Source organism: Cervus canadensis, chromosome 19 (genome assembly GCF_019320065.1).
Source record: "Cervus canadensis isolate Bull #8, Minnesota chromosome 19, ASM1932006v1, whole genome shotgun sequence".
Classification (NCBI taxonomy): Eukaryota; Metazoa; Chordata; class Mammalia; order Artiodactyla; family Cervidae; genus Cervus; species Cervus canadensis.
The window spans coordinates 18593833-18845401 of record NC_057404.1 but is presented as its reverse complement, the minus strand read 5'-3'; the positions used below and the strand labels follow the sequence as shown (position 1 = coordinate 18845401).

The window sequence follows — 251569 nt, the reverse complement described above, 5'->3', positions numbered from 1 at the left end:
TCTCAAGAGGCAGGTCAGGTGGTCTGGTATTCCCATCTCTTTCAGAATTTTCCACAGTTTATTGTGATCCACACAGTCGAAGGCTTTGGCATAGTCAATAAAGCAGAAATAGATGTTTTTTCTGGAACTGTCTTGCTTTTTCGATGATCCAGCAGATATTGGCAATTTGATCTCTGGTTCCTCTGCCTTTTCTGAAACCAGCTTGAACATCTGAAAGTTCTCAGTTCACGTACTGCCGGAGCCTGGCTTGGAAAATTTTGAGCATTACTTTACTAGCGTGCGAGATGAGCGCAATTGTGAGGTAGTTTGAGCATTCTTTGTGACTGCCTTTCTTAAGGATTGGAATGAAAACTGACCTTTTCCAGTCCTGTGGCCACTGCTGAGTCTTCCAAATTTGCTGGCATATTGAGTGCAGCACTTTCACAGCATCATCTTTCAGGATTTGAAATAGCTCAACTGGAATTCCATCACCACCATATTTTATTTATTCCTTCATCTGTTGATGGACACTTGGATTGCTTCTACCTTTTGGCTATTGTGTATGTCCCATTTTCTTTTTAAATTTCGTTCTAAAATAAATTATACCTGGTTAGGTCCATTGACAGTATATAAGTAATTTTTTTCACCTTAGTTACCATAATATTTTAAAACGTTGTTAATAGAAGAAAAATGTCTTAGCGTTGTTTTAATTGATATTTCTCCATTTGTTAGTCAAGTAGGGCATTTTCAACTGTTTATATTTCCACTTTTGTGAAATGTCTCTTCATCTTTTTCACCCATATATTTATATATATATATTAGAATCTTAAGATTTTTCTAACTGGAAGAGTTTTTAAATTTAAAAATATTTCCCCAATGTCAAATTTACTGTATATATTTTCTAAGTTTATTTCAGCCTTTTCATTTTGATTAGGCTTGTTTTTGATACTGAAAATATTTTTTATTTTATTGTAGTCAAATTAATCATTTAGTATATTTGTAAATTATATAGTTTAATTTAAGCTTAGAGAAGTCTTCCCCATCAAGAGCATATTTCTTCACTGGTTTTTTTCATTCAACATTTTATCCATCTGGACTTGGATATATGATGTAAGATGATCTAAGCAATTTTTGTGGACACTTTTTATGGCCACTCTTTCTGCTACATTGGCTGCTAATCGCTCTTTCTGAAACTATGCCTACAATTTGCTGTTCACTGTTTTCCTGGTTCTTCCACATTCTTGCTATTGGTTTTCAGGCTCTGTCCCTGCGCCTTTTTCATACCTGTTACTAAGACTGATTTCAATCATTTGTTCTTCTCATGCTATACACGCTGTCTGAGTAATTAGCCCCTTGGGCCCATATGTCAATGATACCCTCTCCCCATTTTTTTAAAAATCTTTGGCAGAAATTCTTGCCCAGATCTATAAGTTCAGTCATTAGATCATTTAATATTCACCAAATATTACTTGAACATTTACTCTACCGGGCACTTTTTTAGGCTCAGGAGATAAAATGCCTACTCTCATGGAACTTACAAGGGAGAGACTGACAATATTCTAAGTACATACAATATACAGTATTTAAGGGCTATAGAGAACTGATACAGGCAAGGAAGTTCAAAAGTGCCCGTGGGTGGATGTGAGGGTTGCAATTTTAAACTGAGTGGTCCCGGAAGGCCCGGCTGAGAAGGGGACATATATGCAAGCAGCTGAAGGAGACAGATGAGGGAACAACCATTGAGTACATTTGTTAGAAGAACATTCCAGGCAGAAGGAAAAGCAAATGCAAAAGCCTGAAGCAGGCTGTACTTTGTTCCAGAAGGAGTGAGGGAACTGAAAGGCTTATGCAGATTGAATCAGGGGGAAGGCAAAAGGAGATGAGGGCAGAGGTGCAATTGGGGCCAAATCACGCTGGGATCTGTCAGTCATTTATTGTCTTTGCTCCAAGCAAAATTGTCTGTTTGAGAGTTTTAAGGAGAGAAATAACATGATCTCTGGCAGATGTGTCAAAAACAGACTTTAGGAGAGCATCGGCAAAGCAAGGAAGCCAGTTAAGAATTGGTTGCAATAATCCAGGCGAGAGGTGATGATCGCTTGGACCAGAGTGGTAACTGTAGAGGCGATGAGAAATTGGCAGGGTCAACAGGATTTACTGAGTGCTTAGATGTGGGAGTGTGAGGAAGCATCTCAGTTACTGACTGAGCTAGGGACTAGAGAGAAGCGGGATTGTGGAGAATGTCAGGAGCATGGGTTTTGAACATATGGACTGGAGATGTTAATTGGAGATCCAAATGGAGATGTCAGTGTGAGTCGGAAGTTCACAACACAGCTCTGAGCTGGAGAAATTTGGGATTCATTAAAATATGATGGCATTTAAAGCTATAAGACTAGATGAAATTATTAAAGAATGAATCTGTGTATGTATAAAATCACAATTTTCATAGAACAGAGGAATAAAAACTGAGCAGAAACAGCAAGCTGTCATATAGATTTAAGTTTCTACATGATTATTGAAATTTCACAGCACATTTCGCTTTGACCTTCCTGGCAGCCAAGGAATAACACTGCTCATCAAATTCTCAGAAGTCTTATTTCCATTATTACTTCTTTTACTTTGCGATGATAAGCCACTAGCTTTTCTAAAGATCTTCTCCCACCCATTTCTGCTCCAGTGGGTGTACATGACTGTGGTTTTCATTGCTTATTAGGCAGAAATAAACTTTTAGGTTTAGATCTTTCCATTTAAAATGTGGTATTCTAAGAACTTCCCAAGTTGCTCAATGTTAAAATATGCATGTGTGTGTGTGCGTGTGCGCATCATGGATCTGAGGCATCATGATGTCAAGATCTATTATTCAGTTATTTGCATTCTAATGTTGAGTGAAATGGTTCTCCAAAAAGTGCATATTTACTCTTCTGTAAGGAAGTTTTTACTTAGCTGCTAGTACTTCCTTTTGGAATATCTTCTTCCTTTTCGTTTTGTTACCCTTAGATAACAAGGGTATCTTGTTAGCTAGGTAATTAGATAGGGAGTTTCTTTGTAGCAGGCAGTCTCTCTTTTCAACCTCTGATACTCAGCTAGGAGCACAGTGGCTGGCATTAGTAATCAGTTAATACAAATATGGTGACAAAATTAAGGCCCTTTGCAAATGAAAGAGTTTAATGACTGCACAGAAAAATTAAAGTTCTCTTGTTGTTGGGTGGGCTTCTAAATCATTTTCCAAGTTTTACGATAACCTAACACACTTATTCTATGGGGTCGCACAGAGTCGGACATGACTGACGCGACTTAGCAGCAGCAGCAACACACTTATAGCTGCAACTCTTGGTTGGCTCTGAAGGAGAGTGACATTTTCATTATTTTTAAAGCCAGCTCATGTCTGGTACTATGCTAACTGTTGTTTGTTGTTTAATTGTGTCTGAATCTTTGCGGCCTCAGGACTGCAGCCTGCCAGTTTTCTCTGTCCATGGGATTCTCCAGGCAAGAACACTGGACTGGGTTGCCATTTCCTTCTCCAGGACATCTTCCCAACCCAGGGATCGAACCTGTGTCTCCTGCATTGGCAGGAGGAGTCTTTGCCACTGAGCCACCAAGGAAACCTGTACGATGTCAATAGTAAGGATGTGTGTGTGTGTGTGTGTGTGTGTGTGTGTGTGTGTGTGTGTGTTTAAGGGATTGTACTTAAGTCAGTATTGTTTGCCAAACTGTCTTTTCAAACTGTTACCCTACAATATTTGATAGCCTACTATATGCCAGGTACTGTATCAGATACTGGACTTATTTAAACTTCAAGATAGTATTGAAACCTAGGTTTATTATTTTCATAGTTACTGCATTGGGTTGAACTGTGTCCTCCTCCTAGTCCACATGGTGAAGTCCTACTGCCCAGTACCTCAGAATGTGACGTTATTTGGAGATAAGTCTTTACAGAGGTCATCAGGTTAAAGTGAGGTTACTGCGGCTGCTGGAGCTGCTAAGTCACTTCAGTCGTGTCTGACTCTGTGCGACCCCATAGAAGGCAGCCCAGCAGGCTCCCCCGTCCCTGGGGTTCTCCAGGCAAGAACACTGGAGTGGGTTGCCATTTCCTTCTCCAATGCATGAAAGTGAAAAGTGAAAGTGAAGTCGCTCAGTCGCGTCTGACTCTTCACGACCCCATGGACTGCAGCCGACCAGGCTCCTCCGTCCATGGGATTTTCCAGGCAAGAGTATTGGAGTGGGGTGCCATTGCCTTCTCCGAAGTGAGGTTACTGGATGCTCTCTAATCCAGTATAACTGGTGTCCTTATAAAAGGGGGATATTCGGAGACAGACAGGCATAGACAGAACACAACATGAAGAGACAGACGGAGAAAATGTCCATCCACAAGTCAGGGAGAGAGGACTGGCCAGATCTTTCTCCCACAGTCCTCAAAATGAACCAGCCCTACCGACACCTTGGTTTTGGACTTCTAGAACTCTGAGAATTCTTTCCCAGAACTCATATTTCTGTTTTTTAAGCCAGTGTGTGGTACTTTGTTATGGTAGTCCAAGTGAACAAATACAGAAATGTATTTATTTTCTCAATGACAAACAGTGGACTGATTCCAGGACTGATTAGTTTCAAAGACTTTTTCTTTTTTGTGAAATATACTCCTTGGCATTTCAAACTTCGGGTGAGTGGTGCAAGAATATAAATGTAATCTGCAAGCTCACTTTGGACCATTTGGCTATTAATTTAACAAAGTCTTTGCAGTTATTTAGTACTTGTTTCATACAGCTTCTAAGGGCAGTACAGTCTATAAGTGAGTTCCTTGCTGTAATAAGTAATTTTTCTTTGATTTGTATCTGTTTAGTGCACACACACAAGAAAGAAGACAGGATGGATATATTTTGGTAAAGTGTGTGTGGATGATCTCACGGTTTTATAGTCAACCTATGTGCTAATGAGCACTAAAGGCAGATCTCTGAACTCCAGGCCTGTATATCCAACAACTCTTTGGTGTTTCTATTGGGATACCTAGTAGCATCTCAAATTGAACCGATCCAAAACTGAGCTCCTTAGCTTTTCCAACACACACCACCTGATCTTCAAACAGTCTTCACCATCTTGGTTGATGACCACTCTCCTCTTCTCGTTGCTTAAGGCAGAAATGTCAGTGTCATCTTTGACTTTGTTGTCATGCATTATTTTCAGTTGGTTCAATAATGCCAGCTGATTCTACTTTCAAATGTACCCAAGAATTTCACCATTTTTACCACCACATCTGCCTCTGTTCTGGCCCAAACTGCCATCACCTCTTGTCTGGATTGTGGCAGGAGATTCCAAACTATTGTTCCTGCTCTTGCCACAAAGCAATTGGAGTGATCCTATAAAAATGTATGTTGGATCTCATCATGCTATGCAAAACCTACTCATTTCTGAACTCATTCACAGGGAAAAGCTGAAATTCTTACTATGACCTGAGAGACCCTGCATTTTCTGGCTCCTATTACTTCTCTTACATCTTCTACTATTCTCTTCTTATGTTTACTCTATGACACTTGTGTGTGCATGTGTGCATGCTCAGACATGTCCAATTCTTTGTAGTTCTATGGACTGTAACTGGCCAGACCCATCTGTCCATGGGATTTCCCAGGCAAGAATGCAGGAGTGGGTTGCCACTTCCTTCTCCTGAGGATCTTCTCAACACAGGGATTGCAGCTTCGTCTCCTGTGTTTCCTGCATTGGCAGGTGAGTCCTTTGCCCGTGAGCCACCTGGGAAGCCCACTCTGCCACAGTTATGTCCTTGTTATTCCTGGAACAAGCCACACGTATTGTTTCCCCTCAAATCTTCCTGCTTCAGGATCCTCTCTCCCCAGATATCTGTGTGATTATTTCACCTTGTTTGAGACTTCACTCAAAAATCTTCCACTCCCCCCCCCCCATCTTTATTACTTATTAGCATCTAGCACTGGACATGTACTTATTTATCTCATATATTGTCAGCTTCCCCAGCTAGAACATAATTCCCATGAGGTGTGTTTTTCTTTTCCTCTTATATTTCAAGGACTCAATAAATTTTGGACAAACAGCACTAATTTGTCCTGTTTAGAGAGAGAACACTGAACTCTCATCTTCTTCCTTCTGGATTTGCAATAATGCTATGAGAATGTGCTCCTCCATAATCTGAACCTCCACGTCTCAGGCTGTTTTCTTTCTTTTCCATGTCAGGCGGCTTGTTCCCAAACTCTGCTTTTATCATTCCACTCACCTGATTGCAAACACATTCTGGAACACCTTTGTGTAAACATTAAAGCATTCAGACAAATGCCTAATTTTCCAGTTCCTGGCAGTTGTACTATGTGAAGTATGAGATCATTCGTAAACTCACTTGATATTAATTTTTTGGGGGGAAGAACTTTAAAAACAAATGGTTTTCTTGGAAGTTTTAGCCACATCAGATATTGTAGAATCAGCATTTAATGATGGCAGATATTATTAAACAGTTAACCAAGCATGAATAAATGAATGAAATATCTATTTTTTATTGCTGCTATATGACTGTGAGCTCCTTCAGTCCTGGACCTAAGGATTATTTTATTCATCTTTGATTCTAGCACCTAATTTATCATCTAACCCCTAAAATAAATCCAGTGTTTGATGCATGAATCATGAAGGGCTTCTGTTAGTTCATATTGCCTTTTAAGCCTTGGTCCTCCTATGTCTCTGCCATCACTATTATGTCTAATCCAGGTTATGTGCCTCCTTGAGTTTGCTTGGCTAAAGTCTTCTGCTATGATGCTATGTTTACCATCCAGTAACTTGACTCCACTGTAGAGCACTCTTCTAGGTTGCAAAAGGGATGTTTCAGTCTTCCTTGGAAGGAGGCTTGTTGAAATCTGTGGCTACCTTGGTGATAGTGGCGAAGATACTCTGATGCCCTGCTTGCTCAGGTTCCTCATGTTGCTTTTGGACACAGTAACGTTTTACTTAATACCTTGAAAACCCAGGCTTTTTCCCCAGAACTTCTCTGTTGCTACAGCGGTGGTAGGCACTGCTGGAAGCTGCAGGCTGCGGGTGGACAGCTGGGGAGTGCTATTGGCTCTCACTCACTTGCCGGCTCAGCTCATGCATGGATAATGCCACTGCTCTTCAGAGTCTCACTTCCCTAGAGCTGCCTGGGGAGACAGGGGGCGTGATTCAGAAGCACGGGGGAGTCCACAGCTCCTGCAGTAACTTCTGCCCAAACGGAGTTCCATTGTTCTCTCTTCCTCTGTTCCAAAACACTGTGGTCTCGCAGGTCTGCCATGGAGAAATCACACGAGACTGAGCAGCCAGAACTCTTTGAGGCCATCTCAGTTCATCACCTTGGTTATCTTTCTTTTTTTTTTTTTTAACCTCCTTGCCTGCCTCATTTCCCTTTTCCCCTTACTCTTGCTTTCTTGGGGTTGCACTCCCTAAGGAATTGTTATATAATCCCTTACCTCAGGTTCTGTTTTCTAGACAACCAGGATTCAAATATCACCATTGAACATCTCCTCAGGCACAGGCCTTGTAAAGATTTTTATGTGTTTACTTTTGTGGTATGTGCTCTCATACATGTTTCTTGTGTTCTTTCTTTCCATGCTCCTCTTTTGCACAATTCAAGTGAAAACAAGCTTTTATCCTTAACACCCTTAAGGGCTTAGATCAGGGGTCCCTAACCCCAGGCTACGGACTGGGACTGGTAGTGGTCCGTGGCCTGTTAGGAACCAGGCTGCACAACAGGAGGTAAGCACCAGCAAGTGAGCAAGCTTCATGTGTATTTACAGCTGCACCCCATCACTCTTATTACTGCCTGAACTCCTCCTTTTAGATCAACAGTGGCATTGGATTCTTGGAGGAGCACAATAAATGTAATGTGCTTGAGTCATCCCCAACCATCCTCCCACCCTGGTTTGAGGAAAAACTGTCTTCCTCAGAACAGGTCCCTGGTGCCAAAAAAGTTGGGGACCACTGGCCTAGATAATAACAGCTAATTATGCACCAGGCATCTTCACAATCATTTTTATCTCACAACAGCTCTGTCTAGGTACTAGCATTAAGAATGGATAATGCCACTGCTGTTCAGAGTCTCACTTCCCTAGAGCTGCCTGGGGAGACGGGGGCATGATTCAGAAGTACTTGGTCAAAGCTGCACAGTTAGTAAATGGCGATGTGAACTCCAGAATTCATATTCTTAAAGACATCATAGCTCAAATAAGCCTCCAGCGAGGACCTGGCTTTCCTGGAACCAAGATACAGGAGCTTCTCTCTTTACAAAGAGTTTAGATTCCAAATGGCTATACTTACAGCCATGGCTTTAATTCATTCAAACTTAACACGAAGGGGTTTACATTTCCAGCCTCCAGATGAATTTTCCACAAAAGGAAAGGGAGATGGGCAGCCCTTTAAAACTTTAAAAGATGTCTACTTTTCTCGTCCTTGCTCATGTATGTCCCATGGCATCTCTTTCTTTCTTTTTTTCTGGCCACTCCATGTGGCAAGTGGGATCATAGTTCCCCAACCAGGGATTGAACCCATGTCCCCTGCAGCAAGAGCAAGGAGTTAACCACTGGACCACCAGGGAAGTACTATAGTGTCTCTTTGTAAAGGAGACATGTTTTGCATACTTTGAAATTGAGGGTAGGTAATTCCCTCCTAGATGATCTCTTCAAGTGTGAAGAGGAACTGTTTAGCAGCTTTGTGCCCACAGATATTTTGAACATTTGATTCGTGCTTTGAGCCTATGGAACCACATTTTGCCCCAAAAGACAAATTTTATGATCTTAAACTTTAGTTCTAGAACCAATACTTGGTCTTAACTAACTTCAGATTAGGTTAGTAAGCATCGGACTTAGAAGCTTATCTCTTGGATTGTACTACAAGGTTTTTCCATTCCATCAATCACTTTCCCAGTCCCCTGCTGTCAAGAGCATAGGCATATCATGTTTTACCTGTTGCATGATTTGCTTTTCACCTTCAGAATTGTCAGTACTATCCAAGGAGTCATCTGTGTGCAAATGAAGCAATTCTCATTCTCATCAGTTTCAGTTGTGAATGTCTCCTCTTTTATCTCCATCACAATTCTATTCCTCTTTTTCACAGGACCTATCAGCACTCCTACTGCTTTTGTATCTATCAGATACTATGTGATCATTATTATTCATGTAGCACCTCAAATTAAGCAGCAACAGAGCAAACATCTTTAATAAAAAATGACCTCAGAGCCCGCTGACTCCCGTGGCTTTGGTGGGGAAAGCTGACTTGCTTTTGCTCTGATTCAGTTCAGTTCAGTCGCTCAGCCGTGTCCGACTCTGTGAACCCGTGGACTGCAGCCCGCCAGCCCTCCTGTCCATCACCAACTCCCGGAGTTAACTCAAACTCATGTCGGTGATGCCATTCAATCATCTCATCCGTTTGCTCTGATGGGTGGCTTTAAAAAATATGTTAATAAATTAACAGTTCCTAGTTTTTGATTTTCTACCCTGGATGCTTGACACCTTTTAGGAGGCTTCCTTCCTCCACTCAAGGAGAAAGATGTAATAAGGTTTACCACTTTCATTGAACTAGTTGACTAATACTCCATGCCTTATTGGACTTACTGACTTTAGAAAGAAAGGATCTTGCTAACGAGTTACCTCCTATTTTTATAGTGCTTTAATTTATTGATTAACTTGAAGCCCATGTTTATATGTGGAGGCTTCACTGATCAGATCCCGGGGCCATCACATAAGCAATATTACTTTGGACATGTTTCCAAAGTTCTCAGGACATCGATACCCTTGCAAGCTAGTGTGGGGAGTCGGCGGGAAAACATAAAAAGAGTTGTTATGCAAAAGGGCTTCCACCAACGGAAACTCTTTGAATTTCTCTGAGGGGCTTAACCAGGATGAGCAAATGAAGCGAGCTGTCGGATGATGTTCAGTCAGTCCCCGATATTCCAGGGACAGGGAATGGAAGCTGAAAAATCCAGATCACAGGCGGACGGGAGAAATTCCACGCGTGGAATGAGTCGCCAGACTAAGCCCCGCTGGGTGAACCACAGGCTGGAGCGCCCCACTTCTCCACCTCCATCCCTGTTCTCGCTCCACGCCCACCCAGAGCCCGCCAGCATCGGAACGTCATCGCCGGGTAGCCGGGTGGCGCGGCCCACGGAGTGGGAGCCGAAAGCCGAGCGATCAGAAGCGCGGAGTCCCGGAACCGCGGGAGCCTGGGAGCTCGAGCACCTGGGGAAAACCGGCCGGAGACAGCGGGCATGCGCGAGGCTGCCGGGCGGCGCAGGCGCTCTGGTGGCCTCGCGCGAGGCACTAGATCTGGTTCTCCGGGTTGGAGCTCTTGGGGCGTCGTGGGTTGTCCTGGCTGCGGGGGAAAAGGGGGGAGGAAAAGGAGATGCGATTGGAGCCGGACTCTTGAGAAGGGCGGATTTGCTTCTCTAATGGGGAAGGGCCGAGTGGACGGATCCTAGTGTGCGTCTGTGCTGGACGTGCACTGCAGGGTTAGGGATTTGTCGGAAGATGAAACTATTCTGCAAAGGTGCGATGCGATTTTCCTAAGTCAGGAACACGCTCAGATTCACGCCCAGATCCTGGGGATAGTGCTCCTTCGGGATGACTCTGTACCTGTGTGCCGGCACCGCGCGAAAGCTGACCTGTTATTTCAGTCTTTTGTCAGCAACGACTGCGGGGCGGGCTTTATCACATTACTCCCCAGTTTCCCTTCCGGAAACCTAGGACACATAAAGCTGTCTATAGGTGACACAGCTGAAAAGTTATGGAGCTGCTCTTTCCACCAGGTTTGTCTCCAAAGCTCACCTGCTGCCTATTAGACGGTTGGAAGTCATGAATGGGTGATAATTAGACAAGAAAGACATTCTGTAAATAAGTGGTAAATCGTGAGGTTTGGACGTTAAAAGGTATAAATCAGGCTGTAGGAATAGGTAGGTGTCAGGGTAAAGGGGTCACAGTGGATTTTGAATAGAATTTGGCTGAAAGTAAGGAAAGGGAAAGCATAAACTTGGAGGTGGAACCGGAAACCTGAGAAGAAAAGGAAACAATTGCCTCAACTGAAACCTTGTGTTTACATTTGGCTTGCAAATGATAGCGTCTGTAATTCTAGAGATTCTTCCAAAGCAGTGGACTATCTCTTTTCTGTACCTAGATTTATGCTAGATACATAATGATAACTATTCCTCTGTTCAGCCAGAAGATGCATTCCGGCCACCCATTTAACAGTCGGAAACTTTGGTACCCATCACAAAAATAATAGGAGATGGAGGGTTTCTTGCTGAACTCTGACCTGCCTCAGAGAGGTCTCTTAAACGCTTGCAGGTTTTCTAGCTCCATAACTCCTTTTCGGCCCCAGTAAGAGGAAGAAACAATCATAACTCCCAATCTAGTACCATCTCAGTGCCAACATCTATTTTTAAAGACAGGAAAAAGCCCATATCATCTTTGTTTAAAGAAGCTTGGACTCAGTGATTTGTTAATTTGTTCGTCCTTTCATACTGCTGTTACTGCTGTAACAGCTTGCTCTGCCCAATTTAACAACTGATTACTACCTTGTCTTAAGCTCTCATTGTTTAATGGGTATAAATTTTATCTCCTAAGCAAGACTGTAAGATTCCCCAGGCAGGAACGGTGTTTTCTATCTTCTATCTGAATACTGACTTCGACTTTTTCCGCCTTGCATTCCCACTACTGAGCTCACGCTAGGCACTCAGTTAATAATGAATGAAACGTTGCCTTCTAGAGAGCAGGAAACAAGCCCGTTATGTCTTTATATTTTGCTGGCCCTCTAGCAGAATCTCCTTTTGGAGGACATTCAGCAAGTATGTGACTTGACTGCTGTGCCTTTCAGCAGGGGAAATATAATCTCCCTGTTGCCCTATAAAGAATTGGCACCTAAACACCATGTTCCCAAGAAGTCTGTCAAGAAATCATTGTTGATAAATTGATTAGCCTCAAAGAAATTCTTAATTCCTTTCTGAAGTGTGCATCTGTCCTTCCACAGTGAAATTCATGGTCTGGCTGCCCAAGAAATTCTTTGGGAAACTGTGTAATTTGAGTATCTTCTTGGTTGAGAAAATAAATAAACCAATAAAAACCCCAACCCAACAACGGAAACCCAATACCAAACCAGACCTTTGTGCTTAAGAACATCATCTGCAAATCAACTTCGTGCCGCTGGGGTTGAGGGGAGAGAGTGGGGCGGGGAGCGGGGGCGGGGGGCGGGGGAGAGTTGGGGGAGCTGGGAGGGAGAGAGTGGGGGGTCGGCGGGGGGAGAGAGAGGATGCTTGTGTGTGTATGTCTCCTGCTCCATTTGAGGTAGGAGAAGCCAAGAAAAATCTGAAACACCGTTTTTCTGTTAGCCTATTCAACTGACAGCAAAGACTCCATAGGGTGGGGTGCGGTTAGGGAGGCGATGAGTTCACGTAATGTTTGAGCACAGGACAGTCAGAGGCTTGACCAAATCCTTTTCAATATTTACATTCATTGGCGCTAAATCTGGCCCCTTCTCCCTTATTAGCTGTGGAAATTGGGAACATTTCTGAGCCTTAGTTTCCTCTTTTGTAAAATGGGCATGAAAACGATACCACCATTTAAATTTTGTACTTACAATGTGTAAATTTGTAAAGCGCTCAGGATATTCCCTGGCACACTAGTACTTAGCAAGAGCTTTAAGTAAGTAAAAGGCGATGACCTCGACTTCCACACTGCTAGCCTCCTGTAAGCCCCACCTGTACCAAAATACTGGAGACGCCGCAGTTTCGGGTTACAAGGTTTTCTGACCCATGCAATTATTTGTCTGCCGTCTGCTCGGCTAAAACTCGCTCAAACGATTTGGGATGTTGGCACTCTCCTCCTCGCCTCCTTGGTTCCCGATCCCAGTCCCCTGCCGTCTCAATCGCGGTGGGGGCGTGAATGGGGGAGGAGGACGTGCCGGTCTTCCTCCCCACCCCCAATCTTCGCGGCTCTGCGAAAGCCTTGGAAACCACTCCGCGGCCCTGTTCCTCCCAGCAACGCCCCCGGGGCGGGGCTCGGGGGCCGCGCAGGCCCAGTGCAGCCGCTCCGCGCCTGCGCAGAGGAGCAGTTGAAGGAGGCGGGGGATTGGTATCCGAGCGAATGTGTGAGGGGAGGAGGCGTCCGGGCCGAGCGTGGTACTACGACGGGCGCGGGCCGGAGGGGGCGGGGGGATGCGCCGCGGCGGCGGCGGCGGCGGCGGCGCGGGCGCTGGGACTGGTGTTGAGGCGCCAGAGCAGCGGCTCCCGGTCTCGCTGCCGCAGCAGCGCGGGTGTCGCGCGCGGCCTGAAGACGCCGTACCTTTTTGATCCTCACCTTTTTTTTAAATAACCGGAACCAATGAACGCAGCCGGGACCCAAGCTCCAGAGGCCGCCGGTGCCGACGGGACCAGACTGGCGCCGGGCAGGAGCTCGCGTCTGGGGTGGCGGGGGCGGCCCGAGGAGTTACAGGCGGCGGCGGCGCCTCTCGAAGCGGGCGAGTGGCCGGCGGCCCGGGCGCCGCCGCGCTTTCCCCCCGCTCCTCCTCCTCGTCCTCATCCCGCCACGACGTCCGGCCCGGCCTCAGGCTGGCTGCGGCGGCGGCTCTGGGCTCCGCTGCTGGTGCTTGGGCTGCTGGTGGCCGGCGCGGCGGACGGATGCGAGCTGGTGCCCAGAGACCTCCGCGGACGGCGGGCGGCAGGCTCTGCTGCGGCGGCCGCCTCCCCTGCCGCGGCGGCGGCGGCGGCGGCGGCGGGCGGCAGCTCGGTGCTCATGACAGGTGAGGGCCCGGAGGGCGGCGGGCGGGGCTCTGCCGGGTGCTGCGGGACCCCCATCCTCGGGAGGGGCCCGCGCCGCTCCCCGACGCCTGCAGTTCGACGGCCCGGGTCAGTGCGTGATGCCCGGACGCCAGCTCCCTGGTCGCTGCTTGGTCGCGGACTCCTGCACTCCGGATGCCTTCCCTCTCCCCTCTGACACCCCGCCCTCGCCAGAGCCTCTCGACGGCATTCGCTTCCCCGCCCTTAAGTCTGCTCCCCGGTGTTCCACGCTGAGCAATGCAGTGGTTTCTCTTCCGTGCTGCAGAAAGAGCCAGCAGGGTCTGCAGGGTACTGGGCTGATGTTTTTTTTTTTTTTTTGAAGCTGCTAGAAGTAGTCAGCAGCAGCAATGCGGTATGGAGTCCGCCTCTGGTGCTGCTTTTGCAAAGGCAGCTGGCAGCGAGTCTCACCGGTTCAAAGCCCGGCTGAGCAAAATGTCCCAGGGGAGACTGCTAGAGCGGCTTCTTTGAGAGCCATAATACCTAGTGGTATGAGTGGTTCCTTGTTAGTATGGCAAATCTCTAGTCTAATGTGGATTTCTTTTTTTTTCCTTTTGAGGAGTGGGAGGAAGACCCATTTAAAGGATGGATAGATAGTATTTGCTGGTGGGATTGTCACGGTTCACAGGGTGCAGAAAGCTCAGCAGCTAATCAGCAAGATACCGAAAATTTACCAGTGCAGGATATTCGGTGCTTGTATTTGAGCAGCACAGTTCTTTTTTTTTTTTTTTTTTTTTTTTTGAGCAGCATAGTTCTTACAGGCTGCAATAGAACCTTTTAAAAATATGGAACGTTCTTGAAATTTGCGAACATGTATGGTAAGGTGAGGTAGAAAATTAAATCTAAAGCTTTCTGTTGTCATGTGCTACTGATAGGTTGTGGTTTAAATAATGATGTGAAGGATCTTGAAATGATTTCTTTTGGAAAAGTAGTGGAGTTAAAGTCAGCTTTTTTTGGGTGAACTTTATTTGTAAGTAATGTGAAAGTAGTTTGTAGGTTTTCTATATAATTGCAGGACTAAAAAGGAAACAGTCAAGTGTAACAGTATGACCCATCATTAATTTAACCAAAGAGCTAGTCGAACAGGCGTTTGAAAGTTACTAACAGCTGCTGTGAGTGTTGCTCAGGAGGTAGAGTTCAGAGCAGAGCAGCTATTCTCTGGATTCTATGACAGGATGTTTACTATTCTAGAGAGGAGGGTGTTGGTAAACTTTCCAAGCTCTTTGGAAGTTTTATGAAACATAATGATCGGAATATTTAACTTGCTTTACCCTAAAACTTAACAGGCCCTTTAAATGGAACTTGAAACATCAGATCTCCATGATTTTGATAAAAAGATTACAGAATGGTCAGTATTAGGAGTATTAATAGAGTTTGAATGAGAGAATAGATTGGATACTTTTATGCTTGAATAGTCTTATAGTAATCATTAAGAAGGTAGCAAGATAAAACTAGAATGTGGAGTTTTAATGCCTCATGCAGGAAGGAAGGGGGTGAAACTCCTTGGGTTTCTAGAAGCTATGGGAGTGTGACTCTTGGTTTCTTGAGTAGAAAAGTTTGGTTAAAAAATAATTACTGTTTTATCAATATGTAGTTGGTAGGAGGGCACATGATTCAGAAAATTTAGAATTAACCGCTAACGATGTGTGTCATGTAGATTACATCAGGAAAATTACTTAAGATGGAATTTTATTTTAATAAGTAGTTATTAATCCTTCCTTTTGAAGACTTCAGTTCCTCTGAGTTATTTATGGCATTGTGAAAAAGGCAAGGTGATTTGTATTGGATGAAAAGTATGATATATCACACAAAATGAGTTTGAGTGGTAGTGCTTTAAAGTAGGTTTACTAAAATAATACTAACCCTAGAATTTGTTTTTAATATTCTTTCCCTTTGTTAGAATATTGATTTTGAAAAGTTGGACATTTCTGTTTAAACTTTAAGATAATCAAACTACACAATGCACAAGTTAAATTGTCATTTAATAAGTATGTAAATACAGTCAATGGAACTGGTAGCTGGGAAAAGGTAAATTGAAAGTCCACAAGAAGGTTAGAGAATATTGAAAATTTTATTGATTTACATGGTCTGTATGGGGCTCCTTCCTATTCTTCTGACTGTATGAATAGTGCTGTCTTTTATGGTTTCCGTTTGTAAATGTTGTGCTAAACTCAGAACATAATTATTGCTATTGTACACTTCAGGAAGTAGAACCATAGACTGAACCAAAAAAATACTGTATTATCATAATCTAGTCAGTGGTAATGGATAGAAATGGAGTAGAGAGTTTCAGTAAGAAAACTAAGTTTTATGTGACTTTTGAAAGTGGAAAATTCTTGTAAGAATTTGGAGACAGTTGTTCTCTCTGACTCTGTATTAATGATGTCATTTAACCATGAATTCTTAGTAGATCTGAAAATGACAGAGTCACTCTCTTCTTTTCAGATTAGTATTTTAAATACTTACCTTTAGCAACACCATGAGTTTTTCTTTTACTAATAAAATCTAGAGAGCATTCTCTTCGATTGAAGTTTTCCTCTCAAGAGTTTTACTTCAGAGGTTTAGTGCATTTTAAGAACAAATTGCCTCTCAGTCATCTAGTGCATGCTCAGTTTTGAGCAGGCAGGTAGGTGTTCTTTTAAAGAGAGTGTATGTGCGTGTGTACTCATTTGCTTCAGTTGTGTCTGACTCTTTGCAGCCCCGTAGACTGTAGCCCACCAGGCTCTGCTGTCCATGGCATTTTCCCAGCAGAAGTACTGGAATGGGTTGCCATTTCCTCCTCCAGAGGATCTTCCCGGACCCAGGGATCGAACCCCCCATCTCCTGCTTTGCAGGCGGATTCTTTACTGCTGAGCCACTGGGGAAGCCCTTGAAAGAGAGAGACTATGTTAAATCATCAGGATAAACAGACCCATTGTCGTAAGAATATTGATTTATATTTTCTTTCCTTTTTTTACATTACCTTTTTAGGATTTAGTGTGTGCAAATTTTTGATAAGATGAAACCATTAAATGTTTACAATACTTTGTAGTAAGGGTTTAAGTTATATATGTGTATATGTATATAAGACATTAATAATAATTTTAACTTAATAACTGGATATATACTTAGGGTTCTTTGAAAGCGATTTTGAAATTTAAAGCAATTTAGGGATGTACTTGTTTATTATAATCTAAAGCAGTGCTTGAATAATTTAAAACATCATGTTTTTTTCTCTTTTGCCTAACAGATTCACAGTCAATGACTTTATCCCAATCAAGTCTGAGTGATTGATCTCATCCAGATATGGTCCCTGAAAAACAGTTTATGAAAGGGCGTTGACACAGGGCGTATACATATATACACACACATATATGTATGTTTGTGTGTGCATAATGTACATACATAAACATATTGCATGTATATAGAACACAATTCTGGCAAAACATGCAGAACAATTGAAATATTAGAACATTTTCAGAGTCTTTTAAAACAAATTTTATCTTTAAAAATATATGCTTCTGTCATTCTTTTATGAATTAATGTAACCCTTTTTAGTGTTTATATAAAGGTTTTAACTGTAATACTTTTCACTAGTTTGGCATACTACTAACAATATAAAATTCATATTTTTAAACATGTCTTTTGGAAGTATTAACATTTCATTGAAAAAAGTATTCTTTTTTGAAAGTATAATACCACTTAGAAGAGCCACGACTACTTTCTAGTGTTAAACATATCTATGTTGTAGGGCTTTCACTTAGATGAAAATATCTCACATGAGCATGATTGTCTTTGGGAAAATGTTAAACTTTGCTTTTTTTACCTTGCCTCCCTAACATTTACCCAGCAAATGCTGTCACTTTTTTGAAAGTTAGTGAGTGTAGTGTGTGTGTGTGTGTATATATATATATATATACACACACATATGTTACTCTGAGTAATATTTTGTGAATTTACACGTGTCAGTGGTTTCATTGTGACAGTAGTTAAATTCATAGTGTAGCTCACATAGTAATAGAAAATGTTTTTATTCCTTTTGTGAAGTTACTCTTTTTGTATTTAGCTTAGGATTTCACGAAACCACCTTTTGATGGCTAGCTCTTCTGCTGTATCCTTTTTTTCCTTTCCCATAGTTAACTTTTACCAATCCCTTTCTTTACTAGTCTTTGGCCATAGCTCTAGGTTGTTTTTTTTCCTGATTGCAGAATTAAAGAATATACTCATATCCCTTTGATCTAGTGTATTCTGACCATTTAAGAATTGGTAGTAATCTCATTGGTCTGGAAACACTGCGTTCCTTGGTGCTCTTTGAGAATACTGTGGCAGAACTGATTGGTCTCTGTTGGGAATCCCCTGGCACAGGAAAAACTCAGAGGGCCAGCTGGAAAAGTTAGTTCAGGATTTAGCTTAATTTTAACAGTAGGAGGATCCATACAGAAATTGTTTAATTTGCTAAAGACTTGCTTTGTGTCTGGATACATGCTAATATTTTAAGATTAATTAAGACTTTTGAGTAACTATATCAAGCATTTTAGATATTGCCCTGCTCATTGATAATAATGCAGCATGGAACACTTTATTTGTGTGTATGGTAGCTAAAGTATAAACTCATTAAGCTAATGTTAAAATTAACAACTAATAATATGATTAGTTGATTAGCAAGCCATTTTTGATTTTTGCCAGAATTTGGACCTTACCTGATTAAGACCTACCTAGGAGATTACTTCTGAATTGATCAGATTTCATCAACCAAGCAATTATCAAGTGTACGCAGAATACCACGTAGTCGCTAAGTTGTGTCCAGCTCTTTTGCAGCTCCATGGACTGTAGCCCTCCAGGCTCCTCTATTAATGGCATTTCTCAGGCAAGAATACTGGAGTGGATTGCCATCTCCTTCTCCAGGGGATCTTCCTGACGCAGGAATTGAACCTGCGTCTCCTGCATTGGCAGGTGGATTCTTTACCGCTGAGCCACCAGGGGGGCACCAGGGAGGCCCACCGCATACAGGAATGGGAAACACAGAAAGGAGAGTAAGACGGTTGGGGTTGCCCATTGGGAATAGTACTGTTACTTGGTGGTCAGTGTTTTGCTAAGTGCTTTATGTATATCACTGTTCTTGATTGTGAAATTATTTCTGTTAGATAACTGCTTTCTTCATATAAAAGATGGGAAAATTGAAGCAGGATGATCTTAAGTAACTTGTCCAAGATCACAGTAAGTAGCAGAGTTAGACACTGATGTGGGTTTCTCTGACTCCAAAGCTTTGTTTCTTAACTGGTATGTTGTATGCCTCATTATATACTCAAGTAGACATAATAATAGACTGTGATTAACTGTAACAGACTTCAGAATGTTGGAGAAAGTAAGGCTGCTGGAGACTGTGCCTTGGAGGAGGGTTGGATTTGAGCTTGACCTTGATGTATTATAGATGGGACTTCTTGTGGAGATGAGTGAAAAGGCTTTCAAGAGGGAGGTGTATACAAGAATAACTAACAAGTGAAATCGTTTTCTTTAGTGTATAAGCATGACTCAGACAGTTAAGAATCTGCCTGTGATGCCGGAGACCCAGTCCTGGGTGGGGAAGATCCCCTGGAGGAGGAAATGGCAACCTATTCCAGAATTCTTGCCTGAAAAATCCCATGGACAGAGGAGCCTGGTGGGCTATAGTCCATGGGATCGCAGAGTCAGATGCAAATGAGTGACTAATACTGATAGGGTGTATGTAGAATAGTAGAAATGCAGGGAGAAAGAAGGTTTTGCCAAATTATCAAGAACTTTAATATTCCTTATTGTCAGGGCTTCCCTGATAACTCGGTTGGTAAAGAATCTCCCTGCAATGCAGGAGACACCAGTTTGATTCCTGCGTCGGGAAGATCCACTGGAGAAGGAAAAGGCTACCCATTCCAGTATTCTTGGGCTTCCCTTGTGGCTCAGCTGATAAAAAACCCATCTGCAGTACAGGAGACTGGGTTTGATCCCTGGGTTGGGAAGATCCCCTGGAGAACGGAAAGGCTACCCACTCCAGTATTCTGGCCTGGAGAATTCCATGGACTATATAGTCCGTGGGGTCACAAAGAGTTGGACACTACTGAGTGACTTTCACTTAATATTCTCTAGTTTATCCCCTGGCTATTGAAATGTCAAGACATCTAAAATTGGGGTATGCACCCATGTGCTGGGGAGTATGGAAAGCCACAGGGAAGTTTTGATACATTTTCTTGGTGTATTCATTTTACTAATATTTTGAAAACAAACATTAAATATTTAACAGTAATTTGAAACATTTAATAATACTAAACATGTGTAGGTTATGGAAAAAATAGGTTTATTATAAATTTTGAGGTTGAACAAAAGGCTTAAAAATGTATCTTGAGCTTTCAGAATGTTTTGTTCATGAACTGAGTGCTAAATCTATCATCCTATCGGGTTGAGAAGCCCTGTGGTTTTTAAACATGGGAGTGACATGACCTCAGTGTTTGAAAAGCTAAGTATGGGTGGATGGAAGTGGGGAGATAAGAGAGATAAATAAAGAGGCCAATTAGTAAGCTATATAGAAGTGGAGGTCTTGAGAGTTTAAATGATGCAGTGGCTATGAGAATGTTTAAAGGAAATTTTATAAAATTTAATGTTAGATTAGAAAGGAATCTATTCATAGGAAGTCTGAGAAATAAAAGTTACCTTTAATCTTTAAACTTCTAGAGCTTATAAAATGATTTAAATTGGTACAAGTCCTTGAAAGTTAGGCAAGAAGAAACCCTTGGTTGTAGAGGGTCTTCTTTATTCCAAAATATGCCTTTTTAATGTAACATTATTTTTGTATATGATTGGACTTAAGTGTTGATTTCCTAAGTATTTATATGAAATTTTTTAGTATTCTGTATTTAGAAATGAATGTTTATTCCTTAACAAAGGATAACTTTATAGATTGAACTAACATTACAATGCTTCAGAGTTGAACCTCCCCCCCAACCTCCTTTGAATGAATAACAGTGCCTCAGAGCACTGTCATATTGTTTCAGAATTAACTTCTGAGTTTCATTGTGTGAATTACACATTTGATCACAAGCCAGATCTAAATGATTTGTTCTTTTCTGTATTCTTCCAGATCTTTATATTAGTAGGTATTAGATACTCAATGCTTCTTGACGCTTGCTAATCCTGCCTTCAGCAACTGTTCCTGACTGGTTTCACTGCTGGAGATTTAAGGGTGGTTCTCTCCTAAGCCTCTGGGTCCAGTCCTGTGTTCCTCTGGTCTAGCTGAACATTTCCTCCTCAGAGAACTTCATTACTAGGAAAGGTCTACATTGGGGGTGGGGAGCCCCAAGCCAATGATTGGTTTGACTTTTGGCTTTATTTCATTTGGCCCTTGAGGTGATACTGCACAGTTATCATAGTTGCGGTCCTGAGAGTAATTTCCTTCTCTGCTAGGCTTCATCAGCCATCTGAACTGAAATGAAAAGACTTTTAGGATTAAGGCTAAGATTAGTTGTAGAGCAGTGCCTTTTCAGTGTTTTCTTAAGATAGTGGCAACTTCCCCACCCCAGGACCAGGGAGCTTGAGTATGACAAAGAGAGGTTACTTGGACTGATTCATTTCAAAACCAAGTGCCTGTGTCTGTCCCAGTATTTCTTTCTAATGAATTTGTGTTTTTGTGTGCTTCTGCATCTTAGTTTCTGTTATTTGCAATTTACTTTTTTCCTCTAGTCATTTTCACTTTCTGTACCTCTCTTTGATTTTCCTAAATGTGACGTTGTATGGAACTGAAAATGTTGAAGACATTTTACAGAATTAAATTAACATTTAAAACTATTTGAATTGAATATCTTATTTGTGTAATTAAAAAATACTGAGAAACCTCATCACAAACCCCCACATTAATGAAGATGATTTATAATTGTTTTTTAAGTGATTCTCAATAATTGAAAAAGGTTTTTAAATCCTGATTTGATTTTTTTTCCCCTGCTATTCACAGTGTACATGTTATCGCACTCATGTTTTCTTTACACTGTTGTTTTTCTTTCCTTTCAAAAATATATGATGTTGAGTAATAGATAATCTTAGTTCCCCTCCTTTTTTATTCCTATTCTCCAGCAATAAATCTTTTAACTTTTCCATTCGTGACAAATACATTGTTTCCCTTATGTTTTCCTGCTTTCTGTCATCTTCAGCTGTTTCTACTTTGTCACACAGCTTCAGACTGTATTAATCCTTGATGTTTCCTCCTTCTGTGTTTCTGGGTACCAAATTAAAAAAAGAAAACAAAAGAACGACTTGAAACCTTTGTCCAGCTGTGGTTTAGGCATCCTCTGCTGTCTCTGGGTTGCTGCGCGTGTAGGCCTCTAGAGCCCTGGTGAGGGACGGCGCCTGCCTCCCCTGCCTTGGACGTGCGAGGTCTTAACCGCTGGATTGCCAGTGACTCCCCTCCCCTGCTGTTTCTTGAATTTGCCGTTTAAAATATACCTTGTGCTCTGCATCCAGTGTTTGGTTCTAGTTCTGTCAAAATGGATTCTAAAAAAACCCATAGAGGCCAAAAATGAGAAAGTCAGACTTCAGTGAATGTGTGCGTTCACATAAGTTTTGAACATTTTTAAGTGACTGTTTTGTGCCAGGAATGATATAAAGATCTGGGGATATAAAATTTGACCATTTTTATTGTTGCAAAAACAATATAAACTTGAAAATTGCCAGAGTGTTGCATAATTTTAAAAAATGTTATAAATGTTATATCATTTTTAAAAATTGAGGTATGGATGTTCAATAGTATATAAGTTTCAGGTGTAGAGCACAGTGATTCACAATTTTTAAAGGTTATACTCCATTTATAGTTATTGTAACATATTGGCTGTGTTCCCTTTGTATCCTTGTAGCTTATTTATTTTATGCATAGTAGTGTGTACCTCTTAATTCCTCACCCCTTTCTTGCCCCTCCCCACTTCTGTCTCCCCATTGGTAACCATTCGTTCTCTATATCTGTGAATCTGTTTCTTTTTTTTTGTAGTATTCACTAGTTTGTTTTATTTCTTAAAATTCCACAAATAAGTGTATGGAAACACATACAGTATTTGTCTTTCTCTGTCTGCCTTATTTCACTTAGCATAAGTGGCAAAATTTTGTTCTTTTTTATGGCTGAGTAGTATACCTGTATGTATGTATGTATGTGTATGTGTGTATACATGCTGCATCTTCTTTATTCATTCATCTGTTGGTGGACACTTACGTTACTTCATATCTTGATAATTGTGAATAATGCTGCTGTGAACATTGGGGTGCATATATCTATTTGAATTAGTGTTTTTTTTTTTTATGTATGTATGTGTGAAATTCCTAGATCATATGGTAGTTCTAGTTTTAGTTTCTGAAAAATCTCCATACTGTTTTCCACAGTACGCACACCAGTGTGCATTCCCACCAACAGTGTACGAGGATTCCCGTTTCTCCACATCCCTGTCAGCATTTGTCATTTCTATTCTTTTTGATGATAGCCATTCTTAATAGATACCTCATTCATAATGGGGTGATAACTCATTATAGCTTTAATTTGCATTTCTCTGATGATTAATGATGTTGAGGACCTTGTCATATGCCCATTGGCCATCTGCCTGTCTTCTGGAAGAATGTCTATTTAGGTCTTCTGCCCATTTTTTAATTGGGTTGTTTGCTTTCTTGATACTGAGTTTTATGAGCTGTTTATGTTGGATGTTCACCTGTTATTGGTCATAGCACTTGCAAATATTTTCTCTCGTTTAGTAGGTTGTCTTTTTGTTTTGTTGATTGTTTCCTTTTCTGGGCAAAAGTTTTTTAAGTTTAATTTGGAACCATTTGGTTATTTTTGGTTTTATTTCTTTTGCTTTAGAGGACAGAGCCAGAAATTATTGCTGTAATTTATGTCAAATTCTAGGAGTTTTATGGTTTCTGGTCATACACTTTGATCTTTAATCTATTTTGAATTTATTTTGTATATGGTGTTAGGGAATGTTCCAATTTCAGTCGTTTTACTTGTAGCTGTATGGTTTTCCTAGCACCACTTATTGTAGAGACTGTCTTTTCTCTATTGCATGTTCTTGCCTCCTTTGTTGTAGATTGACCATAAGTGTGTGGATTTATTTCTGAACTCCCAGTTCTGTTGTGTTGATCCATGTGTCTGTTTTTAATGCCAGCACCATACTGTTTTGGTCCCTGTATCTCTGTAGTATAATCTGAAGTCAGATGCCTCCAACTCTGTTCTTTCTCAAGATTGTTTTTGCTATTTGGGATCTTGTATGTTTCCATACACCTTTTAAAACTACTTGTTCTAATTCTGTGAAAAATGCCCTTGGTGTCTTGATAGAGATTGCAGTGAATTTGTAGATTGCCTTGGGTAGTACAGTCATTTTAATAGTATTAGTTCATCTAATCTAACCCATGAACACAGTGTATCTTACCATTTGTTTGTATTGTCTTCAGTTTTCTTTCATCAGTCTCTTAGAGTTTTTTGAGTACAAGTCTTTTACCTCCACAGACAGATTTCATCCTAGGTATTTTATTTTTTTGATGTTATTGTGAATGGGATTGCCTCCTTAATTTCTCTTTCTGATAATGTCTTGTTAGTCTGTAGAAATGCAACAGATGTCTGTGTATTTGTTTTTTAAAAACAAAAGACTATATATAGTAGCTTATTTAGTAGCATGCCTGCATTTATTAAAAATATCTATTGGAATATTTGTTACAGGTGCTTGTTCTACATTTGCAGAGTTAAGAATAAGTCTCCCCTTTCTTTGGGGAAAGTTATATAAATAAACATTCTTTTTTGTTTACTCTTTTTTGTGTTACTTTTATCCTTTATTAACAAAGAAACTGAAAAATGCAAGCAAACAAAAAGCTTCGGTGGGTTTTATGTGCTACTCACCAAGGATTAATAAACTATCAATCCTTCCTGTTTTTCCAGGAGGGGATATACCCACTAAAAAGGTGATGCTCCATTGTGATGGAGGTATTTGGACTTTAGGCTATGTACTATACTTAACTGAATTACAAAGATGGAGTTCCTAACTTTGATTTGGTGAGGTGGGCTGTTAATGAAGATGTTCCTGCTTCCCCACAGTAGAGGTATATCCTTACTGAGAATATATGAGAGTTTACCAGATATGGAAATTTACAGTGGTGTGAGAGGCATAAGCTGAGTGGAATGGGACATGACTCTGGTCATGGACATTGACATTTGAGAATGCTACATGGAGATTGTGAATCACCAGATACCCAAGATGGCAGAGGCAGTTGTGAGCCAGCTTGTAGTGTATCAACATTTGTATTTGAATGTGAGATTTAAATTTATAGGTGGCATTTGTATATTTTATCTCACTTAAACTTTACAGAAGCCTTGTGAAATTATTGTCTTCGCTGTGATAATTATTCCACATAATGGAGAGATTTAGGATTGCTCTCAAATAGTTTATACCTTAAAAATCCTCCAGTGCCAAGGATTTTTACGATAAAGCCCAGGATGTGATTGGAAGTGAATTAGAAAATGAGGCTGGAGAAGTAGCAGAATTAAACTTTTTGGTTAATGTTAAATTCTAGATCTTTATTGTTCAAGGAATTTTATAAATTCCTTCTTCATTTATCTTTGGTTCAGTTCGGTTCGGTTGCTCAGTCGTGTCCAACTCTTTGCAACCCCATTAACTGCAGCACACCAGGCTTCCCTGTCCATCACCAACTCCTGGAGCCTACTCAAACTCATGTCCATTGCATTGGTGATGCCATCCAACCATCTCATCCTCTGTTGCTCCCCTTCTCTCTTCTCTTGCCTTCAGGCTTTCTCAGCATCAGGGTCTTTTCCAATGAGTTGGTTCTTTGCATCAGGTGGCCAAAGTATTGGAGTTTCAACTTCAGCAACAGTCCTTCCAATGAATATTCGGGACCGATTTCCTTTAGGATAGACTGGTTGGATCTCCTTGCAGTCCAAGGGACTCTCAAGAGTCTTCTCCAAAACCACAGTTCAAAAGCATCCATTCTTTGGTGCTCAGCTTTATTTACAGTCCAACTCTCATCCATACATGACTACTGGAAAAATCATAGCTTTGACTAGATGGACAGTTGTTGGTAAAGTAATGTCTCTGCTTTTTGATAGTTAGTCTAGGTTGGTCATAGCTTTTCTTCCAAGGAGCAAGCATCTTTTAATTTCATGGCTGCAATCACCATCTGCAATGATTTTGGAGCCCCCCCCAAATAAAGTCTCCCACTGTTTCCATTGTTTCCCGATCTATTTGCCATGAAGTGATGGGACCGGATGCCATGATCTCAGTTTTCTCAATGTTGAGTTTTAAGCCAGCTTTTTCACTCTCCTCTTTCACTTTGATCAAGAGGCTCTTTAGTTCTTCTTAGCTTTCTGCCATAAGGGTCATGTCACCTGCATATCTGAGGTTATTGATATTTCTCCTGGCAATCTTGATTCCAGCTTGTGCTTCATCCAGCCCAGCATTTTGCATGATGTACTCTTCATATAAGTTAAATAAGCAGAGTGACAATATGCAGCCTTGACGTACTCCTTTTCTGATTTGGAACCATTCTCTTGTTCCATGTCCAGTTCTAACTGTTGCTTCTTGACCTGCATACAGATTTCTCTGGAGGCAGGTCAGGTGGTCTGGTATTCCCATCTCTTGAAAAGTTTTCCAGTTTGTTGTGATCCACACAGTCAAAGGCTTTGGCATTATCTTTGGTAAATAACCAATTTTTCCTTCCTTAAAGTTTTGCTATTAAATATTCTGAGCTCTTAAAAGTGCTCATTTAAAATGTACATTTCTAGGGATTAAGACAAAGGACTTTAAAAAAAATTGGTATTCTCAGTAAGTGGGTATTTCCTGTTTGTGCTTTGCTTTCATGGCTATTCTTTAAGGATGAAATGTAATTTTTAAGAAGCATAGCATTTTATATCTTGAAATTTTATTTGGGCCATAAGTCAGTTCCAGCTTTTGTGAAGAGTAATTAAGAGCATAGTCTCTAAACTACGGCATGATTTCCTGGGCTTGAGTACCAGACTGACAGTGGTATTGTAACTTAGGGTAGATGGTTTAACCTATTAGTACCTAAATTTCCTTATCTCTAAAATGGGTTTTAAAGTACCAATGAGTTAATCTATGTAGAAAAGAGTGTGGCAAGTGTAAGTGTTCAGTTATTGTTTTTTTTTTTTTTTAATAATCTATAGATAGAGATGTAGGAAAGTTGTAGAAATGTTCAGTGATATATTACATATTGTTAAGATGTTTTACATACATTTAGAAAAGTAAGAAGAGGTAGTTTGAGTCACTTCTGTAATCTCAACAACCGTTAATGGCCTGTTGGTCTTCCATCGCTAAGTCATGTCCCACTCTGTGACCCCGTGAACTGCATCATGCCAGGCTTCCTGTCCTTCATGGCCTGAGATTAGTTAAAGTTTGTAGAAATAGAAAACAGTATAGACAGAGATTGAGGAGCACTATGGTATTTTTAAGAAGTTGGTTGTATTGTTAGCTTGAGTTGTTCGGTACTTTTGTTTTATATAATTAAAAGATCTAAAGCATGTAACAGTTGAAATATCAGTCTTAAAAATTGTAAATTTCTGAGTGTAAAGATTTATTACAGGAAATTTAGAGCATGTTGAAAATTATAGTTAATGCATCTACCTCAGTAACTAGAAATAATAATTGTAGCATCAGTTATAACCTTTTAAAGATCTGTATGTATATTTAATAACAGGCTTATAGAATGATTTTTTCTTAATGTGAAATTAATAAGTATTTAAATGTTAAGTATATAACAGGCATATGATAAATATTAGGGACATAATGATGAACAAGATTGATGAGGTCCTTGTCCTGATGGAGTCTGCATTTTGTTTGGGAAGATAGGGAAAAAAATAGTTAATTAGAAATGCCATCAAGGAGTGAAAGAGACAGAAGACAGAAAATAACGTGGATGGTGTGGGGATACCTATCAATTTAGGTAAGCTGGTTAGGGAAGGCTTCTGAGAAGGTCACATTTAAGGTGACATCTGAAGGATAGTGGAGAGCCAAGACTGTGAAGGATTAGGGATGACCATTCCGCACAGGGGCAATAGAATGGACAAAGACCTCGAGGCAAGAAAGAATCTGAATTGTCTGAAGAAGTGAGAGAGTATTATTTTGACTGGGCATCTCGAAGGGAGGAGGAGAGTAGCGTGTGAACAGACTGTGTAAGCAAGAAGGACCAGATGGCACAGAGCCTCATAGACCTTGTTTGAAGTTTATCAGTGGGTGATAGGAAGCAACTGAAGCACTTTAAGGAGAAGAGTGAAGTGATAGGATTTATTTTTGTTTGGCCTGATGTGTGTGTATTTTATACTGTGAAAAGAATGCTTAACATAAAATTTGTCATTTTAACCATTTTTAAGTGTACAGTTCAGAAGTGTTAAGTATATTTGCTACCATTCTACCTTATTTCTGTGAATTTGACTACATTAGATAGGTCCTGTAAGTGGAATTATGTAGTATTTGTCTTACTGTGACTAGCTTATGTCACTTAGCATAGGGTCCTCACGGTTCATCCTTTTTGTATATAATACAGAATTTCCTTCCATCTGAAGGCTGAATAATATTCCAGTGTATGTTTATACTGCACTTTTTAAAAAGAGGTTTGTTTTGTTTTTTGGCTGTGGGTGGGTCCTCGTTGCCGCACATGGGCCTTCTCTAGATGTGGCCAGCGGGGGCTCCTCTTCACTATGGTGTGTGTGCTTCTCTTGTTGGGGAGCACGGGCTGTACGTGCCTGGGCTTCAGTAGCTACAGTGTGTGGGGTCAGTAGTTGGAGGCTTGTGGGCTTAGTTGCTCTGTGGCATGTAGGATTTTCCTGGGTTAGGGATTAAACTGGTGTCCTTTGCGTTGCAAGGTGAATTCTTAACCAGAGAAGCCCTCTACTGCATTTTTTTTTTTTTTTTTTTTTAATATTCTTTCATCTGTTGATTTTACCTCTTGGCTATTGTGAACAGTGCTGCTGTGATTGTGGGTATGCAAATAGCTCTTTGAGACTCTGGTTTCAATTTTTTTGGATTTGTGTGTGTATATATATATATATTAGTGTTTTGAGAAAACTGAACTTTTTTTCTTTTCTGTGGTGGTTTCTTTTCTTTTGCACTCTTTCCTATGGTGGTTGTACCATTTTACAATCCCAGCAGCAGAGCAAGTGTTCAGTTGCTCCATGGTTTATATTTTAAAGATTTCTTTGGCTGCTCTTTGGGGAATGAATTGTTGGGAGCAAGAGTGTCCACAGGGAGATTGACTAGGAGAGTAATTATTAGAGTCCAGTTGAGAGTTAATAAAGGCCTGGACTAGGATGATAGGAGAAAAGGGTTAACGAGATATTTTGGAACTAGAATTGATTTGATTTGCTGATAGATTGGAAAGCAGGGATAACTGTTAGATTGGTAGCTTCAAGATTCCTAATGACGTCTGAAATGCTAACGCCGGTAGAAAAGTTTCCCAGAGCCCTCAACGTATTTCTTCTCATGCCTCATAGGTCAGGCCTGGGTTATTGGACAATGGAAATAGGATTTCCCTTGTTTAGAACAATCAGGATTCATTGTCCCAGGGCTAGGGGAGTGGCCCACCCTCCTGAGCACATTGCTGGCCCATATTTGAACAAAATGGAGGTTGTCTTAGGAAGGAAGAAGAGAGGGAGTGACACATAACGTAATTAGCTTTGTGAGCTTTGTGAGTTTTGGGGAAGCCTCTTGACCTCTTTGCTTCATTTGTAAAATGGGGGTATAACTATCTCACAGAGATGTTTTGAAGACTAAATAAATAGTGTATTTAAAATGTTTAACAAGTTCTCAACAAATGTCATTTTCTTTATGTGATTCTTCCTCCCACCCCCACCATCTTGTTTTGGACTTTGTATTTCCTTTAATTATACTACTGTTTTTTGACCAGCCAAACTCAAATTCTGAGAATTACATTTCACCTTTCCCCCACTCCTTTCATTCTTATTGCTACCACAGTGGTTCTGAACTCAATCATTTGTGTTAGAGGAGGCAATAATCTTATAACTCATCTTGTATTCTCTTGTATTCTAGTTTCATTCATAAAAATTATTATTTTTTGGTTATACCAAAATAAATTTAAACTTGTTTTGAAATTCATAATGGACACAAACTCCTCCTGATCTTCTGCACGTTATAAATATACTCCACCAAAATTAGGCTAATTCTTGTTCTTTGAAACACATCTTTATTTCCTCCTTTATTCTTTTCCTTACATGTTTCCCTCATGCTGGAGTGTCCTCTCAGTCTCTCAAGGTCCATTCTAAATATTTGTTTATTCAATCAGTAAATATTACAATATTCTGTGTTCAGCGCACTGTTTTAATAGTTGGAGATTCAATGGTAGGCAAAAGTTGACGTGGTTCCTGCGCTTCTATGTTTCTTTAGTCATAAAGTATTTTCAGAGTCATCGTCAATTTGCAGACATGACTTCTTCTACCTTGAAACTTTAACAGATTCTTTATACCCTTATTGCAATTCTTGCAGGCAATATCTGTCTACTTACATTGTGTTATAGTGGTTTTTCTTTCTTTTTTGACTCAGTTGAGAGGCATCTGTTATGGTGTCTTTCTCTTAAAAGTTGTATCGTAGTCTTGTAAATGCTTTTTGACTTGAAGCTTTGTCTCTGTAATCTGTTATAGTTGATTCTTTACATCTGTATAGTGATCTGTGGTTTACAAATATCACTTTGCTACATTATGGTCTAGCACTTTAAAATATATGCATAGTTAGTCTGGAATACTGTATGATTTAATCATTGATACCTGATCTAACATGTATTTGATATTGATTTGTTTATTTGATATTGATATTTCAATATCAATTTGATATTGAAAAGTTTTGTGTATCAAGTATTTTTGGGCAGGATTATAGTACGTCTTTATTTGTGCCTGTAACTTCTAGTGGAAAAACGTTAACAGGATTAGCTTTGCTTTTCACTTTTAAAAACTGAGCAGTTATAATTAATATGTTACTCAGTTGTCTTAACTCTTGAACTCGTTAATTGATAATTTCACATCTTTTTGAAAGAGTTTAGGGAAATTAAAATGATGTGGTTATTAAAAAGAATGGAATTTATTCAGTTTATAATTTTACAGACTTTAAAAACTTTTAAAAAGTGCTGATTAATATGAAATTAAGAGTAGTAAAGTCAGTAAGTATTCGGCAGGGACTTAAAGTGTATTACTTAGTTGGGGAGTGTATTCAGCAGATGTTTGAATGCCTACTTCAAACTATTAGACATGTTTTACATGCCAGAGGAGTATAGAAAGTAAACAAATGAAGTCTCTGGTCTCATGATTTCACTTGTCACGAAGTTGTAGTTTTGCTATGTACAGTATCCGATCTTTGACCTGATTGACACTTTCCTCATTTTATGATTGCCACTGATTCCAGTGTTCACTGCTTTCCAGACTCCTTTGTAATTGAAGCTGGGTGGCACATTGATTTTGTTTATGCTCATTTATAGTATCAGTTATACAAGTCATAATAAATCTCTTTGAGTTTTATGCAAAGCATATGTAAATATATGTTTTCTAAAGTCAACTCATAATATAATAGATCTAGAACTGGAATTCAAAATCTATTAATTCCTGGTTCTGTGTTGTTGTTTTTTTGCCATATGCCATATAATATTTCCTTATGGGACCTATTTTTTCTCATTGTCCTCTGCTCTCCCTACCCTCCATCCTTCTGCTTCCTCCTGCTACAATCCGCCCCTCGCTTGATGCTGCCTCCTCTGCCCGACATGCCCCCAGTTGCTCTCCTGGTGCCTGCCCCTGCCCTCAGCTCATGTTTCTGCCTTGTGTAAAGGTGTGTGCTTACCTTCACTCTTGATGCCTCCTTGGGAGCCTCTTTCTGGGTAGTGCCAAGTGTGTGTAAGCCTTAGGGCAACCATTTTTCTGAGCCTATCTTTGTCAATTTTTGTGTTTTTATTTGCACCTCTTGAAGTTTACTTATATATCTTCTTTTTTTTAAAGCTTACATTAAACTTTTTTTTTTTGTATTTGTATGTTTGTTACCATTTGTAAATTCTTAAAAATAACCAAAACAAAAATTCTTAACGTGTATTGTAAAAATTTTACTTTTTAAAACATTTAACCTTTGGGGATCTATTTTAAAATGTCCTAGAAACAAGTAGATATGTTGGCCTTCTGAATTTAGTTGAAACACATATGAAATTCTCTGAAGTTTTTTAAACTTGTTTATAAAATTATCAACTAGCTTTTATAATGTATTAAAATTTAGTTTTACATTTTGAAGTCTAAAAATTTGTTTTTAGGTAGGTGGCTGGTGGTTATGATATATTCATCATAAGCCTTGAATATTGAACTGTTAGTAATTAGGACTTTTTTCTTCATATTCTAGATTAGTAAAAGAATAAAAAATTGTTATATTCTAGGACCTCTAATTTATAATGAAACGACATGGGAATAGACTCTGCTTAGGAAATAAAAGATAAGTCTTTTTTTGTCTTTAGTCAGTTTTTCATGATTTCCAGATAAATAGCAGCTGTTTTTGGTTAAATACAAATTCCAAAGCAAGACATGGTATGTTTATAGATAATTCTTTCCTAATGATGCTGAAGATGGTCCTGAAAAGTCCTAACCCTAGCGCAATTTGGCATTGAAGAACTAAAATCTTATAGGAACAGTGGGCTTTGAAGTGAGGATCAATAGACACATCAGAATCTATTAGTATTTATGTTTGTTGAAAGAAAATACCATAGTAAAGAGTCATTGCATGTTCTGACTTAGTAATTCAGAAAAGTGTCTTCCCTGGTGGCTCAGATGTTAAAGTGTCTGCCTACAATCCGGGAGACCCGGGTTCAATCCCTGCGTCAGGAAGATCCCCTGGAGAAGGAAAAGGCAACCCACTCCAATATTCTTGCCTGGAAAATCCCGTGGACGGAGGAGCCTGGTAGGCTACAGTCCATGGGATTGCAAAGAGTCGGACATGACTGAGCGACTGTCTTGAACACCTTGGATTTCCGTTTATCATCTTTTCACTATAAGGAAGGGTTCAGAATTTCCTTCTGCAGCTTGTGAGGTGCTTGAGAACTCATTTTAAGTTACAGTATACTCTATGGTAGTTTGTGTCCCTAGTTGAGCTGGGTGTGGCTCTCCTGTTACTAATGTCCCCTTCAGTGCATCACAGACCTGAAGTTTCCCCAGTGGAGTATTGCTGTTCCTTGGTGGTCTGTGTGGCCTGAATAATGTTCCTGCTTCACTGGCAGCTGTCTGCAGCACAACTGTGCTGTAGAGGGGGCCCTCTGTGTGTGTGCCGGGTTTGCGGTAGGAATGGAGGAGTTCTTGATTCTCCTGAGGTCCCTTCAGCTTTAGGTAGGGTTTGTGAGCCTGGGCCTTGGCAGTGGGTGTTTCTGAGTCTTCTCCACTTTCTCCTGCTACTGCTGCTGCTAAGTCACTTCATTCGTGTCCGACTCTGTGCGACCCCATCCCTGGGATTTTCCAGGCAAGAACACTGGAGTGGGTTGCCATTTCCTTCTCTACTGCATAAAAGTGAAAAGTGAAAGTGAAGTTGCTCAGTCATGTTTGACTCTTCGAGACCCCATGGACTGCAGCCTACCAGGCTCCTCCGTCCATGGGATTTTCCAGGCAAGAGTACTGGAGTGGGGTGCCATTACCTTCTCTGCCCCTTTCTCCTAGTGGAAGCTAAACTCTGCCTTGTGTCTGAGGGAGTACTTAGGCTAGAGCGAGCTTCCTGTCTTTGGCCCAGCGGAAGCTTACTGCTTAGTTGCAGCAGGGGATCCTGGGCCAAGTGGGTTTCTTGTCTTTCTCCGAAGGTGGTGGGATTTTACTTCTACTCTCTCTTAGGAGCAGTGGGCCTGCCTGGGCCCTGGGGATGGGAGGATTTCTCAACTATCCTGCTGGTAGCTACCTTCTTCTCCCAGTCTGTGCTTTTCTCTCAGACTCTTAATAGTGGCTTTTGGTATATGTATCTTGGCTAATTCTTTCCTTCCAGGTTTTAGATTCTGTTCTCTTATCCTGGTACTCACTTGTCTTCCCTTTCTCTGTCTTGACTTCCTATTGATAATTTTTTGCTGCCCAGACTCCCATGGTCTAACTAAATTCCTAGTCTTGTGCTTCCTCTGCAGTGTCTTCAGGTTGAGTCATCAGCATTACTGAAGTAAGGTACTTACTGAAAAGCCAGGAAGTGTTTCAGTTAATTTTGTGATTCAGAAATTGTCAGTTATTCTATAGTTGATCCACTTGACTGTATATTATCCTTAGCCCGCTGGACCTTGGACTGTTGTGTAATTTGTACCAAAAAGTCTCTAATGAGGATTCCATCCATTCTTCTTAGTTGATTTCACAATCTAACCGTTGTTACAGGTTTTATTCTTCATTGCTCACCTGTGGTATAGTATGGTTTTATAGAGTTTGAGTCAGATGACCTGGGTTTAAATTCCTATTTTACCATTTCTTTTATCTGCCTGTCTGTTTATCTATAAAATATTTATTGACTACCTTGTTTACTCTGGGTGCAGAGTCATTACTGTGACTTCTGGCAACTTTAACTTATTGAGCATAGTCATTGTATTAAGTGCTTTTTCTAGGTTCACATTTAATTCTTCCAACAACTCTGTAACAGCAGTAGTTTTTTTTTTTTGTAGTAGTAATTATTTGAGGACTTTTTTTTTTTTGTAGTAGTAGTAATTATTTGAGGATATACTGAGTAATTAATTTTAGGAACCTGAAGGCTCAAATAGTTAAGAACCATGCCTACTGCCTCTGGATAGTAAGAGAAAGCAGACCTTCCACAAACATTAGTAATGTTTATCTGATGGATTCTTTCATAATATACTTAACTCTTCCTCTATTAGAAACATGCTGGAAAAAAAAAAAAAAAAAGAAACACGCTGGAAGTTTTAGTTTCGTAAATAATGATTCAGCCAAACTTCTAGGAGCTGTACTTGATTGTTCTGATTTCTCATTTCCCACATCCTGACCATCTGTCAGTAATACTATGGGTTCTAACTACCCACATATGTTTTGAGTTTCCCTGCTTTTCTCTATTCCCATTGCCTTCACTCTAGTCCAGGCCACCATTACCCCTCACTGGGATTCCTGCAGTAGCTTCCTAATTTCTTGTTACTGCTGTTAACCTTTGACAGTCTCTCATCTCTGAAGCCTATAAAAATGCATATAAGATCATTTCCTTCCCATTTCAGTGGCTTTCCTTTGTAATTACAGTAAAACAGCAACTTTTTACCCTGGTCTGCAGGTCCCTGCTTGTTCTCATTTCCTTTCTGCTGCTAAATATGCCAAACTCTTTCCCTGTTTCTAAGTCTTAGCACTTGAGGTTTTCTGCCTGTTCCTCATCAGCTTTTTTTAAAAAAATTAACTAATTAATTTTAATTGGAGGCTAATTACCTTACAATATTGTAGTGGTTTTTGCCATACATTGACAGTCAGCCACGGGCGCACATGTGTTCCCCATCCAGAACCCCCCTCCCCGCTCCACCCCCCAGGGTCATCCCAGTGCACCAGCCCTGAGCACCCTGCCTCATGCATCCAGCCTGGACTCCTCAGCTTTTGCATGGCTGACTTTAGTGTTTTGTTTGATGTCTTTTTCGGTGACTACCTGTAGGATTAGCCTGTTTCCTTCCTCTCTTCAGTATATACACAAATCACTTAATAGTTTGATACACTTATAACTAGGAATTATATCAATATATTTATTAACTTGCAATCTGTACATGCCCATAGAAATGTACGTTTCTAAAAAATTGGACCCTTGTCTGTCTTATTTGTATCCTAAGTAGTGTCTAGTATGTTGTCGGTAATCTTTTTGGATGATGAATGTCTTGATTCATGCCTTTTGTGCATAAGTCTTTTTCTGTATTTTGATCTTTTCCCTTTCTGAAGCTAGAAAGCCAAAGTAGAATTAAGCTAAGGAAAATGTTTAATGTATTTTTTAACTGTATATGCTAATTTAAACATTCAGAATGATTTCTATTTAGATCTTATGATACTTAAAATGGGTGCTGTGTTATCTCAGTTTTCATTCTTCTTTTATACAGTTTTTTTTATTATGAACTTGGAAAATACAGACAAGTGTAGCAAAGAAAATAAATTTCACCCTCAGAACCACTTTGTTATTGTTCTTTTAAAATATACAGAGTTACTGGATAGTTGCAATTCTTTTAGATGCAATTTTGCATCTTGCTTTTAAAAGTGTAATGTATTCTGAGCTTTTCCTAACTGTTAACTGAAATAGAAGATATTTACTTGTTCTTATTGTTGGGTAGTTTCCCATTTTTAAATAGATTCTCTTCAGTTTTTCCATTAAAAATATTGTTACAAACATTTATGTGCATAAAGCATTTTGGCATTTTGGGTATTAAGGGTGAGTTCCCAAAGGCATACTATTAGATTAAAATGTATGAATGTTTTAAGATTTAAAAAATATATATTACTGGCAGTAATTACTGGCATATTTTTGCCTAATGCATGTATTACTGCCAAATTGCATTTTGGAAGGATTGTGTTTTTGAATGCCTATTGGCATTTTCTGAAACTCCAATACTTTGGCCACCTGATGCAAAGAACTGACTCATTGCAAAAGACCCTGATGCTGGGAAAGATTGAAGGCAGGAGGAGAAGGGGTCGACAGAGGATGAGATGGTTGGATGGTGTCACTGACTCGATGGACATGAGTTTGAGCAAGCTCCGGGAGGTGGTGATGGATGGGGAGGCCTGGCGTGCTGCGGTCCCTGGGGTTGCAGAGTTGGACACGACTGAGCAACTGAGCTGAACTGATTGATTAGTGTTTACAGTGAAAAAGAATCTTTGCTATTTTGGGTGAAATATCACGTTTCATTTCTTTAATTATTAGAGTTTGAATGTTCCCCCATGGTGTATTGTTTAACACTTTGTCCCTTGTGAGGACTGGGGTGGAGTAGAGTGGTTCTGACAGTAGATCTCTTATCTTAAACTTATGAGAGGATGAAGCTTGATTCTTTCCTGACATTCTGTTATTGTGATTTTTGTAAAAGTGTGATGTTAAAAAGGCTGAGCTTTCCCATAGATTATTTATGCTTCTTTTCTCCAATTTTGTTGAAGTTTCAGCTGTTGGTAGTTTTTTCCCCCTCTTAATTCACATTAAATCCTGCAACTTAATTTCTTGAATTTCTTGAATTTAACAACTTAAATTTCTTACCAGTAAGTTACCATGAATATTATAAATGTTGATTGCCTTTATTTTCTGTTGCAAATTCCCCTTGATTGTTGACTCTTCCAGATGGTAATGTCCATAGTACCTAATTGCATAGTTAGTCTGAAGTTTGTGTTTTTCATCTCTTTTTATGGCTTGAAGTATAATAGGTAAGTCTGGGAACTGTGTGTCTCTCCCACCATGGGAACTGGTGATCAGAGAAAATTGCAGAGTGAGAAACAGGGAGGGTAGGAAGTGAAGACAGGCTTGGAATAAAGGGAAAACTAGCCTTTACGGTAATGTAAACCTGCATTTTAATTGTGTCCCATTTACTGATTTGAAATTTCTGTGCCTCAGTTTCTTTCTTGGGGAGAAAAGGAGATGATGATTTCTATCTTAAGGTCATATTAAGGATTAAATTTTACACACACATAGCATGTATATTCCTGTGCTGTATAGTATGTTATGGCATTCAGTAAATAGCTCTTTTTTTTCCCTTGGGAGATAGAGGGATTGTCAGGATGTCTGGGAAGACCATATTGTTCAAACACAGGTGTGAGTTGTATGAGCATATGTTAAGACATTGTCTCAGATTCCGAACATATGCAGTAAGTTACATTGTGGTGAGCAAAACTCTTGAACAGGTTTGTTCTCTGTAACCAAGCTGTAGTGGAAATAGAATTGTATAATTAAAATAGGGTATGAAAAAAATTTTAAACTTTAATTTAAAATGAAAACTTCTTGCTACATTTGTTAATTTTTTTGGAAGAAGACTTAATGTTTTATCAAATAATGCTCTTTTTATAATTGAAGAAAGCAAGCAGCATGTGGGATACTGGAATACGGTTGCCTTACAGTGAGTCATATAAATTTGCAAGATTGTGTCTTTTGATAGGATGTTGGTGATTTCATATTGGATGCCCATCAGATGGATCCTCAGGATTTATCTTATTCTCTGAAAAGTAGTTGTTAAAATAGGATTATCAGATTGTCAGCTGAATTAACAATTGGCAAATGGATTGCCCTCTCAGTGAACCAAAAGCCTTACTGTGTCTCCAGTGGGATTGGGATAATGGGATGAGATACCTGAGTTCTTCATATTCCTCTGGAAGAAAAGATGCTGCTGTGGAGTTCACTCACATGCAGTTGGGCTTAAGAGTCACAGCTTCTCACCTTGTAATGAGCCAGTTCCTGGAGAGCACCCCCCAGCCCCTTCTTTGTGCTGTTCTCTGTACCAGCTCTGGGAATGGGGAAAGTGAAAGTCACTCAGTCATGTCTGGCTCTTTGCTACCTGATGGACTGCATAGTCCGTGGAATTCTCCAGGCCAGAATACTGGAGTGGGTAGCCTTTCCCTTCTCCAGGGGATCATCCCGACCCAGGAACTGAACCCAGGTGGATTCTTTACCAGCTGAGCCACCGGGGAGCCCAAGAATACTGGAGTTGGTAGGCTATCCCTTCTCCAGGGGATCATCCCGACCCAGGAATTGAATCCATGTCTCTTGTATTTCAGGTGAATTCTTTACAGCAGAGGTACCAGGAAAACCCTGGGAATGGGGAGTTGAGTTATTTATAACCTAGTGAGGAAGAGTGGATATAACTATGAGACACTGTGATTAACAGAGGTGTATATAAAGACTTGTGAGAAAAAAAATTGTGAGTAAAGTGAAGGAGATAAATGTAATAACATGGGCTCTGAAATAAAATGGATTTAGGCCATTTTATTAGGATGAATAAAAATAAAATGGGCTTGTGCCATTTTATTTAGTGGAATTGTTTTGAATAAATGAGAGCAATGTAGGAAAAATGTTTGACACAGTGTTTGCCACATATTGACTTTTATAAAGTGTTAGCTGTTAGTATTACTTTAAATTCCTGCTGTTTCTGTGATGATGCAGTGCTCTAAATGGTTTATTTAATTCTTTTTTTTCCCATTTAATAAATTTTAATATCATTTAGTAATGCAGCGCTTGTTTGAGATGAGGTATCTTAAGCAGTGCAAAGCAAAGAAGTTTCATTCCAATTGTTACTATAAATTCTGAACATAAACATAGAAAAGACTATGATATTGGTAAAGAAATTGTGTGACAATTGTGTGTAAAGAATACAGAAAGAGATACTGACAAAAAGTGGTAAACTTTTTGAAAATTATGGGGAATATTTAATTCTTAAAGTTATTTGGAGTAAAGGTTTAAAAAAGTACTGGAATGGGACTGGAGTGTGATTTGTTGCTACTATTCCCAGCTTCTTAAGGAAACTCAAATACAAGGAAAGCTAATAGTTAATGATCCTGTGTTTTATTTTATTTTTCATTTATTTTTATTAGTTGGAGGCTAATTACTTTACAATATTGTAGTGGTTTTTGTCTGATCCTGTGTTTTAGAAGGTCTTCATTGGTAGCTCAGCTGGTAAAGAATCTGCTTGCAATTCAGGAGACCTCGGTTCGATTCCTAGGTCAGGAAGATCCCCTGGAGAAGGCATAGGCTACCCACTCCAGTATTCGTGGGCTTCCCTGGTGGCTCAGGTGGTAAAGAATCTGCCTGCAATGCAGGAGACCTGGGTTCAGTCCCTGGGTTGGGAAGATCCCCTGGAGAAGGAAATGGTAACCCACTACAGTATTCTTGCCAGGAGAATCCTCATGGACAGAGGAGCCTGGTGGTCTACAGTCCATGGGGTTGCAACGAGTTGGACATGACCAATCACAGCTTTTTAGAAAGAGTACAGTGTATTTATTTTAAGAAAGGGCTTTTTGTTGTATACTAGCCCCCATCTGTCATTTGACTGTGGTGGAAACACCCTGTTTATTTAGCATCATTGGAAAATTAAGTATGCCACTCGAGTGAAAAGCCAGGATTTATTGAGTATGTACTGTGTGTCAGGTGTAGTTCTGAACGCTCTCCATGGGGTACTTCATTTAGTCTTCACCACAGGATTGCGAGGTAGAGCTCCATTTCACAGGTGACGTAATGGAGGCCCAGAGAGGTTAGGAAAACATTCATAGGGCTTCCCTGGTGGCTCAGTGGCAAAGAATTTGCCTGCAAATGTAGAAGCCACAGGTTTGATCCCTGGTCAGGGAAAATCCCACGTGCCACGGAGTGACTAAGCCCATGTGCCACAACTACTAGCTTCTGCTTTGGAGCCTGGGAGCCGCGACTGCTGAAGGCTGCACACTCTAGAGCCTGCTCCGCAGCAAGAGAAGCCTGCGCACCACAGTTAGAGAGGAGCCCCCACTCGCTCCAACTGGAGAAAAGCCCACACAGCAGTGAAGATCCAGCACAGACATAAATAAATGAAAAAGAAAACATTCATAGAGCTGGTACATGGTAGAGACAGGTTTCTACCAACAGCACTCCTATCCTTAATCAATCCTCTTGATTCTTGAATATTTAATTGCACTTTAACTCTACTGAATTATAAACTTCTTTTATTTCAAATGTTTGGGAAGCAGATTATTTCTCAAATTTGTTACTTCTCTGCCTTGTACTGAATGTAAATTAAGAGGCACGTTGTTAGTGCTCATGCGGAAGCACAGGTATTTTTCAGGACTGTTGATTTGAATAGATTTGTTCAACTTTATCTTTCATGGCTTTGAACTGCTGTAGTATTTATTTCTTCATAAGGTTTTTACTAAAGTTGAACAGTACAGAAAATGGCACAAAATCATTAGATAGTGCATTTATTTTTCACAAAGTGAATGCTCCCATATTCCCAATACCTAGAAGAAGAAAACACAATATTGCCTTCATGCGTCATGTCCCTCACGTCCCCTTGTAATCACTGTCTGCCTCTGCCCATGGTTAACTGCTACTGTCGTTAATTCAGTACTGTAGGATAGCTTTCCTGTTTTTGAATGTAAAATAAAGGTAGACCTATCAAAATATGATTATATCACAGTTTATTAATTGTATAGCTGTATTTAAATTTTTTTGTTGTTGTTGTTAGCTGCTTAGGCTGGAATGGAAAAGGAGAAAGGAGTGGCAGAAGGTGAGATGGTTAGATAGCATCACTGACTCAGTGGACGTGAATCTGAGCAAATTCTGGGAGTAGAGGACAGAGGGGTTACGGTGCATGAGGTTGCAAAGAGTCGAACGTGACTTAGCGACTGAACGACAACAAAGGTTGGAAGATGGGCGTCTAAAAGCTTGAGTTGTCATAACTATTGGTAGTGTAAGGGATCCTCCTTTGAGTAAAGGCTGTAGTTTTTAATGTGTGATATTTGTGATATCTTTTTCATTTCTGAGGATATATTTGTAGTTTTTCAGGTTTATCTGTGTTTTGCCTGGGTGAAATCAGAAGGAAGCTTTCATATAATTCTGCTTATAAGACTAAGGAGTTTAGGAGCAGAGAAATGCAAAATTTGTAAGGTTCACTGTTACTTGCATTATGAGAATGTAGCTAAAATTATCACCTCAGATTATAGATAGGGTGTACGTATATGTAACTTATATATATATTTCAGTGTTGACTAATCCTAAATACTGAGAGATTTCATGATAGTTTATTGAAAAATTCATGTGAACTTTGCTTCATACCTGATTTTTAGATGCTAGATTTTTTAGAAACTGATTACCATGGGCCAGTTCCTCTTACTTGACAAATAAGGAAGTTGGGACACTGAAAGCTCATAATTTGTGGTTAAGTGGAAAAGAAGAAAAATATGACAGGTGGAACATTCACTTTCTTTTTATGTTCATTGTGAAACCAAATCAGTAAGAAGAGTGGATGGAGAACTAGGAAAGTATATCAAATTTTCCTGCTTAAAGCTTTTACTATCTAACAGCATAGTCACATAATTGAGAAGATTGTTTTAAATTTTAATTTAAGGCTAATGTATTAAATCAACATATATTTGTTGAGCATTTATAGACATTGTTCTAGGCGCTAGAGCAATGAATAAAAGAGAACAAAACCAAACAATGAGCTTACCTTTAAGTGGGTAAGACATAGTAAAGAAGTAGACAAGTGTGTGTTAAGTCAGTTCAGTTCAGTTCAGTTGCTCAGTTGTGTCCGACTCTTTGTGACCCCGTGGACTGCAGCATGCCAGGCTTCCCTGTCTATTAACCAACTCCCGGAGCTTACTCAAACTCAAAGTCCATTGAGTTAGTGATGCCATCCAACCATCTCATCCTCTGTCGTCCACTTCTCCTCCTGCCTTCAATCTTTCCCAGCATCAGGGTCTTTTCCAATGAGTCAGTTCTTCGCATTAGGTGGCCAAAGTATTGGAGTTTCAGCTTCAGCATCAGTTCTCCCACTGACTACTCAGGACTGATTTCCTGTAGGATGGACTGGTTGGATCTCCTTGCAGTCCAAGGGACTCCCAAGAGTCTTCTCCAACACCACAGTTCAAAAGCATCAGTTCTTCAGCACTCAGCCTTCTTTATCATCCAACTCTCACATCCATACATGACTACTGGAAAAACCATAGCTTTGACTAGATAAACTTTTGTTGGCAAAGTAATGTCTCTGCTTTTTAATAAGCTGTCTAGGTTGATCATAGCTTTTCTTCCAAGGAGCAAGTGTCTTTTTATTTCATGGCTGCAGTCACTGTCTGCAGTGATTTTGGAGCCCCCCAAAATAAAGTCTCTCACTGTTTCTGTTATTTCCCCATCTATTTGCCATGAAGTGTTGGGACCAGGTGCCATGATTTTAGTTTTCTGAACGTTGAAAACAAAGTGTTAAGTCAGGCAGTAATAAATTCTTTGGAGGAAAATTAAGTACAGGGAATGAAGAATGCCAGGGCAAAGTCTAAGTATATTTGCTGTTTTGTATACAGTGGTCAGAGAAAGCTTGGGTGACATTTGAAAAGAGGGTGTGATGTGAGTCCTACTTAGGTGGAAGGAACAGCAGGTACCATGGGCCCTGAGGTGGATGGAGTTTGTTTGGATGTTGCAGAAACTTTCAAGGAGATCTCTGGACTGGTGGGTGGAATAAGATATAGAGAGAGGAGTAAGAGATTAAGTTGGAGAGGTAGATGAATCTAGAATGTTGAGAGTCTTATGGATTGATGTAGGGGTGTTGGGTTTTCTCTGAGATGGGGAGCCACCGCAGGATTTGAGGAAAGTTGTGACATGGTCTAACTTGTGTCTTAAAAGGATAAGGATCCATTGAGATGAGACGGTAGGAGGTCCTAGTCTCAGGAAGCAGGGAGACCAGTTAGGAGGCTTTTGTCCTAAGGCTTTTTGGGAGGGAGTGGTGGATCTCCAGTGCGGGCTGTGGAGTTGGTGGGGGGTGCTATAGGTGGTTCTCTGTGCAGATGCTAAATGCAGTGAAAGCCTTTCTGTTCTCCGGCCCGGAAAATCAAGTTCATGGAACATAAACATTGTGATGTAAAGACATAAAAGCTTATGCTATATTACATAATTGAAGGAATTAAGAGATTGTAACAAACTTTGTAGTTTTTCAAATGTTGTATATTAGCATTAATACCAAGCCAAATAAACTTTTTTTTTTTTAAACTGCTCTCCATGTCCTTGATCCCTTTAAGACATAGTTTTTATTTCTATTGTAGCTTTTCCCGTGACTCTTTTTGTTGATATTGCTTTCATTTCTGTTGTTTGTGCTTTTTAGCTTTCCTCTTCTGCGGTGGTGTAATTACAAATACGTCATCTCTTTTATTTACCCATACTTTAACCAGTATTCCTTTGGCAGTTTATTAGGTTTTTGACTTTTCTTTCTTGATTTGGATGATCTTTTAAATTTTCTTGAACTTACATCATTGTCTGTGCTACCTAACCTGAAGTTATTTTGCTTGATTATATAATTGGAGCTTTTTTCAATTCTGAAAAGACGGTAGAGAGATATATGTACTAAGTAAATGCTCAATATTATTTTGCTTGTTCACTCTATATTAGTTGCTTGTTGTTTGGTTCACGGCTCACTTATCTGTTGCAAACTGTATTCATTATGTCATGAACACACTTAAAAATTTATACATATGCCTATTTCAGTAATTACAGTCTGTGGTAAGTATCCAGGCTTTGCAGTCAGGCCAGTATGAGTTAGAATCTTGGTTCTGCTGCTTATTAGACTTGCAGGGTATGCGAGGCCCTTCTTATACCTACCTGTGAAATGGGGAACACAGCGCCTTCTTCCAAGAATATGAAGTGCATAACCGTGTCTGGTAGTACTAATAATAGTCCTTCAAGTGGTTATTCCCTCTTTTTTTCTTTATAAGCCATTGCTGTTGTTTAGTCTCTAAGTTGTGTTTGACTCTTGTGATACAATGGACTGTAGCTTGCCAGGCTCCATGGGATTTCCCAGGCAAGAGAACTGGAGGTTGCCATTTCTTTCTCCAGGAAATCTTCCTGGGTCAGGGATTGAACGGATGTCTCCTGCATTGGCAGGCGGATTCTTTACTACTGAGCCACTGAGGAAGCCCTTATAAACCATTGGGGTAATTTTTTGAGTTAACAAGTGATAAATATGAAGTTTTTTGTTTTTTTTTTTTAATGTTCTTTAAGCTGGAATTCCCTTTGCCTTCATTCTTCTTTCCTTTTCTTTGTTCTTATCCCAGTGCATAGTCATCTTGCTAAAAGGCTGTAGATCCATTTTGGGAATGGCTGGGACAAAGATAAATAGAATGAAATTTTTGCTGTGTTGGAAGGTTTTTCCTCAAGGGGACCTATTCTCCCCTTCAGCCGAGAGGTTCTAAGTCTGTAAGCTGGGAGGGCCTTGACTCTGTTTTGGTAATTCAAGTTAGTCTTGTGTTCACTTGACCTGGAACTCTTTTGTGCATATAGATCAAATAAGAATTTAGTAGACAGCTGATCTGTTTCTCTTTTAGAGGTACCATGATCAACTGGCAAATGCCAAATACAGTTTTCTGATTTCTGTTTTCACCCTGCTGTGCATTGTGGTAGCAAAGTCAACTTTGTCTTTGGTGATTAAATACTGTCTGGGCCCCTGCCTCCCGGGATCCATTTTTGTCCATTGCATTCGGGGAGCTCAGTTCAGTGGTAGCAGTTCCCACTGTAATTTCTGACCTGCAGAGAAGAGCAACCATGGAGTTCTTTAGTGATGCCGAGGCTCACCTCACACATTTATTTCTGACAGTTGTCCTGCAAGGTATGTCTTCTGGACTGTCCTGGGGTGGTTCAGCATGTTTTACATGATAAACCATTTTAAATGTTTCAGGTTCTCAAAGCCTTTGAATACCACCTTCTACATTATACTGGTATTCTACCATATTATTATTATTCTACCAATTGAGCTATTTCAAATCCTGAAAGATGATGCTATGAAAGTGCTGCACTCAGTATGCCAGCAAATTTGGAAAAATCAGCAGTGGCCACAGGACTGGAAAAGGTCAGTTTTCATTTCAGTCCCAAAGAAAGGCAATGCCAAAGAATGTTCAAACTACTACACAATTGCACTCATCTCACACGCTAGTAAAGTGATGCTTAAAATTCTCCAAGCCAGACTTCAGCAATACGTGAATGGTGAACTTCCACACGGTTTTAGAAGAGGCAGAGGAACTAGAGATCAAATTGCCAACATCTGCTGGATCAAAGAAAAAGCAAGAGAGTTCCAGAAAAACATCTATTTTTGCTTTATTGACTATGCCAAAGCCTTTGACTGTGTGGATCAATAAACTGTGGAAAATTCTGAAAGAGATGGGAATACCAGACCACCTGACCTGCCTCTTGAGAAAGCTGTGTATGCAGGTCAGGAAGCAACAGTTCGAACTGGACATGGAGCAACAGACTGGTTCCAAATAGGAAAAGGAGTACATCAAGGCTGTATATTGTCACCCTGCTTATTTGACTTATATGCAGAGTACATCATGAGAAACGCTGGGCTGGAAGAAGCACAAGCTGGATCAAGATAGCCGGGAGAAATATCAATAACTTCATATATGCGGATGACACCACCCTTATGGCAGAAAGTGAAGAGGAACTAAAAAGCCTCTTGATGAAAGAGGAGAGTGAAAAAGTTGGCTTAAAGCTCAACGTTCAGAAAACTAAGATCATGGCATCTGGTCCCATCACTTCATGGCAAATAGATGGAGAACCAGTGGAGACAGTGGCTAACTTTATTTTTCTCTGCTCCAAAATCATTGCAGATGGTGATTGCAGCCATGAAATTAAAAGATGCTTACTCCTTGGAAGGAAAGTTATGACCAATCTAGACAGCACATTAAACAGCAGAGACATTACTTTGCCAACAAAGGTCCGTCTGGTCAAGGCTATGGTTTTTCTAGTGGTCATTTTTGGATGTGAGAGTTGGACTATAAAGAAAGCTGAGTGCAGAAGAATTGATGCTTTTGAACTGTGGTGGTGGAGAAGACTCTTGAGAGTCCCTTGGACTGCAAGGAGATCCAACCAGTCCATCCTAAAGGAGATCAGTCCTGGGTGTTCATTGGAAGGACTGAAGCTGAAACTCCAATACTTTGGTTATCTAATGCGAAGAACTGACTCGTTTGAAAAGACCCTCGTGCTGTGAAAGATTGAGGGCAGGAGGAGAAGTGGACGACAGAGGATGAGATGGTTGGATGGCATCACCGACTCAATGGACATGGGTTTGGGTAAACTCCAGGAGTTGGTGATAGACAGGGAGGCCTGGTGTGCTGTGGTTCATGGGGTTGCAAAGAGTCGGACACGACTGAGCGACTGAACTGAACTGAACCATATTATACTGAGGCAGTCCTGGCATTTCAAGTTCTTTTAGTGTATACTGCCTTTTGGTACATGTTTTATCCCATTGACCCAGAGCCTTTTCTAACCAGCCCCTTGAGGTACAATATTGAATCTGGAATAGCCATTTGGTTAGTCTCGTAACAACAGATTGTTCTCATCCAAGTGTGTCTTGTCCATACTATCCCACATCCATAATATTAAATCCCACACATATTTCTCAGGTTTTTATCTGTATAAATTGGAAAAATCATGCTGTTCTTTTGAATTGTAGTACCAGGGGTGTAGACCTAGGGGTCACTCTTTGTATCACACCTCTGAGGGCCAGTTGGGACTTTTGGGTCTGGAAGGAAAGGGTCTGTGTAGATCCTGAAGAGAATTAGCTGTGTCTGGCAAGGCACCTCCCTAAGGGGAGGTTATTACAGAGTCTTCAGGCAAACCAGAGTTCAACGCTGCCAAGAGTCTGTGTCTTATAGCAAAGAAGACCCAGCAAAATTTAGGGGTTCAGTGTCCCCAGCTTCATTGAGATTTGCGTACATGTTCTCACTCCAGTTTGCACGGCCCCATATTTCTTCCTAGCCAGTGCCCTTTAAAAGACAGTATCTTGTGAAGTCAGGAATTCAATTTGTGTTGGAATTCAGCCACTCGCCAGATGACTCTGGGTTTGGTTTACAGAAATCTCAGCTCTGAGGCTTCAGTAGATAAGGGTTTCTTTCAGGGAAGACAAGAAACTTTCAGGTCATTTATATAGCATTTGAGCTAGGCATGTGAAGTGCTGAGCTTATCCTTTTACTTCCCCACTTTACCCAGCACAGGAGTCACCCGCTCATCTCGTTGTAATTTTTAGTTTGACACATGTTGTAAGGTATCAGTCCATGTTCACCTAGAACCTTGATTTCTGTAAGTATTTGGTTAAGAGTACCCATTGATTATACATCTCTTTTGCTGTGTCACGCTATGGATTGGCAGTGCCGTCTTTGCCTCTCTATTGGAAATGGAGCCATTAGTGCCTTTAAATTTAATCAGAGTAGAGAACCAATTTCATAAATCCCTGAACAAATTCAGAAAACTCATGTTTAAGCATCTGTTCCTCTGGAACTACTTTTGATACTCAAGTCAGTATCAGGTGGGGTTCTTTAGAGAAACAGAACAAGTATATATGTGCACACATGTACACATGACTTCCATGGTAATAATTTTCTTCCTTTTGTTAAGCAATATTACTTAGTTTTGTCTTGAAGTATGTATTTATAGAATCATGTACCTTTTGTCTCTCTTGCCAGTGCTGAGAAGTATATTTTGTTCATTTTATTGTATGTAGCTTTGTTTTATTTCTGTATTATATTCCAGGTGTGAATACTCCACAATGTAATTTTTTAAATGAACATTTTTTTCTTTCCAGTTTTTGCCCTTTTGTGAACAGTGCTTCTGTGAATATCCTCTTATTTTCATCTATGTGATGTAATTAATCAAGGATGGCAGGGTGATGTAATCAAGGAGTTTGCTGGGTCAGATAGTATCATCTTTACTTGTTAATACCTAATTATTTGCCAAAAGAGAAATGTTAGTTTAGTTTCCCAGCATCACCAATATTGGTATTATATACACTTAAAAAACATTTCTAGGGTGGATGTGAAAAATGGTATGTTTTTGTGGGTTTAATTTGTTCATTACTGTTGAGTGTTAGTTGCTCACTCCTGTCTGACTCTTTGTGACCCCATGGACAGTTGCTCACCGGGCTCCTCTGTCCATGGAATTCTTCAGGCAAGAATACTGGAGTGGGTTGTCATTTCCTTCTCCAGGGGAACTTCCTGACCCAGGGATAGAACCTAGGTCTCCTGCATTATAGGCAGATTCTTTACTGTCTGAGACACCAGAAAAATTAAGCATTATTTCATATTACTGGTTATTTCAATTTCTTCTTTTGGAGATTGTCTATTCAGGCCTTCTATTTTTTTCTGTTGGGTTGATCTTTTTTTTTTAAATAATGTTTTTGGAATTCTTTATATTTCTATCCTTTGCTACAAACTATTTTGTAATTCTCTGTATTTCTATCCTTTGGTTACAGTTGCAGTGTTTCTTTTCAGTTTATGGCTTGTCTATTTATTTACTTATGGTGGGCTTAATATTAGTTCTTTTTTTTTTTTTTTTTTTAATATTAGTTCTTATAGTTAGTATTGTCAAATTAACTGGGTTTTTCTTTTACTGTTAAATGCTTTTTGTGTCTTAGTTAAGAAATTCTTGCTCACTCTGATATATAATCCTACACTGTCTTCTCAAAGCTGTGTAATTTGTATTTCAGTTGAGGATTTTAATTTGCCAAGAATTGATTTTTGTGTATTTTGTGAGAATCTAGTCTGATTTCCTTTTTTTTTTTTTTTTTCCTGTATGTAGATCCTCAGCCAATTCCAGAGTCATTTGTTTTATAAGTTTCAGTTTTCCTTACCAATTTGAATTACTCATTCTGCAGTCTATCAAGTGTCTCTATGTGTGTGGATCTGTTTCTGAGCTCTTTATTTCTTCCACTGATTTGTTTGTCTGCTACCTTGACAATATAGTTTTTTAAGTTACTGTCATCTTAAGTATAGCAGGTTTTCTCATTTTTTCTGTCCAAATTGGCTGTTCATTGTCATTTTGCATATTCATGTGCATTTTATAATCAACTTGTTCAGCTCTAGGGGAAAAAAAAACTATTGGATTTTGACTGGAATTGGATTGATGCTTTCAAATTGATTTGGAGACAGTTGACGTCTTTATAACATTGAGTCTTCCAATCTGAAATTTTGGTATGATATGTCTATTTTAATGGCTCTCATAATGCTTTATAATTTTTTTCCTTAGAGGTCTTACATATTGTTGTAATTATTCCTAGGTTCTTTGTTTCATTCTCCCCCTTTAAAAAAAAATATTCTAGTATCTGTTTTAAAAATGGAATTGTCAGTTCTCATGCTTTAGGATAGCAAATATTATGGATTTATGGTTGTCTTGAGTTAGTTTTTTTTTTGTACCTCAAGAAGCATTAACTTGTAAATTTTCCCTTTTCCTGGAATTTTTTAGCATGGGTAGGAAAAGGCAGGAGTTAGGCCTTAAATTGGGTTTTGGAAACCCTCTATGTATGAGAAATGTGAAAAAACAGAAATTTGACTTTAACCAAATTTCATCAGTTTGAAGTCTCCATCTTGCTCTGTTGTTTATGAGGGTCAACTGAAATTGTAATCCCAACTAGGTAACTCCTTGGATAATTTCTTCTTATGAAACTTTCAGCTAGAACATGAGAGCCTAAGGTTCAGACAAATTTTGAATTAGTTTGAAAAAGTAAGTGAGTCTGCTTTAGACTTTATCCCCTCCTTAAAGTAATAGTCTTTTAAGCATTTTTGAGGAATAATTGTCAGACTCACTGTGTTATCTGTATTGCTGCATAGTACATTACCACAAACTCATCTACTTAAAACGTGAATTTATTATCTTAGAGTTTCTATTGGTCAGGTATCTTGGTGTAGGTTAACTGGAGTCTCTGCTCAGTCTCCCAAGGTTGAAATCAGTGTTGATTGGGCCATATTCTCATCTGGAGCTTGGAGTCCTCTTTCAGGCTCATTCAGGGTTGGCAGAATTCAGGTCCTTGTGGTTATAGTACCAAGGACCTTGATCTCCTGATGTCTTCTGGCCCTTTGTTACTCTCTCCACAGCATGATGGTTTGCGCCTTCTAGGTCAGTCTTTTTTACATGTCGTGTCTCTTTGACCTTTTTTTTTTTTTTAATGGGCCTTTTTAATGTGATGAGGTTACTTACTAACACCCTTGATTGAAGGCAAGAGGAGAAGGGGACGCCAGAGGATGAAATGGTTGGATGGCATCACTGACTCAATGGGCGTGAGTTTGGGTAAACTCTGGGAGTTGGTGATGGACAGGGAGGCCTGGCGTGTTGCGGTCCATGGGGTCGCAAAGAATCAGACACGACTGAGCGACTGAACTGAACTGAATGTTCAACCAATTTTCCATCCCTGGTATAAACTCTGCCTTGTCATGATGTATTGTTATCCCCTTTCTGTGGTTTGTTTAATTTGCTAATATTTTTAGATTTTTATGTTTTAAGTGAGGCTGGATTGTAATTTTCATTTTTAGTACTGTTTTCTTGGCTTTGGTACTAGTGTTAAGCTATCCTCATAAAATGAGTTAAGGAAGTTTCTGTTTTCTTTTTGTGTTAAAAAAGTAGGGTTCCTTTTTCCTTGATTACTGTTAAAACTCAAAAATGAAAACAACTGGGCTTGGATTTTCTTTGTGGGAAAAATTCTAGGTAGTTTAGTTTTCAGTTCTTTGAAGACTGTAAGGTTAAAGTAGTGTCTTCCTGTGGTGATAAGCTAGTAGCTAAAAGTGAAAAATTCTGTATTTTTATTTTAGGAGTTATTAGGCTTCCCTGATAGCTCAGTTGGTAAAGAATCTGCCTGCATTGCTGGAGACCCCAGTTCGATTCTTGATTTGGGAAGACCTGCTGGAGAAGGGATAGGCTACCCACTCCAGTATCCTTGCCTTCCCTTGTGGCCCAGCTGGCAAAGAATCTGCCCTGCAGTGCAGGCAACTGGAATTTGATCCCTGGGTTGGGAAGATCCCCTGGAGAAGGGAAAAAAGGCTACCCACTCCAGTATTCTGGCTTGGAGAATTCCACGGACTGTATAGTCCATGGGGTTGCAAAGAGTCAGATACGACTGAGCAACTTTCACTTTCACTTTTTAATGTATGTATGTATTTATTTAGCTTCCCTGGTATGTCAGTGGTAGAGTCTGCCTGCAGGAGATGTGGGTTTGATCCCTGGGTTGGGAAGATCCCCTGGAGAAGGAAATGACAACCTGCTCCAGTATTCTTGCCTGGGATATCTCATGGACAGAGAAGCCTGGTGGTTTTCACTCCAGTTATATATTTATTTAAATTGTGTTATAGATGATCTACAGTGTGTTAGTTTCAGATGTTTGAAAGTGAAAGTGTTAGTTGCTCAGTCTTGTCCAACTCTTTGCGACCCCATGGACAGACCCCATCTGTACCCCACCAGATATAGAGCAAAGTGTTTCAGTTACACACACACACAGAGTAGGTCTTTAATGATTGTCTCTTTTATATATAGTAGTGTGTATATGTTAATCCCAAACCCCTGCTCTATCTGTTCCCCCCTTCACCTTTGATAAACATGTTTGTTTACTTTGTGGGTCTAGTTCTGTCTTATAAATAAGTTTTTATAAGAATCTTTTTTAATAAGAATCATTTTTGAAGATTCTTTTTTTAGATTCAACATTGTTTGATTAGTATTTTTTACTGAACGGTTTGAGGTGAGCTATTTTGTATCCATTTTTTGAGGTATTGCTTGCATGCTTTTTTCTGTAAGTAACAGTTATATTAAATAAAATTAACATTAAAAGTGATTATCTAGTATATTGTGCTTTAATACAGTTTAGATTTGTGTTTTAAGCTTCTTAAATTTGTAAGCTTTCTAAATAATGAATCTTCAAGGAATCTTTAGAGGACTTTGAGCTAGATATCTAGCTTCAGCTTATTCCTCTGCTGCTTACAGTCATTGAGTATATCTCTTACTTTTGGGGCTTCAGACTTCTCATTTGTAAAACATATCTACTTATGAGGAAAAACTGAGAAGTGCTTTATAACCATACACTATAATATATATATGTGAGAAGTTTAAAAGATCATGAATATAGATAATGTGTTCAAAGAGAGATGTGAGAAGGAAACTTTTTACAGAGGTATAGTTGATGTACAATATTGTATGTTACAGGTGTGCAACATAGTGATTCACAGTTCTTAAAAGTTACACCCCATTTATAGTTATTATGAAATACTATTTTCCCTGTGTTGTGCAATATATCCTTGTAGCATATTTATTTAATGCATAATAGTTTGTACTGCCAAAACCCTACTACTGTCTTGGCCTTACCACCTTCTTCCCACTGGTAACTACTGTTTGTTCTTTGTAACTGTGAGTCTGTTTCTTTTTGCTATATTCACTAGTTTGTTGTATTTTAAAATTCCACACAGAAGTGGTATCATATAGTATTTGTCTTTCTCTGTATGACGTATTTAACTCAGCATAATACCCTTCAAGTCCATCCATTTCACTCTTTTATAGCTGAGTATTATTCCATTTTATGTGTATATATATGTGTGTGTGTGTGTATACACACATACCATATCTTCATTATCCTTTCATCTGTTGATGAATGCTTAAGTTACTTACATATCTTGAAAATTGTAAAAATGCTGCTATGAACATTGGTGTGCATGTATTTTTTTGAATTAGTGTTCTGATTTTTTTAAATTTTTTTTGGATATATACACAGTAATGGAATTCCTGGGTTGAATGGTAGTTCTATATTTAGTTTTTAGAGAACCTTCCATACTGTTTTCCACAGTGGCTGCTCCAGTTTACATTCCCACCAACAGTGTGGGAAGGTTTCTTTTTCTCCACGTCTTCACTAACATTTGTTATTTGTGTTCTTTTTGATGACAGGCATTCTGACAGGTGTGTGGTGATACCTCATTATGATTTTTATTTGCATTCTCTGAGTTTTACTGGCAGTGAGCATCTTTTCATGTGCCTTTTGGCCATTTGCGTTTCCTCTTTGAAAAAATGTCTATTAGATTCTGCTCATTTTTCATTTGGGTTATTTTATTTTTTATATTGAGTTGTGTGAGCTGTTTATACATTTTTCATATTAACTCCTTTATTGGCAATATCATTTGCAAATATTTTCTCCCTTTCAGCTGGTTGTCTTTTTGTTTTGTCAGTGGTTTCCCTTGCTGGACAAAAGCTTTTAAGTTTAATTAGGTCTTGTTTGATTATTTTGGTTTTATATCTTTTCCTTTAGGATACAGAACCAAAAATTATTGCTGTGATTTATGTCATAGAGTATTCCATTTATGTTTTCTTCTAGCAGTTTTATGGTTTTGTCTTACAAGTAGGTCTTTAATCCATTTTGAGTTTCTTTTTGTGTGTAGTGTTAGCAGATGTTCTAATTTCAACCTTTTACAAGTAGCTGTCCAGTTTTCGCAGCACCGTTTATTGGAGAGACTGTCTTTATACGTCGTTTATCCTTGACTCTGAGTTTATTTCTGGGCTCTCTATTCTGTTTCACTGATCGTCTCTGTGTCTGTTTTGGCGTCAGTACCATACAGTTTTGATTACTGTAGCTTTGTAGTATAACCTGAAGTCAGGGAGCATGGTTCTTCCAGCTCTGTTCTTCTTTCTCAAGATTGTTTTGGCTATTTGGGGTCTTTCGTGTGTCCATATAAATTTTAAAAGTATTTGTTTTAGTTCTGTGAAAAATGCCCTTGATATTTTAATAGAGATGGCATTGAATCTGTAGATTGCTTTGGATAATATCGTCATTTTAACGACATTAATTCTTCAGCCCATGAACATGGTATATTTTTCCTCCTGTTTGTGTTGTCTTCATTTTCTTTCATCAGTGTCTTATTATAGTTTTCTGAGTATGTCTTTTACCTCCTTGAAAGCGAAAGTGAAGTTACTCAGCCATGTTTGACTCTTTGTGACCCCATGGACTGTAGCCTACCAGGCTCCTCCTTCCTTGGAATTTTCCAGGCAAGAATACTGGAGTGGGTTGCCAAATCCTTCCCCAGGAGATGTTCCCAACTCAGGGATTGAACCTGGGTCTCCCGCATTGTAGGCACATGCTTTCCTGTCTGAGCCACCAGGAAAGTCCTTTACCTCCTTAGGTAGCTTTATTCCTAGATAGTTTATTATTTTTGATGGGTTTGTTTCCTTAATTTCTCTTCTGATCGTATTTTGTTAGTGTTAAGAAATGTAAGATTTCTGTATATTAATTTTGTATCCTGCAACTTTACTAAATTCATTGATGAGCTTTAGTAGCTTTTTGGTGGTGTTTTTAGGATTTTCTACTTAAAGTATCATGTCATCTGCAAACAGTGATGGTTTTACCTCTTTCCTTCTAGTTTGGATTCCTTTTATTTCTTTTTCTTTTCTGGCCACTGTGGCTAAGACTTCCAGTATCATGTTGAATAAAAGTGGTGAAAGTGGGCATCCTTGTCTTATTCTAGATCTTAGAGGAAATGCTTTCAGTTTTTCACCATGAGAATGTTGTTAGCTGTGTGTTTGTCATACATAGTCTTGATTATATTGAGACATGTTCCTTCCATGCCTGCTCTTTGAAACGTTTCTTTTTTTTTTAAATCATAAATGGATGTTGAATTTTGTCAGAAACTTTCTGTGTCTATTGAGATGATCATGTGGTTTTTATTCTTAAGTTTGTTAATGTGGTGTATCACATTGATAATCTTCAGTTATTGAAAAATCCTTGCATCTCTGGGATAAATCCCACTTGACAATGGTATGATCCTTTTAATGTATTGTTGGTTTCAGTTTGCTAGTATTTTGTTGAGGATTTTTGTATCTTTGTTCATTAGTGATATTGGTGTGTACTTTTCATTTTTGTGTGTGCTGTCTCTGTGTGATTTTGGTTAAAAAAGTAACCTTTGAGATCTGGTTGAATCCCTCCATTTTGTAGATAATAGAAGCTACTAGAGGATGTATAGAGCTGTCTGCATGGCCTGGGCTTCCTGTTTCCCAAATTATTGGCTTTTCCTATTTTTGTCTTCCTTCAAATTAAATGCTGGGTACTTGAGAGAGACTGACTTCTTTAGGCACATAGATAACAGTATCATTCCTAAGAGGTCAGGTAGAAAAGTACACATGATATTAGGGAGAAAAAGGAATGTTAAGACTTTAGTTTCTTAAGTTACAAGTAATTAAAACTGCTTCAGAGAAGTTATTGATCTTTTTTTTTTTTCCACCACAGTTTAGACAAAGAGAACCTTGTTATACTTTTCAGGGATTAAAATGGATGTAATTTAGTAAGAAGTAAAGCTCTGTGTGGTTGCTGCATAACTTTGTACTTGAAATTCAGTTGAAATTTTACTTAAAAAACCATTACTTCAGAATAATTTTAGTAAAAGTTTACCTTATGTTTAATATGACTTTCAAATCAGTTGTGTTTATAAGAGAGAGTTTCTCGAAATCTAATTCATCTACTTGATTCGTTATTCTCACTAAATGTGCTTGTGCTAAGTTGCTTTAGTCATGTCCAACTCTTTGCAACCCCACGGACTGTAGCCCACCAAGCTCCCCTGGCCATGGGATTCTCTAGGCAAAAATACTGGAGTGGGTTGCTGTGCCCTCCTCCAGGGGATCTTCCCAACCCAGGGATCGAACTTGTGTATCTTACATCTCCTGCGTTGGTAGGTGGGTTCTTTACCACTAGCTCCACCTGGAAAGCCCCTCACTAAATACAGTCTTGAAGAAAATTGTTTCCTTCAAATTTAAGTTGAAACTGGTAGTGGGAAGGGTTATTATTTGAGTTTTGAAGATTCTGTGTATTGTATCCTGTTCGTGGGCTTCCCTTTAATGGTAAAGAATCCATCTGCCAATGCAGGAGACATGGGTTCCACCTCTGGCTTGGGAAGATCCACTGGAGGATGTAATGGTAACCCACTCCAGTATTCTTGGTGGGGAAATTCCACGGACAGAGGAGCCTGGTGGGCTGTAGTCCACAGGGTCACAAACGAGTTAGACACAGCTCACCAACTAAACAACAACGACAGCATCCTGTTTGTGGGGGCTTTTTCCTCCCACTTTCTCACTGCTGCAGTAACCGAAGACCCCAGACCAGCCTGCTCTCCAGTCCTCCAGCTTAACCTTCTCTTGCCCCTCTCGCTCTTTGTGCGTGCATGCTAAGTTGCTTCAGTCGTGGCGGACTGTTTGCAGCCCTATGAACTGTAGCCCTGTAGCCAGGCTCCTCTGTCCATGGCGATTCTCCAGGCAAGAATACTGGAGTGGGTTGCCGTGCTCTCCTCCAGGGCATCTTTCTGACCCAGGGATTGAAGTCACATCTCTTAAGTCTCCTGCATTGGCAGGCAGGTTCTTTACCACTAGCGCCACTTGGGAAACCCCTCTCCTTCCTTAGTGTAGCACATATTTCAGTTGCTAATTATTATCTCTGGTTCCTGCTATCTGTTCTTGTTTGAAAATTTCCTCTTCCCTTCCTTTTTTACCCCTCCTTTCCCAGGAAGTTTATTACTTGTGAAATGATGAGCCGCATGGGGTCTTATTAATGGGAGGAGCCCAGGTTTGCTAAGGCAACTTTAAAATCCCAAATGTCTTGTAGAAAATATGTGGCCCATATTTTAAATGAATTACATGCTAGATTTGTTAATAGTTATTTTGAGTAAATATTTTCTAGAAACTGAGGCTGTGTTGCTTTTGTATGAATAGAAATTACTCTGAAGAGTCAGGTATAGTTGCTTAGTTGTGTCCGACTCTCTGCAACCCTGTGGATGGTATCCTGCCAGTCTTCTGTGACCATGGAATTCACCAGGCAAGAATACTGGAGTGGGTTGCCATTTTCTTCTGCAGGGGATCTTTCTGACCCACAGATCAAACCCGAGTCTCCCACATTCCAGGGAGATTCTTTACTGTCTGAGCCACCGGAAAGCCCCTGAGGAGTTAATAAGGATTTATATAAAGTTAATGGTAATTTTGTTTAAAGTAACTTTGATTTAAAGTTGAAGGTGGCATTTAATACAGCTTGTGACTTCTTTGTTCTGAAAAACAAGACATTTTATTCAAATAAAACTCATTACATACATCCTGTCACAAAGGTAGTGCTTATACCTCCACAGAGAAGGTTTAGTTCCTTTATGTAATAAATGTGAGTTTCTTTGTAGGTTTTATGAGTGTTATTAGCGGCACTGTAGTTCTCCAAGTTTACTGAAGTGAAGTATTGCTTTTCAATTGTATTTTTCAGTACTACTCATAAGAAGTCATGAGGATGAGTATTTTATGCTAATTTTGCAGCTAGGGAAACTAAGAACCAGAGATGTTGAGGTTTGCTGAAGGTTACATGGTTACTGTAATAAAATTGAAATTATGGCTTATGTCTGATGCTGAAGTTGAAGGTATTGTGATTATTTAGGCAATTTTGGCATTGATAGGTAGACTACTACTTGTAATTATAATCGTTATGTATAAAAATGCTATAAGAGTGAAGAATAGGAAGTACCTGTTACGAGTCAGGAAGTCTTTATAGAGGGAGTTAACCCCTGGTGAAGAGATTCTTCAGGGATCAGAATGTGTCTTGTATTTCCTGCTGCAGAGATTGGGCTTTACTCTACGGGAGACTGGGAAGTACTGAAGGATTTCAACAGGAGGGGAAGATGTGACCATCATCTTATCCTAAAGATATGGTGACCATAAAGGGGGATACATTTGTAGTTTGGTGGTCCTGGAGATAGGGAGACTACATTACAAGAAGGCTGTGGGGCGAAGCACTGAGGTTCTCTTTGATGGCAGTGATGGAGAGGTAGAGAGGCTGAAGCTGGATTTGAGCTTTTTTTTTAAAAAATTATTTTTTTTTGAAAGATAATTGCTTTACAGATGGATTTGAGCTTTTGATAGTCTGACGACATACAGTTGTTGTTCACACGTATTCCACTCCCCCTGTCACCACCAGTGTCAAAAATAGAGCTAAAAGTTTGTGTTTAGAAAACTGACCCAGTTCTGCAATCTTCAGATTGCTAATTTGCAAAGAGCCTTGCTCTAAATTGTTAAGAGTATAGCTACATTTAGGATAGAAATCGTTTTTTAGTGACAAATCTGTTTCTTTGGATGAAAGCTAAATTTATGCCTGGATTATGGTAATAGTGTAAATAAGACTTTTCCATGTAAGATATAGACAGTCATTTCAGGAAGCAAAGCTCACGTTACTTAAAGTGATCAGTATTATTTTATGAAAGGCTTCTTTATTCCCTTCTAGATCATTTCTTAGAAATATCTGGTTGAGTTCTGTAGGCAGGAAGAATGCAGTAATTGTCCATCTTTTTGACATCACATCCTTCTAAGCCAGATTCTACTTAATCGATGCCACCCTGCATCTTGTCCTTTCTTCCTGTCCTTAAGTGCAAGGGACCTGTTGCAGTGTTCCAATCTGTCATGTGATGGAGTTTTCTTAGATTTTCTGTCAGAACAGTCTTCCTGTTGTTAATTGTGCCAAAAAAAAAAAAAAAAAAGGTTTATATGAGCTTAGTTTTTAGTCTCTAATCATTCAGAAATTTAGTTTATTCATCTAGATGTGTCTTTCTGTAAAATTATGAAGTACAGAGGAAAATCATCGTTAGCTTTATGCTTGATAATCAATAAAGTCTTTTATGTAATGAAGGCTGCATACCATAGTGGAATTAAATGAAAGTTCTAGGAATTAATACAATTTATCTTTTAAATATGTATGTAATCTGCCTCATTCTATCTCACCTTATTAGCACAACCTTAGTTTAGACCTTATGGCTTGAGATAATAAAATAACTTGTCTCTCTGCCTCTAATTGGTTGTCCTTACATCCGCATACTGGAGCTACCTGCATATTCTATTCCAAACATAAATCTGACACCATCCCACTCGTGTCTCCATGAATTTCTCATTGCTGTTGTGTTCGCTAAACTTTTGAAGTTGTGGCGTAACTAGAGTGGTTTCTTGAATATTTAATTTCCATGAAATCTTGCTGTCTCTGACAGCTTTACACACACCCCCCACATATTTAATTTTTTGTAAAATATTTTAATGTAGATGTTTCTTTTCATGTTTTAAGTACTATTTACTTAATTACTTATTGGTAGTATTTATTAAAATACTTAATACAGGTTAATGTTAGTTGAGACAGGAGTATAAAATTATGAAAAGACAGAAAATAGGACACATCAGTTCAGTTCAGTCACTCAGTTGTGTCCGACTCTTTGTGACCCCATGAATCGCAGCATACCAGGCCTCCCATCACCAACTCCCGGAGTTCCCTCAAACCCATGTCCATCGAGTCAGTGATGCCATCCAGCCATCTCATCCTCTGTCGTCCCCTTCTCCTCCTGCCCCCAATCCCTCCCAGCATCAGGGTCTTTTCCAATGAGTCAACTCTTCGCATGAGGTGGTCAAAGTATTGGAGTTTCAGCTTCAGCATCAGTCCCTCCAATGAACACCCAGGACTGATCTCCTTATGATGGACTGGTTGGATCTCCTTGCAGTCCAAGGGACTCTCAAGAGTCTTCTCCAACACCACAGTTCAAAAGCATCAATTTTTCGGTGCTCAGCTTTCTTCACAGTCCAACTCTCACATCCATACCTGACCACTGGAAAAACCATAGCCTTGACCAGATCGACCTTTGTTGGCAAAATAATATCTCTGCTTTTTAATATGCTGTCTAGATTGGTCATAACTTTCCTTTCAAGGAGTAAGCGTCTTTTAATTTCGTGGCTGCAGTCACCATCTGCAGCAATAGAACACATAACTGATAGTAAATAAGAAAGTGGCACAGATCTCTGGCAACCATCTTCATAGTTCTTAAAGGCCAAATTTAGCTAAGGATTGCCAACCCTACTAAGAATAATAAAAGACATTTTGAATGTTTGGAGAAAAATAAGGAAAGTAGCAGATTATTTTTGATCTTGTAATCATAATGAAATAGAGACTCAAACTTTTCACCACCTGTTTGACTCTCTCTTTTGTTAGGAAAGTAATTTGATTGAAAATGGTAGATCCAAGTTATTTTGAGAGAATAGGATGAGAAAGGAACTAACTGTTCTCAGTGGCCAGGATATTTTCATTCTAGGGTCTAAAAACAACTTTAATAATCCTGTTGTCATGATCTCTGAGCAGTCTTAGAGACCAGGAATAGTATGTGAAGGCTGACAGCTTTTTTTTTTTTTTTTGAGGTATAATTGACGTATAATAAATGGTTTCTATTAAAAGTGTACAGTTGGCAAAGTGTTAGTATATGTATATATACTTTGCCACAGTTAGTGTATGTATATAAATCTTTGCCACAGTCAAGATACTTTACATAGTCATCATCCCCCCAAATTTCCTTTGCCCCATGGAAGAGAAGACAGAAAAGCAGTCCATGTGGAGGAGAACAATGATACTACATTGTCCTGAAATCTGGAAAAAGGAGAGGCTGGTCAGCTGTGGCAGATACTTACTGATAGGCCAAGTAATGTGAGAACTGAGCGTTGACTACTGAATTTAATAATGTAGAGATCACTGGTGATTTTGATCAGGACGGTTTAGGTGAAGTGGTAAGAGCACAAACCTGACTGGAATGTATTTTAAAACATTTTTTAAATTCAATTTTTTAAAGGTTACTTTCCATTTTCAGTTATTACAAAATATTAGTGATGTTTCTTCTGTTGCACAGTATTGGGTCGGCCAAAAAGTTTGTTTGGGGTTTTCATTACATCTTATGGAAAAACCTGAATGAACTTATTGGCCAACCCAATACATCCTTGATCCTATCTTATACCCAGTAGTTTGAACCTCCCATTTCTCTACCCATATATATTGCCCCTCTCCCCCAAGCACTAGTTTGCTTTCTATATCCATGAGTTTGCTTCCTTTTTATTTTTTGTTATATTCACTAGTTGTATTTTTTAGATTCCCCATGTAAGTGATATCTTACAGTATTTGTCTTTTTCTTTCTGACTTATTTCACTCAGTATAATACCCTTCAAGTGTATCCAAATTGCTGCAAAACGTCATTCTTTTTTATAATTGAGTATTATTCCATTGTATTTATATACCATATCTTTTGTTGGTGGACCCTCAGGTTGCTTCCATATATTGGCAATTATAAGTAATGCTGCTTTGAACATTGAGGGGTGTATATCTTTTTGAATTAGTATTCTGATTTTTTTTTTTTTTTCTTTTTGAGGGAGATAAATACCCAGGAGCAAAATTGCTGGGTCAAATGATAGTTCTGTTTTTAATTTTTTTAGAAACCTCCCTCTTGTTTTCCATACTGGCTGCGCTGGTTTACGTCCCCACCAACAGTGTATGAGGGTTCTTTTTTCTCTACATATTCTCCAATATTTGTTATTTGTGTTCTTATTGATGATAGCCATTCTGATAGGTAAGAGGTGATAATCTCATTATGTATTTGATTTACATTTCTCTGATGATTACTGATGGTGAACATTTTTTCATGTGCCTACCTGTTGGCCGTCTACATTTCCTCTTTGAAAAAAATGTGTTTTCTTCTGTACATTTTTTAATTGAGTTTGTTTTTGATGTTGGGCTATATGAGCTTTTTATATATGTTAGATATTAATCCCTTATTGGTCATATCATTTGCAAATATTTTCTCCCATTTGGTAGATTGTCTTCTTGTTGATGGTTTCCTTTGCTTTGCAAAGGCTTTTAAGTTTAATTAGGTCTCATTTGTTTATTTTTGCATTTATTTCCTTTGCTTTATGAAGACAAATCCAAAAAAATATTGCTGTGATAATGTCAAAGAGTGTTCCACCTATGTTTTCCTCTAGGGGTTTTATAGTATCTGTATCTGGTCTTAGGTTTCGGTCTTTAATCCATTTTGAGTTTACTTTTGTATGTGGATGGGTGAATGTTCTGATTACTTTCGTTTAGATACAGCTGTCCAGTTTTGCTAGCATCACTTATTTGAGAGACTGTCTTCTCCGTTGTATACTCTTGTTTCCTTTGTTGGCGATCAATTGACCATAAGTGTGTGGGTTTATTTCTGGACTCTCCATTGTGTTTCATTGATCTGTGTGTGTTTCTGTGCCAGTACAGTATACTGTTTTGATTACTGTAGCTTTTGTAGTATAGTCTGAAGTCAGGGAACTTCACTCTTCCAGATGTGTTCTTTCTCAAGATTGCTTTGGTTGCAGTATATTTTAACAGAAAGGGAGGAGAGAAATTAGAGATGGTAAATTAACAATGTTTACAAGGAGATTTTCTGAAAGAGGAGTAGTGAAGTGAAATTAAAAGAAAAGTACTTTGCCTTTTTTTTTTTAGAATTAGAGAAAAGGATGTTTATATTCTGATGCTAGTAATCTGCTGAGAACAAAATGTTAAAGTGTTAAGGATGAATACTTGGAGTAGTGCTATTGAGGAGTTCAGTGGGGTGAGATTTAGTTCACAAGGGTAGAGATTAACATTATATAGAAAGTCAGATAATTCATCTGTGTCAGTAGGTCAGAGGCACAGTATGAGGTGCAGACACTGGGAGGTTGATTGGTCCTGAGAGTTTATGGAAAAATCTCTTTTAATTGCTTCATTAAAATTTCTTTTTTTTTTTTCAGTGAAGCATGGGAAGCAGAGTCATTGCCATGAATAAGGATGAGGATAAGACATTAAGGGTTGAGGATCAGGAAGGTGTGAGATAGACTGCGAGAGTGAATAGATGAGGTAGTTACAGTATGATTACTTGGCAACATGAGGGTGCCGTTGAGGTCTGTGGTTATGAATTTCAGGCGTCATGATCAACCTTGTTTATATGCATGGTTATAGAGGTACAGTAGGTGGAGAATTAGATTTTTATCAATGTTGTGGCCTGGCTAACCAAGTGAGGTAATAGAGAAGGAGGTGAGGGTGTTTACAGAGGGGTGGTTATAGTGGGTGGCCATGGATTTAGCTATAACAGGAGGAGAGAGAAGACATTAAAGATGAGGGACAGTAATCCATGCAAGAGATGATGACCCTGAATAGGGCAGAGTCTACATAATGTTTTAGAGGGAGAACCAACAGGTTTCTTGAGGTCAGATGTGATGTGTATGAGTGTCGTCAAGAATGACTTTTGGAGTTTTTGACCCTTAGCACTTGTAAGAGAGAAGTTGCTGTCAGCTAAAGTGTTCAGTTTGTTATCGCATTTGGTGGTTTGGTCATATTTGTTGATATGATTGTTCCATATAAGAGAGAAGGTTTTCTAGTGTAATTGAAAGTTCAGTTCAGTCGCTCAGTCCAGTTCAGTCGTGTCCGACTCTTTGCGACCCTGTGAATCGCAGCACGCCAGGCCTCCCTGTCTATCACCATCTCCTGGAGTTTACTCAAACACATGTCCATCGAGTCGGTGATGCCATCCAGCCATCTCATCCTCTGTCGTCCCCTTCTCCTCCCGCCCCTCAATCCCTCCCAGCATCAGGGTCTTTTCCAGTGAGTCAACTCTTCACATGAGGTGGCCAAAGTATTGGAGTTTCAGCTTCAGCATCAGTCCTTCCAATGAACACCCAGGACTGATCTCCTTCAGGATGGACTGGTTGGATCTCCTTGCAGTCCAAGGGACTCTCAAGAGTCTTCTCCAACACCACAGTGCAAAAGCATCAATTCTTTGGTGCTCAGCTTTCTTCACAGTCCAACTCTCACATCCATACATGACCACTGGAAAAACCATAGCCTTGACCAGACAGACCTTTGTTGGCAAAGTAATGTCTCTGCTTTTTAATATGCTATTTAGGTTGGTCATAACTTTCCTTCCAAGGAGTAAGCATCTTTTAATTTTATGGCTGCAGTCACCATCTGCAGTGATTTTGGAGCCCAGAAAAATAGTCAGCCAATGTTTCCACTGTTTCCCCATCTATTTCCCATGAGGTGATGGGACCAGATGCCATGATCTTAGTTTTCTGAATGTTGATCTTTAAGCCAACTTTTTCACTCTCCTCTTTCACTTTCATCAAGAGGCTTTTTAGTTCATCTTCACTTTCTGCCATAAGGGTGGTGTCATCTGCATATCTGAGGTTATTGTTATTTCTCCTGGCAATCTTGATTCCAGTTTGTGCTTCTTCCAGCCCAGCGTTTCTCATGACATACTCTGCATATAAGTTAAATAAGCAGGGTGACAATATACAGCCTTGACATATTCCTTTTCCTGTTTGGAACTAGTGTGCTGTTCCATGTCCAGTTCTAACTGTTGCTTCCTGACCTGCATACAGGTTTCTCTAGAGGCAGGTCAGGTGGTCTGGTATTCCCATCTCTTTCAGAATTTTCCACAGTTTGTTGTGATCCACACAGTCAAAGGCTTTGGCATAGTCAATAAAGCAGAAATAGATGTTTTTCTGGAAATCTCTTGCTTTTTCTTTGATCCAGCAGATGTTGGCAATTTGATCTCTGGTTCCTCTGCCTTTTCTAAAACCAGCTTGATCATCTGGAAGTTCTCGGTTCACATATTGCTGAAGCCTGGCTTGGAGAGTTTTGAGCATTACTTTACTAGTGTGTGAGATGAGTGCAATTGTGCGGTAGTTTGAACATTCTTTGGGATTGCCTTTCTTAGGGATTGGAATGAAAACTGACCTTTTCCAATCCTTTGGCCACTGCTGAGTTAGGCAAATATAAATATAAGCCAGCTTAACCCATGACCATTCATTAACTTTCTGTATCGATTCACTCATTCAGTATATGCTTACTGAATGCTTGTTATGTTTCAGGTGATGACAATATTGCACAAATATTGTTTTTGGATATTTTTAAAAATGAGAAGTCTTTTTCTTTTGACAGATTGTGGAATATAGAGAAAAATTAAGTTCTTTAGATTTGGACAGATCTAGGTTGAATTTCAGCAAAATAATTAAAACTTTTGACTTGGGAGCAAATTGTTTTACATATGAGAGTCTTGGCTAATTGATCGTGAGAAGCTCTAGTATGTTTCCAACTTGGTAGTGTTGTTGAAAGAAGTAGAGTTAGCCAAGCAACGCAGCTGGCATATAAGTTACCCAACAAATACTCTATTCCTTCTTTATCTTCTCTTTTTATATTTTAGGGTGTATTTGGTTTTGGGATTAGGCAAAAGATATTCAGAGTTAAGTCTGATTAAAAACTAATGGTTTTGCTGTCTGTTAAGGTAATAGCAGTGTAATAGGAAGAGTACACTTAGATTGCTGGAGGCTTGGCATTGAATTCCTGCTGTGCTGTCTACTTTCAACGGCCACTTTACCTTTCTGGATAATAATAAAAGGTATCTATTGAGTGTTGTTTGTGGAGTTCTGAGTATGTGCCAACACTGTGTTAGATGTTTTATATGTAGATATCTCATTTAATCCTAACAACAACCTTGCAGATACACTGTTATTCCCATTTTATAGATGAAATAGTTAAGGCAAAGAAGTTAAATAACTTCCCTCAGGTTGTATAATAAGTGGCAGAATGAGAATGAATTGAATGAGAATGAATTGAAAGTTGCTCAACCTCTCTCATCAATAAAATTGGGATACTGTTTTTATTTTCTTATTGTTGTTGATTGCTTGTGCTGAGACAGAAGTGAAACTGTCATGCTCTTAGATCAATGCCTAGCAGTACCAATAATGTTCTTTATTTCCCAAAGTGTTGATATAGGTAGAATGGTTTTAATAGTCTTTGTTTTCTACTTGTTTTGCTCATAGCTTTTTAAAAAAATTGTAAAATATATATAACATCAAATTTACAATTTTAACCATTTTAAGAATATGAATTAGTAGCATAAAGTACATGCACCATGTTCTGGTTGTAATTTTGAATTACCATTTTCTTCCCTCCAAAACAAACAAAAATAAGCAAAGCTATTCCATTGCTCTGTGCACATAATATTGCTAATCATCATTAGTGTTCATAGCATCCTGGGAAACCAGGAGTCAGTAAATAAGTGTATACATGCACCTGTTTACTTCTGTTTTTTCCACCTAGTCAGTAGCATTTTCCTGCATATGACAGAGACAACAATGTCATGTACAGATATAGTATTGCTTTCTAGGAGGTTATAGTATAAAATACAATTGGAAAAATTAGGCAGCTGTCAGTGAATATAGAGATAAATACAGCTGCATAAGTAGTCCTGCTAATTTATTAATATTAATATTTTAAAAATTGATTATTAAAATCAAAAGAACATATTGGTTAACCATGAATATAAGTGTAGATATTTTTGGATTGAGGAATGTTTGGTAAATGAATTGCATATTAAGAGTTTTGAGGCAGAGGGGATTAGCTTCTGTCTCCTACCTTGGAGAAGATTAGCGGGAACTTCTTGAGGTAATGAGGACAACATGTTTTGTGTAGGCGGGGGAATAAGTGGGAGTAAAATAATAAGAGATGGTAAGTTGAAAGATGTCCCTGGAAAGTGAAAAAGGACCTAAGTAACTGAGTTTGTATCCAATAGTCTGTTTAAAACATTTGGAAGGTATTTTTGGACTTAGCAGTTTTTAAGGGAAATTTTTAGCTAACAGATTGGGGAGAGTTTTTTCTCTTTACAAGAGTCAGACTACTTCTTTGTCAACAAAGTCAGTCATTCAGAGCTCCAGTCATTAGTCAGAAGAAATTTCAAAGAATAGGCCCTTTATTTTCTGTTCAGTATAACACTTAAGCCATATTTGATAATATCAGTGGATGTTTCTCAAAAAAATAAATTAATCTTCCTATATGGCAGGTTGGTGATATGCTTGACACTGGGAAAATAAGGGAAAATAAACTCTGCCTTAAAGAGGATATCAAAAAAGAAAGAAGGCGTTATTCACTTTCATTTTGAATTTGAATCAGATTGTTGGTTTATTGGAAAATGACACCGAATGCTAATCTCTGAAGATTTTAGAGAAAATATCTCAAAATACTCTGATTGAAGTATTTGATTTGATAAATGGCTTGAACCATTAATGAAAGTACTAAGTATGAACAATATTTGTTTAAAATTTTTCTCTCCGTGGTAGTAATTAAGAAAATCCTAATCATGAGACTCATAAATAGTCGCCAGTGTGGTAAGTCAAGTTCTTGGCAGTATATGATGTTACACATTGTTAATGGGCTTCAGTCATTGGTTTGTGATTAAAAGTCGGCTGGCTCTCCTTCTTAGTTGTTATGAAATTGCTGACCTTAAAGGTTTTATAGGAGGGAAACTAGCTTTAAAGACTGGATTTGCTTTTTCAGGTTCATTTATTTCTTAAGTTCTTACATTTCTGAACTGTGTCCCTGCCTGTATCAATTGACTGGTACAAAAAAAATAAAGAATATGGCATAAATATTGGTCTCTAGTGAAGGCTTAATGAAATCACTTTTGATGCATTTTGTAACTATGTTGTTTGGTTACACTCAGCCAAATAGAAGTGTACCTTTGTTTTACCTAGACTTGTAGTTCAGAAATGTCAGTCATAGTTGCCTCCTTTCTCTGACTACATTTCAGCTGTCACTTCAGTCTGACCTTTTCCATCTGACCAACTGCTGTGATTGTGCTTTATGTTCTGTTACTTCCTGCCTGCAGTTGGAATAGGCATTCAGTGGTGGCAAGCATGTTAACTGAGACTATAGTTTCCTCTGTAGATTAAAATAAAACTGACTATATAGGAAAGCATTTTTTTAAACTTGAAAGCACAACACAAAATATAAATTGTGACTTATCTCTGTTATAGTTACTATCAAATTGCAGTTCAGTTCAGTTGTTCAGTCATGTCTGACTCTTTGTGACCCGGTGGACTGCAGTACGCCAGACCTCCCTGTCCATCCCCGGAGTTTATTCAAACTCATGTCCATTGAGTTGGTGATGCCATCCAACTACCTCATCCTCTGTCGTCCCCTTCTCCTCCCACCTTCAATCTTTCCCAGCCACTTAAAACTTTATCAGTAGCTTCTTGAATATTCTATTTTTTAAAATTTATTTTAATTCTCGGTTCCTTGTCATTCACTGACTAATAGCCCCAGGCCACCAGGTTCACATCCTACTGCTTCTCCGCTTGCTAGGGTTTCCTTCCCCCTCCTAGGGAGGAGTGTGGCCTAGCAGAGGACAGTTCCTTGTAGTGTGGGACTGACCTCGGGCGCCACCCGAGCAAAGGCCCGAGGCAGCAGCTGGGGGGAGGTGAACAGGTAGGAGCACTCAGTAGCCCCCTCAGCTGAGAGCCAGTCTGCCAGCAGACTGCTCTTTGTGGGTCCCAGATCTTATCTTACTTCCTCTTTGGGTTTGTTGTTTTCTCTTTTTTTAAAGCCCTGCTTATTAAAATCCAATTTCTTTTTTATAATAACCCCCCAAAATGCAGTTGCTTCCATGTAAAAATCAGTCAGACATAATTATTTATTAGGAGTGCTGATCCCCTGGAGGAAGGCATGGCAGCCTACTCTATTATTCTTGCCTGGAGAATCCCATGGACAGAGGAGTCTGGTGGGCTACAGTCCATAGGATCGCAAAGAGTCAGACACGATGAAGCAACTGAACATGCACACACTGTATAATAATAACATACATATATCATAACATATATAATGGTAGTAATGTATAGTAATCAGTAAAATGGGGCTTCTCTGGGGGCTCAGTGCTAAGGAGTCTGCCTGCCAGTGCAGGGGACATGGGTTCAATACCTAAGTTGGGAAGATCCCCTGGAGAAGGAAATGGCAACCCTATCCAGTATTCTTGCCTGGGAGATCCCATGGACAGAGGAGCCTGGTGGGCTACAGTCCTTGGGGTCGCAAAGAGTCGGACACGGCTGAGTGACTAAAACAACAATCAGTAAAAACAAGTTTAGGCCTTGCCTTCGTGAAATTTTATCCTTACTGCTAGAGTTTTAGAGCCTTGGATCTTAAATATTTTAAAGTTCTCCTTCCAATAATGTTTTAATAATGTGTTATATATTTTGTTCATTAAGTATTTATACAGCTGTCTTTGACAGTGGATAGATAAGACTTCATACTTCAGGCTCTTGGAGGCCACTGAATAGTTTTCATGAGAGGAGGAGTAATATTAATACATTTCAACTAACTGCTTAGAGTTAATGTCGGTGTCTTAAAGGCGTAAGGGATTTTTATTGTCAGTTTAACATCTTAGTTTTTTAATCAGCCAAGTAATTTCGTGAAAAGTTTCTCTCTTCCAAACATTTGTATTGGAAACCAGTTAGGTAAGTAATTCAGTGTACACATTTTTTGAGTGCTTACCATGAGCCAGGCCCTGTTCTAGGCACTCAAGAAAGAGCAGTGCCTATCATCTCATGATTGCACTATAGTGGAGGAGTGGACAGTAAGAAGATAAATACATAATATATGCACTGTGATTAAGTGCTGTGAAGAAAAACATAGCAAATAGAAAAGGCGAGGGATATTTTAGATGAGGAAAGATGACCTCTGAGGAGAAACATTTGTGCTGGGATGAAAAGAGTTACCAACAATGGGTGAACTTGGAAAAAAGAGCTTTGCAGGTTGGGGAAACTGCAAATAGGGGGTTTCAGTGAGTAATTTATTAGTATTTTTTCCCCTTTTTGGCACTTTATAATAATCTATAGATCCCTCCATAATCTGGCCTTCATTGAAACTGTCAGTCTTCATAGTTTACCCAAACTCACGTCCATTGAGTCAGTGATGCCATCCAACCATCTCATCCTCTGTCGTCCCCTTCTCCTCCTGCCCTCAATATTTCCCAGCATCAGGGTCTTTTCCAATCATCATGTGGCCAAAGTATTGGAGTTTCAGCTTCAACATCAGTCCTTCCAGTGAACACCCAGGACTGATCTTTAGGGTGGACTGGTTGGATCTCCTTATATAGTCCAAGGGACTCTCAAGAGTCTTCTCCAACACTACAGTTCAAAAGCATCAATTCTTCGGCACTCAGCTTTCTTTATAGTCAAATTCTCACATCCATACATAACTACTGGAAAAACCATAGCTTTGACTAGATGAACCTTTGTTGACAAAGTAATATGCTGTCTAGATTGGTCACAACTTTCCTTCCAAGGAGTAAGCATCTTTTAATTTCGTGGCTGCAGTCACCATCTGCAGTGACTTTGGAGCCCCCCAAAATAAAGTCAGCCACTGTTTCCTCTATTTCCCCATCTATTTGCCATGAAGAGATGGGACCAGATGCCATGATCTTAGTTTTCTGAATGTTGAGCTTTAACCAATCTTTTCACTCTCCTCTTTCACTTTGATCAAGAGGCTCTTTAGTTCTTTCTGCCATAAGGGTGGTGTCATCTGCATATCTGAGGTTATTGTTATTTCTCCCGGCAATCTTGATTCCAGCTTGTGCTTCATCCAACCCAGCATTTCTCATGATGTACTCTGCATATAAGTTAAATAAGAAGGGTGACAAGATACAGCCTTGAAGTACTCCTTTTCCTATTTGGAACTAGTGTGCTGTTCCGTGTCCAGTTCTAACTGTTGCTTCCTGACCTGCATACAGGTTTCTCCAGAGGCGGGTCAGGTGGTCTGGTGTTCCCATCTCTTGAAGAATTTTCCACAGTTTATTGTGATCCACATAGTCAAAGGCTTTGGCACAGTCAGCTAAGCAGAAATAGATGTTTTTCTGGAACAGGTAATGGCGTTCAGAAGTCACAACTCATCTAAGTTAGAATTCAAAGGCCTTAAGACACTGTACCAAATGGAAACAGAATTTCATGTGGAGAAAAGGATCACTCTTGCTATATCCTCAGCTCCTGTCTTTCCTTTCCTTCTGCTGTTCCATCGTGGCAAAACACCAAACCTTCGAGCAGTCTTCATCATTCACCTTCCCAGTCCTCGGGGGCGTGGGCTGTTGAGCGCTGCCAGGCTTCCTGCAGCGCTTCCTGATGGCTGTGCCTCCCAGCCTTGTGTCCGTTTGCCTTCCACTGTCACCAGAGGGATCTCTCTTATGAATCTGATTTTGTGGGTCTTCTCCTTGAAATCCCTAGTGGGCTTCTCTTAGTTTTCAGGATAAAAAATCCAAATTCCTTAGTATGGAAAAACTACTTTTAGAGTTTTTATCCCTTCTTACCAATTTCCTATTTGATCTCTTGTTTATTTATTTTTTTTCCTCTGAATGTAATTTGTACCAGACATATCAACCAGTTGCATTTCTCTGAGTGTTTCTTGTTCTTTTCATGCCACTGAATGTATGATGCATGCGTTCCTCTCCTTCCCAAGGTCATCGAGCTTTAAAACTCCCCATGTTAAAACTTCATCTTTAAAACTCCCCATGTTTACCTCTAGAAAAGTTCTGCCTCTTCTTTCCCAGTCTGGATTAGGTGCCATCCCTCCATTCTCTCCCAGCACTCTACAATTAATGTTCTCAGTGCCAACTGCATGCCTTTTTTCCTCCCTAGCGTGTGAGCTTTTTCAAGTACAGGATACTCTTATTATCTCTTTAATTCCTAATGCTGGCCAGTGGCTTGCCCAGTATAGAAGACTAGAACTTTGTGATTTAGTTAATGTATGAAGTAGCAGTATGAAGTAGCAGAATTTACAGATGTCCAGAATGTGTCCAGCTAAGTTGTGGGTATTATGAGCATGTGAGAAATGGAAGAACATGGCCCCTGCCCTTTTCATAAGCTTAGTCATATGGACAAAATCACATTAAGTAATTAGAGGTTAAAGTGAAAGTCGCTCAGTCGTGTCCGGCTCTTTGCGGCCCCATTGACTATACAGTTCATGGAATTCTCCAGGCCAGAATACTGGAGTGGGTAGCCTTTCCCTTCTCCAGGGGATCTTCCCAACTCAGGGATCAAACCCAGGTCTCCTGCATTGCAGGCAGATTCTTTATCAGCTGAGCCACAAGGGAAGCCCAAGAATACTGGAGTGGGTAACCTATTACTTCTCCAGCATATCTTCCTGACCCAGGAATTGAACCGGGGTCTCCTGCATTGCAGGGGGATTCTTTACCAACTGAGCTATCAGGGAAGCCAAAAGCAGGACCTGTTGTACCAGAAGGGGGATTCAAACCCATGAGGATATAAATCCATTGGATCTTAAGTCCAACGCCTTAACCACTCGGCTGTTCTGGTACAACATTAAAGAATGATTTGAGACTAAAGATATAGTTGAGAATTTCAAATTCCTTGGCATTTCATTATCTGCTCTTTGTTCTGTTTTTCCTTAATATTTACCACTCCTAACATGCTATTCATTTTGCTTATCTTGTTGTGCTCATCTCCTCCACTAGAATCTAAGTTTTATGAGAAATTTTTCTCTGTTGTTCACTGCTATTTCCAGTGCCTGACACATGGTAATGCTCTGGATATTTGTTGAATGGATGGAATGGCGTTCAGAGAAAGAAGTACCAGTAGTTGGTTTTTATGAAATACTTCATGAAGAAGTTACATTCAGAGGTAGATTCTGAAAGAGAGTGTTTTATTAATTTAAGTTAAAAAAATACAATTTTGTTTGCATATGAGTTTTTTCCCAGATCATAGGACTTCCTCCTTTTCTCTGCTTTTTAACATTTCTACCGTCCTCACTGTTGACATTGCTTAGAGGGTTTAACAACAAAACCTATTTAATCAGAGTGAGTGATGCTGACCCTTTCCTTATGTGCTAGTTATAATAAACTTTCACTTCATATGCTTATTTGCAAAATAAAATATGTATAAAATTATGTCTGTGAGAGGCAATAACACATTGTACACATAATCTTCTTTATGCCATATGTTGTTGTGATACCTGAGAGCTTATATTTTATTTTGCATTCATTCAGGATAAGTTGTGGGCATCTCAGGGTTCTGGATGTTTTGTGAATTGGGGATTTTAATTGACCATTATTTTTATAAGTTCTTAGATTTTTAGCAAATGTTAATCAGAGTTTTAAATATTTACACGTTTATGTCACATAACTTATAATTTCATTTTTTATTTTTATAGGATTTTCTGTTTCCTTCCCTTTCAAGACTAAAGGAATGAAAATTAGGTTTTGATTTAAAACTATTAAAAATGTTAAATTGCCAAAATCGTCTATAAGTAGAACATGTGGGTAATAGAGGCTTAAATTGTTTTGTTTTGTTTTTAAAGGAAGTTATTAGTTGGTCTCCAGGACTGACTTCTTTTCTTATTTTTTTTCCCCTCAGTGCAGAATTAGATACTCTTAGGCCATTATAACTGCAATAGAGCTTAGTAAATATCTAGTCTACTTGCTTTATTTTAGAGGAGATGTAACTAAGACACAAGGACAAGTGATTTGTCCACAGTCAGTTAATTTGTAATAAGACCAGATGATAAACTACGTTTTTGACTATTGTTGATGACCATTTTAAACTGTTGTTGTTGTTCAGTCACCAAGTCATGCCTGACCTTCTGCAGGCTCATGGACTGCAGCACACCAGGCTTGTCTTTCCTTCACTCTCTCCCAGAGTTTGCTCGGATTCATGTCCACTGAGTCAGTGATGCCATCTAACCATCTTATCCTCTGCCACCCCTTTCTCCTTTTGCCTTGAATCTTTCCCATCATCTGGGTCTTTTTCAGTGAGTCAGCCCTTCGCATAAAGTGTCCAGTATTGGAGCTTCAGTTTCAGCAAGAGTCCTTCCAGTGAGTATTCAGGGTTGATTTCCTTTAGGATGGACTGGTTTGATCTCCTTGCAGTCCAAGAGATTCTCAGGAATCTTCTCCAGCACCACAATTCAAAAGCATCAGTTCTTTGGCGCTCAGCCTTCTTTATGGTCCAACTCTCAGATCCATACATGACTACTGGAAAAACCATAGCTTTGACTTTAAACTTTAAGACCACACTATTTGTAGAAATACATGTGAATTTGATGACATTTTAAAAAGATATTATTTTACTATTTTAGTGACTTGGTATAAATCAGTTCTTGGAATTTGTCAGTCTACCAGTCAGCCAGATTGGGTATGAGTGAAGTTTTGACAGTACTTTTCCATTTTGATGTACAGGCTGTTTACTGTTTGAGGTCTACAAGAGGTAATTTTTATTAATCTCATTTTAAGTCATGAAAAATTACATATTCTCTCTAAATTATTACTTTTTGACAATCTACATGTGAGGATTCACTCATTTCCATACAAAATTATTTAGGCAATAAACTTATGTTAAGAAAAACATAAAGAACAAGGTTTTTAAAAATACAGTTTTCCTTGTTGAATCTACAAAGTTACACATTTAGAGACTCACGTGATGGACTCTTTGAATCTGTTAGAAAAATGATAAAGACATTTCTAAGGATCATGTCAATGGTTCTACATTTCTTTTTCTTGTATTCTTTGTGATGTTTCCCTCAGGACTTACATTTTAAACTGGACTATACAAAAAAAATCCCCTTGTGATCTGTAATTTTTTTTTATAGTTTTTAAGGAGGGAGCTTATCTGTTTTTTTGGGGGGGGGTTAATTTACAAATATAATGAGTTGAAGAAGAAGAAGATGATTGAAGATGTGGAAGAATGTGGACAAGTTGAATTTAGTACTGGTTGTAGTTTGATATCAATTAAGTTGGATTATTTATTTTTAGTATGTTCATGTACTATACTTTTGATGTGACGAGTACCCTGCTAGATAGAATTCTTAAAACATTGTAGTTTGACTTAGTCTGCAATTTAATTTGTTGCTTTAGTTTGAAATTCAGCTCTCTTGACTACAGCCTGTGTTTTGGGGTGGCAGGTTAGTAATCACCCTTTGTTTTATTTCAGATCCATGCCTGTCACTGAGTCCACCATGCTTCACAGAAGAAGATAGATTTAGTCTGGAAGCTCTTCAAACAATACATAAACAAATGGATGATGACAAAGATGGTGGAATCGAAGTAGATGAAAGTGATGAAGTAGGTGGAAACCCTTTTTCACTGATATTCTCTTGTAACAGCGTAACCAAGTTTATATAGTCTTGAATTTTCCCATTATTCCTTATATGACTCAACTCCATTTTCCTTGTCTTTAGTTTTTCTCTTTACGTTTTAATTTTACCCTTTGTATTTAGCATGTTTTTTTCTTTTTTTTATTCATATATAAGTCTTCCCAGTTTTATAAGAATCCTTGGCCTCATGTACTTGGGTTTCTCAAACATATATTCTGTTCTATGTCACCTATTGCTGTTTTATAAACCACCAGCACATTTCGTCGTCTAAAACAACAGTTTGTTCTTTTTCCTGATTCTCTGGGTTGACCGGGCTTTGCTGGGTGCATTTTCTATTCCCATAGTTCTGGCCTAGGGTCACGGTGGCAGTTGTATTCAGTTGTGATCTCTTTTGGGCTGAAATATCTCAAATGATTTTTTTTTCCTTCAGTCTCTCCATTTGGCGATTACTAACCTGTCATCTTTCAGGGGTCTAGCTCAGACTTCCTCATAGCATGACAACTGGCCTTCCAGGTGGCAGTGTTCCAAGAAAACTAGTTTCCATGTGAAAGTGCTTAACATACCCCTGCTTGCCAATACCTGTTAATATCAAATTGGTTTAAAGCAAGTTAATTGGCTGAATTCAGAGTCTGTGTGGGAGAGGGTTATATGAAAATATGAATGCCAGGATATGTGGTTTATTGGTGGGTCACCAGTATCGTAATCTACTGTAACCACTGTACAAATAAATAATGCTTTATTTCGTAAGGATTCTCACCTTACCCCTGGTCTGGTGTCCCTTTTAGTTTTCTTCATAGAAATTGTTTTCTCTATTTGATTATGGTCTCATTCTTACCAAATTTCCTGGTCATTATTTTAGGTCTGTTCAACCTTTCTGTTGTATTTGTCACTGTTGACACTGCTTTTCCTTTAGTTTATATAATACTAGATTACATTGTTTTCTACATTATTATCTAATGTTGTGTAACAGTGACATCTCTCACCACACTGTTGTCTGATAACATTGTTATGTAACAGTAGCATTCTCTAAAGATCAATTTTTGACCTGCTGTATCCCTGTCGCTTAAATGGTAAAGAATATGCCTCCGGGCGGGAGACCTGGTTTCCATCCCTGGGTCAGGAAGATCCCCTGGAGAAGGAAATGGCATCCCGCTCCAGCCTGCAGGGCTACAGTCCATGGGGTCGCAAAGAGTTGAATGCTAATGAGCGACTAACACTTTGAATACTTTCGTAAAACATTTAGCTTGAAACTCCTCATCTGTTTTTAGGTTACTCTTATTTCCTCCATCTCTAAGTCAATTCAGATTCTGACCTACATGTATGGCTTTCTGCTTGATGTCTTTTGAGGACTCTTGTTTTCAGATTAGTTTATCTAAAACAAAGTCCCAGCTGTTCTCTTTGAAATCCCTCAATGGCACTTGTGGACCTGTTTCTCCTTTGTTTAGTCTTCTGAGTCAGGAGTTGGCAGACTTTAATGTAAAGGACCGGGCTGAGGGTTCAAATGTGTCCCACTCCCTAAATATTTTGAAGTCCTAACCCCCAGAACATCATATTGTGACCTTATCTGGAAATAGGTTTATTTCAGATGTAGTTATTTAAGAGGAACATATAATGGATTAGCATGGGTCCTTAATCCAGCATGACTGGTGTCTTTGTAAGAGAGGAGAAAACCATGTGGAAAGGCAGATGGGGGAGGACGATTATCACGTGCCAGTGGAGGCAGAGATTGGAGTTGTGAAGTTACAAGTCAAGGAATGACAGGATTGCTGATGACCCCAGAAACCAAGAGAAAGGCATCAAACAGGTTGTCTCCTAGAGCCTTTCAGAGAGCATGGCCCTGCTAACACTTGATTTCAGATTTATAGCCTCCAGACCTGACAAAGAATAAATTTCTGTTATTTTAAGCCATTCAGTTTACGGTACTTTATTACAGCAGCCCTAGGAAACTAACATAGGCTAGCTAATAAATATTTTAGATGTTTGTGGGCCATATATCTCTTGTATCTACTCATCACTCCCATTGTAGTGCCAAGCAGCCACAGACCGTATATGGAGTCATGGTCATGGCTGTGTTTCAGTAAAACTTTGTTTGCACAAAAGCCAGTATTGGGCTGTAGTGTCAACCCCTGCTATAAATGAAATTTTGTGTTCTTAGAATTAATTCCTTTCCCCCACCCCGCCCTTTTCCACTTATCTGTTCTCGTTATTGTTCCATTTTAATCTAGGTATTTATTGTTTTATGGGTAGATTATCACTTCTACATTTTTCCACTCTAATTCATCATGCATATCACTTTGAGAATGTTTTTCTCTAGCTTAGAAGTTTAACAGTGATTTCTTAGTACTTATTAGAGCAGATATTAACTCTTTAGTCTTTTTTTTTTTTTTTTGACTGTCTCTGCATCAACTGATTTCTGCCTATTGAGATGATAATCTCTTCTCATTGGGTTTAAATCATTTTGAATTGAGCTCAGTTCCTGTAATACCAAAATCATGGCTTCAGTTCAAAATAGTCAAATTTATTTGTTCACTTTTAGAACTACAGATGACAGGATAGTCCTATTTTACATTGTTCTCAACTTAAAAAGTATTTGAAGTATGTAAATATATTCTGTTGGTCAAAAAGTAGAGTAATTGAAATGAAGTTGATGGATTATTAGTTTTACTTACTAGAATGTAACAAAGTAGTTGTCATTTATTGAGGGTCACTTTATTATACTGAGTAATTCATTCTCTCAGCATCATCACCTTTTTTCTCTCTTCCACTACAAAGACACACAATATACACAACAAAGTCAAGCTATAAAACTACTTTTAGTTTTTTAGTAAAGCATTTAAAAGTAATGCCCTAGATTATTAGTGATAAATTGTTCATTCTAATCCTCTGAAGATTGTCTAAATGGTTTATTTAGTTGCTAGTATATTTACTTAGGATTTTGAAGATCAGTATTCTAACATAAGTTTTATTTACTCCATAAATTATTACTATCCGTATGAATTATGGAATAAAAGCATTTTATGTTCATATATTTGATAACTCTTTGTAAAGGAAATTATATTCTCTAGACTAAATAGATTTCCTGAAAATATTGTTGTACATTTTCTTAATCATTTACAGTATTAGTTTGATCAAACTCTGTGTCAGCTCAGAGTGTCTAGGGTTAAGTAGATGAGTGCCCTGTTCAGTTTCATAATTCGGTCCATCAATTAAATTGGAAATAGCTTTTAGCACTAAACCTTGTACTATGTTGAAAGGTTATAATTTTAAGTTATTACACTAATGGTGCTGTTTTCTTCTGATTTTTGGTATTACTGAGGAACTAATCATTGTTTAACATTGTTTTAGGTTAAGAAATATATTAATTTAGAGGGTTTATTTCGGGGAGAGTTAGAGTTGGGCCTGGAAGAGCATATGTGGTTGATTTGGAAAGTTTTGGTATTATAAAATGTTTCAAAAAAGATCAGTGTGCACTTTCACTTTTTAAAGCTAGACTAAGTTTTAGATAGCCACATTTCGGAAGTTATAAGTTAATTTAAGATTGATTAATTTTGAGCCTAAAAAAGGTTAGATTTTTTAATATTAAAAATCTACATGATAAAATTAGTCTTGTCATTAATTGATATATCAGCTTATAAATATTATTACTCTGGGGTGTTTTCTGACACCAAGCAGTTTTTCAGTTTTTTAACACCCAACTGCATTTCCAGGAATTCAGTTGTGGCACTCTTTACCTGGAGATAGAATCAAATCCTGTGAGTTCAAGGACTCAGTCTCATTATACTGCCCTTACTTCACATGAGAGCCACAAGTCTCTGGTTTTTTATGACCTTTAGCTGACTGGCCTTGAATCTGAGATTCCCATGGCTCTTTCCTCAGATTTGAAAATTTGCTGGGTATGTATCTGAATAAAACAAAGACATGAATTCAAAACCTACATGCACCACAGGTTCATAGCAGCATTATTTAAAATTGCCGAGATATGGAAGCAACCTAAGCATCCACCAGGAGATGAATGGGTAAAGAAGATGTGGTATACCATGGAATATGACTTAGCCGTAAAAAGAGTGAAATGTTGCCATTTGCAGCAACATGAATGGACTTTGAGGGTATTATGCTGTTAAGTGAAATAAGTCAGACAGAGAAAGACAAATACTGTATGATACTGCTGAAGTGTGAAATCTAAACATACAACAAATTAGTGAATAATACAAAAAAGAAGCAGAGTCACAATATTGAGAGCAAACTGCGGTTACCAGTGGGGAGAGGGAAGTGCTGGGAGGGCCAATATAGTGGGCATAGGGTATTAAGAGGTAAAAACTGTTAAGCTACATGGATATATTGTACAACACAGGGATATATAGCCAATATTTTGTAATAACTGTAAGTAGACTAGAGCCTTTAAAAGTTGTTAGTCACTATTGTACACCTGTAAGTTAGATAATATTGTTTATCATCTGTACTTCAATAAAAAAAAGAAAATTTGCTTCAATGGCTCACAGAACTCAGGAGAACACTTTACTAATGTTTACTGGTTTATTAAAAAGAATACAACTCTGGAACAGCCAAATGGAAGAGATGTACAGGACAGGGTTTGATAGAAGGGGCATGCCGCCCTCCCAGCACCTCCCATACCGTGATGTGTTCACTAGCTCTCTGAAACTCTAAGTTCAGGAGTTTTTACAGAGCTCAGGTTTCCCGGAGGTCAGGTGAGTGGTACTAAAATTTCCAGTTCTCTAATCACTTGGTCTTTTTGGTGACCAGCTCCATCTTGAGGCTGCCTGGAGGCCCGACCCTTACTCATCTCATTAGTGTGAACTCAGGTGTGATCAAAGGAGAAAAGAACACTTATCACTGAGGAAATTCCAACAGTTTTAAGAGCTCTATGCTAGGAACCAGGGATGAAGAACAGATATATTTGTTATTCTATCACAATTATACAAATATTTAAATATGAAAAAACAGCAAAAACTCATTTAATTATTAAAAGTGCATTCAATGGGAAAGATCTGTTCCAATAGTGTGTTATATATAGGCAGGTATTAAGTAAGCTTATACAGATAATTGACAGCCTATTTGAATGTATTTGATTGCATAATGGCTTCTAGAATTACAAGTTATTTTAATCTTTTTACCTCATCATCAGATATTAAGTGCTCCACTGTGTGAGGTGTTATCATTATCACTGTGCCGAACAAAGTAAGCATGCATGACTGTAGAGTTTATACTTCAGTGGAGTTCTTATTCAATCTTTTAAATTTTAATGGAATTACAAATATTTTGTAATGAAAATAAAAACTATAAAACAAAACTTACGTTTAAAGAACCTTGAATTCTATTAGTATGATAGTTGACCTTTAATATTTAAAAACAGAAGATGATATCTTTCTCTTTGTATTTCTTTTAATATTTAAAAGCAAATACAGCATGCTTCTGTGTTTTAGTAGTACCCAAAAGAATCTAGAAACCCATTGTACAGTATGGTAGCTACTAGTACGTGTGTGTATTGAGCACTTAAAATTGTAGTGTGTTACGTGTGTAAAATGCACTTCAAATTTGGAAGATTTATATAAATATAAAACACGTAAATTTTGAAATCTTGATTACCTGTTGGAAGTGGTTATATTCTGAACATACATACTGAGTTACATGAGATACAAAATTTGTTTTACTTGTTTCTTTTTACTTTTTAATGTGACTCCTAGGGAATTTTAACTCACAATTTATTTCTATTGGACAGGACTGATCTTAGAGACTATAAGGTATTGCAAGTGTTAAGGAATGGGTTTTTAATTCTGAGTTTTCGGACCAGTTCCTTACAGCTGTGTCTTGATTTGTATTTCTTCAGTGTCTCTTTTTTAAAGTAAATATTAATACTATTATAGGTCTCCAGTAGGCATCATTAGGAAACTTCCTGAGTTTCTTAGGGAACCTTACTCAGAAATTTTAAAATACTTAATTTTTTGTGATTTTTTTGAATCAGGGTATTGCTTTTAAAAGTATTTTGAATTAAAAACTTTTTACCGTAGTATAGTTTCTTCTCAGTGTTGTGTTAGTTCTGCTGTACGTGGAGTGAATCGGTTATGTGTGTACATCTATCCACTTTTTTCGATTTCCTTCCCATTTAGGTCACCACAGATAACTGAGTAGAATTCTCTGTGCTATACAGTAGGTCCTCATCAGTTATTATTTCACACGGGTGTGTGTTAGTTGCTCAGTCCTGTCCGACTCTGCCACCCATGGATTGTAGCCTGCCAGGCTCCTCTGTCCATGGAATTCTCCAGGCAAGAACACTGGAGTGGGTTGCCATTCCCTTCTCCAGGGGACCTTCCCAGCCCAGGGGTTGAACCTGGGTCTCCTGCACGGTGGGCAGGTTCTTTACCGTCCCAGCTCCCGGGGAAGCCTGTTTGATACACAGCAGTGTCTATATGTCAGTCCCTGTCTCCCAGTTTGTCCCGTCTCCCCCTTCCCTTCTCGATAACTGTAAGTTTGTTCTCTGTATCTGTGGCTCTGTTTCTGCTTTGTTTCATCTATACCATTTTTCTAGATTCCACATGTAAGCAATATTATGCAGTATTTGTTTTTTTTACTTCACTCTGTATGATTATCTCTAGGTCCATCCGTGTCTCTGCAAATGGCAATGTTTTCATTCCTTTTTATGGCTAAGTAATATTCCATTGTTACATATGTACCACATCTTCTGTATCCATTTCTCTATTGATGGGCATTTAAGTTGTTTCCATATGCTGGCTATTGTAAATAGTGCTGCAGTGAACATCGGGGTGTATATAGCCTTTCAAATTATGGTTTTCTCCAGATGCATGCCTACAAGTGTGATTGTGGGGTCATATGGTAGCTCTGTGCAGCTTAGTATAAAAAAAATCCTAATCAAAAATGGGCAGAAGACCTAAATAGACATTTCATCAAAGAAGACATACAGATGACCAGCAAACACATGAAAAAATGCTCAACATCACTAATTATTCCTGGAGAAGGGAATTCTCTAATTCTTAGAGAAATGCATATCAAAACTACAATGAGGTATCACTTCACACTGATCAGAGTGCTAGTTATTAAAAAAATCTACAATAACTGCTGGAGGTGCAGAGAAAAAGGAACTCTCTTACACTTAGTGGGAATATAAATTGGTGCAGCCACTATGGAGAACAGTATGCAGGTTCCTTAAAAAACTAGCACTATTGCTTAAAAAAAAAAAAGTTTAGTGTATTATACAGCATTTGAAAATGCTGATTGGAAGCTTTATTTTTTTCTCACATGCCCTTTGTTTTTGGTCATATGAGAAAGCATTTTCTTTTCTAGTTTATTCATTCATTTGATATTGAGCTAATATTGGGTATCTGCTATATGCCAGATACTCAAGTAGGTCTTGGAATACATCAGGAACAAAACAGACAAAAATTATGTAAATCTTTAAGCGCTTGCTAACATTCTAATGGGGCTTGTGGGAAGGCAGGGAAGGGGGATCAGACAGGTAGACAGTGGATAGCTATAGCTGTAGTTTTCAATAGGATGTCATGGCAGAACTCGTTAAGAAGGTAGCACTTAAAATGTATACTGTATGCAGTGCTTGGACAGGAGAATAAATATCTGGCAATTTTCCAGAGCTGTGCTAAAGCTGAAATTGGAGGACCGGGGATGTTTTAGATTAGGAACAGGGTGTATGGCTTTTGCTCTCTAGGTCATTGTCTCCTGACTCAAGATCAAGGAGACTGGGTGTCAGTATATGCTGAATTTGTGACCTGCTTAGATTGACGTGTTGGGTATAGTTGAGTTTTCATGTTCTGTTAATACTGAACATATTTTGAACAGTGAAGGTACTTGATTAACAGATAATTTAAATGAAATTATTGAATGGTTTTGTGGCCCTGAGCTCAGCAGTAGCAGGCAGTGAGAATTGACATTATTATTGCCTACTAAGTGGCTGGAAATTTTATTAAATTTCTAGTGTATATGAACTTTGTTTTCTGTTTTTACTTTTCCTCCTTTTTCTTTTATATTTTAAAAAGTTTTTTTCCCTTTTTCTCCTTTCTCTTCCTTTTTATTTATTCTTCCTTTCATTCATGTCATTTCGAATAGTTTCAGTTTTTTTTCTTATCAGTTGGTTTTATATGTATGTAAATATAAATATATATATAAATTTTATATACATATAAATTTCTGTGAAAAATCTAATTGTACCTTGTATTTCAGTTTTTCTTAGCTATTCTGCCTGAAAAACACCTTTGTCATCATTTATCTGTACCCCTCTCAGAAGACTTAGTTTTAACCACACAGATATATCTGTCTGAAACAAGGAGAGTCACCTAAGAAAATAGGCAAAAGTAGGGTCAGAAAAAAGTAGTAGATAATACATTTTAGAAAAGGATCACTGAGTTTTGAATTTCATGGAGTACTGTTTCTAAAGGAATGTTGTAATTGGTGGTGGTTAGTTGCTAAGTTGTGTCTGGCACTTGCGACCCCATGGACTGTAGCCCGCCAGGCTCCTCTGTCCATAGGATTTCCCAGACAGGAATACTGGAGTGGGTTGCCATTTCCTTCTCTAGGGGGGGTCTTCCTGATCCAGGGATCGAACCCGTCTCTCCTTCATTGGTAGGCGAATTCTTTACCACTGAGCCACAGGGAAGGTCTTCTGAAGGAATAACTGCATGCATTCTTCTTAAGTTTTCTAAGTTAAAATTTCAACTTATGTATTCTTATCTATTATATAATAAATTCTCCCAACTTAATGGTTTACTAAGTCACTCATGGTTTTACCATCTCAGTTTCCGTGTGTCAGAAATCCAGGTGCAGTTTAGCTGGGCTTCCTGGCTCGCAAGCTGCAGTTAAGATGTCAGCTGGTGTACTTCCTGGAGGTCCAGTGGTTAAGACTTCATGCTCCCAATCCTGGGGTCACAAGTTTGATCCCTGGTCAGGGAACTAAGATCCTGCGTGCTGAGTGGTGTGGCAGGAATAAAACAGAAATAAAACAAAAGGTGTCAGGTGAACCTGCAGTCCTCTCAAGGCCTGATTTGGGGAGGAGCCACTTCAAGGCCGACCTACGTGGCTGTTGGCCCCCCTGGTCCTCCCTGGTCATTGGTTGGAGATGTTGGTTCTCTGTCACATGGCTGTCTCCCCTGGGCAGTGGGTTTCCCTCTGTGAGTGAGAGGGAGCTGAAGGGGGCAGGGGGAGTGTAGGGTGGGGAGAGAGGAGGAAGCAGGAAGAGCGGACAGCATGGAAATCAAAGTCTTTTTGTAACCACATTTTGGAAGTGATGTTTCATCCCTTTTTTGCTGTGTTCTGTTTGTCTAAAATGAGTCCTTAGGTCCAGCTGATCCTCAGGGGATGCAGTTACACTGGAGCATGAATAAGAGGATGTGGGGATTATTATGAGCCACCTTAGAGGCTGCTTACCATGGTTTGTTTTTGTTTTCTAACCAGAGATATTTGATAGGAGCTTCTCAAGCCACAGGATTATAAAAACAATAAAGTTATATAACTTCCTTCAAAAGGCTTCATTTTATAAAGAAAGGAAATGAAGTTGCTCAGTCGTGTCCGACTGTTTGCGACCCCATGGACTGTAGCCCACCAGGCTCCTCTGTCCATGGGATTCTCCAGGCAAGAATACTGTTGTGGGTTGCCATTCCCTTCTCCAGGGGATCTTCCTGACCCAGGGATTGAACCCTGGTCGCCTGCATTGCAGGCAGATTCTTTACTGTCTGGACCACCAAGGGAAGCCCATCTTTGTAATAGGATACATCTAACATTTTGGAGCATGTTAAATTTGATTAAAATGATCTATTGGGTAGTGCTTTACATACACAAATGTACAAGTACAACATAATTTGACTGAAGGATCACTTGGTATTCACCCAAAAAGGACAGGTGGGCAAAGTAAAATGAAGAGAGTAGATGCTAAAGAATTCTTGCTGTTAAATTATAATTATTGAGGTATTTTCCTGTATGCTGAGGTTTTTCATAGTTTCATAGTTAAATTATTTAAAGACTTGATGCCACAAAAACAGGCTTTAGTTCTTTCTGGAAAATAGTAGCAATAAGCATACAACTAGAGTAGTGGAGAACATTAATAGTTATTCCATAGAAAGAAGCTTTTCTATGGAGAAACTGGGTAATAGCTAATTTGCTTTTGTTACTGTAGGACTTCTCAAGCTTCTGTTTGTGGGTTTATGTACTAAAATAAAATAATAGAAAACATTTATTTAGCATTTACTGCTTCTTCCACAGTTGTAAGCACTTTGCACACACTCTGGTGTGGACTCCTCATAGCAACGCTAGGAGCTAAGAATGTACAGTAATTATCTATCTGCAGACAAGGAAGGCCATTTAGGGAGATCAGGCAAATGCCCAGGGCCACTGGCTTATAAGTGATAAAACAGACTGAACCCATGTTCTTGATTTCTAGTCTGTGTTGCTTTTCTGTGTTAATGTATACCACTAATCTCCATCATCAAGCCCTCCCTGATACAATTTATAAATAAATAGCTGTATATAAGTAGTGTGTGTATAAAAATATTTTTACTATACAGTATATACATGCATGGGCTTCCCTTCCCTGGTGACTCAGTGGTAAATAATCTGCTTGCCAGTGCAGGGGATGCGGAATTGATCCCTGGGTCAGGAAGATCCCCTGGAGAAGGAAATGACAACACACTCCAGTATTCTTGTCGCAAAAATTCCATAGACAGAGGAGTCTGGCAGGCTATATATAGTCCATGGGGTCACAAGAGTTGGACGTGACTTACTGACTGAGAAACATATACGTACATGCTACTATATCAGTGTTATGTTTTTAAAATGTTTACAAAAATATAACTTAAAAATGATATAAGATTAAATACAAATGGAAGCTCTCATATTTTCTCCCTTTAAAGTGGATTAGATTGTACATCCCTTTGGCGTCTGGGCAACCAAATTGGAGACCACTGCAGTAATGAATTGTAAAGCAATGTCTGTTATCAGTCACATAGGCTTCACTCCATTTTTGTAAGTACCAGCAACTGTGAGAATGTTTCACAAAAGCAAGTTCCTAAACACTGATAATGCTAATATTCTTCTCTAATTTTCCACTGTTCATTGTATACAGATCTCTTTACTATATAGGATATCAGTTACTGATATTCTTATGGTGACTGCCCTGTTTCTTATGATTGAAATTAGCTCTGATACTGTGATATCTTTTAAGAAATTATATTGTGGCTGGGCTTCCCTTGTGGCTCAGCTGGTAAAGAATCCGCCTGCAATTGGGAGACCTGGGTTCGATCCCTGGGTCGGGAAGATCCCCTGGAGAAGGGATAGGCTACCCACTCCAGTATTCTGGCCTGGAGAATTCCATGGACTGTATAGTCCATGGGGTCGCAAAGAGTTGGACACAACTGAGTGCCTTTCACTTCATTTCATTGTAAGAATGGAGGAGAGGTCACACTTTATACTAATTTAGAAAAAGGCAGGGGATGACTCAGGCAGAAAATTTAGATATCATTTTGATGAGTGAATCAGTGATTGAAATCTATACTTTATTTCCTTTGAACAGTATGCTTTTTGTAAATTTATAATTTTTCATTTTAGATGCAAATTCTTTTAATTTTTAAGTTGAATTTTTACTTGGCATGTGTCTAATTATTGACCTGTAGAGATCACAAAAGAAGTAATGATTTTGAACACCTTTGAAGAGGAGTCTGTGCAAGAAATAGCCTTCTCTTTTCAGGAGGAAGTCATCTGTTGGGGTTTATGCACTGTATTGTTTTTAAATTTTATTTTATTTTAAATTGGAAGATAATTACAATATTGTGATGATTTCTGCCATGCATCAGCATGAATCAGCCATAGGTTTACATACATCTCCTCCTTCTTAAACCTCTTTTCCGCCTCCCTCCCCATCCCGCCCCTCTAGGTGGTCACAGAGCGTGGGCTTTGGGTGCCAAGTCACACAGAAGATTCCCACTGGCTCTCTGCTCTACGTGTGGTGATACACATGTTTCAGTGCTACTCTCTCAAACCAGCCCACCATCTCTCTGCTTCACTGTGTCCAGAAGTCTGTTCTCTCTGTCTGCATCTCTATTGCTGCACTGTAGACAGGTTCATCAGTACCATCTTTCTGTATTCCGTGTGTATACATTAATACATGATATTTGTCTCTCTCTTTCTGACTCACTTCACTTTGTATGATAGGCTCTAGGTTCGTCCACTTCATTAGAACCGACTCAAATGCATTCCTTTTTATAGTTGAGTACTATTTCATTGTGTATATGTAGGATGTTCAAGGTGGTTTTAGAAAAGGCAGAGGAACCAGAGATCAAATTGCCAACATCCGCTGGATCATCAGAAAAGCAAGAGAGTTCCAGAAAAACATCTATTTCTGCTTTATTGACTATGCCAAAGCCTTTGACTGTGTGGATCCCAGTAGACTGTGGAAAATTCTGAAAGAGATGGGAATACCAGACCACCTGATCTGCCTCTTGAGAAACCTGTATGCAGGTCAGGAAGCAGCAGTTCGAACTGGACATGGAACAACAGACTGGTTCCAAATAGGAAAAGGAGAACGTCAAGGCTGTATATTGTCACCCTTCTTATTTAACTTATATGTGGAGTACATCATGAGAAATGCTGGGTTGGATTAAGTACAAACTGGAATCAAGATTGCCAGGAGAAACATCAGTAAACTCAGATATGCAGATGACACCACCCTTATGGCACAAAGTGAAGAAGAACTAAAGAGCCTCTTGATGAAAGTGAAAGAGGAGAGTGAAAAGTTTGGCTTAAAGCTCAGCATTCAGAAAACTAAGATCATGGCATCTGGTCCCATCACTTCATGGCAAATAGATGGGGAAACAGTGGAAACAGTGACTGACTTTATTTTTAGGGGCTCCAAAATCACTGCAGATGGTGACTGCAGCCATGAAATTAAAAGACTCATACTCCTTGGAAGGAAAGTTATGACCAACTTAGGTAGTATATTAAAAAACAGAGATATTACTTTGTCAACAAAGGTCCATCTAGTCAAGGCTATGGTTTTTCCAGTGGTCATGTATGGATGTGAGAGTTGGACTGTAAAGAAAGCTAAGCACCGAAGAATTGATGCTTTTGAACTGGGGTGTTGGAGAAGACTCTTGAGAGTCCTTTGGACTGCAAGGAGATCCAATCAGTCCATCCTAAAGGAGATCAGTCCTGGGTGTTCATTGGAAGGACTGATGCTGAAGCTGAAACTCCAATACTTTGGCCACCTGATGTGAAGAGCTGACTCATTTGAAAGACCCTGATGCTGGGAAAGATTGAGGGCAGGAGGAGAAGGGGATGACAGAGGATGAGATGGTTGGATGGCATCACCAACTCAATGGACATGGGTTTGGGTGGACTCCGGGAGTTGGTGATGGACAAGGAGGCCTGGCGTGCTGCAGTTAATGGGGTCACAAAGAGTTGGACACAACTGAGCGACTGAACTGAACTGAACCACAACTTCTTTATCCATTCATCTGTCAATATCTAGGGTGCTTCCATGTCCTCACTATTGTAGATAGTGCTGCGATGAACATTGGGATGCATGTGTCTTTTGGAGTTATGGTTTCCGTAGGGTGTATGCCCAGTAGTGGGATTGCTGGATCATATGGTAGTTTCTTTCCTGATCTTTTAAGAAGTCTCTATACTATTCTCCATAGTGGCTGTATAGTTTATGCACAGTACTTTGATACCCTGTGACACATCAAAATCTGTTAAGTACTAAGTATGTTTGTCACTTTGCCTCATCTCTTCTCTGTTCTCTGGTTCCTCTAGCTTGTGTGCTGTGCTGAGTGGCTTCAGTTCTGTCCAATTCTTTGTGACCCTATGGACTGTAGCTTGTCAGACACCTCATCCATGGGATTCTCCAGGGGATCTTTCCAACTCAGGGATCAAACCCGCGTCTCTTACATCCCCTGCGTTGGCAGGCGGGTTCTTTACCACTAGTGCCACCTGGAAAGCCCCAACTATAGCTTGGAGCTATTGAAAATAATTTGGAGGCTATAGACATGTTTTGGAAACAAGGCGGAAATGAGGTTGGGGCACTCTTCTACTTTGCATTTAGCCTACAGAGTGAGGAAATAAAGGCAGTGAACCCTTCGGACAAAGGGATCACTGCAGCCAAATCTGCAGGCCTCAAGGGAGAGAAGTAGATGAAAACATTTTTTATCTTTTTGAAAGGTTGCCGTAAGGAATAAATTGAAGGGTGTCCCAGGATAAGCAGCAGCTTGTTAGAAATGCAAAATTACAGGCCCCATCCCAGCCCTACTGGATCAGAAACTTGGGGATAGAGCCCAGAAATCTGTGTTTTAACATGTTTTTCCATGATTCTGATGCCCACTCTGTACTTTAATAAATCTTGACAGTTTTTGCACTATGCTTTTGTAACAGTTTTTATAATATCAGGCATTATATTTGGCTTCTGTGATAGTCTTGGTCCCTGAACTTTGTGATTTCACTTTGGCCACATTCCACCTTAAAGAAGTTATAGACCTGCGGTTACTATGAAGTAGGTTTGTGTGTGTTTTTTGAGGGAAGTTCTTTGCTTTTGTTAAAGTAAGGTGGTTCTATAGACTAGAATAGTGATGAATCATTGCATAAATTATTTGGACAGATCTTAAGAAAACGTCTCATTTTATAGTTAAATAAATATAGTTAGAGTGTTTCTTAGGTTCTAAATTTTCCATCCTGCTGCAGCGTGTGTTTACTTGAGTACCTGGGCTCTTATATCTTTTCTTGGCCATTATATTTATGTTACCTATTTACTAGACTTCCTCTTCTGTCTCTTACTTTTGCAATTCATTTACCAGCTGCTATTGTTATCTTTTTATGATAGTTCATAAGAACTAACTCTCCTAGAATGTTTCAGTTCACGTACGTCCTTCTCTTTCAAAGTAAGTGCCGTAGAAACCAGAAGACTTTCTCTTTTATAACCATCCTGAGTGTCTCACCTCTGCCCCTTCCATCTCTGATATAGTAGGTTCCTTCTTGATGATTCCTTAGTCACAGGTCATTTGAGAATACCACTGGTCCTATACAGTTCAGTTATATACAGATTGAATATTAGGCTTTTGTTGTAGGACCTTAAATATAACAACAATTTCTATGGAAAGGTGAGTTTCAAATGGCAAATAAACGCTCTTACATGCAACTGGGAGTTAATTTGTGGCATGAGATCTGTATATAAAGACCACAAAACTTCTGAATTATTTTATGGTGTTGAAACTTTTGAAATTTTTGTCTCTTTCTGGGAGTTCCCACAATCCCTGCTTCAACTGGTAAATATTTTAGCCTTTTCCTCCAAATAATATCTGCTTTAGTATCCTTAGTCATACCAAATGAAAATTATGTATTTTAATTTAATTGACCTTCATTGCTGTTGCATGAATTGTTAAGGTACCTTACAGAGGGTTTCGCGTTGAGTACTGTTGCAGACTGGACGCGGGCAGCAGCGTGGGCGTGTGTATGAGGACCCGCATCTGTACTCCTTCAGTCAGCCCGACTGTGCTCCAGTCCTGCTCTCCTCCCCCTCCTTGCCTGGGCACTTGCTGGATCACAGCATGGCACTGCACTTATGTAATTTTTTTTTTTTTTTGAGAGTTTAGCACCCTTCACATTATTGTAAAAGATCTCTGAGTTCCAGTGGGTACAGGACCTATTTATTCCCATTTCACAAATGAATTAGATAAAATTGTACCTTTACTGGAACATTAACTCTATCTGCTGTTTATTGTGATTATGGACAGGATGACCATATGATCCATCATCCATACTGGAATACTCTTCAGAATGAAAGGAGGTCATATTAGTAATTACACGAGGACAGCAGTTGTGAGTGAGGCGTGTCCCAGGCAAATGGGCAGTGCAGTTACCTCACTGTGTGTCTTATCACAGTTTCCGGTTGTACTGATTATCTTTATCTGTGTTTACTCCTTTACTAAGTTGTTGTTAAATTGATCTAAGTTTGTGCCAAGGTTTGTTCTGTTAGTAAAGCTTGATTGGATCTATTTCAGTTTAGTTTATCATCTTAAGTCCTTTTACATGGTATAATTTGTTTTCTAGTAACATGATAGAGACTTGGGCATTTTTCTATTACTTTTTCTTAGAATTAAGTGATTTCTCTCTCTCTGTCTGTTCTTTAGAAATAATGTAGTTTAACAATATTTTCTGTATTAACCTAATACTTGCTGACCCTTTCATTGCTTTTAGTTATTTTTTTTAGTAGTAAGTTTCCTGGCTTTCCCTCATTTTTATATGTGAAGAATTCAGTCTAAATTCTCCTATGGACCTATCCAGTGTTCATCCTGCTAGGCAGAAAGGAGCAGCACAAAGATGCGGGTTGGTTGTGTCAAGGTTGCTTTCCTTTAAAAGGGGACAGTAGGTGTCTGTCAGATAGCTTACCGCGGTAGTGCTGACCAGGTGATTCCTGATTGACTGAATTAAGATTCCATTCCTGGGCGAGGGTGAAACCATAATTAAATTTTGTCTTGGTTTAGTGATGTGGGGCTTAGCATAAGTGACTCAGTTATGGGCCTGTTGTCTTTAACAGTTCTCCCATTTTGATCAGACCTTTGGCCTGAGAGGTGTAATCAAGATTTTAAGGTATTAATGTCCCTGCCAGCTATTGCTCTGAAGTTCTTGCTGGTTTTGTTGACCCTGTGTGTGGTGTTGACAGGTCATGACTTCAGGTTCACATTTTTTAAGTTGGTCATTCTCTTCATTCCTTTTCTGATATTACAGTCTTAGGGAGAGAGAGCACTTGTTTGGTGGTTAGTAGCTGCAAACATTCACTTAAAGCTTTGGAGAGAATGCGGCATACCAGGGAGACTCTATGGTTATTATAAGGATAGTTCTTAATATCTGGAGTTCATTTTGAAGCCATGGTCCCCAAGACCCAAACCACTCAGATTCAAATAAGTCAAAGACAGACTCCGTTGAAACAGCCACTTTGTTAAGCCAAGTGGCTTGTTCAGTGGTCTTATATTGTTGAGTTTCAGCTCCCCCAGGAGTGTTAACCCAGGTTCAGCAGGTGGTGTTAGCCACAGCACAGGCACCTTCATGCTCAGCTAAAAGATAACCAAGGGCTGTCCTATTACCATGAACAACTTTGGCCAGAGAGTTAAGGATTTTTGTTGGACACCTGTTGCTTTTGCAGCAGATTGTGTAGTATCTTCAAGAGTAAAGGAGAGGTTCCTGATCAGAGCCTCAGATTTGTACTCACTTCTAACCAAAGTGGCTCAGAAGGTAAAGCGTCTGTCTACAGTGAGGGAGACCTGGGTTCGATCCCTAGGTCGGGAAGATCCCCTGGAGAAAGAAATGGCAACCCACTCCAGTACTATTGCCTGGAAAATCCCATGGTTGGAGGAGCCTGGTAGGCTACAGTCCATCGGGTGGCAAAGAGTTGGACACGACTGAGCGACTTCACTTTCACTTTCTAACCAAGGGAGGAAGTAGGGACCTGCCAAAGGAAGCAGATCCTGGATCATGAATGCCTCCTGTTAGATTCCTTCTAACTTGTTGATGTAAATTCAGGGGAGTTGACCAATGAGGTATTTCAGTTTGACTGTGGATGGTTAGGGCTGCAGTTAGATCACCTAAGAGGCATTGCTAAGTTATGTGCCAGCCATCTAGGCATTCATAAGTCCAAGGAGAATGATAACCACCACAGATAAAGATAAGTCCTGTCAAGGCACAGACTACTCCTGTGAAAATGGTACTGTTAATGGATCCATTTGCAGGCATGGTTGGATTTGTCTGTTCCAAGCCATGGGTCAGTTAGGTTTTCAGTGAGTTTGAGAAGTAAATCTCCTAGCCTGAAATTTAAAAAAAAAAAAAAAAAAAGTTCTAAATTCCTTGCAAAGATGGGTGCTCCTAAGAACATGCAGGTGCAAATGTACTGTGATTTGTATAGGTATTTGTGTCTAATTGAGAAAGTACAGTTATAATTGGAGAAAGGTTAGAACAAGGCCATGGATGTTCTGGCTATAAAATTTGGACTCTGACTTCCAGGGAGTTTGATTGTAGTTTGTTCGTTCCCTCCCTTCTTCCCTCCTTCCTTCCTTCCATCCTTCTTTCCTTTTTTGTAGTTTATGTTGACATTGGGAATAGACAGAAAATTGGGAGGACGAGGGGGGCCTCTGGCATCAAGGACAGATTGGAATTTTTTGATATGAAACTCAGCAGTCTAAAAGGTTACCTCTCTTAGCAGTGGCTTGGGAGATATGGGTGATGGCTCTATCTTTCCAGGCCAGTATCAGAGTAAAGGAAAGAAAGAGAAGAAAGCGTTTCATGTTTAGTAAAGTATGAAGTCTTGACCCAGCTGCTTGGATGGAAGTAGTCTGCCTTGATGCTGGCAACTTCTCTGACTGGTCAGTTTGATTTGCAGATCTCCAGTGCTTGTATAGGACCTGATGTCAGGTGGAGCCTTCAGCTGTGAAACATGTACCCAGGTTTTAATGCCTTCTAGTTTCACTGTAGTGTCAGTGCTCAGAAGCACTTGGTAAGGTCCCTTCCAGTGGGGCTCAGGCATTGTCTTCCTCTGGTGATATTTCCAGAATACCCAGTCATTAGGCTCTGGACTATGACCTACAGGGTCCTTTAAATTGGAATCTGGGAAAGCTTTTTTAACCTGTTGATAATAGGCTTTAGCATAAGATATTATAACAGGTAATCATATTAGCATGTGATAAAGGGATCATAAAGTTTTATACCAATAGTTTATATAGAGTAGTTTGTTTCCTAAAAGGAGTACAGCAGCAGATCCCAACCAAGAAGCAGTACCTTAGGCCAAAGGAAGCCAGTAGTTTCAGTGAGTTTTGCAATGTTTTTTTTTGTTAAGGGTTGTATAATCTGCCTAGTGAAGTGGGTTCCTTGATCACTGGAGGTTGTGGGAGGTAGACTCAAGTGGGACACATGTTTTCTAACAGTCTCTCTTCCACTGTGATGACATTAGCCTTATGGCTAAGGGAGGCTTCAGGTCATCTGAAAAACATACACACACTAACAGAAACATACTGATAAGTCATTCAAGGTGGCAGTTGAGTAGTTTTCCCAGGAGTGGACCTGACCGGCCCGACACTGGTGGTAGACTGTTTTCACAGTTTTATAGGAGTGTCCTCATGCATGTCTGTTCATGATCTGAGTCATCTTAACTGTCCCATGGTTGGTAACGGGATGTAAAATCTGGAAGATGGGGTTTGCCAGGGAGTCGGGAAGAACCCGACTTGGTTCTTGGTTGGGTTTCCATAGCCCCAATTAGTCATTCAGTTTGTAACCGTTATTTGCCCATTGTGGTTTCTCCTATTTAGGAACAGAGTGTTTCCATGTTGCAAGGACATCAGGATGGCAGAAATATGGCAGCATGTGGTCAGTTTTTGCAGAAACAGAATGGACTTTATCCACATGTACCGTGACCTTTATAGACCTTGGTGCTGCCAGTACGTGAATCAGCCAGGACATTTCCCCAATAGCCAGGTTTAGTCCTTTTAGTGTGAGCCTCAATTTTGATACAATTTAGAAGGTAAGAGAACAGTAATAAGAAGGTCATCAACTTGTTGTCCATTTTTGATTGAAGTCTCAGTGGATATAAGAAAACCCCTTTGTTTCCATAATGTCCCCAAATCATGAAGTGAAGTGAAGTGAAGTCACTCAGTTGTGTCCAACTCTTTGGGACCCCGTGGACTGGAGCCTGTCAGGCTCCTCCATCCATGGGATTCTCCAGGCAAGAATACTGGAGTGGGTTGCCATTTCCTTCTCCAGGGATCTTCCTGCCTCAGGGATCGAACCTGGGTCTCCCACATTGCAGGCAGACGCTTTACCCTCTGAACCACCAGAGAAGCCTCAAATCATAGATGACCCTACAGGCACACCAGCGGTCAGTATAAATATTAATAACTTGTCCTCCTGATAATTTGCATTTTTTCTGGTAAGGGCACGGAGCTCTGCTTGCTGGACTGATTTAGCTTGTGGGAGGTTTCCCTTCTCAAGTAGTTCGTATCAAGTAGTAATAGCATAGCCAGCTGGGACATTCCGACTTTCATTTTTACAGTATGATCTATCAACAAACAAAATTAGATCAAGATTAGTCAAAGGGGCATCTCATAAATTGGTGTTACAAAATGGGATGTTATTATCTCATCGTCACGGGGTTCACTTTTAGCAGGCAAGGGTAGTAATGAAGCCGAATTAATAACACTGCAGCATTTAAGATGCAGATTAGGTGATGAAAGCAGAAGGCTCTTGTAAGCGGTTAGACTGCTTGCAGAGAAATGCTGAGTCTATTCAGAATTAAGAAGACTTTGGACAGCATGTGGAGTTTGTAAGTAAATATCGTTTCCTAGGATTAAATCTGAGGCTTCTACTGACTTCACTGCTGCAGCTATAGCCTTAAGGCAGTTGGGAGAGGCACAAACAACTGAATTGAGTTCTGTGCTATAATAGGCAATAGGCCTGTGTTTATCGCCTTGGTCTTGCATGAGCATTTCCAGGGCTTGGTTGTCTTGTTCATGTACAAATAAGGTGAAAGACTTTGAATTGTTAGGTAGCCCTAGGGCAGGTGGTTCTTACAGGCTTTGTTTTAAGTCTTATGACGGCCTACTCAAAGAAGGAATTTAGAGGTTGAAATTTTAGCTAGTTCATAGAGTGGGGAAGCTGATAGAGAAAAGTTAAGAACCCGTAGCCTACCCGTAGCCAGGCAGGCCTAGGAATCCACAAACCTTTCCCTTAGTTGGGGCCTACGAAATAACTGGTGCAATTTAATTCTTTTTGAAGATAGCTGGAATCCTTTAGCACTCAAGATTGTGACCTAGGTGATGAATAGTGTTCAAGATCTTTTGCAGTCTGTTCATAATCTACCCTTTTCTCCTTACCATTTGCCATGCAGCTTCTTTACACACTCCTTACTCTTGCCAAAGTGAACTATTGACACATCCTGTATTCTTATGCTTACAAAGCACTTCACTCAAGATTTCTCACAGTTTCTTCTTGTTCCATTTGTTTGTTTGTTTGTTTTGATCTTTCGGCTACATCGCGTGGCATGTGAAGTCTTACTTCTCTGACCAGGGATGGAACCCATGCCTCACGCGCTGACAGCACAGGAGTCCTAACCTCTGGACCGCCAGCGGAGTCCCCTTGTTGCATTTTGCTGTCAAATTATCTCCAGTTTCTTAAGATCAATTTTAAGGTTTAGCTGAAATAGGACTTATAAAGTCCCCCCCCCCTTTTTTTTTTCCTGTATTTTTTCCTGTCCATTTTCTAAGCCTGAATAATCCCTTACATTGCACTGTGATTTTCCTTTGGGGTATTTGTTGGCTTATAGTTTAGCTTGACCCTTATTTTCATTTTATTTCCTTCTTTCAGTCAACTCTTTGTGTTTTACCTGTCCCATATTAGTTACTTAACATATGTGTGCCGAGGGAAATTGAACTCTTTCTGTCGGCTATAAAAGGATGCCCAAAAACCCAACCTTCTCTGAGTAGACATGGATTCCAGTTACGACCCTGAGTCTCACCGATGGAAATATTTTACCTCTTCCTGTACTCTCTTTTCTACAGTTGAAAACCACGAATGATAGAAAAAGATGTTTAAAAATTATAATATACTGCAAACTAATGAAATCTCTTAAAGGTTGGTTTTCTTAATGATCCTGAGATATCAGCAGTACATTTAAATCTTCTAAGTGAGCAAACTTGTGCATATAAATATAAGACAATGAGTTTCCTAACAGTCTTGATGGTTTAAATATTTGAGGTATGTTTTACATTCAGTTCAGTGCAGAGATTTAAAATACACACTTTGATGATTTTTGACAAATGTGTGATGACCCGGATAACCATGATGGTGTGGTCACTCACCAAGAGCCAGACATCCTGGAGTGTGAATTCAAGTGGGCCTTAGGAAGCATTACTACCAATAAAACTAATGGAGGTGATGGAATTCCAGCTAATCTTTTTAAAATACTAAAAGACGATGGTGTTAAAGTGCTGCACTCAATATGTCAGCAGATTTGGAAAACCCAGCAGTGGCCACAGGACTGGATAAAGGTCAGTTTTCATCCTAATTCCAAAGAAGAGCAATGCCAAAGAATGTTCAAACTACCATACAATTGCACTCATTTCACATGCTAGCAAGATAATGCTCAAAATCCTTCAAGTTAGACTTCATCAGTATGTGAACCAAGAACTTCCAAATGTACAAGCTGGATTTAGAAAAGGCAGAGGAACCAGAAATCAAATTGTCAACATTTCTTAGATTACAGAGAAAGCAAGGGAATTCCAGAAAAACATCTACTTTATTAGCTAAGTTCATCTGTTTCATTGACTAAGATAAAGCCTTTGACTTTGTGATCCACATGGATCACAACAAACTGTGGAAAATAGAGATGGGAATACCAGATCATCTTGCCTGTCTCCTGAGAAGCCTTTATGTGGGTCAAGAAGCAATAGTTAGAACTTTACATGAAACTACTGACTGGCTCAAAATTGGGAAAGGAGTAAGACAAGACTGTATATTGCCACTGTTTATTTAACTTATATGTAGAGTACATCATGTGAATGCCTGGATGGGTGAGTTTACAAGCTGGAATCAAGATTGCTGGGAGAAATATCAGCAGCCTCAGATATACAGATGATACCGCTCTAACAGCAGAGAGTGAAGAGGAAATAAAGAGCCTCTTGATGAGGGTGAAGGAGGAGAGTGAAAAAGCTAGCTTAGAACTCAGCATTCTAAAAACTAAGATCATGGCATCTGGTCCCATCACTTCATGGCAAACAGAAGGCGAAAAAGTGGAAGCAGTGACAGATTTTCTCTTCTTGGGCTCCAAAATTACTGCAAATGTTGACTGCAGCCGTGAAATTAGAAGATGCTTGCTTCTTGGAAGGAAGGCTATGACAAACCTAGTATGTGGGTGTTTAGTCACTCAGTCATGTCAGACTCTCTGCAGCCCCATGAACTGTAGTCCACTAGACTCCTCTGTCCATGGAGATTCTCCAGACAATACTGGAGTGGGTTGCCATGCCCTCCTCCAGGGGATCTTGCCAACTCAGGGATCGAACCCAGGCCTCCTGAGTTACAGGTGAATTCTTTATTCTCTGAGCCACCAGGGAAGCCCAAGAATACTGGAGTGGGTAGCCTATCCCTTCTCCAGGGGATCTTCTTGACCCAGGAATTGAATCGGGGTCTCCTCCATTGCAGGCAGATTCTTTACCAGCTGAGCTACCATGGAAGCCCATGACAAACCTTGACAGTGTATTAAAAAAGCAAAGACATCACTTTTCCCACAGAGGTCCGTATAGTCAAAGCTATGGTCTTTCCACTAGTCATGTGCAGATGTGTGAGTTGGATCATAAAGAAGGCTGAGTGCCAAAGAATTGATGCTTTCAAATTGTGGTGCTGGATAAGACTCTTGCAAGTCCCTTGGACAGCAGGGAGCTCAAACCAGTCAATATTAGGGAAAATCAACCCTGAATACTCATTGCAAGGACTGATGCTGAAGCTGAAACTCCAGTACTTTGGCTACTTTATGCAAACAACTGATTTATTGGAAAAGATCCTGATGCTGGGAAAGATTGAAGGCAAAAAGAGAAGAGGGTGGCAGATGATGAGATGGGTGGATGGCATCACTGATGCAGTGTACATGCGCTTGGGTGAACTCTGGGAGATGTTGAGGGACATGGAGGCCTGGCATGCTGCAGTTCATGGGGTCCCAAAGAGTGGACACAACTTAGCGACTGAACAGTAACAACAAAAATACACCCATGTATTTACCATCCCATTTGAGATAAAGAACATTTTGATTCTTAAATTTTGAAACTCTCATTTTCTTTTGTGGAAGACGAGAAATCTTTGTGCTGCTTTAAATATATTAAGTGTAATTGGCCAGTAATTTTCCTTTAACTCCCCATTGCTAGTTTATTTCTCACATTTTGTGGTATATTTGAAATCTCATTCTAGCGATTCGGTGACTAACCAAAGATATTAGAATTCAGGTAGGAAAGATTTTTCCTCTCTCGTTGTCAACAACCACATAACATCGGGGGAGGGTTCATCCACCTGCATTCATATCTATAAACTCTGTATCTGTCCTATTACTGTGGATTCACTGTTTGTGCTCTTGGCAAAAATTGAATTCATGCATTTAGGCATTCAGTCTCATCTACTTTTTGTCACTCTTCAGCATTTTTCTCTCTTCTTCAAGAACCATATTTTCCATTTTCTACTGGATTTTTCTCATCTGACTCAAACCTGCCATTATTTCCCCACCTTATAACCACAGGAAAATAAAAACTTCTCTTGACTCTACTTTCCCCTTTGGTTACTGCTTAATTACTTTATCCTTGCTTTCCAATGAGATCCCATGAAAGGACTAGTGTAGTATTTCTCTCATCTTGTTGTTTCTTGAACTCATGTAAACTTTCGCCTCTTGCTCACCAGAGATGTCTGTTTTGCTATGCAGTGGTCAACTGTCAATTGTTACATCACTTTTTGGTATCATGATATAGTTAAACACACTCTCCTTTTTAAATATGAAATTTTCACTTGCTTCCATGAAGCTACACTTTCCTTATTTCCTGCTATATTAGTTGCTTCTTTTCACTTCCTTTGCTGATTTTCTCTTCATCTTCCTGACTGCCTAATGTTGGAGTGCTCTGAACTTAGTGTTTATACCTCTTTGCCTGTTTATACCTACCTCCTTGGTGGTGAAGTATACTTCCTTCCTCATTTCAGGGCTTTCAAATACCTTCTGCTGATTGGTATCCTGAGTTCTGGTTTTATATATCCAACTGCATCAACACCTTTATTTGGATGTCTAATAGTACATTCAGACTTATGTTGTTGTTCAGTTGCTAAGTCATGTCTGACTGTGACCTCATGAACTGCAGCATGCCAGAATTCGCTGACCTTCACTATCTCCCTGAGTTTGCTCAAACTCATGTCCATTGAGTCAGTGATGCCATGCAACCATCTCATCCTCTGTCGTCCCCTTCTCCTCTTGCCCTCAATCTTTCCCAGCATCAGGGTCTTTTCTGATGCATCAGTTGTTGGCACCAAGTGGCCCAAGGATTGGAGCTTCAGCTTCAGCCACAGTCCTTCCAATGAATATTCAGGGTTGATTTCCTTTAGGATTGACTGGTTTGATCTCCTTGCTGTCCAAGGAGACTCTCAAGAGTCTTCTCCAACACCACAGCTGGAAAGCATCAATTCTTCAGTACTCAGCCTTCTTTATGGTCCAACCCTCACAGCCATACGTGACTACTAAAAAAATCATAGCTTTGACTATACAGACCTCTGTCAGCAAAGTGATGTCTCTGCTTTTTAATACACTGTCTAGATTTGTCATAGCTATTCTTCCAAGCAGCAAGCGTATTTTAATTTCGTGGCTGCAGACACTGTCCCCATTGATTTTGGAGTCAAAGAAAATCTGACACTGTTTCTACTTTCTCCTCATCAATTTGCCATGAAATGATAGGGCCAGATGCCATGATCTTAGTTTTTTGAATGTTGAGTTTTAAGCCAACTTTTTCACGCTCTTCTTTCACCTTCATCAAGAGGCTCTTTAGTTCCTCTTCACTTTCTGCCATTAAAGTGGTATCATCTGCATATCTGAGGTTGTTGATATTTCTCCCAGCAGTCTTGATTCTAGCTTGTGAGTCATCTGTCCCAGCATTTCTTAGACTTCAGTTGTTCAAAATTTATTACTGATTTTCTGCTTATCTCAGATCTTTTCTCAGTTGTCTTCATTTCTAACAGTGAAATTACTGTTTAAGCAGTGTATATAAGAAGCATTGACTGGCCTCCCAAAATTTGCATCATCTTGAATGTTTTGTGATTTTTTTTTTACTATTATTGTTCATATCTGAGATCCATTAATCTATTAGAGGCTGCAGAATGCTGATATTTTAATGCCATTCTCCTTTCTTGCTAGCTGGAATACTACTTTAGAGAAAAATTTCAGTGTATCAGTTATTGGAATTTCTATTTATGTGGGAAAGGCTGGATAAATCCTTGATTCTTTCCACTTATTTATAGATTTTAAAAATAACTAGGTATTTTCCAAGAGTTCTCCAAAGGAGATAAAAGAGAAGTATGTGTGTGTATGTGTGCGCACGCATGTGTGTGTGTAGTATCATGAACTCATAGATATAAATGAATTTCAGGATGTTATTATTGTTATCATCTGTTTCATTATTTAAATTGTGCCAATATTTGACCAGTGGAAGCTTATTTAAGCTTGCCCTGGGTCTTTTTGCTGCAACCTGAGTAGGCTTCCCTGATGGCACTAGTGGTAAAGAACCTGTCTGCCAATGCAGGTTGTGCATAACAGACATAGATTCTGTCCCTGGATCGGGAAGATCTGGAGGAGGGCACGACAACCTATTTCAGTATTCCTGCCTGGACAATCCCGTGATCAGAGGGGACTACAGTCCATAGGGTCGCACAGAATCGGATTAACTGAAGTGGCTTAGCACACACACACGAGTAGCCTTTGATAGGTTTCTTGTTTTCTGCCGTAATAAGCTGTTCCAGGCTCTGCTTTACAAGCTGCTTTACATAGCTGGTTCCAGAGTTCCACTTTGTTTAGCCATCTCTTATGGGGACTTGATTGTTTTTACTGGAAAACAATTTCTGACAGACATAGTTAAGGTGCTAGCAGTCCTATTAGTCATTGTTCCTAAAGGTTCTTTCAGTGGACAGAGTAAGAAACATTTTATTGTTTTGTTTTGTTTTGACTAAAGGTGATATTATGAATTCAGCCTGAGACTTAAGATTCAAATTTAGTACTATGGGGTTTTTATTTATCTTTATTGATCTTATCCTTGTAATCCCATTGAAACTCTTTGTGCTTAATACCAGTGTAATTACTCACTAGAATTAATTCCACAGTAGGTACCCACCAGTCTCAGGATAATAGTAGTAATATTAACTCCAAGATGTGATTACTAAAAGTAGTTTAAACCCTTTCTCTTTTAATTCTTGTTTTTGTCCAAAAGGTATATTCCCCCAGAGATACATGATTAAAATCATTGGAAGATAGTTCCTATGTTGTTGTGCTACTAACGAGATATAACAGATTCATTTGTTTTATTTTACTTGTGATTTTAAGGTTTATATTTTAAAATTCATGTTTTAATAATTATAAAAGACACTTGTTTGATTCTACAGTCCTATCTGTAAAACAAAGTTTATGCAAAAAGTATAGCTTCTATTGCTGTGTCATATATCATTTTTCTTCCATTTCTTTTAAAGGTAACCCCCCTGACTTTATGGTTGACTTGTCCTTTAACTTTCTAAAAATAATAAGTAAATATTTACGTATTTTTATTCTCTTCTTAAAAAGTCAACCTTGTTTCAAGTAACAGTATACTTTTAATTTTATCTATTTATTTCTGGGTTCCACATGGTAGGAAGTATAATCTTTGAGGGTAGGAGTTTTTGGTGGTTTCAGACCTCTCTGTTCTCACCACTCAGAACAAAGTCCAGTTCATAATCGATACTCAAGAAATATTTATGTGAAGAATTGTTTGCATTGTGCTTTATGGTGTTTTATCTTAATGCAAATTAAAATTTCTGCATTCATTAAAATACATTACTGTATACTCTATTTAAGAGTGATAATATACTGAAGAGCTCAAGTTAGTATTCTGAAAGTTTATTTTTACTTTTGTGTAGTAATTTTTCCCAGTAACTAGTGAAGACAGTTTCTTAATAAAAGTAACAGGACATTGTAAGTAGCAATCACTGAATATGTTTTTCTCATTGATTACCCAAATAGTATTTCCCCTTGTAAAGAATCCACCTGCAATGTGGGAGACCTGGGTTTGATCCCTGGGTTGGGAAGATCCCCTGGAGAAGGGAAAGGCTACCCATTCTAGTATTCTGGCCTGGAGAATTCCATGGACTGTATAGTTCTTGGGGTTGCAAAGAGTTGGACACAACTGACTGACTTTCACTTTCAGACTCTGTTAACTCTCTGCGTGTCTGTGCATGTGTACTGATTTGTAATATGGTTCAGTACAGATTTTTAAATCTTAATGTATGGAGAATGTTTAAATGAAAAAAAGCGTGTACTGGGACTCCCCTGGTGATCCAGTGGCTAAGAGTCCGTGATCCCAGTGCAGGGGGCGCCCAGGTTTGATCCCTTTTCAGGGAACTAGATCCCACATGCTGGAACTAAGAGTTTACATGTAGCAGCTAATAATCCCAAGTGCTGCAACGAAGATCAAAAATCCCATGTACAATAAATGACCCAATCAAAAAATGGGCCAAAGAACTAAACAGACATTTCTCCAAAGAAGACATACAGATGGCTAACAAACACATGAAAAGATGCTCAACATCACTCATTATTAGAGAAATGCAAATCAAAACCACAATGAGGTACCATTACACGCCAGTCAGGATGGCTGCTATCCAAAAGTCTACAAGCAATAAATGCTGGAGAGGGTGTGGAGAAAAGGGACCCTCTTACACTGTTGGTGGGAATGCAACTAGTACAGCCACTATGGAAAACAGTGTGGAGATTTCTTAAAAAACTGGAAATAGAACTGCCATATGACCCAGCAATCCCACTTCTGGGCATACACACTGAGGAAACCAGATCTGAAAGAGACACGTGCACCCCAGTGTTCATCGCAGCACTGTTTATAATAGCCAGGACATGGAAGCAACCTAGATGCCCATCAGCAGATGAATGGATAAGGAAGCTGTGGTACATATACACCATGGAATATTACTCAGCCATTAAAAAGAATTCATTTGAATCAGTCCTAATGAGATGGATGAAACTGGAGCCCATTATACAGAGTGAAGTAAGCCAGAAAGATAAAGAACATTACAGCATACTAACACATATATATGGAATTTAGAAAGATGGTAACGATAACCCTATATGCAAAACAGAAAAAGAGACACAGAAATACAGAACAGACTTTTGAACTGTGTGGGAGAATGTGAGGGTGGGATATTTCAAAAGACAGCAGCATGTATACTATCTATGGTGAAACAGATCACCAGCCCAGGTGGGATGCATGAGACAAGTACTCGGGCCTGGTGCACTGGGAAGACCCAGAGGAATCGGGTGGAGAGGGAGGTGGGAGGGGGGATCGGGATGGGGAATACGTGTAAATCTATGGCTGATTCATATCAATGTATGACAAAACCCACTGAAATGTTGTGAAGTAATTAGCCTCCAACTAAAAAAAAAAAAAAAAAAATCCCATGTACTACGCCTAAGACCCAGGGCAGCCAAATAAATAATTGAAAATAAATATGTATATATATATGTATATATATATTTAAAAAGCATGTACTATAGAGGCAGAGGTTATTTGGAAACTCTATACTTTTCTGTTAAATTTTCTGTGAACCTTAAACTGTTCCAAAAATAAAATCTTAAAAAAAATCATGTACTATTGTAGTACTACTAATACTATTTGAAATGGAATCCATGGCAGATTTTAAAAGCTTATAGTGATATGAATTTTTTGCCAGGAGCCATGTATAAAATCGCTGCATTTGTCTGTGATATCATTATTATAAATTGCACATTGCAAAAATCATCATTTTTCTAGTATTAGAATGAAACAAGTAATGCATTTAATAGACTAAGTGTCTCAGAAAGTATTATGTGTATTAGTATTAGAATGAAACAAGTAATGCATTTAATAGACTAAGTGTCTCAGAAATAGAACTATCTATTATGTATATGATTAGTTGAACAGTGTGAAAATACTGATATCTGACTGTGTTTGCATTATATAAAGGTAGCATTGTAGATCATTGGGGATATTAAAAGTATTTCAGTAAGTTATACTTGGATAACTAAGATTTAGAGAAAAATAAAACTAGATTCTAGCTTTTCACCTTACATCAAAAATAAATTAAAAAATTTAATAAAAGTGAAACCACTCTGAAATTAAAAGAAAGTATAGATGAATACTTAGCAGAAGTCACTAGAACTTATGACTAAGAACCTGTCAGTTCCCTTAATTAGTCTGATTAAAACTTGGTTTTTAGGTTTGACAAGGGAGAAAGAATATTAGATGGAAGGAAGTGTTCAGTCTATAGCACTGACTTTTATCTCTAGATTTTTTTTTTCCTTAAGAAGGTCTCTCACTGTTTGCTGCTGTGATCGCCTGGCATGCTTGTATGTGTGTATGCGTGTGCACTTCTTTGTATTTGCATTTCTCTGCACTCCTCTTTTTTCCTTTTATCTAACTCTAATATGGAAATATGCCCTTCCCAGATGGCACTAATAGTAAAGAACCCACCTGCCAGTGCAGGAGACTAAGAGGTGCCAGGTTCGATCCCTGGGTCGGGAAGATCCCCTGGGGGAGGACATGGTAACCCACCCCAGTATTTCTGCTTGGAGAATCCCATTGACGGAGGAACCTGGCAAGCTACATTCCACAGGGTCACAACGAGTTGGACACAACTGAAGTGACTTAGCATGCGCTTGTTCCCCCAAAGCTGAAACAAATTTTGGATGGCTTCATGTCTCTTAATTAAAAGAATATTGAGATATAGTAAAATGCAGTTGAATAATCAGTTTATGAAATCAGTTTATCAGTTTAATTTTGTGGTTCTTCAGAGCCAGAAATCCTGGAATGTGAAGTCAAGTGGGCCTTAGGAAGCATCACTATGAAGAAAGCTAGTGGAGGTGATGGAATTCCAGTTGAGCTCAGATCCTAAAAGATGATGCTGTGAAAATGCTGCACTCAATATGTCAGCAAATTTGGAAAACTCAGCAGTGGCCACAGGACTGGAAAAGGTCAATTTTCATTCCAGTCCCAAAGAAAGGCAATGCCAAAGAATGCTCAAACAACCACACAATTGCACTCATCTCACACACTAGTAAAGTAATGCTAAAAATTCTTCAAGCCAGGCTTCAGCAGTACGTGAACCGTGAACTTCTAGATGTTCAAGCTGGTTTTAGAAAAGGCAGAGGAACCAGAGATCAAATTGCCAATATCCGCTGGATCATGGAAAAAGCAAGAGAGTTCCAGAAAAACATCTCTTTCTGCTCTATTGACTATGCCGAAGCCTTTGACTATGTGGATCACAATAAACTGTGGAAAACTCTGAAAAAGATGGGCATACCAGACCATCTGACCTGCCTCTTGAGAAACCTGTATGCAGGTCAGGAAGCAACAGTTAGAACTGGACATGGACCAGCAGACTGGTTCCGAATAGGAAAAGGAGTACATCAAGGCTGTATATTGTTACCCTGCTTATTTAACTTATATGCAGAGTACATCATGAGAAATGGTGGGCTGGATGAAGCACAGGCTGGAATCAAGATTGTTGGGAGAAATATCAATAACCTCAAATATGCAGATGACACCACTCTTATGGCAGAGAGTGAAGAGGAACTAAAAAGCCTGTTGATGAAAGTGAAAGAGGAGAGTCAAAAAGTTGGCTTAAAGCTCAACATTCAGAAAACTAAGATCATGGCATCCAACTTCATGGTAAGTAGATGGGGAAACAGTGGAAACAGTGACAGACTTTATTTTTTTTTGGGCTCCAAAATCACTGCAGATGGTGATGGCAGCCATGAAATTAAAAGATGCTTACTCCTTGGAAGGAAAGTTATGACCAACCTAGACAGCATATTAAAAAGCAGAGACGTTGCTTTGCCAACAAAGGTCCATCTGGTCAAGGCTATGGTTTTTCCAGTGGTCATGTATGGATGTGAGAGTTGGACTGTAAAGAAAGCTGAGTGCCGAAGAATTGATGCTTTTGAACTGTGATGTTGGAGAAGACTCTTGAGAGTCCCTTGGACTGCAAGGAGATCCAACCAGTCCATCCTAAAGGAGATCAGTCCTGGGTGTTCATTGGAAGGACTGATGTTGAAGCTGAAACTCCAACACTATGGCCACCTCATGTGAAGAGCTGACTCATTTGAAAAGACCCTGATGCTGGGAAAGATTGAGGGCAGGAGGAGAAGGGGACAACAGAGGATGAGATGGTTGGATGGCATCACCGACTCAGTGGACATGGGTTTGGGTAAACTCTGGGAGTTGGTGATGGACAAGGAGGCCTGGCGTGCTGCGGTTCATGGGGTCGGAGAGTCGGACACGGTTGAGCAACTGAACTGATAACACCCAATTCCTTATTTGTCTCTTGCTTTATTTCCTGTGTCAGAAGCCACCTTTGCTTATTATTGGTCATTAAATGAGTCTAGACTTTGGGTAATAGGGACCTGCATGCTACAGAAGTTTTGTTATTTGAGGACTGTATATTTTAGGGTGATGTAGCCTCAAGTTATTCAGTACCTGAATTAAAGTAGCTTTAAAAATAGGTGTTTAGTATTCAAAATTTCCATAAGTCTGGGACCAAATGGTGTCATGGTTAGTTCACAGGCTCAGTGACGTGTAGCTTCAAGCTTTGTGTATCCTCCTATGGTAATATCAAGAGTGAGGAGGTATATCCCAGTGTCTCTTTCTTTCTTTTATGAGAGAGGAGTCCAGTACATATTCCCAGTTGTAAATTAAGTATATAATATTTCATAAGATAAATACAATGGTTAATAAACATAAGAGAATTTTAACCTCAATAAGATTCTGGGAATGCCTAATTTAATTGTGTTGTTCTTGGGAATTATCAAACACTGCCTTAGTGAATCTAGGTTAACACCTTTCTGCATCAGGATAGGAGTTAAGAGATACTATGAAAATGTCATCAGAAGCTCTGATTGATTTGTTATAATTTTATTTTTTAATGTGTTCAATATATGGATTCTAGTTAGCATAAAAAATATACAAGGAAATCATACTAAGTGGACATAATTTTATTAAATATCAGATTTATTAAATGTAAGCTGCTTTATTTATTAAGGATAAATATGCCTCATTGTAAATTTTGCCATGGTAGTGCCATAATCTGTGTAACAATTCTAATTGTTGACAGTTTGGGTATTTTCAAATTTTTATTATTGGTAACAGTATTGTAATGAAAGTTCTTATCACCTTTCCTGAAAAGTGGAAATTCTGGGATAAAAGCAGTTACCATTTAACATTTTAATTGTTTTGCTAAAATTATCCTCCAAAAAGGTTGTACTAGTTTTTACTCTTTTTTTTAACAGATGTGTGAATGTTCCATTTCCTTTATGTCCTGTAGACTATGTGTTTTTTTCCAGCCAGCAGTTTTTTGAGGTAAAGTTGACCTACAATAAATTGCATGTATTTTCCCATGTAGTTACATTTCCAGCAATCTTTATTCCTTTATGAAGATTTTGATTTTCAGCTGGTGATATTTTTCTTCTGCTTATAGGGCTTTAAAAACATTTCTGATGGTACAGGAACAAGCTTTTTTGGTATTTGTATATATGAAAATGTTTTTATTTTGCCTTCATTTTTGAAAGATGCTTTTGCTAGGTGAGAATTTTAGGTTAAGAGTTTTTTTTTTCTCCTTCCTGCAAATATGCTGCTGAAGTGATCTCTGGACTCTTTGTGTCTGATGAAAAATCTGCTCTCCTCCTGTCCTCAGTTCCCCAGCTGTACTTAATGTGCCCTTTTCCCCTGTGTCTGGTTGCTTTGAAGATACTGTTTTCTATTCCTGATTTTAAGCTATTTGACTATGATATGGATTGGTTAGTTTGTGTCTCTTGACTTGAGGTTCACTGATCTTATGGAATGTGTAGGTTCATAGTAAGAATTGGAACAATTATGAAACATCATTTCTTCAAATAAACTTTTTTGTTCCTCCTTCTTGGCTCCTTGGGAGCTCCAGTTATACCTGAGTTACAGCTGCTTGAGGAGGTCCCACACCTCATTATCCAGTTTCTGATGCTTATTGTATATAAGTTTGCTGATACTAGTCTATCATGTTTAATCTATCATTAATTTCATTTAGTGTGAGATTTTTCATCTCCTTCATTATAGCTTTAATGTTTAGAATTTTGATTTGGGCCTTTAAAAAAGAACTTTAATTTTTCATGTCTCTGTTAACATGTTTAATATTTACACTAACTTTGAATATCTAGAATATATCTAAAATGGCTATTTTAATATCTTTGTTTACTAAATCTCCCTGCCATGTTTGGGTTGGTTTTGATTGATTTTTATCCTAATTTGGGTTTTAATTTTCTGTATCTTTGCATGCCTGGTAGATGCAATTGGATGCTAGACATTGTAGATTTTACCTTTTTGGGTATGAGTATTCCTATTTATAGGCTTCTCTTGTGGCTCAGATGGTAAAGAATCTGCCTGCAATGAGGGAGACCTGGGTTCAGTCCCTGGGTGGGGAAGATTCCTTGGAGAAGGGAACGGCAATCCGCTCCAGTATTCTTTCCTGGAGGATTCCAAGGACAGAGGAGCCTGGCGATCTACAGTCCATGGGTCAAATGAGTCGGACATGACTGAGCTACTAACACTTAACGCTGTTCCTGTTTATTCCTGTAAATGTTGTTAAGCTTTGTTCTCGGTCAGGTTGAAATTACTTGGAAACAGTTTAATCCGTTTGGCTGGCACTTCTAAGCTTCTTTCAGTTTCAGCATCAGTCCTTCCAGTGCATATTCAGTACTGATTTCCTTTAGGAGTAACTGGTTTGATCTCCTTGCAGTCCAAGGGACTCTCAAGTCTTGTCCAGCATCACAGTTCACACTGTTCATGGGGTTCTCGAGGCAAGAATACCAAAGTGGTTTGCCATTCTCTTCTCCAGTCGACCATGTTCTGTCTGAACTCTCCACCATGACCTTGGTGTCCCACCAGGGTCTTGGGTGGCCCTACACAGCATGGCTCATAGTTTCATTGAGTTAGGCAAGGCTGTGATCAGTTTGATTAGTTTTCTGTGATTGTGGTTTTCATTCTGTCTGCCTTCTCACTGGTAAGTATAAGAAGCTTATAGAAGCTTCCTGATGGGAGAGACCAATGTGGGGGAAACTGGATCTTGTTCTGATGGGCGGGACCATGCTCATTAAATCCCTCAATCCAATTAAAGATTGAGATGGTTGGGTGGCATCACCACTCATGGACATGAGTTTGAGCAAGCTCCGGGAGTTGGTGATGCACAGGGAGGCCTGGCGTGCTGCAGTCCATGGGGTCGCAGAGTCGGACACGACTGAGCGACTGAACTCTAAGCTTTAGACAGGACCAGTGTGGTGTTTAGCCTAGGGTTAATGTTTCCCAGTACTGAGGCAGTCTTAGTATTCTACCTGGCGACTCACATATTACGGTTTTCTACTCTGTCTTGTTGGAACAAGCACCATTCCTTGCCCTGCATAATCTTTAGGGATTGTTTTCTCTGATTCTGTTGCATGTCTTTTTTCCTTGCATGCATGAGCTGATTAGTAGTTAGCTAGAGACTCAAGGCACTCTTTGAAATATCTAGGCTTCTGTCTTCTGTGCAGCTCACTCTTCTCTGGTACTTAGAGCCCATATCCTCTAGCTTCCCTTAGTCTCCCCAGCTTTCTGCCTCCATCTCTTCAACTCAGAACTGCTAGTCTCTGCCTGGGTCTCTCTTCCCGCACCTTTTCCTGGAAGTTCTCTCCAGGAACTAATTTAGGGCAGCCATAGGTGTGCTTTGTTTCTTGTCTCTCAGAGATCACTGTACTTTGTTGCCTAATGTTCAGTGTCCTGAAAGCTGTTGTTCCTTATATTTTGTCTTATTTTTTAGTTGTTTGGGGAGAGGATGGTAAATCTGGTCTGTATAATTTCATCTTGGCTGGAAATATAAATTCTGACTTAACTAAATTTTAGCCAGTGAAAACAGAATGAGATTTTTTTGTTTGTTACATCTGGAATGCTTATCACTACTTAAAGTGAAATTCACATATTTATGTTAAATTTGAATGACTGGCCTCACGTATTATTGATTTTATGCTGATTGGATAGAAGTTTAATTTTTGTGGTCTTATGAGTATTGGTCACACACAAATTCATGGATGACAGAAAGACATTTAAGTAGCTTTTTGGGTGTCCAGAGTTCTGGAATCTGAGACCATATCCTACTGGTAGACATTGACAGAGGAAATGAAGGCCAAAACTTGACTTTGGTGATCTAGTTGCCACGATACCTATCTGTTTTAACTCCAGTAAAAGCAATAAATGTTCACCATGTAATTGTAAAGCTGTGCTCTTTTCTTTTAAAAATCATTATAATTTGTGAAATAATTTTTACCTTTTATTTCCTAAATGAGGATCCAAAAGGTAAATCATTTGGACCCTATTTTAGTGTTCTTTTAAATGATAGTACAAAGCCTTTTCTTTTTTTTTAAACTAGTGGACAGACTGATAGAATCATGCATAAATCATTTCGTTAGAGATTTTTAGATTATAATCAATAATAATACTGAAGAGTAACCAAGATACAGGGCATGCATTGGTTTCTGTAAAACAAATGGCAGACCGGCTTTGTTCACAAAAACATTGGGTTTCACAAGTTTCTTTGTAAATTACTTGTTTGGCTCTGTCCGTCTGTCGTTTCTCTGTTAACTGATCAGTCAGTTGCACCAGTATCATAAATAATGGTTAAGTTCTACAGTTACCTTAAAAAAGACTGTGATCTAGGTTAAATGGTGTTGACAGTAATTGTGTAGCTCAGTTGAACCCTGGAGTTGTTCAGAGAACTCCTGAGGAGGTCACTGTTGGATTTACTGTAGGTAAACTGGGGATTGGTTGGTAGGCTTCTGATGTTGGAAGCTCAGGGAATGGGATTAGGGCTGAAATGGTGCTATAGCAACACTGCAGGGAGTTACTGCGGTGGGCGGTGGGGCCAAGGTGTAAAGTTATGCTTGTGTAAAATGGAGACTCTTGTCCAGGTCAACTTGCAGTTTTCATTAGCATAGAATTTAAATTTTTGAATTTAGGATCTGAAGAAATTTTTTCAGATGTTACATAATTTACCTTTTAAAACAATTCTTAGTTGCATGACAACATATTCCATTTTGTCTGTGTTCTCTTGTATCTTTATGTCAGCGTCGTCATCCACCTTAGATAATAAGAGCAGTTTTTAACACAGGTTCTGTCTTCATTACTATAAATGGCTGACATTGTTGAGTGTTTACTATTTGCCAGGTACTGTTCTTTGCACTTCATATGAAATAAATTAATTTCCCAGCCCTTTGATGAATGACTTTTATTACCATTTGCTGATGAGAAAGCAAGAGCACAGAGCATAAAGAAACTTACTGAGGTCAAATGACAGACAGTGGATTTGGGATCCCTGTGTGCTCAGGGTGTGCTGTCAGCCACTGTGCTGTTTGCTTTAACAGTTTTGGGAAGAAGAGAGACACAGGCAGCTCATGCTTAATTAACATGAAGGGAAAGGCTACCCACTCAAGTATTCTGGCCTGGAGAACATAGGCAGCTCATGCTTAATTAACATGAAGGGAAAGGCTTCCCACTCCAGTATTCTGGCCTGGAGAATTCCATGGACTGTACAGTCCATGGGGTCGCAAAGAGTTGGACACGATTGAGTGACCTTCACTTTCACTTATCACTTCCGAAAGTTTGGGAGACAGTGTATTTTTATAGAACATTTGGATTAGGATGGTGGTGAAGAACTTAAAATTTGAAAACCTTTAGAATTTACTTCCACTATTAGGTCTCCTAAATAGCTATACAAAATTGAATAATTGTTAACCCTCTCATTGCCTTAGATTTTATTTTATTATTTTTTTTCCTTAGATTTTATTTTTAAAAGTGAAATTAACAATAGTTTCCTCTCTTGTTATTCATTGTTTCCCCTCTGAGACATTATTCTAAGCTATTTTAGTATTATTTGCAAGACAGGAAGACCCTGGAATTTTTTTTTTCAAGGAATGAATCAGCTTTAACTGACACATATCAGACCTTGGACACTTGTTTTCATGACAGGTATCATTTGGGAAAGTCTCTGCTTACATTGCTATGAAAAACTATGGTTTTCCTCTTCACCTCTAGGTTGTGTATTTTGTTTGAGAATATCTGAGATGGCACTTTAAGAGTACTGGGCTTGGATAGGAGGTGGGAGGGAGGTTCACGAGGGAGGGGATATATGTGTACCTATGGCTGGATCATGTTGATATATGGCAGAAACCAACACAACATTTGGATAAAGGATAAAGCAATTATCCTTCAATTAAAAATAAATAAATAGCATGGGGTAGTCTTTTCCTCATAAATGTCTGAGTTCCCCCAAATCCTAACATATAGTCAGGATGAAACTCACTTGTTTAAGCTTTAAACAACAGTAATAACATTGGCATATAAAAACCAGTCATTCTGGGTCAAAAATATTTTTATTGTCTAATACTTTTGTGCACTATGAATGCCTTTTTAATTTATTCATTTTCATAGCTGTATATAATGGGCAGTTTTGTTTTCCTCACTGTAAGAGGAGAAATTTGAGATCAAAGAGAACATAAGTAGTAAACCCTGATTTTTGAATATAGCCTGCCAACTTCGAGAGTCTTGAGTGCTTAACTCAAGAGGTGATGGTAAATCACCTCTCCTGGGGTTTGAGGCCTTTAAGTGGTGCATTTAAAAATAAAAGAGAAAACACAGATCTGTCATTGTATGTCATAGAAATCAGGGCCAGAGTTGTGTAGCCCAGGCCTCCTGAGACACTGAGGCAGCCCTGACACTGTTTCTTTCTGTCTCTGTGTTCAGTCCTGTCTCTTTCATCATTTTCTTTCTCTCTCTGCATTTTGGCTTCCTCCTTCCCACCTGGCTCACCTTGACTGTTCCTAAAATGATACCTTCAACACAAGTGTCTCTACCACCTTAAAAATGCAGAACCTTGGCCAAGTGACTCAACTTTTCATGATCAGATTTATAGTTTCTTGTGAGATAGAATTCTGTCGTCCTGGTCAGGCTCTGGATTATTTTCTTCAGGGTCATGTCTGTCCTTCGATCACCTACCTGTGGTGGGGGTGATAGACTGAAGGACGAGTGAATGGACAGGACACAGTCAGGGGTCTATCTACGCAGCTATTGGTAGGTAGCTCTTAGGGAAAGATTAGTACCCCAAAATATGTCTATACTAGTTCATATTGGATTTTATTAAAGCAATATCATAAAACTAACTACACATATATACATATCAATATAGATGCAATAAACCCATCATAAAAATTAAATGAAGCAATAAAAAGTAAAACAAGTAACTTCAAAAATACAAATATAAAATGCAAAATAATCTATATGTTATAGGTACAAGTTTTTTAAAAGGTGACTTTCTTTTAGGTTGTGAAAGTCAAAGAAAGATTGATGCATTGTTCTAAATTGAAGAAGACGAAGGGCCACGTGGGGCTTCCCAGATGGTTCAGTGATAAAGAATCCACCTGCCAATGCAGGTGATGCAGGACTGGGAAGATCCCCTAAAGGAGGAAAGGGCAACCTAATCCAGAGTTCTTGCCTGGAGTTTCCATGGACAGAGGAGTCTGGTGGGCTACTGTCCATGGAGTTACAGAGTCTGACTAGACTTAGTGACTAGGCGTGATGCAAAGGGACATGTGGACTAAATATAACACATGGTCCTGGATTGAATCCTTTAGCTGCAAAGATTTTTATTGGGACAACAGCACATATGGAATGTGTTCTGTGAATTAGATAGTACAAAATAGAGAGTATCAGTATTAATTCCCTAATTTATATGGTCATACCAATACTATATAGGATGAAATCATGTTTATAGGAAAACATGCTGAATTATTCAGTGGTAATGGGACAACATGCCTACAACTTGTTACCAAGTAATTCAGTTGGGGGTAGGGGAAAGCTTTTTGTTTGTTCTGCAATTTTTGAAATTATATCAAAGTAAAAAGTAAAAAAGAAAAGATAACTTCATGCAACTGCATATATAATTTCTTTAATGGTACATATTAGAAGAATTTATATAATAGAATCATCTGATAAATGTTTTTGAAAAGAATATTTGAGTCATTTATTTGTTGAGCACTCCTTTATTTGTATTGTCAATGCAGACTTCCCTGAAGTAGGTTTACATAATTGGATAGGTTTACCAAGAAACTCTACATTATTTGCTATATGTTATTTGAGGATTTACTTCATAAGATTTCAAATTCCATTTTCAGATTTCTTAATTTACTGATCTTACTGAATAAGAAGTATATCTCTGGTAGCCCAATGGTAAAGAATCGGCCTGCAAATGCAGGAGACTTGGGTCTAGAAGATCCCCTGGAGTAGGAAATAGCACCCACTCCAGTATTCTTGCCTGGGATATCCCACGGACAGAGGAGCACGGCAGGCTACAGTCCATGGGGTCACAAAAGAGTTGAACACGACTCAGCAACTAAACAACAACATGTATTTTCACTTATTGGTGACTCTTTGAAAATTTTTTCTTCTAGCGTCTCCCATTTCGAAAATATGCAGTTTTCTGTGAAGTTTTAGAAAAGTGTGAATAGTCAGAATTGTCTTCTCCTCTGTAAGATGTTGAGGAGTTTATTGGAAGCTGTTGGTTTGTAGTATATTTGGTTTAAATATTTTCCAACTTAGTGTCAACATCAGTTCAGTTCAGTTCAGTTGCTCAGTCGTGTCCGACTCTTTGTGACCCCATGAATCGCAGCACGCCAGGCCTCCCTGTCCATCACCAACTCCCGGAGTTTACTCAGACTCATGTCCATCGAGTCAGTGATGCCATCCAGCCATCTCATCCTCTGTCATCCCCTTCTCCTCCCGCCCCCAATCCCTCCTAGCATCAGGGTCTTTTCCAATGAGTCAACTCTTCGCATGAGGTGGCCAAAGAATTGGAGTTTCAGCTTCAGCATCAGTCCTTCCAATGAACACCCAGGACTGATCTCCTTCAGGATGGACTGGTTGGATCTCCTTGCAGTCCAAGGGACTCTCAATAGTCTTCTCCAACACCACAGTTCAAAAGCATCAATTCTTCTGCACTCAGCTTTCTTTACAGTCCGGCTCTCACATCCATACATGACTACTGGAAAAACCATAGCCTTGACCAGATGGACCTTTGTTGGCAAAGTAATGTCTCTGCTTTTTAATATGCTATCTAGGTTGGTCATAACTTTCCTTTCAAGGAGTAAGTGTCTTTTAATTTCCCGGCTGCAATCACCATCTGCAGTGATTTTGGAGCCCAAAAAAACAAAGTCAGCCACTGTTTCCCCATCTATTTGCCATGAGGTGATGGGACCAGATGCCATGATCTTAGTTTTCTGAATGTTGATCTTTAAGCCAACTTTTCATTCTCCTCTTTCACTTTCATCAAGAGGCTTTTTAGTCCCTCTTCACTTTCTGCCATAAGGGTGGTGTTATCTGCATATCTGAGGTTATTGATATTTCTCCTGGGAATCTTGATTCCAGTTTGTGCTTCTTCCAGCCTAGCGTTTCTCGTGATGTACTCTGCATAGAAGTTAAATAAGCAGTGTCAACATAAAGTAATTCTAAATATAGTGCTTTCTTATCATCTTTCGTGATCAAAATGTTGAAGATAAATGAAATGTAGAATATACTTTTGTTATATGAGTATACTTTTGTGTTATCCTGAAGGTCATATATTTTAAAGCAGATATATATATTAATTTTTGAATGATAATTCCAGAGAAAGCATAATTCACTGTATTTATTCAGTTTTTGCCCAATTTAGGAGCCAGATAGTTCTTTTACTGCAGGTAGTTACTTTAAATTTATAAGCTTTTTTAAAAATTGCATTTTGATACCTTTATTTTGTTAAGCACACATTTTGGTAGATATACACTCATTTTAGGCTTTCTAAAATAGTTCAGTATCCAGAATGTCACATCTTGTTTATATATGGTAAATAGCTTTATTTTCTGAAGTGTGTTGATCATAAAGCCACTGAACTCTTTTTCTGAGTTCTCTGTGTTCATGTGGTAAGAAGAATTTCCTAGGACATTGTTTTTTTAATGTATCACATAAATGAAACAGTTGCCATTTGTTCCAACTGACTGGACCATTTCCAAGGCAGGCTTCCTCTGTGCCCTGTCAATCATCATGCTTTTCAGTCTAGAATTTCTCTTTAGTTCTTGGATCTCTACAAGATAGGGATGGTTTCTGAGCATCTCAGCAGCAGTGATTTTTGCAGGTATATCTAGATGATTATGAAAATGTCAGTCAGGAAGAGGAAGTGGGATGGACAGAAATAGGGAAATAGGAAATAGACAAGAGAAGTAGAGGCAATGAGGCAGGTTGCTTTAAAAATAACTTTGTTTTTTAAAGGAGCATTTAGAAAAAGAGTAAGGCACTGTTTAGAACAATAGAATATACAAGTGCTAGAGTGGACCTTCTAGAGTAGTGCCTTCCAGATTATCTAGATTAGTGCTAACCTGTGGTGAGGGAACCAGATTTTTCGTTTCAATTCATTGTGGATAGGGCCTATCCAGGAAGTCCACTTGCCACACGATTAGGTAGGATTCTTTGAACACATTGTCTGGTTGCTATAATGGTTTCTAAATTCTGAAATTTCTCCATTTCTGTGTGTATTGTATGCAGCTATCAATTTGCTGACTGATACTAGTCTGCTGACCACATGTTGAGTAGTGGTTTTTATTTTCCTAAAACTTTGTTTCCTCATTTTACACCCAAGGTTATTTAGCTCAGAAAAGTGACATGATTTTCTCTATATAGCTGTTAAAGTTTCTTTCGTAGTTTCAGTAGAGAACAGCTCTACGCAAAAGCAAACGTCAGCCTTTCGTCGGAAGGGGATATTCACCATCGGTACGTTACTGTTGTTCGTATGTCAGTCCTGTCTGACTCTGTGACACCAGGGACTGCAGCATGCCAGGCTTCCCCGTCCTTCACTGTCTCCTGGAGTGTGCTCAGATCATGTGTGTTGAGTGATGCAATCCAACCATCTCATCCTCTGCTGCCCCCTTCTCCTCTTGCCCTCAGTCATTCCCAGCATCAGGGTCTTTTCCAGTGACTCAGGGTCTTTTCCTGCTCCTCACATCAGGTTTCCAAAGTATTGGAGCTTCAGTTTTAGCACCAGTTCTTCCAATGAATATTCAGGGTTAATTTCCTTTTAGGATCGACTAGTTTGATCTCCTTGCTGTTCAAGGGACTCTCAAGAGTCTTCTCCAGCACCAAAATTCAGAAGGATCAATTCTTTGGCATTCGGCCTTCTTTATTGTCCAACTCGCACAGTCATACATGACTACTGGAAAAACTATAGCTTTGATCATATGGACCTTTGTCGGCAAAGTGGTGTCGCTGCTTTTTAATAGGCTGTCCAGGTTTGTCATGGCTTTTCTTCCAGGGAGCAAGCTTTTTTTAATTTCATGGCTGCAGTCACTGTCCACGGTGATTTTGGAGCCCAGGAAATTAAAATTTGTCCCTGTTTTCACTTTTTCCCCATCTATTTGCCATGAAGTGATGGGACCAGATGCCTTGATCTTAGTATTTCGAATGTTGACTTTTAAGCCAGGCTTTTCACTCTACTCTTTCACCAAAAGTCATAAAAATATGACTTTGGGTTTGAGGCTGTAAGAGATTTCCACTTTCTGCATTATGGATTTCTTAAATAATCTTTTGTATGACCGTATAATTTTAGAATCAGGAAAAAATCAGTAAAGATGCCAAGTAAACAATACCAAACAAGAAAAATCAGAAATATTGAGATAGAAAAAGCATAATAATCTACAAAAACTTTTCTTTTTGCATAATTAGAGTAATGGGTTTATATGTGGAAATTGTCAAGAGATGAGGCTTAAAAGATGGTCAGAAACAAGATTGGGAAGTAGTACATAATTCATAAAAAGTTGCTTTTTATTTGGTAGACAGTGGAGGGAAATTGAAGAATTTTATATAATGAGGCAATACAGACTAGGTTGGTTTTTAGCAAAGAAATTTTAGCAAAAAATTTGTACTGTTTTCTTACTATATATTTTAAAGTAAGATTACTTCAGTTTTGCAAAATACTTTAGTTCTAAATGCTGTAATTGAATGTCTTTCAACTAGAAGAAATGAATTAAAATGTAGAAGAACAAAAATATGATGTAGTGATTCAGGCTGTTTACTGTGTTATGAAATATCCCTGTCACTCAGTATTTGGTCAGATTGAGGCAGCATTTTATACTGTTGACCATAACCAAACTGCTTGGGCTGGAATCTCAGCTCTGATGTTCTTTTTTCAACATTGGAAAAGTGCTTAACCTCTTTGGGTCTTGCTTGGTTTCTTCACCTGTAACATAGCGATACTTAATACTTTGCTTACAGAACCATCATGAAGTTAAGTAGTTAAAAGACTCAGTGTGTATGTGTGCTGACGTGACATGTTTACTATATAACATATAGCAGTACCTGATAAATATGTGCGTTTAGTCGCTCAGTCGTGTCCGATTCTTTGTGATCCCATGGGCTGTAGCCCTCCAGGCTCCTCTCTCCATGGAATTCTCCAGGCAAGAATATTGGAGTGGGCTGCCATGTCCTTCATGGGGGATCTTCCCAACCCAGGGATCGAACCCAGGTCTTCCACCTTGCAGGTCGATTCTTTACCGTCTGAGCCACCAGGCAAGCCTAAGAATACTGGAGTGGGTAGCCTCTCCCTTCTCCAGGGAATATTCCTGACCTAGGAGTCAAACCGGGGTCTCCTGCATTGCAGGCAGATTCTTTACCAGCTGAGCTACCAAGGAAGCCCACCTGATAAATAACGAGCATTAAGTACATACTTTTAACTGCTGCTGCTGTTGTTATAATTAGAAGATATCTTATTAAATAAATTTGATAAGCATTTGAGAATGAGTATAAAATACCAGAAATATGCCAGTTGTTATCAGAAAATTACCAATCACTGAACTTCAAATTTTACTTTTTTCTGTTTATAGAGAAATACAGAAAACTATTTTATCATTGCTCAGGATTTTCATTAATGTGTGAGAAGATTTGCTTATATTTTTGTTTTCATTTAAGTATACTTTAATGTTTTCTCTTTTATAGTTTATTAGAGAAGATATGAAATATAAAGATGCCACTAATAAACACAGCCATCTGCACAGAGAAGATAAGCACATAACTGTTGAGGATTTATGGAAACGGTGGAAAACATCAGAAGGTAAGGCTGTTTTAGTGATCTGGAGCTCTCAGCTGCTTTTGTACACTGCTCATCCATTTTTAACATACGATTTACAAAAAAATCCAAATAGTATTTCTGTGAGGATGTTTATATTTTAATAAATAATTGTTCCAGTTTTGGTTTTGAAGTATGATTTTCATTTTTCTTAGGATTTCTTAAGGGTCAGCCTGTTTTCAGATAATTTGACACCTTATACTAGAATAAATAAGATAACACATGTCTGAGAGCTTAAAATTTTAGAGTGTTGTTTCATCTGTTAAATGGTATTATTATAAAAGGTTTGTCAAATAAACATATGGATCACAAAGTTTTTCTTTTAGTTATGGAGGACAGTTTCTAAAGTTTTTAGAAGGCACAGAACTTTTAACCCTTTCTTAAGCAAACTCTTTATGAAGTCTTCTAATAGTTGCTTGGTAAAGTTGTGTAATTTATATTTTATTCCTTTCCCCACACTTAAGTCCTCAAACTGTCTTATGGATAGTAATTGTTTAGGGCATAAAAGGTGTGTGACTAGATTTCAACTAGATCTCTGGTATTGGAAAGCTACTTAAAAAAAAAAAAGTCTTCCAAGTTTTGTTTTTTTTTTTTGGTAACAGAGTTGAATAAAATGTCTTTTTTCTAATGTTTCTATTCATTTATCAAAACCACAATTATATTGTAGTTTATATTTTTCTCTTCAAGTTTGAATAGTGAAATGAAATTAAAAAGAAGCTAGGACAGATTGCCAAGTAGGAATATGAAGAAATTATTACTAGACTGTCAGTGGTAGCATTTGGAAATGAGAAGATACAAGAAACTGTTTCCATCAGTGCTTCATATTTCTATTAATGCTTAAGAAGATTTGCTTACATTTTTGTTTTCGTTTTTTAAAAATAATTCTGATGAAATACTCTGGGAAGAAGAAAATGAAAGAAGGGAAAAAATACTGTTGACCTCAATGAAAGATACATAGATTTAAAAAAAAAACCAGTTTGTCTCCATTCCCCTTCCCCATACCATTTTAAAGTAATACAAACTTGCTAGTTGCTGAGTTCTGTCTTCCTCTTTGCAACCTCCGCGGACTGTAACCCACCAGGCTCCTCTGTCCATGGAATTCTCCAGGTAAGAATACTGGAGTGGGTTGCCATTCCCTTCTCCAGGGGATCTTCTTGACCCAAGGTTGAACCCAGGTCTCCTGCATTGCAGGAGGATTTTTTTTTTTTTTTTTTTAGCATCTGAACCACCAGAAAGGAATAAATGAGTATAAATTTCATGGGCAAAAGTGCTAGAATGGTCAAACTCAGTAAGATTTAATCAATTTTATGAGATATCTCAGAAGTACGTAGATACTAGTAAAGGACTTGGTGATCCATTATGGAGTCGATGGCTACTAACATCTTTTAGATTTGGAGTTTGTGGTAAGTTGAATGGAGCCCACTTAACCATGTTTGAAGAAAGGAAAAAAAGACTTGACCACTTCTCACCACCTGTTGTGCTCTTACCATGGTTCAGTCCCCATTTCTTCCTAGATATCACGATAATTTTCTGATAATGGTGGTAGGTCCTTAAGCGTCTCCTAGTGAATGCTTGTGTTCTGTGGTAGTCTGTTCTTCACTTGCAGAGTAATCTGTTGACCATATAAATCAAATTTGCTCAATATCCTGTAATGGCTCAGTCAGTTCAGTTCAGTTGCTCAGTTGTGTCCGACTCATTGCAACCCCATGGACCACAGCACAACAGGCTTCCCTGTCCATCACCAACTCCTGGAGCCTACTCAAACTCATGTCCATCGTGTTGGTGAAGCCATCCAACCGTCTCATCCTCTGTCGTCCCCTTCTCCTCCCGCCTGCAGTCTTTCCCAGCATCAGGGTCTTTTCCAGTGAGTTGGTTCTTTGCATGAGGTGGCCAAAGTATTGGAGTTTTGGCTTCAGCATCAGTCCCTCCAATGAACACCCAGGACTGATCTCCTTTAGGATGAACTGGTTGGATCTCCTTGCAGTCCAAGGGACTCTCGAGAGTCTTCTCCAACACCACAGTTCAAAAGCATCAGTTCTTTGGCACTCAGCTTTCTTTATAGTCCAACTCTCACACCCATACATGACTACTGGAAAAACCATAGCTTTGACTAGATGGATCTTTGTTGGTAAAGTAATGTCTCTGCTTTTTAATATGCTGTCTAGGTTGGTCATACATTTTCTTCCAAAGAGAAAGCGTCTTTTAATTTCATGGCTGCCAGCACCATCTGCAGTGATTTTGGAGCCCCCAAAAATAAAGTCTGACACTGTTTTCATTCTTTCCCCATCTATTTGCCATGAAGTGATGGGACCAGATGCCATGATCTTAGTTTTCTGAATGTTGAGTTTTAAGCCAACCTTTTCACTCTCCTCTTTCACTTTCATCAAGAGACTCTTTAGTTCTTCTTCGCTTCCTGCCATAAGGGTGGTGTTATCTGTATATCTGAGGTTATTGATATTTCTCCTGGCAATCTTGATTCCAGCTTGTGCTTCTTCCAGCCTGGCATTTCACATGATGTACGCTTCAGGTAAGTTAAATAAGCAGGGTGACAATACACAGCCTTGACGTACTCCTTTTCTGATTTGGAACCATTCTCTTGTTCCATGTCCAGTTCTAACTGTTGCTTCCTGACCTGCATACAGATTTCTCAGGAGGCAGGTCAGGTGGTCTGGTATTCCCTTCTCTTTCAGAATTTTTCACAGTTTGTTGTGATCCACACAGTCAAAGGCTTTGGCATAGTTAATAAAGCAAAATTAGATGTTTTTCTGGAACTCTCTTGCTTTTTCCATGATCCAGTGGATGTTGGCAATTTGATCTCTGGTTCCTCTGCCTTTTCTAAATCCAGCTTGAACATCTGGAAGTTCATGGTTTACATACTGTTGAAGTCTGGCTTGGAGAATTTTGAGCATTACTTTGCTAGCGTGTGAAATAAGTGCAAGTGTGTGGTAGTTTGAACATTCTTTGGCATTGTCTTTCTTTGGGATTGGAATGAAAACTGACCTTTTCCAGTCCTGTGGCCACTGCTGAGTTTTCCAGATTTGCTGGCATATTGAGTGCAGCACTTTCACAGCATCATCTTTTAGGATTTGAAATAGCTCAACTGGAATTCCATCACCTCCACCAGCTTTTTTTGTAGTGATGCTTCCTAAGGCCCACTTGACTTCACATTCCAGGATGTCTGGCTCTAGGTGAGTGATCACACTGTCGTGGTTATCTGGGTCATGAATATCTTCTGCTTCTGTTAGGTCCATACCATTTCTGTCCTTTATTGTGCTCATGTTTGCATGAAATGTTCCCTTGGTGTTTCTCATTTTCTTGAAGAGATCTCTAGTCTTTCCTATTCTATTGTCTTCCTCTATTTCTTTGCATTGATCGCTGAGGAAGGCTTTCTTATCTCTCCTTGCTATTCTTTGGAACTCTGCATTCAAATGGCAATATCTTTCCTTCTCTCCTTTGCTTTTTGCTTCTCTTCTTTTTTAAGCTATTTGTAAGGCCTCGTTAGAGAACTGTTTTGCCTTTTTGCATTTCTTTTTCTTGGGTATGGTCTTGATCACTACCTCCTATGCAGTGTCATGAACCTTCATCCATAGTTCTTTAGGCATTCTGTCTATCAGATCTAATCCCTTGAATCTATTTGTCACCTGTACTGTATAATCATAAGGGATTTGATTTAGGTCATACCTGAATGGTCTAGTGGTTTCCCCTACTTTCTTCAACTGAAGTCTGAATTTGGCAATAAGGAGTTCATGATCTGAGCCACAGTCAACTCCCGGTCTTATTAGAGCTTCTCCATCTTTGGCTGCAAAAGCTAAAGTCTTTAGGAAGACCTCTAAAGGTCAGTGATCTGCCCTGTCCTAGACCCTCTTTTCCATTTTCTGTCCTGTCCATCTCATTCTCACTGGGCTCTTTCCTAGATGGACTCCGTGCTGCAGGAATGCAGATGTCCTTCTGATTACCTCTTTTATTGGGCTAGTCTCTCCTTAAGGTCTATCCTGACCACTCTGTTGAAAACAGCAAATTGCAAGCCACAACCCCTATTGTCTTTTGTATCCTTGTTGATCCCTCTTCCGTAGCTTCAGACTTTCTCCACCACTCCCATCATGTATCAGCTTCCAAGATATAATTGATTAATTTGTTTTGCTTGTCCTTTTTGTTCTCTCCCCTGCCTCCAAAAAAGTCTATATTTGTTTATTATTGTGTCCCAGATTTGATGGGGTTTTGTCCCTAAACCCTATTTTGATTTCTCACCCTAGTGAGGTATCTTTTGTGAGAAATGAGAAATGTCTGTTTGGGTTTAGTTGGAAGATCTTTTTAAGTTTTGAATAGCCTCTTAAATCTCTTTTTCCCTAGGCTTTCAACTTAATTTCCATGCCCTGAGATTTTATCATCATGGTGGTGCGAAGATTTTCCCCTTAACTCTTCAAAGAGTTGGCCTAAATTATCTGCTCCACGCTTCTTTTTCTCTGATCTCCAGTCTCCGCCCTCACATAGCAACCTCTTAGGGGTTAGGGTTTGGGAGGAAGAGTCTTAGGCTCCTGCTGCAACAGCTGCATGGGAGGGCAGAGAGAGGAGCTGAATGAAAGAGATGTCTATTAGAAGTTCTGTAGTGGCCTAATTGATTTTCTCAGTGTCATTTCTCTCAGTTGATTTTACCATGTCTGACTCTTTCCATTTATTAAAGTGCTCGTGTAAAAAGACAGGGCATTGTTCCTAAGTTAGTGATTTTAATCATAACCTGAGAAGCCCCAGGTTTCCTGGAGGCATCTCGGGGGACAGGGCATGCTAAATGTGTAGGGTTCTGCTTTTATCTGGTATATTTTGTTTCTCTTAAAGATTTCCTTTGGGAAACAGAAAGTAATTCTTCTGGAAAGGTTTGGAAACTGCTGATAAAGTGACTAGAATACAATAATATATAACTTTAAGTTTGTTTAATTGAATATAGATATAGATACATACACACACATGCAAACACACATGGACATACACACATACAGTCATACCTGTGCCCATTCTTGTGTCTCCAGTACCTAGAACAGTGCCTTATTTACTTTGATGTTCAGTAAAGATCTGTTGAATGAATGAGTGTATAATGTCTGATGAGCACTGGATACTCAGTAATTCACTTCTTACTTTGAGTGCAGGCATTTCTGTTGTAGTGAAATATATTCATTCCTGGAAAACTTACGCTATTCAATTATTAGGCTTAATAATTGGAATTTATGGAAGAAAATTGGGGTTGGAACCAACGACTGAAAACCTATGCAGCTTTGTAATCAGAGCACTAATAGTACTAATAAAAATACTAGCACAGGTAAAAAAAAAAAAAAAGAGGTGTTGAATTTCTAACCAGTAAAGACTATGCTCACTATAGAACTTTACCTGTAATAATACATAAAGATAACTTAATAAAAGGAGTGTTAGATAGGGTTGAAGTTGCTAAATAATGACGACAAGGGCAACGTATGCAAAGATGAGAGCTAAACAACAAGCGTTTCTAAGCGGCTGTGGCCAGGCTGAGCTAAGAGGAAGAAGGAGTGGCAAGCAGACATCATTTTCATGGCTTCATTGTTCTGTCTTTATGCTTTGTATCCAGTTCCTGTTACTTGGTGGTGTAAGATGATAACATGTGAGGAGAAGTCACCTGTGAGATGATAGGACTTTTGTGTTAACATGATTTCTTTTTATCAGTTGCAGGTAAACTAATTCATGTTACAGCAGCAGCGTGGCCTCATAGGTTGTATCTGTTTTGTGTTAAGCAGGCAGTGGATCCTGGGTATTAAAGATAAGTTAAATGCATTCTGAGCTATTCATATGAGAAGTAAGTAGCTGAGTGGAGAAAACAAAGTAAAGAAATAATTACAACATATGGTGATAGTGTATAATAATAGAAGTAAGTGTAAGATATGAGGTAGCTCATTGGAAGGACTAATGAACTCTCTGATAGAATTATACCCAGAAGGGGGTGTTTGCAATCAGCTTGTGAGGATTGACCAGGAGTTCTGGAAGGGAATAAGGAAAGTGAAAGTCGCTCAGTTGTGTCTGACTCTTTGCGATCCCATGGACTATATAGTCCATGGAATTCTCCAGGCCAGAACACTGGAGTCTGTAGCCTTTCCCTTCTGCAGGGGATCTCCCCAACCCAGGGATCGAACCCAGTTCTCCTGCATTGCAGGTGGATTCTTTACCAGCTGAGCCATAAGGGAAGTCCAAGAACCGGAGTGAGTAGCCTGTCCCTTCTCTAGTGGATCTTCCCAACCCAGGAATTGAACTGGGGTCTCCTGCATTGCAGGTGGATTCTTTACCAGCTGAGCTATCAGGGAAGCCCTAGGTAATAAGGAGGTAGACCATAAATGGTAGCCCGCGTATAACTTCTCCTTCAATTACCTGAAAATTTGCTGGAAGTGGAGGTAGCCTGCTTTAGGTGGTGTGTGGGTTTTCAAGCTGTACAAATTTACATCCCAGCCTTCTGTTTATAAACATTAAGGCATCTGGCACATTTTAAAATGCACTTGTAAAGTGGATCTCTTGTAAAATGCACTTGTAAAATGAGTAATGTAGTCAAAGTGCCTGGCATACTTCCTGGCAACACCTGACAGGCACTTACTTATCTTTGTAATAATGCTGAACGAACAAAAATGTCCAGCTCTATTTAAAGTTTTGTAAGGTTTTTGCTTCAGTCTCATAATATTCATCAGTAAAATGAACAGATATATTAGGCTAAAGACTCACCATTTTAGTGTACAATTCTCTGGGTGGTGAAATGTAACTAAGATCTTTATGGAATGTTGTCAAATTGGGGAAAAGGTAGAATTGTGTTCCTCAGATATTGATACTGATCTCATATAGAAAAATTTCAGTGTGACCTGAATGTACGTGCGTGTGTGTAGAGCATCCTTGGTTAGCTTGCACATGGCAAAAGTCCAATATAAATAAAAGTCATTTAAAAAACTAATATTAGATTTCAGACAGATTTTGATAAACTGGATCAGTTCTTAAAACTAATAAATGCAGCAATTAGATAGCAGCCAGATAACTAATGAAGGAAGATATACAGAAAGATATACAGAAGGAAGATATATAGAAAATGATTGATTATGTATGAGATCTAGGGAGTCATGGTAGATATAAAACTGATTAAGTAATATACTGTTTTTAAAAATAACTCATTGGGTTAAATAGTTATTTTAACCTGTGACAACCATGAGGTAATCTTTTCATCCTGTTCATGTTCAATATGGGTCTTATCTTACATAAGGTCATTGTATAATTTTGGTCTTTACACGTTGAATAGATATTTGGAAATTTTGCTGAAGGTTTATTATTGTTGTTTTTTTAATTAGAAGTTTAAAGAATCTGAAATTGCTGGAGAGAATGAAAGATGTCAGCCTTTAATAATGTATGTTTTAAAGTGTGTTCAAAATCTAGCTAGAGAGAAATGAGCAAGAGCATTTTTCTTCTGTTAAGGAAAGCAAAAATGTCAGTGTTACATGAAGAAAATATAAAGGAAAAGAATTCCTGACGATGGGTGTTAAATTTCTAAAAGTAATGAGGATTTTAACTCTTTCTTTATGTAGATCCTTGATATTCCTAAGGATTTTTTTCTGGGTGTAAAAGTACAAGTGGGTCTCTAAATGGCAATAAAACTGCTTTTTCATGTATATGCTATTGGTTACAGTGAGACTGGAATGAAATAACATGTAAAACAATCAATGCATATTGTTTGACATTATCAGCAGAGTAACTCAAAATGTAGACCTTGTGGATAATAAGGTAGCCAGTTATCTTTGTGGCATCCATCAACACAATATTGTATGTTTACAGTATGCATAGCAGTCACTATGGCAGGATACAAGTATAAGATAAGGCCCTTTTCTTCCAGAAGTTTACAATGTTCTTACATGTGCACAAATGAAATGTTAAATAACAATACATGAAGATTTGATTAAATAGTAGGTAAGTGGTTCTGTTGTGGCACTTTAAAAGAATGGATAGATTTATTATGAGGAAGTCTTCATTAGGGGATGACTCTTTAGCAAGATGTTGAAAGATAAAATTTTCCTAGAAGTGAGAAAAAGAGGGATATGCTTACAGGTTAGCACATTAAAATGAGTACTTGTAATTCCCAACGTTAGTCCTAAATCCCTCAAGTAAGCACAGTTTACAAGTCAGAAATGTAATTTTTTAGTGTATGAGATAGAATAGATCACTGTTGTAATATTTGTCTTCTGCTATTAACATGTGGTGCTTGACCTTTCTGTGTCTTGGTTTTGTCATCTGTTAGATAGGGGTAAGGCCGTCTACTACATCCGAATGTTGAAGATGAAGTGAATTTGTAAATGTAAAGTGCTTAGAATAGTGCCTGCCACCCAGCAAGTGCTCAGTGACTGAGATAAGTGTGAGCACAGAACATACAGAGGACGCTGGAGATTAAGGTTCTGAGTTGGGGGCAGCATCACTTACTGCCTGGAGCACTGCATTAAGGATGTTTGATGTGTGCCTGATCTCAGTAGCAAAGAAGGATATTACTGTAGAAATCACGAGTTGGCAATGTTTACAGTATTTCAACCTTTTTATCATCATTGCACTAATTAGGAGCTATTACAGCTTCTTGTTTTGGAAAGTCATATAATACAGAAGAGTTACAGGACAATGGATTCACTATAGTCAAGAAACCCTGCTTTGAGTTTAATGTAATGTGGATTTGAGTGGGAGGGATGAAAATAAACAGATACTGAAGATACACAGACTCTGAAGATACACAGATGAAGAATATGTTTTCTGTCCTCCACCTGCGACAGTCTGCTATTGGAAAAAGTTCTATTGACAAGTAATTAAAGGATGTGCTACTTTCTACTATCTGTAATCAGGATAGGTAGTAGGCACTGTGGGTTAATAGAAAAAGAAGTATGTTGGTCTGCCTGCAGAAGTCAGGTAAGGCCTGAGGAGTTAGTTGCATATAAAGGGGCATTTATCTTTTATCTTTTGTCACTCTTTCAGTGGGAGGCACTCTGCTGGATTAATAGCTTTCAGGATATTTGTAATTAATATAGCACATTTTTAAAATCATAAGACTCTTAATATGCTTCAAATGCTTATCTGTTTTATTAATCCAGGTGTTTAACACTTCAACTTTTATATCATACTTTTAGTTCTAGGAGAAGTTGTTGTTACCTATCTGTAGAGGTACTAGGTTTTCGTAGCCCACAGAAAGTGGTTTATACAGAGGAAGGCCTGTTCTCGACGTAGAGTCTAGTTTCAGAATGACAAATGTCATTATTTGCACCACTAGCAAAAGTCTTTTATAGTCAAAGTTTATTTTATGTAGAGAGTAGGTAAGACAAGCATATTGTTCATTTATTCTATCAACCAACATTCAAGTGTGTTAACATGGGCTTTTTCTGTAAGAATAGCATAAATATTACTTGATCAGTGTGTAAATTACTTGATCATTTTGCAAAAACAGTGTTTTGTATTAATCAGAATTGATTTTTATACTTTATATAAAGTGTGTTTTTATTCTTTTACAATCAAATAGCTTTCTTTGTATTGTGTACTTAATCCAGATGAGTTCCGAGCACTCACAATAAATTGCTAATGTTTCTTAATCTTATCCTGTGTTAGTATTTCGGTCTCTTTGTTCCCTGAATTTCAGATCTCTTTCAGGGCTAACTATTTTGGTTTTAATTATTTTAGCTGTCTTCTATTTCTCTTTCTCTTTTATTGTTGGGACTCTCTGTTTTACTTCAGGATACTTCTGGAGACTTAGTCATTGCATATACTGATTTGCTAGGATGAATTATGACTTTGAGTCTATAGCAGATACTTGACCTTGAGACAGCTCTGTGTTCCTTTATAGTTCTTTCTTGGTTTTGTTCTGAAATAGAGACCACCTCAGTATAAGATGCAGAGACCCACTGCTTATTACATCTCTGTGTACACTGGGCTGCAGAAAACTTGATCGTTTCTATTCAGTGTGAACACGTGAATTAGATGTATTGTGAGCTTCATTTTTTCCTCAAATAATGAACTTTTATATATTCATCATGCAGCGAAGCTTTTCTTATCATTTAAGGAGGTACTATTCTAAAATTGTTTGTGAATTTGCCTTATTATGGTTTTGTATATACCTGAATTATTCTACATTTCTCCTCTGCTATGTTCACAGACTCAAGGGATACCTCACGTTTGGAGTACAGTAACAGAACCTTCTGCAGAAGGTAAAAATAAGGGCTGTCCACTTTTCAGTGTGATGGACTGTCTAGAAAACCGTAGGCTTTCTTGAACATCTTATTATTCTTTCTTTCCTTACCCCACCAATTGGGAACCAGTTCCATATGGATGTGTATTAAATTTTGCTTTACTAATCTTTTGGGAAAGGGGTGGGTAGAAGGGACTCTGGTTCAAGTTCTGGTTGTTAAAATTACATGATTTTGGGAGATTCACTATGTCAAATTCTACTTTAGGTGGAACAGATGTTTTGTTCCTGCTCTTTTGGATACAGAACTTGTTCGTTGGTAATAGTATTTTCTTCTTCAAAGGTGGCTAGTTTTACAAAATCTTTTCTCATTCAAGTCTTATGTTTACTTGGGTCTCTTTTTCAATTCTAGTGAATATTAGCAATTGAGAAACAACTGTAATAGAAATAATGCAAATTATAAATACAAAGAAAATAAAGATTTCAAAGATACTAGATAACCATTTCAGTTTGAATGTGAACATGACTTATTTCTAAAAATTATAAACATTTATGTAATTCTGGAACATATGTATATACATATATTACATATATAAATATGTTTCAGAGGGAATGTATGATAAAACACAGGTTAAATCACATAGCACTTATGTCTTATACTTAAAAATCTTTACACTATGAATGGCTACTCTATTGAAATAGAGTACTAAGTACAAATAATGTTAATTGTCTAACTTTCTCATCTGGTTAGGGTGCTCTTTAGTAAGAGGTCCTTAATAAGCATTCTTCTAACATTTGACTAGTCTTCTGTTTCTCTTTCTCTTGTATCAGTATTAATTCTTCCAGGAAGTTGAAAATGATGGATCATTTAGAAACTTTTGATTCAGATTGTTTAAAATCAGCTGCATACTTAAGTTATTAAACTAGAAGGTCATTACATTTCTATGTATCTTCGTAGAAGATAATGTACAAAAAGGATTGAAAATTCACATTTGAAATTAAAATATTTCGTGGTTGAGAAAAAGAGTCTAGATCAGTCTGACAAAATGAAACAGCAAATGTCAGTTGCATTGAAGGAGATTTAATTTTTACTTCCATTATCAATTTTCTTTTCTTACCATGTAATCAGCTAAAAAAAATAGTATCAGGTATTTATCACTAGAACTTATGGCTGCTTAAGGGCTATGTTTCAGAACAGAACTAATGATGTAGAGTTGTGATTCACTCATATAAAGGTATCATAGTTAGAGTCATATGAATTAAGAGTTCACCAAAAGAAGGAAACGGAAAGAGAATAGCTCCTTGGGAATACTGCTAACAAGACAAAACAGATGAGTAGCTAATGAGATAAATAATGGCCATCAAGACATGGGAGCTGAATCAGGAAGATACAGTTTCTTGAAAGTCTGTAGAGGAGAGTTTTCAGAAAGTGACAGATGGTTGTATAGTTGAGTCCACCTATGCCACCCAAGGATATGCTGAGAGCCCTCATGAAGAATCTTTTTTTTAGTTCTCTGTAATGAGAACAGTTGTACATAGGAGGAGATGATTTGTGCTTATTTTGTGAACCCTTTCGGTGATTTCATTTCCTTCTTTGTCTACTTTTTGTAACTGTTAATTAAGGGTCCTTATGTATATTTTGTGTGTCCTCTTAGTTTCATTTTATTTCTCTAGTTCATTGGTTGTCCTTCATGTTTTATGTCTTTTCTTTCAAAGAATCTTTGTAAGTAATTTCTTCTCTCTTTCTGGGGGACAGAGAGAGGAGATGAAAAGTGGCCAGTAGTACTAAATAGAGAAATGTGATATATTGGAAAAAAGCCATTAAGTATGGTGAGAAGACTATCGTTAACCTACAGATAGCAATTTAAACATTGGTATGGGGAATTGACTCAAATTTGCACACAAAATAAATCTTAAAAAAGGTGTGAGTGGAGCAGCCCAAATGGTTATCAACAGATAAGTGGATAAACAAAATGTGGTATACCCGTGAAATACTGTTCAGCCTTAAAAAGTATGGAAATTCTGACAAATGTTGCAACATGGGTGGACCCTAAAGATATTATACTAAGTGGAATAACTCAGTCACAGAAAAGCAAATACAGTATGATTCTGCTTACATGAGGTACCTAGAGTAGTCAAAATCAAAGACAGAGAGTAGTATAGTGGTTGCTGGGGGCTAGTGGGAGGAGAATGGGGAGTTTTTGGTTAATGGGTACAGAATTTAAATTGTGCAAGATGAGAGTTCTGGAGTGGATGGTGGTGATGGTTGTACAACAATGTGAATACTTAATACCATTGATCTATACACTTAAAATGGATAAAATGGTAAATTTTATGTTATGCATATTTTGCCATAATAAAAACTGATTTATGAGAATAAGTAGATATGAAATAGATAAATGGGTAACTTCTTATTTAAGGCATAGGTAAGAAAATGGAGGAAACGGAATGGCAATTACAAATGGTTAGTTTGATCAGGTAAAGGGCTTTCTTAAGAAACTGGTAGATCTGATTATGCTTAAAGAAAAAAGGAAGTACTTTACTGACAAGTTAAAAAGTTGAACATTTCAAAAATTTTTTAATTCATCAGGGATTTTGTTCAAAAAGTACTACCACTCTGTATTAATGTAAGAGTTGGAAGTTGGGATTACACTTTATTGCATCTTTTTTATCCCCAAAATTTTATTAGTAATATTATAATCTTGGCAATTATATAAGCAAGCAACAGAGTATACCTTATTACATCTTAATGTAATGTGTCAGTATTTCTTTATTTACAATCATGTTGGTTTATGGTTTGAAAAGATAGGTTAATAAAAAATGAGTTTAGTGTAAGACAGGCAAGAAACTGGTTGACAGAGTAATTTTCCATTGCTCGATGGCACTATCACTAGCCATTTTCAAGTCCTTTATAGAATTACTTCCTATGAAGAGTTTGAGTGACAGTTCTCTTAAAGCAGTGCACTGAACTTTTTGGAAGGGCATGGAGGTGGGCTGGGCTGGGAAAAGGGAAGGTGAAGAGGATGCGTAATTAGAGAGGGGAGACCCAAGAAATTCTTACCTTTAAAATTTGCTTATTCGTTTGTTTGGTTTCTGGATTACATATCGTAAGAATATAGAGTTCTAACGTCCTTATTTTCCGTGTTTTGACCAGTACCAAATACTTTGTGGCAGGATTTTAATGATAGTGCTACAGCTCTACTGCAGTGAATAATGATAGGTCTCTGTGTGCTAGCTGCAAACCCACTGATCCAGAGCCTGTGGCCCTAGCAAAGGTAAGCAAGCATATCCCAGATTGCAGTGTGAGATAGTTGAAGATTGATCTGCTTTGGCAGCTGTTTAAATTTCTCTCATCTGTTTTTAATGAGCATGCCCAATTGCATGAATCTGACCATGACTTTAGACTGCATTCTCTTTTAGATGTGTAATTTTGAAAAAGAGAAGATTAAGTTTTAAGTTAGTGGATATATGTTTTTAGGCCTGTGTCTAGATTCTTTGAGTGGTTTTTAAGAATGTCCCCTCAAAGTAATCACTCTAGTTTCTAATGGAACCTGCACTATATTAAATATTGGAGGCTGAATTTATCACAAGACTAAACGCTTAATAAATTACTGTGCATAACTGACTGTTCAACATGCTTTGTCGATTGGCTTGAAATTACAGTATACTATGTCTTCTTCTTTACTATAGAGCTTTCTTTTAAAGTTTGAGCAGTTGATATGTTTTAGTTAAGTCTTTTTTTTTAGTGGCAGAAGATAAAGAGACTCAAAGTACTTCAAGTAATGGGAAATTTGTTGTAAGAATGCGAATCATCAAAGATGTTATTTATTGCAAGTGACAAAAGCATACCCATTTGCTCCATTCGTTATGTCATTAAAAGTTGATTCAATTCCTCCTGAAGACTGGCATTATTCTGGGTTTTAGAAATAGAGCATTGACCAAAATAGATATCCTACCTTCATGAAGTTAGCGGTCTTAGGAAGACAGGTAATGAACAGGTTTGCATGATCTCAGAAGACCTTGTAGGGCCTAATAGAGTTCAGGAATTAAGTATAATGCCATTATACTTACTGTAATTCTAGCTCCATTTAGGAGTTTTGAGCTAAGCAGTGATGTGTGATCTGTCTTTTGAAAAGATTATGTGGTTACTGTGTGGCTGTTAGACTCTGGAGAAGAGAGGAGTAGAAATAAAAGGTCTGCTGAGGCTCTGCAGTGACCTGGTAGAGGGAGGTAGCAGAGGGGTCTGATATAGTTTGAAGGACTAGCTGGCAGGATTTGCTGTTGGATTGGATTCAGGAAGTTGAATTCAGGGAGGTTGGAGACAGGAATTAAGGATCATGCAGTGCCTAGGTTTTATGTACCTGTGGTGTTAAAATTTCTTGGAGGCAGTTTGGGGAAAAAAGGTTGAAAAAGGTTCAGCTGAGGGATCAATAATGGGAGGAAATAGTTGAAAAACACCAAGATCCCATTTCAAAGAGGTGAAGGACTGAGTGCTGAGAGGTCAGGACGCAGAGAGGGACCCCGGGAAGAGGAAAGAGAAGTGACCAGTGAGATTACGAGGGGAACCAGGAGAATCTAGGGTGCTGAGGTATATGAAGGAAACATGTTTTTAAAAAGGACATAGACAGGATCAGATGCTCCAGAAGTTTGAGTAATATCACAACAGAGATCTACCCTTGGGTCAGCAAAGTGTAGAGGTTGAGGTTGTTGATGATTTTGACAGAGCAGTTGCGCTGTAATGGTGGAAGTGAAAGTTGCATTAGAGTGGATAAAAGAGGAAGTGAAGACAGTAAATACTGACTTTCAAAAGAAGGGGAAGAGAAATGGGGTTATGATACCTGAAGATAGATATGATGTGAGGGGCAGTTTTGTTTTTTTTTTTTAAAGGTGAAAGCTTTTAAATGTGTTTACATATTAATGAAATGACCCAGTTGAGATATAATTGATGTAGGAGAAAATCAATTAATTAAAGCCATCTTTATTTAAGGAGAGTATAGGTATGTAGTCAGGGGCTTAATCCACTCTGGTCATCTGTATTTCTCTCTGTTTCTTTCTGGGTTTTGTTTTTATTTTCTCCTACTGTATTTCCTAAGGCTAACTCTGTGGCTGCGGGCAGTCGTAGACTTACCTTTTCCCAGGGTCATGATAAAAGAGAAAAGAATTTTTCCTGCCTACTGTAGTTAGAAAAATTTCAGGAAGTAACTGGCTTTAGGTCATGTGGCCATAACCTAGAACTGTCAGTGTGACCTCCAGAATGATGCCGTCTGATTACTTCCTTCTCCAACCCTCTCTCCCTGGTGATTATGAGTCTTGTCTCAGAAGACAGCAGAGAGAAAAGGGGTACTTACTTGACAAACCAGCTGTAACAGATTGATGAGCAAGAAAAGCTAGACTTTGACAAGAGTAGATTGAAGAAAAGCTTAAAAGGTTATTCTGGATCCAGATGTAGGTGAGTGGAGTCTGGCAGCATGGGTCACAAGATACAAAATGTAGTTACTCCTTCAGAAAATCTGATACGTTCTTGACATTTTCAGTTGAAAACTTTTGGATTACAAATGGATTTTTCTCACAGACCTCTTTTCTTCCCACTCTGGATTTTATGGTAAGAGCATGTTATTTCCCAAATGTAAATGCTTTATTAAATCCCATTTTGGTATTTTAATTAAATGAGCTAATGTAACTCTCAGCACTGGACACGATCAGTAAAGTTTGCTCCACCTCTACCCTTTCCAAACTTTTTCTGGCTGTTACAGATTTTCACTACCGCACAGCAGTTTTTTCATTGATGAGGTGAAGCCCTGACTGCGTTCACCTAGGAGTGCCAGAAATGTCTGTACTGTGCGGGAGGAAACATAGGTGTTTTTAAAAGCATCATTGGAGGATCAGAGAAGTGAATTTGAGGTGGCAAAAAGCAGGTGCTGTCCATTCCGCGCTAGTTTGGAAATCTCGAGAAAGTGATGCCCTTCAGATACTTGTCAGTGTAAGGAATAATATGATTCTTGGCACATGAGACACACTCCCTAAAGGCAAATAGTATTCATCACACTTAAATAATACTAAAAATACCGCCTGCTGTTTGCAACTCCTGTAAAGAACTTAAGCATATGGAATACTTTTCCCATGCTGTGTCTTCATCATGTCCTAGAGTTCTTGTCAGTTGTGTTACTCATCAATTTTTGCCAAGTGAGGTCTACTCATCAATTTTTGCCAAGAACAGACATAACATTAGAGAATCAATGACTATAAAGTTTACAAAGTCATCCTTAGTGAGTTGTCTGGAAAGATATGCTTTTGTGAAACTACAAAGAGTCACTAAATTATTAGTAGTTAATGGGTAATTTCCTGCTGTTATCAATTCTAGGAAAAGCAATACTTGTATGAGTTTAGGCTACTAGAAGAAGTGGAAGTTTTATTTAGTTCGCAGTGCTATTTTCATTTTCTGTATTTTCTAATGAAAAACTTGGACAGTATTTTTTCAAAAAATTGTCATTGTGGTTGTCTTTCACTTATCTTTATACTAATAGGAAGCAAGGAGCAGAATTCTCTGAAGTAGCAAATTTGTGTAATATTTTTACTAGTAACTTTGTGTAGATTGAAGATGTGTATAAGCTACAAAATAGATAATGTATTGTCTTCAGGAATGTAAGAATTCATTTGTTGTGCAAGTAAATTGACTAGGCAGGATTTAGAGGTCACTTCTAGGGTTTTGGTTTGTCAACAATTCCATTGAAGTAAATTATCATTACTTACTAGATAATAAAGTATTCTGTTTATTGGAATAAGAGGGCAATTCATAATTTAAGAAGAATTCTGAGTTTACTTATTTGGTAATAACTTGTTCATTTGTCTCCAACACTGTTTCACCAGAGTAAGCGTAATTACTTTTTTCCCCAGTGACACATCTGGGGGCGGGCCTGAAAAAAGAATTAAACCAGGAAAACACTTTTGGATCTTGGAAATAAGTCAATTGCAAGAGAACAAGGAAATATAAATGGGAATTATTGAGTAGCCAATTAGAAAAGTTAAAAAAAAGAAAGTTTATTTCAATTCCAGCTGTGCTTTTATAGTAGAGCAATAGTAAATCTCATTTTAAAAGTGTCAAAGATATTTTTGCAGTAGTTTATTATTTTTTTTTCTAAATAGCATAAATTATTGGCAAGCTTTCCAATATTATGAAGATAGGATCTTAATCTTTTCAACCTGGTACTAAGTGAATGTTGAAGCCCAACCTGGTACTAAGTGAATGTTGAACAATTAGCTTTTTTAAAAATTCTGAGTCTTTATAATCACTGAGGTCTCTCACCTTTTGGATACCAATATCTTGAGAAACTCTAAGGTACAGCTATCCTTTCCTAGACAGACAGTATTCTAAAGAAAGTGTGGCACTTGACTGCCTGGATTCAAGTCTTTATATAGATTTTTTCTCCTTGGGCAAGTATATTAATCTTTTCTGTCTTTAACTTTCCCCATCTGTGAAATGTAGGTGGTATTAGTACCCTCTGTAGAAGACTCTGTTAAGGATTAAATGACTTAATCAGTATATACAGCTTAGAACAATACTAGACAGCTAATAAGGACCTAGTATTTGCTTTAACCATTATTAGTGTTAAAAGATTACCATACTTTCTTGAAGAAAACCACAGACTACAAAGTAATGAAGAAGTTAGCAGTTATTAGAATTCTATGCCTATATAATTGAAAAAGATTATTAATACAGTTTTTAATTTCTTAATTGAAAGCAACTTCAAATTTAGTGAAAATCTTCAGGACCAAAACACTGCCCAGAGGCCCTCATTCCAACTTTGCTTTTGGTCCTAATGATGAGTATGCAAGTATACCCCGTTGTCCTCACTTTGTAGTCTTCTTTAATCTGGAACAATTCCACAGTATTTCCTGGCCTTGCATGTCTTTGGCCAGTAATTGTTAACAGTGTCGTTTTGTAGACTGTATCTAGATTAGGATTTGTTTGATGTTTTCTGTGATTAGATCCGCGTTAGGCATTTTGGGCTGGACCGTCACAGGAATAATTCTTCTCATTAGATCCTTCTGAGTGACACATGGTGTTAGTTTGTGTTATGCAGTTTTACCTTTGATCACTTGATTAAGATAATGTCTATTCTGATTCTGTAACCATAAAGCTGCGTTTTTCCCCTTTGTAGTTAGTATTATTTTGTGAAGAGAAACTTGGAGACTTCGTAACATCACATCCCTCATCACTTTTCACCCGCTGATTTTAGCATCCATGACTGTTTTTGCCTGAATTAATTGTTACTCTGATGGTTGCCAAATTGTGGTTTTTAGAATTCCGTCATTCCTTCTACTTATTAGTTGCATTCTACTATAAGGAAAAATTAAACAGAGTATATTAACAGCTTGTCCTGTGAAGATGGTGGGAGATAAATGGCATATCTTGAAAATAGAAGTGGGAGAAATAGTGAATCTCAAAATCTTATGACTGGTCTGAGATTGATCATCTGCATTTATTCATTTATATCAGCATGGCTCCTGGATTTCTACTTTGTTCAGTGAGTTTGTTGCTCTTGTTATTTTGATGCTTTAATTGTCCCGGATATGACTGTTATAAACCATTCAAGCTGACTTTTCTATTCTTTTCTTTTATATGTGTGTCTTCATAGTTTTTTGAGCCTTCCTTATATTCTGGCACAAAAAGGTGCTCTAGACTTATTTTGTTATTTCTTAGCTGTACCCCTGGAAACAACCATTACTCCAAGGAGTTCTGGTTACTTCTAGTTGAGGTAGTATTTAGAAACCAAGATTTGCACACTAGGTCTTCTCATTGCTATTGAGGTATTATTCCCAGGCCCTCTCAGTAGAGAGAGGTAAGAGACACATCCCCCTATATTTACTTCTCTCTATATATTAAAAGTCAAGAGTTCTCACTGATACCTGATACTAGTTCACATTGATAGCAGTCTAACACTACTGGAATAATTCTAGCTGGTTTATTTAGTTGACTTCTTGCCCTGTTTATCTCTCAGTTGTGTCTGACTTTTTGTGACCCCATGGACTATACAGTCCATGGAATTCTCCAGGCCAGAATACTAGAGTGGGTAGCCTTTCCCTTTTCCAGCAGATCTTCCCAAGCCAGGAATAGAACCAGGGTATCCTACATTGCAGGCAGATTCTTTACCAACTGAGCTATCTCTTTTCATCAGTCATGAAAAACCTAGTTCTTTTATCATCAATATATTTTCTAATTAGCTCAATCCCCCTGTACATATTCAGTCTCTTGACACCATTGAGCTGTTATCTCACTCAGGAGCTTGCCTTGTATGGGCCTAGTATTCCCATGTCCTCATTATGCAGACTCTGACCACCACTAGTCTATCTTCCCATCCTCATATGGAACTCAGCAACTGTTGGGAAATTTGAGAGTTTAAAAAAAGACCTTGGAGAGAAGTTGAGTGAGCACTGTACAGTGACATTGTGTTAAGGAGTCCATCTTTATGAATTTATTACTGAAGCACATTATTTTCTTTATGAATTTATTTTTATTACTAAAGCACATTATTCACATTTTTCCTTTATCACATAACTCTAGCCGTTGAAAAAGTCCCCTGTAAATGGGGGTGCCATTTAGTATTTTAATGTTTTAATCATTGTGTCAGTAGCACTGAAAAAAACAAGTAAACTTTTCCTAAAAGTTGTTTTGGTGTTAGTAATGTATATAGTAGATGAAGCCTAAATTGGAAAATGGCTATATACCAAATGCAGCTAATATAATTTGTGAACTGTTTCAGATGCTAGATGTACTAGAAAGAGTCATATCAAACAAATTTTCTGAGTAACATTATCTTGAAAATGCTTTTACCATTGGAATTGGTGGATTTTTCTATTCTGGAAGAAATGAGGATTAACACCTTTCTCATGTAATGTCTCTTCTTGCCCAGAGATGTGTGACGTGAAACTGTGAAAGCTCAATTTTTATCTGGCCTTTGATTTGATAAGTCTTTAGAAATAAAAGTATTTATTAACTGGACTTTGTGTTCATAATTTGTTGAACTCCTTAAAGTCAATATATTTTCTTACATTAAGCTTTACATCAGTCTTAGTAATCATTTCTTGACTCTGACGTTTTATCTAGCGCCCGCTAGTAATTACTGTGCACTTAGTAAATATTTGTTGAATAAAAAAATCCCAAGTCACCTGTGCAGGTAATCTTTTGAAGAAACTTGCAAATTCCAAGAGAAAAAAAAAATTTGAGCGTTTTGAACTCTTAGCAGGAAAAAAAGCAAACATTTGTAAAGCTGTAATTTTAGAATTGTTTTTGTTAAACGTATTTGAAAAGTATCATCCTCTCTTTTATATGAAGTTTAACCATACTTTTGAAAAGTTTATGACTTTATCTAGAAATGCCTCTCTAAGAGTGAATGCAAAGGTCACATTTTCCTGGCAGCTTTGGTTAATAAATCATTTTATTATTCACTCCCTTATCCAGCAAGTATTAATTGAGTTCCTAAGAAACATTTGCCTTTCCACATTTGTTTAGTGTGTGTTATATTTTTGGCATTGTATAACGTGTTGTGAATATAGAAATGAATGAGAGATATTGTGTGCCCTTAAATAACTTGTTTTCATTTGATGTGAATTGCTCTTTATAGTCTCAGTTTGGGGTTTAAAGAAAAAGGTCAAGGGCTGAGTGTAAAATGGAAGATACATAACTAGAAATTCATCCACTCAGTCCCTAAGGTGATGTCCTCAATGATGCCATAATGAGATATTTAGGAAAACTTGATTAAACAGTTAGTTCCTTTATAGCCATTGAGTCCACTGATTTTATTGACTGATATATAAAGTAAGTAGATTCCTTGAACTTATTATAAGTAATAGTATTTATTATACTATGATAATAATTTACATTTGTGGAGAACTTCTACCATTCCTAAGAGTTATTTCCTCATATGTTTTGTTAATCTTCAGAACAGTCATACAATTTTGAGATTCAGTGTTGTCTCCAGTTTCTGTTTTTAGATATGCCTTTGTTATCTTCCATTATCTTCATGAAAATAGATGTTGATGGCATACTCTGTTTAAATGATAAGAATGCAGTTGACAACAGGAAAAGTATTAAAGTCTTCGGTTAGTGTCCACGGTACCACTGTTGGGAAGAGGACTGTGCCCTTGTAATTTCTGAACTCTGAACATTGAGACGTTTACCAGTATTTATCTAGGGTGCCTAAAAATTACATGTAATTCTTGCATGATGAAAGGTAAGGAGCTCCTGGAAAGAAAGTGTGTAGTTATTTCTCTTTGATACAGCTACTGATATTTAGGCTTCCCAAGCTCAGGGTGTGGCTCTTAGGTGTCCAAATATAGCATAGTGCAGGAATTTAGTCCATGTTACAGAGACATGCCCCGCTGACCACCATGTATCCGAGGCACTCACATGCTGGCTCTGTTCTAAAGATAAGCTTCTCTTGATGGTGCTGAGCAGCTGATCGGCTGAAGTCTCACTCTGAGCTCTGGATACCACAGAGTCTATAAACTGCCTGAGTTAAGATGGAGTGTGGAAGGCTTTAAACTTTTTCATTTTTTTTAATTTTAAAAAGTTATTTTTTTATGTTTATATTACATTTAGTTAAAGTTGCTTTTCACCAAAGTCTTGCTATGTTGAACCTTCAGTCAGTTGCATTTTCCCATGATAAGTTATGACTGTCACTGTAAGAACTTCTGAGTCTTTTGTAACTGGAAATTCTTAGTTGAAGTAGACTTTGGAAAAGTTGTGAATACTGCTTGCACCTATATTTTAGAAATTAGCACTTCACATAAATATGGCAATAATTGAGATATTTTTCAAATGACAGATTGTTTTTAGGTTGTGAATCTGAGTAGCTTCAAAATATAGAACTTCTTTCACTAACCATTTCATATAGCCAGCTTTAAGGATAGTTACTTTCGTTAACAATATTTTTACTTTCTCCTTCCTGACCCTCCTACCATACCTTTTGATACTTATAAAGAAGTTTTCATACTTTATTAGAAAGTAGTAAGTGTGTAGTAATGGTAAAGTATTTAGCTGTACAGTACTGTATTAAGATATTAGGAATTGATTTTTCTAAAATACGTAGTTTGCCAAAAGAAACTGTTATGCCAGTTGCTTTCTTAATATTAAGAACGTTAGATATGGTACCATAAATTTAGAATGTAGCACTTTTTAAAAAGTAGTAAGAGAGATATTAAGAAATGAAATGCAGAGTAAATGTAAATGATGTATTATATGTATTATATACATGGTGTAGATATAAATATTTTATATCCAAGGTGTGACACAGCTGATTGTCAATTTGGCTGTATTTTGAAATATTCTCATTAATGCAGAGGCGAGGAGGATGAGGAGTGTAATGGTGAAGAGCTGGGGCTTTGAAATCAACAGATCCTGTTTTGAATCCTATCTCCACTGCTTACTTGGTGTGTGGATTTAGACAAGTTACTCATACTCTCTGAGCCTCAGCTTCCTGATCTGTAAACCAAGATTATAATATTATCCCTAAAACCTACTTCATAGGATTTCATGAGATAGTTCACGTAAAGCATTTAGCCCAGTTGCTGGAACTTGCCAAGTGCTTATAAAATGTTAGGTGCTGCTGTATTAACATGTCTCTACATGCACACTAATGCTTTGTAATTAGTACCCCCCCCCCCCAGAATTTAGGTGATTTCACAAATCATATTTGAAGGCTTTTAGGACGGCTTGTACTTATATTAAATATAACAGATGAAAACCTATATGGTGGTACTTCACAAAGCTATTTTGTATTTTTAGGCCTGTAACTTAATACGTATTAAGTATATGGCTAAGTGCACTGGGTGCGTTAGTTTTATAAGATTGCATTTTATAGATGATGTGAGCAAGTAAATACATGTGTTTTAATCTTCTGAAGTTTCTCTTTCACAGTTTTTGTTTCTATCACATTTGCTTGAGGCAGGAATGGACTGGAAGCACACAAATTCTTACCTCATCCTAATGTCAAATACATGGCTATAAACTGGCACCTTCTAACTTCCATCATGTTATAAGTTCCTATGATCTTTCGGAGTCAGGGATTCTCCAGTGTTACTTTGAAATCTGTTGTTGTGAAAACAGTATCATATGTCTTTCATACAACTATGGGTTATCAAGTGGACACAGTTAAAAACAAAACAGGTTCTTTTAAGGAAGAAAAAAGTCAGTTATTTATTCAGCTAATACTTAAATGGCAACTTTATGCTGAGCTGCTGGAAACTTACAGTATGGTAGGAACATAAGATGTAATTAAGCAAATAGTTACAAAATAAGGCAGCACATATGATACGCCATTTGGTAGGAATAGTAAGTACTATAGAAATTCAGGGGAGGGAGACATCGCTTTCAGTTGGTGTTTCTTCTGCGTATAACCTCATTTGTTCAATTGAGGATGTACCTATGCATGGCTCACGCATCATTTTTGGAAGCCTGCTTTTGCTGAATGGGCACAGGAATGTTCCTTTCTTTACTCTGCTGCTGGGTGTTTCTAGCCTTTCCTATCTCTTCATTCTCCTCATTACTACAGCTCCTGCTGCGGTCTCAAAGCTTTCTCCACTTAAGCACAGTTATAATTTTTCTCTTTAAAGTGCTGGTCCAAAATAATTGTCTGGAGGTAGGATTGACAATAGCAGTTAGGATAAGGGGAAGAAAGGGAAGCTGTTTTGCTACAGAACCAGGAATCTCATCCCTTATTAGAGAAATAGCTCTTTAGCTAGCAGCAAAGGAAGAAAATGGAACGGAGAATCCTCATCTTGCCTGTGTTCCTGTGGAAAATCCATAAATGTGCACCCCCCACACCCTCTTATCTCCTGGAAATTTGCTTCTAGTCACCATCCTGTCCACATTCTCCCCTGCCTCACACTACTTCCTTTGGTCCAGAGCCCTGCTGCAGTTCTGAATCTCCTGAAATCTCTTTGAAATCTTACCCTTCAGGCTGGTAGAGCCCCCTTTTCAAGTCCTAGAAGCCTGTGCCATGATGAAGAACTGGCACAGCTCCATGGGGCTGTATTGTGTTACTGTTGCCGGGCCTTCAGTAGGCCATGGTGCTTACTTGACGTCTCTAGTGGAATCCTGAGTCCATTAACACAATTACCCGTGGCAGATTGCCCATATGTAATGTTTAACTCTTGAGTTACTATTAATGCTGTATGTCCGGAAGCTTTGTTTCTAAGAGAAAATGTGTTTTGAGTTTTTAAGTTAAATAGTGAGCACTTCTTTTAAATCAGGAGCCACCTATATTGGCAGTGAACTTGGGGTCAGAAGATTAGAGTTCAAATTCTAGCTCTGTGACTACATTGCAGTTACATGGCTTCTCTTGGCCAAGGTTCTCTGTATAGACTGTGGAGAAACAACTGTCTCACAGATGTGGTTGGGAGATGTTAAATATAGTGTATATTAATATGTAAAATCCTAATCAAAGGAGTGTGGCATTATGGTGTTAATAATCACTGTGTTAGGCAGAACAAGTTCCTGCCCTTGAGGAACTCATCAGCCAGAGGGTAACACAAGCACGGACAATTTCATTAGAGCACGTGTATAAATCCTATGGCAGATATATGTACATGTGGTCAGGGGCGTGAGGAAGAGCAACTGTAATCCAGAAATGGATAGACAGGGAAAACTTCATGGAGGAATGAGTTCCCGATCTGGGTCTCGAAGGCTCGGGAAGAGCAGCCTGACAAAGAAGGAAGAAGACAGGCACGCCATTCCAGGTTGGAGGGATGACGTGTGGGAATGTGACGGATTTAGAAAGCTACATATGTGGTTGCAAATGTGGAGCATAAACTATCTACTTGAAGTGCCTAATTTGATTATGAGGGCCATTTACCTAATTCTAAAGAGGTAACGTTACTGTACAGTGGTAAACAATTCTAGACATGGACTTGTTCTGAAACCTGGTTTGAGCATTTAGTAATCTGTTTTAGCTAATTAAGAACTTCACCTTCATAAACTAACAGGTTCAGTATGATGATGAAAGTACCTACTTCAGAGAGTTGTTGCAGTGGTTTTTGGAAATAAGCTTTGCAAATCTTCCAGTGTTTAATAAACTCTCAATACGTGTTAGGAACAGTTTTGTTGCTGTCCCGAAAGTTCTTGGAGTTACTTTTCCCCCTCTCATTATTCTATAATCTACTGTTCTAGGTTAACAGTTTCGCAGTATTTTAAACATCATCTTTTGTTCATTTGAAATCAAAAACAAAGAATTTGAATGAATTTTAAAGATGGTCTGGCTCAGTTTCATTATTTTTTGTGCTGAGAAATTGAATCGCTGGGACTGGAATCAGGTCTGTTTTAATTCCAGAGTTCTTTCTGTTGATATTGGAATAAATTGTCCCAGATCACTGAAAGACAACAACCTGTAGCACTGGTCGCAGTTTCTAACAGAAACAATAGAATTTAACAGTGTAGAAACTGACATTTCCATAGCTTTGCAGATAGATTTTTTTTTAAAAAAATCTATGTTTTTAAAGAAATACATTATCCTTCTCTGTCTGCCCTCTGGTGGAAATGCTGTTTAGCAACAGCGCATATGAAAGAGGCAGTGAGATTTGGATAATAAAGAACTGGATAATTTTTTAAAATTTACTTTTTAAAAATTGAAGTATAGTTGATTTCCAGATAATTCTTAATAACTCTTTTGCGAACAAAAATTTCTTACACAGAAAAGTTCCTCTTTCTGTTTGAATCTCATTTCTAAAATGTGAAAATAGATTTTCATAACAGTTGTCAATTACAAACACATTCTGCTTCATTTATTCAAGAGAATCCAGTAGGTAATTTGTCGAGTACCTTTTGTGTACCAAGTGCTAGGGATAGAAGAGTGAGCAAGAAACTTATGCTTTAGAGGCATAAACAGATGTTGAAACAATGATCATAGAAACAGATAATCATACATGCTATGTTAAATGCTATGCCTAAAAGTACAGTGTGATATATGACCATATAGCAGTGTGTGAGAAGGTTCCCCAAGGAATTAAAGTTTTAACTGCAGTATGAAGGCTCAATAAAGTAAATAGATAAAGGTGAGTCAGAGGGGTGGAGAGAAGGAAAGAGGAAACACCATGTGTGCAAAGACCCCGAGGAAGGGCATAGTATTCTCTGCCCCAAGAATCGAAAGACAGTTACTGCATTTGGAGCAGAGAAAGCTAATATACAGTACAGGTCCTGGTCCTGAGAAGGTACTTACCAGGCATTCCCAAAGAAACCAAATAGCACAAGAAAAAGAAGACGATGAAATGAACTCCCTTCCCCACACACCAAAGCAAACTGTGTGCTCTGTGTTAGAATTTTGTAGTTTTACAGATTCATTGTAAAGAAAATTACTTTAGCACCAGTGCAATTCTCTACTTATTAGATGGGATAATACTAGAATTTGGGTACTTTAAACATGTCGTCTTCTTCATTTGATTTTTCTTCTTTTCTGTCTTGCTTCATTGATAATTGAGAGAATATTTTGATGCAGTGGAGTGTTTTTGCTTTTGCTTAGGCTTTTGCTGTTGATCAGATGAACAGCCATGGACTTGACAGCATCTCCTCCTGTTGTCTTGGCTGGAGTTTTCGTGTGGGTGTGTGAGGCGCAGCTGTGCTGGGGTTTCTTGGCAGAGCCTCCGACCAGGCAGTTCTCGGTGCAGTTCGTCTTGAATAGGAAGACACTTTAAAATAAAAAGCTACTTTGCATGTATTAAATTCGGTAGAAAGCACTCAGGGCCTGAACCTTTGGCTGATATTTATTCTAAATTATTTGGCTAAATGGATACATCAGCCTCAGGCACATGCCCAGTCTTAACGGCAGGAACACAAGGAGAGATCACCCAGAGGAATCGGGTGGAGAGGGAGGTGGGAGGGGGGATCGGGATGGGGGATCGGGATGGGGAATACGTGTAAATCTATTGCTGATTCATGTCAATGTATGACAAAACCCACTGAAAAAATAAATAAATTAAAAAAAAATTGTCAAAGCTCTGTCTCAGTATAAAATTATCAAATGTATTTTATCTAAAAGTTAATTTTTGTTAATGTTTCTGATTTATTTAAACTTTTCTTCTAAAGAACACTTAATGAAAAAGGCAGATTGTGAACATCCAGCTTTGCTTGCAAAAGTAAATTCATACTCAGGAAGATCTCATCTCAGGTTTATCACAGATGGATTCCCAGATCTGCTTTTATTGCTTACTTGTTTTCTTCCTTCTCCTTCGGCCTTTTCTGTGATCTGTAAGCATTTTGTTTTCCCACATCTTCAAATTATATATGAAGACGAATATGGAGCTCTTCTTTTTTCCAGTACATTCACATCCTTTCCTTTGGATAAACTTGTCTTTGTTCTTTTTGAAGTAGAAATGTCTTTAGCTGCTTCCAGTATTTAACTGCTTGTGTGTATCTCTACTGTTATTTAATATTATTCCTCTCACAGTAGCATTGAATCAGGTCCTGAGGTCAGTTGGCCTGGGTTGAGATCCAGTTCTGCTACTGACTGTCTTGGTCCCATTAACTTCTCAGTCTCTCCTCTCCAAAATGGAGATGTACATGTTAGTGCCTCGTAAGTTTTTGTTTGTTTCTTTCTTTTTAAGGCTTAAAGGGAAAAATGCATATAAAGGGCTTAATTCAAAGTAAGTGTCTAGGAGAAGAGATGTTAGCTGTCCTTTTCTTCATGATTTGGAGCCAGTCTCCTAGAATCCAGTAATAGCTATCTTCAGCTCTTTTGGGTGATCTCATTCAGTCTAAAGACCATCTGTATGCTCATGACTCCTAATTTATGTCTCTATTCCTAACCTCACTTTTCCTTAAGCTCAAGAGTTGTATATCTGACTGCTCTTGTCTATCTGCGCTTAAATATCTGATACATACTTCAAATGTTTAGACATGTTATAATGTCTAAAAATAGAACTTTCGATCTCCATCACCTGCCCCTACTCGCCTCCCAAGTCTAGTCCTCCTCACTCTTTCTATCTTAATTAGTGGAAGCACTCTCTGTGCTGCTTTAGGCTTGCTTCTGCCTACCAGCTTCCGACCATTTCATCAGAACATCTGAAAGCATTTTCCCCAGAATATGTCTGAATCTGGCCACGTGTCACTATATCCTCCACTAGAACCTTGGTCCAAGACAATAATTCCTTTTGCTTGGATAAGGACTGGTCTTATTTTCCTTTGTTTTCCATCTTGTCTCCCACAATTCATTCTCCACAGTGGAGAGTGCTATTTTAAAAGCATAGATTATTTACTTCTCCTTCTTCTTATTGAAAGATATCCAGAATTCTTGAAAATCTTTTTTGACCTGGCCCTTCTGACTACTTTCTGTCCCTCATACACAGCTGGTTCATTCTGTAAGGTTTTTACACCAGCTTTTAAGTCTTTTTGGACTGTTTTTTTCTGCAAGATCATCACAGTGTTGGCTTCTTGCAATTTTGGGGTCTTAAGTCAGGTAACAGCTCCTCAGAGAAACTTACCCTGACATCTTTCGTTTCTTTTGTAATAGCTGATCATTATCTGAAACTCTGCCTCTTTTCTTCCTCCTTTTATTAATTGCCCCTCCCCACTCCCAAAAGAATTTGTTTTATGAAGGCAAGGCATTTATCCATCTTCTTTACTGCTATATTCCCACTGCCTAGAATGGAATCTGATACTGAGAAGGTTTATAATGTTATGTGGATGGATGGTTAAATGAAAGGAGGAATGAATAAATATATATCTGGTAAGTTTTTTTATAGCCAGGGAAATAGTAGATTATTTCATCCTGTTCAAATTTGCATAGATGCTTATTTTAGAATTAAACATGCTAATGTTTTGTTCTCTCTTCCTTTAAGTGTCCTCTCGATTCTAGATTGTAAGCCCTTAAGGGTAGGAGGTATGTCTCCATTGCTTTGAGCTTCTCATACAATGCCAAACATTATTTTAGTACTTACTAGTGATTGAATTGAAAATTCAATCTAACATCGTTATTTCCTCTGAAGTTACAGTAGTGTTATATATGTATGTATATACATTTATATAATTTTTATAAATTCTGAAAGCACATGTGTTTAAAATATTCTTCTGCTTTTTACCTTTTGTAGTTCATAATTGGACCCTTGAGGACACACTTCAATGGTTGATAGAATTTGTTGAACTTCCCCAATATGAGAAGAATTTTAGAGACAACAATGTCAAAGGAACAACGCTTCCCAGGTGGGTCTTTATTATCCATGTGTTTTGTTTTTTTTTTCTACTTGTGGAGAATACAGGTTACTTTTCAATTAAGTTACTTCTGTGGCTAAGGACTCGAAGAAAATATAAATATATCCATTCTTTGATACTTGTGTGAATTTGTAAGTTTTAATCAGTTTTTCTTGCTTGAATAATCAGGTCTTTAAAAAAAATTATTTCTAGGGAAACTAATTTTGAGAATTAGAAGATGGGTCAACTATATCTTTTTTAGATAACATCAAAGGACCAACCCCTGACCCTGTGGTAAAAGTTAACAAAACTTACTCATTTGATATGAGAAAACCTATTTGAATAGATTAATATACAGATACCTCTTAATTGTTCTTTTAATAACAGCAATAACCACTTGATATTAGTGACAATGTTAAATCTTAAAAAAAGTTTAATAAATAAAAGGTAAATGATAGTAATTATTTTTGAATGTATATTACACAGAGATGCTTTGTATTATCTCATTTAAGCTTCAGGTTAAAATTAAGTGTGTACTATTATTCCCATTTTATAGATTGAAGAAACCAAGTCAGAAAGAAGTTAAATACTTTGCCCCAGGTAGTGTTTGAACCTGGATAGACCTGATATCAAAGTATAAGATGCTAGTTTATCCCTTAGATGTCTGGAATTAATTGTCACTACTTTTCTAAATTATATTTAAAAATTCCATTAGTTAACCTAGTAATCACTGAAGATTTAAATGTTAAAATTTGTAGAAATTTCGCTGAAATTTGACCCTTACAAGATTGCTCGTGTTCCATTCAAACTTAGATGGTTTCTGTATCAAAAAAGACTTTAATAATGTCTATTATTATATGCATATTTCTAATCAATTTGCCTGCATATATCTTATTTAAGTACACAGCTTTTTTTGCTTAGAAGTTTGTATTTTGGATCAAGTTGAAAGTTTTCATATCTCCTTAAATGTATTCTGAGGATCAGTATTTCTGATTTTACTGTGCACATACTATAATGATGAAATTAATGCGGTTAAGAGTCAAATCAGTAAGTGCATGTTAAGTATTTCTTATGTTCATGGTGCAACTAGATGCTGGAAAGAAGAAAAGAATTAAAATTGAGTTCTTGCTTTTAAATAAGACAAGTTTCTAAGTTAAAACAGGATAGTAGAACATTAAGGTGGGATTAGGGTTTTTTAAGTTGTTTATGTTAACCCTGTGACTTATACAACTTTTCTTATGTTGTCCTTTGGAAAATTTCTTTATATAATAACAATGTGAAATAAACAGGCTGCTCAGTATTTTGACTGTAAATGTTATGGCCACTTTTTTCTTTTAGTGAAATAAATGTTTTCAGTTATTTAGTCACTAAGTCATGTCAAACTCTTTTGTGACCCCATGGCCTGTAACCTACCAGGCTCCTCTGCCCATGGGCTTTCCCAGGTAAGAATACTGGAGTGGGTTGCCATTTCCTCCTCCAGGGGACCTTCCAGATCCAGGGATCAAACCTGCATCTCCTGCATTGCAGGCAGATTCTTTATCACTGAACCACCCGGGAAGCCTGAAGGTTATCAGAGATAACCTCAAATTCTGGTAGAATTGTTGAGATAACATCATACTTAATCAAGAAAAGTTTTTCAAAATAGTGAACATGTTACTACAGAAGAAAACTTATGAATGTAGAAGTTCAACTTTTAGGTCAGCCTGCTGGTGCCTTTTTAAATGGAGGGTAAAGAAAAACTGGCATAGTCTTCATCAAGCCCCTTTTATATGGTGATAGAAATTAGATGAGTCCATTCAAAGGGGCAGTAGCAATTACTTACCTAAGTCACAAAGCTTTTTGTAGTGTAACTATAGGTATAAGAGCTATTTGTAAGAATGTATAAGAAAATGTATTACACATTCCAGATGTACACATACCTACAGTAATTCATTATTTTGTTTCCTTTCTGTGACTTTACATCTGTAGTAGGTAGGTAAAACTATGTTAGTTTTCATGTCATGGTTATCTTAAGCCTTTTACTGTATTTTCTATATTCTGTAATTCTGTTACCAGAGCTTATACTAAGGCTCTCTTCACCTGACACATGCCTCCTCATTCCTTTCAGACCTGTGTGAACTTCCCTGACATCCTCACCCACTCAGGTAGAATCCCTTCCACCTCTGGACTCATATTGAACTTTGCATAAAATTCTGTTTTATAGTTTCGTTTTTACTACATCTCATTGTCTCTCTTAAATTTTGTATACTGTTAGTATTGCTACTCATTCTTGCACCCATCCATGCATTCATTCATCTATTACATAAACATTTATCAAGCATCTACTTTTGCCAAGCACCATGCTAGGTTTGGGGATAAAGAGAGAAGACACAGTTTGCCTTCAGGCACTTTAATAAGTGTCATATTAAAGATGTGACAAGGGCTTACACACAGAAGGTTACCCACATAGACGATGAATGCAGGCATTTTCTGTAGGGAAAGTTAGAGTTCTTTACTCTCTAAAGTTTTGTGGAAACCTCATAGGAGTTCTGTAACCTGAAATCTTCCTAAAAAAAGGTTCAGAGTTCAGTCATTGGAATCATAGATAATTGGGATTGAATCCCTACCTTACTTCTTACTAATTATGTCATCTTGGGCAAGTTACAACTGCCTTAGTTTCCTCATTTATAAAATGGCAATTTTACATATGTTATAGAATTTTTTGAGTTTGAAAAGTTCTTGGCACAGTACTCAGCACATAATACATGCTTATTTTTTTAATTGTCATTGTTATTAACAGTTTTATTATTATTATTACACTTTGTGTCATAAATGTATCCCACTTGGTTGATAAGAAATCTTAACTACTGGCCTACTTGGATTGGAAGTCCAAAGCAGAGCAGTTTTATTTCCTTATTTCACCTGAGCCTTTTGGCACCCTGCAGACTTTCTTCATTGCTAGTGAAATGATTCTATACTTCTTATTACAAATATTCCTCAATTTATTCCCCCAACCAGTGATGACTTTTTACTTTTCATTTATGACTTCAGTAACTTTAATTTTTAAATAGTTTAAATATTAGAATGTAAAGGTACAGGTTTTTAAAATGATATTTATAAGGAAAATGAATATGATCTAAATTGAGAATGATTAAATCTGCTGTGTTAATAAGTAAGTTGCTTACAATTTTCTTGTTGTTTATGATATGATGGTAAAATGCCAGAGGTAATTTAATAATTATAAAATATTTTTAATTTGATAAATTTCTGAATCACATTAATTTATAGCATAAAGAAACCTTAGAAAACAAAAACATCAATATAGCAATGAAATTATTGACATACAGAAGTATTTGCATTGCTAAGCTTGCACTGAAAAGGTTTTTGTTGCATATAATAAAGTATTGAATTGCACTTGGGTGAACTCTTAAAGTACTCATCATTAATATATGTAAGTATTAAGTATGTTGCTGAAATATTTAAATGTACATCCTAGTAATATTTTTAATATATATGTATTTTTTAAATGAACAGGATAGCAGTGCATGAATTTTCATTTATGATCTCTCAGTTGAAAATCAGCGACCGGAGTCACAGACAAAAACTTCAGCTCAAGGCGCTGGATGTGGTTTTGTTCGGACCTCTAACGCGTTAGTATTCTCTCACACAAAGTATGATGAAAAAGAATAATCAGATCATCTGTTGTTATTTAAAGAAGGAAAAAGTAAGAAAGGTAGTAGACCAGAAGAATCCTCTGTTAGGTATAAAAGAGTATAATGCTGTCTTAAAAGATTTATAGGATGAGATTTTTCTGTCATTGAAATACCATGTGTGGTATTTTCAAAGCTGGTTACTGATGCAGAAAGTTGTAAAACTGTATGTAAGTTGATTAAATTTCTAGATTTAAAACTCTATAGCAGTTTTAATGTTTGTTATTATAGTTCGATATTCACTAGAGTCCTTTTTAAAAAAGGTGCATTCTAACTATCTTGATGACATGAAATAATAAATCCTAACTGGACTTTATTAATTACCAGGAAAAGGATTTTTAAGATACAGATCAAAAACAGTGGCCCTAGAGGCCTGCTTGAAACTGTATAAAGTAACAGACTATTCTGGCAGAAGCCCAAGGTGGAGAATATTATTTGATTGTTCTCCTCAAGAACATTGAAGAAATTGGCTTTGTCATATTTGTAAGGAAAATAAACCTTCTTCTTCTTTACCTTGACAGGAATACTTTCTTCCCAGAAGGGAAGTTTAATTTGTTTACGTCATTTACTTCCAGATTTCAGAAAGCTTTGGGGGAAAATTGTTTGAAGAGTACGCATTTTAGAGGAATTTTATTTTTCAAAACGGAATAACTAAATTAATTCTAGAAAAATGGCTTTCAGAAATTATAAATGAAGAAACTAATGTTTATTTTCCCTCAGTTTTTGCAGTTAAGAGGCTTATAGATTTCTGTGATACTGTGTTGGGGGTGCCCCTGCTTTAAAAAGGGTTACCGGAGAGGTTGGATGCATCCCATGAGTTTACTGGTGGTTCTTTTTTGGCTCAGGCTAAAAGAGCAGCTGGTGAAACAGCTGGAACCCCCCTTTGTGAGAGCTGGTGGAAGTACACTGTTGGTGGGAATTGCAAACTCTAGGAAATAGAACACTGTTGAAATGCCGAGCATTCCATGGAGCTGATACCCTTTCTAACCTTTTACTTGTCCTGAGTTTTCAACTGACTCTATTGGGGATTGTCTTCTGTGAGATTCACTCTAGTTTTTTCATGTGAATTATTGGTTAAAATAGGAATTAAGCTATAGCGTTTGTCTCTGTATACAGATTGATTGGGGATATTTTTATTTTATTGATCCAAGAACAAACTACTCTGTAAGCCAAACAGTATTATCATTTAAAGAAACCAAACTAGTCTCAAAGAATGTTGAAAACAAATGTATTAATAAACAAACCAGTTTAGAAGTTAATGATGCATTACCTTTTTAATGTGTTTGTCTTAGAATTATTACTTGAGTGAATGAACCTTATGGTTGGAACACCCACATTAAGATTATTAAAAAAAAAACAACTAGCAGTGTCAAGTGAATGTAGATACATTTTAAAGGAGTTTTCACTGAAATCCTTACCAGTTCATGATATTTATTGTATAGTTTGAGACTTGTTCATCTTTTTATTATTTCTGGTGATTATAGTTCAGCTTGAATAAGTCTCATATTTGAACTAGAGCCCGAGCTGAACCTCTCAGCCTGAGGCAGAATAAAAATAAATCCTTTTGAGACTTTAGCCTTCTGCCAAAGATTGAAGAGAGAATCTCTTTCACTGTAGGTGAGGGTATCTGCTCTGAAAATATGTAGTTCTGAGGGTCTCTGGCATAGAGCATGCTGTTTATCACACTATGTAAACATACACAAACCCTAGACTTGTAAGCATGAGAACTTTTCATTTCTGTGGAGCTCTTCATCTTGTCAAACATGGAAAATATCTCTTTGCTGCCAGAGGTATGGGCAGCTAGGCAGTTTTTCACTGAAAACCTATAATCTCTTTGCAAGAAATAATACATCATGTTTTATTAATTATCCTGCATCCCTCAATTGAGCCCCTGCATTCAGAGATAAACTAGGAAATTATTTGACTAGCGGTTTCTGTGTTTTGTATTACTGAAGACAATAGGCCCTGGCTCCTTACTCCTTACTTTAGAAACAAGTAAGTGTGGGGGTTGCTTCTTTCCCTGGCACCTGTTTCCCATGAGTCACCCAGATCTCTCTGGCAAAAAGCCACCTAAAACATGGCTTGTCATGATCATTTGTCCAATGGTTTCTCAACCTTGCCACTATTTGCATTCTGGGCTGTGTAATTCCCAGATAATTCTTTGTTATCACCAGAGTGGGAGCAGGAAAGAGATTATCTTGTACATTATTGGGTGTTTAGCAGCATCCCTGGCCTCTACCTACTAGATACCAGTAGCAAATAGCCCTACTTCCACTTCCCGAATTGTGACAAGCAAAAGTTGTCAAATGTCTGCTGGAGGGAAATGTCACTCTCAGTTGAGAGTCACTAATTAATCCTAACTAGTTACGTGGCTGCATGCTTGGGAAGAATGTTTTCTGGTGAATGATTAGGGTTTCAGTTTTTGTATTAAAGCATGGCCGCTACCTAACTTGTCTGAAGGAGGGGAGTTGGGCTGGTGACGGTGATACTCGTTATGACCCTTTTCACCCCATGGAGGACCATTCCCTGTGTGATTGGAGATACTCTGCTTTTTCAGAATGCCCCAGGATTTGTCACTAACCTTCTGTACCAGCAGGGCATGCATGGTGCATCCATGTGGGGTTACCTCTGCCCCCCGTTACTGTTGTTGTTGAGCTGCTCGGTCATTTCCAGCTCTTTTGTGACCCCACGGACTATAGCCCACCAGGCTCCTCTGTCCATGGGATTTCCCAGGCAAGAATACTGGAGTGGGTTGCCATTTCCTCCTCCAGGGGACCTTCCTGACCCAGGGAACGAAACTGCGTCTCCTGCGCTGCAAGCAGATTCTTTACCACCAAGCCACGGGGGAAGCCCCTGTCTCCTGTAGGTCTAGTATATCAGATAGTGATCGTAAACTCGTTGATTATTTGAAGAAAGAATTTGTAAAAGGCTGGGGCTTATATATGGGAGGGACATCTTCATATTTTGTTTTGTTTTTAGATATCTACTACTTTGTAAATTAACTAGCCATGTGTACTGAGACTTTGTGATACTCAAAGATTAATTTGCCATCTGTAATTCTCTTTATAGGACCTCCTCATAACTGGATGAAAGATTTTATCCTTACAGTTTCTATAGTAATTGGTGTTGGAGGATGTTGGTTTGCTTATACACAGAATAAGACATCAAAAGAGCATGTTGCAAAAATGATGAAAGACTTAGAGAGTCTACAAACTGCAGAGCAAAGTCTAATGGACTTACAAGAGAGGTGAGTAGGTAAAAAAGGCTAAAATCTTGTTTATGTGGGACCATACAGTTTGTGAATATGTAATATGGGCATGTGCTTATGCATTTGTATTTAGATTGATACATACATCAGGAATTGTGTGTATACTTCATTTCACATTTTTAGAAAGATCATAATTACGAATTTATCAAAAAGGTATGCATTAGGGAATAAATGAGTAGAAGACAAGTGGAAATCAAGTGTAGGTAGAATTACCTACATTTGTAGTGTAGGTACATGTGTAGTTAAATTACCTACATGTGTAGTTAAATTTTATTTTAAACATGTCTTAAATAATTAACAATTTTTTAAAAGTCTTTTTCCTGAAGAGTGTTTCCATGCTATTTCTGTATTTTTAGCCCAAGATAAACCAAATAGCTGTCTAGTAGGTAACCTGATGTTTTTGTTGTCCAAATTTAAGATTAATAGAAATTGCTTTGAATTCTGATTAAAACATGTATATTATTGCTTGATACGTATTCATTCTTCACTAAAATAATGAAATTTTGGGAACTTTTGTGAGGAATTTTCATGTTTATTCTGTAAGGCTTGAAAAGGCACAGGAAGAAAACAGAAATGTTGCCGTAGAAAAGCAAAATCTGGAGCGCAAAATGATGGATGAAATCAATTATGCAAAGGAAGAAGCTTGTCGACTGAGAGAGCTGAGGGAGGGAGCTGAGTGCGAACTGAGTAGACGTCAGTATGCAGAGCAGGAATTGGAACAGGTATTTACGTTTTAAAGAAGTGTTTGTGAGGAAATTTGTATTGCTACTCTGAAGAATGTTTTTGATTTTGTTCAGTCTCCTACATTTTGTTCCATCATATACTCTTCCTTGGTTAGTAACAGGGTCACCTGTCCATATTGTTAGCATTGGGCAGAGTTCATACAGCAAAAAACAAAGAACCAACTAAAAGATAAAGTTAGCATCATGTTCACTCACTCATGAAGTCTAGCCCATGCATGTTGTCTTGAGTAAACCTAAGATGTTTATTTAACATCTGTAGTATGTCTCAGTTTCTGACTATGACCTCTGGAGAAGGAAATGGCAGCCCACTCCAGTATTCTTGCCTGGGAAATCTCATGGACAGAGGAGCCTGGCAGGCTACAGTCTGTGGGATATTAGTATATGTAATGTTAAACTTCTCTGCTCAATATTAATAATCTCCATTAACATCCATTTGAATCCTGTTAAATGGTTTTAGAACATTCTGTGGTACAGATTTTGGAGTTGTCCAAAAGATGTCCTTTCCAATATCTGCTTCTGCTGTGCCTTTACTCAGGATGGAATTCAGACATTGCACTATCCTTCAGAGAAGGTGGGTAGGTCGCAGGAGAATGTATTCAGAGGTAGATGTATTAGTTTTCTAATTCTGCTATAAAAAATTACCACAGACTTCGTGGCTTAAAACAACACGTCATTATTATCTTAGGGTTCTTGCAGTCAGAGTCTAAAATAGGTCTACAAGGCTGCATTCCTTCTGGAGGCTCTGGGGAGGATCTGTTTCCTTGCCTTGTCCAACTTGTAGAGGCTGCCTGCATTTCTTGGCTCATGGCCCCTTCCTTCATCTTCAAAGCCTGTCACTCCAACCTCTGCTTCCATAATCTCATCTTCTTCTTCTGACTTTGACCCTTTCTTTACTGATAAAGAACCTGAGGAACAAAATGAAGACAAGAAAGTGTGTTCAAGTTTAGAGAGTGACTTGTAAGACAGGGCCAAGAACTTAGGTATTCTGCCTCCCACTTTGCTTTATGCATGTTGCCTTCTCAGTCAAGTGCTAAATATGAAATAAAAATTAAGTAATGAATGAGTTTCGGTTTAAACTTAAACTCATCAGAAAATATCCAGTGTATGTTACTAGTTCCTTCAGGATTGTCATTTTTGGTAGGACTTGTCTGACTGAATGCAGCTATCTCTTTTGTTAAGCGTTAACTGTTCTTTGTCTCATACCCTAGACATTGTCTTTTGAGTCTTTTCCCTGTCAGGAGTTTGTTCTCTAAAATGACTCCTCAACTTATTTTGTAGTCTGGTCCTGTTTACCGGACAGAACCTTCTTTATACAGAATGTCGTAAAGAAGCAAGGAATTCACAAAAAAGGCCTAGCCAAAATTAGCCTGTGTTTGAGAATTAATTGTATGTTCTTTACTTCTGTGACAACTCCATACCTGTTCTCAACGAGAATTCAAGTCTCGGTTTGTTCCCAGTACTAAACTAAAAAGCTTGTTAACTGTTTTTCTGATCTTTGCAGATAAGAAAGGACAAATCAGAAAGCAGTAGAGGGAAATCTTCTATAGAGACATAAACTGATAGCATGTTGTAATGGAGACTGCCTCTCAGTGAGAGGAAAATACACCATGTAAAGAAGGACCTCTAAATCACAAGTATTCTAGTCTGGGATTTGGAGCCTAGAGGCCTTGCACTGCATGGCAGACCCTAAGATTACCAGGATATTACAACCCAGCACAAACTTAATAATCCTAATGAGATCCTCAGTCAGTAATTTAAAGGAGAGAATTGGGTATTTAAAAAGAACTCTGTCCAATATGATTATAGTAATAAGAAACACAATTTTATGAGTGTTTACTGTGTGCCAAAACTTTATGCTGTGTACATCATTGCAAATGGTTTGCTCATAAATTTTAATCCTCACTGTACATAGATACATTCTCATCTACAGACGAGATGTGTATGTAGAGAGGTTAAATAACTTGCCATAGGTAACACAGCTATTATGTGGCAAAGGCAAGATTACGTGTGTCTTATTCCAAAGTCCATGTTTTCCCATACTGCTATTAAAAGCTTTGTTTATAGAAGTAAGTTTAACTGGGAAATTAATTTACATATTATGTCACATAATCCATAATTCCACATAGTTTAAAGCTTTATTGTATCTTATGTGATGGGTAATCAACTCCTCAAAATTAGAAGGCAGAAAAACTGGTACATATTTTGTTAATTTCCATTAAACAAGAGCTTTTGTATGAATAATAGTACCACTTTATATTTTGTGTGGTTTAAATACATAAATTATTTTGTTTTTAAAGTCTCAAGAAACTTAAAATCAGGACAAGTCATAGTACCCCTATACACAAAACAATAAGCCTCAGAAAGGAAAGAACTGGTTGAAGCTCACAGAGGTATAAATCATGAAGTCAGGTCCAGAAGCCAAGTTTTCAGATACTTAAGTTGTTTGTGTGTGTGTGTGTGTGTGAGAGATACTATGTTTTTAGTTATTACTTTTTTTATTCCTAAGACACAAAAATTATGTAATTGTTGTATTTTGAAACAATTCATCCTTTGTAAAAGCTATTAATTATTCAATTTCCACTGCATCTATTTCCCTCTTTATTGAGCTCTTTGGGGGAAATACATCTTACTGAGAAAAGCATGAGTGAATTTGTTCAGATTATATGTAAACTCACCTGACAGTGAAAACTGACAGAAATTTTAACTTTAGAAGAAGACGGGCGTGTGACCTACACTTTGCAGTGTTGCATAGAACTCTGTGTCACAGGACCTGAGCTCAGCTTCTTTCTTGAGAGATTAGCAGGGACGCCGCAGGGCTCTGCCAATGTCTTATTAAGCGCAGTATTGTCCCAAGCATACTGCATAACTAATCGCGTCAGGCAAGTGTTGCTTACTCTTTGTCTTAAGTAAGTAAGTAAGTGTTGTTTTACCTTCCCTGTTAATGTCTATATTTTGAATTATTTACTTCCTGTCTGATGGTTTTAGAGTTTTAGGAAGTTTTTAGAAAACTTGAAAAAGTTTTAAAAAATATTTTTCTACACTTTTTTTTTTTTTCCTTGTAGTATCTGACAGCTGTTCTCTTTATCAGAAATTTGTGTCTAGTATTCTAGTTTACTCTGGCACATAAGGTTTATTTAAATAAATTAGATGTGATCAGATCAGACATTCCTTTGCACGTTAGTTTAGGAATGAAGTTTTAGTTAACTTTGGAAAAACTAATTTGCAGTTTTGGTGCTCCCAAAGCACAGTGCTCCATAGTTCACTCATCACTTTGAAGGTTTTGAATATGTGTGCATAATTTCATAAATTCTATCATGTATCTTTACACATCCTTAGCTTGAGCTCTTGCTAGTTTTTAAATGAATCATTCCTAGAATGGGTTGTCTCTTCCTCTGTTTCATTTTCTTAGACTGTCCTTAAGAGTTTTCTTGTTAGCACTTAATACCACCTCACAAACTCACACATTAAGCATTTTAGGTTTCTGTTTGTTGTCTGGCTCCCCTAAAAGTTGGCTAGAAGAAAAACTTAGACATTCTGACACTGAAGCTCTTCATAGTTTCCCTTGGAAAAATCAAGAAGAATCTCACTCAGAGTCTGTTTTCTTGAAATTTACATTTGGTCTGTAGGTGTTAATTTATCTACTTTCTGGTGTGTGAGAAGCAGGAAAAAATTAAATATAGGTGATATAAAACAGACTATAAGAGGCAGATGTGCTCATAACAATGAGAAATAACTGGCATAAAGAAGATGTCTGAAAACCTTTTTTAAAATGGTGTAATTACTTAAAAAATGAATGTATAGTTATAGTATATAGTTCCCAGCAGAGTCTATATAGTGTATAGTTCCCAGCAGAGTCTTCTGGGAACATTAGAAGGGGTAATAGAACAAGTATTCTCCCTGTTTTGGATACTTCTTCATATCCTGTCCATAAACAAACAAACCAAAAAACAGATTATGAGAAAAATGTAATCCATTTCAGTTGGTACACGCCCTGGGTTTTTGTCTCTCAGTTGAGTCTGGCTATTTTAAAATGTGAAAATGCAGTATTGCAACATAAGAGAGATGTAAGCTCCCTCTCACCCTCTGGCTTTTTACAACCTTGCTTAGTGAGTTTAAGATGTACTTAAACCTTTAACTTTTGTTTGAGTGTTAGAAATATCATTTTAGACTGTGATTTTACAAAGAGTATAATTCAGATTGCTTTTTTCTTTTAATTCTGGTACTAAAAAATCTTAATTTCTTTTTTTAAAAAAACAATTTAAATACTTTTAAAAAAGAGAAATTTCTCTTTCTCTCTCCAACCTCTGCCACTTTCCTTTGCATCTCTTTCCACCTCCCTCTCCTCTGCTCCTTTTCTTTTCTTTTTTCCTCCCTCCTTCCCAGGTTCGAATGGCTCTAAAAAAGGCGGAAAAAGAATTTGAACTCAGAAGCAGCTGGTCTGTTCCAGATGCACTTCAAAAATGGCTTCAGCTAACACATGAAGTGGAAGTCCAGTACTACAATATAAAAAGACAGAATGCTGAAATGCAGCTAGCTATTGCTAAGGATGAGGTATTCGACTACATTGCAGAACTTACTAACATTTCTAAAGGGATTAACCAGTTGGTGTACAAAGGCCTGAATAAAATTTTTAGTATCACAGATTCTTTCATGAGTTGGAACTTAGTGGGTAGATTGACTCTTGTAATCATAGGCTGTAGAGTAAAGTTACTTTTGTAAGAGAAGGGTAAACCTGTCAGAATGACCTTAGTATCATTTAAAAATCACCCCTACTATCATGATCATAAATGTTTTATACAGAGCTTTTCTCCTCTAGGTTGCTGCTTCATATCTGATTCAGGTTAGTAGTTACTGGAAATTAATGTCTGACTATTAATAATTGCGTGAAATTATTGAGTCTTATTCTGATTTCTAGTGAAAAAGAACAATAAAAAACTCAGTGCATTCACTAACACCTCCATTGCAGTAGGATATAGTTTATGTTCTTCTAGTTTTAAATAGAAGATTCAGGTCTTTCTGATCCATGGAAATAAAGAGAAAAAATTCTCCAGAACAAAGTTTGGCTTAGGAAAGCATGCTTTCTCCTCATCTGTTTTCCTTTTTTTAGAAAATAGGGCTATGTATTAGCTAATAATTCTCCATTGATTTTATAATTGTTAATATATTCAAGAGAAAATAAACCTTATTAGTGTGTGTATTTTTTCCCAAACTGAGCCTTATTTTTCTCTCCTTGGGCTTTTAGGCAGAGAAAATTAAAAAGAAGAGGAGCACAGTCTTTGGAACTCTACATGTTGCACATAGCTCCTCCTTAGATGAGGTAGACCACAAAATTCTGGAAGCAAAGTAAGAATCTTATTGCAGTTATCTGTCTATTTTTATTGTGTAGAAATAAAATTTATAGACAATTTGTTTTAATTTGTAATTATAGACAATTTTTAATTTTAATTTGTAATTTACAGACAGTTTATGTTTTAATTTGTCATTTAATCATGTACTATTATATCCTTTATGCTCATTCTAAGAGGGGATAATTTCTTCTGGAAATTGGCTAACTGCCTTGGTCTGCTCATATAGTTGCCTATTTTCAGTGCTGTATTAAAGACTTTTTGATGGAGGAAGTAATTCCTATATTGACTTTTCCAGGAAAGCTCTTTCTGAGTTGACAACTTGTTTACGAGAACGACTTTTTCGCTGGCAGCAGATAGAGAAGATCTGTGGCTTTCAGATAGCCCATAACTCGGGACTCCCCAGCCTCACCTCTTCGCTTTATTGTGATCACAGCTGGGTGGTGATGCCCAGAGTCTCCATTCCACCCTATCCCATAGCTGGAGGAGTAGATGACTTAGATGAAGATACACCCCCAATAGTGTCACAGTTTCCCGGTAAGTGGTTAGTTCAAAAAAGAGTTGATACAATTTAAAAATTAACTTTGTACCATACCTTTTATGAATCATTTGCTTTGAAGTCTGTAATAAAAATTTAGTTAATTCTTCATTTTTTTTTCTTATTGTTCATTGTGTTTGCTGTTTGAGAATAGTATATAAGGTATGTGTGGTACACATATGTATGTATGCATATATAATAGCATATCATACATGCTAAGTCATTGTATGAATGAAATGCTGAACTTTGAGGCAAAACATCCTTTCATATGATAGCATTATCTATAGTAGAAACTAAAAATTAGTGGAAGACCTTAGAAACCTAAGTTCCAATCCTAGCTCTGCCACTCATTAACCAACTCTGTGACTTTGAGCCAATCAATTTAAATTGAGTTGCTGTCCCAATAGGTAAGTTTCATAGTATTTTGTTCTGCTTTTCCAATTCTGTCTTTTTATTTGAGAGTATTATCCTGCTATATTTAACTCATAAAGCACTAAATCCATTCACCTTTAAACAAAATTAAATGTGTTTATGTTTATAAAATATATTTTTTTGTTGCTAGAAGTGGTGCTTCTCCCAGAGGTGGTTTTAACATGTACAATTTTCATTATAATTGCTTTGTTATGCTGTATTCTTTGAAGATGTTTACAATGTTAAGAGTACATTTTGGTAGAAAGGTAAAGTCTTAATATTTTAGAATTTATTAATGTTTGGAACTGTTGCAAAATTACAGAGATTAAATTTAAAATATGTATTTCTTACATTAGAAATTATTTGAAGAATTATTTATCCTTATTATTTCCTGTCTGATATATTTTCCCAATCTTTGTAACCATTTTGAAACAGTATATATAGAACAAGATTCCAAAGAATGGAGCTCAAAGTTTAATCATTGATCAGTTGAAAACTTACACAGAAATTTGAGACAAATCATGATATATGACCATTTTCCAGTTTAAATTTTTCTGTCCAGTTGTTAGAGCTTTCCTAATAGTTAAGATTTAGAAAGTGTTCTAATTTTAAAGCAATTTTATGAAATAAAGCCCTGATTTGCAAATAATTAGTCAGTGACCTATTTGCTTGTGTTCACATCTGTGATTTTAATTACCTAATTTAATCGTAGACAGATAATACAAGCAGACTGGGGAGAACACTAACCTCTGACAAGAGGAGCAGGGGAGAGGGCAGATTGTATGCAGTGTTCACTGCATTTACATACTGCCCGAGCGTGACCTCAGTCATTTCACCTGCCCCGTGCTGCAGAATAGTGATGATTGCAAAGTTTTATCTAGATGTGGGCCAGCTCTGCCAACAGCTTGTGTTTGTCTGAACCATGTGCTGTTAGGCTGCCTTTAAGCTTGCCATGTGCAGTACTGATTCATAAGTATATGGTTTTGTTTGAAAATAATAGCTTTTTAGTTACAGTTTCTCCTTAGAAACATTATTCAGTATCAGAAGTATATATATATATGTATTCCCTAAAGTTAACCAGTTTTTTTCTTTCCTTTTTTTTAAAGTGCTTTTTGATAGGGACAAGATATCCACATATGCATTTAAAACAAAACTTACAACTAAATGTGAATAATTTCTTAGTGATTGTGATATACAAAGAAATTTGAACTTTTAAAAATAGGAAAGTACAAGAACTGATTTTAAATTCAGTATGATGTTTTAGAAATGGTGAAATTTGTTATCTCTGAAAAATAAGTTATACCAGAGACTACACTTTGAGAGCTTTGTCTCCACCCGGTGGCAAAAAAGTAACACTCCACTCTGTTTAGTGACAGACCTGATAGATAAACTCTTGGCAGCAGCACTAGGGTCTAGGGTAGAAGGAAGGATCTTCATTGTATATCCTTTAAAGCAGTTTTAAATCTGCACCATGGATGTGTGGTAAATTGTCTAAGTGTGAAGTGATGACAAGGAAGCCTGCCTATGGTATGTTAAGTGCCAAATAAAAGATTAAAAACTATATCCAGAATAATATTGTATATATTTAAATAAATAAATAAATACAAATGTACAAATAAAAAAAGAAAATATTATCATAGGTTAGCTCTGTGTGGATAGGAGAACAGGTAATAGTTGTTTTCCTATGATCTTTATAGTATCTACCAAATATTTACAGTGAAATTGTCGTAGCAATTTATTTAAAATTTCTTACCATAAAGCTCTTCAGATATGCTTTAAAATGCTGAAAATAAATTACTTATTTACTACGAAGATAACATTTTGCTTTATCCATCTTTCTTTTTCTCTGAAAAAGAAAATGTCGTCTCTCCTTCCTACTAAAAGTGTTGTGTTGTTGTGTGTCTCCAAAGCGTGTTGTACTTTCATTACATGCAGCTATAGCTGTAAGCAGTAGATGCAATTGGTTGTTTAAAAATGTACATAAATATTATCAAGCTGTAGGTATCATTTCACAACTTGTTGCTCACAAATATGTTTCAGAGAATTTCCATGTTTATATACAGATTAATTAAATTCACTAAAATGGTTTAATATGAGTTAACCACAGTATATTTATTTATATGTTATAATAAATTAAGATCATGGCATCCAGTCCCATCACTTCACGGCAAATAGAAGGGGAAAAAGTGGAAGCAGTGACAGATTTTATTTTCTTAGGCTCCAAAATCACTGTGGATGGTGGCTATAGTCACAGAATTAAAAGATGCTTTTTCCTTGGAAGGAGAGCTATGACAAACTTAGGCAGCATATAAAAAAACAGAGACATCACTTTGCCAACAAGGTCTGTGTAGTCAAAGCTATGGTTTTTCCAGTGGTCATGTATAGATATGAGAGCTGGACTGTAAAGAAGGCTGAGCGCTGAAGAATTAATGCTTTCAAATTATGGTGCTAGAGAAAACTCTTGAGTCCCTTGGACTCCAAGGAGATCAAACTAGTCAATCCTAAAGGAATTAACCCTGAATATGCACTGGAAGGGCTGATGCTGAAACTGAAGCCCCAGTACTCTGGCCAACTGATGCGTAGAGCTTGCTCATTGGAAAAGACCCTGATGCTGGTAAAGATTGAAGGCCAAAAAAGAAGAGGGGAGCAGAGGATGAGATGGTTAGATAGCATCACCAACTCAGTGGACATGAGTTTGAGCAAACTTCAGGAAACAGCGAAGGACAGGGAAGTCTGGCATGCTGCAGTCCGTGGGTTTGGAAAAGAGTCGGACACGCCTTAATGACTGAACACACACACAATAGTAAACTACAGTTTATCCATTTTTCTGCCAAGATAGGTTCTTTCTGCTCTTTTGCTCTTGCAAACAACACTGCAGTGAGTATCCTTACCTCTGTCTCCTTCTTTCTGACTTGGAGAGTTTCTCTGGGTGGACATCTAGAAATCTCTCAGTTGTTGGGAAGGCATTTCTTAAGAGTTGTTGCCAAGTTGTTTTCAAAATGGTTTATGAATTTTCAGTCTTCCCATTTTGCTAATATATGATATTATGGCTATGGATTTCCCTCAGAGAACCACTTTAACTGAACCTACAGGTTTTAATATGTGTAGTTTGATTGTCATCTAGTTTTAAAAATGTTTCCAACTTTTCAACATGTCTCTTCCTTGAGATATTAATTACCTGGGAGTATATGTTTTAGTTTCCAAATGTAGTGTGTTTGTTTTGTTGTTTATTTGGTCCTTAGTTTTTTTAAAAATATCTTTACTTATCAATTTCTAATTGTATTGTGGTTAGAGATTTGTATCTATATAACATTTATTCTTTGGTATCTCCTGGGACTTGGTTCATAACCTAGCATTTATTTGATTGAATATTTAAAATTTTGCACACATATCTGAAAACTATTTTCTTAGTTGTTAGTTATAGGGTACTACATTGTTAGTTAAATCATGTATTAGTTATGAAAAATCTTCTATATACCAACATTTTTCTCTACTTTTCTATCAGTTACAGAAAGATGTGTTAAGAGCTCTCATATTTATCAGTTTATTCTTGTGATTCTGCTCATTTCTGTTTTGTATAGTTTGAACCAAGTTACACGGTAAATACAAGTTTACTGTATCGTTTTAGAAGATTATTCTTTTATGATTATGCAGAGACTGCTTTACAGCTAACAGTACTTTTTGCCTTCAAGTTTGTATTATCTGATATTAAAATTGCTAAAAGAGCTTTCTTTTCATTAATATTTGCCAATATAATCTCTTCTCTTTTACTTAAAGTTTTTTCCAACATCAGGCTCTAGAATATGTCTGCATAAGAAATAGCAGTAACTGTTACTCTATTGCATTCTCTTTGAGGATCTCTGTTGCCAGCTGTGGTCAACTTAATCCAATTACATTTAATCTGCTTGCTGATCCATTTGGATTTATTTCTGGCATATTATTTTGTCTATTTCCTACACCTCTTCTCAGCTTCTCTATCATTCTCCTAAGGTTCTTCAGATGCTTTAATTTTAGACACTCCCCTCCCCATCTTATATATTAATGTTGTCTAGTATTTTCTTTTGAATACCCTGCAAAAATCATTTTTTATTGTTTTATTCCATCATTGTTGAGAAATATGTGTTTCTTTGTTCATTGTAGTTTCTTCATTCTTTCCTTTTTTCTTCTTCCTTAGAAATATATTTTTTGATAAAAGTTCTTTCAGGGAGTGACTGGGAGTGGTAAATTTTTTGTCTTTGCCTGAAAATGTCTTTTTTTTACTCTCACTTTAGAATAGTTATTTAATAGGATATCAAATTCTAAATTGATAATTATTTCTCTCATAGCATTTTGAGAGCATTTTCTGGCTCCTTATTGTTCCTGCTGAGAAGTTTTAGTAAGATAGATTGTTCTCATTTCTTTTTAGTTAATCTCTTATTTCTCTCATTGCCTAGAGAATGTTTTCATTTTCTTTTATTATATAGTTCTGTTGTAATATAATTAGGTATAGAATTTTCCCCAGATACTTGGTATGCTTTTGAATCTGAAGATGTATATCTCTTTTCAATTATGGAAAATTATTAGTAATTTTCTCTTTGAATAGTATTTTTTTTTCTCTCTTTACTCCTACTGTAATATTAGCCATATAGAAATATAAGACTAATATTAGCCTCTAGTTACATGTTAGATTTTATTTTATCTTCCATATCTCTTAACCTTTCTTTTTATCGAATTGTGCTGCATGCAGAGAAATTTCCTTAGATTTGTCTTCTAAATTACTTATTCTTTCTGCAGCTCTAAGTTTGTTTAACCTGTTCCTTGAATTTTTAATTTCAGTGACTTTTCATTTCTCTTCTCCTTGATTCTTCATAAAATCTACTTGTTTTTTTAATGGTTTTCCTCTTCTCATATTTTCAGTTTTTGTTTTATAATTTAATGACCTTAAACATCTTATTTTTTAGTTTTATTTGATAATTGTATTACTTGGTGTTCTTGATGAATTATTGCACCTGTTTCTTGAGTTTGCATAGCAGATGGCTTCTCCTGTTTTAAAGTGTTTTACTGAACTATCTTAAAAGGATTTGCTTTTTTTTCTTGCTCCTGGGAAACACTTTGTGAGGAGCTCCTCAATAGAATTTCTTTTGCTCTGGCAGTAGTTTCAAGGGCTTCACCTACTCAGGACCATCCTTTTCTTTTTTGGTTAACTTCTTGAATTTGAGTTTCACAGACTTTTGTAGTAGTGAAAACTTGATCTCCAGGGTAATATGAGTTAGCTTGTACTGAGTTTGAGTATTGAACACCCAGAGTACTGATGTTTTCACAAGAACCTTTTTAGATTCCTATGTCGACAGAACATGCATTGAAGGAAGTTCCTTTGTTCATTGGTCAGATTTTTTTTCCAATACACCCTCCCATTGAGGAGGGTGGTGGCCCTTCGAGGACCAGGCTTTTATCCAGAACACTCACTCTGGATTCCTTTTCCTCCCCTTATGTGGGCTCTAGCCGTCATTTATAGCCCCAAATTAATACCCAAACCCTTAAATTACTGAGACTGAGCCGCTCCCACAGCAGTTCCCACGTCACTCACAAGCCTATTGGCTCTGGCTTTAGTCTTTCTGTTTGGCATCTGAGAATTTTCTCTCCTTTCAAACTCAGCTATGCACTTAAAACTATTGTTTTATTTTATTCCACATATTGAAGTATTTGAGGATATTTAAAATGTGTGATTGGGGGCTGAGAGGTTGGGAATGGTGGTCAGGTTATCTTTGACTGCCATATTGCTAGAACCAGACGTCCAATGACTTATGATTTTTGGTTGTTGGTGGTAGGGGGACCCCCTTATTCAAAACAGAATCTTACCTTCTTTGTCATAAGGACATAACAGTTTGCAGAATAGCATCATATTAAACCACTGTGCTTCTGTATGTAACTACTGATACTAGAATGAAAAATTATCTCAGAAATAAATTTCTGTATAGTAAACTTATAGTGTTTCACTTAACTACTCTGATAAATCACAGGATGGGATAGCTGTAGACTTTCATTGAGAATTAATAATTGCCTGGAGATATTATTAAACATACTCACCTATGTATAGAAGAGTTTGTTACCCAAGGTCAAAATGAACTGGTTTTTAATCCTACTTGAGTTTTATGGTGTTATAACTGAGTGCAGCCCTCTATAAACCTCATTAAGCCACAAGGAAGAAGGACCCTCAACTATACCTCTAATGGAAGGATTTGTACATTTCTTTAGGTGAAAGAGATGACAACATATGTGAGAAGAAAATTTTTCAAAAGAATTGTAGAGTTGTAAACAATTCCATATGTGACCCATGTACTGGTTCTTATCTTTGTTATATTCTTTATTGGATTACTTAGAATATATTTAATTTTTTTCTTAATCCTTCTTAGCGACATATCTTTCCATATTTGTGAGTAAGACTCATTTTTTGCAAGCAGGGAATCCTAATTCTTCTCAGTCTTTCTCATCACTCCTAGTCATGGCTGAATGTGGCTACATTTTACTGTATATATCAAATAACCAGTGGCTGATGAGAATGGCTGCATCATATGCTAAGAGTTGTAGAACTTAATTATCTGTGTCAGCCTGGATACATTCCTTTAGTATTTGTAGGATGTTTAGTTCTTCTTTGGTGAAGTGATATTGGACTTTGGAAGATTCCGATATTGGAAATCTTCTAGTTCTGTAATATATGAATCATAGGTAAGTAAAATTCTAACTGTTGGCCTACTAAATTATAAGTGTTTTTATATGGTATAATTTGTGCTTCAAAAAAGCCTTGTATGGAGGTCGTCCATTATGGAGGTAGTCAGATATTATGAATATATTCCCTTCAGTTTCACCTCCTTTTTTTTTTTTTTTAGTCCATCAAGATACTTCATTGGCTGTTTCTGTTTGAGTTGTTCATTGATTCACTCTCTGAATTCATTCAGTTTACTGATTCACTCAGTACATACTTACTGTGTGTCTGCTTTTTTGCCTGGCTCTGTGCTCGTTGTTGGGATGCCGTGCTGAACGTTTTACACAGTTAACTTCCTTCATGAAACATGCGGTCTGATGGGAGACCAGCAAGAGCAATGCAATGAGAAAAGCTTCATGCTGCGGAAATAGACTGTGGTATTGCCATGTGAGCACGAGGGGGAAATGCTGACCTTAGGTTTGGAGGGGCCAGGAGAGCTCCTGGAGGAGCTGCTTTTTAAGCAAAAACCTGAAATAGGAGGTCAAGGGAGAGATGAGATGAGGAATGAGAGTGTGAAGTGAGTATCTTTTTCCTAGTATTCTCATAACAGAGAAGAGGGACCCCAGTTCCAAATTAGAGGCTAGATAAATAGAGCATTCTAAGCCATGTTAAGGTGTTTGGCTTTATCCTAATCCTAGAATTAATGAGAATCAAGTGTTCTAGGCAATAAAATGTCAAATTCCTTTTCCGTCATAAAGAGATTGTGTAGGCTGCTGCATGAAGAGTTAGTTGGAGGAGAAAGATCGGTTATTAGTCTGGTACAGTAGTTCAGCATAATGCAGTGGTGGTGGAGGGGGGAGTGGACCGATGTGAGAGATATTGAGGAGGTAGAATTGGAAACACTTTATGATTAACTAGATGTAGATTATGGAGGAGGCACTGGCAGCCCACTCCAGTCCTCTTGCCTGGAAAATCCCATGGACGGGGGAGGGGGAGCCTGGTAGGTCGCACAGAGTCGGACACGACTGACGTGACTTAGCAGCAGCAGATGTAGATTATAATGAAGGAAGAAGAGTCAAGAATATCTGGTGTGTCCAATTCATATAACCAGGTGAGGTGTGATGGCTCTTTTTTATTTTTTATTTTTTTCCTTTTTAACCAAGATAAAGAACATAGAAGGAGGAGTGTGTTTGGAAGGAAAATGTTGAATTCAGTATGGACATCTGTGGAATACTTAAATGTCCATTAGGCAGGTGAATGTGAAGTTCCGGAGTTTAGAAAAAAGATGAAAGCAGGAGTCACAGATTTGGACTTCTCTTGACTTTGCAAAGGATAGTTGAAGTAATGGGAGTGGATGAAATTTGTTGAGAAGGAAAAGTGGAACAAGAATGGAACAAGGCCTAGAATAGAACTTTGAAGCGGTGAGTGAAGGAAGAGGTAAGAAGATGGTTGGAGAAGTCGAGGAAAGGACAAACTAGTGACGTCATGTGCTCATTCAATGATAAGAAAGGATGGAGATACTCACTGAACTTAGCAGTGAGGAAGTTTATCGTAACTTTGTTAACAATAGTTGTGGCGAAATCATATGGAAGCACTTTACCATTTCTTTCCTGAGTGAGTGAAGATAAAGTACAGCAGAAAGCAACACTAATCATTTACATAAAAAGAAAGAGATGTCAGCCGAAAACAGCCTGAGGGTAGAGGTTTTGTTGTCACTGTTACGGTTTATCTGTTCCTCAGGTTTGTTTTTTCAACTTTTATTTTTAAGTGCTGATGGGAAATGGAAGATGAGAAGATGAAGATTAAAGGCAGCAGAAGGGACAATCCGTAGAATAGGGTCATGGAGCTGAGGGTCGAGAATGGGACAGGTAGTGGAAGGAATAGAACGTGAGAGCTTGAAAGGTCGAAATGTGATCAGTCTAGATTATCTGATATCTGAAACTTACTATTTCAAAAATGGAGTTTTGAATAATAGTAAGACCAAGGCATGAGAATGGGTGGTAGAGTAGAATAGAGGTGAATGTCTGGTGAGAAGAGATGAGAACCATGATTGGTTAAGGTGATGGTCTTACGGATGAGATGGGTCAAGTTGATGAGCGGTTGGATGAACTGGGAAGAGAATGACTGAACAGCAAGTGCCTAGTGAAGTGGAGGTAAGAAATTCATGTGTGAGCTTACTAGTGTGAGCAGTGAAAAAACCACGTTTTTATAAAAGGAGTGAGAGTTTACAGACAATATTGGGGAATGAGAAGGCCATCAGTGTGATGTCCTGATGCTACAGATAGGAGTTGTGTAAGAATGAATAGCTTCAGCTTGAGCAGGGTGTTCTTAGGAGAGTTTGTTTCCATTAAGACAAAGAAATGAGGTGCCCATTCATTGAAGATTTAAGCATGTAGGGGAAGTTTGTCTACAATCAGCATAGGTCTGGACTGAGCCTTGGAGCAGATAGAAAGAAGGTAATCTAAGACTTCTGGTTAGTTCCACAATAGTCAGTGTTTAAGAAACAAGTTTTTATCTAACCTTTGCCTAAAAGGTAGTGAGACTATATATACAGTATTTAATGATTCTTGATTTAAAATGTCTCAGTGTTCAAACAAGTTGTGCTGTCTTTATGCTGTGTTGTTTTTAAATACTAGGATTTGTTATCATAGGTAAATATTTAAGCTTTTAGGTTAGTAATGTCAGTCATTATATTAAAACCTCAAGTGTTTATGTTCACTTCTGTTTATTTTTTAGACCTGTTTTTATTTTTGTTACATTTTTTTTTTTTTACTTCTTAGCATTCCTGCGAATCGTAGGTGGTAGAGGATGGTAATACGTGTACAGTTGCTCACTGCAGTGGTGGTGGATTCGCTGGCCACAGGACCGCCAGTTCTCCCCAGTGTGTCTGTGCGGCGTGCGTGAAAGGAGCATTGGGTTTTATGAGCCTTGTCCTTTGTTTCTGCTTGGTTTTCAGGGACCATGGCTAAACCTGCCGCGTCACTGGCCAGAAGCAGCAGCTTGTGTCGCTCCCGCCGTAGCATCATGCCGTCCTCCCCGCAGTCTCAGCGAGCCCAGCTTCCTGCACACGCTCCTCACCCGTCACACGCGCGGCAGCCCCACCACGCGCCGCACACGCCGCACTCATTGCCTTCCCCTGATCCAGATATCCTCTCAGTGTCAAGCTGCCCTGCTCTTTATCGGAATGAAGAGGAGGAGGAGGCCATCTACTTCTCTGCAGAAAAGCAATGGTATTGGCAATGAATGAAGTACAGTATGTGCTTGGCTGGGTGGGTGGGAGGAGCGGGGACGGAGGTGGGTGGGTAGGAGTGGTGTGTGGTATGAAGTTTTTGTTGCTGCATAACACATTACCACGGACTTCGTGGCTTCTAACAACACCCCATTTATTAGCTGTCAGTTCTGTATGCTGAAGTCCAAGCTTGGTGTGGCTGGGTTTTCTGCTCAAGGTCTCACAAGGCTAAAATCGAAGTGTTGGCTGGGCTTTGTTCTTATCTGGAGCTTGCAGGGCCTCATCAAAGTTCACCTGGTTGTGGCCGAGTTTGGTTCCTGTGGTGCTAGGACTGAGGTGCTGGGTTCTGTGCGTGCTCTCAGTTTCCAAAGGCTGCCCGCTATTCCTTGCCATCTATGTGTGGCCTCTATGCCTCCTTTGCTTTGAATCTCTGCCTGCCTTTATCTCTGATCTCTAGACTCAATTTTAAAAGGCTTAGCTGAACAGTAATCTCTCTCTATTAAGATGAACAGATTTGGTCCTTAATTGTACCTGCAAGATCCCTTCATAGCAGCGCCTGTGGTAGTGTTCATAACTAACTGGGAGATGTGTGTGTACCAGGGCTGGGAAGTGGGGAACCATCTTAGAAATCTGCCCACTGCAGACCTAGGATATTTTGAGATATAACTGTCAGGGGCCATTGAACACAGTTGATTCACGTCTCAGAATATAAACCTGTCTAATGAACAGTTCTGTATGTAAACTGTAAAGGCACGAACCTCAGTATACTTGAGCAGAAAGACACATTAAATATGAATGACTCAGGTTTTAAAATATTTGTTGTCACTTAATGATTTGTTCTGTTGCATGCTAGTACTTGGTAGCAAGCACGCAGTTTCAGATGCTAAAGGTTTAGGAACTTAAAGGAGGAACTTATATTCACAACAGCTCCTTTTTTCTTTCTATAAATGGATATAGTGGCAGTGTGTTCCAGTCCAGTGAGACCTCGTGTTGTTGGGGATCTCTCTTTCTAAACCATATTCCTTTTTTGGAGGAGGAATAAGTGACAGGAAAACTGTTAATAGTTTCTGATCCTGCCACTTAATAGCTGTGTGGCCTGACTTCTTACTGCTCTCCTGAGAGAAACAAAGCCAGAGGGAATGGGCTGGACATTTTCCATGAGCCCCGGTGGCTCTCTATCATGTGATTTTTTTTTTTTTTTAACATTGTTTTATTTACCAGTAGAAGTAAAATGTATGATTAGCAGGTGATCAGTATGGCATATTCCTAAGGAGATAGAACAAGTTTTGTATCCTCACTGCTACTGAGAATTTGATGCAGCTTTGCTTGGTTAATACTTTATAGCTAGCTTTTTTGGTCTAGCCTTTGCAGTGTAACTGTAGTCACCAGTAAGATGGCTTTACTGACAAAACTAATTCTGTGTGGCTTACAGAAATTGGTAGGAAAACTCTAGAATTAAAATTCTTGTCTAGAATTTTTTGCAGTGATGGAAATGTTCAGTCCTTGTTTCAAAGAGCACTGTCAGAAATTCACAGCTCGCTGATAAATATGAGAAGAATTTAGATTCAGAAAACGTCCTCTTCTCTATTTTAGTCTTTTAAGTGTTGAACCACCAGAATCCTTACAAAATGATAATAAATAAAGCATTTGCTATTTACTGATCTTTTATGTTCTACACATTACTACATGTACACACTCATTTAAACCTTACTTTAAGTCTTGTTATACATGCATTAAACTTACATAAATTCAACTACATATCAATATGGAGAAAAAAAGGTAGAAAAATGACATAAATTGTATATACAGTTAAGTTCAACATTCCAAAGAATATATGTTGTAGAAAAAAATGGGAGATTTTAAGGTGAACTGGACCTATATTCCAAATCTGACTAAGTTATACAGAAGAAGCAACACTTCAGGTTATTATTGTTTTGAAATTAGGATGTGAGAACTAGAAGAAATACTAGAAGTTAATAAAATTCTCTTACTTTGACAGGAAAATTGAGATCGGAATAAGTGATTTGTTCAAGGCTGTACAGCTAATTAATGGCAGGACCAGGACAGGAATCTAGGTTTCCTAACTTAGACCAGTATTCTTTTTACACATTATTTAGATTTTAGAAACTAGACTTTGGAATATTTTTAACCTAGTTTAGAATTTCATACACAAAGCAGCCAAACTACATAACAGAATAAAGAGTAAATTCATAAAATTTTAACTAAATCAGCTTCTGATTCGGGAAACTGAACAGCTTCTAGGAATGGTGATATATATATATATATATATATATATATATATATGCTGTTTGATTAATGGAAATCTACTCCAGAAAGAAGCCTTGCAGAAAAGTCCTTACCAGTGATTGATTTCTGAGTCATTTCTTCCTGTCTGAACTGCCTCTTGCCCCCTGTTAGCACTATCCATTATCAAGTTGTAAAAGCTTTTGAAAAAGTATGTAGTACATGTAACTGTATAAAATGAAAGCATCATTTAAATCTCTTATTTTCGAGACACAGATGTACAGAACAGACTTTTGGACTCTGTGGGAGAAGGCGAGGGTGGGATGTTTCGAGAGAACAGCATTGAAACATGTATATTATCTATAGTGAAACAGATCACCAGCCCAGGTTGGATGCATGAGACAAGTGCTCGGGCCTGGTGCACTGGAAGACCCAGAGGGATGGGATAGAGAGGGGGTGGGAGAGGGGATCGGGATGGAATACATGTAAATCCATAGCTGATTCATGTCAAATGGACACCCACTACAATATTGTAAAGTAATTAGCCTCCAACTAATAAAAATACATGAAAAAAAAAAAAATCTGAAAAAAAAAAAAAAAAATCTCTTATTTTCCCAGGAGATTTTCTGCCTTCTGAGACCTTGTGGTGTAATAGACAATCTGCACATACATGTATGTGTAAAGTTCATAGAAAGACTAAATACATTTAGCAATCTAATATGTATCTAAAGTATGATATTAAGATATATGTCAGAAGCCATAAACATGCATCTCATAATGTGAATCATGATAGTAATCATAGGTCTTCCAAGGTGAGAGATGATTTACTTCATTCACTCTGTAAATGTGAATTTAGTCCTTGCTGTGTGTTGTATACTTGCTAAAAACTTGAGCTGCCAAGACAGGTGAGACAAGGTCCTGGCCTAGTTCCAGCTGGTGGATTATGATCATATGTGTTCCTGCCTTTCTGTCTTCAGTTCTTTTCCTTCTCTCACCTAATTTCTTTTGCCAGTTACTTTTTTTACTCTGATCCTACCTTGACTGTACTTTCCATTTTGTAGTCATTCCTTTCATAGAGTGAGTGCTGTTCATCTCACCTGGATGGTACATACGGAAATGAATATAACATGATCCCTATTCTTCCCTCCTTTCCTCCCTTATTTATTAAATGTCCCCATTAGCTTGTCACAATTCCAGGAAAAAACAAGTTAGTAAGACTCCCTGTCTTCATTCAGTCTCTTTTCTTCTGAGGAAACTGACTGTAAACAAGTTAATATAAAGTATTTTAGGTAGTGATAAGTTCTGGGAAGCTAAACAAAGACAAGTAAAAGGAGAGAGAAAGTGGCTTTGTATAGGGTGAATGGGGAGACATCTCTGGGGAGAGAACATTTGAGCAGTGATGTGAATGACAGGGAGAAGTAAGCCATGCAGAGAAAAAGAGGGGAGAAAGATGAGGCAGAGGGAACAGGAAGAGCAGCAGCCTGGAGGGAGTCACAAGATCGGCATGTGGCAGGAGCCGGGCCGAGGCTGAGAAGGGTACGGCGTGCCGCCGGGGGGACAGCCGAAGGCCTGACCGTCCCGGTCTTAGAGGACTTTGGCAAGGACTCTGGATTCTAGCCTAAGCGAGTGAGGAAGCATTGGAAAGTTTCTTGAGCAAAGGAATGATGTGCTCTGGTTGAGTTTTTAAAAACCACTTTAAGGGCTGTTCAGAGAAGTCACCGAGAGGAAAGAGCAGGAATGGAGGCCAGGAAGCGACTGCAGTCCTTGAGGCAGGGCAGGAGAAGGACAGTGGCAGCGGGGCTGGCAGAAGGAGGTAGGTTTGAGGCTTATTTGGAGGGAATAGCTGATAGCATTTACTGTATGTGGGCTTTGGGGTTGTACACTTTATTTTCCTAGTCTTCTTTATTTCTCTTTCAACTAAGGAGAAACTGAGGGAAATCACAGAGGAATAAAGTGAGAATTTATTAAATAGCACTGTATCATTGCCTTTCACCTGCCATCCACTCCCTACCCCGATGTACCTCAGCTCTCTTCCCTTCTTTTTTAAACTTGGGAGAGGTTATACTTTAGCTTAGTATATTCTTTTCTTTCTTCCTTAGGAAGCTATATTCAGTCAATTTAATGACTAAAAAATAAAGGGAGAGGCAGTGACTATAATTTGTCTTTTCAACTGTACGTCAAATATATGATTTCGTAAGAAAAGTTTTCAGTATGGAAACACAAAAGTAGCTAAATGATAAAAGTCCGTAAAAATTAAACGTTTTCATTTCTCTAGCAATTGAAGGAGTTGTAACTTCAGTTATAATGTTTTCTAGATTGTTTACCATAGTTTATGTTAAAAATTAAACATTGAATTTTGATAAGTATATTATTTAGAGTATCAGTTTTCTAATTTTGTTGAAATGTGTCCAGAAGGATAGCTTAAACTATGGAAGTTGTTTTGGTTAGGATTCATTGGAACATCTGCTGGTACCCTTAGGAACATACTGACAGAATTTTACCTTTGCCTCTCTCTCATCCAGGGAAGTGCCAGACACAGCTTCAGAATGTGACTCCTTAAATTCTTCCATTGGAAGGAAACAGTCTCCTCCTTCAAGCCTTGAGATATACCAAACGTTGTCTCCTCGAAAAATATCAAGAGATGAGCTCTCTCTAGAGGATTCATCGCGAGGAGATTCGCCCATAACTGCAGACATCTCGCGGGGTTCTCCTGATTGCGTGGGCCTGACAGAAACTAAGAGCATGATCTTCAGTCCTGCCAGCAAAGTGTACAATGGCATCCTGGAAAAATCGTGCAGCATGAACCAGCTCTCCAGTGGCATTCCCGTGCCTAAACCTCGCCACACGTCGTGTTCCTCTGCGGGAAACGACAGCAAGCCAGTGCAGGAAGCCCCAAGTGTTGCCAGGATAAGCAGCATCCCACATGACCTTTGCCATAATGGAGAGAAAAGCAAAAAGCCATCAAAAATTAAAAGCCTTTTTAAGAAGAAATCTAAGTGAACTGGCTTGGCTGACTTGGTGGAATTCCATTCACATCTTTGACATCTTTAAACTTTTATCTCCCATCCTCACTTCCCCTTTTTTTGTTTTAAGTTTAGGAATGTAACTCCGTTGAGGCTTTCCAGACTGGATGCCATAGTGGAATGTCCTTAAGGGCAACTGTCTACTGTCTGCTTATTTAAATGACTATATAATCAATTTGTCAAGCCAGTTATTACTGAAAAATCATTAAGAGATGAGACAGTTTACAGTCGTTTTTGCCTATTTATTTCTGCTTTGTTATTAGTGATGTATATACAACATTTTGTTGAAAGCCACTATGGACTTACAAGCTTTAATGGACTAGTAAGCCAGCATGGGCTTGCAAAAGTTTCTCGTTTACCAGAGCATCTTCTTATCTTTCCACAGAGCTATTTACATCCTGGACTGAAATAACTTTAAAGGAGTAAAATTAATTGCACTACTGTTTTCCAGACTGGAAAAAAATCCCTGCAAGTGAAACTGTATAGAGTTTATAAAATGACTATGGATAGGGGACTGTTTTCATTTTTAGATCAAAATGGGTTTTTAAGTAGAACCTAGAATTTCTAATTGACTTGATTTCTGGAAATGAAAACCCGTGCTTTTATTATGGGATGCTTCTTTAAATGCATTTATCATTGTAAGTTTCAAGTCCTGCTGTAAAGATCATGTTGTTTTGTTTATCCCAGGGCTTTCACTGTGATTTTTCTGCATTGCAGGCTGTATGATAAAATATAAATAATTTAAAGAGAGAAGGCTTTTAATTCCTTACACAAGTAGAGTTAAAAAACTTGATTGACGGACTTAAAACATTCACAAGCATATACTGAGGTGGGGGAATGTGGGAATTCAGGCACTTGTTTACAGACTTAATAACTGCAAAGGATTTATGGTTTGTGAAAAACTTGTACTGTGGAAAAGATAATAAATCTCAGACATTATTGTGTGGGACTGTGCTGACTTCTGTTGATAACACTCCACTAAGAACACTATATGTTTTCTGGAGAGCTGTGTAAACTGTCTTCTTGCTTAATTGCAACATAAGAAATAGTGATGTTTTGAAAGCAAGTTGTCAACAAATTTCTCTCTATTTTATATTGTTTGTCATATTTTTATGTAGTTTGAAATGTTTAAATGTTCTAATATCAAGATTAACAAATATAAATTTATGGTGCATTTAGATTGTGTTGTATTAATTTGTAAAGTTTGTTAAAATGATAGCATATGATAAAGGTAACTTTTACCATGAAGATTGTCACATGGAGCAACAAAGTACATTAGTATCTGAGGAGTTTCTGCTTAAACAAATTCTTTTAAAAATTCAGTCAAAATGATCGGGTTAATGCAGTGTGGGTAGATGTTTGGTGCATGTTAACTAGATGGTTTTTCAGCTTTATGGCTGTAACTGGTAATATGCAACTCAGTCCTGTTTAGACGAAAATGCTGATTAAACAATCAGCATTTGAGATTTACTCCAAAGAAGTACTTTAGTTAGAATATGAACAGTTTCCCAACAACTCCTGTAAACTTTGCATACTTTAATGCAGTTGTTAAAACTGTTAAGGTCTTGAGTGATTTTTATATATACAGATATTTATATATTTAGTAGACAGTGGTATAAGTTAAATAATTTGACTGAAATGGACATAGTGTTTTGGACTAATTATAAGGTAAGTTAACCTGAAAGGTCAAGGGTTGAGGAACATAGGCCTGAAAGCTGTTGAGGAAGGGGAAAAACTGCGTAAAGAATTGAAAAGCGTTCTGGAAAGTTTCTTCAGAATGAAGGGAATATCTTCTTTCTTCTTCTTACACCCAGGCAGAAGTTCTTCCCTTTGGAAACTGCAGAAGGAATGAGAACTTTTCAGTTTGATGGATAGAAAAGGTAAAAGCTACAGAGTGTGGAGTGGGGCTGGGAGGAGGAAGGGCTCTAGGAACGCCCAGCAAGGCCCCCACTTGTTCAGGGCTACCAGGGATTCTGGATCAGAAACACCTGGATGCTAGAACTTGTGATTGGGAGTGGGACAGGCCAACCTAAGTAGAATGTGGGCTGCCTTAAGTCAGAGAATGCATTGTTTGTGCTAGATTTCATACACGTTTTATAAACAGATTCAACCAAGGAATACTTGTTGCTGCTCCATGTTGCTTGTACTATTTACTTTGCATTAGTACAATGCTCCATATTCGTAAATTCAAAAGATAATTGAGTTTTGGAAAGCCACAATAATTGCATATCACATCATTTACACATGAAGAGTTGGATGTTAGTATAAATTTTTGAACTTAACCTATTTGTAACCTTATTTTAAGCTTATAAAAACTATGGTATTTTCCTGATTTTAAAAGTTGTTACTTATAAAAAATGATTCATGATAGAAAAGTATGGAGAAGAAAAACAACCAAGCAGGTCAAATTCCACTGCCTAAAGTAATCCTTTTAATATTTTGGCATGTTTTCTACTAGATCATTTTCTATATATTGATACATACTTTACATAATTGAAATCATACTATATATCTGTATATTATACTTTTTTACTTAATATAAGCATTTCCCCATCATTAGTAAAAACACTTTAAGAGCAACTTTTTAGTAATTGTATGATTTCAGGAGCAACATTTTAATGATTGTATGATAGCTGTTGTATTGATTTACCATTATCTTTTTAAACATTCTTTTATTATTAAACATTAGGCTGTTTCCAGGTATGGAATGCTAACATTTAACATTTGTTGAGCGCCCTGTATGACAGGCACTGTTCTAAACGCTACTGTATTTTCTCATTTAATTTTTACACCAACCTTCTAAGGTAGGTATGATTTTTTTTCTTTTTTTTAAATCACCATTTTACTGATGAGGAAACTGAGTCCAGAAAATTATTTGCTGAAGATCATTAGCAAGTGGTAGACTTATGCTAACTTCTAAGTCATACTGTACAAATTCTAATGAACATTCTCTTTCTCATTCCTTGGAATACATATTTTTAGAAAAGCATAAAGACTTAGTTTATGTACATGCATATATATTTGTGTGTATACACATGGAGTCTTAACATGTATACCTTGAGGGTGACTGAAAGTTCTTCCTCCATGTAGCTGTGTTTATATTCCTCTAATACCTGAGTGTACAAGTGCCTTTTTACTTCATATCATCATTTCTGAATTACCATTTGGTTAAAACTTCACTATTTTAATAAGTATTTTTTTTTACTAGGTAAATAATGTCTAGTGTGAATGGAAAGTTTTTTTTATGCCATGTGTTTTTAATTTCAGTGAATTATTTCTTCATGTCCCTTGCCCATTAAGTTCTTGGGGTCCTAGTGTTTTTCTCAATCTTTTACACAGTCTTCAAATGCTATTCTTGTATTCTTTACTTACTAACTAGAAGAGTGAATTTTTTTTTTTTATCAAATAGCATTTTACATGTTTATTTTTAAAAAGTAAGCTGAAGAAAACCTACCTTTAAGTTTTAGTCTTACTGCTCTCCTGTTTTTAGGTGTTGAATGAGAGACTAGGTCCCCCCTCCCCCAAATAGCAGATAAGAAATATTTAAAATCTGCATAATTCATTCAACAAGTACCTAATTGCCTACCATGCACCAAACATTATGATAAGCTCTGGAGGTATCGAGGCTAATGTGACACGTACCTCCTCTAAAGGAACTTGATATTTAATAGGGGAGACAGGTCATAAACCCTAACATAAGGGCAGTAATAGAAATACAAACCAAATGTTGGGAAGAGGGATTATGTAACTCAAAAGTATTTATTAGATCAGGGGTAATTTGATGGTGTTAATTTGCTAAGGATGTGGAGAGGTTTGCTATGGCTGAAATATGCCAAGTCCAAAGGCAAGTTAGTTTTAGGGCTTCTACTAACTAGCAGTCTAGTTCCAACAAGTGAGCTTGCAGTTGTTGAGTTGCAGCAAAACACTTTGTGATGGCCGTGAGGGTGCTCATTCTGGGATAAGTTGTTCACCAGAGAGAAACCCTGAACTGCTGCACAAGAGTCCTGATAGTGCCGTGAGAGACTTCCCTCCCCACCTTCTCGACCCTAAAACAAAGTGGTCTGTTGAAAGACACTCCAGATTTACCCAAGTAGTCCTGATGTGATCTTTTGCTAACTCATATTTTTGAGGAAACTCCATACTGTTTTCCATAGTGGCTGCACCAGTTTACATTCCCACCAACAGTGTAAGAAGGTTCTGTTTTCTCCACACCCTCTCCAGCAGTTTTTATTTGTCGACTTTGATGATGGCCATTTTGACAGGTGGAAGATGATACCTCATGTAGTTTTGATTTAGATTTCTCAGCTGGTATCAGGAGGGCTTCAGGCCAGTTTTCAGATGTTGCCTCAGTCTCATCATTGGGCTTTCCTGAGGTTATCTACGGGTCTCTGACCCACGGGGTCCTATTCATGACAATGTCTGTTGTGGGCCCAGGTAGGACATTATAGGGAGGGCTCAGTCCAGGTCTTGATTTCTTATCTGCGAGAAAGGATTGAGGCAATGCTCAGGATTCCTTCATGAGCTAGAGTTTTGACCATCAAGGTCTCCATTATCCCGATCTTTTACTGCTTATGTTGCAGCATCTTCATTTGCCTTTAAAAATGAGAGAACAGGCAGGTAAGGAGAGCAGTTGTGCAGTTGGCGGGAGTCACAGTGACTCGGCCCCTCCAAATCCCATCTTTAAAGCAGCAGGAGTGTGCAGCCTCCCCTTCCCACATCCTGCCTGGTTGGCCTGGCAGGTTCTAGTCCTCTGTAAGCAGGGCTCTAAGAAATCTTACCTGAGTCAGACTTGTTCTTGTCTTGCTTCCAACTGCCATATTTTAGTTTCAAATAGTTGTGTGACATAGCCGCCTTTCCAGTGTTGTGGTTCTGTTGAGAATACCTAGTGTCTATTTCTGGTAGAGGTCTATCACCTCTTTAATTGGAGCATCTTAGTTCTGAAGTATCCACATGGGCTGATTTTCCATGTGTGAGAACATTAACTTCTGGACTGTCTCCCATACCTTCAGTCCCTGGGATTTGATAGATCAGAGGGAGATTGAAAGGCAATGCCACTTAGGAACTGGAAAAGGTCTCTAGAATAAGAATGTGGCTTTTTTGTTTTGTTTTTGAAATACCAGCTATTCAACTTCGGTGCTGCTCCTTGAAAAAGCTTTCAATTAACACTCAAGATGTGCATCTGTAGACAAAAAGTACTATAACAGGAAATGAAAACAAAGAGGGGCTGGTTGAGGGTGGGTGGGGGATAAAGCCTGGGTGCAGCAGTGAGCCAGAAGTTACTTTTGACCTATAAAGTATAAAGGTAAGACAGTGAACCCGGGAATATGACCAGGCATGGAACCTTGGGAAAGGAGAGGACAAGTAGGGAGCGAAAAGGCGCATTTATTGTCAAATCACCAAATCTTGTTCATTTAATTCCTGAACATCTCAGCTAATGCCTCTGCTGCTCCGGGGCCTTGCTTTCTTCATTTCTCATCTTATTAACTTTAAAGGGCCTTACCATCTTTCATCCACTTGGTGAGCTTTCCAAGCTGCAGGATGGATTTTTCTCTGATTAAAATCTCGCTACGCCTCTCTGTTGCCTATACGATAAAGTACAAACCTAAACTAGCAAAAGACCTTGGTGTTCTGGGCCTGTTTGCTCCTCTAGCCTCATGGCTTCATGAGGATACAACCACGTGTAACCTTCAGTTACACAGAACCACATGGAGGTTTCCGAAAAGCCAGGCTACTGCTTTTGCCTAGAATGTCTGCTCCAGCCTTGGACCATAAACTCTAAAGTTTTAACTCGGCTCAGGTATCTCAGGAAGCCTTCCATACACGTCCTGATCTGAGCATGATAGACCACTTCTGTGAATGTCCAGAACTTGGCGTTTATTCTAGCATTGTCACATCACATTATTAATATATGGAACTGTTGATTTGTTTTCCCAATAAACTGAACTGCTTAAGAGCAGGGACTCTGCCTTATCTTGCTTTGAAGTCCGGAGGACTGGAACTTCAGTCACTGAATACATTACATGCCTGACGAATGAATAAATGAGTAACAGACAATACTGCTGCCTTCAAGTTTCAGGCTGTTAGGGCATTCACAAGTTTAATGATTAAAAGGCAATTTGAGACTATTACCTCATACAAATGAGCATGATATGGCTGTATTTCCATTGTCTTATAATGCAGATTCCAAAGAAGGAAGAGACCAAGATGGCATGGGGGTGGTGAGTCTGTTTTCTTTGTGAGATGTATATTTAGAGCTGGGTTCTATCCCTGGGTTAGGAAGATCCCCTGGAGAAGGAAATGGCAACCCACTCCATTATTCTTGCCTGGAGAATCCGTGGACGGAGGAGTCTGGTCGGCGGTAGTCCATGGGGTCACAAAGTCGGACAAGACTAAATGACTAACTTTCACTGAATGAGGAGTGCTGTCTGATTAGGCCTAAAAGAAATGGTGTCAGAATGGCCAGCTTCCTTCCTTTCAGGCTCTGTTCAGGCGTTTCCCCTGTGCAGTTGCTTAGCTTATCCAGTCCTGCTCTTCACTTGAGCTTTTAATGACTGTTCTACATATCTGGTAATTAATGGGATCCTTGAATCATTAGATCTTATTCTTTTAGTAAGTATATAGTGAGAGCCTATACTACGCTGAGTGCTGAGCACAGGACAAGAAGATAAACATAGTCTTCACCTTGCTTGTTGAACACATCCATCAATAGCTGTTTAAATCACCCTGTTTGTTATTAGGGGGCTTCCCAAGTGGCACAATTGATAAAGAACCTGCTTGCCAATGCAAGAGATGTAAGAGATGTGGGCTTCGCGGTCCCTGGGTCAGGAAGATCCCCTGGAAGGGGGCATGGCAACCCACTCCAGTATTCTTGCCTGGAGAATCCCATGGACAGAGGAGCCTGGTGGGCTGCAGTCCACAGGGTCACAAAAGAGCCGGACATGACTGAAGTGACTTAGCATATTTAGTTATTAGTGCTATGAAGAAAATGGTCACAGAGCCAGGCAGGTATTGAAATGAGCTTTAACTCCATTAAAGGGCAGGAAGGGCCTTGCCAAGGAAGTGATTTTGTGCTTAACCCTGCAGAGTTAGTAGGAAACAGACAAAGGAGATCCAAGTTTTTGAATTGCCCAGGCAGTGGTAATATAGAAAGACTTGGGAGGAAAAGCATCAGGTGTGTGCAGGAAACTGAAGGAAGGCTGGATTGTAATGAGGAAGCGAGAGAGCGCAGAGAGAGCAATGCCTTGCAGGTCATATTTAAGACGGTAGACTCGCTCCTGAGACCGTGGGAAATCATTGAAAGGGTTAAGTGGGGGGGAAATGATTCTTCTTAAATTTATTTACATTTCTATTGCTTCCAGATAGCTTGAGGGGTAAACACTGTTGATTTATGTATCCTTACATTCCCTCTTAGCACCTGTCACTAAATCGAATAGTAAATATTTAGTGACTTGGTTTCCAAGTGGAGGGAGACAAATGCAAGGGTGAGAATTAGCAGGGTAATTCAGGAGACGGATAGGGACTCTAGAAAAAGCCACGGGAGAGTCACGGGGAGCCTTGGGAGTAGGGTGGTTCTACTTCCCTTTGGTTAGAAGTTTGTATTGTAATAGCTGGGATTGCTGTCGCAAAACACCACGGACCGGGGGCTTCAGCAACAGAAACTGATTTTCTCACGGTTCTGGATGCTGAAACTGAGGTCAAGCTGCCAGCATGGCTGGGTTCTGGTGAGGCCTCTTCCTGGCTTGTAGACGGCTAGCTGTCTTCTTGCTGTGTCCTCACAGGGCAGAGAGGGGAGCGAGAGACGGGGAACACTCAGGTCCTATCAGGTTAGGATCCCATTGTGTGGTTTCACTGAACCTTAGTTACCTCCTTGAACTTCCTTGGCGGCTCAGTGGTAAAGGACTCGCCTACCAACACAGGAGACACAGGAGACGCAGGTTCAATCCCTGGGTCGGGAAGATCCCCTGGAGAAGGAAATGGCAACCCACTCCAGTATTCTTGCCTGGAGAATCCCCACGGACAGAGAAGCCTGGCAGGCTATAGCCCATGGGGTCACAAAGTGTCAGACACGACTTAGTGTCTGAACAACAAGACTCTGTCTCTAAGTATAGTCACAATTGGGGTTAGACCTTCAACAGATGAATTTAGGGAGGATAAACTCAACCCTTCACAGGTTTTACACTGTGAAACCACTGAAGCAGTGATTCTCAGCATGCATGCAAGTCAGCACTAGCTCTCCCAAAGTTAATGCTGCGGGTACCTATCTTGGGAGTTCCTGTTTCTTTTAATTCTTGCTAGGGATTCAATTGACATTTTAAAACTATATCCCAGGATGATCCTGATTGTATCAGGGAACAATGACTGTATCTATGCATTGTATTCCTCACCTGTAAACTGAAGGACTTCTCCACATTTAATTCTCTCTGTTACTCGCTCTGAAATTTTTTCCTGGTCAGGAAAATATTAGCGAAACCAACCTTTGCTCAGCCTCTACAGGAAAAGCAGCCAGCTTTAGTCTTGTGCTGGGTGTATTTGTCTTGCCACGACTGACTGCCTTGTTAAACAGCTATTGTAATCTCCATATTGTTGGCTGAGTGGGTGCCACGCATGCCTAACTTTCCCTCAGATGGATCACAGCAGAGTTAGATTTGAAGGAGGGGAAAGCAGGAAATGCAATTCTGACCTTAGTGGTTTTTAACCGGAATGCTTCAGCAAGTCACAGAAAACATGACTAAATAATGGCTCAAAAATTTGAGGCTCTATTTTCCCTCCTAGGATTGGATGTCCAGAGAAAGGTGGTCCAGGTGGTGGTCCTTCCCTCTTTCCACTGTATCCATCCTCGCTGCCTAATGGCCCAGGACAGCTGCACTGCCTCTCACATCACACGTCCATGCCAGGCAGGAGGAGGGCAAAAGCTAAGCAGTGCATGCCTGTTGACGCCACTACCTTGTAAAGAGCTTTTCAGGAAGCTTTGCCCAGTAACACCCCTCTTTACTTCATCAGCCAGGACTGTGGCTCATAGCATCATCCACAAGAGAAGCTGGGAAATAGAGTGGTTTAATGTTTATTTATTTATGTTTGGTACGCTGCTGCTGCTCTCAGACACAACTCTACTGATGATAGAGAAGGCAGTTGGATCTTAAGGAAAAAATTAGAAACGTCTGCCACAGGTCACTGGGCACTTGCCTGACCTTGAGATAAATTTTGAAATGTTAAGAGTTTCCCACAACTAGAGAGTGGCCCCTGCTCCCGGCAACTAGAGAAAGCCCTCAGGCAGCAATGGAGACCCAGTGCACCAAAAATAGCTTAGTAAATAAAATTATTACAAAATGTTTGCACTTCTATCATATGCCAGGAACCGTTCTAGATACTGGGAGTACAATAGTGAAAACAAAAATGAAAAAACAAAACAAAAAGAAAACCAGACAAAGCCAAGTCTTCACTCTCATGGGGTTACAGTCAAGTAGGGGATACAATCAACAAATGAACTATGTAATATGTTAGATGAGTGGAGTGAAGACTGAGGTGGTGGTCTGCAGTTTTCAGTTGGATGCTCAGGAAGACCAGTGTTTGGAACCTGGTGTATGAGTAATAACATGAAGGAAGTGAGGTATGTAAATTCCTTGGAATATAAATACGTTGAAAGGAAACTCTAAGGCAAGGCAACAGGGAACAACAGATACAAAGGCCCTGCATTCCTCTTTGTAGTTCCAGTCTATGTTTGTTTTATGGGTTCTCATTATTTTTATCTTCATGGGCATTTTTATCTTCATATGGACATTGGTATATACAGTTGAGATATAAAGGGCAATTCTAGGGGTTGCCTTAATACTTCTTCCCCCTTTGGAAAAAATAAGGTGCTCAAATGTACATCTTGAGAAATTGTTAAGTGTCTTTTCCACTTCTCTCCCTTCTCCTGAATCCTGTTCCCTTATTTCCTTATCCTTCCAGAGATAATGCTGTAGAAATTATAAAAATGGATTTGGAGTCTTGATAGCTCTGAGTATGAGCCCTTACATTTCCTACCTGTGGTACTGGGCAAATAGCATATCCTCCCAGAGCCTATCAGCTCATCTGAGAAGCTGGGAGGGATGCTAATGCCCCCCTCACTCTTGCTGTACTAAGTGAGGTGAGATGGTGAAGGCCCCGTCTCAGAGCTGGGTACCTATTGATTATCTCTACTCTTCTCTTCCTTATGGTCTTTAGCCTCTGGGTCACATAGAATATCTGAGGTAGGTCAAGCACTGTTCTTTGAAAAAAGGACTTCATACACTTTACCAATGTGTGAGAATCTAGTGTCACATGTATATTCCTCAGTGAAGTTATATTTACCAGCCTGTCCCTACACCCAACCCCAAAGTCTTCTGAGAGGTGGACACTAGGCCTTTACTTACTGAATGTCAGACACCAATGCTACTCACACTGTGAAACCTCATCATCATCCAGAACCATCCACCTGTGTGTCTTTGCTGCTGATTCCTTTGCTCCATTTTGCCTCACCAGCTTTGACAATGTTGTAAAGAGTGGTTCATTTCAGTTTGCAAAAGCATAGTCTAAAATGGGATCAGCAAACTTTTTCTCTAAAGAACTGGACTGTAAGTGTTTTCAGTTTTGCACGCCATGGGTCTACCACAGATTTTGTGCTCAAATCTGCCATGGCAGCCTGAAAGAAGCCACAGATAGCATGTAAGCAATGGCACATAGATTAGATTTAACCTGTGGTGAGCTGGGTTTATGGTCCATGGACCATAGTTTTCTAATCCCCAATTTAAAATAAAGGTTAGGCATTGATCAAAAGAAAGAGGTTCATCATATGCCCATAAAAAATAGAACATTAAAAATAATACCAATTCACAATAAGAAATAATCTGCTAAGTCATGTCCGACTCTTGCGACCCATGGACTGTAGCCTGCCAGGCTTCTCTGTCCATGGGATTCTCTAGGCAAGAATACTGGAGTGGGTTGCCATTTCCTTCTCCAGGGGATCTTCCCAACCCAGGAATCGAACCCAGGTCTCCTACATTGCAGGCAGATTCTTTACGGACTGAGTTACAAGGGAAGCCCTAAGAAATACTATCCCAGTACAAATAATCACAATTCATCCAATCAGTTCATTCATGCCCATGTAACTAATACTTGCTGCACTGGATGTTAGGTCTGCAATCTGCTTTTACAAAGTGGGTGCTTCTGGACCGCAATGAAGTCCTGGAGATCCTGACTCAGTCCCTGCTGCCATCTGCAGTTGTCTGAGTGGTGTCAGCTTGGAAGTTAGTGATGTGTCAGTGTGTCTGTGAGAGGGTGACGTGGACCATAACGGTGTCTTCTGGGTCCTCAGCTGAGAGCTTGGCTGAACATCCACAAAGTGAGGCCTCATGAGGCTTAGGGGAGAGTGACAGTGATGAGTTAGCAGGTGTCCATGCTGTGAGACACTGGAGTCTGACCCATCCCAAAGGGAACGTCTTCAATAAGCACTGCGGGGGTTCAGTTGAGAACTAATAAAGGCCACATGCTAGGATTGAGGGACCATGCCCAAAAGTAGGGGTCTAGAAACTATGGCCAAATCTGGCTTGTGGCATGTTTTAGTGTGGCCCATGAACTAAGAGTGATTATTATTTTTTAAAGGTGTTGTTCAAAAGCAGCAGCAGCAGGAGCTGGAAGAAAAGGAAAGATGAAAAGATGGAAAAGGAAGCTGAGACCCTACATTGCTCACAAGAATTAAGTTAATTACTGCCTGGCTTTTATAGATAACGTTTGCCAAAGCCTGCAATAGAGTAAAAGCCGTACCCTGGGACTAAGAAGAAAAATGAGGCAGAACCACCCTAACAGGGTAAGAAAATTTCCCAATAATTAGCTGCTTTGCAGAACAAAACCAACCTTCTTTAAAGAAAATAACATAATCCAGACTCCTTAAATATCATCCACAATGTCCAATGTACAATAAAAATTATTAGACATGTTTGCAACATGTGTTGCCTCTGATCAAGGGGACAAACAGCAGTCAAAGAAATAGACTTTGATATGACCCAAATATTGTACTTAGCAGACCAGGACTTTAAAAGTACCATTATAAAAATGTTCAGAAGACAAGTGCTCAGGGTTGGTGCACTGGGAAGACCCAGAGGGATGGGATGTGGAGGCAGGCAGGAGGGGGATCGGGATGGGGAACACATGTAAATCCATGGCTGATTCATGTCAATGTATGGCAAAAACCACTACAATATTGTAAAGTAATTAGCCTCCAACTAATAAAAATAAATGAAAAAAAAAAGTTCAGACACTTATTAAAAAAAAAGATGGATGCAGTAAGTCAGCAGATATGAGATCTCAGTGGAGAAATAGATGCAACAAAACAGAACCAAATGGAAATTCTATAACTGAAAGGCATGGTATCAGAAATGAAAGGTTCAGTGAATGAATTTAGCAGTGGATTGGAGACTTCAAAAGAAAAGGACAGTGAAGTTGAAGGAAGATTAGTAGAATTATCCAATCTGAAGAACAAAGATGTAAAATGAAAAAAGTCTGAAGAAAAAATATGAAACTAATGTAGAGAGTCTCAGTGATCTTCAGTGATCTGTGAGAGATATTAAAATGTCCATTAAGACTCTGAGAAAGAGAGGGAATGGTTCATAAAAAAATATTTGAGGAAACAACACCTGAAAATTTCCAAAATTTGCTGTGTGTGTTAGTTGCTCAGTTGTGTCCGATTCTTTGTGACCCCATGGACTGTAGCCCTCGGGGCTCTTTCGTTCATGGGATTTTCCAGGCAAGAATACTGGAATGGGTTGCCATTTCCTTCTCCAGGAGACCTTCCCAACCCAGAGATCGAACCTGGGTCTCCCACATTGCAGGCAGACTCTTTATCACCTGAGCCACCAGGGAAGCTCCAAAATTTGGTAGAAAAGTAATTAATCTATCTAAGAAACTCAGCAAATTCCTAACAAGTGCAAAGAAAACCACACTTAGCCACATCACAGTCATTCTTTTGAAAACCAAAGATAAAGAGGAAATCTAAAGATGGCCAGGGGAAAAATACTTAAAGGGGAGTAATCATGCATGTGACAACTCATTCTCATAAGAAACAATGAAGTCCAGAGGAAAATGGGGCAACATTTTAAAAATGTTGGAAGAAAGCAAAAACTCTGCAAACCAAGAATTCTGTATCCAGCCTGAAAACTCTTCAAAAATTAAGATTAAATGAGGAGTTTTTAAAATAAAAGAAAAACTGAGAAAATTTCTTGCCAGAAGACCTGCACTATAAGAAATGCTAAAGCAAGTTCTTTAGTCTAAAGGGAAATGATACTGATGAAAACTCAGATATACTGAAAGTAATAAAAAGCACTGGGAATGATAAATATGTGGATAAATATAAAGGCGCAATTTTTTAACTTTATTAAAAAACATGGCACTTTAAAGCAAAGGTAATGTTGCATTTTGGAAGTTATAACACATGTAAAATAAAATATATGACACTAATAGCTCAGGGGAGAAGAATGAAATTATTCTCTTGCAAGTATCTTACATTTCACAGGAAGTGGTTTAATGTGAACGCTCTGCAGTATGTAATTAGCATGGATGAGCAGTGTCATCCCAAGATATAGCTAAAACTTCAGTAAAAGTAACACACAGAATGCTTGAAATGTGATTAATTCAAAGAGAATGAGCCAGGTGAAATGGAGAAACTATAAGAACAAACAAGAAGGATTCAAAAAATAGAAAACAAATAGCGGGATAGTAGAATTAAACCCAATCATTTTAATTACTTAAAATGAATTGACTAAACTCTTCATCTAAGAGATAGACCCTGCTTGCACAAAATGGAAGACTCTACAATATGCTATCTACAAATGAAGTAATTTAAATATATGTATGCATGTAGTTTGAAAGTGAAAAAAGGATGAGAAATAATGTACCCTGGATAGTGAGCATAAGAAAGCTGCTGTGTCTATATCAGTTTCACACAGAGAGACTTTCAGACAAAGATTATTGTTACATATAAATAGAGACATTTCATAATGATGAATTAATTCATCAGGAAGGCACAGAACTCCTAAATATATAGAGATACACATAATACAGCTTTAAAATATGTGAAGCAAAATCACAGAATTGAAGCAAGAACTAGACAAAGCCACAGTTATAAACAGAGATTTTAACACCTTGTTTTCATAAATTGATGGGACAAGGATATTAAAAAAATCAGAATAGGAAGAGGAGGGAAAATTGGAAAGGAGGTCAACCCCCTTCACCTTCACTGACGATGCATGCCCCTGCTTCCTCCTAGGGTCTTGTGAACACAGTTTTGAAATGTCCTTCTCTCACCCCTCTGTTTAGCAGAAGTGTGTGGAATCAGCTGAATAAATTACAAAACATATGTCATGATTCTCTTTGTGACAGTGTAAACTTGCTATTATTTATTGGGAGGAAAAACAGAACACAAAGAGCACCTCAGTACAAGATAACTGAACAGTGCAAATCAGTTGCAACATTCCACCTTGCCTGGTGTTTTGCTGGCTACTCGCAAACATGTATTTGCTCAACAGAGACAGCGCAGAGCTTCGCCTCACTCTGTATACCATTTTTTGGTTTTATTCTCTCTGCGTTATTTGATATTGAGACTGTAGTTAGTTATATGACTTTTGCTCATTGCAATAATTTGAAAACAGTATCAAAAGAAAAGCCTCATGTTTCCTTCTTTGGCAGTTTCTCTCTGCCTTGGGCATTTTCCCTAAGCTTTCTCTCTTTCCTTTCTTTCCCATGGCATCTCCCATCTCCTGGGTCACAATTCTTGGGGGAGCTTTCTCAGCTGTAACCAGGGTTAAGACTGGCCTAACAGGAATGATTCAGTGTTATGAACACTTTTCCCTGTATGATGAGGTGGGGGAAGAGCTCATTGCATTAGCATGTGTGAGACTGTGAGTATTTCCTCAAGTCCTGTTCACTGGACTGCCAGGAATATCCCTACTTTATCTTGTTCTGACTTCCAGCAGCATTTATCATACTCCTTCCTTCTCAAAACACTTCTCTTCATTGTTGTACCCCACACTCTTCTGAATAGTCAGGCTTCCCTTGTGGCTCAGACTATAAAGAATCTTCCTGCAATGCAGGAGACCCAGATTTGGTCCCTGGGTTGCAAAGATCCTCTGGAGAAAGGAATGGTTCCCCACTCCAATATTCTTGCCCAGAGAATTCCATGGACAGAAGAGCCTGGCAGGCTAAAGTCTATGGGGTCGCAAAGAGTTGGACACAACTGAGCGAATAACACTTTGACTTCATGCCACAGAAGTCCTTGAATTGCAGAGTCGGAGGGGGAACGCCACTGTTACCTTAGACTCTTGTCTTCCTACTTGATGGGCCTCAGGGTGTGGCCGCCGAATCCTTTTTAATACGTTTCCAAGCTGGTAACAGCCCCCTAGGTTCTCTCTCCCTTTCTCAGGTCAGAATTCAGTATTTTTTCTTTCCTTCCAAATGTCACAAACCTGCTACCCTTTGAGCCAAAGTTGCACCCCAGACATGTATTCATACTGAACAGTTAAATTTTTTTTTAAATTGCCAAATTAAAAACATCTGGAAATTTCACATACAAATACAAATTTTCAGATTTCCTTAAACAGACATAAAAACAGAAAAGGAGGCGGAGTCATTGCTCAGCTCCCTCCCGCTCACCTCTTCAGGTTCCTGACCGCAGCCTCCTCGTCAGGTCAGCAATCACGCCTTCTCTTCAACCTCCCAAATAGCCCAGAGTCCAAAGAAGTGAAAAAAGTTTGGAGAACTCTGCTCTAAGTCATGTAGGAAAATAGGAATCTCCTTTTTCTATCCTTATCGGCTATTTTATTTCTCTGGAATAAACCAACCTGGAAAAAAATAAATTAAAAAAAATAAATAAATAAAATAAACTGTAGTTTCCCTTAGCTGCCTCTAGATGGCAGTATTGTACTGACATTCTCTCAGCTATCCCCATTCCGGCCGCCTTCAAAATGTTTTATCTAATTTTTCAGTGGGAATAATTTTTGTTTCTAAATTTATTTCAGTATTTTTCCAATGATGTCAAATTTATCAGTAAGCAGGTAGAGTCCACAAGCTGCAATATTTAAAAGAACAAAACGACAATCTTCTTTTTTTCCCCCTCTTGGAGCTTCCTGGGTTGATTAGTAGAAGCAGAACATATTGCAACGTGTAATTGTCACGATTATGCAGGCTGTTCATTTAGAGTTTGTGTGTGCACATGAATTCAGCTGCCGCATCTGCAATGCATGCTGGAAAAATAGCCCCTTTCTCTGTGCACTTGGAAACATCGACTGTTTCTCATTTGGAGCAATTTCTTTATTTTGTTTTGTGGATTCTGAATGTTACCCACAAATATGGGAGGCAAGGGAGCAAAAAATAGTGTGTACTACAAGGAGGAGGCTCTTAAGAGATGTACATGTACATAAGTAGACACATGTGAGCTGTGTGTTGGCCTCATATAGAAACGAGGCGAGTGCTGCAGAAGGGAAGTTGTGTATGTTAATTAGATTAATGGTTTGGGAGCAAATCCATTTCAGAGCAACTAATTAAATATTTCATTGGAGTTATTTTATGTAATTTGCTTTGGTATGCCACAGACAGATATTAAGTATTTAATTTTATCTTCAAGTACAACCAACAAATATTTCACTGATTTAATTCTTTGGTTTTGGCTTCAGGTTTTCCAAGTGCTGTCTCTTTAGTCCTGGTTAATCCGCCTGAAGCTGAGTGTGACACAGGGACCCTGCAGGTCCCTTCTGTGAAAGCTTGGGCAATTGCACCTTGGACCAACCCAAGTAGGAGTTAAGCCCTCCTGTTTTCATCACCTTGATTACTCCCTAAAAGGTTAGAGTTGGAAGAACTCCATTCAGTGTTTGACGGTACAGTTTCCTTGATGGACGAGTCCTCCAGTCCCTGCATGAGCCCTCTCAGGGATGGGACTGTCTTGGGCAGCACTGTGCCAATATTGGCCCCGCTGAGGGACAGAGGTGACTATGGGGACCTTTTTTCTTCGCTCTGAGCTGGGGGAGGGCAGCGGCAGGAAGGAGATGCAGGCAGACAGGCGAGCAGGGCTGCGCCCAGGGAGTTCTGCAGGCTACATGTGGAGCGTGGGTCCCAGGCAACACAGCCTCCAGGAAGTTAGGAACCCATTTGACTGGGCAGGCTTATTCTGCATGCAGCGTGCAGAGTCCGCGGTGACCTCTCTCTGTTATGGATAGACTATCTTACTTCTATGGCTCCGGACTCCTCCCCACCCCTGAACTGAATGCCTTGACTCTTAGATCCAAATGATGGATTTTACCTTTGTTCCACTACTTGGCATACTCTTTCCACATCCTTCTTGGAGTCTGGCTTTTGAATCAAACTTGGCAGCACCCATGGAAGATCTTTAGAGAAAAGGTCATCAGTAGCTTTGACTTTCAGGCAAAATCACCCTTGCTAGCATGAGTGGGTTCCTCCCTGTAAAGTCAGAACAGAGTCAGAACAGACCTTCTCAGGTATAACTTCTACCCTGCCGGACAACTGATCAGTCTTGCCTTAGACGATTCCAGCTCCTCCCAAACACCCTTCCTGACTCCTCTCCTCCTCTCTCTTCCTTTTCTGTCTTCTGGACCTTAGTTAAGACTGAACGTCTTTCACTAAGCCTTCCCGGACACCTCTGTTTCCACAAGAGAATCTTCCCTCTCTCTAAATACTTCAGATCCTCAGTCCACCCGTTTCGAAGGAGTTAAGAGAGATATGTGGTCTATCTTTTTGTCCAGATTTTCAGTGGCTCTAACCCTGGGTAAATGGAATCAGTGTTACAGCACATAAAATCCACCCTTCTCTGGAGCATTTAAAATTCTGACAACCTTTCCAGTTTCAAGAAAAATTTCAAGGCAGGTCACTTTTTTACACAGCATGCATTTTCAACACCATAGCCTTTGGGTAATGGGATCTTGTTATAGGAAGTGTGAGGTCTGCATTTCCACCTTGGGACAGTCTCATCTTGCCCCAGGTCTGGAAATCCTGTGTTCAACCTGGCTCTCTGTCAAAATGCTCACCGTGTAACTGACAGAATTTGCAAAGACTGAAGGACTTGAGGGAGCAGAAAGGAAAGAGCTGAGCTGAGAGGTGGGGCTGGTGGGAGGATGTCCTGGCTTTAGACTTTGAAATCCTCCAAGAAAAAATAGGTGTTTTCTAAGATGAGATGAAGAGTGGGTTCCAGGCAGAGGGAATAGAAGATGCAGAGATATGGAAATAGGAAACAGCTGACTACATACTACCTGTGCTTCAGGGCTTAACTAAATTCCTATCTTCTTCAGAACTCTTTCACTGATAATCTCAGGCCACAGAGATGTTCACTGTGGTTGCCTGTTGTTGCTACAGAGCAAGACTGGAAGCCCCTGGAGACTGCAAGCCTTTGGAGACCGGAAGCCCCAAGAGACCAGTGCCATCCTTTCTGACATCCGACCCAGTCCTCAGGACTATGCTCCCGAACTACTCAGACACTGCTGTCCTGTAGGGGGAGCCCAGGATGAATGCAGTTGAAATTACTGGGTTTGCAGCTTCTTACTGATTCTGCAACAAAGGAAAAGATCTTTCATCGAATGTGTAAGGTGAAAAAAAAAAGACTTGAGTTTCTCTTGGTGGAAAACAAAGCGAAGTTTGCATAATTATGACTCTGTCTTTTCAGCATGTAAAGTGCTGTTTTTCTGCAGAATAGGGCTTTTAATATTTGATGAGTCTTTGAGAACACTGCACGATATCAACACTGAATGGTGGGGCTCAGTTCAAAGGCTTGTACAAACATTTCTAAAGAAGAGCCATATTAAAGAGTCCAGTTTCCCTGATTTGTGCTTTAAGTTTATTGACACATAAATCTTCAGAAGCGTTCTTCTCGACCTCGCGTTCCTGCAGACTCTAATGCTGGCCTTTTTATGGACCAGAAATCTGGCCACTTTGTATTCCTCCAACAGCTACCACAGCTAAGCCACCTTCGTTAGGCAATAAAATTGAAAACTGCCTCCCGATTGAGCAGTTGATTTGAATGAAATCTGTTGTTTGTCTTAGGATGTTGTAATCAGTGATAGATGTCGAGGGGCGTCTGGGGGCTTCTGTGGATCCTGACACAAGGCCTAATAACTGGAGCTGCACCCATGCCGGCATCCATCATTCTGAGCAGCGTGAAGGGCTTCCCACTGAGAGCTGGCGCCCACCGCTGGCCCGGGCGGGGTGTGGGCTCGCTCTGATTTGTCACACGATGCCTTCAAGGCAGAAGGTCAGAGAGGTTCGAATTACGTTCAAGAAAAATCATAGTTCTTTATTTGTGAACATCTCTTTAAAGGGAATACTTTCTGGTGAGTGAGTGAGTGAGTGAGTGTGTGTGTGTGTGTGTGTGTGTGGTGTCCCAACCATTGCACCATCAAGGACACCCCATTTTGCTTCTCGCTGCCCACCGAGCGTATTGCTTGTGTGGCTTCATTTATAACCTGCCTAGCCCTCTCTCTCTGGTCAAATACCAACACAGCTCTCTGAACCCACAGCTGCTGCTTCATGCTTTCCCTGCTGCTTCTTAAAATCAGAGAGGGGTCACTTTCCCCCGTGTGGTGACCTTCAGCTGGGCTTGCTTGATCTCAGTGTTTCCTGATTCCTGCCTGGTGAGGGAGTGTGCTAAGCTGGGGCTGGCTTAGAATTCAAACATGTTGTCTGTCCCCTGAGTCGTTACTCTCTTAATTAAGCCATAAGATGTTGCTGAGGGATGGGGGGAACAGTGAATAATCATCTCTTTTTGATTTGCCCAAAGTGTATTTGGCTCAAAATAAAATGCAGGTAAAGGTACATTTCTTTCCCTAAGAGCTTGGAATAATAGAAATATTATTGTGCTGAGCAGGGCTCGAAGCAGGAAGATATTTGAGGAATTTGCTTCTGGTTTTGCTCCAGCCGGTCCCAGGAAGGGGGTGATGGACAGTTTAGGGGCTGGCCAGTCCTTCTCTGGACCTTGTGTAGCTTCCATGCTTGGTGGTGATATAGACCAGGTCATCGACTGTTCTGGTAAACAGCTAGATTTTTTTCTTCACTTCTTATAGAATCTTCTTTTGTATCCTTCATTTACAAATAGGTCAGAGAAAATAGGGTTTTCTCCAGAGGATGTGTTAACTCATTATCCACTAGCTGTTGTTTCACAGATGTCTGCCAAACTTTGCACTTTATGTGGTACATATTTTATTAGTTTGCACATAGATGGATGTTGGCAGTTACTCAAGGATCTACTCAAAGCAAGCAAATCCTTTACCAACATCACATGTTTATTCTCTTGTGTTCTTTTGTATCATATTTATATCCCCTCTTGATAGCAACTTATGTTATCATCTATCATTTCCTTTTGTCTCCTTAAATATAGAGTGAATTTCTTGCATGGTAAATTTCTGGAAGATTATCTTTTGAAATATGGTTGTGTTGAGTTGCTAAATGTTTTGTAAATATTTTTGGAAAACATGAATTTTATAAATTATAGAGTTTGATAGTAAATAATGAATGTTTCTGACTTCCTGGTGACTGTGCATATGAAAATCAATTATGATTTCTGTCTTATCCCCACTTCCCGGGCCCCTCAGGCCGGCGCCTCTTCTTTCTTTGTTACCTTTGTTAGTCAGTGTTGATTCTATTTCCCTTTTCTTTATATTATTCATCATCAATTTAAAGGGCTAGTTGTCATTAACTTTTGTATAAGCAGCTCATCACCTACAGGGTCAAATACAGTTGTTTGAGCAAAGTGCTTGGGAACACAGGTAAGGAGGTTGGAAAAGGGAGTAAAAAGAGAATGAACTTACTGTAGACTCTGTGCCAAGTGCTTTACATAAGTTATTTTATTTCTTGTTCACAGTGACCCTGTAAAACAGGTATCAGATGCAAGGGATGAGACTCAGAAGTTAAATCTTTCACCCAGGGCCATGCAGTGATGGAGATGAGATTGGAACCAGCCAAATATGGCTTTGGAACATAATCAAGAGAATTCAGTAGGTGAGGGCAGATGCGAGGGAGAAGGATGGTTTGGAGATAATAAATCTCACCCACTAATGAGCAATTAGTTAAAACACATGTAAGGACATGTGTTCACCTGTCACACACAGACACACAAAATTAATCTCGGGACTCAGGGGCAAAAAAGAAGAAAGAAATGAGAGAAGGTATGAAGGTGTGCTGGGATGGTCCAGCAGGAACTTTCTGATACGAAACCACAGCTGCAAGTGCAGGCCAGTCCCCAGACAGGATAACAACCCCTGCCCTTGCGTCTCTGCCTTGGTAGGTGGATTCTCTATCACTGTGCTACCTGGGAAGCCCATATGCACACTGCTATATTTGGGTGGACTCTGGGAGTTGGTGACGGACAGGGAGGCCTGGCGTGCTGCGGTTCATGGGGTCGCAAAGAGTCGGACACGACTGAGAGACTGAACTGACCTGATATATAAAATAGATAACTAATAAGGATCTGCTGTATAATATAGGGAACTCTTCTCAATACTCTGTAATGGTCTGTATGGGCCAGGAACCAAAAAGGGTGGATCTAAGTGTATGTATCACTGATTCACTTTGCTGTACACTTGAAGCTAAAACAGTGTTATAACTCAGTTATATGCCAGCAAAAACGAAAAGGCAAGAGAGCTCCAGAAAAACATCTATTTCTGCTTTATTGACTATGCCAAAGCTTTTGACTGTGTGGATCACAATAAACTGTGCAAAATTCTGAAAGAGATGGGAATACCTGACCACCTGACCTGCCTCTTGAGAAACCTATGTGCAGGTCAGGAAGCAACAGTTAGAACTGGACATGGAACAACAGACTGGTTCCAAATAGGAAAAGGAGTACGTCAAGGCTGTATATTGTGACCCTGCTTATTTAACTTATATGCAGAGTACATCATGAGAAATGCAGGACTGGAAGAAGCACAAGCTGGAATCAAGATTGCAGGGAGAAATATCAATAACCCCAGATATGCAGATGAGACCACCCTTATGGCAGAAAGTGAAGGGGAACTAAAAAGCCTCTTGATGAAAGTGAAAGAGGAGAGTGAAAAAGTTGGCTTAAAGCTCAACATTCAGAAAACTAAGATTATGGCATCTGGTCCCATCACTTCATGGCAAATGGATGGGGAAACAGTGGAAAAACAGTGTCAGACTCTATTTTTGGGGGCTCCAAAATCACTGCAGATGGTGATTGCAGCCATGAAATTAAAAGACGCTTACTCCTTGGAAGGAAAGTTATGACCAACCTAGATAGCATATTAAAAAGCAGAGACATTACTTTGCCAACAAAGGTCCGTCTAGTCAAAGCTATAGTCTTTCCAGTGGTCATGTATGGATGTGAGAGTTGGACTGTGAAGAAAGCTGAGTGCCTAAGAATTGATGCTTTTGAACTATGGTGTTGGAGAAGACTCTTGAGAGTCCCTTGGACTGCAAGGAGATCCAGCCAGGCCATCCTAAAGGAAATCAGTCCTGGGTGTTCATTGGAAGGACTGATGCTGAAGCTGAAACTCCAATACTTTGGCCACCTCATGTGAAGAGTTGACTCATTGGAAAAGACCCTGATGCTGGGAGGGATTGGGGGCAGGAGGAGAAGGGGATGACAGAGGATGAGATGGCTGGATGGCATCACTGACTCAATGGACATGAGTTTGGGTAAACTCCCTGAGTTGGTGATGGACAGGGAGGCCTGGCGTGCTGCAATCCATGGGGTCGCAAAAAGTCAGACATGACTGAGCAACTGAACTGAACTGAACTGAAAAATGAAAAAAAAAAAAAAAAAAGGAACTGCTCAATACACCTTTGATGAAGGAAGGAAAGAAAAAGAGTAAGGAAGGAAGGGAGGAGTTCCATCAGATGGCATAACTTTGACTGTATCCTAGCCTCAATGTTCCTGATATTACAATGCTCTCTTCCATTAAACTGATCCTGGAAATCACCATGCTTAATAACTCCTTCATGGCCCTGGGTTTTTCTGTTCATCCAAGTTGATTAATCTCATGTGCCAGCAGTGACTGCAGCTGGTCTTGAAAAGTTCAGAAGGCTGGCTACGTCTCTTGGTGCCTCATCCTTGGAGTGTTTGCCTCACAGTTTCTGAGTTTTCCACATACTGTGTAGCTCTTTTTTCGATGCGACAGATTCTCACTTCCTTGTACCAAAACAATCCCACTCTGGCTGGTTGCATTTGTATGTGTGGAAAAACATATACTTAGGTAAGAGATCCTTTTGAAAATAAACTGGAAAGGATGCCTGAAATTAATCTCAAAGCCTCTTCTGTAGCTGGCAGCTTTTTCTGCAGATGTGTTCATCTGCTCAGGGATGTTGGACCCTGGTTTTCTGAGTGTTGGTGTAAGTGCAGTCTGTTTGGAAAAGCAAATCCGCGTTTATCTCCTAATTAGACATTGCTGTGAAACCACAAGGCCCTGGCAGAGGCGACGCCTGCTCCCCGCTCCTCTCCCAGGCCCCATTTCGCACTCTGAGCTGTTACATGTCCCCTTTCAGCTGGGAGAACCCACATTCTCTTGGTGTAAGTAACATGTCTGAACAAAATGTGGAAGCAATGCACTTAGGACCAACTCTTCTTGGACACCTGAGTGGTGGACCTAAAACTGTGCACATCAACACCAAAACCAAATACAGAAGAGAAAAACATGAGCCCCCTCCATCCCCCATCCCCAGCCCATAACACACAAAATGGAATAGCAACATCCTCACACCTGATCTGAAAATCTCAGACTTCTCTGAAATGGCTGGCACCAGTCCTGAAGAATTCCAGCGCTCCTGTGGCAGAGGCTTGCAGCTTGGATGGTGAGGCTGATGGAGCTGGGACAGGATCTGTGAGTCTGGCAACACAGTGACCTTGGGCAGAAGCTTAATGTCACTTGGGCTCCCTCTGGCCACTTCACACATCTGTCAAAGGCGCATAATAACCCATCGTCATCTCATGTGGGGGCTGAGGATTAATTAATAAGTGATTGTAAATTACTTGGCACTCCTCAGAGTCCAGGCATTCCATAAATGCAAAGAATCGTTATTATCCTGCAATTCAGCTGGCTCTGAAGCACTAATGACCTCGGGGAAGCTGCTGGAACACATGATGTGGTCTTTCCAGTTTGGAAACCAAAGGTGGAGGGACTAAATGGGGCTTTATTTCCCTGTCAACCCTACTATGAAACAAGACATTCTTCCGCACAAAACTGTCTGCCCTATGGCATTTTACCCCCTAAATTATGAAAACAGGTACCATCCTCATTTCTGGCTTTGAATTCACAGCGGGAGTGCGGCAGTTCCCAAGGCCAATTCTCAGAGCACCAGGCTCACATGACATACAGAACCAAAAGCGCTTTGTTGGGATACCACACATAACGCACTCTAGTGTGTTAACGACCTGCAAGGGGTTTATAAGAACATGTTCAATTGTTTGCTTGTTTTGTTTAAATTCATTTATTTTTAATTGAAGGATAATTGCTTTACAAGATTGTGTGGGTTTCTGCCATACATCAGCATGAATCAGTCATAGGTATACATATGTCCCCTCCCTCCGACCCCTTCCCACCCCGCTAGATTATTACAGAGCCCTGGTTTGAGTTCCCCGAGTCACTCAGCAAATTCCCATTGGTTATCTATTTTACATACGGTGATATGTTTCCATGCTACTCTCTGCTCTCTCCTTTCGTCCCAACCTCACCTTTCTCCCCTCCGCCCGCGTCCATAAGTCTAGAACAGGTTGAACTGTATTTATCCTGCTCCTCAAATTAATGGATAAAGTCTAGCAGATGTTTGTAAAAATTGCACAGTCCAGTCAGTATGCCTCCCTGATTGGAACGTGACTTTGAGGCTTTTCTCATCAGTAGGGGGGCGCTGTGTCCGTGCCTTTGAGTTTGGGCAGGCCTGGTCACATAGTGTGGCCAATAAGATGTGTCCAAAATGACATTGTAACAGTTCTGAGCCTGGGCATCAGGAGGTTTTGCAGCTTCTATTTCCACAGTTAGAACCGTGCCAGTCTTCACAGGATCCAGCCCAGGCCCTTCTGCTGGACGATGAGAGAGATGCGGGCCCAGCCAACTACCAGCCAACAGCCAGAGCCATCCAACTTAGTGGAAAGAAGCCGACCAGACATGTGAGGGCGACCCGTGGTGCACAGCCCAGATTGGTGGGCTCGTGAGCCCAGATAATCCACTAGTGTTGCTTTAATCCACTAAGTTTGGGGTGGTTTGTATGCAGCAATAGATTCATAATACAATAGTGGCATCCATTTAAAAAAGTCCTTATACTATTCCCAGGGATACAAATTGGAGTTACAAGTTGGCAATGCATAGACTAGCATTTGGCCGGGTTGGCTGTGATCAGCTTGGGATCATTGCTGCCTCTCTATCCATTTTTTTCTGTGTTTGGAGGAAGAAGTAGGGACTTATATGCCCCACAGTTCCTCTCCTCATATGGTTCTGGGTTATATTTAGCCAATCAGAACCACTTGAATGAGATTTGGAAAGTGAATGAAAAGCAGAAATGTGGGCAGATGCTGGTGTGAACTTTGGAACAGCTTCTGGGTGAGCTCCGAGGAATCATCCTCAGGGTCCTTCCACTTCTGGTTTTATGAACTCAGGCAGTTTCTTCCCCAGACCTTTCCAGGGTGTGTAAACCTCTGATGGGGGGATTTCTAGTTACATTTGGAATTAGAATACGATGACAGCTATAAGAGCATTTCTAGGGTATCGCACATACCTGTGGCTGATGGCCCAGGGGAACCACACTCCAGCTAAAAGCTCTACTTTGCTATCTTTTAAAAACAAATGTTTACTAATGTATTATAAGGGACTTCCCTGTGGCTCAGAGGTATGAAGAATTCTCCTGCAAGGCAGGAGATGTGGGTTCAATCCCTGGGTCTGGAAGATCCCCTGGAGAAGGAAATGGCAACCACTCCAGCATCCTTGCCTGGAAAATGCCATAGACAGAGGCTGGTGGGCTACAGCCTGTGGGCATCACAGAAGACTCGACAAAATTTAGCAACTAAACAACAGCAACAATTATAAGGGATTCAATTCGGTAACAGCCAAATGTTAGTTGGTGATGGACAGGGAAGCCTGGAGCGCTGCAGTCCATGGGGTTGCAAAGAGTCAGACACGACTGAGCGACTCAACAGAACTGAACTGAACAGCCAAAATGGGAGAGATGTTTATAGGAAGAGGGAGCTTCTATGACCTCCTGGGGCACACCACCCTTCCCAGCACCAACCTGGAAGCTCTTATTCCTTTTTAGTTCAGTGACCTAGGGACCTTTCTGGACATTTTGCCTCATTTTACTTGTGTAAAATGGGAATGACAATTTTTATCCTAAAGAGTCGTGAAGAAAAGACATGGTCCAGATGTGCAAATCTGTGGGACATGGTTGCTGTCTAAATGGCACTTGTCTGTTAGTTTAGGCCAAGTCCAAATGTTCAATTAATGGAGTCTACATTACTGAATTGTACTCTTCAAGGGGCCCCATGTTTCTTCCTTCACTTTTCTATTAAACATGACACATTAGTACATCTCAAGGAATCCGCAGTAACTTCCCCAGTATCTCTATTGGCCTCTCTGCTTCCTGATCTCTACATCTTTTGCACGACTTGCTCCTGTTGAAAAGATTGTTTTCTAATAAGCAAAAGCATCGACTCAGGTGAATTAGAACGCAATTGCTGTGATATTTCCCAGGGATTTGCATTTGAAATCAACAAACAAATCAAAATATCTCATTCCTCTGAAAGGATCTCAATAGGATTGTATTAAAACTCAAAGACAAGGTGGGCAGTGCAGGAATGAGAAAAGCAGCCATCCATTCTCACTGTATAGTAGTTGCTGGGTTGTGAGAGGCCCACAAGGAATCGAGACTGAGTTAGAAACAAAAAAATAAGAAAAACTTTGTCTGGTGTCTTGCTGTTTTAGCTTGTTGCTTGCTTACTTGTAGGGAGGCAGGGGTGGGTGTGGGTGTTGGGCTTCTAGAACTTTTTTATGAAGCAAACTTCAAGTGCAACCAAGAGGAAACTCATTTCCCCAGAGACCTCCACGTGTGGTCCAGCCCACAAACCCATGGCATTTATTTGATCTTAACAATGCATATTAATTTTTCCTAGATGTAATATGAAAATTGTATTTCCCCCAACTCTTTGTAGATAACTGATACTTCAGGAAGATGTGTGTACCAGGTTTGCTTCTTGAGTGGTAATACTGTGAAGAGAACGGACTCAGACTCAGATATGGGTTTGAATTCTGCACTCCCCACTGTATAGCTGCATGAGCTGTGGAAAATGGATCAATTAATCTGAGCTAATTATCTCATCTGGGAAAAAAATATAACAATATTTCTTTGGCAAGGTTGTTGAGAGGATAAGAATTAAATAAGACAATGCACGTAAAGTGTCTAACAAAGTAAGTGATAATATGCGCATAGCAAACACTAGCTGTTATTTTTAGTGTTATTTATTCTTTTGGGGGGGCTTTCCTGGTGGCTCAGTGATAAAGACTCCTATGGGTTCGATCACTGGAAGATCCTCTGAAGAAGGAAATGGCAACCCACTTCACTATTCTTGCCAGCAAAATTCCATGGACAAAGGAGCCAAGCGGGCTATAGTCCATGGGGTCGCAAAAGAGTGGGACATGAATATAGTAATTAAAACACATACACACATTCTTTTTCTAAATATTTAAAAAAAAATTGAAATAGAGTTGAATATTGAAATTGAATTGAAATAGAATATAATATTGTGTTAGTTTCAGGTATATAGCAAAGTGTTTGGGTTATGCATATATATGTATATATCTATATTCTTTTTTCAGTTCTTTTCCATTATAGATTATTATAAGATTTGAATATAGTCTCTGTGCGATACAGTAAATCCTTGTTGTTGATTTTATATGTGGTACTGTGCATGTGTTAACCTAATACTCCCAATTTATCCCTACCCCTCCTTCTTCTTCGGTAGGTGTAAGTTTGTTTTCTATGTCTCTGTGAGTCTGTTTCTGTTTTGTAAAGAAGCTCATTTATCTGATTTTTTTTTAGATTCCATGTGTAAATGATATCATGTGATATTTGTCTTTCTCCACCTGACTTAACTTCACTTAGTATGATAATCTCTAGGTCCATCTGTGTTGATGCAAATGACATTATTTCATTCTTTTTTACAGCTAAGTAATATTCCATTGTATATATATGCCACATCTTCTTTTTGCATTTATCTGTTAATGGACACTCAGGTTGCTTTTATGTGGCTTATTGTAACTAGCGCTGCCGTGAACATTGGGGTACACCTATCTTTCCAAATGAGAGCTTTGTCTTTTTCAGATATATGTCCGAGAGTGGGACTGCTGGATCATATGGTAACTCTATTTTTAGATTTTTAAGAAACCTTCAAACAGTTGTTACTTACTCTTAGAAGGAAAAAAGTGAAAGTTTTCTCATCTACTTGATGCTGGAAGACCACTTAAATTTCAACTTATGGCGGAACTCTCACAGTGGACGTTGTGAAACTTTTGCTGATGTGGAGTTGAATAAGGAGCCTGGACTAGCCAGAGAAGCAAATGCACACGTGCAAAGATGGACTGTATGTGAACAGCGACTTTGATATCCTTCAGCTGATGGTAGCCAGTGGTTTCTTCCTGAGAGACTTGCCTATGTTTATGTAGATCTAAAGTGAAGTGAAGTGAAGTTGCTCAGTTGTGTCTGACTCTTTGTGACCCCATCGGACTGTAGCCCGCCAGGCTCCTCCGCCCATGGGATTCTCCAGGCAAGAGTACTAGAGTGGGTTGCCATTTCCTTCTCCAGGGGATCTTCCCAACCCAGGGATTGAAGAACCTGGGTCTCCCGTATTGCTGGCAAACGCTTTTACCCTCTGAGCCACCTTTACTCAAATAGTCATGTCCTTGGGACCCTGGAGTTTTTATGGAATGTCGAGCTGCCTGTGCCCATTCATTTGGTTCATTTTATCTGCTTGATTTCTTTGCCCAAACAGATAAATTTCAGACATTCAAATGCCTTGTCAAGTAAGTATGATAAGGTAAAATTAGAGGATAATAACCAAGGTTTGCCTCTTGGTTCCTTTTTTGATTTTTGCTATTTTATTTTCTCTCTCTCTTTTTTTTTGGTCACAAAGTATTTATTGCCTCCAGGGGATGAGGGGAGCGCTAAGATATCTCTGAATGATGGCTTTCAAACAAGTTTCTGAATGGAATTTAAGAGATAGGATGAGATAAGGGGAGTGCTAAGGTGTTTCTGAATAATGGCTTTCAGACAAGTTTCTGAATGGAATTTGAGAGATAGTGGTAGACACAATTGTCTTGATAGCGTGGGCTATTAAGAACTTTGTTTTTTGGTTTTATTTTTGACAAAAGGTATTTTGTAGCCAGAGTTTGTCATAAGTCTTAGAGTGATGTTATGGTTTTAATGCCATACTTTAAATGCAATACAGCATGTTAGATCAAATAGAGTAGAATATGGCAGAAGTGATGAGATGTCACTTGGAGAAAGTGGCTTTCATCTCGGGAGCTGTCCGTCACTCTCAGCGTGCTGGCTCTGGGGGAAGCCAGCTGCTACATCGTGAGGTAGTCCTGTGGAGAGGCCCTTGTAAGTGAGCTGGAAGGCGGACTTCGGAGGCCTGCCATATCACGTGAGGGAGCCTGGAAGCGAATCCTCTCAACCTAGCCTTGAGAGAACTGCAGTCCAGCTGATGAAAGATTGATCGCATTCTCAGGAGACAGCTTGAGGCAGAGACACCCAGCTTAGCCATGCCCAGGTTCCTGACCCATAGAAACTGTGAGATCATCAATGCTTGTTTTGACGAGCTGTTAAGTTTTGGAATCATTCGTTATATGGCAATAGATAATTAATACATGTGGCCAGTTCATGGTATTATAAAATCAGTTTTTCTTCCAAAGAGGTGATAAAGACCTATGGTTTGTTGGTGGCAAAGGATGAGCAGAGTGAACATCACCAGGGTTAAGGCCATGATGGATTTCCGTTTGGGAACATCGACAAATGCCTGTCTTAGTAGAAACCCTGGGTAAGTTTGAGGGGTTCTGCAAAGTAGAGAGGACGTAAGCCTTGCTTCCTGAGGAGGCAGCAGACTTCCTACAGGAGAAAAGAATGTCTGCAGTGCCGAAATAGAAAGTAGAAGTAATGGCCGGTGTGTCTCGGCCAGGGGATGGCAAGCCTCTTCTGTAATGAGTCAGATAAGTATTTTTGCTTGTGGGCTGTTCATTCTCTGTCACAACGACTTAAGTCTGCCCTTGAGAGGGAAAGCAGACAGCCTCCTGGACCTGGAAGTGCTTCTCTGTGATCATGAAGAGATGCATAAGGAGATGTGTGGACCAGAGGGCAGAGAAGGCCCTCACATTTCAGCAGCATCTACAGACAGATGAGGACTGAAGGGTACAGACCAAAGGGAACCATACATCCTAGTCAGCATGGATGGCTGTTCACGATGGAGCCAGGGGTTTCTTCCCAGATTTTAATCCCTCCTGGGGAGGTGGGGGGGTGTGTTGTGTGTGTGTGTCTGAGAGAGAGAGAGAGAGAGAAAGAAAGAGAGAGAAAGTTTACAGGGACAGTATCCTGAATCGATTGAGTTCAAACCCCAAAATCACTGAGCTTCTTTGAATTGGAAAATTTGTTTCCTCCATCAGTGGTAAATGGCATCTCAAGAACTAAGCTTACATCAGTCATAGGGAAATTAAAAAGGTGACATTTTTGCACACTGGGCACTGTGATTATGTAAAATCTGTGTATGCTGTGTGCATGTGAATCATTATAAGAAATAATATCAAGGATATTCAGATTTGGGAGTTGGGAAAAAGCCAAAAGTTCAGAGCACCTAAGTAGAAATATCATTTCCTGCAGTTCCTGGCTTATTCTAGAATTGAGTCAGCTATGTTATTTGCAGGGTCCAGCGCAAAATGAAAATGCAGGTCCTTTTCTTCAAAAAGTGGAAAAAAACTAGTGTTTAAAGGTGGTATAATATAAAACTTTTTCCTTTCTTCCATGGTCTGTTTTTCGATTTGTGCTGGCATTTTGTATTTGCTCTTTAAGGTTGTTCTAAGTAAAGACAAATTAAAAATTTAATTATTAATAGGACTTTTACTATTCATCTGTATATTTTGCAATGCCTCTTTTAAATGCAAACATATGAGCATTTAACTCATATAATCATCCAAATTACATAACTCATTTTGCACCTTGTACCCATATATAAATATATATATATGTGTGTGTAAATACATATATATACACATACATACATACATAAATATATGTATATACTTTTTTTCTTACCCGAGAGTCGAAATGCTGCACCAAATGTGCATGTACTGAAAAGTGAAATTTAAAACCAGTTTTAAAACAGCTGGGTTCATGCACATTCCACCGTGACTCTATATTTGGCTGGCGATGAGTCAGGAAGGACGACAGAAAGGAAAAGGGATTATGAGTTAACTATCTTTCCTTTTCCTCCTGTGTCATTGTTTTCAGCATCTGTGGTTGACTAACAAAGGTGAGTCACACGAGAAGAGAGAAGATGTGGTAGGGTTCAGGTTTCCTGTGTGAGGGATGCTCTAACAAGGAACCACAAACGGAGGAACTTGTGTTAGTTGCTCAGTCATGTCCGACTCTTTGTGACCCCATGGACAGTAGCCCATCAGGCCATGGAATTCTGCAGGTAAGAATACTGGACTGGGTTGCCATGCCATGGAGGAACTTCACAGAAATGTATCATCTCTCAGCTCTGGGGGGAGAGGTCTGAGATCAAGGTGCTGGCAGGGCCATCTCCTCTGAAGTCTCTAGGGAAGGCTTTTATCTCTCCCCAGCTTCTGGAGCATGCCTGGGCTTGTGGCAGCTTGACTCCAATCTCCACATGCCGTTTTCCCTGGTACATGTCAGGGTCCAAATTTCCAGATCGTATCAAGATACTAGTCATATTGGAGTAGGGCCTGTCCTACTCCCAATATGACCTCATTTAAACTAAGTACAGCTGAAATGACCCTATTTCCAAATGAAGTCACATTCTGAGGTGCTGGGGATTAGGACACCAGCCTATGAATCTGTGGGCAGGGATGCGGTTCAACCCACCGCAGTTTCCTTGGTTGCTCATGTTTCTGAGAACTCACAGCTGCATTTGGAGCAAGTTCTGGTTTGAACAGAAAGCATGACCTCTCAGTGCCCCCGTTACCCAGTCACATATGTGAGTCCTGCTGAATTCCTCCCATTGGCCCCCTGCTTTCTGTGCTCCTAGGGAGCCGAGACACCATTTGGGAGTGTGATGGCAGGGGAGAGAGATGGACACACTTAGTGTCTATCTCCTCTGCTCATGAACATGTTCCATTGTCCCATCAGACTTCACTTACAAAACCCAAGTTCAGAGAGAAAATCATTAAGGATCCAAAGACGGTGACACTTGAGCGTTAAACCAAGCAGGGGCCTCTCTGAGCCTTGGGTCCTGTAGACTGCATGGGTTGCACCTTCACAAAGTGAGCTGTCTCAGAAATGTGGCCCAGATCTCTTACCTGAGCTCCATCCTCTGTTCTATAGAACCTTAGAAACTTGTGGGTGACCAGATGCAGCCACTGACTTCCTGAGGTCCATGGAGGTTAAGTGCCTGTCCCAAGTTTCCCAGAGAGAACACGCAGAGCTGGAGCCCCTCTGCCAGGCTCTCAGGCCATTGCTAAGTGTTCTCCACCCATCACCTGGCCACCTACTTCTCAGCTACCTTGCTTACTAAGTGTTAGCTCACTGTGGATGCCCAGAGCACAGAGCGTTCTCCAGGTTCATTGTCCCCAGGAGGTATCAGGATGCTCCTCAGATGGGTATGAACAGGGACCTGACCCACTTTGCCTTCTTAGATGGCAGTGGAGGCAAGTAGCAGCTGTTACCCATTGTTTAGGGCAATGGGACAGTGAGCTAAGCTGAGATGTTGGGAGGATCTGAATTTTCCTGTTCACTGCTCAGTGAAAAGCTCTGAATTTTGAGTGGGGTGCTGGAGAGTGAGGAAGCCAGAAAGTGGTCTTATCACACAGCAGGGGCTTGGTATTTGGGTCTGGCCTAGGGCAAAATGCTCCAATGATGGAATTGAGTTTTAGGGTTCCCTGGACACCCCCTGGCCTCTTACTTGTCTCAGTTAACTTTTGCTACATAACAAACCACCCAAAACTTAGGGCTTTAAGAGAATAGCGATCCACTTGGCTTAGTATTTTGTAAGAAATCTGGATTGGACTCTGCAGGACAGTTCTGGTCTGGCTTATCTTGCTCAGGTATTTGTGTCTATGGCCATGGCTTGCTGGCTTGTAAAGGATTAGAGTAGCTTTTGACCATGTCATGCCACATTCTAGGCACATTCTAGAATAACCCTGCCATGTTCTATTGATCAAAGTAGGTCACAGGCCAGCTCAGATTCAAGAAGTGGAGAAGAAATAGATTCCACTTTTTTTGTGGGAGGAGCTATCAAGTATTGTGGCCATTTTGTAATTTACCTCATAAACGCCAGGACACCTCTCAACATCTCATGCCTTCCATCCAAGCCTACTACACTTCACCTATCCTTAGTCTCACTGCTTTTTACTAATCCCCACCCTCCTTGTTCTTCTGGGCTATTTATTTGAAATCTTTTATGAGAAAGAACCAGTTTATTTTAGAATGACTTGTGACAGATAATAGGTAACCGAAATGGGAACACTAGTAGGTTTTTCTGGGACTCATCTTATGATAGAGCTTTTGGGTTTTTTGGAAAACCAGGCCTTAAATCTATCTTAAACTTTCATGATCATAAGAATTATCTGGGGAGCTTGTTGGAAAATGTAAATTCCTAATTCCAAATTTTCTGGGAGGAACTTAGGAGTCCATATATTTCAAGCTTCCTGGGTGTTTCTTTTTAAATAACTAGTTTTGGAAACACAATCTTATTTCAAAAGCATAAGAAGCATCTTGGCAGGAGTCAGGGAAGGTGTCTGAATCCCGGAGGGACAGACTGGGTCTTATTTATTTCTCTGACCCCACGGCGCCTGACACCTATGGTGTAGTTGTCTTTCCATGGTTAACTGAATTGAGTGGAGCCATGGTTCCCATGGGTAGTTTGTGTTCCAGAAGCATCACTTTCTTGCGAACATATTAGGAGTGCAAATTCCCTGGCCCTATCCAAGCCCACTAAACCAGAGACTCTGAGCTGGGGGCCATGGTCTGCTTTAGGAGCCTTCCAGGTGGTTGCGATGATGTTCTCTTGAGTGTGAGAGTTGCCAGGTCGGAGCTCTGTACCTGTGAGTAGGGCTTCCTGGGCATATGCACAGGGGAGCGAGACAGGCCCCCGCAGGCTTTGAGGGACTGACTGTGCCCCTCTCCCCCCGCCCCACCAGGCCTGACCCACTCACTCTCCAGAGGAATATTCCCGCCGCTCCCAGGCTTGAGAGAGCCGGCCCTTGGGCCTGTCCGCACCTGTGCTAACACACTCCCAGCTTGCTGAATTCTTTCTCCTGCCTTCTGGACAGGGCTTCTGGCTTGTTAGTTCAGGCTTCTGTGCTAAGAGAAAAATGATGGATCCTGCTGGGCGAACAGAGCTTTTAAGTTGGTGTCAAGATTTCTCCCCCTTCTTGAGCAGTTTTTAAAATTCTACGCCTTAGGGGGCATGCTGAGGGATTAGGAATTAAAAAGGAATTGGCACAAGGAAGCCACCATTTCTGCAGAGTTTCAGATGCACACTTAATTATAAAAGTGGGTATACCAGCATGCACACACACACACACACACACACACACACAGCCTAGGTGTCAAGTTCCTTAAAGCCAGGTTCTGCTGATAGCCCTCTGCAAAAACGAACCTGAAAGTCCTTGTCAGCCTCATTGGCCACTGGACATTTTGTTCTCTGAACCAGAAGGGCCTCTCCCCCAACAAGAGAAGGAGGAGACTGAAGAAGTGAGGACATTGGCATGGACATTAGGATTTGACTTCTAACCCAGTCTTGAACTCATTGCTTCATCTCCTCAAGGAGCAGCCCCTTCTCTGTAAAACAGAACATATAATTAGATTTCACCTTTCCGTAAATTATTTTTGAAATCACTTACAAATATAAATGCATGTAAAATGGCACTTAAAAATACATAAACAAAACTAGGAATTCGGTAGGATATTTGAACAAGAAAAGTGGAAGGAAACGGGAAAGAGAAAGTCTGAGCATTAAATTTGATTCTGAAAGTTTGGACAGGCTGGGAGGCCTGGGAGAGGTACAATCAAAAGTTATTTCCCACCCTATCAGGTAAAGAAGGTGGTGTGTGAGCGTGGGTAGGGAGTACAGGTGAGCTTGGGGTGGTCCGTGGGGTGTCTGTTTACAGATGGGGCTTCAAAGGGGAAGCGAGTCTTTCAACTCAAAGAAGTACAAAGCATCTCATCCTTTGTTGGATCTGCAAACTGAAAGGGGAGAGATGCTACTAGTGGTTTACAGAGTCAGGCAGCAGCCGGGGTTGTGTAGACTGGCTGGAGGGAGCCAGATGGGAATGGGGTGTCCCCATACAGCCTGCTGTGCTAACAGACACCTCTGAAAGTGAAGAACAAGATGGGGGATTCTCCCTGCCAGCTCCAAAGGCAGATCATGAAGCTGTAGTGAGGACAGGGTGGCACTGGCACAGGCAAATAGATCGCTGGCAAAGGATAGGGAGCCCAGAACACTCCAGGCATATCTGGCTGGCACTGCAGCTCAATGAAAAGAATGACACTACTCAGTCAACTTACTTATTTATTGGCAATTGGTTATTACTATGGAGAAAAATACAGTGACATCCCCAGCATCATATGGGCTGAAATTTTAATTGTAGAAAGACTAAAATATAAAAGTCTAAAAGCTTTTACAAGAAAATAGACCATCTTTATGAACTTGATGGAAAAAAGAATTTCGTAATGTTCCAAACTGACAAACCATAGCAAAAATCAAAAAGTTCAATTTGTGTTAAAACAAAAAATTTTTTGCCCATCAAAAGATACCTTTAAAAAAAGTTAGGAAGATATAAACAATTAATATCTAGATTACATAAAGAACTTCTCTAAACTGAAGAGAAAAAGACAGGGTTAGTAAAAGCAGGCAGAAAAGATATAATTTACTGAAGTGAAAACATCAATTGCTAACAAACACATGAAAAGATATGAGAAGATACTTAACTTCATTATTAATAAGGGAAATGCAAATTAAAACTAAAATTAGATGCTGTTTCACACCATCAGATTAGCAAAAATGCAAAGTCTGACAGGATCAAGTTTTGTTAGGGTATGGAGTGATGGGACCTCTTACCACGCTGTTGGAAACTGGCAATGATAAGTTGAAGATTCATGTACACTGTTGTTCAGAAGGGTACCACAAGATGGCTTCCCAAGTGGCTCAGTGTAAAGAATCTGCCTGCAATACAGGAGATGAAGTTTCAATGCCTGGATTGGAAAAATTCCCTGGAGAAGGAAATGGCAACCCATTCTAGTATTCTTGGTTGGGAAATTCCACAGACAGTGGAGCCTGAAGGGCAATAGTCCATGGGGTTTCAAAGGAATCAGACACTACTAAGCAACTAAACAACAAAAACACCACTAGATATATATCTTAGATGAATTAATATGTACACATATGTACACACATACATGCAGGCATGTACATACACATGTATGTTAGTAGACATGGAAAATAACAATCATAAAAGTATTATTTATAATAGCAAAATATTGGCAACTTTCCAGTGTCCAGGCAGAGGAGAATTAAATTGTGTTATATCTATAATGGAATTCACATAGCAGTGAAAAGGAATGAACTAGAGCTACATGAATCAATATGGATTAATTCCACAAACATAATATTGATCAAAAGAAAGCAATTTGCAAATGAATATTTGCAGTATGATATCTACAAGAAAGTTCAATACACACCATAATTCTATTAATTGAACAGGGAGAAATATATATGCAAAGGAAAAAAAGAAACATAAATAAATGAAAAATCTCCAAAATCTGGGCCAAGGGTTCCTCCTGGGCAGGAAGAAGGGAGCAAAGGAGTCTTGGTGGGCTCTGTAAAGGGGATTTAACTATGTTGGCAATGAGTTACTTTTTTAAGCTGGGTTATGAGTTGTTATTCTTGATGCCGTATTTTTGTGTGTGTGTCAAGCATTAAGGCAATGGCAACCCACTTCAGTACTCTTGCCTGGAAAATCCCATGGGTGGAGGAGCCTGGTGGGCTGCAGCCCATGGGGTTGCGAAGAGTTGGACACAACTGAGCAACTTCACTTTCACTTTTCACTTTCATGCATTGGAGAAGGAAATGGCAACCCACTCCAGTGTTCCTGCCTGGAGAATCCCAGGGATGGGGGAGCCTGGTGGGCTGCTGGCTATGGGGTTGCACAGAGCCGGACACGTCTGAAGCGACTTAGCAGCAGCAGCAGCAAGCATTAATAATAAAAAGGTGTGGCCCTGTTGGTTATTGACCTGATCACCCGCCCGTCCTCAGAGATTAATCAGCACTGCGCCAATCCAGGCAAGACCATTCCATTTCCCTTTGCCAGAGACTCACTTTCCTAAACCCTCAGATTCTCCCTTATGTGTGGGATTGGGCACACGACCTATTTTCAGATCTAAGACGAGGTTGTCTGGGGGACTTGATTTTGGAAAACTTTCATTTTCCTCCTTTTCTTCTCGGGACATCAGATGAGGATGTGATATCAGCTACTGTGGCAGGCACCATGGTGGGGTGACAAGCCCCAGGGCGGAAGGCCAGTGCTCTGAGGATGGGAGAAGACAAGAAAGGTCAGAGCAAGGCTTATATCTGATGACATAACCAAGTCACAGAATGACCCTTGAGCCATTCAGAACCCACAGAGTTTCATGAAGTAAACAATAATTACCTTCATGGTTCAAGCTACTGGTGGTCTGGCTTTCTGTTACTTGTGGAAAAAGCTTCCTTTGTATTTGTTGATACAAAACCCAACAAGACATTCTCCTTTTACCCTTGGTGTTGGGCTTGCCATTCTATGAAAACACTAAGCACTTTCCTTCAAATCTCTACTCTTTTTTTCCCACATACAAGGCCCCTTAAGTCCTGGCGAACTCCTCAACCTTAAAAGCCCTCCTGAAACGTGTTGTCTGTAATGCTTTCCCAGCAAGCCCAAGGCAGCAGCACCCTTGCTTCTTTCTGGCCCCCGCATTCCCTTTCTCTGTGTTGCAGTCCTTCCCTCGTGTGGCTGTGCATCGCTCTGCGAGTCCTTTTAAGGTGGGACCATGATGTCATTATTGCTGTGTCTCCAATAGCTGACATGGTTTTGGGTACAGCATACAGACCTGGTAAAAGTTGGATAGAACAAATGATTCTGCCTGTATCTATATCTTAGAGGGAAAACAAGATTAAGTACCAAAACGGATAATTTCAGTACCAAGAGGAGGAGAGGTATGGGGAAGGAGGAATTTGAATGGCTGTCCCAGAAATGAACATGCCAAGGGAACCTTTTTCTTAACAGCTCATGATGCAATATTCCATCAGTCACATTCACATCTACTAATGATTTGGTGTGCTCGATAGGGTCACATTTAAGCTCACCAGCCTATTAAAATCCTAGTTTCCCTATTCTAATCAGGTTTAAGCAACAATTGTAAGGACTTATTTTCTAGGAGAAAAATGAATGCACAGGTGATGCTGGGCACTTGCAAAGCAATTGCCATCTCAGGACTTGAACTACAAAAATGTGGGCAACCTTTATTATTAAACAGAGACAGTGACACTCTTATTATTAAAGAGATACAGTAACACAGGCAATGCATTATTTAATTTTAATGAGTTTAAACATTTCCTCCAGTATACTTCTCTGTATGAGTAATCATGAGAATAGAACAGGGATTACATTAAATGTTTCTTACTGTCTTCTGAAAGCCTTTTTCTTTTTTAAGTAGCTGGTGTGTATGTGTGAATGTGGAGGAGGCTTAGAGAGAAATGAAAGACAAGGAGCAACAATATGCAGAATAACCTTGAGAACAACTTCAATGCATTGATGCAGTGAAAGGTCAGCATTAGCTTTTTATGTAGCCAGGGCGCTGGGACCATTAATTGGTGCACGTGTAGATGAGAGCAGCCCTGGTTGAGAGAAGATTCCAGCTGCAACAGGAGTGGACTGAGACAGAAAGACAGTTTAAGCAGATGTTCATTCTGCAAAGGGTTATTTGAAACACTTTATTTTTGGAAATGTAGGTGAATTGTGATAGCAACATTTTATATAATATTTATTATCTATCTGCATGTACATGCTCAATGCTTTACATGCATTCTGTCATTTAAATTTATAAAAATCACGTGAGGTTGATACTATTATGATTTTCATTTTGCAGAAAACAGAAAACTCATCCAGGAATCATAGAACCAGCAAAGCAAAGAGCTTCCCATTTTCCTGGGAAGAGGGTATAGCTCTTATTTGTGGGTTTACTAATGTCTCTCCCATCAGGTCCTAGGAGAACCAGTATGAAGGGGGCCCCAGGAGCAGTCAGGACATGAGATAACCCACATCTCAGCCACTAAGGCACAGAAGTTAACATTAGAACAGGGCGATCCTAACCAGGCTGGGGCAGTGAAGGCCAACAGAGTCCTTGGCGGCTTTACCATCAGACTTCAGATCTGGGACAAATGGCCTGGACTGGTGCACAGTCAGAAAGGAAGACGCTGGCATCAAGATCCTGGATTGTGGCTGCTAGAACTTAGCCTAGAGTTTTTACAGCACTTAGAAGCATTTTCTGTCTTCTTATTGTGGATAGCAAAAAAGTGAAAGTGCTTTTCTCTTGTCAAACAGGACGTTGACCACCCGGAATCAGTGAGATTGCAAACTATAAAGCTCTCCTGATACTATTTTCAGTCTCTAAAGTGGGGATAACAGTAGCCCTGCTCACTGGATTGCAGGGAAAACAGAATGAGAGGCCTTATGAAAGTCACCAAGCAGAGTCACCTCCTGCCATGGTTCCCTGCCACAGAGGCCGTGGAGGCTCAGAGGTTTCTAGTAATTCTCATATTCTATACAAATCTTCCCCAGGGGTGGTCCTTCCAGGGCTGCCAGATGTGATGACCTCCATTCAACACAGACAGAGGAAGTCTCCTGACACCCAGACTCTTCGGTCTGCCTTGGGGTAGATGCATAACATCATCCCACCCCTAGTCCTGGCTGCTCCCACGGCTGCTGGCCTCCTTTCTCTGGTCCTTCTTTTCTTTGCCCATCAAGATAGATCTGTTTTGTTTCTCTTTCCCTCAGGGTTCTCTCTCTCTCAGCGTTAAGAACCTCCGCAATATGCTTTGGTGATTTAATTAAAAGAAGCTGTCAATGGATGGGACCCAGGAATTGAGGAGCAAAATATCAGAGTGAGGGGGCTCTTTCTGGGGCGCCTGCCAAAGCACTGGTGGCAACGTCCTGTTTGGTGCACTTCAGGTCCAACGCTGATGAGCATCTGCGCAAAACGAGGCAGGCTGGGACCTGACTGTGCGATTCTTCTTGTGGTCTCCACACTTGCAGCCTTGGCCCCTAGACATGTGCAAACTAAGGCTACAAGATGGGGCACAGAAGCTCAGCTTTTGTCTTGTTTAGGTTTTGGGAAGGAACTGATTTTCTGATGTTCAACCCACAAGCTCCTCCCAGTGGAAAACTGGAAGAGAAGTGAAGGCAGCTTGGTTAGAGAACAGTGAAACTGGTGTGCACCAAAGGGATCTGGTGACTGGGGGTGACAGGTCTAACTTCTCATTAGCAAGAAAGGGTGTACGGTCATCTCTTGGCAGCCAGGGAGGGACTGGTTACAGGGCCCCTCTCTCTTCCCACTGATAACAAAATCTTTGGACACTCAAAACCCTTCAATAAAAAGGCCTAGTACAGTTGCCATCTGCCTTATCCGTAGGTTCTCCATCTGTTGATCAGAACATGCAGATGCAGAGGGCGACTGTGAATTTCCATGGACATATTTTCCAGTTCATGACTACATCTGGCCAGTGCTGCTCATCAATTTGCTCAACTCGACTGAACAACCCATGACTCCAGTGGCACCCACCAGCTGGAACAGGCTTGGGGGATTTGTCTCTATTTTAATTCCTCTAAAGTGGAGCAACTGTTCCTCTGCTCTGAAGACTCCACCTAAACTTCCTAGAGGAAGGTCACTACAAGTTTTATTCCCAAGTCCCATGTGTGATTTCTTTTTTTTTTTTACACCAAGCAATTCTCAGATACCAGCTGGGTGTCCTACAATTCAACTAAATTCTAACACTAAAGAGATGGCATCAGATTCCACAGGTTAAAGACTCAGACTCACAAGACTTGTATCCCCTCCCCCTTCAGATGCCAACATCATTTGTGTTTCCGATGTGCCCATATAGATAGAGGTTCTCCTGACCCCCTCCTTGAGCTCAATTAACTTGCTAGAGTGGCTCAAGGAGCTCAGAGAAACATTATACTTGCTAGATCAGCATTTTATTAAAAAAAGGAGAGAATTCAGGAACCGTTAGCTGGAATAGATGCCCAGGGCAAGGCATGAAGAGGGATTGCTGAGCTTTAATGCCTTCTCCCCAGATCTCCACGTGTTCACTGATCCAGAAACTCTCGGAACCCCACCCTTTTGGGCTTTTATGGAGGCTTCATCATGTAGCCATGGCTCTTTAAATTATTGGTCATTGGTGACTGAATTCATCCTCTGCCCTCCCCAGAGGTCTGGCTGGGACTGAAAGTTCCAATTCTCTAATCAGTGGTTGGTTCCTCTAGGTGCTTGGTCAATCACCTAGCCCCTGGTCTAGGTGATTTCCGAAGTCACCTCATCCAAATAAAAAGTTATGTTTATTACTCTCATCATAGGAAATTCCAAGGGTTTGGGGATTGGTAGGAAAGACAGTGAAAGCGTTAGTCATTCAGTTGTGTCTGAGTCTTTTGCAACCCCATGTATTGTAGCCCACCAGGCTCCTCTGTCCATGGAATTCTCCAGGCAAGAATACTGGAGTGGGTTGCCATTCCCTTCTCCAAGGGATCTTTCTGACCCAGGGATGGAAGCTGGATCTTCTGTGTTGCAGATAGGTTCTTTACTGCCTGAGCCACCAGAGAAGCCTCAAATACATATATCTCATTAAAAGTCACACTGTCACAGTCACAAAAATTTAAGCTTCAAGAGGGGAGGACTTGGGAACTCCTCTCCCTAGGCCTGTTGGGGCCTGCATGTTGAAGACTGGAGATCTTGGCAAAGAGATGGTAAACTTCCCGTAAGTGCTTTTCCTAAATCACTATGAATTCCAGTACTGAATGGGGGTTAGGAATAAACATCTCACCTCTCTGCCCATCAAGAGTTGATTAATCTTCATCTTCACACGCAAAAGAGCAAAACTGTTTTGTGAAAGAAGCAATGAGAAAATAATCCTATGGGCTGTTCTTGTAGCTGGCTGTTGCCCTTTTGAGAGAGACTTTTCTGTTTGTAAATGAGGAGCTTGGCTGTGAACCAGCAATTCATTAACTGTGATTCACTGAGCACTTACTATATCCCAGGCTAGTTTCAGAGAGAAAAGTGAAAGTGTTAACTGCTTAGTCGCATCCAACTCTTTTGAGACCCCATGAACTACAGCCCACCAAGCCCCTCTGTCGATGGAATTCTCCAGGCAGGAGAGAATTCCTACTGGAGTGAGTAGCCATTCCCTTCTCCAGGGGATCTTTTTCACCTAGGGATGGAGCTCGGCTCTCCTGCATTGTAGGCAGATTCCTTACCATCTGAGCCACTAGGGATGCCCAGAATCAAAGAGAAGAGGGATATTCTTTCACTACCACATTCTGATTTGTTTGGTTGGGTCTGTTTGCCTTTCCCTTTGTGTATGTGTTTTCTTTTCCTTGACCTGCTTTATTTACTCCTTCTCTTGGCTTTACTTACTGTTGCAGGAGGGGAGAGGAGACAACAGTAGCACTAATCAGGGACTGGGATGGGCTAATCCTGACCAGGGCTTTCTCACGGCTAATAGTGAGATGGGGGCACATCCCTTTTCCCCTTGAGGCTGATTAAGCATCAGTCAAGTGAGCCCACTGAATCAGACAACTATTTCTTCTTCCAGTGCTGACACTCCTGGCCTTCCTCTGCCAGTTGGAGCTTTTTATCTGCAGAAGTTCTTTCAAGAGGATATTTATTTGTTGTAATTTAATGTAGCTTCATTATGATAAGTGCCTCTAAGTAGTTTTGTTCTTACTGTGGGAATTCTTTCTTTCTTTTTTTTTTTATGTGGCTTTCCCCTGTAGGATAATTCATTTCAGCAAGAGCCTGAGTCTCTGGCATATACTCATGGGACTGACTTCACTCTTAGTACTTTTCAAGGGGAACACATATAAACCTGGGAGAATTAGGACTGAGTAGGGTCCGACCTTCAAAATCCACTCTTGTGCACTGGCTGTTGTCCATTCACAAGCCTGGCAGCCAGTGACAATGTGGCAGCTCCAGAGATGCTGGGTCATTCACATGCTCTATACAGTAGAGGACAAACTCAGGGTGGCTGCAGCGGGTACCTCCTGGGTTATCTGCTCAGCCCTCTGCTCTAAGAACCACAAAGGTAGGTGACTCCTTACAGCCACTTTGCCCCTTGCCTCTGACTGATAAAGGTGGGCATTTGATTCAAGGTTGGCTCATCATAGAACTTCACTGAGAAAACAGAGTTAGGGCGGAGAAAGAGATCACTCTTTAAGGTAGCTGGACCGCCCTGAAGGAGAGGTGGGCGGATTTCCCCAGGCAGAAACAGAGACAATTGTGCTGCAGAGAGAAGGATGAAGTAGCTTTGTGGGTGGGGCTGTGATGGGAGATGGTGATGACCGCTTCCCAGTTTTTCCTTTTGAGTCCTCTGAGGCTTGACTACATTTCTGTACTTCAGACATGGCCACATGGCTTTGGTGAGTCTCCAACACTAACAAAAGACCCTTTCTAATAGGGTATTTAGATAGATATAAGCTGGAGGCTCATGTTGAAGTAAAATATTTCTTCCTATACTATTGTGCCCTTCATCATTTGTCCACTGATTCATTCATTCATTCACTCATTTAATAAGCATATATTGAGCTATACTACATACTGGGTATGTGCTCTGTAGGGACTGATGAGTGATACAGACCAGGGCCTGACCTCAGGGAGCTTACAGTCTGCTCCTGTGGCTGCCTTAACAAGTTACTATTAACACAAACATGGTCACTGAAAAAAACAGAAATTTATTCTCTTGCAGTTCTGGAGGCCAGAAGTCCAAAAAAAGGTGTCAGAGTCTTCACTCCCTCTAAAGACTCTAGGGGAGAATCCTTCTTTGTCTCTTCCAGCTTCTGGTGCCTCCAAAAATCCCTTGGATTATGGCCACATCCCTGTCTCTGATTGCACCTGGCCTCTCCTCTTCTCTGGGTCTCCACTCTGAGTGTCTCTTGTAAGGACACTTATCACTGGATGGAGGGCCTGTCTGGATAATCCAGGCTGATCTGATCTCCAGTTCCTTAACTTAATTATACCTGCAAAGACCCTTCTTCTAAATAAGGTCACATTCATAGGTCCCAGAGATTAAGACATGGACACAACTTTTGGGGGGCTACCATTCAACCTACTACAGATTGGTGAACCAATTTTAGGAGCATGGAGCATGTTACAAAGGGAACATGTAAAGTCCTCAAGAAAATGGTGCCACGACTTTTTGGAGGTACCAGGGAAAGCTTGTCAGAGGAAGTGACATCATCTGAAATGGGAAAGAAGAACATTACAGAGGGTGGAGCCTTACAGAGGAAGGAAGAAGGAGAGTTAGGATAGGATGCACCTCTCAGGGAAGAAAGGGGAGGCACCGTGGCTGGGGTGGGGCATGCAGATAGACTGGAGAGGCTCGTGGATTCCCACTGCACAGCTTCAGTGCTGTCTTCTGGTTTTATATGGAGAAAAGTGACTTGATTTGCATTTGTAAAGAGATTTCTTGGTTCCTTCCCTTTTCCTCACAGCCTCCAACTCCCTAATTTTCTGCCAGTGACCAACGACATCATTGTAGTCATGGGAAATCCATGGCAATCCAGAAAGGCTCAGGAGAGGGAAGCCGCCTAGGTTGAAAAGTACCAAAAGCCCCTAATTAGCATCTAATGTGCCCCTCTCCCCACCTCTCATCCCCTCCTGCCTTAATTTTGGTTTTGCAAATTGTAAGTCAGTAAACTGTTATTTACTTCAAGGCCTAAGATACCAACGGCAATTTAATATTGTGAAAAATAAGAGGCGTCTTTGCTCTTCTGACATTTATTCTTTCAGAGCTCATTATTATGTTTTTTTTCCTAATGAACGTTTCTTTCTGTCCTTCCTCTTATCGGTTTTAACACATGCCATTTACTACCTCCGACCTGCTGATCACGGGGCTGGGCACAGGCTTCCATCACTGTCAGGGGAAGGAGAGGAAAAATGGCAAAGTAAACGGCAAGATGTCGGGGCGGTAGCGAGCAGCAAAATTTGCAGCGCTTAGGAGAACGCGGCGCCCAAATGAAGTTCCGGGCTCCTCTCCGGCGAGGTGCGTCTGGGCCCCAGGCAGGGGCGTGCCACGTGACTGATTATTCAAATAGGCCGATGATTAACTCGGTTTATATTGATGCAAATAATCTTGCCGGAGCCGGCAACGGCTAATGCATTTTGGAACTGTGGTTTTCCATTGATAGCACAAAATAGTGTAGAGGAAAGCCATTTTCATAATATTAATAATGGAATTACAGAATCAGGTCACTTAAAGGAACGGCGCTGACTCAGCGAAAGCAGCGTCGACTTGACTGTGGAGATTAATACTGAGCAAAACGAAACACAAACCTTCTGCAGCTATCTCATGGCATGAAACACACGTCCCTTACCGTTTTCTTTTTAAAAGAGAATGAGCTTGAAAAATGGTTCGAGCTAAGTACAGTTCTCAGACTAATTTTTTGCTTAGCAAAGAACTGTCCAGCGTGCTGAGGGAGCCTCTTCTGAGGTCTTTCTCCCTTTTTTTCTTCCATCAAATGTTGGGTTTACTTGCCCATGCCCTGGTTTAATGCCCATGTCTTAGAACAATGTAATTGCTTGCTGCGTGAGTGCTTAAAATTGCAAATGAAGATCCACAAATGCCCTCTAAAGAAATGAATACATTTGCCAGTGAAGATCTTGTCAGGTTGAGGAGAAATACTGGGAAGATCTCCCAGGATCTTCTGCTGGGTAGAGTGAGCCAAGATGAGCTCCTGGGAGTGTTGGAGGGCAGTGTGGGGATACAGTGGCGGGGACGAAGGAGGTGGCTCTATCTGTGAATTCTAAACAAAACAGAACAAAAAACCTTGAAAACATTTGGCACAAAGGTGTACACAGGGTGAGGTTCACTGCAGTGCTCTTATGAAGATGAAGCAACCAGAAATGGAATATTATGCAGATGTCGAAGATCATAGTGAAGGGATAGGAAAAATGTTCGTTGGATATTAATGGAAGAAGCAGGTTACAAACGTTTTAAAAAGAAAGTCGAGGGGTTCCTGTCATGATTATTTATCTAGCCCAATTCATCTTCTAGCAGCTTCATGACTGAGGATAGGGTAAGAGGCACCTGGGGAAGAAGCCAACTGCTTCTCCTTCAGAAATACCTCATCTCAGGCAAAAGAAGGGACTGGAGAAGAATTATGGGACAAAAAGTAACTTGGAAGGGAGTCAAATGCTGTTAGAAGTTAATGCATGTCATGTTTTTTAAAACAAGGAAAAATTGTGGCAAAATATGCATAACAGAAAATTTAGCATTTTAACTGAAGTGTACAATTAGTGGCATTTTTCCATTCACAGTATATAAGCATCAACATTCTTTCCCAGTTCTGAAGTTCCTTGCAAATTGAGAAACTAGTTTCATATATGTATGCAAGGAATTGGAACAGGGCTGAAGACCTGTTAAGCACAGGCTAGAGGTTGCCTGCTAATCTAGGCTGATCTCCATGCATCAGCCAATAGCTGGGTTATTGCACCCGAAGCCCCTGCCAGGCGTCGCGGAGCCATGCTGCGGCAGGATCACAGGATGGAGAGTCAGGTCGGTCTTCTTGGTTGAGTCTGTCTCTCTGCTGCTTTCTTGGGTTGTTACCAGAGCTGGATCCCTCACAGTGTTGGAGCAGGTCATGGAGAGAACATAATTGCAGGTTGGACCTCACCCGTTGGACTTCCTGCCCACTGTTCTCACAGTGGAAGCCCTTTGCAAAGATGCAGCCTTGAGAGAGCAAAGTGATGCTGGGGCCATCTTTTTGGTACACATGACTGAATCCCATTAAGGCCTCTAGATAAAATTCTGACTGGAGGGTACTGAGATCTATTCAACTTGTGGCATCCAGTCAAGTCTCCTATATAAGTTCCCTTGCTTATTAAAGCTGTCACCTACCAGTCTGGAGTGGGTTGCCTTTTTCTGTGGTCTGCCCTTGCCCTCTGTGAACGGGGGTCAGTGATGCCTGTTTTTCCTTTCTCTGTCAACAAATCTCAGGCCAGGATCTGAGCTGGGTGCAGTGCTCCTCCAAGAGATAGATGGGGAGAGGGAGTGATCATCAGTGGAGTTTTCTTGTCAAGGTACACATTGAGCAGGGAAAGCGGGGATCTCTATACCCACCAGGATTATGTGAGGGGAATGGGGCAAGGAGTGGGTGAGAGGATAATCCAAAGGTTAAAAGAGGAGGTTCAACTTCTGGGAAATATTCCTTTTGGTGTCCTGAACAGAGGGAAACTTTGACATTAGGGATGTTTTTATTATTATTTTTTTAAACCACAGTATCTTCTTTCTTCCTTCATTATTGTGATCTGTGGTCGTTGTTTTGTTCTTGTTACGGCGCCCGTTGGGAACACTATATAAGGATTTCACCTGGCTTTGCCCCTGGTACACTCTTGGGTGCAGCTTAGTCCCCTGACAGCTTTGCTAGCACAAGTTTGACTACCTTCAGGATAATGGGAACATTGGGCTCCTTATTTTTAGCAAACAGAGGGGAATGCAGTCAGCAAAGGGTGATAAATCCCCCTTTATACTAAATATTTCACAGTAATGAAAAAAACAACCTCTGCCTTAAAATTGGACATTTTTTTCAATGTAATTTTTTTTTTTTTTTCAGGGCAGACAAATTGGCTAAGTCGGGGTGGGCAGATGTAGCTCTCATCAACCCTGGATAGATTTCCTGGTGACTGGCCCAATGGGGCGTGCAGAATTTCCGCCTGTGGTCCTCTGCACACATTCATCAGGGAGCAGGCGAGGGGAATGCTGCTGGCAGAAGCAGCCCAGGAGAAAGGATTCACCTTTGTGAGCAAATAATTTTCAGCCCTGGGAGCAGCTGGGATGTAAAATTCAAAGCCCCCACCTGGGATCTCCACTGGGCTGGTTCATTTACACTTGAATGTGAGCTTTGAAGGAAGGTAGCAGGCTCTTTGTGATTAAGGAGGGGCCCCAGGTGCTCTGATGGCAGGGGCGGAGGGCTGGCAGCTCCACCTTGGGGACTTGGTACTTGGGGCTGGTGGCCTGGCTGAGGAGCCACCACACTGGGGCCTGGTAGGCACAGAGATGAGTAGATTTTCCAGGCTGACTGACTGGTTCTCACTGTGGTGGTTTAGGATTTATTTCTTTCATTCCAAGTGTCAACTTAAAAAAAAAAAAAAGCGCAGTGTAAGAGTTGTGAGTTAAGTTTATGTGGGGCAATATGAGAGGAGCCTGGTGTGTGCATGGGCCATGGTCTGGTCCTGCTACTGCTGCTAAGTCACTTCAGTCGTGTCTGACTCTGTGCGACCCCAGAGATGGCAGCCCATCAGGCTCCCCCGTCCCTGGGGTTCTCCAGGCAAGAACACTGGAGTGGGTTGCCATTTCCTTCTCCAATGCATGAAAGTGAAAAGTGAAAGTGAAGTCGCTCAGTTGTGTCCAACTCCTAGTGACCCCATGGACTGCAGCCTACCAGGCTCCTCCGTCTATGGGATTTTCCAGGCAAGAGTACTGGAGTGGGGTGCCATTGCCTTCTCTGATGGTCTGGTCCATAGGGTCACAAAGATTTGGACACGACGGAACAACTTAGCACTCATGCGCATGAAGACCGCAGCCTGGGAGCCAGTCCCTCGGAGAGCTCTGAGAAACTGCTCCAAAGAGGTAGTGGGGAAAGTATATATGTGATTTTGGCAAAGGGGGTATACATGCCATCAAGCACATATTTTTTGTAGAAAGTTTCTGCTGGTCTCATGAAGCTTTTGCTAGTCACAAGAAACAATTGTCACCATGAAGGATTTTAGTGCTTTTCTAGATATGAGGAGATATAAGAATTGGGCTCATAAAATCAGCTCCTGAGAACATCTGACTATCTAAAGACCCGTCCTGCTGGTTTTCCGGGAGCACAGAGTGCCTCTGTTCTGCTTTCTACCCTGAAATCCTTCAGTGGGTGTTGGAGGTCGGCAGCTGCAGCAGCACGTGATTTAATCCCTATAGAGGTAGATGGCAAGCGCCCACGGCACGTGCTTACTTGTGCTTGACACAAGGGAGATTCACAGGGTGACTTTTTTTTTTTATTAATAGACTTTATTTCTTAGAGCACTTTTCGGATTATAGAAAAACTACGCAGAAAGTACAGCAACTTCTCAGAGACTCCATTCCCTGTCCCACACCCACCAGTTTTCCCTATGATTAACTTCCTGCATTAATGTGCTACATTTGTTACAATTGTTGAGCCAATTAACTAAAGTCCATATTTTACACTAAGGTCACTGTGGTGTTCGGCTCCCTAGTGGGCTCGGTGGTAATCTGCCCACTAATGCAGGAGATTTGGATTGGATTCCTTGGTCAAGAAGATCCCCTGGAGAAGGAAATGATAACCCCCTGCAGTATTCTTGCCTGGAAAATTCCATGGACAGAGAAGCCTGGCAGGCTACAGTCCATGGGGTTGCAAAGAGTCGACGCAACTTAGCTTACGGTCACATAGGTGATCACAGTGCCCTACGGGAGCCAGTGATTTTTCCAGAACATTTACTCCTACAAGCAGTGCCCAGGCTCTGGTGGAGCCCTCGTGGGTTACGCAAAGGGGTCACGAGTGTCAAGCTGTCTGAGAACAGTATTGCTCGTCTCTGTCCAATGGGAAAAGAAGAGCTGCTCTCAGGCATAAGGATGAGTGTCACTGACCCTAAGAGAGGTCACTTGGAGAAGTGTTAGGTTTGCTAAGCAACAGGTGAGGAATCTGCCTGCATCCCCCTCTCCCAGCTGGATGTCCCTTCCCATCAACCTTTGGGTTCACATTTTCTTGGGCTATTGGGAGGGGTGGTGTATTCACATGGGGCCATTGGATGATGTTAAGAGGTCCTGTGACCCGGCCGCCCCCGGACCACTGGCTTCCAAAGGCTGAGGTTATCCCATTGCATTTGATGATTTCTTGTGGCTGACTGGGATCAGAAGAGATGGGATGTTCATTAGGCCTTAAAAATGGGGTTAGTGAAATGAACAAAGATACAGAAGCTGGACATAATAAGAATGCTGGTTATTATAGTTCTTATACGCTGAGCACTGACTATATCCTAGGAGAGTTCCAAGAGTTTTGCTCTCCATGAATTAACTCATTTAATCCTCAAAAGAACTATGTTGTTTATTATTACTACCCCTATTTTATGAGAAAACAACTTAAGAAAAGTTAAGTAACTCTGCTCAGGTGAGTGGGTCTAGAGTCTTATTCTGAGTTACTGGAAGCTTGGTCAATGCACTATTGCTGTTGACTGAGCCCCACTGCACGTGGGGCCAGATACCTACACACACTCTTAAATTTAAGTCTTACTCCAACTCTATGAGGGAAGGCATTTGTCTTTGACAGAGAGACTGAGTCTCAGAGAGGTCAAACAACTTAAGCTTAGCCACACAGCTCTTAAGTGGCAAAACTGGGGCTTGAACTCAGAACTCCCTGAATTGAAACTCGGACTCACTTTCTCATATATTAGTAGCTTTTGTACCTGGAAACACATCTGAATAACCCAGGGAGCGTTAATAAATCCAAACTCCTCAGCCCTCTCTCTGGAGACTGATTTAGAAGCTTGGGGGCAGGCCTGGGAATCTGTATTTTATAGAAGCCTTCCTTGGTGGCATTGCCAGCTCATCAGGTGCCCAGGTCCATGCGCGGAGGGGACACTCTGCTCCCCACAGTAGCACCATGGTCTGGTTGGGGTGCAGGTTGCACGGCAGCATTGCTTTGTGGCACATTTCAGTTAATGAAATCGCTCTAATAATTTGAGTGGACGTGGGGATCTGAATCACCCCGTGAGCCACTCATCTGGGAAGCCAATCCAGAAGCAGATGCTACTTTACTGACTTGCTACAAGGGTCCAGGGGGCAAGGAAACTGCAGGCCCATTCCTTCTGCATGGTGAGGCTCTCCTATCCCCCCACCTGTTGTGGGTGGACCCCAAGAGAACCCAGGTCACCAGCCAGAAGGTGCCTTGGTGAGATCTAGAGTCTGAGCAATGGCCATCATCTCGGTCAGGGTTCCTTAGTCTTGGCTGCACATAGCCTTGTTTTGGGGAGACTTTTGAAAGAAGACTGATGCCTACTCCACCCTAAACCAATCAGATTCAAACCTCTGAGGGTGGTGATAGGCAATGTTAAAAAACCCTCTAGCTGACTCTGATGCAGGGGCCAGGTTATAAACTGTTGATTGGATAAAGCTGATGTTTAGTCTCCTCTCTGATGTTTAGTTCTTTGAGTGATTTCTTTCTTTTACCAAGTGCTGCAGGTTACTTTTTTTTTTTTAATTTAACTAAAATTTTTTTAAATTTAACTTTATTTTTTATTACAGAGTCCCCATAGATCCTCACCTCCACACATGCATGACCCCCATCACATGCTATTTTTGATACAAATTTGCAAGACTCTACATAGCCAAAGGACAACTCTCAGATTTCCTATTCTGGAAAGATGCTTCCTAAAATCGCTCAGGCACAAGATTGGCAGAAGTTTCATGGCAACTGCTTGAGTGACTGGCTGAATCTCCGGCTCCTCTGTGGTCACAGTGTTGAACTGGGCTGGCTGTTCCCTCTGCCTAGCTGCAAGCAGGCTTGTAAGACTTCTCTGGTGGAATCTCTGTGGGTGAAATCTGCCTGTCTCAGCGACCAGTCTGCCAGGCACTCCACGTGAGTGAGCGTATATCAACAGAAATGGGCTGCCAACTAGATTTTAAAACGACCATGTTCAAATCCCCTTGAAACAAGGGAACAATTCCCCTCACCTCCACTGTTGCCCCTATTTCTTTCTAAAATTCTCTTCAGCGCTATGAAAATCTTTGCAGCAGTTTCTCAGCTTGTTAAATACAAGAACATTTCACTAGGGGGCACTTCAAGACTGAGTAAGGAAAAAACTCATCAACTTGGTGACAATGGATCTCATTTCATCATTAACTAGGTAAATAGTCCTGCACAAAGCAAAATATAAAAAATACATAAGGAATTAAATATGTATTTAGCTGAAACTGTGATTCAATTTCTGTGGGTTGTTTCCTTGAAACTGGACATGGGAGGAAAGTGGCATTCTTGGGCTTACTGATAATTTTGACTTGAATATTAAGATGATAATAACAATAGTCCCTTTACCTGGTTTAAGATGGACACTTTGCTTACTGCAGTGCTTAGTGCAATAGAGTGTTTAAAGCTTTTATTCAAATTTATGTTGAAGAAACGTCTTTTTTTGTTGACATTCATGAAGAGCATTAATGTGGTTCCTAGCAAGTCCCTGCTGCAGGGCTGACAGAGGATTGTGCGTGGAGGAGGGAAGGTCTACAGGTGCACCAGGACCTGAGTTCTGGACCTGGACTCGTCTTATCCAGCAGTAGGACTTCCGGCCAACCACGGCCCCTCTTGGGACCTCAGTATCCTCCGTTATAAAATGGATCTCCTTCTGATGCAACATGCTCTAAGGATCTCCCAAGCAGTCTCTTTGTGGTTTGCTTGTCTTCTGAACAGGTTGTGCCCTGACTGTATCCTGCCCAGGTGGGATTTTGCAGGCAGCGTCAGTGCATTCCTGTCGGGAAGCCCCTTTGGGGCCAGGTGTGGAGACCCCCATTCTCACCACAGGGTTCCTGCCAGCACTGGAGCCAAGCTTTTTGTTGCTTGTCCCTCTGCTCCAATCACGTGCCTTGGGGTGTATTCATTTCCTAGGGCCGGCTGCTGCATAAATTACCATGAACTGGGAGGGTTAAACCAGCAGACATGTATTTTCTCACTGTTCTGGAGGCCAGACGTCTGAAATCAAGGTGTGCGCATGCCATGTTTTCTTGAAGGCCCTGGGGGAATACCTCTCCACACTCCTCCATCTTCTGGTGGCCCTCACAGCCCTGCGTGTTCTCTGGCTCTGGTGGTACAAGGGCAACTCTGCCCCTCCCTTCATGTGGTCTTTTCCATGTATCTGAGTGCCACCAAGTCTATCTGTCTTTCTTAGGCCACCAGTCATTGGAGTAAGGCCCACTCAAATCCAGGATGACATCATCTTAGCTCGATTACGCCCGCAATGATTCTGTTTCCCAAGGAAGTTCAGAGCAAGGAGATCAAATTAGTCAATCCTAAAGGAAATCAACCCTGACTTTTCATTGGAAGGGCTGATGCTGAAACTCCAATACTTTGGCCAACCTGATTCAAAGAGCCAACTCATTGGAAAAGACCCTGATACTGGGCAAGAATAAGGGCAGGAGAAGAAGGGGGTGACAGAGGATGAGATGGTTGGATGGCATCACTGACTCAAAGGACATGAGTTTGAGCAAACTTCGGGAGATAGTTAGTGAAGGACAGGGAAGCCTGGCGTGCTGCAGTCCATGGGGTCGCAGAGTCAGACACAACTGAGCGACTGAACAACTGCAACGAGGTCACAGTCACAGCACTGCCTTTATTAACAGGTATTGGGGGTGAGAATTCCAACATCTTTTAGGGAGACACTCAGGCTCCGATGCATCTGCAGCCCTTCCCCTCTCCTGTGCAGAAAATCCCCCATTAATCCCACAGCAGAGACTCGCCTGCTCCACATTAATGCTATGTGTTATGTTCCTAGTGTCTTCTTGAGAAAAGACATTTCTTGAACATAAATTTCTGAGTTTAAGCTTCAAATACTCAGTTGCACTAAAACACTGAAGTAAGCTAAGGATCCTTGTTAAATCAGATGAAGAGAATATTATTAACCATCATTAACATCATTATTCTAATCCTCAAGTCGCAGTCACCAGTAAGACCAAGAACCAGGGGTTAGAGCTTCAGGGTGTCTTTTTGGGGGACACAACTCAACCCACAATCCAGGCTGTGACAAGCAGAGCTTCCTTGGGAGGGTCGTAAGCCAGGCTCCCTCACTCAGGATAAGAAGCAGAGCTCCCAGTGTCTCCCAGAGTTTCTCAAGCTATTAGGGCCCCCGTGTTCTCTCTGCAGGCTTGGTCCCTGACTGCAGGGATGGGTCTGCTGGGTCGGCTGACTTCCAGGATGTGGAGGCGAAGGAGAATGAGAACCTTGTTCTGCTGCCCACATTCCTTTTTTGCAGCTGCTGGCTGAGCTGGCTGGACAGTGAGCGGCGTGGTGGGGGGGCCTGATGCTGGGTTGGAGTATGTCATACATTCCCATTCTCGGTTGGTCAGCTTTGTTCTCTGCACCAGCCCTTTCTCATTTCACTGTTTGGTTCCAAGTGGTGCCTCTGGATGAAAAGTAACCCAGAGGCACGTGGGGAGGCTGAGGTTTGGCTGGCGGGGCTAGGAGCTATTTTCTGACTGCAGATAAGTTTTAGGAGAAGCAGAGGTTTCTCTGGACTGACTTGAGATCCTGAGGAAAACAAAACAGCTACCAAGCACTGCCCCTCTGATGCGCAGCCTGCTGCCCAGAGGCCTAAGAAAGCGATGGGTCAGATTGATCGGTGTACTCTTTCTAGAAATTTCTAGGAAACACTTGGGATGGTACAAGTGGCCTGAAGCCAGAAAGTATTTTTGCTTCTCCGAGTTGAGTGTTTATCAGATGTTTTTTTCCCCCCATAAAACAAACTCTGTTGATTTGAATGCTGTGATCTTTCCTTAAAGAGTATCTGGTCATTATGGATTCAGTTCTGCGAACATTCACTTCTCAGTCTTTCTCCTGAGCAGGGCGAGCTGTGGGTGAAAGTTTGAATCTAACTTGCCTTAGCAGCGAGCAAGCACGTTTCCTCTTAGCGAAGCAACTTTTTAATGTGTCTCTGCGAGACATTGCTCAGAACACCTCCACCCGGGCACTTAGGCGCCGCGCTGAGATGTTAAGTACGGAGGATGGCGGGATGTTTTTGTTGCTGTGCTCGGCAAAGCCGCCTGCTTTTTACAAACACATTAAACATTAATATCTACAGAATGGGCAGTTTTAGAGTGCAGAAGCACGAGTTTCCTGGACACGGATTTATTTATTTTTTATTAATGTAACCTTAGCATGCTACATATTTCTTGCGGAGCTCTAGATCTGAAAAGGCCTTGGCAAGGCCCGATGAATACTTCATGATTCCATTTAAGACCAAGGGAGCCAATAAACTCACCCCAATTTACATTTCAGCGGAGTCTTATAAGTAATGCATGTCGACCGCCTCCCAGCTGTCTCCTGGGCTGCCTAACATCTCAGCACATTCGTGGCCTTTTTGGGAGACAGAACAGAGAAGTATTCTTTTCAATCTGTTTTCTGTTTCTTTTTTCAGCTCCTTGACCCTGCTCTGGTGGTCGTGACTAGATGGTTGGAAGGAGCTGGTACCGGAGAGCGCTGTGGTCTCTCTCCTCTCTTCCTGGGTCAGCCAACAACCCCCTCCCCGTCCCCCACCCCCGTGGTTTCAGCATCACCCGCTGAGCCAGCCTTTCAGATGGCTCAGACAGCGCAGCCCTGGGCCCGAGGGTCAAGCCTGTCCTAACTCTCCTGCTATTCTGATTCAAGCTGGTTGAGCAGTTTCCATCTCAGACCTGACTTTCTTAGAACAGGAGCCCCATTTTGCTGTCTTCATGTCTGTCTCCCGGCTGACGCTGCTTGGTCAGCTGGCCTGGTGAGCACAGGCTGGTCTGCCCTGTGCCCCTTCGTCCGCTCCCTCCAGACTCCTGATCCAGGAGCTGATGACTCTGGGCCGCCCTCCTCCAACCTGCACCCTCTCTACACGGGGTGAGTCAGAATGGCACTACCCTGCAGAATCTTCCAGTGGTTTCCAACTATTCAAGGCCCGCCCGAGTATGCAGCTAACAGCCGCCCTATGGGCTTCAGACTTGGCACAATTGCATGTGCCAGTCCTTGAAATAGGCTTCCCTGGTAGCTCAGATTGATAAAGAGTCTGCCTGCAGTGCGGGAGACCCGGGTTAGATTCCTGGGTGGGGAAGATCCCTGGGTGGGGAAGATCCCCTGGAGAAGGAAATGGCAACCTACTCCAGTATTCTTGCCTGGAAAATCCCATGGATGGAGGAGCCTGGCAGGCTACAGTCCATGGGGTCGCAATGAGTTGGACACAACTGAGCGAATTCACTTTCTTTCACTTTCAATCCTTGAAATAATTATCTCTTCCTCTGTATGTGTGTATATATGTGTGTATGCATGTGTAATATAAATACATATAGTAAATATAACTATATGATAAATACAAATATGTATATATTTATATGTTATGTGTATATATCTGTGTGTGTGTGTGTGTGTTTGTGTGTGTGTGTGTGTGGGCAATCACTTCGGTCATGTCCAACTCTTTGTGACCCTATGGACTTTAGCCCACCAGGCTCCTCTCTCCTTGGGATTCTCCAGGTAAGAATACTGGGGTGGGTTGCCATGCCCTCCTTCAAGGGATCTCCCTGACTCAGGGATGGAACCCACATCTCTCCCACATTGACAGGCAGGTTCTTCATCACTAGCGCCACCGGGGAAGCCCATATGTATATGTTTATGTAAATGTATATGTATATTTCGTCCCTCTGTCTCTGGAGAGCCCTGACTGGTGATTCTGGAGCACCCCCTTTACTAGCCATCTGGTATAAGTGGCCATCCTCCCACATGGCTCTCTGTGATGTCTACACAACCTTTGATGCTCTTCTCATAGAAAGGCAGAGACTAATTCCTCTCCCCTCCAGTACCAGCCGACCTTAGGTACTCACTTCTGTGAATAGAATTCATGAGCTCTGAGGCTACATTAGGAAAGCGGATACACTGTCAGCCTCACACTCTCTTTCTCTCTTTGTCACTCTCTCTCCCTTGCTCTTGGAACCTTCCCACCACTTTGTGAGAAAGCTCGGGACATGAAGAGAAGCCCTGAGAAGGCGTTACAGCCAACGGGCCCAGTCAAGGTGGCAGCTGCAACCAGCGTCATCTCCAGACGTGGGAGAACAGCCTTGGGTGACCAGCTGCCCACGAGGGAGCTGCCCCGGTGACAGTGAGTGGAGCAGAGACATTGTCCTCCCAGAGTCCAGCCCAAGGTGGAGAGTCAAGAGCAAGACCTAACGATTATTACCCTTTAAAGATATCGTTTTTTTTTTTTTTTTACTTTATTTTGCTGCTTCAGGTTCTAGTTGCAGCACACGGGATCTTTTGCTGTGGCACCTGGGGTTCGTTGCCCCCCAGCATGCCCCTGAGTGAGGATCCTACCAACCCCTGCATTGCAAGGAGGATTCTTAACCATTGGACCACCAGGAAAGTCCCTGGGTGGTTGGTTTTCATACTGCAAAAGATGACTGGTGAACATTCTCTCTCTGTTTATGGTGATAGCTTCTTGTTTTTCTTACTGCTCACTATTTGGAATAAAGTTATTTATTTCTTTACTTGTTTATTTTTTACCTCCTTTATTAAACAGAAGGTCCATGAAGGAGGGAACCTTTTCTATCTTATCCATTTTTCCAACCTAGTGCCTGTAAGAGCTTTTGGCACAAAATAGGTGCCCAGTTAATATTTCTAGAGTGAATCTACTCTAGAATACTCTTGAATCTACTATATTATATTCTTTTTGATTTTCCTTCTTTCTTCTCTTCCTCTCTTTCTTCTCTGCGTCAGTCTTTCTTTCTTCTTTCTTTACTTTCTTCAGTTCAGTTCAGTCGCTCAGTCATGTCCGACTCTTTGCGACCCCATGAACTGCAACATGCCAGGCCTCCCTGTCCATCACTAACTCCCGGAATTTACCCAGACTCATGCCCATCGAGTCAGTGATGCCATCCAGCCATCTCATCCTCTGTTGTCCCCTTCTCCTCCCGCCCCCAATCCCTCCCAGCATCAGGGTCTTTTCCAGTGAGTCAACTCTTCACATGAGGTGGCCAAAGTATTGGAATTTCAGCTTCAGCATCAGTCCTTCCAATGAACACCCAGGACTGATCTCCTTTAGGGTGGACTGGTTGGATCGCCTTGCAGTCCAAGGGACTCTCAAGAGTCTTCTCCAACACCACAGTTCAAAAGCATCAGTTCTTCGTTGCTCAACTTTCTTCACAGTCCAACTCTCACATCCATACATGACCACTGGAAAAACCATAGCCTTGACCAGATGGACCTTTGTTGGCAAAGTAATGTCTCTGCTTTTTAATATGCTATCTAGGTTGGTCATAACTTTCCTTTCAAGGAGTAAGCGTCTTTTAATTTCATGGCTGCAATCACCATCTGCAGTGATTTTGGAGCCCCCAAAAGTAAAGTCTGACACTGTTTCCACTGTCTCCCCATCTATTTCCCATGAGGTAATGGGACCTTTTCCCCTTCCTGTCTTATAATTTTATTACCTCTTATCATTCAAGTACTACATGAAATAGTTTTCCTTGTAAAAAAGTAAAAATATTTCAGATAAAGCTGACTTTTCCTTCTCCCCATGCCTGGCCTCTTTCTTCCTCCCCCAGCATCCTCACCCCTGTATTGCCTTGGCTCTCAGAAGAGAGGAGAAGCCGCCCGCAGCCCTCACCCAGTGCCCAGTGCTACCGGGGCCTGGTCAGCTCCTCTGCCTCCTAGCCTCACTCTCCCAACACCACCTTTATTTCACTGGATCACTGTCTCCATGCTCTGCCTTGAGGGGAACTTGTGCCTGAAGCATTCAAAGGGTCTTTCTCATTTAAAGGGTCTCTCTTCTCAATAGCCCCTTTCTCCCTGCCTCTCTGAGGCTGGGATCGTAGACTCTACGGGCAGGTGTTCCGTTCCATGGAGGCCACCAGCAGGTTCCCCAGAAGAGTCATTGTTGCTAGCAGAGCCACAGCTGCATGACCTTGATGGGGAGCGTGGGAGGGCCTGGGACTGAGGAAGGGAGAGGACCCATCTGGACTGAAATGGCTGCGAGTGGTTTTCCCAGAGCATTATGGTTTCGATGATTTATCCAACACATTCAACAGGTATTTATTGAGCACCTGCTATGTATGGTACTGGCGCTGTGCTTCATGCTAGCGCTGCAGTGGTAAATGCAACAGGTGAGTTTATAGTCTAGTGGGAGAGCCAGGCAGAGAAATAGCAAGTAAACAATTCTAATTTGACATGATCAGGGTGATTCTGGAGATAAGTCAGGAAATCATGGTCATATTAAAGGAGCATAGGTCTCTTGTCGGAGGCTAGAGGAAGCCTTAGAAAAAGAAACGTGGAAGGTGAAATCTGAAGGCTAACGAGGAGCTCAACAGATGCAGGTGGGAAGTGGGGGGAGGAAGCACAGCACCGTGTCTGGAGGAGAGAGAAGAAATCAGAGAGGATACGACCTCGGGCCAGAAGCCCAGCACAGTGATAGGAACCTGGGGCCTGTTTATAAGAGCTACATTTACCAGATGGAATTGTTAGAACTTCAGCTCGTCCCCTTAAGGAGCAGGGAGGGAAGGCCAGCGGTCCTCACCTTGGAACACCAAGGTGAGCCCGGCAGGGCCTCCCCGCAGGTGTGACCTCAAGCCTGGAGTGGGGGCCATTTCACATGAGGGTGCTGGAAACCCAGGCCAGATGTTGCCCCCTTGTTCAGGTGGTCAGGCTCTTCACATTCTCCACTCTGACCTGGACACAAAATCTCTTCCCTTTCCAGGCTTCTCCAGGAAGGCCACCCCTGTGAGTGCATGGGAATTGAATTGCTGCTATTTGTGAAGTATGCGTGAGGTTGGGGGTGAGGGTGGTGCTCACATACCAGAGCCCAGGGCACCACACACCCTCAGACATGGGTCTCTTTTCTTCCCAGGCTTCTTTGAATGTGCCACTGACATGGAGTCTCCTCCCTCTGCTCCTCGTTCTCCCCCTTCTCCCCCTCCTCCACCTCCCTCTTACCCTCCTTCTCTAGAACAGAGCAGTCACTTTTCTTATCTCATGCAGAGCAGCCCCACCTGCATCTCTAATCGCAGCCCCTGCTGACCGGAGCCCCTGAGTGGTTTATCAAAGCATTGGCCTGATGAAAGTGGGTCACTCCCTGGAGGAGAGATTCTCATGGCAGCTGCTAAAAGGAAAAAAAAAAAAAATTATTGCAGGGGAAGATAAAATAAGCCTGGAAACTCTGGTAGCTTGAGCACCTAATCAGTGTGGTCAGAGCTCCCCACCAGCTGAGAGTCAGCTGAGGGTAAAGACACCCATGCTTCTGAACACACAGGAGCGACTTTCCCCTGGGCTCTCCATATGCTTTTGTAGGTGGTGAGCTCACCTGCAGGGGAGCTATGTCACTTTAACTGGCTTCATGGCCAGACTGGCTTTTTGTCTATTCTCCTCACTTCCCTGTCTTTTAATTCCTCCCCCCTTTTTCACTCTTGACATTCATAACTATTTACTGAAGGCCTCTATGTGCTAGGATTTAAACTAGGCGTTCCCTAAGGAGAGAAATACTTTCTAGATGAATGTAGGGAGCCTTAAGGGAACTGCTGCTCACTCTCCCCTTCTCCCAGGAAGTGCTCGCCTCTGGTCACCATGGCTACCACTAGCGCCTTGTGTCAATCACAAACGGTCTTCTTACGGAGATTTTTGGTCTTGAGGTTAAGAGGCATTAGTCAGCTCTCCTGATCTAGAAGCTACACAGTGTCAAGCTCAGGTGCTTTAGGGAGGGCCACGTTTCCCCTCAAGTGTGGAGAAAAGCAGAGGTACATTGAAGAAGAATGAACCAATACCTAGAGAGAAAGGGAGAACTTGTAGAAGATAGTCCTGCTGATAATCATTCTCCAAGCTCCCGCCATCATAAAGCTGGGCTGCATCTCCGCCCATCCCACAGTCTGGCTTCTTAGTTTTTCTTTGCAGTTGAGCTAATAAATCTCTGATTTTGCCAAGACTGGTTTGAATTGTGATTCTGTCACTGGCATCCAAACTAATAAAGGAGTCATTAAAATTGGACACATAAGGTACTTTGCAGTAAAAGGGCTTCTCTGAAAACTAAGAGAAAAAGGCGAGAGGATTGATGACTTCACATCATTATGTAACCCAGCTTAAGCGAGAAGTTCTATGAAGTGTCTGGGTTCAGCATCTGACAACATAGCGGGTCCCTACCAATGTTAATTTCCTCCCTCCCCCCCATCGTCTTATCTTTTCTTCCTGGAAGCTTATTTCAAGTTAGATGCCAGAAAGCAAAAGACATTTTGAAGCAGGTTTTGTGCACCCTTTTAGATTGCTAATCTCCTAAGTGGTATGAAGTAGCCTGGGTGATCCAGGGCTTCTCTGATGTCCTACTTTTCCATGGGCTCAGGCTGAGTCTGTACTTAATATACAACCAGAATGATATTAAAAAAATATGAATCACAGAGGCATATAGATGGGGAGCTCTGTTACAGGGAAAGCATAGCTTTAAGAGAATTGTTTTTATAGAGACTCCCAATCCTGGGGTTCATAGCATTTTAGTTCACTCACTCACTTTAATTAGAAGCTGTTGGATTTAACATTCATCAACTTCCCAGGTATTTTATCTTTATCCACAGTGACTCACTGACTAATTTCTAGATTACCCTAGCCCCTTACCTTTTAAAATGCTTTCCTTGTTCTTCTGAGGTTTGCCATTTGTTAATTCCTGACTTCTAGCAACACTGTGTATTTTGAATACTTTTTCACACAAGACCATGGTTTGTTTTTGAACTAAATCTCCATCTTGCTGGATAGTTGCTAAGTTACAGATTTCAAAACATAACTGTTTACTTTCACAATAGAAACATTTATAACAGAAGGGTTAATTGATAAAGGAACCAAGAACATTGTGTATGATAAGAAATAACTTAGCATATATACATATGCAAAGCTGAGGCCCATGCTGCTAATTCTGAGTGACAACTGTCACCAGAAATCCAAGGATTCTGACACCTGCATTGACCACACCCCCACCCCACCCCCCCCACCCCGACAAATGTCCTGGTTTAAGCTACGGCAGTGCTTTAGTTGCTAAGTCTTGTCCAACTCTTTGTGACTCCATGGACTGTAGTCTACCAGGCTCCTCTGTCCATGGGATTTTCCAGGCAAGAATACTGGAGTGGGTAGCCACTCCCTTCTCCAGGGGATCTTCCCCACCCAGGGACTGAACCTGGGTCTTCTGCATTGCATGCAGATTCTTTACCAACTGAGCTACTAGGGAAGCCTCTTTTAACAGTGCAGCAGTTCTAATTGGTATGCATGGCTTGCACATGACATAAATAGTTGTAACCTTTCTGCAAAGTGCCAAGTCAGGAGATGTTAATCCACAGGGAAACCACGGTGAGGCTGCAGCTCCAACCTGATCGGTAATTCCTGTTCTCTGATTTGAAAAAAAGAGATTCCTCTCCCTATAGTAGCCCAGCCTCTATTATGATGTGTGTGCATTAGTAAAATTGATCTCCATAAGAGTTCTTCAAACTGAATTACTTAACAGCCTTGTTGAAGGCTGCTGCAGAGGGAGAGAAGTCAGCGGAACCAGGGCTTGAGGAAGCCGCTGACGTTAAGGCTGATTAAGGCTTCCGCACTTGGCTAAACGGGCCGGGCTGTCGATTAGGGAAGCCGGCTGCACTTTATAGCTGGAAAACAGGCCCTCTGAGCAAGGCTCCTCTTGCATTAAGACGACTCATTTGGAGGTGATGTGAATTTTCCATATTCATTTCAATTCACTCCTCTGGTTCCTCAGGGTAATGACACAATTTGGGCTGATTTTCAGGTGGAGAGCTCTCAACCATTCCAATTCTAAAGTTTGCTTTTTCTTTTATTTTATAAAATTCGTAATAGGGTGGGCAAAAAAGAAAGGGGGGGGGAGAAAAAGGAAGAGAAATGAAGTGAACCCAGGTATTACCAAGCCAGGAGTTGTTTTGTTTAGAGTCTTAGGTTCTTACACAGGCTAGGGGGTCCTGCAGAAAAAGACCTTAAGGTGAAAGTTGGACCCCACGAGGGATGCTTATGAGGGGCTTCCCATGGAAAGGCCTGGGGGAGCATGGGGGGAGGTGAACAAGCAGTTAACTTGCTTTGGGCACGAAATTTAAGGAGGTGCTAAAAAGTTTGAGAATCAAGATACATAATACATTAACACTTTCTTTTTTTAATAAAAATTATGGCAGAAAGATCTATGATGAACAAAACACCAAAATTTTAAAGGAGACAGGATCCGACTCTGCACCTTCTGACTTCAGTCTCCTTACCGGTGTCCCAGCCCCGGTCCCTTGTACACAAAGCCATGTTTTCTGCCAGCAGCTGCCACCCCCATCATTGCCACGTTGCCCAGGTGATAAGAGCAGGTCAGAGTTACTCACCCCAGTGGAGTTTTCACCTTTTGTGATAATTATGACATCCTCGTTCAAGGTTATATGTTGTGGACTCATCTTCCACTCCAGACACTGTGTTGAGTGCTCTACATCAGTAATTCATTTAATTCTAGCAGGTAAGGTAGGTGTTTTCCCAGTAGTCATGCATGGATGTGAGAGTTGGACTATAAAGAAAGCTGAGTGCCGAAGAATTGACGCTTTTGAACTGTGGTGTTGGAGAAGATTCTTGAGAGTCCCTTGGACTGCAAGGAGATCCAACCAGTCCATCCTAAAGGAGATCAGTCCTGGGTGTTCATTAGAAGGACTGATGCTGAAACTGAAACTCCAATACTTTGGCCACTTGATGCAAAGAACTGACTCACTGGAAAAGACCCTGATGCTGGGAAAGATTGAAGGTGGGAGGAGAAGGGGATGGCAGAGGATGGGATGGTTGGATGGCATTACTGACTCAATGGACATGAGCTTGAGTAAATTCCGGGAGTTGGTGATGGACAGGGAGCCCTGGCGTGCTGCGATTCATGGGGTCGTAAAGAGTTGGACACGACTGAGTGAGTGAACTGAACTGAACTGAAGGTGGGTGTTAAGAGTCCGCAGGTGTGGCGCTTGAGGCTCCGAGAGGCTCCGAGAGGCTCCGTCAATCAAGACCCAGGGTTCTCACCAGACTGCCGTGATTTCGAGGCTGTGCCCCCACCCTGGCACACACTCCCAACTCCACTGTGAGCGGAGCTGGAGAGGGGTAAGCCGTAAGGGCCATTAAGGCGTCTGGGCAGAATTTAACCCGATTGTTCTCTTACTGATGCACAGTCCACTAAGGGCTGTGTACGCTCTGCTCAGACCTCTCCAGCATGGAGGGCCCTTGCTTTCCGGAGCAGTGCTCTATTTTGGGGATGTTTATGTTTTTATTGAGGCAAAACTGCCCCCTCATCACCTCCACACATTGTTCCCGTATTTGTCTTTTGGAATAACTGTTTCTTTGCCTGTAATATCTGTTTCTTGCTATTTTCTGCTCTCTGAACGTCTAGTCATTCCCAAAACCCCAGATTAAATATCCCCTTATTTATGTATATTTGTCAGATTCTCCAGATCAGTTGTTCCTCCCCCATCTCTGATCTTATGGCATGTTATACTTGTTTAGCTTCTCACATTTACAACATTTTTGGGTATAGTTATTTGTTTTCACATTTACCGCCCCCCACTAGACTGTGGGCTCTCAGTCTTCTTTATCATGGGTTCCCAAACACTCAGCCCATTGTTTGGTACACACTATGGCCTATTAAAAAATACTTTTATGAAAATCACTAGAGTTAAACAGATTAGCTGGGAACACTCAACGTTTGTTATAAAGAAAGGAAGTCTGAGTCCGAAAGTGAGTCACTCAGTCGTGACCAACTCTTTGTGACACCATGGACTATATAGTCCATGGAATTCTCTAGGCCAGAATACTGGAAGGGGTATTTCCCTTCTCCAGGGCATATTCCCAACCCAGGAATCAAACCGAGGTTTCCTGCATTGCAGGCGGATTCTTTACCAACTGAGCTGTCAGGGAAGCCCATAAATACACAATGGAATATTACTCAGCCATTAAAAAGAATTCATTTGAATCAGTTCTAATGAGATGGACGAAACTGGAGCCCATTATACAGAGTGAAGTAAGCCAGAAAGATAAAGACCAATACAGTATGCTGCTGCTAAGTCACTTCAGTCGTGTCTGACTCTGTGTGATCCCATAGACGGCAGCCCACCAGGCTCTGCTGTCCCTGGGATTCTCCAGGCAAGAACACTGGAGTGGGTTGCCATTTCCTTCTCCAATGTGTGAAAGTGAAAAGTGAAAGTGAAGTCGCTTAGTCGTGTCTGACTCTTAGTGACCCCATGGACCACAGCCTACCAGGCTCCTCCATCCATGGGATTTTCCAGGCAAGAATACTGGAGTGGGTTGCCATTGCCTTCTCCGACCAATACAGTATACTAACGCATATATATGGAATTTAGAAAGATGGTAATGATAACCCTATATGCAAAACAGAAAAAAAGACACAGATGTACAGAACAGACTTTGGGACTCTGTGGGAGAAGGTGAGGGTGGGATGTTCAGAGAGAACAGCATTGAAACAAGTATACTATCAAGGGTGAAACAGACCACCAGCCCAGGTTGGATGCATGAGACAAGTGCTCAGGGCTGGTGCACTGGGAAGACCCAGAGGGATCGGATGGGGAGGGAGGTGGGAGGGGGGTTCAGGATGGGGGACACATGTAAATCCATGGCTGATTCATGTCAATGTATGGCAAAAACCACTACAACATTGTAAAGTAATTAGCTTCCAACTAATAAAAATAAATGGAAAAGAAAAAGGAAAAAAAGAAAGGAACTTGGAGTCAAATAGAACCATGTTTGAAGCTAAGTTCTGCCTCTTCTGTTTCCTATATGAGTGACCACGGGCCAATCATTTAAATCCTTGTTTTCTTCCCTGCCCTATTCTCCTTCCACCTTTGCTCGTTACCTGTCCACAGGTAGCTGCTAGCAGTGCCATCACAGAGCCCAGGATCTGGCTAGTTCCTACAGACAGTTCTTGGAGACCCCATGTTGAGGGCTATTCCTGAAGTTTGAGGATGGACTCTGCAAAGAGAAAGCTATGAGATTCTGCTGCTGCCATGTATTTTCTCGGGGGGCATCAAATTGACCCTAAAAGACCCCTCCCCAAACACAGCATTGATCTTTGATTTTAATAATGCAAACTGTAGCAAAGAGAAATCCTTCTACGAGGTGATCCACAACGTGGAGAAGTTGCCAGCGATGTGGGGAAAGCCAGCAGCAAACGACAACCCCTGGACGCCTGGAACTTGGGGGCCAAGTTCGCTTATTGCTGCCACTGGCTGGAGCACAGCGGAGGTTGAAGATGAATCTTTTCCTCTCTTCCCTCCAGGTGGCGCTAGTAGTGAAGAACCCGCCTGCCAATGCAGGAGACTTAAGAGACGCGGGTTCAGTCCCTGGGTGGGGAAGATTCCCTGGAGGAGGGCATGGCAACCCACTCCAGTATTCTTGCCAGGAAAATCCCATGGACAGAGAGGAACCTGGAGGGCTACAGTCCACAGCGTTGCAAAGAGTTGGACAAGACTTAGCACACACGCATGTGTGCCCTACCCCAAGTTTCCATTACATTAAGAAAAGGGCTTTAAGCACTGGCTCCATTTAAAGTTTTATTAGATACACTTGATTGTGCCTGTGATATGAAGCCTGGGGCAAAGCACTGAATTAAATGTCAAAGAAACAAATACACAGAAAACTTCAGTGAATTGCTGAGATATGTGCACCCACATCTGTGGGCTCTATGCTAAGAAACAGACACCCAAATCTGTGGGGGAAGCACAGAGCAGCCCATATCCTTTAGAAAATTCTGAGCCAGAGTCCTGTCGTTTCCAAGGTCAGCATTTTAGGAATTCTGCATTTTCAAAACTTGCAGCCCAGGTGATGGAGGGCATGAAATTCACATCTCTTGTTCTACCATCTCCTGCTGCTTTTGAGCTCAGTAAGAATTTCAGAATGCCGTTCTTTTTTATGCCTCCAGTTAATTCTGCACCACAACCCGAGGCAGTACCGACATGTAAAGGATGATCCCACAGATTGTAGCCACCATGCTGTTTCCCGTGTCTGACAAGCCAAGGGCAGGGAGAAACTGTGGGAGGCGGGGAGGGAGGGAGCGGGAAGAAAAGGAAGGTGAGACTCCAGAGCGGCCAGGGGGAGGTTATGGGAAACAAGACTTTTTTTTTTTTGTAATCTGTGTGCATGATGGAAATATGTTGTTTTTGTTTGTCTTGTATGTATCACTTTGGGGAATAACTCTTCTGCTACTGTATGGTTTTGAAAGTTTTGGGGGAAAAAATATCAAGCAAGATAACTTAATATTGTTTCCCCAGATTTGCACTCCACCCTTCTCTGCCTCCCTGCAGAGAGATTGAGCTGCAAGACCTTCATCCCCAGGGTTCTGGTTAGTTCATGCATTGAGAAGCGCTGAGAGGGGATAGGAGCTGGGAGAGAGAGCCCCCTCCCTCCTGGGTTCATTTCTCGATAAAGCTCTGGTCTCTGCTTCTTCAGGTGTCTTCGACTTACTCTGGTAACACAGCCTGGTCGTGTCTCCCTTGACGTCCTTTCTGTCTGGGGAAGTGAAGCTCCTGACTGCCCCCAGGGTAGGACGCCATCCTTTGTCAATTTCCCCACCCCTGCCCGCATCTTTATAAACTGCCCCTTTGTTTAACTCTCCTCGAGCTTCCCAGGTGGCGCTATTGATAAAGAACCCGCTTGCCAGTGTAGGAGAAATAATGCAGTTTCGATCCCCGGGTCGGGAAGATCCCCTGGAGGAAGACATGGCAACCCACTCCAGTATTCTTGCCTGGAGAATGCCATGGACAGAGGAGGCTGACGGGCTACAGTCCATGGGGCATCAAAGAATTGGACACGACTGAAGTGACTGAGCGTGCATGTCCCATCATCCCACTGAGTGTGCTGTTTCTTACTGTCGTCCTGACAGATACACTGCATGTCTCATTTCCTCTCAGCATCTCTCTAAAATGAAAACCAAACACCACGGACAGGCAGATGACCGAGACTAGCTCCTTCATTTCTTTAGAGATCGCTGTTGAAGATTTCTTACGAGCCAGGCTGTTCTGGGGGTTAGGAACACCAGGATGAAGGACAGACCCTCCCTCTATCCTCATGGCTTTTCTATCCTAATGGGAGAGACTAAACAGAGACAGACCTGAGGTCATCTCATACTCTAAAGAAAAGGAAAGAATGACATTAGAGCCTAGCTGGGAGGGTGTCGGTGGGTGGGTAGCATCAGATGGGGTGGCCAGGGAAAGCTGAGAGGTGCCCTGAACAACAAGAAAAATGGAGAAAAGTGCAAATTACATGGAAAGGACAGCAAAGTGCCAGTGTTTAGGAGCAGAAATGAGCTTGGTCTGGTTCAAGATGAGAAAGAGGTCAGTGCAGCTGAAGTTCAGGAAGCCAGGACATGGGGGTAGGTGCTGAGACCTTGGAGGTGCTGGCCCTGATTATGTGACCGAGAAAATCAGCGGTTAGATCTTATTCCAAGTGGGACAGGGGCCATTTTAAGATTTAAAGATAGAAGTGATGTAATCTTTTTTACATTTGTGACAAGTCCCTCTGGTTGACATCTCAGGAGGGATGCTTGGCTGCACAACCTCCATCCCGTCTGTGTCTGTCATGGGATGTCACCCTTCACAGCTGGCTGCCCTGGCTTGGGGAATGGTGTCCTGTGCACCGCATGATCAGCTAGGAAGCTGACTGTCCTCCTTGACTGCTCCATCTCATTTATCCTCATCCATTCAGTTGCCACATCCATCCTTTCTGCCTCTTTTGTAATTCCCCTCCTGACTTTCATCTCCTTACTCAGATTGGGAGCCTCAGCTTTCTCACCCTGGATTTCTGCAATCAGCATCTCTGCTTTCAGCCTCCTGCCTCCCCCGTCCATCTCCCACTTCTCTGATAGGGTTACTTTTTGTCAAACATACTCCCCAGATTCTTGTTTTTCCTTGACACCTCACTGAGTCCCTGGCCAGCCAACACTTAGCCTCTGCCCATCTTTCCAGAGTGCTTGCCCGTGATGCTAACAAGTGCTCTGTGATCTTGTGTTTCCTCAGAGGATAAGCTCCTTCCTTCACTCTGCACCTTACCACTGATGTTCCCTCTCCCTGGGATGCTGTTTCTCTGCTTGTCCCAGTCGTACCTGGTTTTTGCAATTCCTCTTGGGTAAAGCCAGCTGTGAAACCCCAGCCACGAGGTGGAGTCGGCCCCGTCCTCCTCATTTCTGTGAGCAGCGCTGTTTTGGCTCTTGTCACACTGTTTGGCAGTTCACTGTTTGCTTGTTCATCTTCTCCATTTCCCTGGTGGCTCAGATGGTAAAGAATCTGCCTGCAATGCAGGAGACCCAGATTCAATCCCTGGGGTGGGGGGAGATCCTCTGGAATGTCAACCCACTTCAGTAATCTTGCCTGGAGACTCCCATGGACAGAGGAGCCTGGCAGGCTACAGTCCATGGGGTTGCAAAGAGTTGGACACAACTGAGCGACTAACACTTTCACTTTCTTCTCCATTAGCCTGTGGAGGGGGAGCATGGGGGAGTTTTCAAACACTAGCAACCAGCAGTGCAGAGGTACCAGCCCTTCGGAATGGAAGCCTTGGAAGGGGTCCTGGGGACCGAGGATTCTGCAGAAGCCCCAGAGCAGGAGCGGCAGGAACACTTGTCTGGGACCTTGCATAACAGTTATTTTCCAAATGTTCACTAGCTGCTGTTACGATATTGACTTTCCAGCAGTTTAGCAGCTGTTCAATAAATCTTTGTTGCATGATCGAATGATGAATAGCACTCTGCCTTCCCATGAAGCATCCTCCAGTCCTTGCCCAGCAGCTCTTTCCCTATTAGAATGGAAGGCTTCCTGAGAGGCTTCCCTAGGACTCTCACACCACCTTGCCTGGGGGCGAGGAGCTACTGTTTATTGAGCATTTGCTATATACACAGGGCACAGTGCTAAACACATGTTTCCTTTAAACACCATAGACTTCAGTGAGAAAATAACGACAACATCGAGTACTTCTATGTGCCAGACCCAGTTCCAAACATAGTTTAACTCATCTATTCCTTATATTAACTCTAAGAGGTGTGTGTGTGTGCTCTGTCGCTTCAATCATATTCAGCTCTTTGCAACCCTATGGACTGTAGCCCGCCAGGCTCCTCTGTCCATGGGGATTCTCCAGACAAGAACTAGAGTGGGTTGCTATGCCCCCCTCCAGGGGATGACCCAGGAACCAAACCAGCATCTCTTATGTCTCCAGAATTGGCAGGTGGATTGTGCCACCTGGGAAGCCCTAACTCTTAAGAGGTGGATATTACTGTCTCCACTGGCAGATATTGAGATAGGGGCCCAGAGAGGTTAAGCAGCTTGTTTAAGGTCACACAGCTGGCTGGCGGTAGCTCTTGTCTGATTCTCAAGCTCCTGCCTTAACCACTGAGCTATTCTCCGTCTACCTGACCTTGGTGATTGATGGATGGGGTAAAATGTGGAAGTTCCCTTGGGGTTCAAGATTCCTGGGTTTCCTTTTTTTTTTTTCACTTTTTTTTTTTTTTATTAGTTGGAGGCTAATTACTTCACAACATTTCAGTGGGTTTTGTTATACATTGATATGAATCAGCCATAGATTTACACGTATTCCCCATCCCGATCCCCCCTCCCACTTCCCTCTCCACCCGATTCCTCTGGGTCTTCCTGGGTTTCCTTTTAACCTCAGTTACACACTTTGCACTTGCCTGAGAGGCGCTGGCACAGTGAAGGTTCTTCACAGGTGTGTGCTGGGTGATGGAATGAATGAAGGGAGGGGCAGAGGTGGCAGATGCTTGGTTTCCTATCAGCTGTGGGGCTTCTGCTCCGTCTATACTCTTTCCTGAGAATTCTTGTTCTTCACTTTGGATTTCTGCTCAGCAGGGAACATTTGAGGGTGTTGAACTCTCATGGCCATGTCTGTCAGGCAAATTTCTGAGCTATTATACAACTCTAAATGTATATCTGAGATGGTCCCCTGTGTTTTACGTAGAGTGACTCATCTCATCCTCAAGACCACTCTGTGATAGAAGGGCTCAACTCATCCCCACTTTACAGATGATGAAATGGAAGCAGAGAGGGGAGTTCCTGCCCCAGACCTCTCCTCTTGTGGGGGCCGGTGTTGGGACTGGAGCCCAGGCAGGCTGGCCCCAGAGTTCACTCTCAGCAGACACTGCAGGGCAAAGGGGAGCCTCTGACCACAGCCCTTGCTGCTGCCGGGGCAGCCCTTATGGGCCTGGCTGCTGCCTCTCCTGTGGGACAGAGTGATTTGGAGCTTGGAGAGACTGAAAACTCAAGACGGTATTTGCTTTTGTCTTCCACATCCTCCTTTTATAAAAGTTACTTGAAATCTTTTAAAGACAGTGCCAGTGACATTAAAAACATGAGCAATACCAGGGAGTGTGACCTTGGGCCCAGCTACTTAACATCTCTGTGCCCCAATTTTCCTGTTGATCAAATGGGGGTAATAACAATACATGTTTCACAGAGTTGTAGGGATGAAATGAGTTAATACATGCTGAAGGCTTACAATGGTGCTGTGTACACAGCAAATATTCAATAACTCTCTTTTTGTCATCTCTTCTCTTTCTTCCATTTTCCTTCTTCATTTCCTCAGGGAGATCTTTCTTAAACCCTAGATAAGGTCAGGTGTCCCTGAGGAGCTTTTCAATAGTGCTGGCCTTCCTATTTTGTAAAATCTTTTTGCAATTGTGTTTGCATATTTAAATATATATACATATCTATTTATATATTTAAATATATATATACGTATTTAAGGCTTTATTATAGATCATCAGCTCTGCAAGTGCAAAGTCTGGGTCTCCTATTCATCACTGCACCCTAATACCTGGGCTTCCCTGGTGGCTCAGTTGTAAAGAATCCACCTCCAATGCAGGAGCCATAGGAGATGCAGGTTTGGTCCCTGAGTCAGGCAGATCCCCTGGAGGAGGGCATGGCACCCATTCCAGTATCCTTGCCTGGAGAATCCCATGGACTGAAGAGTCTGGAGGACTGTGGTCCATAGGGTCCCAAAGAGTCAGACACAGCTGAAGCGACTCAGCACGCCAGCATGAACGTTAATGCACACCATTGTCCTCGGCACAGAGCGGACAGGCGGTAAGCATTTCTAGAACGGGTATGTGAGAGCGGTTCCACCACCACCCAGGCCTGGCTGCTGGCCTCCAGTAACCTCTCAGTCTCCTTTTCACTGCAGCCCAGCACTGTCGCTCCCATAGCCCCCGCCAGCCTCTCTGGAAGGAATCTGGAGAAGTCGTGTGTACCATGAGCTGGACTCAGGGCACCTCCCCAAACATCTCTCTCCTGAAACTTCTGCCCACTTCCATCAGGCCCATTCTCTTCCAGCCTTCTTTTTTCTCCTTTTCTTTTGGCTGTGCCAAGTGGCACTTGGGGTCTTCGTCCCCAGCCAGGGATTGAACTCTTGCCCCTTGCATTGGAAGTATAGAATCTTAACCATTGGACCACCAGGGAAGTCCCTTCCATGGGACTTCTTGGTCTTATCTTGTTCCGTGTGCCTTCTCTCTGTTCTTTTTCCTAGTTTCATCTATTACTTCCTCACTTTTAACTTATTCTTTCAACATAGCATTTTGGGGCACATCTTCAGGTGAGCTCCTGAATGTTTTCTTGTCAGAAGGGCTGAACAGAAAATGCCTTTCTACATTCACTGGCAATGTGAGGATGAATCTTTTCCTTTGGTTCTTATCAGACTTACCCTGCAGACCCCTCTGTCCATCCTCAAGGTTCTTCAGGCTGGAGTTGAGCAGGAAGTGCATTTAACAAAATCTTCATTTGAGGCCCCAGAACCCCAAGAAGCAATGTGCAAGGCTTGGCTGCTCTGTGAAGACAACTTCAGAACAAATGGATTGAAAACTTGGCAAGTCCCTGGTTCCTGAATCTCTC

General features: G+C 40.0%; 1 protein-coding gene and 1 long non-coding RNA gene across 3 annotated transcripts; both read left to right on the top strand.

Annotated features, from left to right (window-relative positions):
- The first annotated feature begins 13061 nt into the window (after window positions 1-13061).
- STIM2 (stromal interaction molecule 2) lies at window positions 13062-179639 on the top strand. 2 transcript variants are annotated; one of them, XM_043438288.1, is made up of 13 exons: window positions 13088-13737; window positions 74770-74900; window positions 119791-119905; window positions 149190-149301; window positions 152803-152918; window positions 156048-156225; window positions 156791-156968; window positions 161373-161540; window positions 161806-161829; window positions 162232-162332; window positions 162633-162871; window positions 172922-173195; window positions 177961-179639. In XM_043438288.1, exons 1-13 carry the CDS (start codon window positions 13320-13322, stop codon window positions 178436-178438), a joined length of 2532 nt encoding a protein of 843 aa, XP_043294223.1. In that variant the 5' UTR covers window positions 13088-13319; the 3' UTR covers window positions 178439-179639. The 2 variants fall into 2 exon arrangements, with proteins under 2 accessions (XP_043294224.1, XP_043294223.1); XM_043438289.1 differs by lacking the exon at window positions 161806-161829 and having other exon boundaries at window positions 13062-13737.
- A 5006-nt stretch (window positions 179640-184645) lies between these two features.
- Window positions 184646-197511, top strand: LOC122422070. Its single transcript, XR_006263720.1, has 3 exons — window positions 184646-184679; window positions 190081-190285; window positions 196831-197511. It is a non-coding gene; the product is annotated as an uncharacterized LOC122422070 (long non-coding RNA).
- Window positions 197512-251569: the final 54058 nt, after the last annotated feature.

Bases quoted from the DNA above. Each gene is read 5' to 3' on its own strand.
- STIM2 (XM_043438288.1), top strand. From the start codon at position 13,320: ATGAACGCAGCCGGGACCCAAGCTCCAGAGGCCGCCGGTGCCGACGGG. The intron at 119,906-149,189 runs GTAAGGCTGTTT...TACCTTTTGTAG, and splicing joins ACGGTGGAAAACATCAGAAG to TTCATAATTGGACCCTTGAG. The intron at 149,302-152,802 runs GTGGGTCTTTAT...TTAAATGAACAG, and splicing joins AAAGGAACAACGCTTCCCAG to GATAGCAGTGCATGAATTTT.